The 288358-nt window shown below is 32.6% G+C and overlaps 14 protein-coding genes, 2 long non-coding RNA genes and 1 pseudogene across 21 annotated transcripts; 6 read left to right on the top strand and 11 right to left on the bottom strand.

Annotated features, from left to right (window-relative positions):
- The first annotated feature begins 49690 nt into the window (after positions 1-49690).
- Positions 49691-51139, top strand: sta (stubarista 40S ribosomal protein SA). Its single transcript, XM_075299319.1, has 3 exons — positions 49691-49765; positions 50011-50255; positions 50455-51139. The coding sequence occupies exons 2-3, from the start codon at positions 50037-50039 to the stop codon at positions 51061-51063; spliced, it is 828 nt and encodes a 275-aa protein (XP_075155434.1). The 5' UTR covers positions 49691-49765; positions 50011-50036; the 3' UTR covers positions 51064-51139.
- A 777-nt stretch (positions 51140-51916) lies between these two features.
- LOC142228799 (uncharacterized) lies at positions 51917-52949 on the bottom strand. Its single transcript, XR_012720271.1, has 2 exons — positions 52627-52949; positions 51917-52576 (listed from the first exon to the last, which is right to left on the bottom strand). It is a non-coding gene; the product is annotated as an uncharacterized LOC142228799 (long non-coding RNA).
- Positions 52950-59271: 6322 nt separating this feature from the next.
- Positions 59272-85515, bottom strand: mei-38 (meiotic 38). Of its 3 annotated transcripts, none has more exons than XM_075299318.1 (5): positions 85291-85515; positions 85135-85194; positions 84458-85062; positions 84162-84365; positions 59272-59933 (listed from the first exon to the last, which is right to left on the bottom strand). In XM_075299318.1, exons 1-5 carry the CDS (start codon positions 85391-85393, stop codon positions 59838-59840), a joined length of 1068 nt encoding a protein of 355 aa, XP_075155433.1. In that variant the 5' UTR covers positions 85394-85515; the 3' UTR covers positions 59272-59837. The 3 variants fall into 3 exon arrangements, 2 of the variants coding, with proteins under 2 accessions (XP_075155433.1, XP_075155432.1); XM_075299317.1 differs by having other exon boundaries at positions 84153-84365; positions 85291-85514; XR_012720270.1 differs by lacking the exons at positions 84162-84365; positions 84458-85062; positions 85135-85194; positions 85291-85515 and adding an exon at positions 78455-80169.
- A 350-nt stretch (positions 85516-85865) lies between these two features.
- Positions 85866-86324, top strand: LOC142230432 (uncharacterized). Its single transcript, XR_012720685.1, has 2 exons — positions 85866-86053; positions 86111-86324. It is a non-coding gene; the product is annotated as an uncharacterized LOC142230432 (long non-coding RNA).
- A 4830-nt stretch (positions 86325-91154) lies between these two features.
- Rab27 (RAS oncogene family member Rab27) lies at positions 91155-158973 on the top strand. The gene is made up of 3 exons (XM_075300878.1): positions 91155-91689; positions 150121-150593; positions 158110-158973. Exons 2-3 carry the CDS (start codon positions 150432-150434, stop codon positions 158650-158652), a joined length of 705 nt encoding a protein of 234 aa, XP_075156993.1. The 5' UTR covers positions 91155-91689; positions 150121-150431; the 3' UTR covers positions 158653-158973.
- LOC142230239 (NADH dehydrogenase [ubiquinone] flavoprotein 1, mitochondrial pseudogene) lies at positions 153707-155363 on the bottom strand (annotated as a pseudogene).
- Positions 158974-162377: 3404 nt separating the features above from the next.
- On the bottom strand, positions 162378-175765 carry LOC142230385 (trypsin eta). Its single transcript, XM_075301033.1, has 5 exons — positions 175570-175765; positions 168743-168938; positions 168209-168494; positions 162585-162810; positions 162378-162521 (listed from the first exon to the last, which is right to left on the bottom strand). Exons 1-5 carry the CDS (start codon positions 175625-175627, stop codon positions 162397-162399), a joined length of 891 nt encoding a protein of 296 aa, XP_075157148.1. The 5' UTR covers positions 175628-175765; the 3' UTR covers positions 162378-162396.
- A 1569-nt stretch (positions 175766-177334) lies between these two features.
- On the bottom strand, positions 177335-182283 carry pck (Claudin superfamily protein pickel). The gene is made up of 4 exons (XM_075300484.1): positions 182111-182283; positions 181695-181903; positions 178393-178588; positions 177335-178333 (listed from the first exon to the last, which is right to left on the bottom strand). Exons 1-4 carry the CDS (start codon positions 182187-182189, stop codon positions 178047-178049), a joined length of 771 nt encoding a protein of 256 aa, XP_075156599.1. The 5' UTR covers positions 182190-182283; the 3' UTR covers positions 177335-178046.
- A 2476-nt stretch (positions 182284-184759) lies between these two features.
- LOC142229206 (membrane metallo-endopeptidase-like 1) lies at positions 184760-192008 on the top strand. The gene is made up of 2 exons (XM_075299747.1): positions 184760-186042; positions 190966-192008. Exons 1-2 carry the CDS (start codon positions 184969-184971, stop codon positions 191956-191958), a joined length of 2067 nt encoding a protein of 688 aa, XP_075155862.1. The 5' UTR covers positions 184760-184968; the 3' UTR covers positions 191959-192008.
- Positions 192009-194210: 2202 nt separating this feature from the next.
- Positions 194211-196762, bottom strand: LOC142231303 (uncharacterized). Its single transcript, XM_075301918.1, has 3 exons — positions 196757-196762; positions 195807-196428; positions 194211-195619 (listed from the first exon to the last, which is right to left on the bottom strand). The coding sequence occupies exons 1-3, from the start codon at positions 196760-196762 to the stop codon at positions 194211-194213; spliced, it is 2037 nt and encodes a 678-aa protein (XP_075158033.1).
- A 465-nt stretch (positions 196763-197227) lies between these two features.
- On the bottom strand, positions 197228-242486 carry LOC142228769 (uncharacterized). Its single transcript, XM_075299281.1, has 5 exons — positions 242357-242486; positions 208401-208584; positions 197976-198058; positions 197730-197912; positions 197228-197670 (listed from the first exon to the last, which is right to left on the bottom strand). Exons 2-5 carry the CDS (start codon positions 208528-208530, stop codon positions 197479-197481), a joined length of 588 nt encoding a protein of 195 aa, XP_075155396.1. The 5' UTR covers positions 208531-208584; positions 242357-242486; the 3' UTR covers positions 197228-197478.
- Positions 208654-221803, top strand: LOC142228765 (trypsin). Of its 2 annotated transcripts, none has more exons than XM_075299275.1 (3): positions 208654-209147; positions 220919-221272; positions 221396-221803. In XM_075299275.1, the coding sequence occupies exons 1-3, from the start codon at positions 209025-209027 to the stop codon at positions 221681-221683; spliced, it is 765 nt and encodes a 254-aa protein (XP_075155390.1). In that variant the 5' UTR covers positions 208654-209024; the 3' UTR covers positions 221684-221803. The 2 variants fall into 2 exon arrangements, with proteins under 2 accessions (XP_075155390.1, XP_075155389.1); XM_075299274.1 differs by lacking the exons at positions 220919-221272; positions 221396-221803 and adding exons at positions 209210-209563; positions 213185-213624.
- On the top strand, positions 216552-217297 carry LOC142230134 (uncharacterized). The gene is made up of 2 exons (XM_075300766.1): positions 216552-217147; positions 217230-217297. The coding sequence occupies exon 1, from the start codon at positions 216696-216698 to the stop codon at positions 217080-217082; it is 387 nt and encodes a 128-aa protein (XP_075156881.1). The 5' UTR covers positions 216552-216695; the 3' UTR covers positions 217083-217147; positions 217230-217297.
- Positions 221886-242478, bottom strand: LOC142228766 (mpv17-like protein). Of its 2 annotated transcripts, none has more exons than XM_075299276.1 (5): positions 242357-242478; positions 222612-222770; positions 222415-222548; positions 222217-222348; positions 221886-222156 (listed from the first exon to the last, which is right to left on the bottom strand). In XM_075299276.1, exons 2-5 carry the CDS (start codon positions 222751-222753, stop codon positions 221947-221949), a joined length of 618 nt encoding a protein of 205 aa, XP_075155391.1. In that variant the 5' UTR covers positions 222754-222770; positions 242357-242478; the 3' UTR covers positions 221886-221946. The 2 variants fall into 2 exon arrangements, with proteins under 2 accessions (XP_075155391.1, XP_075155392.1); XM_075299277.1 differs by lacking the exon at positions 242357-242478 and adding an exon at positions 241794-241820.
- LOC142228768 (mpv17-like protein) lies at positions 227461-250716 on the bottom strand. 2 transcript variants are annotated; one of them, XM_075299279.1, is made up of 5 exons: positions 250579-250716; positions 228642-228795; positions 228446-228579; positions 228249-228380; positions 227461-227804 (listed from the first exon to the last, which is right to left on the bottom strand). In XM_075299279.1, exons 2-5 carry the CDS (start codon positions 228781-228783, stop codon positions 227601-227603), a joined length of 612 nt encoding a protein of 203 aa, XP_075155394.1. In that variant the 5' UTR covers positions 228784-228795; positions 250579-250716; the 3' UTR covers positions 227461-227600. The 2 variants fall into 2 exon arrangements, with proteins under 2 accessions (XP_075155394.1, XP_075155395.1); XM_075299280.1 differs by lacking the exon at positions 250579-250716 and adding an exon at positions 242357-242486.
- Positions 234028-250719, bottom strand: LOC142228767 (mpv17-like protein). Its single transcript, XM_075299278.1, has 5 exons — positions 250579-250719; positions 234885-235038; positions 234673-234806; positions 234469-234600; positions 234028-234402 (listed from the first exon to the last, which is right to left on the bottom strand). The coding sequence occupies exons 2-5, from the start codon at positions 235024-235026 to the stop codon at positions 234196-234198; spliced, it is 615 nt and encodes a 204-aa protein (XP_075155393.1). The 5' UTR covers positions 235027-235038; positions 250579-250719; the 3' UTR covers positions 234028-234195.
- A 5497-nt stretch (positions 250720-256216) lies between these two features.
- Positions 256217-257021, bottom strand: LOC142229570 (uncharacterized). Its single transcript, XM_075300135.1, has one exon. The coding sequence runs from the start codon at positions 256928-256930 to the stop codon at positions 256319-256321; it is 612 nt and encodes a 203-aa protein (XP_075156250.1). The 5' UTR covers positions 256931-257021; the 3' UTR covers positions 256217-256318.
- Positions 257022-288358: the final 31337 nt, after the last annotated feature.

The raw sequence follows: 288358 nt of genomic DNA, 5'->3' as shown, positions 1-288358 counted from the left end.
GTTGGTGTTATCATAAACCATAATGTAGACAAAATATAACAATGCTAACACCAAAACTGCCACGTCGGCTAACATTGATGGCCAATGATGGGTGTTGTTGTTGATAGTTTCAATTATTTCCATCAAATTCATATTTATCTTGATTTTGCATTTACGCCTATAACACAAATGACATGCTTTCGCAAAATATTTATTTATGGTTTCAAGGCAACAAAGCATCCAATTAGTTCACCAACCACAAAACAAAGAGAAAAAACCTTCAGCGAAACCAGTAATGGAACGAAATGGAAAACACCGAACTATCAGTATAAATATTTATGGATAATGGCTATAGCATAAATTTCTACATACAATAGAGCAGCTAGCTTACCATAGAAGACTTCCAACTATAACCATAGATGGGAATATATATTCTAAGGCAAATGTTCAGATTTTTCAGATAAAATATTTATGGATAAAGGGAATAGAGTGCATCGGATATTTATACCCTGCGCCACACTGTGGAACAGGGTATTATAAGTTAGTGCATATGTTTGCAACACCCAGAAGGAGACGAGATAGACACATGGTGTCTTTGGCAATAATGCTCAGGGTGGGTCCCTGAGTCGATATAACCATGTCCGTCTGTCCGTCTGTCCGTCCGTCCGTCCGTCTGTCTGTGAACACATTTTTGTGATCAAAGTCTAGGTCGCAATTTAAGTCCAATCGCCTTCAAATTTGGCACATTTTCCTAATTTGGATCAGAATAGAACCCTATTGATTTTGGAAGAAATCGGTTCAGATTTAGATATAGCTCCCATATATATCTTTCGCCCGATATGCACTAATATGGACCTAGCAGCCAGAGTTTTATACCGATTTGCTTGAAATTTTGTACAAACATAACACTTAGTCGTATAGTCAAGTGTGCAAAATTTGATTGAAATCGGTTCAGATTTAGATATAGCTCCCATATATACCTTTCGACCGATATGGACTTACATGGCCCCAGAAGCCAGATTTTTGGCCGAATTTGGTTGAAATTTTGCACTAGGAGTACAATTAGTAGTATAGTCAAGTGTGCAAAATTTGATTGAAATCGGTTCAGATTTAGATATAGCTCCCATACATATCTTTCGCCCGATATGGACTAATATGGTCCTAAAAGCCAGAGTTTTGGCCCAATTTGGTTGAAATTTTGCACAGGGAGTAGATTTAGCTTTGTAGCTATGCGTGCCAAATTTGGTTGAAATCGATTCAGATTTAGATATAGCTCCCATATATATCTTTCGCCCCATATATACTAATATGGTCCTAGAAGTCAGAGTTTTGGCCCAATTTGTTTGAAATTTTGCACTAGAAGTACAATTAGTAGTGCAGTTATGTGTGCAAAATTTGATGGAAATCGGGTCAGATTTAGATATAGCTCCCATATATATCTTTCGCCCGATATGGACTAATATGGTTCTAATAGCCAGAGTTTTGGCCACATTTGGTTGAAATTTTGCACAGAGAGTAGATTTAGCATTGTAGCTATGTGCGCCAAATTTGATTGAAATCGGTTCAGATTTATATAGAGCTCACATATATAGCTTTCGCCCGATTTACACTCATATGACCACAGAGGCAAATTTTTTACTCCGATTTAGTTGAAATTTTGCACAGGGAGTAGAATTAGCATTGTAGCTATGCGTGCCCAATTTGGTTGAAATCGGTTCAGATTTAGATATAGCTCCCATATATATGTTTTTCTGATTTCGACAATAATGGTCAAAATACCAACATTTTTCTTGTAAAATCGCCACTGCTTAGTCGAAAAGTTGTAAAAATGACTCTAATTTTCCTAAATTTCTAATACATATATATCGAGCGATAAATCATAAAAAAAAAAAAAACTTTTGCGAAGTTTCCTTATTTTTTTTTTTACTAACATTGTGTTCTACCCTAGTGCATTAGCCGACTTAAATGTTGAGTCTATAGATTTTGTAGAATTCTATCAAATTCTGTCCAGATCGAGTGATATTTAAATGTAAGTATTTGGGACAATCCTTTATATATAGCACCCAACACATTTGACGGATGTTATATCGAAAATTTAGATCTACAAAATGGTGCAGGGTATAATATAGTCGGCCCCGCCCGACTTTAGACTTTCCTTACTTGTTTCTAAATGTCCCTGATGTTTTCAACTCTGTTGTCACAGAAATTAAATTTTTCTAATTTTACAAAATCACAAATTAATAAAAAAAAAAATAATTTGTATTGTAAATTTAAACGCCTCGCATAATAAAATAACACCAAGTGACTTAAATTTTGTAGCAAGAAACAACAATCTTGCATATCAATCAAGTTAGTATATCGTCATCCTCGTCAACTATCCACAACAGAATTAATTTTATATAAGATTGTAAAGCATATCAACTTCGTACAATCTTATGTACATAGCGATATAAACGAAAATATTTATGCATGTTTATGTGTATATGCCATACAGCTTTGTGTTAGAGCATCACAATGTCATCGCTTTTCGTAATGGTGATTCCACATAAAACGGAGGTTTTATATTAACCGTTATCTTTATGATAATTAACAGTACTTGTGTTCATTTCTGCAATGGCCATAGGAAACGGAAATAGCTTATAGTCCAAAGCACTCACATATACAAAAATTCGGAATAACCAACACTATAACACCATACTATTGTCTTTTTTACTTTGTCCCTTTGCCAATGACCATGGCATTCAAGGACAGAGTATTGCTGTTAGTGGTAAACGGCACGGTGAAAGTTACATATTTTTAATTAATTTATGTAATATTTTAAGAGTATGGCAGATATATTTTTGCAGCCTTTAAAATTTGTCCAAAGCCAATTAAAGTATTTTTTATCGAAATTTCATTTTAAATTTGGTCCAAATATGGTTTCCCTAGAGCATTTTGGGAAATATAATCTCTTTCACTTTGTCCCTCTGCCAATGACCATGGCATTCAAGGACAGAGCATTGCTGTTAGTGGTAAACGGCACGATGAAAGTTACATATTTTTAATTAATTTATGTAATATTTTAAGAGTACGGCAGATATATTTTTGCAGCCTTTAAAATTTCTCCAAAGCCAATCAAAGTATTTTTTTATCGAAAATTCATTTTAACTTTGGTCCAAATATGGTTTCCCTAGAGCATTTTGGCAAATTTAATCTGCATAGGAAATTATGTTATCTCAAAATTTAATTTCTATAAAAAGTTTTGCCAAAATTTCCTTTCTATAGAATAGAAAATTTTCTAAAAATTTAATTTCAATTAGAATTTTTTTCACAGTTTCATTTCTATACACGGACGAAAAAGACCGTTTTTCATATGTTTGGGTGTAAAAATTATATGTTTGGAACTCAAATTTTTTAACACAATATTTTTAAGTGCAAGCATATAATGTTCATAAACTAGCATAACATGTTTGGGACATATATGTTAATATGTTAGAACATATTATGTTTGGGACATAAAATGTTTGTAAATATAATATGTTTAGATGCAAACATATATTAATTTATAAATAGCCTATAAACATATATGTGTTTAGAAAGAGAAACCTAGAGAGTATGCTACATGTAAGATAATGAAAGTAACCAATTGGCGCCTTACAAATATATCCACACAAAGAAAATATCATTAAACATTTTTTCTACCAGTGCATGCTTTAAGGTGAAACATAATTTGGTTGAACAATACAAACAATATTTTGTTTGGACCAATACTGAAAATATATATGCTTGAAGCAAACTGTGTTTGGGGTATATGTTACAGGAGCGATTTTTTTTTTTTGAGGGTGTAGGAATTTTTCTCAAAATTTCATTTCTCTAAGAAATTTTATAAAAATTTCATTTCTATTTCTTACATTTCTCAAAATGAATTTTTATCAAAATTTCATTTCTTTACAAAAATTTTGTCAATTTTCATTTCTTTAGGAAATTTGTTCAAAAATTGATAAAGGAATTTTTCTAAAAATTTCATATAAGAATTTTTCTAAAAATTCCATTTCTATAGGGATTTTTCTCAAAATTTCATTTATTTAGGAATTATTGTAAACATTGTATTTCAACTTTTTTTTAATTTTTATAGGATTTGTTGTCAAAATTTCATTTCTCAAGGAAATTTTGTCAAAATGTCATTTCTACAGGAAAATATTGTCAAAATTCCATTTCTATTGTCAAATTTCATTCCTATAGACATGTCAAAATTTCATGTCTATAGGAAAATTTTGTCATAATTTAATTTCTATAGGAAAATATTGTCAAAATTTCATGTCTATAGGAAAATTTCGTCAAAATTTCACTTTCATATGAAATCTTGTCACAATATCACTTCTACAGAAAATTTTGTTAAAATTTCATTTCTATAGAAAATTTTGTGAAATTTTCATTTGTAATCTATTTTTTGTCGTTATTTCATATCTTTAAAGGAAATTTTGTCATAATTTCATTTGTACAGGAAATGTTCTCAATATTTCATTTCTACACCCTCAAAAAAAATCGCTTCTGTAACATATACCCCAAACACATATTTTCAGGATTGGTCCAATCAAAATAGTGTTTGTATTGTTCAAACATATTATATTTCACCTTAGAGCATACACTGGTAGAAAAAAAATTGAAATAAATTTTCTTTGTCCGAATATTTTTTTAAGGCGCCAATTGGTTACTTCCATTATTTTACATGCATCATACTCTCTAGGTCTCTCTTTCTAAACACATATATGTTTATAGGCTATTTCTAAATTAATATATGTTTTCATTTAAGCATATTATATTTACAAACATTTTATGTCCCAAACATAATATGTTCTAACGTATTAACATAAATATATATCCCAAATATGTCATGCTAGTTTATGAACGTTATATGCTAGCACTTAAAAATATTGTGTTACAAAATTTGAATTCCAAACATATAATTTTTACACCCACACATATGAAAAACAGTCTTTTTCGTCCGTGTATAGGAAACTTTGTCAAAATTTTATTTCTAGAGAAAATTTTGTCAGAATTTCAAAATTTTAACAAAATTTCTTATCTATTGAAAATTTTGTCACAAATTTCGTCGTAATATTTTATTTATAGGAAATTTTGTCACAATTTTTGGAAATAGGAATAGGAATTTCATTCCTATATGAACTCTTGTCAAAATTTCATTTCTATAGGAAATTTTGTCAAAATTTCATTTCTATAAGAAATGTTATCAAAATGTCATTTATTTGAAATTTTCTCAAAATTACTTTACTATAGGAAATTTTCTTAAAATTTCATTTCTATAAAATTTGCCAAAATTCCATATCTATTGAAATAGTCAACAAATTTTTTTCTATTGGAATTTTATTCAAAATTTCTTTTCTATAGGAATTTTATTCAAAATTTCTTTTCTATAGGAAATTTTGTCAAAATTTCATTTCTATAAGAAATTTTGTGAAAATTTCATTTCTGTAAGAAATTTGGTTTAATTGTTTTTTTTTTTTTTAAATTGTCATTTCTTTAGGACATTTTCTCATTTCTATAGGATGTTTTCTTAAAATTTCAAAATAGGAAGTTTTGTCAAAATTTGATTTGTCTATGAAATGTTATCAAAATTTCATTTCTATAGGAAATTTTGTTGAACTTTCTTTTCTCTAGGAAATGTTGTCAGAATTTGATTTCAAAACTTAATTTATTTGAAATTTTTTTCTCAAAACTTAATTTATTTGAAATTTTCTCAATATTTCATTTCTACAGGAAATGATGTTCAGTGAGAACCGTAAGCTCTCTACGACAGCGGCTGACTACCTTCGACCTTTTGTTCGTATTGCCCAGGGCCTGAAAATGCTGATATCGCATCTAAATAACGGCCTCATCGATAGAAGTTCCGCAGCTTTTGCAACAGCAAACATCTCAGCCTAAAAAATGCTGCATTTATCGTTCAACTTAAAGGACTCCTTAAGTCCCAAGTCCTTGCAGTAAATTCCGCTGCCTGTTCCCTCGGCCATTTTCGAGCCGTCCGTATAGATGTTGAGATTCCCAAAGTGTATCCTATTTTTGTCCCAGTCCTCTATGGTCGGAATAATTGAATCCAGGTTATTTTCATACATATGCCGTGTCGCCATATAGTCAGTTTTCATATGTCGTCCGGCATAGTCTATCAGTGCAGTGTGTCTGCAACCCGTGCTCTCCAATGAATCCAGGCCCCTCAGTCTGATCAGTATGACCTCCGGGGTCCTTCTAATATGCAGGTCCAGGGGACATATCCCCATCAATACCTCCAGTGCTGCGGTGGCCGTTTTCCTCATCGCCCCGGTCATGTAGATGAGGGCCGTTCTATTTATTCTGCCGAATCTCAGTATTGTGATTGTGATGGGCCACCATACATTACATCCATACACAGCTACCGGCCTTGTCACAGCTGTATAAAGCCAGTTCTAACATTTAACATATATGTCCCAAATATGTTATGCTAGTTTATGAACAATATGCTTGCACTCAAAAACATTGTGTTACAAAATTTGAGTTCCAAACATATAATTTTTACACCCAAACATATGAAAAACAGTCTTTTTCGTCCGTGTATAGGAAAATTTGTCAAAATTTTATTTCTAGACGAATTTTTGTCAGAATTTCAAAATTTTGACAAAATTTCTTATCTCTTAAAAATTTTGTCACAATTCCTTCTCAATAGGAAATTTTGTCACATTTCTTATCTATAGGAAATTTTGTCACAATTTTTTATTTATATGAAATTTTGTCACAATTTTTTATTTATATGAAATTTTGTCAGAATTTTTTGTATATAGGATAATTTTGCCAAAATTTCACTTCTATATGAACTCTTGTCAAAGTGTAATTTCTAGAGGAAATTTTTGTCAAAATTTAATTTCTAGAGGAAATTTTATCAAAATTTCATTTCTATAAGAAATTTTAGCAAAATGCTATTTATTTGAAATTTTACTCAAAATTACATTACTATAGGAAATTTTCTTAAAATTTCATATCTATAAAATTTGTCAAAATTCCATTTCTATTGAAATTGTCAAAAAAAAATTCTATAGGAATTTTACTCAAAATTTCTTTTCTATAGGAATTTTATTCAAAATTTCTTTTATATAGGAAATTTTGTCAAAATTTCTTTTCTATAGGAAATTTTGTCAAAATTTCTTTTCTATAGGAAATTTTGTCAAAATTTCATTTCTATAAGAAATTTTGTCAAAATTTCATTTCTATAGGAAGTTTTGTCAAAATTTCATTTTTGTAAGAAATTTGGTTTAATTGTTTTTTTTTTTCAAGATGTTTTCTTAAAATTTCAAAATAGGAAGTTTGGTCAAAATTTGATTTGTCTATGAACATTTCTATATGAAATTTTGTTGAACTTTCTTTTATCTAGGTAATGTTGTCAAAATTTGATTTTGATTTATTTGAATTTTTTTTTCAAAACTTAATTTATTTGAAATTTTCTCAATATTTCATTTCTACAGGAAATTTTGTCGAAATTTCATTTTCGTAGGAAATTTTGGCACAATTTCTTAACTATAGAAAATTTTGTCAAAATTTTATTTTCATAACAAATTTGGTCAATTATTTGAAATTTAATTGAAATTTAATTTAATTTATTTGAAATTTTTTTTCTCAAAATTTAATTTATTTGAAATTTTCTCAATATTTCATTTCTACAGGAAATTGTGTCGATATTTCATTTTCGTAGGAAATTTCTTAACTATAGAAAATTTTGTCAAAATTTTATTTTCATAGCAAATTTGGTCAAAATTTAATTTCGATAGGAAATTTGGTCAAAATTTAATTTCGATAAGAAATTTTCTCAATATTTCATTTCTATAGGAAATTTTATCAAAATTGCATATCTATTGAAATTGTCAAAATGTATTTTCTACCGAAAATTTTGTCACAATTTCTTACTTATAGAAAATTTAGTCAAAATTTTGTTTTCATAGCAAATTTGATCAACATTTAATTTCGATAGGAAATTTGGTCAAAATTTAATTTCGATAAGAAATTTTCTCAATATTTCATTTCTATAGGAAATTTTATCAAAATTGCATATCTATTGAAATTGTCCAAATTTATTTTCTACAGAAAATTTTGTCACAATTTCTTACTTATAGAAAATTTTGTCAAAATTTTTTTTTCATAGCAAATTTGGTCAACATTTAATTTCGATAGGAAATTTGGTCAAAATTTAATTTCGATAAGAAATTTTCTCAATATTTCATTTCTATAGGAAATTTTATCAAAATTGCATATCTATTGAAATTGTCAAAATTTATTTTCTACATAAAATTTTGTCACAATTTCTTACTTACAGTAAATTTTGTCAAAATTTAATTTTCAAAGAAAATTTAGTCAAAATTTAATTTTCATAGGAAATTTTATCAAAATTTTATTTTGATAGGAAATTTTGTCAAAGTTTTATTTTGATAGGAAATTTTGTCAAAGTTTTATTTTTATAGGAAATTTTCTCAATGTTTCATTTCTATAGAACATTTGATCAAAATTCCATATCTATTGAAATTGTCAAATTTTCTTTTCTATAGGAATTTTTTTCGAACTATCTTTTCTATAGGAAATTTTCTCAAAATTTCATTTTTATAGGTTAGGTTAGGTATAGTGGCAGCCTGATATTTCATCCATTCCATTGTGATACCACATTGGTGAACTTCTCTCTTATCACTGAGTGCTGCCCGATTCCATGTTAAGTTCAATGGCAAGGGACCTCCTTTTTATAGCCGAGTCCGAACGGCGTTCCACATTGCAGTGAAACCACTTAGAGAAGCTTTGAAACCCTCAGAAATGTCACCAGCATTACTGAGGTGGGATAATCCACCGCTGAAAAACATTTTGGTGTTCGGTCGAAGCAGGAATCGAACCCACGACTTTGTGTATACACAGCGGGCATGTAAACCATTGCACCACTTAGAAAAGCTTTGAAACACTCAGAAATATAACCAGCCTTACTGAGATGGGTTAATCCACCGCTGAAAAACTTTTTGGTGGTTGGTCGAAACTGGGTTTGAACCCACGACTCTGTGTATGCAAGGCGGGCATGCTACCATTGTACCGTGGTGGCTCTCTAAACATTCTGATATTTCAGGCTCACGTAGATTAGGTTAGGTATAGTGGCAGCCTGATATTTTAGGCCCGCGTAGATTATTCAGACCTCCTTTTTATAGCCGAGTCCGAACTGCATTCAACATTGCAGTGAAATCACGTAGAAAAACTTGGAAACACTTAGCATTAATGAGGTGGGATAATCCGCCGCTGAAAATCTTTTTGGTGTTTGGTCGAAACTGGGTTTGAACTCACAACCCTGTGTATGCAAAGCGGACATGCTATCCATTGCACAATGGTGGTGGCTCTCATTTCTGTAGGAAATTTGTTCTAAATTTCATTTCTATAGTAAACTAGCGTAACCCGGCCCGCTTCGCTGCGCCTTCCGAAGCATATTTGGAGGAATATTTTGCGTTAACTTAGTCAACTATATCCTTCGAAAAGATTTGAAATCTTTTAAACAAATCGGACTACTTGATTTTTCGTTTATAGGTACAAATACAGCGGGAGAGGGTGTACCTTCTATATTTCTTGTGAATTTTAAGTGTGGTTTGTCAAGGAAAGGTATCCTTCTCCTCAACATATCTGAAAATTAAACACTATATTATAATAACATACAAAGAATTACAGTTTCCCCTCCAATAAATCGGAAAAAGCAAAAATAGTAAAAAATTTTACCACATTAACATTTGCTAAAATGTTGGAAAATGATGCACCCTCTACGTCGGCTGCCAAATCATAAAATTAATCATTAAATTATGTACCGAGTTCCCATTTACGGACAACCCTCTACTTTCAATTTAAGAAAAAATAACGGACAAAAGGGAATCCTCTCCCCACCTTCGCTCCACTCCGACCTCATAACGGACTATCACGTACCCTATATTAATTTCATAACTACTCAATGGTCCCTATAAATTCTATAGAAGTAAATCGACAAAGTTTATTTCAATTTTCCCCTTCCCCAACCAGATATCGAAAAATCATATAATAATTTAAAAATCATGTATAAATTTAATCACCTCCTCCCACTTTCCCTGTAAATTTCAAGTAGATCGGAGATGTTTAAATTTTCCTCTATTGTTTTAAAGGGACGTCACTTTCCCCGATACAATATCGACAAACACCGTGGTGAATAGCACCCCTAACCTTCCCTGAAAATTCTTGAAACTTTTTGTAAATTTCAAGAAAACTTAAGAATTGTTGTTTTTTTTGCAGTTTTAGAGGAGGACCTCCTCCCCGACCAAATATCGAAAAGTGATGTAGCGTATCTTTTGTAAACGTCCCAGAAAATGTCAAGCAAATTATAAGCCTAAAGGGGCGGCCTCTCTTCCGTCCAAATATCACAAAATCAGGTATTAACTATTAATAATCGTTACCTCTTCCCAGTCCTCTGTAAATTTCAAGTAACTCGGTAAAGTTAAATTGTTTCTCTGTATGTACATAAGAGAAGCGGATGTCTCCCTATGCCCTTTTATTTTTATTAAAAAATCAGGAACCTGATTTAAATTTCATAACCTCACCTATTTTTTCCGTAAAATTTCAGTCGGGGGAGTTTAGTTTTGTTTTCACTGTACTTTAAAAATAAAGTCGGTCAAAGGGGTGGTCCCCCTCCCCGACCAAATATCTAAAAATAATGTAGCGGATTTTTGTCTAGATGCCAACCCCAACATTCAATGAAAATTTCAAGCAAATCGCATAAATTTGTTCCAAGTTTCAAAAAGTAGGACAAGGGGGAGGTCACCCTCGCCGTCCACATATGAAATCATCGGATACCCCAAATTAATTCCATAACCGCACCGCATGTTCTCTGTAAATCTCAGATAATTTAGAGAATTTTAGTTTTTTCACTGTACTTTAAAAAAAGTCGAACAAAGTAGTGGTCCCCCTCCGCCACCAAATATCGAAATATAAAGTAGCGGATCTTTGTCTAGATGCCAACACCAACCTTCAATGAAAATTTCAAGCAAATCGGTCAACTTTGGTCTAATTTTCAAAAAGTCGGACAAAGGGGAGGTTCCTCTCCGCGACCATATGTCAAAAAATGAGGTACCCTATTTTCAGCACATGAGTGCCCCCCACGATCTCTGAAAGTTTCAAGTAAATCGGTTCAGCCGTTTTCGCGCCAACCCGGAACATACAAATAAACAAACAAACAAACAAACAAATAAACAAACATAATTTGATTTTATATATATAGATGTTACTCAAAATTCATTTCTATAGGAAGGTTTCTTAAAATTTCAGGAATTTAGGAATTTTTTGTAAATTTAATTTCTATCAGAAATTTTTTCAAAATTTCATTTTTGTAGAAAATGTTCTCCAAATTTCATTACTGTAGTAAAATTTAAGAAATTGTATCAACATTTTGATTTCCTTAAGAAATTGTATCAAAATTTCATTTCTATAGGAAATTTTGTCAAAATTGCATTTGTATAAGAATTTTTGTCGAAATTCCATATCTATTGAAATGTTTGTACCCTATTAAAGAAACACCCCTAATCTACAAGTTAACTTTTAAGGAATAACGTACATGTGGCAGTGTGTGTAAATAAACCTTTACACATAGACAGCTGTGTACAATGTATCCTTTGTATCATTGCCTCTGGTACATGTATGAATCTAAATGATTCTGTTATATATCTATGCTTTTGTTTTCTCTTTGTCGATTAATACAACATGGATATATTTACACATTCGTACAATAGCTAATACATGGTAATGTTGATGGTGTGGTGGCGTAGGTGTTGGCCCTATACAATAAACAACAATACAGTGTACAATGTTTGTATAGCTTTTCCTCTAGTATATATGAACTTGTTGGTATATATGTGTGAATGTGTTCCTTTTATATGAATGTGATTGTGTTGCCAGCTTTATTTTCCTATTAAAATTGCTATGAAAGACTAAACGACAAATAAAAGAAATTCCTGCCAGTAATGTTTTAAAATATGTGCTTCCTTCCTATTGCCTGCCGACCAAGCGATATCATATCTTACCATAGCATTTTTGTCGTGTTGATGGCGTTGGTAATGGTGCTGGTAGCCAATACTCGGATGATACAAGTATCCTTCTATACTACATTAACGTTACTGGGAATAGTATCTACTACCCCACCAGAAAGACCATATGCCACCTCCACCCGTATCGTACCCTTCTGCAATCGCCATCGTCATGATTGTTGTCATCATCATTATTTGTAGCCGTCGACAATACTGCGAGCATCGTCATTAATTGCTTATGAGCAAACAATATGTAAATGGTGTCCTTATTGTCTTAGGTTATAACTGTGTGAGTAAAAGCTGGGTGTGGGGGAATGAGTTGGCTTTTATTGTAAATACACAATGATACTACAATCATACCCTAGAAGTATAATAATGCACGGTGATTTGAGGAGTATTGAATAACCTCTATATAGTGTATGAAAACAAAAGTTTTGGAACGGGTTATGGGTACTATCTAATATATAATCTTAATAAACTTCAGTAGTTTTCTGAGTATTGTTTTTACAGTTTTCGTAGTACTACCGAAACTCACATAGTTCCACATCGGTCTATCTTTCACCAGTGCCTACTCTTCTGGTCTACTACCCACTATAACCTAGATGGTGATGCCAGCTCATTTGCGTTTATTTCATTTGCTTTTGTTTCACGAACCCATATGATGTGAAATCCACGATATTCTGAGCATTCATTAATCCCAAATTTGCACGCTATTAGGGTTCGGTATCGTACAGAATTGCCTACTAACAGGTTGGCTGATAAGTCCCCGGTCTAACAAAGAAAAACACATTTTTTTTCAAAATTCGTTTATATTCTTGAACATAGTTCCCTTCAAGAGCGATACAACGATTATAACGACCTTCCAATTTTTTGATACCATTTTGGTAGTACTCCTTCGGTTTTGCCTCAAAATAGGCCTCAGTTTCGGCGATCACCTCTTCATTGCAGCCAAATTTTTTTCCTGCGAGCATCCTTTTGATGTCTGAGAACAAGAAAAAGTCACTGGGAGCCAGATCTGGAGAATACGGTTGGTGGGGAAGCAATTCGAAGCCCAATTCATGAATTTTTGCCATCGTTCTCAATGACTTGTGGCACGGTGCGTTGTCTTGGTGGAACAACACTTTTTTCTTCTTCATATGGGACCGTTTTGCCGCGATTTCGACCTTCAAACGCTCCAATAACGCCATATAATAGTCACTGTTTATGGTTCTTCACTTCTCAAGACAATCGATAAAAATTATTCCATGCGCATCCCAAAAAACAGAGGCCATTACTTTGCCAGCGGACTTTTGAGTCTTTCCACGCTTCGGAGACGGTTCACCGGTCGCTGTCCATTCAGCCGACTGTCGATTGGACTCAGGAGTATAGTGATGGAGTCATGTTTCATCCATTGTCACATATCGACGGAAAAACTCGGGTGTATTACGAGTTAACAGCTCCAAACACCGCTCAGAATCATTAAAACGTTGTTGTTTTTGGTCAAATGTGAGCTCGCGCGGCACCCATTTTGCACAGAGCTTCCGCATATCCAAATATTGATGAATGATATGACCAACACGTTCCTTCGATATCTTTAAGGCCCTTGCTATCTCGATCAACTTCATTTTACGGTCATTCAAAATCATTTTGTGGATTTTTTTGATGTTTTCGTCGGTAACCACCTCTTTCGGGTGTCCACTGCGTTCACCGTCCTCCGTGCTCATTCCACCACGCTTGAATTTTGCATACCAATCAATTATTGTTGATTTCCCTGGGGCAGAGTCCGGAAACTCATTATCAAGCCAAGTTTTTGCTTCCATCGTATTTTTTCCCTTCCGAAAACAGTATTTTATCAAAACACGAAATTCCTTTTTTCCATTTTTTTCACAATAACAAAAGTTGCTTCACAAAAGACGCTCTATCTCACAAACTAATTGACTTACAGATGTCAAATTTTGACATGAATCATTTGAAGGTTGGTACTATATAAAAATAATATGCGACGCCATCTATGTGTCAGCTGCGTCTGCTGTACCATTTCACATATTCTGTTATAGCCCAAACTTCCACTTACAGGATTGTATTGTAGACCACCACTCGGAATCAATTTCCAATATCTAGTTCCAAGAGGTAGAAACTCAGTAGCGTCCTCTCCCTCATATTCGAAATATCGCGTCTGGGCTCTTAAACTGCCTGGACCTTAGTTATTCCTATGGGATGCTGTTATGATCTTGCCCAGAAACCTCTGTTCTCTATACTGGTAAATATTAGACTTACTTGTGAACAGGAATATAGCTGCCTTCTCCAAATGCATATACACATCCTCGTCATAAGGCATCCATAGGCCATGAACTGCTCTATTAGGTTGGTTCCCTAAGTATTCAAATTAAACGGAACAATTTGGAAAAGTCTCGATAATTTTCAGTGTATCGTTTATTTAAATTGATAATCTTTTCTTGAGTCCTGCAAAATAGGACTCTTTCGTTCCTAATTCAGCAGATATTTGTGATCAACGACTAATTGTTTTTTTGTAATTTACTTACGTTTTCTTTGTAATAGCCGAAACCAAAACCAAAACTCAAATTTAAATGTGTCATAATTGTATCCTTGCTGCAATTCTATTCTTCTTTGACTCGGAAATCTGCCAAAGTATTAGTGGAAAGATAAAATTTTTAGAACCAAACGAGTTTTTCCGTGAATAATTTTATTACCCACTGCATTCATTAGAAGGTTTTGAGACGAAAATTTCAGTGTATTGTCTAGGGGGACTTATACCTATACTAAAAAAAAAACTTTACTTGGACCCAAAGATTTTGACCTTCCCTTAAAAATTTTGGTATTGATTCCGAGCCAAAGATGCGGCTTCTTTAATATAAAGAAATTTTTTACGGACCACCCTGGCTTTAAATCTAGGATTAAATAAATTAAAATTGGACACAGATCTCATTCATCGAGTATTTATTTTCTTTTTGCGATATATTTATAAAAGTATTCATGTACAAACAAATTCCAATTTCAAATTATACCAGGTACTTCAAAGTAAAAACAGTTTTCTTAATGCTAAAAAAACTTTAAACCAAAGATGCAAATCCTTAAAATAAGTCTTGGCCTATATTTGAAGCGTTTTTATCTTAAATGTAAAAATTCAATATGTCAGTTGGGTTAAAGACGACTTCTTTAAATTAAAAATGTTTTTCTTTATTTTAAGGAAAATTTGCCTTACTTCAAAGATCTACAACTTCAGCATAGAGACGCAAAATTTCAAGATTTGTGTCCTAAATTTAATGAAAAAAAAAATTTTAAAGCAAGGGTTATAAACTTTCTTTTAATTAAAATGTCATTGTTTTAAAGAATTTTGCCATTAGCATTGCGTAAATTTTGAGTCCTAAAATTTAAGTTGCATAATCTTCCATATTAGGTAAATATTTTTTTCAGTGTAGCTCCGTCAATGCCTGTCAGTTTCTCAAGCAAGGTTCCCACAGTTGGTAGTATTCTACCAAAAAACTTACAGTTTTTTCAATTCAACTATGAGAAACTTCAAAAAATTTTCTATAGAACTAAAAAGTTTTGACGAAGTTTTCTATAGAAATAAAATTTTGACGAAATTTTCTAAGAAATAAAAAATTTAAATATTTTAACAAAAATTTTCTGTAGAAATAAAATTTTGACAAAATTTACTATTTGACAAAATTAACTATATATAAAATAAAATTGTGACAACATTTTCTGTAAAAATATAAAATTGTGACAACATTTTCTGTAAAAATATAAAATTTTAACAAAATTTTTTATTGAAATAAAATTTTGACAAAATTTTCTATAAAAATATACAATTTTGACAAAATTTTTTATAAAAAAAGTTTTGACGAAATTTTCTATAGAAATAAAATTTTAACAAAATTTTCTATTGGAAAAAAATGAAGAAAAAACATTTCTACTAAAATATAAAATTTTGACAAATTTTTTATAAAAAAAAAGTTTTGAAGAAATTTTCTATAGAAATAACATTTTGACAAAATTTTCTAAGAAATAAAAAATTTTGATCAAATTTTCTGTAGCAATAAAAATTTTAACAAAATACTATCCTTGTATTTATAAATGAAAATTTACTTCTAAATATTCAAGTGGTTGAGAAAATTTCCTATACAGTATATAATTTTGAGAAAATTTTCTATATAATTTTTTTTTGTTTTTTGTTTCTATATACAAAATTTTCTATATAGAAATAAAATTTTGACAAAATTTTCTGCAAAAATATAAAATTGTGATAACATTTTCTGTAAAAATATAAAATTTTAACAAAATTTTTTATTGAAATAAAATTTTGACAAAATTTTCTATAAAACTATACAATTTTGACAAAATGTTTTATAAAAAAAGTTTTGACGAAATTTTCTATAGAAATAAAATTTTGACGAAATTTTCTATGAAATAAAAAATTTTGAAGAAATTTTCTGTAGCAATAAAAATTTTAACAAAAGTTTCTGTAGAAATAAATTTTTGACAAAATTTACTATTTGACGAAATTAACTATATATATAAAATAAAATTGTGACAAAATTTTCTGTAAAAATATAAAATTGTGACAACATTTTCTGTAAAAATATAAAATTTTAACAAAATTTTTTATTGAAATAAAATTTTGAAAAAATTTTCTATTAAAATATACAATTTTGACAAAATGTTTTATAAAAAAGTTTTGACGAAATTTTCTATAGAAATAAAATTTTAACAAAATTTTCTATTGGAAAAAATTGAAGAAAAAACATTTCTACTCAAAAAATAAAATTTTGACAAATTTTTTATAAAAAAAAGTTTTGAAGAAATTTCCTATAGAAATAAAATTTTGACAAAATTTTCAAAGAAATAAAAAAATTTGATGAAATTTTCTGTAGCAATAAAAATTTTGACAAAATGCTATGCTGTAGAAAATAAGTAATAATTTAAAACTTAAAATTTTATCAAATCCAGCAAGTTGTAATAAGATCAAGATTTTGAACCACAACATCAAGAGATTTGTGATCGTCTTTCAAATGCTGGAGATATGAGTTCGGAGTTCCTTGTATTTATCAACGAAAATTTACTTCTAAATATTCAAGTGGTCGAGAAAATTTCCTACACAGTATATAATTTTGAGAAAATTTTCTATATGTTATACATTTTTTTTTGTTTCTATATACAAAATTTTCTATATAGAAATAAAATTTTGACAAAATTTTTTACTGAAATAAAATTTTTACAAAATTTTCTACTGAAATAAAATTTTGACAAAATTTTCTATAGAAATAACATTTTGATAAAATTTTCTATAGAAATATAAAATTTTAACAAAATTTTCTATAGAAATAAAATGTTGACAACATTTTCTATAGAAATATAAAATTTTGACAAAATGTTCTATAGAAATAAACTTTTGACAAAATTTTCTATAGAAATAAAATGGTAACAACATTTTTAATAGAAATAAAATTTTTACAAATTTTTCTACTGAAATAAAATTTTGACAAAATTTTCTGTAGAAATAACATTTTGATAAAAATTTCTATACAAATAACATTTTGATAAAATTTTCTATAGAAATAAAATTTGGCAAAACTTTTTATAGAAATATACTATTTTGATAAAATTTTATATAGAAATAAAATTTTGACGAAATTTTCTATAGAAATAAAATGTTAACAAATTTTTTAATAGAAATAAAATTTTGACAAAATTTTCTATTGAGTGTTCTTCGATACTCTTACATCAGACGATGAGAGTAAGAACATCTATTGAACACCCTCATATTCCCTGTATACAAAAACAATACACTTTCTCTCTCTCTCTCTCTGTATAAATTCAGTTAGCACGGAAAACTGATATTGCCATTGTCACAATCACCAGACATAATGTCGCTTAACAGAATACGTGAGAAAAACAGAGAGTGATTTACACACAAACATCCGTACACAAACTGCTATTGTATATGGGTCCATTTGTGTACTCACTTAACATTCGAGCAAACTAAAGGAAGGAAATAAAGTATGCTGTTGTTGAGTCTGGTTCGTTTCGTTTTGTTTTCCTGTTGTTTTACTCTTAAACTGATTTTTTTGTTTTCTTTTTTTTTTTGCATTTCCTGCTGTACTTGCTCTTTTATGGTTATCATGGAGAATTTCAACATTAGAATTAAAGGCTTTTGTTTTACTACAAATGTATGGCTTCGTTGTTTTTATTTTCGTTTGTTTTTAACATGAATGGATACCAAGTTTGTTTCTGGATGGTTTGATGTGATTGTGTTCAGCTGTATGAGTCCTTGTTTGACTGTTTTCAATGGCTTTTCATTCGTTTTCCATTGCTGTGGAAATTGTTTTTAATTGTCTTTTGATATCCACAAAATGAAGTACTTACAATACAAGAGCGCCTTCCAACATCCAAGACTATACCCAAGCGATTGTACAGTAAGTGTTTCAAGTTAACGAACACATACAATGGAGAAACGGAAATAAGGCGACATATAATAACAGGGAAATGCTTTGTTTTTTTTTTGTCTATATAAAATATATATGCAATTTCCTTATAAAGCCAAGGTAATAAAAAAAATCTGCATTTATATGTAAGACGCATGATTTTCATATTATGCTCAGAAACCCAAGGCAACATTATTATGGTGTGGCTTAAATGTATCCCTCTATGGGTGGTCTATACACATGCATATCTCAAAAGAGAAAACCTCATATGAGTGTGTGTGGGCGCGCGTATTCTTTGCTTTTGCCATTAGCAGCCTGATTTTATGAAACAGGAAACAAGCAATTCATGCCAAATTATTTGTATCAACATTTGGTTTTTCAGAGATTTTTATGATAATACCTCAAGTTAATTAAAATGACTTTTATTGTATGCGAAATTAATTTTCTTCCTTTTTTTAATTAAAATGAAACACTTTAACCCTATGGGTAAAAAGTATAACAATAAACACTTGAAATATTTAAGTAGATCTCCGCTTTGTGGGCTATTACCCTTCAATATAGGAGGAAAACGTAAATTGATATTTGTCCGAGATATTAGGGTGAACCTTAACCTACTACCATTAGAGTTCAGCCAAAAAAGCTTCTCCAAAAAAGTAGTACATATGTTCTCTTTGGACCAGGAAGTGGTACAAAATTTGCGGTAGAAGCGATGGATTTAATTTGGGCTTGTCATATCACGGATGTCCACCATTTCAACAGCCGTTGCACTGAATTTTCACCACTTTTTTAAGGTTTAATATAATTCAGTATTTTGGACATTTTTATGATTTTTAATAATAATTAATATGATTTTTAATGCATTCTAATGTTTGTCACACGCAGAGAAGAAACATGATTGTCACAATCATATTCGAAGAGCAAAATAATATGATAGGAACTATTTTTGCGGCGACCATGTAACATTTTAACCTGCAACCATGTTGGCTCAATGAACATGGTTCTAAGAAAAATACAATTGTCCTCATCTAAAATGTTATTATATTGATAAAAAGAATTTTGTTTCCATTAAAAGACAATGGTCACGATCTAAAATGTTATGTTATTCGTCAAAAATGTTTTTCTTCTAGTTAAAAGAACATGGTCACAACCTAAAATGTTTTGATTTTTATGAAAAAACTATTTTCGTCGTCGAAAAAAGGACGCCACTTGAGAAAAGAAAACACAAAATCAACTTTATTTATTTGTTTTTATTTATTTATAAACTAATTCATTGCTTATTTCTATTTATAATGTCGTGCAAGCAAACATCACATATTTTTACACACTCTAGTTTGGTTCAATTTCAACAATAAGTAATCATTCCATATTTACTTCGTGCCCATCAAATGTACAAACGCAGACATCATGTAACTGCAAATAAAAATAAATTATACCATATATCAAAATGCAGAACAAAAACCAGGTACATTTTTTTCAACTACACTTTCCTTTTTTGTATTCACATAAAACCACGTGCCATTTGTGAATAAATAAATTAACACAAAACACAATAATTCCGTATTCTCCGTCCATTCCAAGAAACAATCAACACACGACTGACGCGCAAAATGAAAATCGTGTGTACCTGCTCAATGTTTTTATAAAATTCTTGTCGCTGCAAAAAAATTAAATGGTCACGAAAACAATGTACATGGTCTTTATGGCCATGTAATGGTTGTATACATGTCTATACGTAAACTATAAAAATACTTTTTTCTCTGCAAAAAAGTAAAAAATTGAATGGTCAGGTACATGATTTTCCTGACCATATAATGGTCTCCAATTCTATCATTTAAATGATAGAACATGTTTGCGGTATTTGATAACTATTCAAATGCTTATTGCCAACATATATTTTTCTCCGCTCGAAAATTATTTTTACAAAGACAAAATACATGGTTTTCGCGACAATTACATACTCTAAATAAGCATTAAATGGATGCGGCCACCATGTCCAAACATGTCTTTTCTGTGCGTGCAGAAACGTTCGACTTGAAATATTTTCAAAAAATAACAATTTTTCTAAAATTAATTTAGCATTTTTTCAACAAAATTTTAATGATTTGTACCCTTTTATTAATTCTTACTGTGTTTTTTAACATATTTGAAACAAAAAAAGATAAAATGAACCATTAAATATATGAAAAAAACGAGTTATAAAAAATTGAATTAAAAAAAATTTGAATTAAAATAAAGAACATCTTTGGGAGGACATTTTTGGAAGTGCTTTTAAAGTTGTGTCTGTAGAACGAAATTCCAATTTTTTTGCTGGGAAGTAAAGAAACTATGGAAGCCTCCAATCTGTACATCGCAGTAAGGGTTTTCCATGAGAAAATAGCCTCATGGTGTAAGACGCGTGTGCCACAGCGAAATTTACTATCGTGTAGCACATTCTCATAAATTGTATCGTGGTTCACGCCTAACCACAAGTGCAACCGTGAAATCAGGACACTTCTTCAGAGCAATTCTATCAAATTTAAAAAAAAATCTTATTTTGAAAATTTTGTAACATTTTATATAGAAAATTTTGTCAAAATTTTATTTCTATAGAAAATTTTATCAAAATTTTATTTCTATAGAAAATTTTATTAAAATTGTATTTCTATAAAAATTTTTTCAAATTTTTTTTTCTATAGAAAATGTTATCAAAATTTTATTTCTATAGAAGATTTTATCAAAATTTTATTTCTATAAAACATTTTTTTCAAAATTTTATTTCTATAGAACATTTTGTCAAAATATTATTTCCATAGAAAATTTTGGTAAAATTTTATTTCTATAGAAAATGTTGTCAAAATTTTATTTCTAGAGAAGATTTTATCACAATTTTATTTCTATAGATAATTTTATCAAAAATTTCTATAGAAATAGTGGAGGCGAGAACACTTGCCTCCGTTGCAGTGGTCAAAATCTGAAAATATGATTACACACTGGGAGTATCTACACTCAAAAAAAGTTTACTTGGATCCAAAGATTTTGACCTTCCCTTAAGGATTTTGTTATTGATTCAGAGCCAAAGATGCGGCTTCTTTAAAATAATGAAATTTTTTAGCTACCTATTTGGCTTTAAATCTAGGACAAATAAAACTTAAAATTGGGATACAGATCTCATTTATCAAAATGTCATTCTCTTTTCGCGGTTTATTAATAAAGGTACTCACGTACAACAAATACCAGTTTAAAAATCCAAATTATAACGGATACTTCAAAGTAAACAATATTTTCTTAATTCCAAAAAAGCTTTGAATCAAAGACGCTAAATCCTCAAAATAAATCTTTGCCTATATTTGAAGCGTTTTTATCTTAAATCTAAAGTTTCAATATTTCAGTTAATGTAAGGACAATTTCTTTGAATCAAAAATGTGTTTCTTTACATTATGGAAAATTAGTCTTAGTTCAAAGACATGCGACTTTAACGGAGGGACGAAAATTTACAAAATTTGTGTCCTAAATTTAATATTTTTTTTTTGAAGCAACGATTATAAACTTTATTTTAATTACAATTTCATCATTTTAAAGAAATTTGTCCTTAATATTTCGTAAATTTCAAATCCTAAAATTTAGGTTGCGTAATCTTTATTAACACGTAAATATTTTTTTCAGTGTAAGAGTTGCATACCACAGTATTCTGATATGTCTGTAAGTTATCCCACTGCGTATCGCTGGTACGGGGAGTCCATACTGACGCTGCATATTTCACTACTGCAGTTGACCACCAACAGGTAGTTAACTAAGTTGCTATCCACACCTGAAATTCTGCCGCTTTGTGATTTGAGGTCCTCGTAAAAAGACTGTCGAATGTGACCCCGAAGGTTTTGAGGTAGACTTTTTCTCTGAACAAAACCAGTTAACAGCTTCCTCAGATGCTCTACAATACAGTCTTTGATGACATTCCTGTATTCTGATATTGCTCGACAAGCTAGGTTACTGATATTTCCGATATTTCAGGCTCACTTAGACTATTCAGTACATTGTGATACCACAGTGGTAAACTTCTCTCTTACCACTGAGTGCTGTCCGATTCTATGTTAAGCTCAATGACAAGATACCTTCTTTTTTATAGCCGAGTCCGAACAGCGTTCCACATTGCAGTGAAATGTCACTAGCATTACTGAGGTGGGATAATCCACTGCCGAAAAATTCTTGGTGTTTGGACGAAACACGACCCTGTGTATGCAAGGCGGGCATGCTAACCATTGTACCATGGTGGCTCCCTAAACATTCTACAATTTGTTTTTATACCCTCCACCATAGGAGGGGGGGTATATTAACTTTGTCATTCCGTTTGTAACACATCGAAATATTGCTCTAAGACCCCATAAAGTATATATATTCTGGGTCGTGGTGAAATTCTGAGTCGATCTGAGCATGTCCGTCAGTCCGTCCGTCCGTCTGTTGAAATCACGCTAACTTCCGAACGAAACAAGCTATCGACTTGAAACTTGGCACAAGTCGTTGTTATTGATTTAGGTCGGATGGTATTGCAAATGGGCCATATCGGTCCACTTTTACGTATAGCCCCCATATAAACGGACCCCCAAATTTGGCTTGCGAGGCCTCTAAGAGAAGCAAATTTCATCCGATCCGGCTGAAATTTGGTACATGGTGTTAGTATATGCTCTCTAACAACCATGCAAAAATTGGTCCACATCGGTCAATAATTATATATAGCCCCCATATAAACCGATCCCCCGATTTGGCTTGCGAGGCCTCTAAGAGAAGCAAATTTCATTCGATCCGGCTAAAATTTGGTATATGGTGTTAGTATATGGTCTCTAACAACCATGCAAACATTGGTCCACATCGGTCCATAATTTTATATAGGCTCCATATAAACCGATCCCCCGATTTGGCTTGCGAGGACTCTAAGAGAAGCAAGTTTCATCCGATCCGGCTGAAATTTGGTACATGGTGTTAGTATATGGTTTCTAACAACCATGCAAAAATTGGTCCACATCGGTCCATAATTATATATAGCCCCCATATAAACCGATCACCAGATTTGACCTCCGGAGCCTCTTGGAAGACCTAAATTCATCTGATTCAGTTGAAATTTGGTACATGGTGTTAATATATGGCCTCAAACTCCCATGCAAAAATTGGTCGAAATCCGATATAAACCGATCCCCAGATTTGACCTCCGGAGCCCCTTGGAAGAGAAAATTCATCCGATTCGGTTGAAATTTGGTACGTGATGTTAGTATATGGTATCCAACAACCATGCAGGAATTAGTTCATATCAGCCCATAATTATATATAGCACCCATATAAACCGATCCCCAGATTTGACCTCCGGTGCCTTTTGGAAAAGCAAAATTCATCCGATCTGGTTGAAATTTTGTACGTGGTGGTAGTATATGATATTTAACAACCATGCCAAAAGTGGTCCATATCAGTCCATAATCATATATAGCCCCCATATAAACCGATCCCGAGATTTGGTTTTGGAGCCTCTTGGAGGAGCAAATTTCATCCGAGTCAGTTGAAATTTGGTACATTGTGCTAGTATTTATATGACCATTAACAACCATGCCTAACAAGGTCCATATCTATATAGTTATGTATAGCCCTCCGATAAATCGATCCCCAATCACACAACAATTGGTCCATCAATATCATCAATCAAGAATAATTGTATATAGTCCCCATATAAGCGACCCCCATATTTCAATTCTGGCTCCCTACGTACCGTGCAATAGCCCATATTGATTCGTAATTATTTGCAGACTTATCTACACATACTTTTTATTTTGTCTAATGTATACCACGTATAGACTAACTCACAATTTAGAAAACGATTTAAGATACCACAACCCAAGTAATTCGATTGTGGATGACAGTCTTTCGTAGAAGTTTCTACGCAATCCATGGTGGAGGGTACATAAGTTTCGGCCTGGCCGAACTTACGGCTGTTTATACTTGTTTTATTTATTATGTCTATGGATTACAATACTTACAGACTAGCAGAATTAAAAGTAAATTAAATCTAAAGAAGAGTTAAACTTATTTAAGGACATTGCAAACTCAAATCATGCAAGCTATTCAATTTATAAAACTCTTTAAGTGCTCTTAAGATTGTTATTCCGAAATGCAACTCAGAACTTCGTCTCTGCTCGCACGCAACTTTTGACTTGCTTTTCATCAGTCACCTCTACAATCCAAATCGACAAAGGTATTTTTTCATCTCAAAGGGTTCATCTCTATAGTTTCAGCACATCCTAATATGCCAGACTGCTTCTCTTTTCTTGCAAATGTCTTTTTTTTCCTTAGCCCTCCAAAGGAAAAAAGTGCTTACAACCAGTCAAACCTGGATTTGAGGCGAATTTTAAAACAATTTCAATATGCTCAACAACATGGAGGAGTAAGTTAATACTCCATGATACGATTATGAGGATTATATTATTACCCCAATTTCTCCTCTGTTTATATTTACCCATTGTGAAACTTCTAAATTGAGCTGTCTGTAGAAAATGATTTTTAATTAGACCTTGTACATTTCTACAGAAATCCACAATTTTATAAGAAGTAGATTTTTAATTAGCAAATGCTTTTGCCACAAATCTCTCATTTTTTTTTTGTTTGCTCACATATTCAGTACTCGTACGATAACGACAAGCATATTGGCATAGGTTTTGGCTGGGATGGCGTATACTTTTTTATTAAAATCTTTAACATTGCTAATACGCAACAGTGGTTAGAGATGTGGTCGAATTTCTATTTAAATCGACTTAAACATTCGTGAAATCAAAAAAAATTTTTTATGAAAATGGGGGCGATTTTAAAAACCATAGCATTTTACCAAATCTTACCATTAGATATACCACGAATTGAGGAGGGGGTGGAGGGGAGGATATCAATCACATGAATGTAGGCAGATAAACAGGTTGGCTGATAAGTCCCCGGTCTAACAAAGAAAAACACATTTTTTGTCAAAATTCGTTTTTATTATTCAACATAGTTCCCTTCAAGAGCGATACAACGATTATAACGACCTTCCAATTTTTTTATACCATTTTGGTAGTACTCCTCCGGTTTTGCCTCAGGCCTCAGTTTCGGCGATCACCTCTTCATTGCAGCCAAATTTTTTCCCTGCGAGCATCCTTTTGAGGTCTGAGAACAAGAAAAAGTCGCTGGGGCCAGATCTGGAGAATACGGTAGGTGGGGAAGCAATCGTTCTCAATGACTTGTGGCACGGTGCGTTGTTTTGGTGGAACAACACTTTTTTCTTCTTCATATGGGGTCGTTTCGCCGCGATTTCGACCTTCAAACGCTCCAATAACGCCATATAATAGTCACTGTTGATGGGTTTTCCCTTCTCAAGATAATCGATAAAAATTATTCCATGCGCATCCTAAAAAACAGAGGCCATTACTTTGCCAGCGGACTTTTGAGTCTTTCCACGCTTCGGAGACAGTTCACCGGTCGCTGTCCACTCAGCCGACTGTCGATTGGACTCAGGAGTGTAGTGATAGGTTAGGTTAGGTGGCAGCCCGATGTATCAGGCTCATCAATATTTGGATATGCGGAAGTTCTGTGCAAAATGGGTGCCGCGCGAGCTCACATTTGACCAAAAACAACAACGTGTTGATGATTCTGAGCGGTGTTTGCAGCTGTTAACTCATAATACACCCGAGTTTTTCCGTCGATATGTGACAATGGATGAAACATGGCTCCATCACTACACTCCACAGTGGTGCAATGGTTAGCATGCCCGCCTTGCATACACAAGGTCGTGGGTTCGATTCCTGCTACGACCGAACACCAAAAAGTTTTTCAGCGGTGGATTATCCCACCTCAGTAATGCTGGTGACATTTCTGAGGGTTTCAAAGCTTCTCTAAGTGGTTTCACTGCAATGTGGAACGCCGTTCGGACTCGGCTATAAAAAGGAGGTCCCTTGTCATTGAGCTTAACATGGAATCGGGCAGCACTCAGTGATAAGAGAGAAGTATACCAATGTGATATCACAATGGACTGAATAGTCTAAGTGAGCCTGATACATCGGGCTGCCACCTAACCTAACCTAACCTGTGTGTGCCAAATTTGGTTAAAATCGGTTCAGATTTAGATATAGCTCCCATATATATCTTTCGGGGGCCAAAGTTATACTCCCATTGAAGTGAAATTTTAACTATGCATGTCAAATTTAGTCAAAATCGATTAAGATTATATATAGCTCCCATATGTACGTACACCAAGGTTGAGGAAATGTGGTAGACTTTTTCATATTTTAGACTAATTTTCAATGGCTCTAAAATGTATTTGGAAATTCAAACCTTTATATAGCTCCCAGCAAATTTAAAGTAGTTGAGATGATAACACAAATGTTGGTCTACATAGTGATGAAGGGTATAATATAGTCGGCCCCGCCCGACTTTAGACTTTACGTACTTGTTTAGTATAGACCCGGTCTCCACCATATACCGATCTTTCAGAGGCGCTTTCGGAGAAAACTATTATACTCTTCCACAGGGTATAAAATCAGTTATTGCAAATATTTGCACCAACCAAACGAAAATAACACAGACCTATGGTGTACTTGCAATAATATACAGGGTCGGACCCTGAGTCGATATAGATCTCCGTTGTAAATACATCGATTTGAAATTTGCACAAGTCAACTTTTTAGATCAAAATTGATTTTGGTAGAAAACGGTTCAGTTTATAGTCCGTAAGGTTTTGATTTTGATTTGCGAAATTTTATATGGTACAGGGTATGATGTTATAGTCGATTTTCCATACTTATTTATGATAAATACATCAGCTTCAATTTACATAAATATGTATTTACTAATTTATTTTAAGAATAAGAATTAAAAAAAAAAACAAATCTAAAGAAGACGAAAATAGCAAAGCAAACTACAAACGGATTGATTGATTTACCAAATCTGATATAAAAAAAACTTTGTCTGTGGAAGGATCATAAGGACAAAGGCAATGACAATGACGACAATGTGATCCTTAAAGCAAATGGAGATAACATTGAAGCTTAAGTGTTCGTACATCAATCCATAGCTATAAACTGGCACCATATTAATGCCACAGATGAGAAGCACACATACGTACTACAGCTACATCAATACAAGACTACATCCCATCATTAACCAGAGTGATATCCTAATTTGTATTTGGCCCATTGGAATAGAAATGAAGTCCTCTTTCATCGCAAATCATCAATCACATGGATGACTTAACAAAATCGTTTTCCAAGGATATGGACAGTAACAATATAAATTCTCATATTATATTTAATTACATCAAGAATAGACCAATACCCACATACTCACACAGCTACACATATACACAAGCACACTTAAATAGCACACGCACACATCACATACTCTTATAAATTTAATCAAATAGAAAATCACAAGACCAATTAAATAAAACCAAATAATACGAAATTCATTTTATCTAACAAAAAATTCTCTTGTCTATGTTTTTTTTTTCTTCCTTTTCCGTACGTTTTTATTTTTATGATAAAATTACTTTAATGTTTAGGTCATATAAAACGGAAATAGCGGAAATGGAGACTGTTCTTTAAAGACGAAGACCAAAGTCAATAAACCGGAACCACCACCAAAAGGCCCACAAAGAAAATAAAAACATCAACAAGCACAAGAAATGTTGTATAACAACAGCAGCAGCAACAACAAGGTATTTTTTCCAGTAGCCGTAGTTTCTTCTACAACATAAACCGGAAACGAGCTCAATTTTTTTTCCTCTCTCTCTCTTTTTTTTTTGAAAAACAAAAAACACAAACTAAAGTCCTTTTTTTGTAAAAGAGAAAAGTTCTTTATTGAATATGCGAATCAAAAAATGATTAGGGTTTTATTTCTTTTGAAAAACCAAAATACTACGGCACCCAGCCTCACGTATTCAATCTCCTAAGCCATGGACATTGAACAACATAGAGTGCAGAGAGTAAAAAAAAAAGAACATGAATCGAAATAATGTTTTGTGTTCCATATTTGTAAGTTAACAATGAATGTAAGAAGAAACCAAAAATCTTACTAAGCAACAGCAGAAAAAGCACATAAGCATAGGTATAAGAGTATTAAATTACAGTGCATCAAATGAGATTGTCAAAGTAATTGTCAGTGAATACTACGTTTTGGAAATATTCGTTACATTGAAAAAAAATTGTTTATTGTTAAACAGACGCTGAATTTAATTTATTTTTGCTATTAATGCTAGAATCCTAGTATTGAAATTGTTTGGGTTATATTTAGATTAAATTTTTTGGCTGGAAAAGAGGAAATATTTGAAGCTTGTCAGGTATGTACATAGATTTTTTTGGCGGATGCATATCAATCGAGATGAGCAGACTTAATAGGCAGTGGTATCTACTATTTTACTTTACTTTAGGAAAACTTTTCCTTTTGCAAAGATTCGTGTCCTAAATTTAATGAAAAACATTTTTGTAGCAAAGATTATAAACTTTCTTTTAATTATATCCTCCACCATAGGATGGGGGTATATTAACTTTGTCATTCCGTTTGTAACACATCGAAATATTGCTCTAAGACCCCATAAAGTATATATATTCTGGATCTTGGTGAAATTTTGAGTCGATCTAAGCATGTCCGTCCGTCTGTTGAAATCACGCTAACTTCCGAACGAAACAAGCTATCGACTTAAAACTTGGCATAGGTAGCTGTAACTTTGTAATTTCGTTTGTAACACATCGAAATATTGCTCAAAGACCATCAGTAAGGCTTTTCAGGTGCGCCGGTGGCAAACGTTTAATATTAACATATTTTTCGATTTTTAACTTAAGGCTTGTGTTCTTCAGACACAGATATTTTGTATAAATAAAATTATGAACGGCGCATGTGACATTAAGACCCTTCGGAAAATGGGTGCAGGGCTGGTATCAGTCCTCGAGTTTGTGGCAATTTTTATATTTTCATATAATTTATTGATTTATATACTCTTGATATTAAAAATTTATTGGATCTACAAAGCTTAAGACCTCCGTTGTCATAGCTTTATCCTTTATGCTTGTAATTTACTTTTAAGTATAAATATGATATAAATAAATTATTGGATCTACACATTTACTGAAATGTAATAATCAGAATAATCTATTGTTCAATTTAACAGGTTGGCTGATAAGTCTACCCGGTCTAACAGAGAAAAACACATTTTTTGTCAAAATTCGTTTTTATTATTCAACATAGTTCCCTTCAAGAGCGATACAACGATTATAACAACCTTCCAATTTTTTGATACCATTTTGGTAGTACTCCTTCGGTTTTGCCTCCAAATAGGCCTTATGGTGTTTTCTTTTCTGAAAAAAGTGCTTTGCCGTCATTTTGTCTGTACAGAATGCGCATTTTTAAAATGTTACCAGCAACCTAAAAAAATGCTATCATTCAGCGGGCAGAAAAGAATTCAAAGAAGGAAACAGGGCAATCGCAGCACTCTCGTTTGTTGGCAGTGCTGAAAATGCCCGTAATTTGCCTCTATGCGTGACACTATTTTCACAACAGAATTCGAAGCCTTTTCGCACTTTTGCCTGTTTTTTTAGAAAAGAACCTAAAAAGTACATTTTCCGGCCAAAATGCAAAAAAAGTGCGCATTTTTCATAAGAAAAGAAAACGCCATTAGTTTCGGCGATCACGTCTTCATTGCAGCCAAATTTTTTCCCTGCGAGCATCCTTTTGAGGTCTGAGAACAAGAAAAAGTCGCTGGGGGCCAGATCTGGAGAATACGGTAGGTGGGGAAGCAATTCGAAGCCCAATTCATGAATTTGCCATCATTCTCAATGACTTGTGGCACGGTGCGTTGTTTTGGTGGAACAACACTTTTTTCTTCTTCATATGGGGTCGTTTTGCCGCGATTTCGACCTTCAAAAGCTCCAATAACGCCATATAATAGTCACTGTTGATGGTTTTTTCCTTTCTCAAGATAATCGATGCAAATTAGTCCATGCGCATCCCACAAACCAGAGGCCATTACTTTGCCAGCGAACTTTTGAGTCTTTCCACGCTTCGGAGACGGTTCACCGGTCGCTGTCCACTCAGCCGACTGTCGATTGGACTCAGCAGTGTAGTGATGGAGCCATGTTTTATCCATTGTCACATATCGACGGAAAAACTCGGGTGTATTACGAGTTAACAGCTGCAAACACCGCTCAGAATCATAAACACGTTCTTGTTTTTGGTCAAATGTGAGCTCGCGCGGCACCCATTTTGCACAGAGCTTCCGCATATCCAAATATTGGTGAATGATATGACCAACACGTTCCTTTGATGTCTTTAAGGTCTCTGCTATCTCGATCAACTTCATTTTACGGTCGTTCAAAATCATTTTGTGGATTTTTTTGATGTTTTCATCGGTAACCACCTCTTTTGGGCGTCCACCGTCCTCCGTGCTCATTTCACCACGCTTGAATTTTGCATACCAATCAATTATTATTGATTTCCTTGGGACAGAGTCCGGAAACTCATTATCTAGCCAAGTTTTTGCTTCCACCGTATTTTTTCCCTTCAGAAAACTGTATTTTATCAAAACACGAAATTCCTTTTTTCCCCTTTTTTTCACAATAACAAAAGGTGCTTCACTAAAGACGCTCTATCTCACAAACTAATTGACTTAAAGACGTCAAATTTTGACACGAATCATTTTAAGGTTGGTACTATATAAAAATAATCACCCTTATTCCTGAAGTCGCCCTCGCTCTCGCCGTCGCTTTTTGTCGTCTGTCGCTTTTAAGTCGTCTCGTCTTTCATTTGGTATTCCTGCGAAGTGGCGACGGCGACGACGACGATTACTTTTTGTACCAATTACAATACTCGGTAATAAAAGGCCGATATCACTAGAAATCAATCAGCTGATGTGCAAAAAAATTTTTAATTTTTTCGGTTTAAAATATTTTTATTTCTGACGCAATTCTAAGTCGGAAAATCAAGAAAAAATATTTAATTTGACGCGGAAAAAATGTGGATATATATATTCGAGGACAGTTAATGCTTCCAAAACTACAAAAATGGCGACGACGCTGAGATCAATGGCACAAGGATCAACGTGAAAGAAAACAATCAGCTGATGTGCAAAACTGAATTTTAATTATTTGCGTTTCAAATGCTGTTTGTTTGTAATCCAATGTTGACTTGGAAAATCAAAATAAATGATAAATTTGACTCGGGAAATGATTTAGATATCTACATTAGGACAATAACAACATCCGCATATACAATTGGAACGACGTTGACATTATGTGTCCAAGGATCATTCAAAGTTTGACACAATTGTTACCTAAGTTTGGTGCTAAATAAAATACATTGGCCTTGAAGGATTTCTATTAAAAATAAATGGAATTGAAAATCAACACGTTTACTTTAATTGTACAGTGTTCTTTTCTATGACTTGAATGTGATGACCATACCTGCTACATATACCGATTTTCCCCATTTTTTTTTTTGTAATTGTTGCAGATTAGTCACTTTACCTCTTACCACTTTCCATTTTTTACATTTATTTTTCAATTGTTCGATTAATAAAGTCTAAAAAACTTCTTCAACAATTAAACACTAAACTCGTCGCTGGTAAATTTAAAGGCGACAAAAAGGGACGATGTTGGCGACAAAAAGCGACACCAGGAATACCGATTTTCGTCGATAGCAGAATATATCGACGAACGGAATACCAATTAGTGGCGACTGACGAAAAGCGACGGCGAGGGCGACTTCAGGAATAAGGGCGAATATGCATTTAATACTAGCGACGCCATCTATGTGTCAGACCGAGGACTTATCAGCCAACGTGTTATATGTCAAAAATCATTCGTTTCTGTTGCAATTCGTATGCTCAAAATTAAACAGGTTCCTAAGAGTTTGTGGCAGACTAGTTCATCAGGACCTGTATATGGCCTAATACTACCAAGTTGTACCAGGGCGTGTCCCAGCAAAAAAATACTTCAGCAGTAAGAGTTTAGTTGCGCTTTTTGGTATACAATATATCCACTACCTTTCATGCATCTACACTGCAACCAATTCATGCAGTGTAGGTGCATGAAAGGTAGTGCTGTTTTCCTTCACGTCAACAATGCTACACTCAAGATTATATGTCACTTCTGAGCAATATTTCTATTAAAATGAGCAATTGTATCAGCGCTATGTAGACGCTGCTCTAAATCGGGACATCGCCCCCAAAAATCAGCGCTGATTCGGTTGATTTGTAAGCAGTTGGTACTGCCTCTCTCCCTTGCAACACTGCTGAAATAGTGCTCCATTTTTTGCTGGGGTCCTTTGGAAAGGGCCATAGAAAAATCCATGTTAAAGTGACGGGTCGATTAGGTTAGGTTGCAGAGGATGAAAAAATTCTTTAATCGAATTAATGTCCTCTTACACCATTTTAGGTTCATTGTAATTCCTCGAGGTCATTCTCTCAATTTCTTCTGATTTGGTCTCCTTTAAAGTTGCACAAGTACTTCCATTTATCCGTCTTTCTTAAAGTTGCTTAAAACATCCAACCAGAGCTCCTGTTGAAGGCGAGTATGTTCCTTAAACTACACTCCCGCAGATCGGTGAGAGCCTGAAAGAAAAAGTAACCCAGTATATAGTTCCTTTAAGGAATAATACTGGACACTGGTACAGGAAGTGGTATAAGTATTCCGTAACTTCCAGGTCCAGACACCATTTGCAAATGCCATCATCCTTAAGATCTTTTTTACCACATATTTCCCAAGTGTCTAGTTATAATTCCAACTAAAGACCTCAATTCCTATCTTTTCATCGCCATCAGAAGTTTGCAATTCTTCTGTAGTGGTCGCATTTAAAGTTGCACATGAACTTGCATTTACCCGTTATACTTAAATTTGTTTAAGTATGACGGGTTTGTTGAAGGCGAGTATGTTCCTTAAGCTACACTCCCGCAGATCGGTGAGATCCTGAAAGAAAAAGGAACCCAGTATCTTCCTTTTTCTAAAGCAAGATACTGGGTTCCTTTGGACACTAGCACAGGAAATGGCACAAGCCTTCCGAAACTTCCAGGTCCAGACACCTTCTACAAATGTCATCATGTTTAAGGCTTATTCTTACCATGTATTTCCCAAGTGTGTTATGTTCAGTTATAATTCCAAATAAAGTCATCAATTCCTCTCTGTTCATCGCCATCAAAATTTCGGAATTCCTACGGTTCCTTTTGTCCCATATCAACTTAAGTTGCTTTCAACCTTCGGAAGAAACCTAACAGCCTCGCCATAGTTCATCATATTTGACATGAATTCTGAAAATATATGAAGACAAAGGATAAAAACGTCTGCCAGGACATTATTCGTCCTCTTCAGCCAGCACATCTTCCACCAGGTACCCATCATAGATTATTCTGTTCAGTGACTGCCATAAGCTCTCTACGACAACGGCTGACTGCCTTAGACCTCATGTCTGCATTGGCTAAGGCCTTCAGAATAACGGAATAACAGATTTTGTGATTGTAAAAATTTCGGCCTGAAAGATACTGCAATCGCTACCAAACTCATATACCTATTTCGCCAACAGTTACTTCGTCCATTTTAGATCCATCTGTATAATATCAGGTTTCCCAAAGTTATCCTCCCACACTTCCACACTTGCTCTAATATATCTCACCTTATCATGATAAACATGCTCAGTCGCCATATAATCCGTCTCTCTAAAACGCTCGGCAAGAAGTTCCGTGTGTATGCAAACAGTATTTTCCAGTCTATCTAAGCTTCTAAATCTCACGAGTGTTACCCCTGTTGTTTTCAGTATGTGCCACTCGATTTGGCAGACTCCATCAGTACCTCTAAATAAACAAATTTTTTCGATATATTATTTCCACCAAACATGGGAATTCTTGAACCATCAAAATAAGATATCGAAAATAAATTAGATAAATAGAACAGCCATTGTCGCTTTAGAATTACCACGGTTCTTATAACCGCAGTATACAGCCAAATAAAATGGGAAAGTCAAATTCCCCATTGTTCCCCGACGAAAGGAACAATGCAGCGTAGGCCTTCTTTATGTGGTCTGTGGATATTCTCAATCCACTTCAGTTTAGAGTCCAATAGAACTCCCAATTATCTTGCCGCTTTCGAGAGACTCAACTTCGTCCCTTGCAATGCAGGTTCTTTGTATCCAATGATCACACCCAATTCGACTCGTCTGATCCAGTCTGAAACATACGGTAAAGCCTCACTCAACACATCTGATTACTATGTCATCCGCGCAAGCCAATCCAACCTCTGTGTTCCTATGAAGTAACATTTCCTCGATCGACTTTCGTTTTAAGCAGAACTGCGACTGGTTCATAAACATCAGCGACTAGTCCTGTACCGGTCCTAGGACTCATCCCTTTACCTTAGGGAAGTTACAACATTTATGTTTTTTTTTTTTTAAGTTTGCTCTTAATGACAGAATCCTTACTCAACTGATGCACTGTAACAAAAAATGTTCAAAATTAAAACAAGCCAACTAACTCTATTATTGTAAGTTCTTTTATGTACATAGTATAAATGAGAAAAAGGAAGAAATGTGAGGAAAAGCAAATTGAAAATAAAATTCAAAGAATTGCCAGGTGCTTAATGAAAAGAAATCTTTAAAACATGGCACAAACTAATACCGAAAAATCAAAATAGTTTAAAAATAAACGAAACAAAAAAATCTTAAATACCAATATTGAAGGAAACGAAATACATTTGAAAAGAGCTTTAAAGTTTTTGTTAGCATAGAGAAAACGAAAACAATTTTTTTATTATAACTTAACAAGAAACCAAAGAAAACCACCTTGAAGAGAACAGTTTCAATACTGAGCACTGTTTTCAAAAACTTTAAAGCCTCCATTTTGAGAAACAAAAACAACATAAAAATAAAACACAAAGGTATCCATTGAATGTGGAAAAAAAAATCTTAAACATTTCCAACTGTCCTAAAGAAATTGAATAAATTTACTATATACATATATAAATTACAATAATTTTTCACCCATTCAAATGAAACCAAAAAATTAAATTTACCAAAATGTACACATTCTAAATGAAACAATTCGTGCAAACTGTAAACAATTTAAATAAAATTGAAACAATGAAAAAAGCTCAAAAGTCATAACAACCAACCAAGCCAAGCCACCAACCAAACAAAACTGTTAATTTGACATATTTTTAATTGTTAAGAATAAGAAGATGCTATTGAAGAGAACAAAACAAAAATATAAATATTAAAACAAAAATATTCGTTGTTATTATATTTTTAAATTATACATAATGTGATGATTTTGATAAAAATTAAAAAAAGGAAAAAAACAAAAACAAAAACACAAAAAATTGCATCGAAGGAAACAAATGTTATCTATTCCTGTTATTTTGTTTGCTTCAAAGCTTCAAATACTCAATGCTTGTAAACTTCAAACTTTCTCTCCAAAAACAAAGCTTACGCTACATCTCAATCTCTCTATCAATCTACATTGATCTTTCAATTATTTATATGAAAACAAGAACCTATAGAACAATTATGCCAATACTTATCTTACTTAAAAAGCGAACATTTTAATTTTTTTAACAAAATACAATTTCGTAGTTAATGGTAAAAAAAAAAAAACTATATTTGCCAAAAAACAAAACTCCCCATAATTTAAAATGATGTAAATCCATCACAGCAATGGTTTCAGTAGACTTGTGAATTGTCTTTGATTGGGTAGCTGAACTTATGTTCTCTCTCTCTCTCTGTCTCCCTGTCTTTATGAATCTCACTCTCTCTCTCTCTGTAAACCTTCCTCCAATACTTCCTGTAGAAATTAAATTTGTGTGCGTGTTTCGTTGTCTCTCTATCTCTCTGTGTCTGTTGTGTATGTGTGTGAGTGTGAAGTTTATTTGTACATCTTATGAATTTGTAAATGTTGCAAATCATATAGATTTAGTAATTGGCAAGAAAATTTCAATATAATTAAACTAAGAAAGATTTGTAAATTTAAGTGAAAATGTTATTTTATGTATTTTTTGCTAACTTTCGTGACCAAACACTCAAAAAGAAAAACTTTTGTAAAAAGTCTTTATATAGAATTTAAGGAATTAGAGTTATCAGATTGTAATAATATCTACTGGGGAAGATATTAGATGTGTTCGTATACTTTTCCGGTAAAAACTAGCAAGTTACTCTAACTACTCTCATTATCCAATTATTAAAGAAATTAACACTATTACAAAATAACTTCCAAATACATAAAAGACAAGTTTCGATCAGAATCAAAATGAAGATTATTATCATATTACGGATTGACTATTAATGTTTTGCTATCAGGACAGTGTATAAAAATGTCATATTTATTAATTGTGTTAAAGAAAATAATGATTGAGGAGAATTTTGCGAATTCATAGACCAGAACAGGATATATTTGTTTGTTCCAGGCTCTCCTACATTTTCCTAAACGTTCAATTAAACTCCACAAGTGATCGAGAATCAATTAATCAATCACCTGATCAGTGACACTACAGGGTGCCCAGTATGTAATGCAAGAAAATAAAATGTTACCTCTGGTGCGAATTAGGTCCTTCATACGGCCGACAAAGCCATAATACGCTGCACGAAAGTCGAAGTGGGGCATTTTGGACCACTCCTGCCGAAACGCCGTCATTAGATGATTGGCATGTTGGTGTTTTTTAACTCCAACTTAACTTTCGAAAACGGTCCATGCGTAAAAGTCCAACGGATTGTGATCCGAAAATTTTGGTGGCTATTGTGTATTAAAAATAAAGCGAAGAACCTCATTTTTCAACCATTCTTGCTTGACGCGTGCTGAGTGCGAAGTCACTTTGGTTCAGATTATTACCCTCAAACGGTCGGTATTTTGGTTCCAACCTCAGTGCGTAAATATAACCATAGCGATAGGCGAAACATTTTTTGCCGCGACGGCATATCTCAATAAGTTTGTCAGGAAAAATTTCCACTTTCCTTATTTCCGAGTGTTATTGATGTCAATATATCATGATGTTTCAATATTTAATATTGGAGTTCAATAAAAACATGTAATATTTATTGAGTTATTTGAAGATAAAAGAATGTCCAAGTTGTCAGGCAACCACAATGCCTGGTGCTGAGTTCAAAAATTTGATAAGCGATGACAACACTATACCATTTTTGACCAAAGAATTAGAGTAGATTTGAATTCGGCTACACGCCGCTAGAAGTCACGGTATTCCGTCGCGGATTTTGGTCTAAAAAATGCAAATACATAAGTGTTCGCCTACTACCTATCGCTACGGTTATATTTACACTCTTACTCTCCAAAATGCCCCAGGCGCAAATGTCCTACGTATTGAGATCACTGATGCCACAGTTGGTAGAATTCTACCAAAAATGGTAGATTTTATACTGTTCGGTAGATTGGTAGAATTCTTGATGTTTTGGTCGATTTTGCAAAATATATCTCTCCAAATAAGAGGTACATTAATTTTCTATAGAAATAATATTTTGACAAAATTTTCGATTGAAATAAAATGTTGACAAAATTTTCTATAGAAATAACAGTTTGACAAAATTTTCGATAGAAATAAAATTTTGACAAAATTTTCTATAGAAATAAAATTTTTTAGAGAAATAAAATGTTGACAAAATTTTCTATAGAAATACAATTTTGACAAAATTTTCTATAGAAATAAAATTTTAACAAATTTTTGCATAGAAATAGAATTTTGACAAATTTTCTATAGAAATACAATTTTGACAAAATTTTCTATAGAAATAAAATTTTGACAAAATTTGCTATAACATTAAAATTTGACAAAATTTTCTATAGCAATAAAATTTTGACAAAATTTGCTATACCATTAAAATTTGACAAAATTTTCTATAGAAATAAAATTTTGACAAAATTTGCTATACCATTAAAATTTGACAAAATTTTCTATAGAAATAAAATTTTGACAAAATTTTCGATAAAAATAAAATTTTGACAAAATTTTCTATAGCAATAAAATTTTAACAAAATTTGCTATACTATTAAAATTTGACAAAATTTTCTATAGAAATAAAATTTTGACAAAATTTTCGATAAAAATAAAATTTTGACAAAATTTTCTATAGAAATAAAATTTTACAAAATTTGCTATACCATTAAAATTTGACAAAATTTTCTATAGAAATAAAATTTTGACAAAATTTGCTATTCCATTAAAATTTTACAAAATTTTCTATAGCAATAAAATTTGACAAAATTTTCGATAAAAATAAAATTTTGACAAAATTTTCTATAGAAATAAAATTTTGACAAAATTTGCTATACCATTAAAATTTGGCAAAATTTTCTATAGCAATAAAATTTTGACAAATTTTTACATAAAAATAGAATTTTGACAAAATTTTCTATAGGTTAGGTTAGGTTTTTTTCGATTGAAATAAAATTTTGACAAAATTTTCGATAAAAATAAAATTTTGACAAAATTTTCTATAGCAATAAAATTTTGACAAAATTTGCTATACCATTAAAATTTGACAAAATTTTCTATAGAAATAAAATTTTGACAAAATTTTCTATAGAAATAAAATTTTGACAAAATTTTCGATAAAAATAAAATTTTGACAAAATTTTCTATAGAAATAAAATTTTACAAAATTTGCTATACCATTAAAATTTGACAAAATTTTCTATAGAAATAAAATTTTAACAAAATTTGCTATTCCATTAAAATTTGACAAAATTTTCTATAGCAATAAAATTTTGACAAAATTTTCGATAAAAATAAAATTTTGACAAAATTTTCTATAGAAATAAAATTTTGACAAAATTTGCTAAACCATTAAATTTTGACAAAATTTTCTATAGCAATAAAATTTTGACAAAATTTTCGATAGAAATAAAATTTTGGCCAAATTTTCTATAGAATTAAATGTTGACGAATTTTTCTTCAAATTTGGTCGATTATTTTTGGCACGAGTGACAACCGTGATTGAAATCCACAGATTTTGGCGGAAGACAGAAAATGAAGCGAAGGACCTCATTTTACATACATTCTTGGTTGACGCGTGCTGAATGCGTTATTTTTAAGCCCTGTTGGATCACAATATGACGCTTCCATTTCATTTCATCACGTCACGAATAACTTTATTTCTGAAAGCAATAGATCAAAATACTTTTGTAAGCTTGTAAATAATATATTGAACTATCAGTGGAAGAGGCATTGAAGATAGCTCACATAAACGCTATTTAGAAAGCTGTCTCTGTTCTAGATCTATACTGTTCCAGCTACGACTATATCTCTAGGTATCTAAGCGGGTGCCTCGAGGTTAGATGCATCCAAATCAGCTAATCCGATTTTTCAGTCCCTCTTTATACTCTGTATGCACTAGGCTTTGACCGAAATCCACATGGATTTCAGTAGGGAAATATCAACTGATTTCATATCCCTATACTGCTATATACAACTGTGGTTTTAGTACTGAAATCTCGCTTTGTTTGCAACCCTGCGGTAATTTTCACATGCAGAAAAATGATCAAAATCTCGAAAATTTGCCGAATGATCACTTAAGATTTATAATGAGATTTTCATCCTAAATATCGAGTGTTCGTTACTAGTGAGAACGTAGTATTAATTTCAACAATGATTTACTTTTTCAAAACTCAAACAGCTAATAACAGGGTTGCACTTTTTTGTACTCATTTTGTTCTCCGTTTGGTCCATTGCCACGGTTAAGCAAGACATAAAGAAAAAATGTAGAGAAAATAGTGTGTCACTTAATTTTCTTTTGGGAATTTGTGGAGATGCTATTTAACTCCCAGGACTTTGGATACATTTACCGTTATTAAATTAATATTTACATCTTTTTAGCCCCTTAATAATACTAATTTTGGCAACTCTAATTCATAATTTTCTATACGCCGATAACACGGTACCACAAATATATCCATATGATTTGAAAACATGACAACAACACAACTACATATTCAACTCGTATGAACATGTGTATATGTGTTTTCTAATTTTAAGCAGGGTTGTATTTTTAAAGGGTGGGAAGCAAGTATTTCGAAAAGGGGAAAACAAAAACGCAAAAGGATAAACCAAATAAAATTTTGTAAAGAAAAAACAAACGCTTATTTTTATAAAATGGAAAGCGGAGAGTTCTAATTTAGTTAATTTTGATAAATAAGTTTTGAAAATAAATCCATGTACATAATAAAAACAAAAACATTATACAATAAAAAAAATGTATTTAATTAATTTTTGTTTTTGAATCTTTATTTTTTTTTTTTTGTGCAGCCATTAATAGTTCTAAACTAATATATATGGTTTTATTATAATGTTTTGTTTATAAAAAAAAATTATAAGCAACAATAAATCAAACAGGCAATTAAAATTGTTATATTTTTATGCATTATGTATTTAATCACCAAAACCCGGCCTACAAATTCCAGGGAAGTGTAAAATAGAGAACTAAATATACTGATGACATAAGAATAAAATATGTCTTTGTAGCACAATGTTATGAGAGATACAAAAATTTATTCCATGGGAAGAGAAAGAAAAAAGCTCATAAAAAAGAAAGGTTAACATTTTTACATTACAATTTTTTTAATTAAAACCAGAAGGTATTGAAAATAAAAAAATAACAACATAATAAACGTTACAACATTATTACTAAATAAATTATCATATAACATTTTTATTTCAATAAATCATTTCACATAATGTGTTTTCATATAATTTGCAAAGAACTTTTATATAAGTCTTATTGTATTTAGTTAATTAAATATTTTCAAGTAAAAAATAGTTTATTGAGCAAAATGCCTTTTATAAAGTTTTTTCAAATTATCTAGTTTAGTTTTTATAAATCAAAAAAAAAAAAAACAAAAAACAAACTTGAAAACATTTATACATTGATGGGAAAATATTTATTTGGGGCATTCCTAATGTAAAATTTGTCGATTAATTTATTTCGAATACATGGATAGTTAACCAAATCTGTTGGGCGCCAGTGGTTAACCGGATTCCGTCACTAAAACCGAGCCGGATAGTGAAAATTGGGATTTTCAATTAATCCAAAAACCGGCTTTTAAACAGTATTTCAATGAAATATCTATGTACTTTTCACCGGTTTTGGGCACAACAAAAACCCATAACCGGTTTTTAAAAAAATTGGCAAGATGCCCATAGTACGGTTTAAAAGTTAGTTAGCTAACGTAGCACTAACGGTGCTTCATGAAAATGATGGTAATTGTTGTAAACACAACCATGTCGAGTACAAATGAATAAAAATACATAATTTTTTCGTTGGCACATTCGAAAAAAAGTAATTAACACGTCATCAAACAGCAACAATGTCCAGTGGTGAGTTTCACAAATTTGGAATTAATGGCAACACTATCCCATTTTCTGCCAGTGAGTCTGTAAACAGAACTACTGCGAGAGGCGGTAGGCGAAACATTTTTCCGCGATGAACAAATATGGTACACCGAGTGTTTTTGATATCAATATAGGTTGATGTTTCGTTATTTGAAGTATTTTCATGTGACCAGACAACAAGTTAAAAAAAATGAATTAAAAAATTATAAATTATAAAAAAAATATAAACTATCCCATTTTCATTTGGCGACACGCCACTAGCCATCACGGTATTCCGTCGCGTATTTTAAACTTCTCATAAAAAATACAAATCGAGAACAATGAAACACGCCAACGGTACTGCCATGTAGAAAAAATCTTTACGAGTGATATAAACACTCTTAGGACCGGTTTCTCACTGTCTTGTTATTATTTATCGTGTCGATAAAACAGCTGATCCTGTACAAAAATTTTACTAACCAGTGGTCTATCCTCCGGTTATGTATTAATTTTTAACACTTACTCTGAACAAATGATTCTTTTAAATTTTCGTTGACATTTTTATTTCTATAGAACTGGTCATACAGTTTGAAAACGAAGAAATTTCAAACAACCGAAAATAACGACGATTATATGTTTCAAATTAGTTTGAACTTCGCTCCATAACTCCAATACAAAGTTCCATGTCTTGCAACAAAATTGTTCTTATGTTTGGATGACCTTTTGGGTATTTTATATAAAGTATATGGCAACGCTGATTTCTGTTGATTCAAACTAACATTGCCATGTTTTTTTTTTATGTAAAATCCCCAACATTGCTATTCGGCGATTCTCATCAATGTATAACATGAATTGTTATTTTTTTCTAAAGAAAGAAATCCATAAACATTTAAAAAAGCAAAACAAGTTAACATTACATGATATAAGTAGTTAGTAATTTACTGAAGTAAAGCAAACAGAAACAACAAATTTAAATTATTATTAACATCCAAAACAAAAATCCATTAAAAGCGTTTTCCAGGCGCACCAACATAAATGTGAAAATACCAGAGATAAAGAAATTAACATAAAAAAATGTGTAAAATAAGCTCACAAACATAAAGTACATTTCATAAGTCATAAATAAAATTATAAAAAAAAGAAATAATAAAATTTATTTTATTATACTCATATATATTTTATTGTATATGTGTTCTGTACAAAGAAAAGGAAATCGAAGCCAAATGAAAACAAAACAAAGTCTCATGAATTCATTACACACTGAATCACAAAATTAAATTTTTAATAAACAAATAGAAATCAAGAAGATTTTGTTTTTTTTTTTATTTCATATTACCACCAACAACAAGATGTGTATTAATACCTATGTTTAACAATAAAACCTCATTAAACTAAAGATAACAAGAAACTAAATGATTTAAACATGACAACATTTAAACAAACCAAATTTAATATAAACGATTATTTTAATGAATTAAATGATTACGATAATGATTTAAAACATCATATAAAATTAATGTAAATCATTGTTCCAAAGAAACCCAAACCAAAAAGAAATATAATAATAAAGTGTCACTTTTATTAAAAAAATGAATTAAAACTAAACCAACTAACTAAAACAAATAATAATTGATGGTAACTAAATTGAAAGAGAAACAAATATTTAAAACAAAATAAAAACAAAACAAATTGTTGTGGTAGATACTGAAGCAAAAAAAAACTAAATGCAATAAATGTATACATAAAATATAAAACAAAAACTGGTCTTTTAATTGTTATTCTACAATGTGGACAATGGTGGTTTTAATAGGTATGTATGTTCATTTCTAATTGAAATTTCTTCAAATTATAGTACCAATCACTAGCGTCAATTAAAAATGTAATTGGTCCAATAAAATAGAAATTTCAAATAACAAATAGAACTATGGTATGCAAATTATACTTTTTACGGATTTAAGGTGGGTATTAAGCTCGAGTTTAGCCGTTAAAATCGAAAATAAATCAGTAAAAACAATATGAAATGATCCCTCCTTAATGCAAATTTCATTAAAACTTGAAATTTGGTATTTTGCTAAACTTTCTTATACGCGAGATTTCCTTGCATGAGATATCCATCTGGATTAAAAACTTTGTAATATTTTGTAACGTTGATTTCTCTCTTATTTGATTTTTTAATTTGTTTTTATTTTCCCCTATTGAGTATCCCCTTGTTATGTCCACTTCAGAGAATGAAGCCCATTTTTGTCGGCGGCGTCAGCTTGACAGCTAAGCCGATATAAATTTGTCCATTCGGCGGCGGGCAATTATCCATTATAAAATCAATTTGAAGTTATTCCAATGACAATGAGATTAGTTGTACAACCACTCCTAAAAGCAAATTTGCATTTCATTAAAAACTTTTGCATTTCATTAAAAAATGTTTGGCGGCGGCTGAAATCAGCGGCGCGACTCAGTAGCTTCATTCTCTGTTCAAGTTATGTCTAACTTCATTCTCGATTCACGAGGTGGCAACACTGACTAATCTTACATAAAATACAACCCTGCACCGAAGCATGTTCCGTTTATATCGAAAGTGTAAACACGACTTCCCCATTTAGTTTCAAGTAGTGCCAGTTTATTAGTGGTGCCAATTTCTAACGGAAGTTCCGCGTATATGTCAATAATACACTCAAAGAAAAAAGTCTGCTAAAAACAGCAGTCGATGACTGCTGTTATATTTTTGTACTTCAGGGCCAAATGAACAACAATTTATAAAATTTTTAGATTAGATTTTAGATTATAAATTTTTCCCCAAAGCATATTTAAGAACCAAAAGTAGTTTTTGGTATATTTTTGCATAATATATTTACAAGCTCCTAAATACGATCAGCACACATTTTGTTTGCTGTTATGCCTCAATTCGATAAATATTCAGATTTTTGGTCAAATACTATAGATATTCATAAAATATTGTTTTAATTATGTTAGCATAGCTCCTAAGTTGACATTTTTATTTGTTTTAGCCAAAATAAAACACGTTTTAGTGTAATCGAGCTTCAAAAATAGCAGGAAATTTTTGCTATTTCAGCAAACAGTGACTGCTGTCCCTTTTTCAGCAGACTTTCTGCTGTTTTAGCAGACTTTTCTGCTGTCCCTACTTACAAATTTCTTTGGGTGTACAGTTTGCCTTATTTTTTCATATCCTCGCTTAAAGACCGGTATGCACCTCTAACAAAGTTTCTGTTACCCATAAGAAATGCATCGCTATATTTGCTAACGAAAGTTCCGTGAGACGTGGTTATCTATTGTTTACATTTTGCTCCTACAAGAAATACATCCCTGCCAGCATTTCACAGTTCCATTTCATCCTCATTGCTACCACAGACTCGTAAATGTCACCACAACCATCGCGAACTGTGATGGGGGAAGCATATCAAAAAGTACAAAATGTACATGAAAGTATTTTGCCATCACTACTGTTAGAAGAGCCATTTTATTTTTTGTGAAACGCCAAGCGCAACCAGATTGTTATATTTTATTTAAATAAAAACGAAAATAAAGTTCTGAAAACATAGATATTACGCTTAAAATTGTGAAAGGTATATAGTGAACAATTTTCGACTTTCCAAATAGAATAAAGTGATCGTTTTTCAAATATTTTTCCAGGCACGCTGTCTCCATCGAAAATAAACAAACTGGCTGATAGACGCTGCAATATGTAACTTGCTACTTAAAACTCAATATCATTCCTTTATTAATGTAAAAATTATGTTAAATGTGATGAGATAAACCGAAAAATGTTATATTTATAAGAAATTATAAATGTTTAATCAAATCAATAAACATCTACACAATCGTGTTTTACTTGACCACAATGATTCTTCTACAATTACCTTAAAATGCACTTTTTCTGATAGTTTGCAGGGGTTCTTATTGGCGTCCTGCGAAATTGATCTAAATAGGCACCTAATAATTGCACTGATGATAAACTTTTTCGTAGTAACTTGGCGTGTACAACTTCTCAATAGTGACGGCGCTTTTCCGACGAGTTTTTGATGTCGTATATGATTGTTTTCGACGTAGTGGGGATTCTCAGAAGCGCCCCAAATTCAAAAAATGTTGGCAGGGTTCAAACAATCAGACAAAGTGCATTTTAAGATAACAGGTTGGCTGATAAGTCCCCGGTCTGACACATAGATGGCGTCGCTAGTATTAAATGCATATTATTTTTATATAGTACCAACCTTCAAATGATTCGTGTCAAAAAAAAAGAGCGTCTTTTGTGAAGCAACTTTTGTTATTGTGAAAAAAATGGAAAAAAGGAATTTCGTGTTTTGATAAAATACTGTTTTCTGAAGGAAAAAAACTTGGCTTGATAATGAGTTCCGGACTCTGCCCCAGAGAAATCAACAATAATTGATTGGTATGCAAAATTCAAGCATGGTGAAATGAGCACGGAGGACGGTGAAGGCAGTGGACGCCCGAAAGAGGTGGTTACCGACGAAAACATCAAAAAAATCCACAAAATGATTTTGAATGACCGTAAAATGGAGCTGATCGAGATAGCAGAGGCCTTAAAGATATCAAACGAACGTGTTGGTCATATCATTCATCAATATTTGGATATGCGGAAGCTCTGTACAAAATGGGTGCCGCGCGAGCTCATTTTGACCAAAAACAACAACGTGTTGATAATTCTGAGTGGTGTTTGCAGCTGCTAACTCGTAATACACCCGAGTTTTTCCGTCGATATGTGACAATGGATGAAACATGGCTCCATCACTACACTCCTGAGTCCAATCGACAGTCGGCTGAGTGGACAGCGACCGGTGAACGGCCTCCGAAGCGTGAAAAGACTCAAAAGTCCGCTGGCAAAGTAATGGCCTTTGTTTTTTTGGTATGCGCATGGAATAATTTTTATCGATTATCTTGAGAAGGGAAAAACCATCAACAGGGACTATTATATGGCGTTATTGGAGCGTTTGAAGGTCGAAATCGCGGCAAAACGGCCCCATATGAAGAAGAAAAAAGTGTTGTTCCTACAAGACATTGAGAACGATGGCAAAAATTCATGAATTGGGTTTCGAATTGCTTCCCCACCCACCGTATTCTCCAGATCTGGCTCCCAGCGACTTTTTTTCTTGTTCTCAGACCTCAAAAGGATGCTCGCAGGGAAAAAATTTGGCTGCAATAGTGATGGCAAAATACTTTCATGCGAATAGTGATGGCAAAATACTATCACAGTTAGCGATTGTTGCAGCGTCACTTACGAGTCTGTGGTAGCGAATCGCTACCACAGACTCGCTACTAGCTATGAGGATAAAATGGAACTTTGAAATGCTGCAGGGTTATTTCAATATCGCTCCCTTTTAAATAGCGCTCCCTGTTACTTAAATAAATACCACTTTCTATGTGCGAAAAAATGGTTTCTATAAAATTTTTTCGCAAGAATGAACTTAGTACCGGCCTTAAAATTGTGAAATGTATATTGGTGAACAATTTTCGACTTTCCAAATGGACTAAAGTGATAGTTTACCAGACACGCTGCTACAATCAAGAATAAACACTAATAAACGCTGGAGCATGAGCCAAATATTGCAGAATTGCAACTTATAAATCAACATAATTCCTTTGTTAAGACATCATGTTCAATGTGTTTTTATTCGTATAAATGTTGTACATGGAATAATTTATACATTTTTATTCAAATTAATAAACATCTAAGCAATCGCATTTTACACGACCACAATGATTCTTTTACAACTAAAGGTAACTACTATGTTCGCTTTTGGAGTTGAAATTTTCGCGGTTACTTTATTAAAACGGTTCATTATAAAGCAGATAAATTAACACAATTGATGTGCAGTCGCGAAAATAAAGTGATTTTCAACTCGAAAATCGAACATAGTACTCACCTTAACTTCCTTGCCAACATTTTTTGAATTTGATGGCACCACTGAGAATCCCCACCACGTCGAAAACAATCGTATACAACATCAAAAATTCGTCGGAAAAATAAAAGCCCCTTCAAACTATCAGAAAAAGTGCAGTTTAAGGTAATTGTAAAAGAATCATTGTGGTCAAGTAAAACACGATTGTGTAGATGTTTATTAATTTGATTAAACATTTATAAATTCTTATAACATTTTTCCGTTTATAGGTGGGTACTATGTTCGGTTTTCGAGTTGAAAACCACTTTATTTTCGCGATTACTTTTCCTTACATAATAAAAATTATAAATGAAAACAAACTTATTCCTGTAAAGTATTGTCGAAATCTAGAGAAACAAGAAACATCGCATCAATTGAGTTAATTTATCTGCTTTCTATTGAACTGTTTTAATAAAGTAACCACGAAAATTTCAACGCGAAAAGCGAACATAGTACTTACCTTATCTCATCACATTTAACATAACCTTTTCATTAATAAAACAACGATGTTGATTTACACGTAGCAAGTTACATGTTGCAGCATCTATCAGCCGTTTGTTTATTCTCGATGGAGGCAGCGTGTCTGGAAAAATATCTGAAAAAACAATCACGTTATTCCATTTGGAAAGTCGAAAATTGTTCACCATATACCTTTCACAATTTTAAGCGTAAAAACTATGTTTTCAGCAATTTATTTTCGTTTAAAGGCCGGTATGCACCTCTAGCGAAATTTTCGGTAGCAAAAATTTATTTAAGTCTACAACAAAAAAACAGGGCTGTGTACACAAATTTTAAACCAGCTAATCGCTTTTAAAAATTGTTAATATATGTTCCAAATATTCCTCAAATAAATTGTTTATTATTTACAGACCTTTTAAAACTTTTACGCACACAATGATTGTAATAAATTAAATGTTTGCTGCCAAAATATGCTTTTGACAACCCTGTTATTTTCATTAGAGGTGCGTACCAGCTTACGAAATTGAACGCTACCGAAAATTTCGTTAGCATAAATAGCAATGCATTTCTTATGGGAATGAAATTTTTCGCTAGAGGTGCATACCGGCCTTAAATAAATTATAATAGTGATGGCAAGATACTTTCATGTACATTTTGTACTTTTTGATATGCTTCCCTCATCACAGTTGGCGATTGTTGTAGCGACATTTACGAGTTTGTGGTAGCGATGAGGATGAAATGGAACTTTGAAATGGTGACAGGGTTAAATGCACTTTTTCTAATAGTTTGATGGGGCTCTTATTGGCGTCGTTTTAAATGTATCTAAAAAGGCAACTAATAATTGCAGTCATGCCATGCCTTTTTGTAGTAACTTGGCATGGTACAATTTCTCAATAGTGACGGCGCTCTTCCGACAATACGACTGTTTTCGATATGGTGGGGATTCTCAGAAGCGCCGTCAAATTCAAAAAATGTTGGCAGGGATACGACTGTTTTCGACGTGGTGGGAATTTTCCGGAGTGCTTTCAAATTCAAACAATCTTTCAGATGTATTAATACAAGGCGCCGTTAATATAATAATTTTATTAAGATGTGTTTTATGTCAAAAGGTGGGTATTAAGTTCGAGTTTAGCCGCTAAAAACGTCATTTTTTCACGATTACTTTTCTTTAATAATCCATTTTAAGGAATAAAAGCTTTGTGAAAATTTGCTTTGGGCTTTTCCCCATCAAGTTATAATAAAATTCGCAACAAATACGTGTAATTTCATGCATTTTTCTTACTGATTTAGTTTTCACTTTAGCGATTTTAGCGGCTAAACTCGAACTTAATACTCACCTAAAACCTCAATTGTATTAATATAAGGCGGCGTTCTCAAAATTCGTGCAATTAAATAAGTAATTTATCAAGAGCAAATATTGTGAACATATTAAACTGTTAATTATCTATTGTAAACGGCCCATAACTTTTTGGGACTTTGTTTTACCATCACTGATTGTCATTTGTGTCATGTAGTGTAAATACGGCCGCTTGGCTTGATGACGACAACCGCAATGAAAACTCGTTCATTTAATTTCAGCTCCCAGTGGCATCCACAACGTAAGTAGTTTTCTGGATATAAAGATGGTGCATTCTGAACGAATTGTATTATACACAAAAGGAAACATAATATTAAAATGTAATTAAAGATCACATAAAATTTTTAAATGTTGTAGTTGTAATAATTACGTTTCATTAATAATGCACCTATAAAAAAATGGTCACAGCGTGACACGTGTTGTTTCATGCATTTTAAGGTTATGTTTGTGACATCGAGTAATTCTTTTGATATTTTCTAATTACAGGTTTCCGTAACTCTTAATACGTTAAAATGTCGGGAGGTTTAGATATTTTGTCCCTCAAAGAGGAAGATGTTACCAAAATGTTGGTAGCCACCACCCATTTGGGCTCTGAGACCGTCAATTTCCAAATGGAACAATACGTCTACAAGCGCCGCCCTGATGGTGTTAACATCATTAACATTGGCAAGACCTGGGAAAAATTGGTCTTGGCTGCACGTGCTATTGCCGCCATCGAACATCCATCAGATGTAAGTATAGTGTTACTATAGAACTGAACAATTTGAAATTGCTTTAGAAGCAATACTATTTTACATGATGTTTTTATACTAATCTTTCGGGTCTGAAATTGAATGATGCCAACTTCTATTCTGATCAAAGATTCGCTTTTTAGGATTGGGAAAATTTCTGGAGCTGTAATTAACCATAGGATTTGTTTTTCAATTACAGGTCTTCGTTATCTCTTCTCGCCCTATTGGTCAACGTGCTGTGTTGAAGTTCGCTAAATACACCGACACTACTCCCATTGCCGGTCGTTTCACACCTGGTGCATTCACCAATCAAATTCAACCAGCTTTCCGTGAACCACGTTTGTTGGTTGTCACCGATCCCATGACTGACCATCAACCCATCATGGAAGCTTCTTATGCCAACATCCCCGTTATTGCTTTCGTCAATACCGACTCTCCTTTGCGTTACATCGATATTGCTATTCCATGCAACAACAAATCACCCCACTCCATTGGTTTGATGTTGTGGTTGTTGTCTCGTGAAGTTCTCCGTTTGCGTGGAACCATCTCCCGCAGCATGGAATGGAACGTTGTTGTTGACTTGTTCTTCTACCGTGATCCTGAGGAAGCTGAGAAGGAAGAAGCTGCTGCTAAGGAACTTATGCCAGCCGCTAAGGTTGAAGAGCTTGTTGATCACCCCGTTGAGGAAGCCTCCAACTGGGCCGAAGAAGTTGCTATTGATGTGCCTGCTCCCGTTGCTGCTGCCGGCGCTGAAGACTGGAATGACGATACCGTCAAGTCCTCATGGGGTAACGATGCCAACTTCTAAATTTGCATTTTAGAAGGAAATGTTTTTACATAAAAGCAAAATATAGAAGGAAATAAAGAAGTTTATTTCTATTAAACGTTTTTTTTTTTATTTTTGTACAAGGAGTTCATTACTAACGTCCTACTTTTAGCAATGTTTTTCGCTTTGAATACAGTAAAATATGTAATAATGGGCAATTTTCCTGAGACGTTTGATATATCACTACGTTTAAATTACCTCTAATAAGGGGACACGTCTCAATTTGGAACGAAATATAGGTGTCCATCGGTGACTTCTTGCCTAAAAATAATCTCAAATAATCGTAATAAAATGGTTATCCTGCGCCATGGATTCATGGTTCCACTCGATTGGCAGCCGGTTATTCCAGGCTCACTTAGACTATTAACCCTTTCACTACCGGTGTCCACTTAGAAGGACATTGGAAAAATACACCAAATTCTATTTTCCCACTTAGTTTCAATTTATTTCTCGATGTTATTTTAAAGTAGAGGCTTTAATCTAAATAATCTATAAATATTTTCCATATTGATGAGGTCTAAAAAACATTTTTTAAACTTCTTTGGCAATAAACGAAAATTTGAGAAAATTTTTCTACTGTATGTTTCTAGTAGACACTCATACAAAAACTATAGCTGATACTTTTTCGGATTCTTTTTTGTATTTTTTCTCACACTTTGAGGGATATTATAGGCCAAATAGCGCTTATTTTCGTAAGGCCATTTGGTCACAATTCAAGAATCAAATTTTCAGAACAAGCTCATATAGTTCTTGAAGTAATTGAGGTAGGTTTTCAAAATGGCGATTTTTGTTCTACATGCTGTTAGTACAAGTAAAAACAGAAGAACAATTAAAGTTTTGGCCATTAGGTTTACTTCGGTAGTGAAAGGGTTAAATGCACTTGGGTACCACATTCGTGAACTTCTCTCTTATCACTGAGTGCTGGGGTCTAATCACGGCATTCGATATCGAGAATTTTTGATCGAAATCTAAATTTTTCGGATCACGGGAGTCGATATCGAGTTTTTTGATCGACAATATTTTCGATTGGTAAATTGCAATCGTAAAACATTTTTGACTAGTTTTTTTACATTGTTTTCGCCATATAGGAATAGTAAATATATTAGTTTTAGTTCGAATTGTTGCTAATTTGTAGTAAATTTACATATAATGAACATATTTTGAATATTTAGAACTAATGCAACTCCAATAAAAGTTAAACAAAAATTGGTCATAGTCGAGTTCGGGAGCGAGCATCCTCGCTTGGCAAAGAACCTATATAAAGAGCACATGCTAGATCGATGTCCAAGAGATTGTGATCAACCAATTACCGTACCATTCCGTGAAAACATAACGCTTCTGGACCACCTTGTAAGAATAGTGAATGATGAAGGCTTCCACTGGCAAAAAGTTTTAAGACTGCAGAAAATTGTAAAGCGATAGAATTGACGTTGACATGACACCAGAAATTATTTTCCATTTGAACGCCTCCGTCAGCCGAAATCGTCCATTGAGCCTGCAAAACCATTTCTAACAGTGCACACCATTTCAAACCCATGTACTTACACCAATAACAATTTGCACTTTTATTCCTTATCTGTCGCCGAATTATTTTATATTCATCTCATCCTCCAATTAGGAAGGAATTCGGAGGAATGTAAATAGAGATATGGGTCCATAATATATAATGCAATAAAATTTACATTTACATTCTATTTTGTGCCTCTAACTTAATTTTGTCATTTCATTTTGTTCTGCTTCGCTTTTTGCTGTTGGCAGTGCTAGAGAAATTGCTCAAATTTCGATCGAATGGCGTGATCCAAACTTTTAATCGTATCGACAATTTTTTCGATACGATTATGAATTCGATATCGAATGCCGTGATTAGCTCCCTGCCCGATTCCATGTTTAGCTCAATGACAAAGGGCCTGTTTTTAAAGTCGAATCCAAGCGGCGTTTCACATTACGGTGAGAAGTTTTGAAACACTCAGAAATGTCACCAGCATTAACTTACACTCATAGAAAAATGTCTGCTAAAAACAGCAGTCGATGTCTGCTGTTATATTTTTGTACTTCAGGGCCAAATGAACAACAATTTATAAAATTTTTAGGTTATAAATTTTTCCCCAAAGCATATTTAAGAACCAAAAGTAGTTTTTGGTATATTTTTGCACTGTAATATACTTACAAGCGATCAGCAAACATTTTGTTTGCTGTTATGCCTCAATAAGAGAGAAGTTCACCACTGTGGTATCACAATGGACTGAATAGTCTAAGTGAGCCTGATACATCGGGCTGCCACATAACCTAACCTAACCTATGCCTCAATTCGATAAATATTCAGATTTTTTGTCAAATACTGTAGATATTCATAAAATATTGTTTTAATTATGTTAGGATAGCTCCTAAGTTGACATTTATATTTGTTTTAGCCAAAATAAAACATGTTTAGTGTAATCGAGCTTCAAAAATAGCAGGAAATGTTTGCTATTTCAGCAAACAGTGACTGCTGTCCCTTTTTCAGCAGACTTTCTGCTGTTTTAGCAGACTTTTCTGCTGTTCCTACTCACAAATTTCTTTGGGTGTACCACTGAAAAACTTTACCAATTACGGTAAGTCATTATTCTCAAGCTTAGGGTATTACTGTGTGTATTGCATAAATGCTGTTATATTTTCAAAAGATCGCAAGGATTCTAGAGAATTTTCAAACCCAAAAATATATTCAATATCTTACTCAAAATGATGGAAATTTATTTTAAAACTTATATAGAAAAAACTTAGAAAATTTGTGCGAGAACACACCAATAAGAAAAGACCAATTTGTAAATTGCGTGTAAAAAAGGTGATCCCGTTTTATTATTATTTTTTTTTTCGTATAAATTCATTCAATATACAAGTGTTGTTTAGAATATAAATTTATTTCTAAATTTTTAAGATCTTCAGATTTAATCTTATTTAAATCATATTTTTCATTAAAAACAATAACGAAAGTTGTATGTAACAAAAGAAAAAGTAAATATGTGAAATGTTTCAATTCAAATAAAATTGTTTTTTTTTTCAGTGAAAAAATAAATTGAATTTTTCATTCAGAATAAAATATTAAAATAAGTAAAAAGGATATTTGCGATGCTTTGAAGATACAAGTGAAACATTGAATTCTGAAGTAAATAGCCCAGGCCTATTGTAAAATGCGAGACCTATAGAGATTGATTTCCTTTAGAAATAATATTTTGACAAAAAGTTCTATAGAAATAAAATATTGCATTAAATTTCTGTGGAAATTAAATATTGACTAAATTTTCTATAGAAATAAAAATTTGACAAAGTTTTGTATAGGAATAAAAATTCTACAAAATTTCGTATAGAAATAAAATTTTGACAAAAATTTTCTTTAGAAATAATATTTTGACAAACTTCTCTATAGAAATAAAATATGACAAAGATTCGTAAGAAATAAAAATTTGACAAAATTTTTTATGGAAATAAAATGTTGACAAAATGTTCTATAGAAATAAAATTTCGACAAAATTTTGTATAGAAATAAAATTTTGACAACATTTTCTATAGAAATAAAATTTTGACAACATTTTCTATAGAAATAAAATGTTGACAAAATGTTCTATAGAAATAAAATTTCGACAAAATTTTGTATAGAAATAAAATTTTGACAAAATTTTCCATAGAAATAAAATTTTTCATAGAAATAAAATGTTGACAAAATTTTCTATAGAAATAAAATTTTGACAAAATTTTCTATAGAAATAAAATTTTTGCAAAATAAGATTTCTTGCTAGGTAGTTTTTTGGTCAAAATGTCTCCAATTATTTTTGACTCGAGTGGCGACCGTGGTCCCATATCCCGCATAATATTGTGTATAAATTAATAATAACTTTTGAATGACACTTGGGTGAATATACAATGAGGCAAAAAGTAGTGTAACACCAAGGCAACATATTTTTTGCGAAACGAAATCGCCCTTAGTTGAAAAACTTTAAAGGAAATGAGCCTTACGGTTCAAATTCATTTGTTTCGACCAAAGCTACTTCACCCTCAATTTTTATTTTATTTAGACATTTCATGCGCCCAATCTGCATGCAAATTGATGAAATTTTCAATTTCTAGCCATTCAATCAGTCAAGTAGGTTATTTGCTTTATTTAGGGTCTATACCAAAATGTAGTCCAATATATCCCATTTGTAATGCCCTCCGAATTGCCATAGTAAGTAAAATTTCAACGCAATATCTCTTGTTGTTCGTAGCTTACAAACACCATGCCGAAACCACCTAAACATATCCAACGGAAAGTCTCTGGCCTGACACATACTAAATACATGCTAGAATTAAAGCCATATCGTTTATTTTGCCAATAGACGCGTGTAAAAGTTCGACACTGGTCGATCATTAGTGTGTGAATGACAACATCTTAACTGAAACCTCAATTTCGGCTATCCTCTGTTCTATCGACAAAGATTTTCTGCAGCAAGCAGGACAGAGAACAGGAAATAATCGCGGTGAGCAAATCTGTCACCGTTTTGATGACTTTAGACACGATGCATTTTTTGTGACATTTTGTTTTTTTTTTTTGTTATAAAACGAAAGATATTTAGAAGTTGCCCTTAATGATCCTTCCTTCTTCAAAGATGTCAATGAAAATTTCTCCTAGCACGTCCAACAAAAACAGATGGCCATGTTGCTGAAATTTTTACGCTTAGCAAAAACTTCATCGGGTTTGAGTGGGCTTCAATTTCTTCAATAACAAAGGCTGCTTCACTGAAAATATCAAGTAACACGAGAGATAGCGATAAACGTTTATATTCGCTAGCTCCAGTGTTGGGTATTTCAAATTTTTGGTGGATGGGGACGAATTTTTGGAGTTGGCGACTTGGGGATTTGGTGGAAAATTTCCATAAATTTGGGGGAATCGGTTCAATATAATAAATGGTTTACATGAAATTCTTTTTTTTTTCTACATTATTAAAAAGTTAGAATCGTCAAAATTTAAAAACATTGTTTCTCTTTATTCGAAGTAATACAATAGGATACAAATGGAACGTTGGAACAAGAAATGAACGGACTCACGATTTTGTTTGGGGACCCAAGCGCTAATTTATAATTTTGTTCAACTTGGCCTGTGAGGACTCGGACCTAGATGTTGCCCACTCATTAGAATTCATCACCGATTTGATCCCATAAATATAGAAATTGTGAAGATGGGTCACCTACATACTGATCAACCATCCAATTTTATTCATTTCGTTCATAAATACATGTTGACCGAGCTCCCATTTTCATTTTTCGAGCATGTGGAAGACGATCAAGTGGTTTTAGATTTCGAAATCATCTGGTATAACAAACATTTTATATTTTCTTCAATTTTTAAATTATCACTGATTTTCTACAAAAGTGCCTATTTATTTATTTTTGTGTTTTCATTAAAACGTGTCAAAAATTTATTGGGGATTTTGGTGATGAATTGTAATTTAAATTGGGGATTTTTGGGCGTCTCTATTTGGGGACACGAGTCTGACAACACTGGCTAACTCATTAGGAATTGCCCCTGGGTCCACATAATAATTTTTACTTGTATTTAAGTGGCGAATTTAACATGGCATTGTCCTACGAAGACGTCGACTGCTCCTATTTCGTTTATCATGCCACCTACACTAGTTTCTAGTGGTATCCTAAATTGGTGGCCTAAGCGACGGTCCCTTGCAGACCACATATTGGGCTACAATTCATAAACCGAGGATTCAACAGCTATCTTGTCGTTATAGCAGTTTTGAGAAGTTAAGTTCATGCTAACTTCGTCCCGTGTTCAGCACACCTGATTATCGTGGGTGCGCAACAGATATCTTATTACCCACCGGCGACTATTGAAGGTAGAAGGGCTAATTAAAAATTATGTTGATCTAATTAGAGTTGTATTATCTCTGGGTCCACATAATATATCTGGGTCCACATAATAACTTTTACTTGTATTTAAGTAACATGGCATTGTCCTACGAATACGTCGACTGCTCCTATTTCGTTTATCATGCCACCTACCCTAATTTCTAGTGGTATCCTAAATTGGTACCTAAGCGACGGTCCCTTGCAGACCACATATTGGGCTACAATTTATAAACCGAGTATTCAACAGCTATCTTGTCGTTATAGCAGTTTTGAGAAGTTAAGTTCATGTTAACTTCGTCCCGTGTTCAGCACACCTGATTATCATGGGTGCGCAACAGATATCTTATTACTCACCGGCGACTATTGAAGGTAGAAGGGCTAATTAAAAATTCTGTTGATCTAATTAGAGTTGTATTATCTCTGGGTCCACATAATTAGCCCAATTCTGAATATTCCCTAGGGAATATGTTCCCTGGGAATTCATTTTCCCCGGGAATAAAATCCTCCTTTTCTAAACAGTAGGGGAAGGGAATAACATGGGAGAAATAATTCAGAGTATTCGAAGTCAGCTGTTTTACTTCAAGTGTTTTATTTTAATACATTTTTAATATTAAAAGTTTTGAATTGAAATTGTATTAAATTGATGTAAAAGTTGAGTTAAACGCGAAAAACGTCAAAAATGTTTAGTACCGTGTTTATGGTAGTAGCTGAGGAGAGGCGTATAAACGTAACAAGGTCTAAAGGATAGAAAGGAGAAAGCTACGTCGTGATGCCATTAACCAACTTGAGTTGCCTGAAACGTTGTAACTACATACTTGTACATGAAGAGGTTGTTACTTAGTTCATGGGATTTATAGGGTTAAAGTGGCAGCCCGATTTGATTCGGACTCACTAAGACCATTCAGTTCATTGTGATACAATATTATAGGGTAAATAATCCAGCCTTCAAATACCCTTTGGATGTACTAGCAGCCCACATTCCACATCAACGCAAGTCTTTTGGATTATCTCCACTAGTAAGATTAGGTGCTACGCTTCTTTGTCGAAGGTGGCTACCAAAAAGGGCGTAGGAAAAGATCGAGACATATCTGTGGCCCAGAGTAGCCTGAACAAAGTTCATAAAGAAGTCATAAATATATTTAAAGAACACCTATGCCCGAATTGGATATATTTCATCAAAACGGAAGAAGAAAACTAGTAAATTTCTTCAGCTTTTTACGCCACGCGGGACACATGTTCGCATTATTGTTCCTTTAAGAAACAAGCACCTACATTAAAACAGGAAGGTATATTATAGTTTAAATGTAAAACCTTTATTTTCTATATAAAAGAATTTTTAAAATATGTACAGATCTGTGACCATGAAATGAGCATTGGGTAGTTAGATGATGGGATGTATTAATTTTCATTTAAGGTTTTCGACAGGAAATTACAGAGAAACGATGCATTTTGGTTACAACTCCCTTGATTTTTTTGGGGGAATTATTCCCAAAAAATATAATCGTTTTTCCCTTTTTATTGTCATTTGTAATACCAATTTTTCCCCAAGGGAAAAATTTCCCATTTTCGAAGTTGGTTTAGAATAAGGGAAAAGGGAATAAAGAAAAATTCCCCAGGGAGATATTGCTTAGAATAGGGGAACAGGGAATAGGGAAAAAATTTCCAGGGAGTTGTTATTGAGAATTGGGCTAAATATATCTGGGTCCACATAATAATTTTTACTTGTATTTAAGTGGCGAATTTAACATGGCATTGTCCTACGAATAGGGAAAAAATTCCCAGGGAGTTGTTATTGAGAATTGGGCTAAATATATCTGGGACCACGTAATAATTTTACTTGTATTTAAGTGGCGTATTTAACATGGCATTTTGCTACGAATAGGTCAAGTGCTCCTATTTCGTTTATCATGCCACCTACCCTAGTTTCTAGTGGTATCCTTAATTGGTGGCCTAAGCGGCGGTCCCTTGCAGACCACATATTGGAATATGCTACAATTCATAAACCGAGGATTCAACAATTCAACAGCTAGTTATAGCAGTTTGGAGAAGTTGATGTGATAATCCTTAAGTTCATATTAAATTCGTCCCGTGTTCAGCACAGCTGATTATCGTGGGAGCGCAACAACTATCTCATTATCAACCGGTGACTATTGAAGGTAGAAGGGCCAATTAAAAAGTCTATTGATCTAATTATAGTTGTATTATCTCCATGCCAAAATAATCTTTAAAAATCTTTTGGAATTGCCACTTCATATAGCAATTGCTTTCGTAAAAAATACTTTATAAAAATTATAAAATACCCATTTTGTATATAAACCATTTGTTTGTTAAAATGTTTAGTTGTGGCAAAAAAAAAAAAGAATTTTATTGTAATATTTTTGTTATAAAAAAAAACATTAAATAATTAACTGTTATACACATAAATTAATGAAATATAAAATAATAATATTATTAGTAAAGAGAAAAAGAGGAAGAAAAAAGGAAAGGGTGTTCATGTGTGTGTGTGTGTTGGGCAGAGAAATCAAGAGTGCATTATTAAATTTACATTCTTCCTTGTTTTAGGCCTAGAAATTAATAACAAAAAAAAAATAATAATAATAGTACATGAATACAAGAAAGGATACGCATACAAATCATGAAGTATCTAAAAATCGACTAATCAGAGGCATTTCTTTTACAGATTTTGACTTGAATATATATATGTATAAATATTTTTCCTTTCATTAAAAAAATATCTAATTGCAAATTATGATTTTTGTTGTTCTATTATATGCTACGATTGAAATAACTCAACCGGCCTAATATGTATAATAGTAATATATGTAGATAATACCTAATTTATAGTTTTCCATTTCAAATGTATAAAAAACAATTTAATATCTTTCTTAATGTCTAAAGGGATTTGGTCGTGCTTTGAATGTAGCAGCTTTTCGCAATTCCCGTATGCGTTCCTCTTCCCGTCTTTTACGTTCTTCTTCCTCCTGTAAAAAAAAAAAAACAATTGAAAAGAAAATAAAAGTGAATTAGTCTTAGGTGATGATTAATATTAAGACAAATACATATGACACAAAGAAATATAAATGTTATATTATTTAGAATTTCTTAAACGACTGACTTCTACATTATTTGATCAAAGCGTTCTACTAAACAAATGTTTACTTATCATTAGATTTGTTGTTTTTTAATGAGATTTACTTGTTAGTATAGATTAAAGACGTCTCAGTTTGCTTTTATGAAATACAGTGAAACCTATCAAACTTGGACACTCAGAAAAATTAACCTCCCACAAGTGGTCACCTCCCAAATATGGATAAAATGTAGGTGACCAAGAGTAAAAGACTTCATTGTATAAGAAATATCACATAGTGTGTTGTAGAGGTGTACATGTGCCACGAAATTGTCGTGACTCACGCGTGAGTCACAAAAAATTACTTCGTGAGTGTGCGTGAGTTACGAAAAAAATACGCTCACGAAAATAATCCCGTCTAATGCTTAGTACTAAGTTCGTTTCTGTGAAAAACGAATATCTTCATTTATATCCGTAAATAGGGTCTCAAACGCAGGTATGTTAATTTATTTATGCGAAATAATATGTCTGCCTATTTTTTCGTGCGAAAAATCCAGGGTTGTATAAAACAAAAGATTTCGCATTTATTCCGCGCTAACGTTTTTTATATGGAGTATAACAGTTTTTCGTGCGAAAACGTGATCTTAGTACTAGGCTTAAGGCGGTAAAACGCTTACGAGTTGAATTCATTTGCAATTTTAGTGATGTTGTATAGCGATCTCGATTTTAATCCTGCTCATGTTTTCACGTCATGTTTTCACGTCGGTATTTTTCGTGTCACATTTCCGTGCTTGTGTACAAATTTTCTTTCCGTGCGTGTGCGTGAGCCCTACCAAACAATATCGTGCGTGAGTAAGATTTTTCGTCGTGAGTGTGCGTGAGTAAAATATTACTCACGTGCATACCTCTAGTGTGTTGTACCTTTAAGCAAACAGAACCGTTAGACATACGAGGGTTGCATTTTATATTTCGGGGTTGGGCAACCCTAGTGTTGAAATCTGCCTACAGCACTATCGTAAAGCTTGACATTTTTGAGGTTATACGTACTCAGAACGAACAAACGCTATTTGTGATGTTTACAGCAGCCAAAACAGATCTCGCCCATAAAAAGGAATTAGATCGTGAACATTTATTTTTTTTGTGCAACATTCAACGTGGATTAACTCAACAACAGATCATCGATGCATTTTATTGCTTCTTCGACCGAACACCAAAAAGTATTTCAGCGGTGGAATATCCCACCTAAGTAATGCTGGTGACATTTCTGAGGGTTTCAAAGCTTCTCTAAGTGGTTTCACTGCACTGTGGAACGCCGTTCGGACTCGGCTATAAAAAGGAAGTCCCTTGTCATTGAGCTTAACATGGAATCGGGCAGCACTCAGAGATAAGAGAGAAGTTCACCAATGTAGTATCACAATGTACTGAATAGTCTAAGTGAGCCTGATACATCGGGCTGCCACCTAACCTAACCTAATGTTTACCGATGGTATGGTGAAGGTCGTAAATTCACTCCAAGACGAATTTCGTGAAGGTTGTCAAAAATTAGTTGTTGTTCCGGAAAACATTGATGCTGTGCGCCAAATGATATTGCAAGATGCTATCGTGAGACTTATCGTGAGATTGAGACACCTACCAGTATACCCTCAATATTGAATATATGACCGTCGAAAAATTTGGTTGGAATATTTTTAAACAACAATAAAGCTATTTTCAATAATATTGGTTTTTGTTTTCTAATTCCGAAACATAAGAGACAGCCCTCGTATTCTGGTCGGTGACGTCATGCATCTAAAACATTGGGATGTACGATTACTATAAACCGACAATTACGTATTTACACTAAATATTTACTACACCAAGACCTTGCCCTATGTTTTATATGTCACCCAGTGTGTTTTCCTCTATTCTATGTTCGACTTATTGAAGTAATGCTACAGTTGACTAAATCTGTGCGCTGGTGCACATTATTTTGTACAATGCACTAGAGTACCTAATTTCCATTCAAAGGCACGCTGCTTGCAAGCATCTAACAACAATACCAACTAATGAAAACGCGACATTCACAAGAGTGGGGGTATGGCAAACATACTACTCTTTCATTAGATATTGGAATTAAACGTGAAAATATTTCAACGAAGAATTTGTAGTAAAACTTCCATTGTCAATACCAAAAGCCTAGATAAAGCATAAAGAGAAATGGATAAAAAAAACATAAGGTACTAACTACAAATAATTATAAGCCACAAGAGAAAACGAAATTCTAAGGGAAAATGTATTAGTGTTTTGACAAAATTTCGGTATGCGTCAATAAAACAATATTGTACGTGAAGGTTTATTATAAACTTTCGATTGTAGGTCAAACTCTTTTCAGCGTTTTTTTTTAACTATCTATAGTAAATTTTATTTATATAGAAAATTTTGTGAAAATTTTATTTCTATAGAAAATTTTGTCAAAATTTTATTCCTATAGAAAATTTTGTCAAAATTTTATTCCTATAGAAAATTTTGTCAAAATTTTACTTCTATAGAAAATTTTGTCAAAATTTTATTCCACAGAAAATTTTGTCAAAATATAGAAAATTTTGTCAATATTTTATTTCTATAGAAAGTTTTATCAAAATTTTATTCCTGTAGAAAATTTGTCAAAATTTTATTCCTATAGAAAATTTTGTCAAAATTTTATTTCTATAGAAAATTTTGTCAAAATTTTATTCCCATAGAAAATTTTGTCAAAATTTTATTTCTATAGAAAGTTTTGTCAAAATTTTATTGATTTATTTTTAATTGATTTAATTTGAAAATTTCAATTAAATTAAAATTGATTCAAATAAAAATATAATTGATGTTGATTGCAAAAATCAATTAATTTTTCGAAATAAAAACGTGACTATTTTCAATTACTTTCTTATCTGACTTTGTGTTTTTAGTTTGATTAAAAAATTGACTCTTTCAAATAAATTTTTATTTAAAAATTTAAAAAATTTCTATCGTTTTTTAACCAATTTATTCTTCTGAGTTTGATTAAAAAGTTAATTGTATCAATTAATTTTTTAATTGAAAAAATTGTTAACTTCAATCAACTTTTTAATTGGAAATATCTTGGTGATATTTTTTTCGGGGTATAGAAAATTTGGTCAAAACTTTATTCCTATAGAAAATTTGGTCAAAACTTTATTCCTATAGAAAATGTTGTCAAAATTTTATTCCTATAAAAAATTTTTTCAAAATTGTATTCCTTTTGTTTGTTATTGTTGGCTTCTCTTCAATCGTTATTGAGAAGCCAACAATAACAAACAAAATGAATGAAGATAGGGGAAGCACGCTCAAAAACAAACCCAGCCATTTACATTCAAATCGATGATTTGAGCTTGGCAAAGGAAAAGAGATATGCTTGCAAATTTGTTTTAGGCAGTAGACGACTATCAAACCCCTTTTTCGGAAGGTTCAAGTGTATTTCACTTTGGGTTGAGTGAATTACCCGAATTTATTCTGATAATTGGTTGATAGTTTTGCTGCAAGTAGAGGATGCTGATGAGGAATGTGGTAATTCCGAAACAGCTGTACATCCAACCATCTTGCAGTCTATAGGGCTTTGCCCAAATAAATTTGACAAGCATACTTTTCCTCTGTTGGTTAAGCTACACTTGTAGTTTAGTCAATGCATGGCTTTAAGCTGAGACCAAAAACAACAAAATTTTATTCCCATAGAAAATTTTGTTTACAAAATTATCTATAGGAGTAAAACTTTGACGAAATTTTCTTTAGGAGTAAAACTTTGACAAAATTTTCTTTAGGAGTAAAATGTTGACAAAGTTTTCTCTCGGAATAAAATTTTAACAAAATTTACTCTCGGAATAAAATTTTTAAAAAAATATATATAGTAAAATACAATAAGTAAAATATTGACAAAATTTTCTATAGAACTAATATTGATAAAATTTAATATAGAAAAGAAAATTCTCTATAGAAATGAAATTTTGGACATTTTTTCAATAAAACAATTTTTTGTCTAAATTTTCTATATAGTCAACGTCTTTAAAAAATTAAATTCTCGTTTTGGGTCATATTATCAAAGTCCGTGGCGGACAAGTTCTCCCTTTTTTGTAGATGTAGCAATCTTCTCTGGTTGGTGCAAGCTAAAAATACTTAAAACTTCGACACATTTATAATTCAAGAGATATGTATACACCCAATTAAATAAATTGTCTATATTATGAGTTATCACAAAATAATTAATAAAATAAAATAATAAATTAATTCTTTCGAAGAAACTTTTTTCATAAAACCACAAAAATTCATAAAAATATTTGGCAACTCTGAAATGTCAAGCATGTAAAAATTGCTGGCTCGCGAAAAATTTAATAAAAATTAAAAAATACGTCTGTTTTGTAGCAGAAAAATACTGATTTATACGTTTTAGACGTCAGTGTTTTCTGGACAGTTGGAGTTTATAATTTGTTCCAGTTATTCAAAACGTTTTTGGCCTGTGTTTCATTGAGTGTGACTGCGGTTTACCCGCCATTGGTGCTTGCTGTTTGTTATTTTGCGCTGTGCCTGTTGATGTCTCATATATTTCAAAGATAACATTGTCATTTGCTATTCTTCAAAATATAAACATTGTCATTTGCTGCTTTCCTGATCTTCAAAAACAAAAATTGGTGTCTCATATGCTCTTAACATAAACATTGTCATTTGCATCTCTATTTATTGCGCCCAAAGCTGTGTATTTGTAATTGTTGGAAATATGCCTTCAAAGAAAAAAGTATACAAATGCCCTGCCTGCACCTCAAAAGTATCTGGATATAGTATTGGGTGCTTTGTTTGCGGTGAATTTTATCATATTGCCTGCTTAAAGGTTACGAAGGAGCAGCATGATTTTCTTTATAAAATAAAAATTTTTTATTCAAATGCAACAGTTGCATGATAAAGGAAAGTGCTTGTGTTGTGAGTGAAGATGATGCGTCTTGTACTAGTGCCGGTGGTACTCTGCCACATATTGGTTTAAGCAGCACAATGTTTGAGCCAGTGGGAGATAGTTGCAACATGACTACTCCTGACTTAAATGTACAGCTACGTAAATACTGTGAAGAATTCAGCTCAGTTATTGAGGCTCAACAAAATAAACACAAAAAGGAGCTTGAGGAAAAAATTTTGGCCATTCAGGCTAAATCAAATGAGACCATACACAAAATTCGTGATGAATTTAGTAACAAGCTTGAGAGTTTGGAGAAAGAATTTAAAAATGCCTACGACACTTTCAAACATTTGGGCAACAGTTATGCCAATGATATTCGAGAAATAAAAGGACACAATGATATCTTGCAGCGAAGGCTTAATAGGTCTAACATTGTTGTCAATGGTTTACCTCGTGGCATTAAGGATTTGAGGATACCCATCATTAAGATTGCTGCCATGTGTAATGTGGAGCTTTGTCCTTCTGATTTGCAACATTGTTGCTACATATTGAGTGGGAATTCTGTGCTTGTTAAATTTAATTGCATATATAAGCGTGATTTAATAATGGCCAATTATCATCGTGGAACTCGTATACTGCTCAATGAAGTTATGGGTGTTAATGTGAGTAGCCGAATATTCTTAAATGATCATCTTCATAGCTCTGCATCCAAATTAATTTATATATGCCGGAGGCTTAGAAGTGAGAACAAAATAAAAAGCTTCAAGCTCGTAAATCGTGATATGCCGAAAGTGGAAATATATTTACTTAATGGGGAATGTAAGCTATTGGATGCTGAGGAATGTGAAAAGCTACTGGATGAGATATAAAGCCAATCGTTGTAGAACTTAATACTAGGTAAATTTATTTTATTTTACTTTATAGATTTGTTATTTTTTATTTTTTTATTTAATTTTTCGTTGCCATTAAATGTTTTTTTTTATGGAAAATTTTTTGTCAAATATTGCTAGTGATAATAGTTACTTATCGTCACAATTGAGAAATTTTAGAGGAAATTTAAATATTGGTCACTTTAATTGTCAGAGTTTTTCTGTAAACCGTTTGTCATCGAAACTTAGTGAAGTTCGAAATGTACTAGAGGGGAACTATTTAGATATCGTGGGGGTGAGTGAGACGTGGCTTAAGCCATACATGGCTTATGATGTTGTTGATGTGCCGGGGTATGAATGTCATAGGGTTGATCGACCAGCTGGTAGGGGGGGTGGTGTGGCGTTATATATTTTAAAAGGTATTAGACATAGAGTGGTTTTTGTTGGTCAATTGTTTGGTGAAGTTGAGTGCATATTTATTGAACTTTTAATTGGGGGGACAAAATACTTGGTTGGTACTGTCTATTTGCCACATGGTGATGTTGGCAAGTTTCATGAACATATATCAGATATTATTGATAGATATGACAGGGTAGTTCTTATGGGGGATTTCAATACGAATTTATTTGAATTGCAGAAATCTGCTACTATGAGGGCGGTCTGTTCAGACTTGAATCTTTCCATAGTACACAATGGCATTCCTACACATTATGATACCTTTCACAACTCAACTTCACTTATTGATTATTTTCTTGTGTCTTCGTCTGATTTGGTTGAGTTGTCTGGTCAGTTTCAATGTCCGGGTTTATCTCACCACTCGTTTATTTTTTGTTCGATTCATGTTGTGTTTTCCAGTGTACCGCAATTTTATGAGTACGTTGATTATGATGCTATTAGCATCGATCAGATAAAGGACGCGTTTGAATCCTGTGATTTCTCTGGAGTCTATTGCACGTCGGATGTTGACGTTCAGATGGACCTGTTGTATGCCAATTTGCGCCAAGTCCATGGAATTTTCCCTATTCGTAGGAAGAGGTGTTCTTACCAGAGGAAGGATGTGTGGTTCAATGATCCGAGTATTAGATATCAGGTATCTCTGCGTGATATTGCTTGGAAGGAGTACGTCCGTCACCCTTCCGCTGAGAATAGAAGGATATTTTGCCGAAGTCGGAATAGAGCGAAACGTGTTATTAGAAGGGTCAGAGCGTCATTTCATAATAGATTATTTGATGGTAAATCAAATAAAGAAGTTTGGTCAATACTTATTGATGTTGACGTTGAGGAATTGAATAATTTGTTTGTGTCTCATCAGAATGTAGTGTCTCATCAGAATGTTTTCCCGAGTGTCTCTGATGCTAGTGAAGGTAATTTTTCGTTTCGTGCTGTTACTTATGCTGACTTAGTTGATGCTCTGTCTCTTATCAAGTCGAATGCAGTGGGTTCTGACGGTTTTACTTTAAAGTACCTGAAAATGTGTTTCCAATTTTTTGCTAGGCCTCTTTTGCATATTGTCAATACTATTTTCATGACTTCGTCGTATCCATCTTTATGGAAAATTGGGAAGATTATTCCTATACGGAAGAATGATGCTGTAGTTAGTTATAGGCCTATTTCTATTATGCCCATTCTATCGAAAATGGTGGAATATCTCATGAAGTCTCAGATGATGGACACTATTATCGAGAACTCCTTGCTCCATGATTCACAGACTGGCTTTAGAAGGAATCGCGGCGCAGCATCTCTTTTGATCGGGCTTACTGATAATATTAGAAAAGTAGTGAGTGACCGTGGTAATTGTGTTCTATTGTCGTTAGATCTTGAAAAAGCGTTTGATAGGGTAGATCATGCTATTCTTTTATGTAAACTTATGACTTTCTTTGGATTTTCATCTTCTGCATGTTTGTTAGTTAAGTCTTACCTTGGAAATAGATTTCAATATGTTTGTAGTGGTGGTCGTTGCTCGAGTATGTTGCGTGTAGTTAGTGGTGTTCCACAGGGGTCTGTGCTTGGGCCGCTTTTATTCATTATGTTCATTAATGATCTGTTTGATTTAGTAGCTAGTCCGAATTGTTTACCATTTGCGTTTGCTGATGATATACAACTTCTTTTTAAAAGTCAGTCTGATTTCCCTGATGTCCTGCAAAGTGTTATTGACGATACGTCAAGAGTTTTATGTGACTGGATGTGTACAAATGGTCTTTCTGTTAATACTGACAAAACTAAGGCGATTAGGTTCACTAATCATGGGGATGTGTCTGTGAATTTTGGGAATGTGTCAATCGCCTTTGTTGATCGTGTCAAGTGTCTTGGTGTTGTCTTGGATTCTGACTTATCATTTCCACCTCATATCAGTGCAATATGTTCTAGGATTAATTTTCTTTTAAGTAAGTTGTACAATGTTGAATTACATATGCCGTTTGTGATTAGGAAGAGAGTAGCTCATTCCCTGTTGATGCCTGTCATTTTGTATTGTTTAGAGGTGTTTTCTGGGACGTTAGGATTTGTCTTCAAGAAAATTCAGCTGATTTTTAATAGAATAATTAGATTTGTTTATGCTCTCAATGTTCGTCAGCATGTGACACCATGTGTCATTGACTTTTTGGGATGTGAATTTTGCAAATTTGTAGATATTCGTGTTTTGTTGCATTTCCATAAGGTATATAGGACACAAACGCCTAGGTACGTTGCGGAATTGTTTACCTTCTGCAGGTCGGTTCGTAACCCACAAATATTTATACCTAGGTTAACGACTTCATTAGAAAAGTCTTATTTTGTCCGCGTTGCTCGCATTTTCAATGCATTACCTATTTCTCTCAAGATATTTAATTGTTCCTCAACTACATTTCGTAAAAGACTACATAAGTACTAAGTCTTATATAATTTATGTCAGTTAATAATTTTAATTTTATTTTTATTATTTTTTTCTTTTTTTTTTTTGTTATGTTAAATGTTAATTTAATTTTTATCCTGCATGTATTGTCTCATCCCTAACGTTGTGTTAGCAGATGTTGACTAGTTACTGAGTAGCTGTAAATTCTTTAATTAATTTTTTTAATTTTTATTTATTTTTTTATATATATATTTTTTATTTAGTTTTTAGTTTTTTTTTTATTTAGTTTGTATTATGTTATATCATTTTTTTTATTTATTTTATTGAGTCTCTTTGCTAGCTTTTTATGTTAGTATTGCTGTCTTAGAGGGGTTTTAGACGATGCAATTGGTTGCGTGCAATTTTTTGTATTCTCTTTTAAAGTTGCTTCTTAAAAACTTCAGCATTTATACGTTGAAATTTTTCATGCAATCGCTTGAAATTTCAAGTTTCAGAAATGTCAAAAAATTGCAAGAGGAACGGAAAACATGAAATTTTTTCTACCCCCTTTGCTTCTCTACCCCGTTTGCCTACAAACAAGAATTGCGTGCAATTATTGCATGCAATTATTGCATCGTCTAAAACCCTTCTTACTCACATATTCATGTTTTTTTTTTTTTACTTTTTTATTTTTTTTTTATTGTTCTTGTTTTTTAATTTTTTAAATTGATAATTTAATTTATTTTTTTTTAATAGTTTTTTTTTCTTAATTTTGTTAATTTGTTTTAATTATTATGTATTTGTTTGATTCAAATTCAGTTTAGTCACTTATTGATACTATTTTTGTTATTAATTTCTAGTTTTTAAGCGCATAATTTTTATAATTTGTTATTATTGCTATGTTTGTGTAGTTTTGGAATCCGTATATGGCTTTGCAGCTTGGATTCGCCAAGAGAAAAAATAAATAAATAAAATAAAAAATTGTATCAAAAACTGCAAAAGAAGACTTTTTTATTTGGTAATTTTTTTTAAATTTTGGTGTATTAGTTTTGACTCGAGTGGCAACCGTGCTTCCGATTAGTCGACGTCTTCAAATTTTAATATATTAAAAAAAATTGACATTTGGTTTTTTTTGATGATTAATTAGTGTAAAAAGGTCAAAATGAAAGTTATCTTTCAGACAGATTCAAAAGTTTGTAAACCAAAAGATGAGGGTAATATCTACAAACTCACATTTATGCAGTTCGAAAACCTCATCTCATTGAAGCAAAATAGAAACAAAGACGTATAAATCCATGAAAGAAATTCGAATGGGACCTTAGCATACAATATCATACGACATTTAAATCTGCTGGAAATGTTTCCGTGTGCAAAAATAAAGCCAAAGTTTAATACTACTGATAGGCATAAACAAACCCAGCTCAATGCAAATCAAATGCATCGTTCTTGGTTGGTTATAGGAATGACAAAGCTATACGAACATGCATATACAAACTACATAAAAAAAAACCCCAATGAATCACTATGAGTAAAGTTTTGATAATTTTAATAATTTTAATGTGTATATATTTGGCGCACTCTCTGAATAAGCGAATCTCCCGGAATAAAATCTTAATACATTTACATCGTTATTGTATATCACAAAGTAAAATGATTTCAATGAATGCATTTGTGTTGAATGAACAGCACAAACGCATTAAGAAAAAAAATGATTTAAGTTTTACGATAAAACTGACTGATTCACGTGTTTGGGATTTGTCATATACCAAAAGAATGCGCATGTATGCACATGGGCAAACGGAAGAACAAGTTCATAGAGATATGAAAAAAGATCATTAAAATTTGGATAAAAAAATCAATGTAAAGAAAATGTTATATTGTTGCAATGTCCTCATATGGTGGATAAGTAAATGGTATAAATTAAATTATCTTAGTATCCATCTTTTTTGAATCGATGTAGAATTTTATTCCCCCACTGTAGAATATTTTGTAAGCCTTTTAGCTCGTTCAAGGGGAAATCTAGCGCCGTTTTGAATAATTCTATAAAAATTATTTCTTGCTTCTCACTAATCCTTAATTGTGATAAACATTTATTGCCTCTATAAGTGTAATACATGACAATAATGTTGTATGTAGTAGTGTAGAGTTTATTATGATTTCATTGTCATTAAAATGTGAAAGATCCATGACTGTATGTAATCAAATCTAATAAACACCGTTCACTGTACAATCTCTTGTGCAAATGTACAACATGTCGCAAGATAAGCTGTAGTATTTAAAAAGATAAGTGGATGATAGACATTTATTGTAGGGAACATCTATGCTAGAAATTATAGCTGATCCAGAACTAAAGAGTATTTGTATATGTCATTTGTGGTTTTTAGAATATTTAGATGTGCCCATTATTCCGGCACACTTACGACTATTCCGTACATTATGATACAACAAGCATTTCTGACAGAAGATAAATTACCGCTGAAACCCCTTTTAGAGTTTTATCCAATATTGGGATGGGGAACTCACGACCATTTATTCGTATATACAAAGCGTACATCGAACCAGGGCTGTGGAGTCGAGTTAATTTTGCTCGACTCCGTCTCCGACTCCAGGTGGTGTAACTAAATCTCATTTTAACAGTATTGCAATTGTATTTTTAAGGCCGATATTAGTATTCTATTTCTCCAAAAGAACTCTAATTTTAAATTTTGATACGTCTTGACGACAAACCTCAGCATTTTAGGGATGTAAAAGTTCTATATTCTAAATAGGGCACAAGACTATATAGAGACCACATCAAAATATGGGTATATAATAACCATCTCCAGAATATGTATTTATAAAAACACAAAATTTCAAAAAATAATTAGGCTTCCAGAAGTTTAAGGAGTAAAATCCTGGTATTGGTCTATATAGGAATTTTATAAACAATGAATCTAACAGGTTGGCTGATAAGTCTGACACATAGATGGCGTCGCTAGTATTAAATGCATATTATTATACCCTTCACCACTACTGTGGTACAGGGTATAATAAGTTTGTGCATTTGTATGTAACGCCAAGAAATAGTGGTCATAGACCCATCTTTTAGTATACCGATCGGCTTAGAATTAAATTCCGAGTCGATTTAGCGATGTCCGTTGGTCTGTCTGTCTGTCCGTCCGTCTGTGCACAAAGTACAGCTCGCAATTTAAGTCCGATCGTCCTCAAATTTGGCATAGGGCCGTTTCTTGGTACAGAGACAATCGCTATTGGTTTTGGAAAAAATCGGTTCAGATTTAGATATAGCTGCCATATATATTTATCCCCGATTTGGTTATAGTTGGCGTGTTTATCAACCGATTTTCTTGAAATACCGTACATCCAAATATTTTATGAATCTCGTAAATCCTGCAAAATATCAGCCAAATCCGTTCAGATTTAGATATATATGGAGCCACCGTGGTGCAATGGTTAGCATGCCCGCCTTGCATACACAAGGTCGTGGGTTCGATTCCTGCTTCGACCGAACACCAAAGAGCTTTTCAGCGGTGGATTATCCCACCTCAGTAATGCTGGTGACATTTCTTAGGGTTTCAAAGCTTCTCTAAGTGGTTTCACTGCAATGTGGAACGCCGTTCGGACTCGGCTATAAAAAGGAGGTCCCTTGTCATTGAGCTTAACATGGAATCGGGCAGCACTCAGTGATAAGAGAGAAGTTCACCAATGTGGTATCACAATGGACTGAATAGTCTAAGTGAGCCTGATATATCGGGCTGCCACCTAACCTAACCTAACCTAACCTAGATATAGCTCCCATATATATTTTTCGTGCGATTTAGACTCATATGGCCACAGAAGCCAAAGTTTACTACCGATCTTCGTGAAATTTTGCACAGAGGGTAGAATTGACATTCTACCAATGCTTGGTAAATTTGATTGAAATCGGTTCAAATTTAGATATAGCTCCCATATATATCTTTCGTCCGATTTGAACTTATATGTCCACAAAAGCCAGAGTTTTGCCGTGATTTGCTTCAAATTGTGCACAAGCGGTACTTTTAACGATACTATTGTATGTGCCAAATATGGTCAAAATCGATTCAGATTTAGATATAGCTCCCATATAAAGGGTGATTCTTTTGAGGTTAGGATTTTCATGCATTAGTATTTGGCAGATCACGTGGGATTTCAGACATGGTGTCAAAGAGAAAGATGCTCAGTATGCTTTGACATTTCATCATGAATAGACTTACGATCTGCCACAACGTCGAATTTTCAGTGAATGGGCCCTAGAAAAGTTGGCAGAAAATCCGCTTTTTTATCGACAAATTTTGTTCAGCGATGAGGCTCATTTCTGGTTGAATGGCTACGTAAATAAGCAAAATTGCCGCATTTGGAGTGAAGAGCAACCAGAAGCCGTTCAAGAATTGCCCATGCATCCCGAAAAATGCACTGTTTGGTGTGGTTTGTACGCTGGTGGAATCATTGGACCGTATTTTTTCAAAGATGCTGTTGGACGCAACGTTACGGTGAATGGCGATCGCTATCGTTCGATGCTAACAAACTTTTTGTTGCCAAAAATGGAAGAACTGAACTTGGTTGACATGTGGTTTCAACAAGATGGCGCTACATGCCACACAGCTCGCGATTCTATGGCCATTTTGAGGGAAAACTTCGGAGAACAATTCATCTCAAGAAATGGACCGGTAAGTTGGCCACCAAGATCATGCGATTTGACGCCTTTAGACTATTTTTTGTGGGGCTACGTCAAGTCTAAAGTCTACAGAAATAAGCCAGCAACTATTCCAGCTTTGGAAGACAACATTTCCGAAGAAATTCGGGCTATTCCGGCCGAAATGCTCGAAAAAGTTGCCCAAAATTGGACTTTCCGAATGGACCACCTAAGACGCAGCCGCGGTCAACATTTAAATGAAATTGTCTTCAAAAAGTAAATGTCATGGACCAATCTAACGTTTCAAATAAAGAACCGATGAGATTTTGCAAATTTTATGCGTTTTTTTTAAAAAAAAAGTTATCAAGCTCTTAACAAATCACCCTTTATATCTTTCGTCCGATTTGAACTTATATGGCCTCAAAATCCAGGGTTTTGCCGTGATTTACTTCAAATTTCGCACAAGGAGTACGTTTAGTAGTATCGGTAATTGTGCCAAATTTGGTTGAAATCGGTTCAGATTTAGATATGGCTCCCATATATATCTTCCGTCCGATTTGCACTCATATGACCAGGGGGGCCAAAGTTATATTCCCATTTTCGTGAAATTTCGCATAGATAGCAGAATTATTATTCTAACTATACATGTCAAATTTAGTCAAAATCGGTTCAGATTATATATAGCTCCCATATATACGTACACCAGAGTTGAGGAAATATGGTAGACTGTTACACATTTTAGACCCATTTTCAATGGAAGTTTCCTCCAATTAACTGGATAGCGTTAACCAATTTAAATTTTAATTCTAGAGATTTTGTAGAAGTAAAAAAATTGTCTCCTTTATATAGCTTCCAGCAAATGTGAAGCAGTTGAGATGGTAACACAAATTTTGGTCTACATAGGGGTGAAGGGTATAATATAGTCGGCCCCGCCCGACTTTAGACTTTACTTACTTGTTTTTATATAGTACCAACCTTCAAATGATTCGTGTCAAAATTTGACGTCTGTAAGTCAATTAGTTTGTGAGATAGAGCGTCTTTTGTGAAGCAACTTTTGTTATTGTGAAAAAAAAAAATTGAAAAAAGGAATTTCGTGTTTTGATAAAATACTGTTTTCTGAAGGGAAAAAATACGGTGGAAGCAAAAACTTGGCTTGATAATGAGTTCTGGACTCTGCCCCAGGGAAATCAACAATAATTGATTGGTATGCAAAATTCAAGCGTGGTGAAATGAGCACGGAGGACGGTTAACGCAGTGGACGCCCGAAAAAGGTGGTTACCGACGAAAACATCAAAAAAAATCCACAAAATGATTTTGAATGACCGTAAAATGAAGTTGATCGAGATAGCAGAGGCCTTAAAGATATCAAAGGTACGTGTTGGTCATATCATTCATCAATATTTGAATATGCGGAAGCTCTGTGCATAATGGGTGACGCGCGAGCTCACATTTGACCAAAAACAACAACGTGTTGATGATTCTGAGCGGTGTTTGCAGCTGTTAACTCGTAATACACTCGAGTTTTTCCGTCGATATGTGACAATGGATGAAACATGGCTCCATCACTACACTCCTGAGTCCAATCGACAGTCGGCTGAGTGGACAGCGACCGGTGAACCGTCTCGGAAGCGTGGAAAGACTGAAAAGTCCGCTGGCAAAGTAATGGCCTCTGTTTTTTGGGATGCGCATGGAATAATTTTTCTCGATTATCTTGAGAAGGGAAAAACCATCAACAGTGACTATTATATTGCGTTATTGGAGCGTTTGAAAGTCGAAATCGCGGCAAAACGGCCCCATATGAAGAAGAAAAAAGTGTTGTTCCACCAAGACAACGCACCGTGCCACAAGTCATTGAGAACGATGGCAAAAATTCATGAATTGGGCTTCGAATTGCTTCCCCAACCACCGTATTCTCCAGATCTGGAGAATTTCTCAAGTAATTATGTAAGGCTACCTCAAAATCTGGGCCGCATTTATTTATGGATCTAAAATAAATCTAAATTCAAAATTTCTGACAAATTTGATGAAAATTTTAGACTGCAAAAAATTTATTAAAATAATTCGGAAGTTGGGTTTATATGTAGGTGCTATTATCATAAATTTTCATATATCGCAATTCCGATTTGTACGGTAACTCAAATGTACGTTACACCAATTTGAAAGTGTTTGTAATTTTCCCTTTTCCTGTGTTGGAAACCACCAGACCAGTGACATATAGAAATATAATTCTAAAATCTGCATCAGGTACTGTAGTATCGTTTTGTGGACACCAGGTTCCTATGTACGTGAAGCGTTATGTATTCACGTTGACCATTATATCAGAATGGTGGTCTGAAAAAATAATCATGTTCAACCGCCTTCCTTAGCACAAAAGGATTGTGACCTCCCACAACAAGCTAGGGTAGTTTTGGCTCAACTCCCAACGTCTTATTCACCGGAATTAACATGAACTTGGTTGATATATATTCGACTCTACCTACATTACTCAGCATAAGATTGCTCTTGTGGTAAGTTGAGCTACTATAAACAAATTTTCTTAAATTTATCTCCCATATATGACAATCCAAACGGTTTGTGTAGGGTATATGATATAGTAGTCACTACTTTGATTTAGATATTATTTATTTATTGATCACAAGTGAACCACTTTGAGTATTTCCAGGAATCGAATAAAAAAACTGAGACGATTTAAAGGTGCGAAACAAAGATGTATGCCCAACCTTTTTCATAGCTTTAACAATGATATACGGCCTAACAAAGCAGGAGTACATACATTTGTGTGTAGCGATTTGTTTTTAATAGGCCCTGTACGTCCTACATACATATGACAAATTGTAATCATCCACTGTTGGTATCATCGTGTATAGTGTGTATTAAAGAAACAAAAATTTGTTGTAAGATAAAAATAAAAAATCAAACATGGGAAATTATATGATGGTGATCATGTCGTTGATGTCTTTGCAGTCGCCTTCTTTGTCTCTTTAATTTGTGCTAGGTAGGTAGATGGGGGAGATGGCATTGGAGCCATTTGCCATGGAGATAAAAATACATAAAATTAATGAAATTGAAGTGAGATGTGCACTTTTGAAAATATACGAAAGACTTTAGATTATATTGTGTTAATATGCATATGCAAATTTATTTTGTACTCTGGCAAAAATTTCCGTATTATATAGTTTCGAAGTATCTGTATTTTTATTTCCGTCTGAATTATACACTTTTTGTTGACGTGTTATTTAGACTCTATTTCTAAGACATTTTACATCCAAACATAAAATACGAAATTCTTAGCTTTGCTGTGTACTTTATCTCACTATCTGATGGGATTCCTCCGCCGTTTCATGAGATTCGAAGAAACTTGTATAGTCACGCCGTAGATCGAGAAATAGTTGAAACAATGAACGACACAGAAAAAAATCCCGAAAAAATTTCCAATTATAGTCTTATGTCGATTTCGATTGGTAAAAAAGGTGCAATATTCTCGAAATTGATTGCAAAATATAAAGAATATCGTCATAGCGTTTGGGTCCTGCATCCCTCACAATATTATGAATTAATTAACAATAACTTTAGAATGACACTATCATTTGGACGAACATGCAATGAGGAAAAAAGTAGTGTAACACCATGGCAACATTTTTTTTTCGAAAAACGAAAACGCCCTTACTTGAGTTAAAAAAAATTCAATAAAAATTTTATTGATTCAACAATTTTTTTTTAACGGAAAAAAACAAAGATTAATCACAAAAATTAGTAGTATCAATTAATTTTTTAATTGACTTTCAATTAACTTTTTAATTTGTAGTATGATTTTCTCGCCTAAGTTGATCAAAAGTAGCCGTAGGCTGCTTAATACAATGCACTGGATGGGAGATCCATACCAACTACATCGAGGGCAATGTTCTATGCTGAATTATTAATCACAAATATCACACGAAGGAATGATGTATAATTTTACATTAATTTAAGAATACTTATTTATTATGATAAATCTATTACATGCCCTTCAAGGTAATTTCGCCCGTCCCAGTAATAGGACCCATACTCGTAATAGATGTTAAAATGAATTTTCGGAATAGCAATCAATCTGCCTGGCAATTGACGCTTCAGTTGACTGAAAACGGTTTCCCCGGAGATTTCGCTGCATTTCGAACAGCAAATGTACGAATTTAAAAAAGGCGAATACGTTGGATAAATTGGTTAAATTTTTGGGGATAATTTACGAAGAATTAATAGCATTCATTGCCTGGCGATTCACGTTTAATAGCTTCAATTGATTGAAAAAAATTTCCTCGGAAAATTAGCTTGTGTTTGAACAGCAAAAAAACGGACCTAAAGTAGGCGAATATGTTGATTGTGCCAGGATATTGGTTAAATATTTGGGGAAAAACTCAAAAAGAATCAATCCGCTATGTGACGGCAAGTAACATAGAAAAAATACGACAAATTATACGAAGATTTTCACGAAATTTCAAAAATAACAAGTCTTACTAGTTTTAATGTTACTTGGCCAACATGAAGACTACGTTGAAAAATAAGTCACTACTTTTCAAAAATATTTGCTATTTTTGCAGGCTAAATTCTTATCGGACCATACACTTACAATTCAATAAAATTCACCTGAACTTATCAATAGTCTTATATTCGCAAAGAGCGCCAAATATTTCGTCCATCAACGCAAATTATATTCAAATTACTTTCTTGTCCGATCTTCTGCCATTCATTGTATACGAATTCGCATAAAATAGATGACAAATATCATTATTGTTGGACGTTTTTTTTTCTTTAAATTTTTAAGATTAAATTAAAATTGAGAGAGAGAGAGAGCAAAAAAAAAAAAAATAAATAAACAACAAAATACCCGAAAGCAAATAAAAACTCGTTTCTTTTTCATAACACAATAAACAAAAGAAAAAACAACGACATAGAGCAATTGTTAAAACCATGTATGAGCTAAAGATAAGATTAGGAGCGAAACGAACAAGCACTGCCAAAAGACCAAGAAAATAAATGGGCTGTATGTAGAGGTAAAATAGACATGAAATGTAAGATATATGACTAGCCTATTTTAATGCAAATTCAATAAAATGAAAATTGAAATCAACATTCAACAAGTGGGAGGAATGAAGTGGGTGGTACGCAAACAATGTTTTGGGTTTATTTGATGAAAATTTATAAAAAGTACACTTACCATTTCTTAAAGAAAAGAATCGGAATCAGAATATTCAGGCTAACAGATATATCATTGTGTTGTTGTATCGTTGTTAACGAACAATGTATACGGCGTTTGGTTTTTTTTTATAAAAAAGGTTATAGGCAGAATGTTTAAAGAACATTTTCAGTTTTGAAATTTTTTTCTAGAAATATAACAACTGCAACGTTAAACATATATCATCATCTTCATCTATTCCTTCTTTTTACAATGGTTAATAATCCTCCTTCGGTTGATAATGCAACACTTCATTTAGCTTTCCTGACCACCCATACCCAACTGTCATCTCCTCCAACACCTCCACAATTCGCACTTTCACTGCCTCTTCTCCATCCTCCTCCAGCTCTTTCCCGTAATTTCTTTAAATATCAATTGTTGGGTGTATGACTAGAATTCACATGGGTATTGTTGGTGGTCGTTTCGTTTGTCGATATGATGCTAGTGTCGCCATAGAATTTGGGTTCATCATGTTGCTCGTTGCCTGTGCCATTGGCTTCATCTTCAGAATCATCATCGCCCGATGATTCATTGGCATTATTTTGTGAATCGTTGTGAGCCGTAGCCAATGAGTTTGACGATATCTTGGCCGATTCCTGTTTAACAACCTTACTAAGGCGATCATAACAGCTGGAACACACACGTTGAGGCTTCGAGCTTTGTTGCGGCAATAGGAATTTCTTCGATGAGCATGGCCCGCATACAACGGCTCCACAATTACGACAATGGTGACGACGCACAATCATTGTGAATTGAGTTTTCTTGCAATGCATGCAAACGGTGGCCTCCGCATCGGGAACCCATACGGCAGCATGATTTTCCACAGGTTTTTTACCCGATTTCCTCAACAAATCCTCCACACACTTGTTGATATGGGCCATCCATTCTTGTTTTTCTGTTGGCGTAGCCGCACATACAACAAACGATTTGGTGGTGGTACGTATCAGCCAACCATTACGATATTGTGCACAATCGTCAATGTTCTCCAGTGAAACCTCTTCCAAAGGCATTATGTGTTGTTTATTGTATTTTTTCTTTCCAATAACTATATTGCCATAGACTAAAATATCATTGAAGAGGAAGAATTGTCTTGATTTTGGGCGTTTGCGGCACATTTTGGTCAAAACGCCCTCACCAACCAGCACTCGGCCAGGTATGGCGAGAGCAACACCAGAACTACCAAAACAATTTTCCACTGTAGCAATGCGCCTTGTATTGGCCTCAGAATTCACCAGACGGTCAACCATTATTGATGATTTATCCGACGATTAGCTCCACTAAATTTCCCTCACTGGTATTATTGCTTTTTGCTGCGACTATTTCTCCAATTATCCACCTCAATTATATCTTTTCATTCGGCAAACGAAAGTTAATTTACGTATTTTTTATTTTCCTTTTGTTGTTTGTCTTTTTTCGTTTCTTTTCCTTTTCTTTTTGTGGAACGGAAATGATTGCAAGTTTTGCCCGAATATATTCACGTAATTTTGTCAATTCCTCGCACTTTTTTTATTATTAGCAATTATATCATTGATTTATTTCTATATATTTAATAACCTAAACTATTTTTGTAACAAACTATAGAAAATATTGGTGTAAAATAAAATTTCTTCTGCCTTCTGTTTTACTAAATCGACTTCGTAAGAGTGCAACACAAAATAAATCGTACACTGAAACACTCACTCACTCCTCCGAAATAACACACAAAAGAAAATGACATAAAGTGTTGTTGTATTTGTTTTTGCCGCAGACATGTAGTGTTGGTAAGTGCTGTATTCTTGATTGACAAAGAGTTTGCAAAGATGACACTGAATGAAAACAAGTAAACTACAGTTAAACCTCTCAAAAATAAACTCTACTGGAAAGTGAAACTTCTTAATAGTGGACGAAACCTCTTAAACATAGACACCTCCCAAATAAAATATAGCCAACTGTGGGTATCCACTTTTGGGAGGTTTTTGCTACTTTTGCTAGACAAAATCAAGTATAATTTTAGTTTTAATGTTAAAAATCTTCATCACCATGGTGAACGTATTAGTTATACGTAGAAGAGAACCAAAGAGAGATCTTATTTAACATTTGGAAAATACAGAACTTCCAAGTTTTCGCATATTTTTTTCCAGTAAAACATGTAAGAGTTAATATACAATTATCAGCAGTTTTTTTTTTTTTGCCACAAAGAAGTCATACGTGCAATATATTTCACAATGTCAATTAGAGGTGTAGTAAACAATATAAATATGTTTATCGTTTTATTTGGTTAAACAACTTGTAAATTGGTTCATGGTAATTTAAAATTCGATGGCGTTCGCGTACATTTCTGCTAATTTTAACAAATAGACTAAAATCCTATTATTAGCTGATTAAAGCTTGCTTTCTTTAAGTACTGGACAATTAAGCCGTGAAGCACTGACATCAGCTATAATTAGTAAATACGACGATAGTAAACAAATAACCACGAAAATATTTGAATTTCGCCTGTGAAACACAAACTTTATACTGGCCTGTATGTAAAAGTTTGGCTGGTACCCAGTCGCAAACGCTTTGATTAAACATATTCGTAAATGAGTTTATTTTGCTTTGCAACACTGTTTTCACAGAATTTTAAATGTCAAACTCGAAGTGGCGTACGCACACACATACACAACACTATTGAACTGCAACAACAAATTACACCAAACACAAAAGTGAATGAATTAGATTCATTCGTTTCTCAAGAAACAATTCAAATTAAATTACGGATCAATAATGAACTCAATATGTTTTTTACGTAAATATTTCCAAGTTTCCTACAATTTTTATTGATTTATACATAAGTTGAAAAAATAAATTTAATTTACAAGTAATCAGAGAAATGCAACAGACCGAAAAAACACCTGAGAACCATAATTACTGATGCAGAAAGCATAGTAAATAGAGACGCAAAACAAAAGCATACTTTGAAAAATCAAACACAGTTGCCAGTTAAGGGAAAATTTTAAATTGGTTATGAGTTTGCGCAAACGCACCTCGTTTGATGCGTTACTACGATCAATATTCAAATGCAGTTCTTTATTCTTGACAAAATATTTTAATTTTCAGCTTAAAATTTGTAGACAAATCTGCAAGAGTAGCCTAACCATCCGAGGAAAAATATGTTTGTCAAATTAACAAGGGCAAAACGATTTAGACTGCAAGACAGTTAGATGGACGATCGCTTCGGAATTTCCTCATTGTTCGTCAGCATCGTACACTAACATCAATCTGTCTAAAGGCCGGTACTCTGTTCGGTTTTCGCGTTGAAACTCCATACAAAACCAAAAAAATGCGAAAAACTTTTTTCCATTTGTGGTCCTTTGTTTTTTTCGAGTTGAAAACTGACGTTGATAGCATGGCGCCATTTGCAATGTGAATTAAGAAATAATTTATTTATTAAAATTAGTTGTGTGGGTTTATAACGGAAACACGGATCATATTTTTGTTCCGAAACTATACGAAGTATCAAAGGAGTAGCAGAACAATTGCCCAAGAAAAATTAAAATGTTAATTTTGTAAAGGCCGGTATGCACCTCTAGCGAAAAATTTCATTCCCATAAGAAATGCATTGCTATTTATGCTAACGAAATTTTCGGTAGCGTTCAATTTAGTAAGCTGGTACGCACCTCTAATGAAAATAACAGGGTTGTCAAATGCATATTTTGGCAGCAAACATTTAATTTATTACAATCATTGTGTGCGTAAAAGTTTTAAAAGGTCTGTAAATAATAAACAATTTATTTGAGGAATATTTGGAACATATATTAACAATTTTTAAAAGCGATTAGCTGGTTTAAAATTTGTGTACACAGCCCTGTTTTTTTGTTGTAGACTTGAATAAATGTTTGCTACCGAAAATTTCGCTAGAGGTGCATACCGGCCTTAAAGCAAGCTGCAACCACTAACTTAATTCAATATCGCTCCCTGTTACCTAAATAAACACCGCTTTCTATGTGCGAAATATAGGTTTCTATAATTTTTTTTCACAAGAATGAACATAGTACCGGCGTTAATGGAAGAGAAATTGCAAAATCACGGAAATTTTCGAATATTGCTCATCAATTGATCGAACTAAGGACTAAGCCCTCTTCGCATTCAGACGTTTCAGTTTCAGTTCAACAATTTATTCTGTAGGGGTGATATATATGCTCAGCTATATTCCGAGTGTTTCAAAGATTCACTAGGTAGTGTCAAACACATTATTATTAGCGTTGGGATTAGACTATGAGCAATATAAATTTAGAATCGGGCAGTGCACATTTATAACAGCGAGTTAAAAACTAGTGGTATCACAATTGACATAAAAGTTTTGGAAGTAGTAATCAATTCCTAAATAATTTTGTGTTCATGATATCTGTTGGCAGTTAGATTATATGTTTTTTTTTACATCAAATTGTTTTTGTAGCGTAGGCCACATACATATAATAGTTTCCAACTCTGTTTAATCTAAAATAGTAGTCCGTTGTAATTTATATAAATTGGCCGCTAAGTGGCTTCAAATTACATGATGAAAATAAAAATAAATAAATAAATAAAATATGTACTTAGTATTAAGGTTTAACTATTAGTCAAGTTTTTGCAGTACTTGATGGTAGTCCTAATTATATTTTTTTTAAAGCAATATTGAATGTATTTTCTTTACGTTGAGTATCTCTGTGAGTTAAAGTAAATAAATAAAAAATTGGTGGTATTTATAACTATCTGTTAGTAAATTTTTGTAGGCGATTAGCTGTTTTGTAGAAGCTGTAACTATTAAAAATTACACAGAGAAACCGGTGCTAAGTAAGTACATAGCATCTATCCATTGATCAGATACGCTTATACAAAGAAGGCAAATGTGATGTATACTTATCTGCATAGGTATTTAAAAGTCGGACAAGACAGCAGCTGTCCTTTATCTTATAAATTTCAAGGTTCGTATTTTGTTCAAATTTATAGGTTTTGTTTAGTTCGCATCGAGGCGACAAAAAAAAACTAAACAAAAATAATTACCAGCTTAAATGTCAACTACCAAACAACAACATTTGTCCGCCCAGATATCGAACATGGAGTACATAATTGGTAGAACTGGACCATCATCTATCGGCTCTGTATATTTTGAGTAAATCGAAAGAAGGTTAGGTAGAGCTACTGTCTGTTCGTGTATTAGGCTCGACTTTCCGTTCAAAAATTATTATTATTATTACGAAAGTGCATTTTGATTTTAGTTTAGGATATCTATATATAATTCGCATAAATTGTATTTTTATCAATATGTAGTCCAAAATGGGCCTTAATTGATTAATAAAGATTGAATTGAATTGAAATGTCACTTTTGTAAAAGTTGAAAGTCAAAATGCTAACTTTTGAGTCAAGTTTTCTATGTAAATATGTACAACATTATCTATTCCAACGTATAATTTAAGATGATTTAATATTATCAGATAAAACACAGAAAACTGCTTTCATTTTTCGAAAATCGTGGGTGTTATGTTAATACATTAATTCCATGCTGGTTAGTGGGACATGCACATGTTATTGTAAATCAAGGATACTAAGGATTTTAAGGAACGATAATAATTTAGCACAAACACACATATTTACAACACTCACACAGAGAGACACTCGTACATAACACCCAGATGGCTATGTCACTAATTATGCTGTAAATTGTGTAAAATGTGCTTACAATTTCTACCTGTTTTCGTTTTTCCTCCAATGCTTTGTGTTTGGCCTCGTCATAATGTTTTCTTTCCGCTAGACGTTTTTCTGTATGCAAATTGAAAGGACACTGTTGAATCACAAGAGGTTTCTTTTCGGGCACAAATGGTTTTTCTTTAAGAACTGTTGGTGGACGGGATTCGAATTTGGGGGTTTGGCTTTTTTGTTTCCATTCTTCAAGCTGAAAGAAGAAGAATACATTTATAGAGTTTATATATTCAATTTTGTATAATGGGATATGGTATTTCACGATAGGTGTATTTTCATACGTACCCTTTTTCGTCGTTTTTCCTCGGCCTCCTTAGATTTTTTGAGAACCTGTGGTGTCACGGCCACTGTAAATGCATGTGCAGGTTTCTTTTTTTCTAACATTTGGTGATATGTACTGAAATTTGGTACTGGTCGAGAATGAAATTCTCTTCGTTTACGTTCTTCCTCTAGCCTTCGCTTTTCGGCTTCTTCACGTTTTTTCTGATAGACATCCTTTACTAGGTAAGCTTGTGGAGGCGGTGGCATATTTTTAGAAATAGCCCCTTTAGAAGACCCCGTAGCTGAACATTTTGTAGTTATCGGTTTTTGTGTGGACCATTGGCAAACTAGTTTCATTTTAGATGGAACTTTTGTTGGTGGTGCAGTATCATCTAAATGTGGCTCGGATTTAGGAGTTTTATCGGCATTTAGCTTATCATCAACCGGCGATGTTCTGGGTTCCTCGATACTATTTTTACTATCGTTGTTATGATTTGATTTCGGCGAAGATTCTTGATTTTCCTTATCTTCGTCTACGTTTTGCTCATTTTCACACATGGTGCTATTGTCATGTTTTTCAATCTTATAAACTACACATTCATCATCGATATCCTGAAGTTCAGCTTTTGCTGCATAAGAGAGGGAGAGAAAATACGACCATTAGGTGGTTGCCTCATCCACGTATTTACTAAATTTCTTACCCATTTCTTCTTGTAAAAGTTCAATATTCTCCAGCCGTTCATGCTCAAAATGCTTTATAGCTGAAAGAAAATGGAGAAAATACCAACAAAATTAACGGTTGTTCCATTTCTATTTATCATCTACTTGATTCTTTTTGGTCATCTTTTTATACTCACCGAAGAAATTTTCCGAGTGATCTAAACTATTATTGCCCACGTCTATATCATCCCAATCGAAATTCATTTGAATCTCTGTCGCTTTAATGTTGAAAGATGTCATTGTGTCGGAATATTGCTTTTTTAGAAATATAGTTCTGTTTTTTTTTTCTCAACTTCACAAAAGAATAAAATCAGATGCCCGCGGAATGTCGTTTTAAAATATCAGTTGACAGAAATCTTCAATGACGCCTATTGAGGCAGAAAAGATTGAAATTGTAATCGATAACCGATTAGAATTTTTAATCGATTTTTTGGTAATCGTAAGGTTCGTTAATCGTTTTTAATAGGGCCGTTCTTCATCAGATGTGAATACAATACCTCAAACGAATATTAGCTCCGTTCGAGAACCCGATAATTTTTATTAATTATCACAAATTTTCACTGGAAGTCGTTCGTTTACACTAAAAAGCCAGCAAAAGAGAGCCGGAGAGAGACTACATTTGACAGTTATGAGATAGAGAAATTGCAAGTTTTTGCTAGAGACCCTGCCAGCATTTCAAAGTTCCATTTCAACCTCAACGTTACCACAGACTCGTAAATGTCACTTCAACCATCATGAAAAGGTACATCAAAAAGTACATGCAAGTAATTTGCCATCCCTACTGTTAAAAAAGCCATTTTTTTGTGAAACGCCAAGCGCAATCAGCTTGTTATATTTTAATTAAATAAAAACGAAAATAAAGTTCTGAAAACATAGATTATACGCTTAAAATTGTGAAAGGTATATTGGTGAACAATTTGGTGATTTTCCAAATGGAATAAAGTGATTGTTTTTCAGATATTTTACAGACACGCTGCCTCCATGGAATAAAAACACTGGTTGATAGACGCAGCAACATGTAACTCGCTACTTGTAACTCAACATCATCATTAATGCCAAAAATTATGTTAAATGTAATGTGATAGTGGTATAAATGTTATATTTTTAAGAATTTGTAAATGTTTAATCAAATTAATAAATATCTAAACAAACGTGTTTTACTCGACCACAATGATTCTTTTACAACTATCTTAAAATGCACTTTTTCTGATTGTTTGGAGGGTCCCTTATTGGCGTCGTTCTAAATTGATCTATAAAGGCACCTAATAATTGCACTCATGCGAAACATTTTTGTAGTAACTTGGCGTGGTACAACTTCTCAATAGTGACGGCGCTTTTCCGACGAGTTTTTGATGTCGTATATGATTGTTTTCGACGTAGTGGGGATTCTCAAAAGAGTCCCCAAATTCAAAAAATGTTGGCAGGGGATTTTTCCCCAGTAAAATCTTGCAAACCATAGCATATGTTGCCAGCTGGTTATTGATAACAAACTAAGTGCCAGTACAATGTACATGTTCGGCAACTACGATTGAAATTAAATAAACAGGTTTCCTTTGTTTGTTCTTAATGTTTAGCAGCTGAAATTGTGAATGTGCAAACAGTTACTGGATAACGTTCGTGTACTTTTCAGCAATTTTAAGAAAATAGAGTAAAATACACTACAGAGAGAGTAAAATACAATACAGAGAGTTGAATACTCTCTTGCTAGTTTTTACTGGAAAATTACGCGAACAGACCCATTAGCTGAATGGTAATAAGAAAAAATTAAAAAAAAAAAAATTCAGATTAGGATAAAGTTTTGTCATTGCAAAACTGAAGCACTAGCGATCTTTGCCAACACAATGTAATGAAGTTTGCTTCGATGTAACATTTCTTTGTTTGATAAATTTCGAAATTAATAACCACAAAATTACCCTGCCAGCATTTCAATGTTCCATTTCATCCTCATCGCTACCACAGACTCGTAAGTGACACTGCAACAATCGCCAACTGTGATAGTATTTTGCCATCACTATTCGCATGAAAGTATTTTGCCATCACTATTGTTACAAGAGCCATTTTATATTTTGTGAAACACCAAGCGCAACTGGCTTATTATAATTTATTTCAATGAAAACGAAAATAAAGTGCTGAAAACATAGTTATTACGCTTAAAATTGTGAAAAGTAAATTGGTGAACAATTTTTGACTTTCCAAATGGAATAAAGTGATAGTTTTTCAAATATTTTTCCAGACACGCTGCCTCCATTGGGAATAAAAGTACTGGCTGATAGACGCTACAACATTTAACTTACAACTTGTAACTCAACATCAATTTCTTATTAATGCATAAAAATGTGTTAAATGTGATGTGATAGCCGTATAAATGTTATATTTATGGGAATTTATAAATGTTTCATAAAATTAATAAACATCTAAACAATCGTGTTGTACTTGACCACAATGATTCTTTTACAACTATCTTAAAATGCACTTTGTCTGATTGTTTGAAGGGGCTCTTATTGGCGTCCTTCTAAATGTATCCAGAAGGGCTCCTAATTATTACACTCATGCGATACTTTTTTGTAGTTACTTGGCGTGGTACAACTTCTCAATAGTGACGGCGCTTTTCCGAGGAGTTTTGGATATCGTATACGACTGTTTTCGACGTAGTGGGGATTCTCTGAAGCGCCCCCAAATTCAAAAAATGTTGGCAGGGTAGTACACAAATTAGGATAGAAAAAAAAAAATAGAAAGTAAGTGTGCGAAAGTAAATATTTAATGTTGCTTCTTCAGCATATAGCCTTTTTACATTACATTTTCAAAAAAATTGGACAAAAATATAACTGCCTGTTCGCCTCGAGACGAACGAAAAGTCAAATATCATCTTGATATCTCCAGTACAAGATGGGATGGGAAGGATGAGATCATGCAAAAGTTCGAGGCGCTTCTGAGAATCCCCACCACGTCGAAAATAGTCGTATATTCAAAACTCCTCGCAAAAGTGCCGTCACTATTGAGAAGTTGTACCACGCCAAGGTACTACAAAAAAGTATCGCATAAGTGCAATCATTCGGTGCCTTTTAACATTTTTTTTACATTTCAAACACCGACATTCCGTCCGGAATAACTGATAGTCTGTAAAGCGCATAAGGCATTATGTTCAATGTGTGTTTATTCGTATAAATGTTATACCTGGAATAATTTATAAATTTTTATTCAAATTAATAAACATCTAAACAATCGTCATTTACTTGACCACAATGATCTTTTTACAAATATCTTTAAATTTACTTTTTCTAATAGTTTGAATGGGCTCTTATTGGTGTCGTTCTAAATTTAGCTGAAAAGGCACCTAATAATTGCACTCATGCGATGCTTTTTTGTAGTAACTTGGCGTGGTACAACTTCTCTATAGTGGAACGTATACGACTGTTTTCGAAGAGGTGGGGATTCTAAGAAGCGCCGCCAATTCAAAAAATGTTGGCAGTGGTGCACCGTCTATCAGTCATTTCAAAGTTCCATTTCATCCTCATCGCTACCACAAACTCGTACGTGACACTACAACAATCGCCAACTGTGATGGTGGAAGCGTATCAAAAAGTACAAAATGTACATGAAAGTATTTTGTCATCACTATTGTTACAAGAGCCATTTTATATTTTGTGAAACACCAAGCTTATTATAATTTATTTAAATAAAAACGAAATTGAAGTGCTGAAAACATAGTTATTACGCTAAAAATTGTGAAAAGTATATTGGTAACCAATTTTCGATATGCACATTTCGTACTTTTTGATATGCTTCCTGCTGAATTACAATGTTATATCTGAATATCAAACCACAATGGATACTTATTTGTTGAAGTTTTTTTTTTTTTGGTTGCAAAACTATTTTAGTTATATTTAGAGTTTTTTTTTATGAGTGTAGAGTATTTTGATATTCAGAATATGAATGAGGAAATTGTTTAACTATTGACAACCTAAATAGTGGCGCGAAAAAAGCTTTTTTTGGGTATTCATGAACCCTATGGTTTCACCTCTCATTTGTCCATTTTGTGTTTTTGTTTACTAAAATGGCGCGAAAAAAGCTTTTGTCAGGTATTCATAAACCATATGATTTCACCTCCCCATTTTTCCATATTGTGTATTTGTTTACTCACATAACCAAAGCTTTTCCATTCCTTTCGATTATTAAAGCATATCCTTGCTAGAAAGCTCTATCAGTCGGCAGAGAATAAGTCCTTCAACAATGTACCAACAAACTTTTTATTTTGCTGAAATAAAAGGAAAATCAGTTCAATAGATCATTGTACAGGGTGCTTGATATACTCGTATATTGCATCAAACTATTGTAATTTCTAAACCGTTCGTTTGATAGTTGACCGTTTTATTCCAGTGACAGTTAATTTTATTGTTTACAAGATTACAACATCATTTTGATATTGCATTCAGGAATAAACTTATTCGTGATTTTTTAATTTCTAAACCGCTCGTTTGATAGTTGACCGTTTTATTCCAGTGACAGTTCATTTTATTATTTATAAGATTACAACATCATTTTGATCTATTGCATTCAGAAATAAACTTATTCGTGATGGAATTCAAGCGTGATAGTGTGATTTCCTTGCCGCTATAACGATTTCCAATTAGAATTTAAACAGTGTATATATGTATACGTATTCCCGAGGTTTGCAAATTTGTGATCTTGCGAATCCCAGATAATGGATGACATTAGCTCTCCGGCCGATGGAAAATGAATCCAAAGCTTCAACAAATGTTCTTTTTATACCCTGCGCCACACTGTGGAACAGGGTATTATAAGTTCGTGCATATGTTTGCAACTGCCAGAAGAAGGCGAGATAACCATATGGTGTCTTTGGCAATATTGCTCAGGTCCGGCCCCTGAGTCGATCTAGCTATATCCGTCCGTCCGTACGTCTTTATGTGAACACATTTTTGTGATCAAAGTCTAGGTCGCAGTTTTAGTCCAATCGACTTCAAATTCTGCACAAGTTTCTATTTTGGGTCAGAATTAGAAGAAATCTGAAATCACATCTAAATGAAATTTAGATATAGCGCCCATATATATCTTTCGCCCGATACGCACTTAAACCGGATTTACTTGAAATTTTACACAAGGAGGACGATTTTCCGTCATATGATCACAGATGTCAAAGATGTAGTTCCATTTACGTGAAATTTTGCTCAGGGACTTTGGGAGCCACCGTGGTGCAATGGTTAGCATGCCCGCCTTGCATACACAAGGTCGTGGGTTCGGTTCCTGCTTCGACCGAACACCAAACAGTTTTTCTGTGGTATCACAATGGACTGAATAGTCTAAGTGAGCCTGATACATCGGGCTGCCACCTAACCTAACTATGCATGTCATATGTTTTTCCGATATTGCCAAAAATGGAGAAAATACCTACATTTTCCTCATAAAATCGCCACAGCTATGTCGAAATCTTGCAAAAATTACTCAAATTTTCCTTTATTTCTAATACATATCTATCGACCGATAAATACACTTTTGCGAAGTTGCTTCGAAATTGGTTAAGATTTAAATGTTTCCCATATGTTTTTACTAACATTGTGTTCCACCCCAAGGCATTAGCCGAGTTAAATTTAAATTCTATAAATTTTGTACAACTCTGACAAATTAAGTCCACATCGAGTTAAATTTAAATGTATGTATAGGGGAACAATAACCTTTATATATAGCACCCAACACATTTGACAGATTTTATATGGTATCGAAAATGTGGATCTACAAAGTGGTACAGGGTATAATATAGTCGGTCCCGCCCGACTTTAGACTTTTCTTACTTGTTTTTAAATACGTTATGGAAAAAACAAAACCGTTCAAAGATTACGTTCTTTTTTTGTTAACTTATGTAACGCAAATAGTTTGCTGGGTTATCACATAGACGTCGTCGTCGCAGCAGCTCTTCGACGTTATTAAACAGCTGAGATTAGAATTTTAGTTTATTAGAAGCATTCATTTGCAACAGGTCGTTAGCTAGTATTGCTCTTACCCGACCGCACCGAGTAAAAATTCGAATGTAATTTTGAGCTATCTAGGCAAAATACAAAAAGTTGTGTGGCACCCTATAAGATTTACAGTTCCATCAATAAATGTTACCACAGCATCGTTCAAAGTAATTACGAGTTTTATATTTCGAAAAAAAAAAAATCAAACATCCTCACATTATGATTTGGGCAAAGTGTTAGTATGGGGGGAGGTATCAGCATCAATCCTCTAAGTTGGAAGAATACCCTTGGATTTGTTTTGTGCCTTTAAGGACTTTCGGTGTGATTGATAAAAAGAGTTTGTTTGGTTTTCATTATTTGAAAAAAGCAGCACGTACAAGTGAAGTTACTTAGCAGTGCCGTATATTGAAACACACACGTATAATCCCTCAAAAAAGTTAATTAAAAAAATCCATAGCAACTTTGGATCTTTTACTAAATCGTCTTGGAGATGGAATTTGGGCAACAGTGTTTTTTTGTTTGTGGATAATATTTAACTGAAACAATGCCATCAACGAATAATAAGTAAGTAATTTGGGAGAGATACCATTTTTTGTTTAAAATTGTAGTTGTTAGTCCATATTTATCAAGTATGATATTAAAAATCTTATTTAAATTTGGCACAGTCCTATATTACTAAGGTTTTTGGGAAGAAACCGTTTTCGGTTTATCGGAAAATGCAAATTAAAAACAACCAAGGTTTGTGGGGTTTTGTTTAACCGTTTAAAGGTCAGTACTCTGCGCTTTTCGAGTTGACATTTTCGCAACTACTTGTGCCAAATTTCAAGTCGATAGCTTATTTCGTTCGGAAGTTAGCGTGATTTCAACAGACGGACGGACGTGGGTAGATGTGTTAGAAACGGAATGACAAAGTTTATATACCCCCCATCCTATGATGCAGGGTATAAAAATGAAGAATTTAATTTTAGGGCTACAAGTTTTTATAATTGCTCTAGATGAATCTGTATTGCGATCTCTTTACCTCTATAATGGCTTGGTTGCTTCAAACCAATTTAGGATCAAATCCAATGAAAACTCCAAGAAACAAAAATCTTAAAAAAAACGCTAAATCGTATGAAGATTACAAGAAAATCACTTCATATAAAGGCAAAAAAATAATTAATTAAAAATAATTGTTTACCTTATTCAAAAAAAAACTAGTTGAATATTGTTGCAAAATTCAATTAAACTCTCAATCAATTTTTTCTGAATCCATCACGAACTTAAATGAATGTTTTAATTGAAATTGTTTCAATCACAAAAGTGATAGTATAAATTAGAGAATATAAAATGTACACAATATTAAAGACAAACTTTTTAAAAGAATTAAATTAAATGAATAATTAAAAAAGTTTATAATGTTGCTTCAAAAATTTGTCTCATTAAATTTAATAATCTTTTAAAGTCGTATGTCTTTGAACTAAGGAAAACTTTCGTTAATTAAAGAGAAATATTTTTGATTTAAGGACATCTTTGGATTAAAGATAAAAACGCTTCAAATATAAGCTGAGGCATTTGAGGATTTTGGTACGAAGTTTTTTTTGGAATTGGGGAAACATTTTTTACTTTTAAGTATCTGTTATAATTTGTGGATTTGCTTCTTTAATATATCCCCAAAGATTTGGATCTTCCCATAAGGATTTCGGAATTAATGCCGAGCGGCTTCTTTAAAATATTTTTTTTTTTTGGCGACCTATCTGGTATTAAATTTAGGATCAATAAAATTAAAATTAGTATACAGATCTCATTTATCGAATTTTCTCTCTCTTTTCGAGGTATATTAATAAATCTGTTCACGTACAAATAAATGCTAGTTTTTTAAATATCCCCAAAGATTTGGATCTTCCCATAAGGATTTCGGAATTAATGCCGAGCGGCTTCTTTAAAATAAAAAATTTTTTTGGCGACCTTTCTGGTATTAAATTTAGGATCAATAAAATTAAAATTAGTATACAGATCTCATTTATCGAATTTTCTCTCTCTTTTCGAGGTATATTAATAAATCTGTTCACGTACAAATAAATGCTAGTTTTTTAAACAAATTATAACGGATACTTGAAGTAAAAAATATTTTCATAATTCCAAAAAAAAAACTTTAAACCAAAGATGCTAAATCCTCAAAATAAGTTTTAGCCTATATTTGAAGCGTTTTTATCTTAAATCTAAAGATTCAATATTTCAGTTAATTTAAGGATGATTTAATTAAATCAAAAATTAATTTCTTTACCTTAAGGAAAAATTGCCTTAGTTCAAGGACATTCGACTTTGACGAAAGGACGCAAATTTCCCAAATTTTTGTGAAAAAAATAAAAAATTTAATGAGAGAAATTTTTGAAGCAAAGATTGTAAACTTTATTTTAATTTCATTATTTTGAAGAAATTTGTCCTTAATATTTTTTAAATTGCGCATAGGTTACATAACCCTTAATATCACGTAAATATTTTTTTTTTTTCAGTGCCGAGAATGAAAATTCGATAGAAGAGATCTGTACCCAAATTTCAATTCTAGTGATCCTAAATTTAAAGCAAGGTCGGTCCCTAAAAAATATCTTTTTTTTAAAGAAGTCGCATCTTTGGCTTGGAATAAATACCAAACCCCTTAAGGGAAAGTAAAAAAATGTTCGATCAAAGTAAAATTGTTTTGGGTGCATACATATGTTAGGTTGGGTTAGGTGGCAGCCCGATGTATCAAGCTCACTTAGACTATTCAGTCCATTGTGATACCACATTGGTGAACTTCTCTCTTCTCTCTTCTTATTGAGTGCTGCCCGATTCCATGTTAAGCTCAATGACAAGGGACCTCCTTTTTTATAGCCGAGTGCGAACGGCGTTCCACATTGCAGTGAAACCACTTAGAGAAGCTTTGAAACCCTCAGAAATGTCACCAGCATTACTGAGGTGGGATAATCCACCGCTGAAAAACTTTTTGGTGTTCGGTCGAAGCAGGAATCGAACCCACCACCTTGTGTATGCAAGGCGGGCATGCTACCCATTACACCACGGTTGCTCCCATACATATGTTAATTAATAATTTAATGGATTCACTTAAATTTTTTCAATTAATATTGATTCAATAAAAAATGCATTAGAGTTACCATTTTCAGATGTGTTTTTCGATTACAATAATAATTTTGCCATGGATGTGAATAAAATCTTAATTAACCAATGAATATAATAGTATTCTTACACTATTATAAATACTAATTATTTACGAGAAAATGTAATTTTTTATATAAATAAATGTTCATTTACAATTTTTTTTATTTAATTGAGTCAATTAATTTTGTAATTAATTTCATTTTTCAAATTAATTTCAAAGTTTTCAGTTTCAATCAACTGTTTAATTGAAAATATTTTGATAACATTTAGTTAATTTGCAAATTACAATGTAATAAATTTCAATGTTCATCTTTTTCTGTATTTTCGTAGAATATCTCTTCTTAATGCTGAAGCGTATTTAAATATTTTTCAAACATATGGAAGAAACATTTTCTTTTAATAACTTGATATTACTCTCCATTATAGATTCTACATCAACCATTGCCTTAAACAAACGCATCATGTTGCTTGAATCTTAATATGGTTTCTATGGATATATTCTATTTATTTACTTCTTCCTTTGTTAGCACACCTACGAAGGTGTCATTGATAATTATTATATAGAAATTTTGGCAACAATAAGAAATGAACACATAAGGGACGATGGAGCCAGGAAAATACTCTTCTCCAATTTCTGAGTTGTATGGGTTTGGGTAGAGTAATGGATTTATGATGATGCTGATGAGTTCTTTGTTAAAGATTCTTTGTTTTATTTATCCTCCTCCGTATGATGGTGGATGCAATGAATCTGTCATTTATTTTCAAATACAAAAAAATATTGGGTTACTTTAAAACTGGGCCTATCCAACTGAAGGTCTGGCTCGGAGATATGATATATGTATGTTCTGGCCCGGCTATTTTCACAGAAGATGGTTCATAATTTCGATTGTGCGTTTTGGAGAGGGGTTGTAATCAAAATCACAAAGTCGTAATTTCGAAAAATGGAAAAGTTAACTTTTCGACTTTAAAAAATTTTGCATTATTTACTAGACATGCATATGTACGTTAAGTGCCTTATTGGAGAATTATGTGAACTTCAGATCATTAGGTATAGGCCAGTAAGTTAAAGCCTTCGACTTGTCAACTTTTCGACCTTCGATTTTTATGATGAGTTAGTTAGTTTAAAAATTCAAATTAACATAAAACAGATATTTCTAAACAAAAAATGTTTTCTTAATTAAAAGAAAAATCCAAAATCCAAAATCCTAAAAATAAGTCCCATACGGCATTTTCACCGAGCATATATTGGGGGTTGAAATGTTTTATCTTTATAAGCATTTAAAACGAGTCGTTTTCTCCCATACAGAAAATCAAGTTCAAAACACTAGTTTTCTTCAAAAACACGTCAGTGCCCGCATACATAAGTTTATTACAATTTGTAATTATAATACATTAAGTAATATATAAAAACAAATATATACGGCCAGGCCGAATCTTCTACAAAACTTCTACAAAAGACTGTCATCCACAATCGATTTACTTGGGTTGCGGTAACACTTGCCGATGGCAAGGTATCTTAAAACTTCTTAACACCGTGTTCTCAATTGTAAGTTAGTCCATACGTAAATAATTCAGTTTGACAAAATTTTCTATAGCAATAAAATTTGACAACATTTTCTATAGAAATAAAATCTTGACAAAATTTTTTATAGAAATAAAATTTTGACAAAATTTTCTATAGAAATAAAATCTTGACAACATTTTGTATAGTAAAAAAATTTTGATAAAATTTTCTATAGTAATAAAATATTGACAAAATTTTCTATAGAAATAAAATTTTGGTAGATTATTTTTGGGGATCGGCTATATATAACTATAGACCGATATGGATAATGTACCAAATTTCACCACGTACCAAATTTCAACCGAGTCGGATGAATTTTGCTCCTCCAATAGCTCCGGAGGTCAAATCTGGGGATCGGTTTAAATGGGGGTTATATATAATTATATATGATTAAGACGGTATGGACCAATTTTTGCATGGTTGTTAGAGACCATATACTAACACTACGTACCAAATTTCAACCGGATCGGGTGAAGTTTGCTCTTCCAAGGGGCTCCGGAGGTCAAATCTGGGGATCGGTTTATATGGGGGTTACACATACACATACACCGATATGGACCAATTCCTGCATGGTTGTCAGACACCATATACTAACACCACGTACCAAATTTCAAACGAATCGGATGAATTTTGATCATCCATGAGGCTCCGCAAGCCAAATCTGGGGATCGGTTTATATGGGGGCTATATATGATTATGGACCTATGCGGACCAATTTTTGCATGTTTGTTAAAGACCATATACTAACACCATGTTCCAAATTTCAGCCGGATCGGATGCAATTTGCTTCTCTTAGAGGCTCCGCAAACCAAATCTGGGGATCGGTTTATATGGGGCCTATATATAATTATGGACCGATTTGGACCAATTTTTGCATGGTGGTGAGAGACTATATACTAACACCATGTACCAAATTTCAACCGGATCGGATGAATTTTGCTCCTTCAAGAGGATTCGCAAGCAAAATCTGAGCATCGGTTTATATGGGGGCTATACGTATAAGTGGTCCGATATGGCCCATTTGCAATACCATCTGACCTACATCAATAACAACTACTTGTGCCAAGTTTCAAGTCGATTGTTTGTTTCGTTCGGAAGTTAGCGTGATTTCAACTGACGGACGGACGGACCGACATGCTTAGATCGACTCAGAATTTCAGCACGAGCAATATTTCGATATGTTACAAACGGAATGACAAAGTTAATATACCCCCCATCCGATGGTGGAGGGTATAAAAATAATAACGTCAATTTTAGAGTGTGAACCCCCCTAATTTGGAATATGGTCTGACTAAACATACTCTTTTCAATGTCAAAAACATAGGGATGTGCGATCGCGTTAACTGAAATATATCTACTCGGTGTGAACTGTGAAACGTTTTGGGAACATAGCATTAGTCTATAGTTGAAGCTTGTTTTATCTTTAATTCATGGATTCAATATCTCAGCTAATTTAAAAAATATTTCTTTAAATCAAAATATTCATCTTTACTTTAAGGAATATTTTCCTTACTTTAAAGATGTATAACTTTAAAGGGAGGACGCACATTTCAAAAATTCGTGTTCTAAATTTTAAGTAAAACATTTTTAAAACAAATATTATAAACTATAAAATAATGACTATTTTTTTAAATTTGTTCTTAATATTACGTGTCCTAAAATTTTGGTTGCATATAAAGGGTGATTTGTTAAGAGCTTGATAACTTTTTTAAAAAAAAAACGCATAAAATTTGCAAAATCTCATCGGTTCTTTATTTGAAACGTTAGATTGGTCCATGACATTTACTTTTTGAAGATAATTTCATTTAAATGTTGACCGCGGCTGCGTCTTAGGTGGTCCATTCGGAAAGTCCAATTTTGGGCAACTTTTTCGAGCATTTCGGCCGGAATAGCCCGAATTTCTTCGGAAATGTTGTCTTCCAAAGCTGGAATAGTTGCTGGCTTATTTCTGTAGACTTTAGACTTGACGTAGCCCCACAAAAAATAGTCTAAAGGCGTCAAATCGCATGATCTTGGTGGCCAACTTACCGGTCCATTTCTTGAGATGAATTGTTCTCCGAAGTTTTCCCTCAAAATGGCCATAGAATCGCGAGCTGTGTGGCATGTAGCGCCATCTTGTTGAAACCACATGTCAACCAAGTTCAGTTCTTCCATTTTTGGCAACAAAAAGTTTGTTAGCATCGAACGATAGCGATCGCCATTCACCGTAACGTTGCGTCCAACAGCATCTTTGAAAAAATACGGTCCAATGATTCCACCAGCGTACAAACCACACCAAACAGTGCATTTTTCGGGTTGCATGGGCAGTTCTTGAACGGCTTCTGGTTGCTCTTCACTCCAAATGCGGCAATTTTGCTTATTTACGTAGCCATTCAACCAGAAATGAGCCTCATCGCTGAACAAAATTTGTCGATAAAAAAGCGGATTTTCTGCCAACTTTTCTAGGGCCCATTCACTGAAAATTCGACGTTGTGGCAGATCGTAAGTCTATTCATGATGAAATGTCAAAGCATACTGAGCATCTTTCTCTTTGACACCATGTCTGAAATCCCACGTGATCTGTCAAATACTAATGCATGAAAATCCTAACCTCAAAAGAATCACCCTTTACTTTCACATTAGGTCAACATTTTTAATGGAAAACAAATTTGAAAAAAGGTTTAAAAATAGCAAAATAATTTATATAAGAAAGATAAACTTTAAATTCATAATTGTAAATTGAAACTGAAAAAGATGATCTTTTAACGTTGGCTTGAAAATTGATATAGAACGGAATTCCTTTAAGTATTGTTGTAAATTGTTATATTCTGTATTATCCATATATTGAATACGTTGTTTCGTCATTTCCAATCGACATCTAGCAACTTCTAAATTTGTACTATTTCTTGTACTGAAGCGGTGTTGGCTAGTACAAAATCTAATATTATGGTGACCAATATTGTGTAAAACTTTATACATGTATACCAGTAAATACATCTTGTGCATGCCATAGACTGGTTAAATGTTCTTGCCAAAATCTTATAAAGGGGAAGTGTAGAGTACATGTGTGGTAAATTATAAATTATTTTCAGAGCTCTATTCTGGAGTGTTTGCAATGATTTTTAGTCTTGATTTCGTCTACAACCGTATAAAAATACCAAATAGTTCAAATTACTTTGAACGAATGACTGAAAAAGTAAATATTTAAATTTGATATTCAGTTTCCCAACAAAAAAGCGTCGCCGAAAAGTACTGAAAATGTTCTTTTTGGATCTGGAAGTGGTGCAAAATTGGCGCAGAAGCAATTTAACATGGGCTTGTCATAGGACGGATGTCCACCATTTCAACAGCCGTTGCACTGAATATGCATCGCTTCTTAAGATGTGATCCGAATTCAGAGTTTAAATAATTTGCACCATTTTATTAACCCTTACTATGTTTCCAACCTATTTGAAACAAAAAAAGTTAAAATTACTTTTTAAAAATATGAAAAAAGCGAGTTATGAAAAAAATGAATTAAAAGAACTTACTGAGTAGTTAAAATAAAGGACATCTGTGAGAAAACATTTTTGGAAGTGCCTTTAAAGTTGTGTCTTTAGAAGAACTTCCAATTTTTTTTGCTGGGTTGTTTTTTAGTTTGTACATGATGACAATATCAGTAGATATCTTTGAGCGGAGTTGCTCAATGTGCAGCTTCCAATTAATTAATTTCTGTTGTAATATTACACCCATATATTTTATGCTAGTGTTGGGCATTCAGTGTAGTGATCGCACACTTCAGCTCTTTTCCGATCAACGAACTAGTTCGGTCAGTTAGTTCATTAGTTCATTTTCGGCCAGAGACCGGTTCATTTCAACTTCTGTTGTTGCTTTCTTTCAGTTCATCATAAATGAAATTTATTAGCTTTGCGTTGATCTATTCATCCCAAAAAACACATGCGAAAGGAATCCCGAACAGCTTATGTGCAAACAATATCGATATGAGCGCAAAGGCAGAAAAATGTCCAATTATTAAGAAAGCGAAAATAACTGAGCGAACAAACTCATGCAATGCGCTTAGCTAGTTAAACTGACATGGTGAACGGAAAAGAACGATAAATGTGAACTAGTTCAGTTCGCTCATTTCAGTGAACCGTTCAATTGAGCTAGTTCGTTCGCGAACTACCCAACTCTATTTTATGCTCGTTTCCTCAAAAATTTCACTACCATCTACAAATATAGAATGATTTGTATCAATACAACAAGAATGCGGCCTAAACCGTATATATTTCGTTTTATTTGCATTTAAAGCAAGGCTATTAATGTGTTACATATTACTTATAAAATTCTTTATGTGTATACCTATGGAAAATATGTGTCTATGGATGGAAAAGTTTAAAGTTCAACTTTCTACAGGTAATCAGTTAATCAATGAAAACTAACATCTTTCTAATTAGTATCATCTGTGAGAATATTGTATATTGACCTATTTGGTGGCACATCAACAAGCTTATTACCAAGACTATAAATGTGTACCTCATTATTTGATTATTGTTATGTTTGTGTCTCTTCGTTATTGTTCTTTATGAAATCACTGGCCAAGGATTTTATTCTGTTGTCCTTTTAAACACAAATTACAAATATTACACATTTGAAATCGGCGAAGAAACTATAGTGGGGGTCTATGAATTAAAAATATGGCCATATAACATTTCAAGACCTTGAAAAATTATATTCAAATTCCGAATTCGAAATCCGAAACAGCTGTTTTCCCAACCATTCTGAACACCTTTGCATTACTCCATAAAAATTATTATATTATTACATTTACGGTCATTTCATGTATCTCCGTTAGACTTTAACTCCCAGTTAACAGAAAGTAAAATCGAAATATAGTCTTTCCGCACTGAAAAAAATATTGTCGTGAGGTCAAAGATTTCATGTCTTTAAAATACGAATACAAATTTTGCTTAGCATAGAAGACGCATTTCTCTAAAATAAAGATATTTTCCTTGTCCAAAAGTCGATAAACTTTTCAATGAAGTCGTATTGTCCTTATAATTAAAATGGGTATCTTAGCATGAAAGAAAAAATTTATAGGCTAAGGTCAATTTGCTTTAATAATTCAGAAAAATTCTTTAAATTTAATGAAATTGTCTTTAAATTTGTTGTCTTTTTGTATCTTGACTACAAAGCAAAAAATCGTTCAAATATAGGACATGTTTTTCAAAACTTTATTTTAAAGAAGTTTTTTACTTCAAACATAGCATAATTTCTACTGGAAGTCGAGTCTTAACTTGGAAAATAAAGGACTTTGATAGCATATGAAGAAAAAAAGCTTAGAAAGCGAAAAATTAAAATTTGCTTCCTAGAAGCAAGTACACAAAACCCAAATTTAAAAGAGAATTGTGTCTTAAAAGTATCCTTACTTGTATTCTCCGCTTCTTTGGCTCAGAATCAATACCAAATTTTTTAAAGTAAAGACAAAATCTTTGGAACCGGGCATGCCTTTTTTTCAGTGTAGGACGGATGTCCACCATTCAACAGCCGTTGCACTGAATATGCATCGCTTCTTAAGGTGTGACCCGAATTCAGAGTTTAAATAATTTGCACCATTTTATTAACCCTTACTATGTTTCCAACCTATTTGAAACAAAAAAAGTTAAAATTACTTTTAAAAAATATGGAAAAAGCGAGTTATAAAAAAATTTAATTAACAAAACTTCCTGAGTAGTTAAAATAAAGGACATCTGTGAGAAAACATTTTTGGAAGTGCCTTTAAAATTGTGTCTTTAGAAGAACTTCCAATTTTTTTTGCTGGGTTGTTTTTTAGTTTGTACATGATGACAATAACAGGAGATATCTTTGAGCGGAGTTGCTCAATGTGCAGCTTCCAATTAATTAATTTCTGTTGTAATATTACACCCATATATTTTACGCTCGTTTCCTCAAAAATTTCACTACCATCTACAAATATAAAATGATTTGCATCAATACAACAAGAATGCGGCCTAAACCGTACTAATATTTCGTTTTGCATTTACTTTTTACTTATAAAATTTTTTATGTGTATGTATGGTAATCAGTTAATCAAGAATGTGGGTTGCTATGAAAACTAACATCTTTCTAATTAGTATCATCTGTGAGAATATTGTATATTGGCCTATTTGGTGGCACATCAACAATCTTATTACCTTGACTACAAATGTGTACCTCATTATTTGATTATTGTTATGTTTGTGTCTCTTCGTTATTGTTCTTAATGAAATCACTGGCCAAGGATTTTATTATGTTGTCCTTTTAAACACAAATTACAAATATTACACATGTGAAATCGGCGAAGAGACTATAGTGTAGGTGGTCATTTAACATTTCAAGACCTTGAAAAATTATATTCGAATTCCGAATTCGAAATCCGAAACAGCTGTTTTCCCAACCATTCTGAACACCTTTGCATTACACCATAAAAATTATTATATTATTACATTTACGGTCATTTTCATGTATCTCCGTTAGACTTTAACTCCCAGTTAACAGAAAGTAAAATCGAAATATAGTCTCTCCGGTTAACTTTAACTGACAAATTTTTAGCAGTTAAGTTCCTACCTGGCATATGGAATATATAGGCAAGATGAGAGACATGTCCAAAGTACGGTTTAAAAGTTCGTTAGCTAACGTAGCACTAACGGAGCTTCCTGAAAATGGGGGTTAATTGGTATTTAAATTTAAGGTTTGCGTACTTGATTTTCGGAAACAAATTTTAATTCATTTGTTCAGTACTGGTTTTTGTCTCGACTAAGGGCTCTTCATACATTTCTCTTTTTTCGTAATTATCATTATCAGTGCATTGCAATAAATGTGTGTGTGTGTTTTCTAAATTTTCGTAAGTTTTTACTCATATCTCGAAAGGCCAATTAGGCATTCAATTTCATTGAACCTTCCTAAGTTTGATGATACACGTTACTCAACATGCTAAATTGTTCACATACTGGAGGGAACTGTTGTCATACGTTTGTAACTTTATCAACTTTAAGAATGTCATTGTGTTTTTGTATCCAAGAGGCGAAGTTTCCATGTTGATTTGAAAGCATAAACAGTGATGGGTAAAATTGAAGATATTGAAATTTAAACGTTATTTTTCCCATATTCTTTAATTTAAGTGTTTTTCTTTGTATACCTACCACCATAGAATGGTGACGGGGGTATAATAAGTTTGTCATTCTGTTTGTAACACATCGATATAACGATTTCCGACTATATAAAGATGAAATTCAAGCGTGGTGAAATGAGCACGGAGGACGGTGAACGCAGTGGACGTCCGAAAGAGCCCAATAATCACAAACGTTTGAAAAATGCTAAATTTCAACAATCTTTCAAACATTTTTTCAAAGGATTAGGGTAATATTCAAGTTGAGAAATTGTTGAGAAAATCGCGTTCTCAACAAAAAACAGACATTACCCTCAACAGTGAAATTCAACACATTAGCAATAATATCTCAAGTGTTATCCTCAAATTGAAATGCATCGCTGCTCAATAATTTGTCAAACAATTTTCGATGTGAGTCAAATTCAAAATTAACATCGTTGCAAATACATTTCAACCTAAATTTGTATGAATGATATCCCCACTTCAAATTGAAAGTCAAAGCCAAAATTCTATGAAAAATATTCATATAATCTCATGTGTAGAACATTTTATTTATGCATAGGTATGTATACAATATTTTTATACCCACCACCATAGAATGGTGACGGGGGTATAATAACTTTGTCATTCCGTTTGTAACACATCGAAATATCGATTTCCGACTATATAATGTATATATATTCTTGATAAGGGAGAAATTCTAAGACGATATAACGATGTCCGTCTGTCCGTCTGTCTGTTGTAATCACGCTACAGTCTTCAATAATGAAGCAATCGTACTGAAATGTTGCACAAACTCGTCTTTTGTCTGCAGGCAGGTCAAGTTCGAAGATGGGCTATATCGGTCCAGGTTTTGATATAGTCCCCATATAAACCGACCTCCCGATTTGGGGTCTTGGGCTTATAGAAATCGTAGTTTTTATCCAACTTGCCTGAAATTTGAAATCTAGAGGTATTTTATGACCATAAAGAGGTGTGCCAAAAATGGTGATTATCGGTCGATGTTTTGGTATAGCCCCCATATAGACCGATCTCCCGATTTTACTTCTTGGGCTTATAGAAACCGCAGTTTTTATTCAATTTACCTGAAATTGGAAATCTAGAGGTATTGTAGGACCACAAATACGTGTGCCAAAAATTGTGAGTATCGGTCCATGTTTTGGTATGGTCCCCATATAAAACGACCTCCCTATTTGGGGTCTTGGGCTTATAGAAACCGTAGTTTTTATCCAATTTGTCTGAAATTGGAAATCTAGAGGTATTTTAGGACCATAAAGAGGTGTGCCGAAAATGGTGAGTATCGGTCCATATTTTGGTATAGCCCCCATGTAGACCGATTTCAAGATTTTACTTCTTGGGCTTCTAGAATCCGAAGTTTTTATCCTATTTGCCTGATATTGGAAATCTAGAGGTATTTTCGGGTCATAAAGAGGTGTGCCGAAAACGGTGAGTATCGGTCCATATTTTAGTATAGCCCCCATAACAACGATCTCCTGATTTAACTCCTTGGGTTTCTAGAAACCGTAGGGTTTATCTGATTTGGCTCACAAAAACGTGTATCTGATTAAGTTTTTATCGATCCATTTGGTAATGCCTCCATATCGACCGACTTCACTTCTTGAGGGTGTAGAAGGCGCACTGATCATGAAAATTGCTTGAAACTCAATGTAAAATTTCCAGATTTTACTTCAACAGATTTAAGATTTCAAATCAAGACTTTATTTTATAATTTTCTTGCACACTTACAAGAGATGTTAATGATTCCTCTAAAACTCAAACAAAAATGGTTCTTATAAATCCAGTATCTGATATAGTCCTTATAGGTGAAATCTTTAAATTTATCTTCGGGAATATTCTCAAGCCCTCCTGAAATTTCAAAGGAAACCCTAATATGTGGTTCATGGTGGTGGGTATTTAAGATTCTGCCCGGCCGAACTTAGTGCTCTATATACTTGTTATAATATTAAATTGAGCCGACGGGCTTTTTGGGCAGCAAATAAATCAATGACTTCTTCAGTCGGCACATTTATTCGGCGATGAACCGACATTAATGCCAATCCTTTGAGTCTACTCTCGCTAGTCGAATTTCTAAGATACGTCTTTAATCTCTTCATTGTTGAAAATGAACGTTCGAATGGCACGTAGTAACTGCAGGGATGGAAAATGCAGTACTATAGTACTTTCTTCAAACCTTTTTCACCCCTGTCAGTACCGTAGTACCCCCGCGAATGATTTAGTACCTTTTGTGTAGACATTTTTGAGTCGATATCAGATTTATGGTACAATAGCTTTGACACAATATTTTAATATTTTGAGAAAGTCTTTATCAACCTTATTTGCTAATAGTCCTTTACAAATATGGCAAAAAAGACATGTTCATGTGGGAAGAAAATCTCGATTTTGTAAAAGACATAGTCAAAAACAGGATTTTATTCAACTTCAAGAAAGTTTTAGTCGAAAAAAGAATGCGATTCTATATTATCGATTTTTTATTTCGGTAGAAATAGTTGTCAACATTTTATTTCTATATAGAATTTTTGCAAAATTTTATTTATATAGAAAATTTTGTCAAAATTTTATTTCAATTGAAAATTTTGTAAAAATTTTATTTCTATAGGAAATTTTTGAAAAATTTTATTTCTATAGAAAATTTTGTCAAAATTTTATTTTCTTTAAAATTCAGTCTTTTGACAACAATCTTCCAGTGAAATTTTTGTTGAAATTTAGTAAAAAGTACCTTTCCGCTCAAAAAATACCTTTTTTGTACTTTCTTAAAAATTGTATTTTCCATCCCTGAGTAACTGGCAAAGTGATCACAATTTTTAAAAGAATATGCACGTTTGGAAAAATTTCTTTATTGCTTCCAACGCTGAATTAGGTAGGTTCTTTTCGCAGGTTTTGCGCCATTTCATTTACACATGTGTGTTTGGCTGTTTCGTTGTTGTTGCTATGGCCAAACAAAGCGAGTCATGTTCACAAAAAGAACAACAAACACGCATAAAAAGCAGAAATACATTTTCCAAAAATGAAATTTGTGGTGCGAGAACAAAAATAATTTGTTTTTTTCGACCGTCGTTTGACGGGCTTTTCAACTAGTATTCTATGATTTGTGCAAGTTTTATAGGTAAGCGTTTTTCAAAATAAAACCTCCAGCTTTTCTTCAACATCTTCGATAAGATTTTTCTATGCAGCTAAAAATATATATTTATTTATATAAAAATATTCATTCATTTCGGGGGGGGTTTGATCCCCCTCATCCCTCCCCCCTGAATACGGCCTTGACTACACTACATAATACACTACAATACCAATTGATAAATAATAATCTTATTAAACATACCAACAAATAAGAAAAAAAAACAAACAAACAACAAAACTTTAAATATCTTAAACATTATTACTAAACACTTTTGCATTGATAATTCGATTTCCTTCCTTTTGGTTCCTTCCTTTTATTAACATGCGGGCAATTTGAAATTAGGAACGTACTGGACCGCGTGTTATAATTGATTTCCAGCAGAAGAAAGGCACAAAATATCCATTTTGAACTGATAATAGCATATGAATTAAACTGACGATGTGATACACATTTTCATCCAGAAGTTGTTGATTTCAACAATTTGTTGTTTTTAATTGGTTGCACTTGTAATGTTTCTGGAAACTTTTTCTTGATAATCCACTCATTTTTCATTGGTCAAATTCTTATTGTTTGCAAGAATGTAGCATCCAAAGATTTTTTTCTGCAAAGAGATTTAAATTTAGTGACTTCTTTAAAGTGTTGATTTAATTTTTCATATTGACGTACCAATTATTATAAACTATTTGTTCCAGTTAATTGTCCACCATTTATTCATCGGTCAGCTTTTTAATGTTTTCAAGAACGTAGAATCCATAATTTTAGTTTTCTGCAAAGAGATACATATACATTTAGTGACTTCCTTAAAGTTTTATTTCATTTTTTATTTTCTCTTGCCTATTTTTATAATCTATTTGGTTATTTGTCTAAAATTTTCCATTTTTTTATTTCTTGCAATTGACCACGAACTTCGTTGCACAAATAAGTATTGAACACCACATGGTTTTTTCGTTGCATTTTAGGGTAGTGTTTTGTCAAAGTTTTCTCATATTGTCTTCAACACCTTTTCAAAGATTTCGTCAACAATTTGGCAAATTGGAAGTAATTCGCAAACAATTTGAAGATGTATTGAAGATGAGCTATTTCAAGTCAAGTTGAATTTATGTTGAAAATTATATTTACCCTCAAACTGAAAAGTTGTTGCATTTGAAAAACGCTCATCCTGTGTTTATTGGGAGGTGGTTACCGACGAAAACATAAAAAAATCAACAAAATGATTTTGAATGACCGTAAAAAGAAGTTGATCGAGATAGCAGAGGCCTTAAAGATATCAAAGGAAGGTGTTGGTCATATCATTCATCAATATTTGGATATGCGGAAGCTCTGTGCAAAATGGGAGCCGCGCGAGCTCACATTTGACCAAAAACAACAACCACGTGGTGACGATTCTGAGCGGTGTTTGCAGCTGTTAACTCGTAATACTCCCGAGTTCTTCCGTCGATATGTGACAATGGATGAAACATCAATAAACTCCTGAGTCCAATCGACAGTCGGCTGAGTGGACAGCGACCGATGCGCGTGGAATAATTTTTATCGATTATCTTGAGAAGGGAAAAACCATCAACAGTGACTATTATATGGCGTTATTGGAGCGTTTGAAGGTCGAAATCGCGGCAAAACGGCCACATATGAAGAAGAAAAAAGTGTTGTTCCACCAAGACAACGCACCGTGCCACAAGTCATTGAGAACGATGGCAAAAATTCATGAATTGGGCTTCGAATTGCTTCACCACACACAGTATTCTCCAGATCTGGCCCCAGCGACTTTTTCTTGTTCTCAGACCTCAAAAGGATGCTCGCAGGGAAAAAATTTGGATGCAATGAAGAGGTGATCGCCGAAACTGAGGCCTATTTTGAGGCAAAACCGAAGGAGTACTACCAAAATGGTATCAAAAAATTGGAAGGTCGTTATAATCGTTGTATCGCTCTTGAAGGGAACTATGTTGAATAATAAAAACGAATTTTGCAAAAAAAAAGTGTTTTTCTTTGTTAGACCGGGGACTTATCAGCCAACCTGTTAATGAAGCAATCGTGCTGAAATTTTGCACAGACTCGTCTTAGTTTGCAGGCAGGTCAAGTTCGAAGATGGGCTATATTGGTCCAGGTTTTAATACAGTCCCCATATAAACCGATCTCCCGATTTGGAGTCTTGGGCTTATAGAAAACGTAATTGTTTATCCAATTTGCCTGAAATTTGAAATCTAGAGGTGTTTTAGGACCATAAAAAGGTGTACCAAAAATGGTGAGTATCCCGATTTTATTTCATGGGCTTCTAGAATGCGTAGTTTTTATCCAATTTGCCTGAAATTTGAAATCTGGAGGTATTTTAGGAACATAAAGAGGTGTGCCACAAATGGTGAGTATCGGTTCATGTTTTGGTATAGCCTCCATATAGACCGATCTCCCGATTTGACTTCTTGGGCTTCTAGAATGCGTAGTTTTTATCCAATTTGCCTGAAATTGGAAATCTAGAGGTACTTTAGAACCATAAAGAGGTGTGCCACAAATGGTGAGTATCGGTCCATATTTTGGTTTAGACATGTGCGTGAAGATAAATTGTAAATTTAACTAGTCGAGACACAAACCAGGTAGTTTTTGCCTGCGCACCTAATGGGTTAATTACAATTTGGGGAGATAAAATATTTAATGAAATTCAGCACTTTCCAACATATTTGCGCAAAATATTTTGGTATTAAACGAAAGATCTTGACAAGTACTATAAATGCAAGTGGTTGTCATTTATCAAAAAGAAATCTAGAGCAGGTATTGGACAGTGGGCGCATTTCAGTTTTATTTCAAATTGTGGCGAAAATTTTGAAGTTTTGCACTGAGCGTTCAATTAAAATTTTAGCAATGTGTGCCAAATTTTAAAGTCAAAATTCGGCTCAGAATTAGACAAAGCCCCCATATATATGTTCTTCCGATTTTAGCAAACATGGCCAAAATACCCACATGTTCCTTGTAAAATCGTCACTGTTAAGTCGAAAACTCGCAAAAATGATTCAAATTTACCTATACTCTAATTAGTATATATCGACCTATAAATCATAAATGCAGATTTGCTAAATTCTATGCAATTTAAATATTTCCGATATTTTTTACTAACATTGTGTGTGGTCATCAACCAATTTAAATTTTAAGTCCAGACATTTTGTGAAAGTTTAAAAAATTTGGTCCAAATCGGTTCATATTTAAATATTTGTATATGGGAATATAAACCTTTATATAGTTCCTAACAAATTTGAAGGTGTTAAGATGGTATCAAAAATATTGATATACATAGTGGTGAAGGGTATAATATAGTCGGTCCCGCCTGACTTTCCTTACTTGTTTTACAATAGAAAAATTAGAAATGCGTGCTGTCATTGAATATTTACATAAAAAAGGTTTATCGTGACAAGAAATTCATAATGATATGGTTAATGTGTTAGGTGAAAGTGCTCCTTCATATGCAACAGTAAAAAATTGGGTTGCTGAATTTAAAGCATTAATGATGAACCACGTAGTGGACGTCCTAAAACAGCAACAAAAACATAAATTGTAGCCAAAGTGCATGATATGGTATTAAATGATCGACGAATAAAAGTGCGTGAAATTGCTAATATCATGGGCATCTCAAATGATCGAGTCCATTTAATTTTGCATGAAGAACTACAGATGAAAAAGCTTTCTGCAAGATGGCTGCCGCATTTGTTAACAGTCGATATTTGAATCGTTTTAAGCAAAATAAAATGGATTTTAAGCGTCGTTTCATAACTGTTGATGAGACATGGATCCACCACTATACTCCAGAGACAAAAGAACAATCCAAACAATGGACTGAAGCTAGAGGAAGTGCCCCAAAGAAGGCAAAAACAATTCAATCGGCTGGTAAGGTTATGGCAACGGTTTTTTGGGACTTCAAAGGTATTTTATTGATATACAAATTCGAGAAAACGTCCTGGCTTACAACACAAAAAAATAATTTTTCATCAAGACAACACACCAGCGCACAAGAGTGTTTTAACAATGGCTAAAATCAACGAATTAAATTACGAATTATTCTCCTGATTTAGCTCCCAGTGACTTTTACTTGTTCGCAAATCTAAAAAAAATCCTTGCTGGCAAGCGTTTTACCTCAAATGAAGATGAAATTACAGTTGTAAATCACTATTTTGAAGACCTTGAGGAAAACTATTTTAATCAAGGGATAGAATTGCTAGAAAATCGTTGGACTAAGTTTATTGAAGTTTCAGGAGATTATATTGAAAAATAAAAATATGTTTGAAAAACTAACTATTCTCTTTCATTGATAGGCTAAGAAGTTTCCGAACCGCCCTCGTAAACCGCGAAAATAGAATGAAAATTTGATAAATGAGATCTCTATTCTAATTTTAATTTTATAGGTCCTAGATTTAAAGCCAGATAGGTCGCTAAAAACTGTATTTTAAAGAAGCCGCATCTTTGGCTCGGAATCAATACCAAAATCCTTAAGGGAAGGTCAAAATCTTTGGATCCAAGTAAATTTTTTTTGAGTGTAGAACAAGATTAGAGGTCAGGTAAGGTATAATGACAGCCCCTCTTTTTGCACTCACTTATACTATATAGGCCACTGAGATACTACAAGTACATATTTACATATTTTTTGACAACAATTCGAAAAGTCGACTTTTGTATCCCTATCCTAAACATGGTAGGTTGACAATAAAATGTCCACATTTATTCCATTCCCACTAATTCCAAACTTTTTCTTTCAGTTGCTTGTTTCTGCAGAAATACAAGTTTAATCAGTTTCCTGGAACTTAATATCCATAAATGTTAGCCAACAAGAGTTCATTGCAATTTTCATTTTATGCCGTATCGATGCCATAGTAATGGACAGCTTTCTATGTCAACCAAAACGTTTCTTTGATTTCTATGGAGCAACATTTTCAAAGGAATTAATTTCACTAAGAATTGCTGGATGCTTTCAGGCTACGTATAAAATTCGTTCGATTCTGTCACAGGCACTCAGATTAATCATATACCATGGTCGTGAGCTGTAATGGTATTGCCAGAATATCAAATATGCTTTAGCAAAAAAAAACCCTTATCACAATTTTAAGCATTTATTTATGTTGCTTGTCATTTCATAAAATAATACTGTCTTGACCATAAAAACCTTCTTTTAACTCTTTATTGTTGTTCTATGGTCTCGAGCACAATGTATCACATAGTATTGGAAAAATGGTTGACATAATTTTTTTATTTATTTCACAAAGACAACATCAGTACATAAATGACACCCTGTATATCTATAAAATATGTTGTCAATAGATTCAACAAAAATAATGTTACTCCAAAATTGTAACTAGAGTTCCCTGAAGTATGTCCACAATGACAAGCTTGGGTATCGTAATAATGTAACCAATATTTTTAATAGAAGTTTTTGATTGATGGTTTCAGGCATAAAACACTGACCGACCGATAGATGATATGGCATGTTCTTCAGATGATAAAGGAACATAGAGAGCATATCCGTTTACTGTGAGATATTTGTTGTTCAGCTAAATTTTATGACAATACTTTAGTTTATTAATATAAAGTTTATGGTGTTTGATTTAAAAATATTTCCCTTTAAATTAAGATTACTGATCTTTGAAATTTCCGTTCCTCAGTTTTGACTTTGAACTAAAAAAGAAAAACATTTTTGGTTAACAAAATATTGTTTGCGGCCATTTTCATATAGCTGTGTTAGGCTTTAACAAAACGTAAATTGCAGGTATCTTCTTCCCGGGGTAACTTTGACTAAAAACAGTTTCGACAGTTATATTATTAACTGTTCTATGAGTATATTAGCAGGATGACAGATATATACACTGAAAAAACAGTGAACCTACCAGGAAGAAAACTTGTGGTTAATTTTAGAAAAGTTTGAATATTTTTAGAAAATTTTAACTAAACAGTATTACAAACGCTGGCATCACGCCGATATCACAAAAATAAGTAAATATTTTTCGACAAATTCAAGAAAATTTATTAGACATAATTAAGTTTTTTCACATGTTAAAGAAAATTTTGTAGTTTGAAGGAAAAAATTGGAGTTCAAAATTGCAAGAATGTCTTTAATGACAAACGAAGTTCATGATGAACGCATTTCTAGTAAAATTTACAAATTTAAAGAAATAATGAACTATGTTTTGAGAAATAAGAATTTAGTAAATCTTTATGCTTAATTTATGTATAATTTTTTCCCGTTTTTTAGTTAATTTAACTAACGTACGCAAAAAATTATTAGTGTAAAGGAAACTTTCTCCAAACATAATAATTCCATGAACTAAAATAAAGTTAAATTGGCTTTAGTGAAATAGAGAGTTCATTTTTTTGAGTGTACCTAGAACAGTTTAAAAGTTATTTAGCTAATCTTACGGAGCTTCATGAAATTGAAGTAATAACTAAGTATAACTAAGTATTCTGCGTGTCGAACGAAAGCAATCACCAGTCATTTCATTTGTATGAGAATACATTGACTATCAAAAATAAATATTTCCAAAAATTTGGCCTTACATATATTGTATACGTGACTTTCTTTAGACACAGAAGAACCAAAATCAATTTTCTTTCGTTTGAAATACGAAAGAAAGCTATCGTTCGAAGGACAGAAACAGGGATTTATGTTTGGCATCACGGAAATATTTTTCACTTCAAGTTTTTGATATAACTTAGACTCAATACTCTGGCATTTACCTGTTCCTGAAGAAATAAAATGGAAAAATCAATTAATGGATGGAGAATAATTTTGGAAATAAATCTCGATTTTGTACTAATATTTCGAAATATGGCGTGTTCCATAACGTGCACGAAATTTTGAGTATGCTGTCGATGCGATCGTGGTGCCCGATCTGTCACTTTGAGATGTGAGCCTGAGTCAAATTTCAATTTTTTTTTAGTTCGAACCACGGTTGCCACATTTGGTAGAATTCTACATGAAATTTTTAAGTGAAAGGTATTGAGATGAAAAATAAAAGTGTATAATTGGATCTGTGATAAGTTAAGTGGTTCAAAACCTATCGGGCAAATTTTCAAAAAAATTTTGACAAAATTTTCTATAGAAATAAAATTTCGACAAAAAATTTATAGAAATAAAATTTTGACAAAAAAAATCTATTGTAATAAAATTTTTACAAAATTTTCTATAGAAATAAAATATTGACAAAAGTTTCTATAGAAATAAAATTTTGACAAAAGTTTCTATAGAAATAAAATTTTGATAAAAAAAATCTATTGTAATAACATGTTGACAATATTTTCTATAGAAGTAAAATATTGACAAAATTTTCTTTAGGAATAAAACTTTGACAAAATTTTCTATAGAAATAAAATTTTAACAACATTTTCTATAGAAATAACATTTTTACCAAATTTTCTATAGAAATAAAATTTTGACAAAAAAATCTATTGTAATAAAATTTTGACAAAATTTTCTACAGAAACAAAAAAAAATATTGACAAAATTTTTTATAGGAATAAAACTTTGACAAAATTTTCTATAGAAATAAAATTTTGACCAAATTTTCTATAGAAATAAAATTTTGGCCAAATTTTCTATAGAAATAAAATTTTGAGAAAATTTTCTATAGAAATAAAATTTGACAAAATTTTCTATAGAAATAAAAATTTGACAAAATTTTCAATAGAAAGAAAATGTTGACAAAAAATTCTATAGAAGTAAAATGTTTGAAAAAAATTTCTATAGAAATAAAATTTGGCAAAATTTTCTATTGAAATAAAATTTTGAAAAAAATCTATAGAAATAAAATTTTGGCAAAATTTTCTATAGAAATAAAATTTTGACAACATTTTCTATAGAAATAAAATGTTGATAAAAAACTCTAAAGAAGTAAAATGTTTGAAAAAAAACCTATAAAATTAAAATTTTGGCAAGATTTTCTATTGGAGTAAAATGTTGACAAAATGTTCTAAAGAAATAACATTTTGACAAATTTTTCTATAAAAATAAAATTTTGACAAAATTTTCTATAGAAATAAAATTTTGAAAAAAAAAATTCTATAGTAATAAAATTTTTGGCAAAATTTTCTATAGAAATAAAATTTTCACAACATTTTCTATAGAAATAAAATGTTGATAACAAATTCTATAGAAGTAAAATGTTTGAAAAAAATTTCTATAGAATTAAAATTTTGGCAGGATTTACTATAGGAGTAAAATGTTGACAAAATTTTCTATAGATATAAGATTTTGACAAATTTTTCTATAGAAATAATATTTTGACAAAATATTCTATAGAAATAAAATTTTGACAAAAAGTCTATTGTAATAAAATTTTGACTAAATTTTCTATAGAAATAAAACATTGACAAAATTTTTATAGAAATAAAACTTTGACAAAATTTTCAATAGAAAAAAAATTTCGGCAAAATTTTCTACAAAAATAGAATTTTAATAAAATTTTCTATAGAAATAAAATTTTGACAAAGAATTCTATAGTTATAAAATTTAACAAAAATCTTTAGTTATAAAATTAAAAAAAAACAAGTATATACGGCCGTAAGTTCGGCCAGGCCGAATCTTATGTACCCTCCACCATGGATGGCGTAGAAACTTCTACGAAAGACTGTCATCCACAAATTTCAACTCACTCGGATGAAATTTGCTCCTCCAAGAGGCTCCAAAACCAAATCTCGGGATCGGTTTATATGGGGGCTATAAATGATTATGGACTGATATGGACCACTTTTGGCATGGTTGTTAAATATCATATACTACCACCACGTACCAAATTTCAACCAGATCGGATGAATTTTGCTTCTCCAAAAGGCACCGGAAGTCAAATCTGGCGATCGGTTTATATGGGAGCTATATATAATTATGGAGTGACAGGAACCAATTCCTGCATGGTTGTTGGATACCATATACTAACATCACGTACTAAATTTCAACCGAATGGGAAGAATTTTGCTCTTCCAAGATGCTTCGGAGGTCAAATCTGGGGATCGGTTTATGGGGCCTACATATAATTATGGACCGATTTCGACCAATTTTTTCATGGCTGTTTGAGGACATATATTAACATCACGTACCAAATTTCAACTGAATCAGATGAATTGTGGTCTTCCAAGAGCTTCCGGAGGTTAAATCTGATGATCGGTTTATATGGGGGCTATATATAATTATGGACCGATGTGGACCAATTTTTGCATGGTCAGTAGAAACCACATACTAACACCATGTACCAAATTTCAGCGGGATCGGATAAAATTTGCTTCTCGTAGAGGCTCTGCAAGCCAAATCGGGGGATCGGTTTATATGGGGGCTATATATAATTATGGACCGATATAGACCAATTTTTGCGTGGTTGTTAGAGATCATATACTAACACCATGTACCAAATTTCAGCCGGATCGGATGAAATTTGCTTCTCTTAGAGGCCTCGCAAGCCAAATTTGGGGGTCCGTTTATATGGGGGCTATACGTAAAAGTGGACCGATATGGCCCATTTGCAATACCATCCGACCTACATCAATAACAACTACTTGTGCCAAGTTTCAAGTCGATAGCTTGTTTCGTTCGGAAGTTAGCGTGATTTCAACAGACGGACGGACGGACGGACGGACATGCTCAGATCGACTCAGAATTTCACCACGACCCAGAATATATATACTTTATGGGGTCTTAGATCAATATTTCGATGTGTTACAAACGGAATGACAAAGTTAATATACCCCCCATCCTATGGTGGAGGGTATAAAAATGTATAGAAATAAAATGTTGACAAAATTTTCTCTAGAAATGAAAATTTTGCAAAATTTTCTCTAGAAATTAAAATTTTGCAAAATTTTCTATAGAAATATAATGTTGACAAAATTAAAATTTTGTCAACATTGCCACGGTGGCACCCCAATTTTGGATGTTGACAAAATTTTTTAGAAATGAATTTTTTGCAAAATTTTCTCTAGAAATGGAAATTTTGCAAAATTTTCTATAGAAATATAATGTTGACAAAATTAAAATTTTGTCAACATTGCCACGGTGGCACCCCAATTTTGGATGCCACCGTGGTGCAATGGCTAGCATACCCGCCTTGCATACACAAGGTCGTGGGTTCGATTCCTGCTTCGACCGTACACCAAAAAATTTTTCAGCGGTGGATTATGCCACCTCAGTGATGCTGGTGACATTTCTGAGGGTTTCAAAGCTTCTCTAAGTGGTTTCACTGCAATGTGGAACGCCGTTCGGACTCGGCTATAAAAAGGAGGTCCCTTGCCATTGAGCTTAACATGGAATCGGGCAGCACTCAGTGATAAGAGAGAAGTTCACCAATGTGGTATCACAATGGACTGAATAGTCTAAGTGAGCCTGATACATCGGGCTGTCACCTAACCTAACCTAACCTAATATCCCCAATTTGGGAAAAATCACCAGTACTGGCAACACTACGTTGAAGTGAGTTTGACTGTGAGCGTGAGCGTCTCACGTAATTCAAAGGTGTCATGATAATTTCGAGTGATGCACATATCTCTAATAAAAGTCTTTCTCAACGGTATAATTCTTGGCCAACTTAATTTTTGCGATTATTTGTGGAAGTGATCTTATGATCGTTAAAAAATCATTTCTTAGTATTGTAACTGTCCGTCATTGAGCCGCCGACAAAAATGGGTCCGCTACATTCTCAGCTCAGTTAAAAAAAATGCGAGGCCTTTGAGATGTGTTTGACACTTTTCAAAGTAAATTCATGAAAGTTTCTACTTCGTATTGTGACAGTTGACCAAATATGGAACCACTCCCAGCCGAAAATTTCTCATGCTTAGGAAGCAATACGGAATTGTATCAGCGTACTAATGAAAATTTGCCTTACTTCAAAGTCATACTACTTTAACGGAGGGACGCAAATTCCAAAGATTCACATACTAAATTCAGTAAAAAAAATTGAAAGCAACAAGTTTAACCATTAGATATTGAATTAAATTTTCTTTATTTTCAAGTCAAATTTATCGTCGTTAATATTGCCTAAATTGGATATCCAATTTGTGATCCGGAAGTAGTACAAACTTGGATCCTTTCCAATGTATTTTACATTGGCTTGTCATAGGAATCCATTATTGGATCATTTGCATTGCTTTAGAAGTTGTGCCTTGGAAGTTCATTTGGATGAAGAAATTAAAAATAATTTAAAAAAATCACTTTTCATTTTTATCAGTATTTTTTGTTACACATTTACTTTTTTATTACCTAATTTTTATAAATTGAAAAAACGATGCATCAAAACGTCTATTCACATGTTGTAACATGAACCTAATATCACACCACGGCATGACATTCTAACTACTTCCTGAGATGTTCTTTACGATTATGAGTGAAAAAATAAAGAACGCTGGCTCAAATCTCACCAGAGGATTTTTTTTTATTAAATATTTTTTATGTTATAAAGGGTGATACGGTCAAAATTTGGTCAATATAAACTTGACGTATTTCTTTCAATTTTGCATTTAAAACACCTGAACACCCCTCATTTTGAAGGTGTGTGTGTGTAAAATGTTGCTCCTATTTTGATTTTGGAATTCACTCTTCAGTTGTCAAAATGCCGTCCAAGCAAGAAGAGCAGCGTATCAAAATTTTGCTCGCGCATCGCGAAAATCCGAGCTACTCGCACGCAAAGCTGGCAAAATCGCTAAAAGTTGCCAAATCAACCGTTACAAATGTAAGTAAAGTGTTTGGGGAACGTTTGTCGACAGCCAGGAAGTCTGGATCGGGGGGAAATCGAAAACCGGAAGCCGCTGAGACGACAAAGAGAGTTGTCGGTAGTTTCAAGCGAAACCCTAACCTCTCTCTCCGAGATGCCGCAAATAAGCTGGGTCTATCGTCTACAACCGTGCATCGAGCCAAAAAACGAGCCGGACTATCGACTTACAAGAAGGTAGTGACTCCAAATCGCGATGATAAATAAAATACGACGGCCAAAGCGCGATCCCGGAGGCTGTACACGACGATGCTGATGAAGTTTGACTGCGTGGTAATGGACGACGAAACCTACGTCAAAGCCGACTACAAGCAGCTTTCGGGACAGGAGTTTTATACGGCAAAAGGAAGGGGAAAGGTAGCAGATACTTTCAAGCACATAAAACTGTCAAAGTTCGCAAAGAAATATCTGGTTTGGCAAGCCATCTGTACCTGTGGCTTGAAAAGCAGCATTTTCATAGCTTCCGGGACTGTCAACCAAGAAATTTACGTGAAAGTGTGTTTGAATAAACGTCTGCTGCCTTTCCTGAAGAAACACGGTTGTTCCGTACTGTGGCCGGATTTGGCATCTTGCCATTACGGTAAAAAGGCCATGGAGTGGTACGCCGCCAACAACGTGCAGGTGGTTCCCAAGGACAAGAACCCTCCCAACACGCCAGAGCTCCGCCCAATTGAGAAATACTGGGCTATTGTCAAGCGGAGCCTAAAGAAGTCCAAAAAAACTGCTAAGGACGAGCAGCAGTTCAAGGCAAACTGGCTTTCTGCGGCGAAGAAGGTGGACAAGGTGACTGTACAAAATCTGATGGCAGGTGTCAAGCGTGAGGCCCGGCAATTCGGATTTGGAAAAGCGAAAGCCTAACTGAATATTTTTCCTGAATTTTATACTAATTGAACTTGAAAAATAAATTTAATTTGATTTTTTAAATAAACGATTTCACCGATCGTTTTCCCTTGACCAAATTTTGACCGTATCACTCTTTACATCGTTGTTATTTTGTTTTTTTTTTTTCGGCATATAGTTTTGTATAAATATATATTTTCTATTAAAAATCAACAAAAAATAAAAATTATAGTAATTTGCAAAACTTTCTCAAAAGAACTTCCATGGAAGTGAAAAAGTTAAACGACACAGGTACAAATCCCAGCAGGAATGATTTTTTTATTCTTTTACTTTTTATTAATTTTCTATTCTTTTTTGCGAAATATATTTGTCCAAAACTTAAAATGTCACTTAAAATGGCCTAATTCCGTACTTTCTAAGACTTGTCTAAAAGGATTGCATTGGAAGTGAAACATTTTCCATATTATCGATACTATTGTTTTTGTTTTAATTATTGAAAATATCGAATGGTGCTACTATCGATATTTTTGCTGCTTTACTATTGAGTTAATAGAAAACTATATGGAAGAAGAAATGGACATCGTATTGCTTCGTAGAAAGTTGAGTTATTATGCTTTACTTTGTAATAGGATGGTTTGTAAAAAATGTTTAAAAAATATATTGTTTTTCCTTCGCGTTAAATTATTTGTTACGACCCATCTGAATATACAAAACTTAACAAATTGTACGTAAACCAATGTTTGTGGTCTCTTTGTCGGCAGTATTAAATGCTAAAATAAACGTAGATAGATATTTCAGTGAAGAGATGTACATAGAACGGAAATTGCAGACCATGGACAATTCTCAGAATAGAAAATGTTCTTGTTCAGAGGTACTTCATGTGAATTGTGGTTTAGTACCATAGCTATGCACATCAAAGTTTTCATCCATCCATAGGTACAAATATTCCATAACAGATGAAGACTAACAACACCGCCACCACCACCAACCGACATCTGCTACCCATGGAGACAACAAGAACAATAACACTATGTGGCTCCAATAACACTACAATGAACTAACAGCAGGTCTGCACTTATGTCCTTTGTTGCTACTCTCCTGAGATGGTGAGATGACTGTTATGTGGTTTCTTGGTCAAGGTTTAATGCGGAAACGGAATTAGGTGTTTTATTGTTATAACATTATTCGTCGTCGTAATTTCAAATTAAATAGAAAGGATTTTTGTTTAGTTAAATTTTAATATGAAGTTGTTATCATCTAACTGGACGTCACTTCTAATTCAATAAACCAAAAAAAGAAAATAATATTAAATTATGGAATATTTTAGCTTGTGACCTTAGGTCAGGATTTATGCATGACTGAGAAAGAAAGATATAAAATGTGTGTATGTGTGCGTGTGTGTTATTGTTAAAGAAAGTTAAAATAGATTATGCCCATCACTATGATTAGATATTGAATCAGTGCTTACGTTGCTTTTTTTTCTTTTTTTTTGCTGTTGTCCTTAATAGCACTGTGAATGACCTTCGGTTCAGGTAGACATTTTATTTTCATAGAACAGTGGTTAACTGCCCAGAACAAATTTGAGGCCTTCTGTCATGGACACTCTCACGCAACGTGATGCTTGTGGTCTACAGACTTTATGTAAAATTATATTTGTTATCTAATATTACAAAAATAGCATTGGACAACTAAATTAGCAAAGCCATAAGTTTACGTAGGTTATACGTTAATCTATAGGAAAATTAAATTTATATATTTAAGGGATAGCACAAGAGACTAATTTGTAAAAAATTTAATATATAAGTTAACACAGTTTCGAGTGCTTAGTCACTTTTGTAAAATAACGATCCACCCTAATAATATCATTGTGTTACCAAAATGAATTAACACCTCAGCGAATGATCAACCACAGCATTTCTTGCCAGACAGTAGTGTCAGCAAACAAACGTTTCCCAGCCTAAGCGAAGATACCGGGAAACTTAACACCACGCACGAGGCGCAGTGTCAGCGAATACCAACTTATGGGCACAGGCAACAAACACTAACGATAGGTAGCTTTAAGTTCTTGGTAATTGTTTAAAGTTTAGTTTACTTACGGAACTGAAAATAAATGGTACGTCTGGTAATCAGGTACCGAAATAAAAAACAAACTCTTTTTATTAATATTCAGTAAATAGGATATTAATTAACTGGCGCTCAACGTGAAATAAAATAGAAAAGAATTATTTACAAAAAATAATAAAAAAAAAGAAAAAACAATCCAAATTATAGACAAACAACTGGTGCTCAAAGTGAAATAAAATAGAAAAGAATTATTCACAAAAAATTTGAAAAAAAAAGAGAAAAAACAATTAATCCAAATTATAGACAAACATTTGGTGCTCAACGTGAAATAAAATAAAAAAGAATTATTCACAAAAAATATAAAAAAAAAAGAAAAGAAACAAGCAATCCAAATTATAGACAAACAACAAAGCTAGTGGGTGAAGAAGAACTAGACAAACAACAAAGCTAGTGTGTGAAGAAAAATTTAAAGTCACCAGGCTTCGAAATAGCCTGGGCAGCGAGAAGGAAGGAAGGCAAAAGTAACGTCAGCAACATCAGCAGTGAGAAGGTTTAACAAAGGAAGGAAGGAAGGCAAAAGTAACATCAGCAACAGAAACAATTCATCAACACCAGCAACAGAAACCATGATTAATAAACTGTAAGCTTAGTTTAATATTATTGATTTTCTTAAAAAAAAAAAAACAAAAGATTTTTTTTATTTTATTATTAAAACGTTTCTAAATATAAATAAAAAATCGTAATTATAATTGTAAAGGGTGACTGAAACGAACAAAGCTTGAACTCATATAGCAAATGAATGAACCAAATATAAATCAAGAACTCGACAATTTGATTGACCATTTCAATAGAATTCCAGTGGACAGAAAAACAGACGAAAATAAAACAATGACAGCGACTGCAGAACATTTACGTGTGCTCATCGATACTGCTATCACAGCAGCTTTAAGTGTTCAAAAGGAGACATTTGAAAAACAGTTAGACGAAATTAATAAAAAGTTCAATAGTCTTTCAACCAAAGCCCCTGAGGTCGAATCGTATAGGGAAATAGAAATCCTTCCAGGACGTCAGTGTGACGAATCCCTTGACATAGTAAAATCACTACCTGATTTTGAAGGTAAACACGAATCATACGTTTCGTGGCGCCAAGCGGCGCATACGGCCTATAAAATATTCGAGAAATTTGAGGGAAGCTCTAAACATTATCAGGCAGTGGCAATTATTCGTAATAAAATAAAAGGTCCGGCAGACATGGTATTGTCCTCCTTCAACACAGTCCTTAATTTCAAGGCAATAATTGCCCGACTTGACTTCACTTATGCGGACAAACGTCCCATTTACCTCATCGAACAAGAACTCTCTACACTTCGCCAAGGGAGCATGACACTCCTGCAATTCTATGACGAGGTAGAGAAAAAACTGACTCTGCTTACAAATAAGACCATAATGACGTACGATGCGAGAACCGCATCAGAGTTCAATGCCAAATACAGGTTAGATGCTCTACGCGTATTTATTTCGGGCACAAAAAAAGAATTGAGTAACGTACTCTTCGCAGCTCAGCCAAGCGACCTGCCATCAGCCCTTGCATTGGCCCAGGAGGTCGAAGCAAATCGTGAAAGATATCTATTTGCGATAAATTTCGCCAAGTCCCGTGAGGACAAAGAAAGACAGCGAAGTGATCCTCAACCAGCAACTGGGGCGCGGAATAAAAATCCCCATTTTACTAGAAGACAAGAATCTGGTAATAAAAATGACCAAAGACGTGATACAATCGAACCAATGGAAGTGGACGATTCGTCACGCTTTAGGCAAACAACAAGGTACCAACTAAATAATACCGGCACTTCACAGAGCCAACATTATGATCAATCAAATACACCGGCATTTAAAAGGCCACATAGCGGTACGACTAGATTTACCGGACCCAAACAACAGAGAATCAATATGATTTCACAGGAAGCTCCTCAGACGGAGCAGGAGTATGACGAATTGGCAGAAACGGAAGTAAATGACGTTGATGCCGATACTACAGATGATTATGACCATATAAATTTTTTAGGAATGGCTCCCTGCTACCATACATAGAAAGAAGTATAGCAGGGAGGACAATCAAATTATTAATAGACACTGGGGCTTCGAAAAATTACATAAAACCTATAAAAGGTTTAAAAAACGTCGTCCCAGTAGATCGTGCTTTTGTAGTGAAATCCATTCATGGTTTCACTACCATTAAAGAAAAGTGTGTCGCTAATGTTTTCGACACTAATAGCTACTTTTTTATTCTCCCATCGCTCTCAACGTTCGATGGTATAATCGGCCTTGATTTGTTAACACAAACAAGTGCAACATTAGATTTTAAGAATAAAGAAATAAGAACAAAAACTGGAGTAGAAAAGCTTCTATTCCTTGCATGCGCAAATGTAAACTTCACAAAAATTGAGGACATTGAAGTGCCTCCAGTAGTATCTGCGAAATTTAGGGAAGTGATTAGGAAATTATCGGGAGTTTTTGCAAACCCCAATGAATCACTGCCCTACAATACTAACATTATTGCCACCATACGCACCAATACCGACGAACCAGTGTACTCTAAGCTATACCCTTACCCCATGGGCGTAGCGGACTTTGTCAATAAAGAAATAAAAGACCTGCAAAAAAATGGCGTGATAAGACCATCTAGATCCCCATACAAATACCCCATTTGGGTTGTTGACAAAAAAGGGAAGGACGAGCATGGAAATGCGAAAAAACGTCTCGTGATAGATTTCAGAAAATTAAACAATATAACTATCGACGACAAATACCCCATCCCAGAAATTACGGCAATTCTTTCTAATCTTGGTAAAGCAAGATTTTTCTCAACACTCGACCTCAAGTCAGGCTTCCACCAGATCACACTTGCTGAGCGAGACAGGGAAAAAACGGCTTTCTCAGTTGGAAACGGGAAATATGAATTTTGTCGGCTCCCTTTTGGGCTGAAAAATGCCCCCAGCATCTTTCAGAGGGCCATAGACGACGTGTTGAGAGAGCAGATTGGAAAAATGTGCTATGTTTATGTGGACGACGTTATTATTTTCTCTGAGAACGAAGAAGACCACGTCAAGCACATCGCATGGGTGTTAGAAAGACTGTATGAAGCTAACATGAGAATTTCTCGAGAAAAATCACACTTTTTCAAAGAAAGTGTAGAATACCTTGGGTTCGTTGTAACCAGAGGAGGAATAAAAACAAGTCCGGAAAAAGTTGAAGCTATCCGTAACTACGACCAACCCACAACACTTTTTAATGTTAGGTCATTTTTAGGATTGGCAAGCTACTATAGGTGCTTCATTAAGGATTTCGCATCAATAGCAAAACCACTAACCGATATCCTTAAGGGAGAAAACGGAAAGGTTAGCGCATCCCAATCCAAGAAAATAAAGGTAAACTTCAATGAGAAACAGCTTCAGACCTTCGAGAAACTGAAGGAGATTTTGGCCTCTGAAGAGGTCATGTTACTTTATCCAGACTTTAAGAAGCCATTCGACCTAACAACGGACGCGTCCGCAATGGGTTTAGGTGCGGTTCTTTCCCAAGGCGGTAAGCCAATAACGATGATATCAAGGACATTGAAAGACAGAGAACTAAACTACGCAACGAACGAGCGTGAGTTGTTGGCTATTGTTTGGGCTCTTCAGAAGCTAAGAAATTATTTGTACGGCGTGAGAAAGCTTAACATTTATACCGACCACCAACCTCTTACGTTTTCCGTTTCTGACAGAAACCCAAACGCTAAGATTAAACGTTGGATGGCATTTGTAGACGAACACAATGCGAAAATCTTCCACAAACCAGGTAAGGAAAATTATGTGGCAGATGCGCTCTCACGTCATAATATTCATACTCTGATGGCAAAACCGGCATGTGCCACTAATGTTCCTTGTTCCCAACGCTGCCACGTCACCGAAGAGGCACCCTTCTCGGATATTGCTACGATACATAGCGAAATATCCTTAACTCAGACAATTGAATCCACCGAGAAACCAGTCAATTGTTTTAGAAACCAAATAGTTTTACATGAGTCAATCCACCCTTCACGTCGTAATTTCATCATTTTCTCAGAAAAGACTCGTCATATCATCGACTTTACTGATCGTAACACTCTGATCGATGAAGTTAAACTTGCGGTAAACCCAAGCGCTGTAAATGCAATACATTGCGATTTGCCGACGCTAGCCTGTATCCAACATCAATTAGTAAGTTATTTCCCTTCCACTAAATTTTGGCACTGTAAGAACATGGTTCAAGACATTTTCAATAAAGACGAACAAAGGGAGATAGTCGTCATTGAACACAACCGAGCCCACAGAGCGGCTCAGGAGAACGTAAAGCAAATTCTCGCCGATTACTATTTCCCGAAGATGGTTAAATTAACGAATGAAATAGTTGCCAATTGCAAAATCTGCACAAGAGCCAAATACAATAGGCACCCTATAAGACAAGAAATGGGAGCAACACCGTTGCCACATCATGTGGGCGAGATGCTACATATTGATATTTTTTCTACAGACAAGAAGTACTTCTTGACCTGTGTCGATAAATTTTCTAAGTTTGCCGTAGTTCAACCAATACCATCACGCACTATTTTAGATTTAAAAGATCCAATTATGCAATTAATGAATTTTTTTCCGGACACAAAGAATATCTACTATGATAATGAACCATCACTAAAATCTGAAACTATCAAATCCTTATTACGAGACCAATTTGGTGTTGAAATTGCGAATGCTCCTCCCCTCCATAGCACTTCTAACGGACAGGTTGAGCGCTTCCATAGCACTCTGTCTGAAATTGCGAGATGTTTGAAGTTAGAAGGAAAGACAAGTGACACTACCGACCTTATCTTACTGGCGACTATAAAATATAACAGGACGATCCACTCTGTGACGAACAGAAGACCAATAGACGTCATTCACTCCGCTTCACCCGATGTCAGGGAGGAAGTGAGGGAACAAATTACAAAAGCACAACAGTCGTCGCTAGATAGAAATAATGCTTCTAGGCAGAATAGAATATTCGAAGTGGGCGAATCGGTACTGGTCAAAAATAATAAAAGATTGGGAAACAAACTTACTCCTCTGTATTCGGAGGAGATAGTAGAAGCAGACCTGGGAACAACAGTTCTTATAAAGGGGAGGGTGGTCCACAAGGACAATTTGAGATAAACTTCAAAATTCAAGCTACCTCAATGTTATTTTCTGTCATACACTTCTTTTAGGATCTGGATACTAGTACTCATTAGACCAATGGCTTCGAAACTGATTGACTTTACTGGCAATGACTATATACCAATCGAGGATGGTGACGTGGTTGTTTGGAGCGACTTTGATTTCGTAGGACGCACATCAAATTTGACCACCTACTCGTACATTGCGGACGAAACAAAACAACTAACGAAACATTTCCCCTCATCGCACATGGTAGAAATACTTAACTCCGACACAATGCGCATAGAAACCCTGCTAAAATCTCTAGAAGTCCACCATAGACAGGCCAGAAGTATTAACATCCTGGGAACAGCACTTAAAGTAATTGCTGGAACCCCGGATTTTGATGACTTCGAAAATCAAAAATTTCGACAACAGGAACTAATTGACTCCGTAAACAGACAAATACTGATAAACACGAAGACCCAAAAACAAATAAACCAATTGACTGATACCGTAAACAAAATCCTCGGAAACACAAAGGCGCGGATTGATACTGGTCATTTATACGAAACACTTCTGGCCAGAAATAGAATCATAATCGCGGAAATAGAAACACTTTTGATTTCAGTCGCCCTCGCAAAAGCCGGTATAATAAATCCTGTTCTCTTAGACTCCACGGAGACACAGCAAATACTACAATCAAATTTCGTCAATGTAACTATCTCAGACCTATTAGAGGTATCATTTATTAAGGTATTTTTAGATGATAAGCTTTTACACTTTGTAATCAAATACCCAAAACCTACATTAGAATGTAAGAAAATTTGCCTCTACCCTGTGCAACATAATGGAACGGTATTAAACTTGGGCGACGATAACAATGTCGCTAATTGTGGAAGTCGTATAATTCCAATTGAAAAATGCAAAGCTGCACTAACTGCTTCGTTCTGTAGGCAATCCCCAGAACCAACGTGCGCTCTACAACTTCATGCAGGTGATGTGGCACACTGCAGCACAAGGCCGAGTCACCTCGACCCATTGCAGGTAATCGATGACGGTGTGATCATCATTAACGATAACACTGCTACTATAAAAAATGCAGAAGGCTCTGTTACAACAGTTACTGGTACCCACTTGGTAACGTTCGACAATGAAGTCAGCATCAATGGATCCGTTTTTAAGAACCCGAAAGGAATACTAAAAAGAAATCCTACCTCAGCAGCGACAACAATCGTCAATGTCACGAAGCACCAAGAAATATTGAGCCTCCCATACCTCCAGAGGCTAAGCCTGGAAAATTTAAGACACATCAACGAAATCAGAGATAAAACAATCACAGGACCAGCACTTTCAGGCATTGCAACAATTTCTCTAATCCTCATCTACTTTGTAATTTCTAAATTACGTCAAAAACGGGTAGTAAGACGTCAGGATATTGAAGCAGTTATCGATAGTTACAAAACGTCCGAGGGCGGCCCTAACTTAAGTAAGGGAGGAGTTAACACAGTTTCGAGTGCTTAGTCACTTTTGTAAAATAACGATCCACCCTAATAATATCATTGTGTTACCAAAATGAATTAACACCTCAGCGAATGATCAACCACAGCATTTCTTGCCAGACAGTAGTGTCAGCAAACAAACGTTTCCCAGCCTAAGCGAAGATACCGGGAAACTTAACACCACGCACGAGGCGCAGTGTCAGCGAATACCAACTTATGGGCACAGGCAACAAACACTAACGATAGGTAGCTTTAAGTTCTTGGTAATTGTTTAAAGTTTAGTTTACTTACGGAACTGAAAATAAATGGTACGTCTGGTAATCAGGTACCGAAATAAAAAACAAACTCTTTTTATTAATATTCAGTAAATAGGATATTAATTAACTTATATATATATACATATATATATATATATATATATATATATATATATATATATATATATATATATATATATATATATATATATATATATATATATATATATATATATATATATATATATATATATATATATATATATATATATATATATATATATATATATATATATATATATATATATATATATATATATATATATATATATATATATATATATATATATATATATATATATATATATATATATATATATATATATATATATATATATATATATATATATATATATATATATATATATATATATATATATATATATATGTGTACATATAAAGAAATTGTCAATAAATTTCTTTAATAATTTTCTTTACAATTCCCAGTCAAGGGCTTTTAGCCAGGGATCCGGAGCGGTCCATTTTTTTCGCTCCGCTCCGGAGCAAAAATAACCGCTCCGCTCCTCGCTCCGCTCCGAGAAAAAAAAATCGCTCCGCTCCTCTTCGAGAAAATTATAGTACAAACATTGTATTATTTGTTCAATTGAGTTTTATTTTATTTAGAAAAATCGGGCGGTACATATATGAGAGCTATAGCTAAATCTGAACCGATTTCGATGATTTTTTGCACATATAGTTAGTGCTATAGAAGATTACATTTAGCCAACGTTGAGTAAGATCGGTTGATAAATAAGGGTTTTATGACCTAATTTGGCAAAATCGGGCGATACATATATATGGGACCTATATCTAAATCTGAACCGATTTCGATGGAATTTTCAGACTTAAAGGGTGATACAGAAGATTATTTTGTGCTAAATTTGACGACGATCGGTTAGTAAAAAAAGTGCAACGTGACCCCATTCGTCGAAATCGGGCAATACATATATATGGAAGCTATATCTAAATTTGATCCGATTTCTTCCAAATTCAATAACGTTCGTCCTTGTGCCCAAAAAAACTCCCTGTACCAAATTTCATCAAAATCGGTTAATAATTGCTACCGAAATCCTGTGAACAACAAATACATGGACAGACGGACGGATGGACGGACGGACGCCAAGCGCTAGATCGATTCAGGAGGTGATTCTGAGTCGATCGGTATATATTTTATGGGGTCTAAAATCAATATTTCTTGTAGGCACATTTTTTGGCAGATCAAACTTATTATACCCTAACACCTATGTGGTTTAGGGTATAATGACTTTAAAACAATGTGTTGAAATATTTTATTAATTTTGAAGATTTTTTCAGAAATATTAAATCCATTTTGACTTCATTAAAACGAAATTTGCATTCATGTTAGGATACACATTTTTATGTCGAATCACTTAGCTATAAGGACAAACAGACTTCATTGAAAAGTTTAGAGACTTTTAGACAAGGAAAAACTTTTTTTCAGAGAAATACGTCTTCTATTCTAAGCAAAATTCGTATTCGTATTTTAAGCATGTGAAATATTTGGCCTCCCGACAATATTCTTTGCGGTGCACCATCTACTATTTAATATGTGATAGAAACCAAATTTATGAAAATGGACCAAAATGGACCAAATTCTGTTTGGTCTGACCATCGGACCAAATTTAAAAATTAGAAATCTTTTGGACCAATTTTGGTCCGATCGGATGCTGATTGGAATTGAAAGTCTATACACAGAGTAGAAGTAACTACTCTCCGAAAGTTTTTTTTGTTTTGCAACAGACGTAGAGAAGAGGTTTTGTTATATTTGTAATGTGTGTGTATGTTTATGTTTGCAACAACCTCCATCGACATCAGTCCGTGGTATACCTACGAATATTCTTACTCAGATCTAGTGTTACCTAATTTCGCTTTTTCCCCCTTTATTGTATAATAAATGTATATGCGCACATTTTTCAACCAAAATTGAAATTTTAATTAAATTTTCGAGAACTAATATCAGAAATAAGAGAATGCTAGGATATAGTACAATAGTAAAGCAAATATGAATGTCCTTACACTGAAAAAAAGCATGCCCGGTTCCAAAGATTTTTTCTTTACTTTAACAGTTTGGGTATTAATTCCGAGCCAAAGAAGCGGAGAATACAAGTAAGGATACTTTAAAGACGTAATTCTCTTTTAAATTTGGGGGCTATGTACTTGCTTCTAGGAAGCAAATGTTAATTTTTCATTTTTTTAGATTTTTTTCGTCAGTTGTTATCAAAATCCTTTAAAAACGAGTTAACGAGTTATTTTTTTTTCCATATTAAGACTCGACTTCCAGTAGAAATTATGCTATGTTTCAAGTAAAAAGCGTCTTTAAAATAAAGTGTTGAAAAACATGTCTAATATTTTAACGATTTTTTGCTTTGTAGGCAAGATGCAAAAAGGAAACAAATTTAAAGACAATTTTATTAATTTTAAAGAATTTTTCTTAATTATTAAAGTCACGTTGACCTTACCTCAAAAATTTTATCTTTCATGTTAGGATACACATTTTTAAGTAAAATCACTTAATTATAAGGACATTACAACTTCATTCAAAAGTTTATTGCCTTTTGGACAAGAAAAAAAACTTTATTTTAGAGAAATGCGTCTTCCATGTTAAGCAAAATTTGCATTCTTATTCTAAGGACATGGAATCTTTGACTTCACGACAATATTTTTTTCAGTGTAGAAAACTAAAAAATTAAATATAAATAAGATCGTTTAATTGCATTTATTTGACGTTCATTACAAACATCTTTGTAGTAATACGGAATGAAATTGATCGAAAGTACTGTTGTTACTTTTACAACACATACTAGATATATATTTTGACATTTGCCGTTTTTGTGTTTTCCCCAATGTACGTACGTACAAAAATACATATCGTACATTTTAAACGTTTACTCACACTACGCTAAGTACTAGCTAAATTTGAAATTACCTACACAGTGTAATTTCAAAGTTACACATTTCATTCAAGTAATATTTTATTCGGAGCGGAGCGGTTTTTCATTTGGAAACCGCTCCGCTCCGGATTTTAGAAATGCCGCTCCCGCTCCGGCAAAAAAAGGGCTTGCTCCGCTCCGCTCCGGATCCCTGCTTTTAGCCATCGCGCGAATCGAAATACCAAAGTCGGAATATTCGTGAATAATAAGATATAACCATAATGCTGTTTCCTGGATTAATTCACGGAAACTCTCGTCATCAAGACGAGTTATTGCTACAGATGTAGCACCACTATTGCGGTGCAGGATATAATAAGATTGTTAATTTGTATGTAACGCCCAGAAAGAAGAGCCACAATGCCATCATTTAGTGTACCTATCGTCTTAGAATTAAATTAAAGTCGATTTGGCGATGTCGGTTTGAATGTCCTTCTATCTGTCAGTTTGTCTTTGGAGTATTTTTGTGTGCAAAGTGCAGCTCGAAGTTTAAGACAGATCATTCAAAAATTTGGTACAGGGTCATATTTTGGCTTAAAGATAGTCCATATTGATTTCGGAAAAATCGGTTCAAATTTAGATATACCTGTCATGTAAAAGATCTTGTCATAAATGACGTATTTATCAATCGATCTTCTTCAAATTTCGTATATCCAAATGTTTTATGAGTCCTGTAAAACTTGCAAAATTCAGCCAAATTGGTTCAAAGAAAGTAGAATTGATTTATAGCTACACGCAGAGAAACTAAGTCATTGTTTAGTTGTATTTATAATGCCGTTCAAGCAAACATCGTATATTTTTAAACACTCTATTTTATTTCAATTTCAAAAATAAGTAATTATTCCATATTTACATAGTGTCCATCAAATGTACAAACGCAGACACATGTAACTGCAAATAAAAATTAATGATTCATATAGCAAAATGCAGAACAAAAAACAGGTACATTTTTTCAATTCACTTTCCTTTTTTGTGTTCACATAAAACCACGTGCCACTTCTGAATAAATAAATTAACACAAAACACAGTAATTCCGTATTCTCCGTCCATTCCAAGAAACAATCAACACACGACTGACACGCAAAATGAAAATCGTGTGTACCTGCTCAATGTTTTTATAAAATTATTTTCGCTGCAAAAAATTAAATGGTCACGAAAATAATGTACATGGTCTTTATAGCCATGTAAAGGTTATAGACATACCCAGCAAAAAAAGCATCGCCAAAAAAGTAATGAAAATGTTCTTTTTGGATCCGGAAGTGGTGCAAAATTGACGCAGAAGCGATGAATTTAACATGGGCTTGTCATAGGACGGAAGTCCTCCCTTTCAACAGCCGTTTCACTGAATTTGCATCACTTCTTTAGGTGTGATCCGAATTCAATGTTTTGGACGTAAATAAGAAAATTCTGTGATATTTTGTCAAATAAATAATTTTTATAATTTTTAATGGAAAAATTCACAATTTTTCCAGATTGGATTTAGCATTTTTTTCAACAAAATTTAAATGATTTGTACCATTTTATGAATTCTTACTCTGTTTTTAACCTATTTGAAACAAATTAAAGTTAGAATTACCCATTAAAAGTATGAAAAAACCAAGTTATAAAAAATTTAATTAAAAGAACTTCCTGGGTAGTTAAAATAGAGAACATCATTGGAAGTGCATCTTCTGGAAGTGCTTTTAAAGTTGTGCCTTTGGAAGAACTTCCAAATTTTTTTTTGCTGGGAAGTTAGTGCATATGTTTGCAACACCCAGAAGGAGACGAGATAGACACATGGTGTCTTTGGGAAAAATGCTCAGGGTGGGCTCTTGAGTCGATATAGCGATGTCCGTCTGCCCGTGAACACATTTTTGTAATCAAAGTCTAGGTCGCAGTTTTAGTCCAATCGACTTCAAATTTGGCACAAGTATGTGCTTTGGCTCAGAATAGATCCCTATTGATTTTGGAAGAAATCGGTTCATATTTAGATATAGCTCCCATATATATTTCGCCCGATATGGACTTGTATGGCCCCAGAAGCTTAAAATTTGCTTAAAATTTTGCACAAGAAGAACAATTAGTACTATAGTCAAGTGTGCCAAATTTTATTGAAATCGGTTCAGATTTAGATATAGCTCCCATATATATCTTTCGCCCGATATGGATTAATACGGTCCCAGAAGCCAGAGTTTTACCCCAATTTGGTTGAAATTTTGCACAGGGAGTAGAATTAGCATTGTAGCTATGCGTGCCAAATTTGGTTGAAATCGGTTCAGATTTAGATATAGCTCCAATACATAGCTTTCGGCCGATTTACACTCATATGACCACAGAGGCCAATGTTTTGCTCCGATTTAGTTGAAATTTTGCACAGGGACTAGAATTGGCGTTGTAGTTATGCGTGCCAAATTTGGTTGAAATCGGTTCAGATTTAGATATAGCTCCAATATATAGCTTTCGGCCGATTTACACTCATATGACCACAGAGGACAATTTTTTGCTCCGATTTAGTTGAAATTTTGCACAGGGAGTAGAATTAGCATTGTAGCTAAACGAGCCAAATTTGGTTGAAATCGGTTCAGATTTAGATATAGCTCCCATATATATGTTTTTCTGATTTCGACAAAAATGGTCAAAATACCAACATTTTCCTTGTAAAATCGCCACTGTTTAGTCGAAAAGTTGTAAAAATGACTCTAATTTTCTTAAACTTCTAATACATATATATCGAACGATAAATCATAAATAAACTTTTGCGAAGTTTCCTTAAAATTGTTTCAGATTTAAATGTTTCCCATATTTTTTTACTAAAATTGTGTTCCACCTTACTGCATTAGGCGAATTAAATTTTGAGTCTACAGATTTTGTAGATGTCTATCAAATTCTGTCCAAATCGAGTGATATTTAAAAGTATGTATTTGGGACAAACCTTTATATATGTAGCACCCAACACATTTGACGGATGTGATATGGTATCGAAAATTTAGATCTACAAAGTGGTGCAGGGTGTAATATAGTCGGCTCCGCCCGACTTTAGACTTTCCTTACTTGTTTTTTTTTTTTTTAATTCAGGGAAAATTTCGTACTAGAATATACATTTCATACCAAAGTTTTTCGAAATTTCACCTAAAGCTATTCATTGTATTCCCATTTGCTTATACCAAATTAAAATTTCATGCTAAATGCTTTTCATGCTGAATGCTTTATTAAAGCATTCTAGATTATCTTACTTAATTTATTCGACCACTTTCAAATTTCCTCTTCATTCCCTTGACTGTAGTATTTCAGTATTGGAAAATATTTATGAGCTTTATAACATTATCGCGTAATGTACGAGTGTTTGCTTGTCTTTGAAGGATTTTATCCTTGTGTTATTTGTGTTCTCTTAATTATATTTATTATCTATCCGTTTAATAAAAATGTTTACGCCAGTCTCTTATTTAGACCGGTAGACAGACAAAAAAAAAAAGAAAAAAGTACTTTGGAGTACATTTTATATAACAGAGGAAATGTTTCATTGGATGATGTGCCACTTGTTCTCATCCTCCATTAAAGATATAACATCATTGTCCTGTTTCCTTATGTACATTTACGGCTTTTATTGTAAATACATTTGCGGCTTTTAAATTAATGTCTTTGAATGGATTTAAACGAAAGACAAATGTGGCCAACTCAAAATGGCATTTTATGAATTATGGCAACAAGGATTTTGTACGACTAACTTTCATTTGCTCCCATATAAGAGAAATGGTAATTTTGTCGATGAAGAATTTATAACAACTTACACTTTGAGATTTCCAGTAAATCACTATATTTTGATTGCGTGACAACCAAGTTATTCAGAAAAGTTATTAGTATTCTCTTTGGTTACTTAAGGGAATAAAAGAAACAGGCCAACTAAGAAACTTTTTTTTAAGAAAGCGATTTTCGAAGTCATTCACTTCAATATAAATAGTTTTACAAGTGACAGGTAGACAGTGCAGTCATCTATGTTTCGCCATAAAATATTTATCTCACTAGCCTATGGATCGTATACGTGATGTCTCAAAAACTTGACCATAAATCATACACCACAGTGGTCCATATGTGGTTGAAAATAAATTATGTAGGACGTGTGAAATCTTTACAGATTGGGGAACACCGTTGCCACTCGTGCCAAAAATAATCTACTAAAATTTGAACATAAATTTACGACAAATTAAAAATTAAAAAAAAAAAAATTGACAAACACGTTTTTCCTCTTTTGCTTAAGCTGCTCTTGTAGTTCATTCAAAACATGGTTTTAATCTGTAATCAAAACAACAATAAAAATTTTATTTCTATAGAAAATTTTGTCCAAATTATATTTATTTCTTATTGCTTTGATTTCAGTTGAATTATAGAAAATTTTGTCAACATTTATATATGTTAGAACGTTTTGTCAAAATTTCATTTCTATCGAAAAGTTTGTCAAAATTTTAATTCTATAGAAAATTTTGTCAATTTTTTTTTTCTATAGAGAATTTTGTCAAAATTTTATTTTTATAGAAAATTCTGTCAAAATTTTATTTCTATGGAAAATGTTGTCAAAATTTTATTTCTATGGAAAATTTTCTCAAAATTTTATTTCTATAGACGATTTTTAAAAAATTTTTTTTTATAGAAAATTTTCTCAAAATTTTATTTCTATAGAAAATTTTGTCAAAATTTTATTTCTATGGAAAATTTTCTCAAAATTTTATTTCTATAGAAATTTTTTCCAAAATTTTATTTTATAGAAAATTTTGTAAAAATTTTATTTCTATAGAAAATTTTGTCAAAATTTTATTTCTATAGAAAATTTTGTCAAAATTTTATTCCGATAGAAAATTTTGTCAAAATTTTATTTTGATAGAAAATTTTATCAAAATTTTATTTCTATTACATGTTAGCCTGATACCGAAACAGGCAATTGACGCCCAAATGCATTATATCTAATTATACAATTATTATTCGAGCTTTATGGACAGATATAGATTAAGGAACATGGTTAATAGAGCCATTGAAAAGAAAACGCCAGATACAAATCTATACACGCATGGACTGTACATGTTTCGGTTCGGGCGAATGAACCTTTCCACAGCCTTTAGTATAGATCTGGCTGGGAGAGATAACTCAATTTTGGGCCCTTTATGCTAACTCCTTATGGAGAAAACATTTGGGAAATTTCCTCTTACAAATTGAATCATCTTTTCTCCCACTGTACATCATCTTTTCATATAACTTAGAAGTCCCTTAATTTTATTTTTATTTCGTTTTGTTACATAGTAATGCAACAACACGAAATTTATTTTTAGAAAGCTAATTTGTTAGAATTCACCTAAGTGGTGAACAGTCGAACAATGCTTATTGTTTCTACAGTCAACTACAACATATGACAATTAAGAGAAACTGGTTTCCAGGATACAACAACAATTCTAACGCGTACATTAGTCGTGTTTTTCCTAGTTTTACGACGGGCTCATCGTTGCTTATTATATTACATGTTAGCCTGATACCGAAACAGGCAATTGACGTCCAAATGCATTATATCTAATTATACAATTATTATTCGAGCTTTATGGACAGATATAGATTAATCCTGGTATCCTGGAAACCAGTTTCTGTTAATTGTCATATGTTGTAGTTGACTGTAGAAACAATAAGCATTGTTCGACTGTTCACCACTTAGGTGAATTCTAACAAATTAGCTTTCTAAAAATAAATTTCGTGTTGTTGCATTACTATGTAACAAAACGAAATAAAAATAAGATTAAGGGACTTGTAAGTTATATGAAAAGATGATGTACAGTGGGAGAAAAGATGATTCAATTTGTAAGAGGAAATTTCCCAAATGTTTTCTCCATAAGGAGTTAGCATAAAGGGCCCAAAATTGAGTTACCTCTCCCAGCCAGATCTATACTAAAGGCTGTGGAAAGGTTCATTCGCCCGAACCGAAACATGTACAGTCCAGGCGTGTATAGATTTGTATCTGGCGTTTTCTTTTCAATGGCTCTATTAACCATGTTCCTTAATCTATATCTGTCCATAAAGCTCGAATAATAATTGTATAATTAGATAAAATTTTATTTCTATAGAAATTTTTTTCAAAATTTTATTTCTATAGAAAATTTTGTCAAAATTTTATTTCTATAAAAAATTTTGTCAATATTTTATTTCTATTAGAAAGTTTTTTCACAATTTTATTTGTATAGAAAATTCTGTCAAAATTTTATTTCTATAGAAAATTTTGTTAAAATTTTATTTCTATAGAAAATTTTGTCAACATTTTATTTCTATAGAAAATTTTGTCAAAATTTTATTTCTATAAAAAATTTTGTCAAAATTTTATTTCTATAGAAAATTTTGTCAAAATTTTATTTCTATAGAAAGTTTTGTCAAAATTTTATTCCGATAGAAAATTTTGTCAAAATTTTATTCCGATAGAAAATTTTGTCAACATTTTATTTCGATATAAAATTTTGTCAAAATTTTATTTCGATAGAAAATTTTATCAAAATTTTATTTCTATAGAAAATTTTGTCAAAATTTTATTTCTATAGAAAATTTTGTCAAAATTTTATTTCTATAGAACATTTTGTCAAAATTTTATTTCTATAGACGATTTTGTTAAAATTTTATTTATATAGAAAATTTTGCCAAATTTTATTTCTATACACAGAAAAAAATATCACCAAAATATTTCCAATTAAAAAGTTAATTGAAGTTGAAAATTTTTTCAATTAATAAATTAATTGATACAATTAACTTTTTAATCATGATAGAAACATTAAGTTAATTAAGTCAATGATTGAAAATTTTAAAATTTGTAATTAAAAAATTAATTGATACAATTAACTTTTTAATCTAATTCGGAAGAATAATTAAAAATGTATTTCAAACAACCATTTGTTAATCCAAATAAAAACTCTAAGCCAATTCAGAAAGTAATTCAAAATAGTTACCTTTTTTAATTAATAAATTAATTGAGTTTTGCAATCAACATCAATTAAATTTTTAATTGAATCAATTAAAAAATTAATTGAAATTTGCTGAAAAAATCAATTAATTTTTTAATCAAGAATTTTTTCTATGCCCAATTAAAACTGTGATTGATACTATCATTTTCGTGATTGAAGACATTTCTATTAAAAAAAATAATTGGATCAATTAATTTGGTGATTGAATCAGAAAAAAATTTTTTTGTGTGTAGAAAATGTTGTCAAAATTTTATTTCTACAGACAAATTTGCCAAAATTTTATTTCTATAGAAAATTTTGTCAAAATTAGATTTTCTACAAAAGCCACCGTGGTGCCCGTCCTGAATACTGGGGATTATGGGTTCAATCCCACCTTCTACCAAACACTAAAAAGTTTTTGAGGTAACATTTCTGAGTATTGCGTATTAGAGAAGTTCACAACCTTTAGAGAAGTTCACAACCTGTTTTTATTGTATTTTCTTTTACAAAATGTTTAACAAAAATAATTTACTAATATTAACTCGGTTATAATAAATAATAATTTTTGTGGTATATAAAAAAATGCCAAATTGAAGAAAACAGTTTGAGTGCGCTAAATATATTATATATTTATGCGCTAAATATATTATATATTAAAAAAAGTATATACTAATTTATAATTTAGTAAAATAATATATTTAGTTTATGTCGCTAAAGGAAAACTAATTAAACTAAGGAAATTCTTCTCACATTTGACAACATTTGACAAACTAAAATCAGTTAATTTTCATGAGTTCAATCGATTATAAAAATGTTTGTTTACTCTACTTTTAGGTTAAAGTGGCAGCCCGATTAAGATTCAGGTTCAATTAGACTATTCAGTCCATTGTGATACTTTACTTGTACTATTTTCTGAAGTTGGAGTGCTAGTGATCAAACCTAACATTTTCCAAATTATTAAAAGGTCAATTTTGACATCGAGATTTTCTAATTTTTGGTGAATTTTCAACATAAAAGATTTAGATTCCGCTTTAAACTAAAATTCAATGTTTTTATTAAAGTTCGTTTAGTCGACTTTGGTCACTATAATAAGCCGATTACTCGATTTGGTTCGGAATAATAAAACAAGCCAACTTAAAATCTTTGATACAAAGACGAATTTCGACTTTTGTATCCCTAGTATATTCACTCCGGTAAGGTTCTCCATCTATAAACATAATCAGAATGAAAATAATCAATAAAGTTTCCAAAATCTTTTCCTATGTATTAACATGAAATATCCATTAAAAGGTGAATAAGAAAAATAATTCAAATTAGTTAATATTTTGCCGTCATTGACAGACATATTCGGTGAATGCCTTTTACATCCAAATGTGTCCATAAACGAGCATACTTGTCAGTTTTAATCCGCTTATGGTATAACAACTAACAACGGCAAAGGGCCAAAATAACGCAAAATATAAGAATATAATTTAAGGTATATTATATTTTATGAAATTTTAGTTGATGTTATTTTAATGAAGACCCCTGAAGCAGAATTGAGAATAGATTCAAGTGAAGAAAAAAGTAACTACAAAGGCTAATTAAAAGTGATGAGGAATATAACTGGGTTTACAACAACAATATATTTATATATACAAATGAAATTAAATCAACAGTTGTTGATGGAATCCTGGAAATCTGAGATCAAAAACTTGGAAGTCAATAGGTGTATCAGAAATTACTTCAGGCAATGAACAGTTGTTAGTTTTATTCCCTTTGACATTCCCGGGCAGACTTTGTGAAAATGCCTCTATACCGACTCCATCCATTTCAAAGGAATAATATTGAAAGTCACATTCATCCTCTTTGTAATACCAATAAATGTTATATGTGTTTAAATAACATAAAAGGCAACATAAATACAAGGGAAATATGTATTAAACGAGCACCATAAATGGCCTATAGGAAAGTCTGAAATGGCCAGGGATTAGAAAAAACTGTAGTTGTTTATTCCCTACATCAGGAGGCTACAGAGCAAGAAAAAGTACTTTCTTCCGAAACGAATTTGTGGACAAACGAAATTCCTCTTTGTTGTAAAGTATATTCTTAAAAAGTAGTCAAATCCCAAACGATGACAAGCGATGTAACGATTGTCACTAATATTTTTTATTTTCGTTTAAAACAATTTATGTAGAATCATAAGAAAACTTGATTTATCAAAAATTTCGTTCCTCCAAATTCAATCCAACAAGAATTTCCAAAAATCAATCAAACAAAAATTAAAAAAAAATCCATCAAACCGAATATATTTAATATGGAAGAGAACGTGTTACCTGTATGTATTTTTAATAAAAACTTTGAAAATGAACACAATTAAAAAATTTACCATTATACCATTATTTTTTTTTTGTCTAATTTAAAAATAAAGTCAATTGAGAAAATGTATATTTACAATTAAAAGAAAATAATTGATAATTTTATTTGGAAATGATTAGTTTTATTTATATTAACATATGGGCTCCTGAGTCGATATAAAGGGTGATACGGTCAAAATTTGGTCAAGGGAAAACGCGTGTAAATCGGTGAAATCGTTTATTTAAAAAATCAAATTAAATTTCTTTTTCAAGTTCAATTAGTATAAAATTCAGGAAAAATATTCAGTTAGGCTTTCGCTTTTCCAAATCCGAATTACCGGGCCTCACGCTTGACACCTGCCATCAGATTTTGTACAGCCACCTTGTTTGCCTTGAACTGCTGCTCGTCCTTAGCAGTTTTTTGGTCTTCTTTAGGTTCCGCTTGACAATAGCCCAGTATTTCTCAATTTGGTGGAGCTCTGGCGTATTGGGAGGGTTCTTGTCCTTGGGAACCACCTGCACGTTGTTGGCGGCGTACCACTCCATGGCCTTTTTACCGTAATGACAAGATGCCAAATCCGGCCAAAACAGTACGGAACAAGCGTGTTTCTTCAGGAAAGGCAGCAGACGTTTATTCAAACACTCTTTCACGTAAATTTCTTGGTTGACAGTCCCGGAAGCTATGAAAATGCTGCTTTTCAAGCCACAGGTACAGATGGCTTGCCAAACCAGATATTTCTTTGCGAACTTTGACAGTTTTATGTGCTTGAAAATATCTGCTACCTTTCCCCTTCCTTTTGCCGTATAAAACTCCTGTCCCGGAAGCTGCTTGTAGTCGGCTTTGACGTAGGTTTCGTTGTCCATTACCACGCAGTCAAACTTCGTCAGCATCGTCGTGTACAGCCTCCGGGATCGCGCTTTGGCCGTCGTATTTTGTTTATCACCGCAATTTGGAGTCACTACCTTATTGTAAGTCGATAGTCCGGCTCGTTTTTTGGCTCGACGCACGGTTGTAGACGATAGACCCAGCTTATTTGCGGCATCTCGGAGAGAGAGGTTAGGGTTTCGCTTGAAACTACCGGTAACTCTCTTTGTCGTCTCAGCGGCTTCCGGTTTTCGATTTCCCCCCGATCCAGACTTCCTGGCTGTCGACAAACGTTCCCCAAACACTTTAATTATATTTGGAACGGTTGATTTGGCAACTTTTAGCGATTTTGCCAGCTTTGCGTGCGAGTAGCTCGGATTTTCGCGATGCGCGAGCAAAATTTTGATACGCTGCTCTTCTTGCTTGGACGGCATTTTGACAACTGAAGAGTGAATTCCAAAATCAAAATAGGAGCAACATTCTACACACACACACCTTCAAAATGAGGGGTGTTCAGGTTTTTTAAATGCAAAATTGAAAGAAATACGTCAAGTTTATATTGACCGAATTTTGACCGTATCACCCTTTCGCCATGTCCGTCTGTCCGTGCACATTTTTGTAATCAAGGTCTAGGTCAAAGTTTTAGTCCAATCGACTTCAAATTTGACACAAGTATGTGTTTTGGCTCAGAATAGAACCCTATTGATTTTGGAAGAAATCGGTTCAGATTTAGATATAGCTCCCATATATATATTTCGCCCGATATGGACTTATATGGCCCCAGAAGCCAGAGTTTTACCCTAATTTGCTTAAAATTGTGCACAAGAAGAACAATTAGTACTATAGTTAAGTGTGCCAAATTTGGTTGAAATCGGTTCAGATTTAGATATAGCTCCCATATATTTATATCTTTCGCCCGATATGGACTAATACGGTCCTAGAAGCCAGAGTTTTATCCCAATTTGGTTGAAATTTTGCACTAGGAGTACAATTAGTAGTGTAGTCAAGTGTGCCAAATTTTATTGAAATCGGTTCATATTTAGATATAGCTCCCATATATATCGTTCGCCCGAGTTGCACTCATAGGTCCACAGTGACCAATCTTTTACTCCGTTTTAATTGAAATTTTGCACAGGGAGTAGAATTAGCATTGTAGCTATGCGTGCCAAATTTGGTTGAAAACGGTTCAGATTTAGATATAACTCCCATATATAGCTTTCACCCGATTTACACTCATATGACCACAGAGGACAATTTTTAACACTGATTTAGTTGAAATTTTGCACAGGGAGTAAAATTAGCATTGTAGCTATGCGTGCCAAATTTGGTTGAAATCGGTTCAGATTTAGATATAGCTCCCATATATATGTTTTTCTGATTTCGACAAAAATGGTCAAAATACCAACATTTTCCTTGTAAAATCGCCACCGCTTAGTCGAAAAGTTGTAAAAATGACTCTAATTTTCCTAAACTTTTAATACATATATATATCGAGCGATAAATCATAAATAAACTCTTGCGAAGTTTCCTTAAAATTGCTTCAGATTTAAATGTTTCCCATATTTTTTTAATAACATTGTGTTCCACCCTAGTGCATTAGCCAACTTAAATTTGAGTCTATAGATTTTGTAGATGTCTATCAAATTCTGTCCAGATCGAGTGATATTTAAATGCATGTATTTGGGACAAATCTTTATATATAGCCCCCAACACATTTGACGGATGTGATATGGTAACGAAAATTTAGATCTACAAAGTGGTGCAGGGTATATTTAATATAGTCGGTCCCGCCCGACTTTAGACTTTCCTTACTTGTTTTTTAATTGAAATGTCTTCAATCACGAAAATGATAGTTCTACAGTTTTAATTGGACATATAAAAATACTTGAATAAAAAAATAATTGATTTCATTAGCAAATTTCAATTATTTTTTTAATTGATTCAATTAAAAATTTAATTGATGTTGAATAATTAAGAACATTATTATTTCTTAACTGACTTAGTGCACCCAGAAAAAGTGACCCCTTCTTTAAGTTAAAATGAACTAATTGTGAAGAAAGTTGAACTTGGTATAGCGCCAAAGACATTTTTATTTTTTTGAACGATGTGATTTTCGTTGAAATTAGGTAGAATGCATATATTAGTTAGCATTTTCCTATATTTATGTACCACTATACTACAGAATGAAAAAATTTAACTGAATTGAATTCATATATGGAATGATTTTATTGAACTTTTTTCATTCATTGGGACAAATCTTACATATTTGTGGTAAACTTTTTACTTCAAACTTAGAACTGCTTACCTTCGTTTTTAAATACAATTTTATTTATTTATATAGGCAATTTTTTCTTCAATAAAATACACGGTTTATTAATATATTAAATATATTTATTAAGAATCAACAGCATCGACTGGACTTGAAATATTAGTTTATTATTCCACTATTTCCAATTTCCATGTAATGTCATCAACTGTAAATTTTTTCTTCTTCTTGTACCTTTCACTTTTAATAAGTTGCTGCGTAACGAGTTTGTCCTCCTTTTACAATTTCAATACCTACAAATAAAAAAAATCATAAACCAATTTTTTCACAAAAGGTTAGCGCCACTGAATGTTACCTGTTAATTGAAGATTCCAAAATGAAGACGAATGAAGGGGTTGTTATTCTGTCGGTCGGTATATAAAAGAAATATAGGAAAATTTCCTATATTCTAACAAGTGTGTCTCCTTAAGTTTTAAAAGGATTGAATACTTCTTAGTACGAATGAACTAAAATATTTTTCTATGCCAAGTGTTATTCGTATGTATGAAAAGCTTTCTATAATAAAGGAAGTCCGAATTATCATTTTATAAGAAATTTTACTAAATTTGAGGAAACTTGGATTTAGTTCATATTTTGTTTATTTTTACAAATGCTTTGTTATCAGTGAATAAAATGTTCTTGTTCAGTAGTAAATTCTTATACCCAGCGAAGAAAACAGTATTAGTAAAATTCCATGCCTTGTTCTAGTTAATGAACTATTCCTAACTGCTTTAAGTTTAGGATTTTTTTTACTGAAGCAAGTAAATTTTATTATTAAAAAAAAATTAACTTAATGGAAATAAATTGGCTATACTAAATTGATGAACATTTTTTCCTTTAGTTCCGAAGGCACTTTTTTGTTGGTGTGTTTTTGAATAAAAGATTTATTGTTTGAAATAAATTTTTAATTAAAAATTATAAAAGTTTCCATCACTTTTTTAACTGTCTTAGTCTTCCGAGTTTGATTAAAAAATTAATTGTATTAATTATTTATTATTTTTTTTGTTTGATATGACCACCTCCTAGAGTGAAATGTTATTTTTGGGACGGTGAACACGTAACATGTTTGTCGCAACCATGTTATTTTCTCGGATATTATGTATCTGTATCATTTTATGTTTGGCGAGAAAATAACATTTTTTCGGCAAAAATGTTCCATATAGGAAGTGGTCATATTCCTTCTCTGTGAGCATAGTGTGGACGAAAGGGCGGAACATGATTTTTAGCCATTCATGGATTATGCGTGTGTTGATTACGACCGAAATAAACCCCATTGCTCCAAAACGGCTACCAAAATATTTCCCCATATTGTAGCAATTAGTGAAAACAGAGTGTTTAATGCAGAACATAACTTTAGTGCTAGAACTGCCTCAAGACTCAATTATTGAATTGCAGGCACAAACGGCTGTAAAGGTACCCTTATTTGCGTTACAAATTAAAGGAAAAAAAGTTTATGTATCCTATATTATAATACAGACTAAAAAAATGTACTCGAATATTGAGTGTCTGGGGGTCAGCAAACATTATCGAATGTTGTATACGGACAATATTATCTTATTGGAATGTAAAAAAAGAAAATAAAAAAACAAACATATTTACCAATAAACGAAAGTGAATGTACCCTGTAGGAAATTGAGGTGACTTTAAGTTAATAAATTGTTAGTCATAACTGAGTCACAGGTGACTCAAAACCTAACTCATTTCCCATGTAAAATCCTATTCAGTTTTAACACGTGTTGTAATTGGAACGAGTCAGTCCTCACTCAAACCTGCATAAGCTTCAGCTAACCAAAAGTTAGCTCAAAGTGAGTTAGCTTTAGGCTGATAATATATGAGCATACTATGAGTTAGCTCTTAACAGATTAGTAGATAATAAAATATTTTGTTTTTGTTTTATTATTTTTGATTCATTTTAATTTGAATTAATTAAAAAATAATAACAATTCAGTTTTTTTTTTTAAATTATTTTACAATAAATAAAATATAACGTAAGTAAAAATTCGGAAAATATTAGTTGAGTTCATCTTGTCTTGAGTTTGAGTGTTGTGTTAATTTTCTCGTTTAACTCAGAGGGAGTTGTACCTACTTTTGTAATGACGCACACTGAATGGAAGTGGCATTCGTCAGGGAAGTCCAAAAGGCTTAAATGTATTTCCCAATATTTTCGTACTCAAACAGCCATTTAACATTTTTATTCCAAGTTTCCATTTATTCCTTCACTGATAATGATGGGTTCTAGTAAAAGTAAGGAAAGTTTAATTATTAAATTGAGTTTGAATTATGCATTTCTATGCTACTTACCGCTAACCGTGACAAAAAATTACAAAAGTTCTCTGAAAATAAAAGCTAAATTGAAACAAATATAAAAAGCCAAATCCAAATTGACAGCTATAGAAGTCAATACATATTTTTTGTTTGTTTGTTTGAATTGTTTCCATGACTTTACTTCACTTAAATATGCATCAGCTTAGAGTGAGTAAAAAGGTAACTCATTGTTGATCGAGGAAAAGTGAGTTTGGTAAAAATTCAACTGACTCAAGACTGCATAAATAATGAGTTAGCTTAAAGTCGCCTCAAATTAGTTAGTAAAGAGTTAGTTTGATTTCGAGTGAGTTCGAGACATTCCTACAGGGTATATACTTTTGAAAATGTCTATAAATGTTGTACACACATATACTCATATTTTGGCACTTTAACTTACACGATATATCGTTAAATCATTTTATATGAATTCAATCCCATGCTACATTAGTAACCCCGGTTGACCTAAAAGAGAAAACAAAAGACGTTTGACAAGGGTATTCAAATAAGCTTGCTATCTGCATAACCTTTAATCGTTTACTGATTATCATACCGCTATCTTTAACCAGAATTTTTAACCTTTAGTGATGTAGACAATGCCAAATATTTGAAATACGAAATGTATAAAATAAAGGACTTTAATATTTCTTAGATTATCTTTAAATAAAAAGTGCTAAAAGAAATTTTATTATTTTTTCTTTCTTCCATTAAATTTTCAATTTAAGCGAAGAAGAACTACGTAATATTGGAGTGTTCACATTCATAAATGTTTCAACATTAAATTTGGAATTATTGATATTTGCAGTGAGTCTATTTCTTATTTCGTTATGAATGCTTTTGTGAATTTAATATTAACGTTTTTAATGCCATCTTTTTCGAGTTCGGAAATTCTGCACTCGGTGCTAAATTTTACAAACAAAAAAATACCATACATAACTATTTTGATTAAAAGGATCAATACCGCCATAAAAATCAATTTTTATGGCAATATAGTTGAGTTTATTAAGCTTTTGACGGTCTAATCAGAATTTTTGTATGAAAAGATGTCGTCAATTAAACTCATTATTGTTCAAATTGGAAAAAGCACTAAAAGAAAACGCCTGAAGTTGGTGCTTTTTTTGAAAAGACACTAAAAAGCCAATTTAGTGCTTTTTGGAAATCAAAAAGCACTAAATTTGGTGCTAAAAGCACCAAATTAGCATCACTGCCATCAAGTGCCTGCAATTACCATGAGCCTTAAATAACAGGCTGTGTCTATCTACTTCCATCCAATTTAATTTTTTGATATTTTCCTCGTATAAAATTACACTAAAATGATATAGGAAAATTTGTAAACATCATAAACATCAATGAATGAAAGCCATTACAAATGAAATCATGTGAAGAATAACAATCACTTCATACATATAAACTAACATACGTACAAACATAAATCCAGGAAAATTCATTCGTATTCGACGTTTGTTGCTTTAAAACTCATATGATATAATTTTCCTATTACCAATATCTGTACAGTGACCCAAAATAGTATTTGAGATTCATTAAAAAATATTGAGAATGAAATATAAGTGAAAGAATTACAATAGCATAAAGAAGATCAATTGAAGGTAGGATAAGTTACAAATTTCGTTTATACCCACCACCATAGTATAGTGTGGACCATTCTGTTTATAGCACATCGAAATTTCTTGCAGATCAAGAGTAAGCGCAAACCTTACTATTAACCAGAGTTCGACTGTGCCAACATCCCCATACCATGAGTCTTCCTCCTCCACTTTTAACGGTTTGTTTGACGTGGTTTTTTTGTAGACATTGTCGTTACCAATGACCTGGTAACCACACGCAAAAAAATAATTCTTTCCTCCCAAACGAAATTTTAGACAAACAAAGTTCGTTTCTCATTTGCTTTTCGCTGTAAGGAAGTGTATTTGGAAGAAAAGTATATACTTTTTGTGATAAACGTTTATTCTTTTCCAGGATGTAAAAACAATTTCATAAAGACAAACTCAAAAAAAAATATTGTTTTCTTGCTAATTGCATTTTCCCTCACATCTTTCTCACATCGTCGAGGTTTCTTAGTTCTTAACACCTTTTCCTGTAATACCAACAATGTAGAAGAAATTATACGATTTTATAAATTTTTAAAATTTTTTTACCTTTCGCCTGGACGGAGAATCGAACCACGGACCATGGACATTGTAAGCCAACACACTATCCACTGAGCTATGTACCTGTTATGGTCATCAATAGATAAATATCCATATAAGTTATATTTATATAGCATAGCTTGCGGCGCCCACGAACCGAATAAACAAAGTTTATTTAACAGAAACAAACATTTAGTTTGGTACCGTGGAGCAGTGGTTGCTACGTCCGACTTGCATGCCAAGGGTCGTGGGTTCGATCCCTGCGTCGACCAAAGTTTTTTTTTTTTTTTTATATGTTCCAGATATGTTCGGAAGATTCCGAAAAATTTTTCAACATTACATTGTAGTATATTAAATTTTAAACTGTAAAATGTGTCTTATTAAAGACCTAAAGTCAGAAAAGAACAGTGTTTGATATAAAGGAAATCCTCTGTGTTGTTGTTTCAATAATAACTTTTTTTATTGAAAAAATAAAAATTTTGTAACAAACGAATTTTTTTGGTGATAAAAGTTTAAAATTTTCGAAGCAATTCAAAAAACTCTAACAAAAGAAAAACGTTTTCGGTACACGTTTTCCAAACGTTTTTTTCTTTGCGTGCAGTAATGTTCTTTTGCATCGGTTTATTTTTGTTTCATCTGACCATATAAATTATTTCTAGTCATGAACGGTCCAATATTTGTTGGACTAACTAGACATTTTCTATTTATTAAAGTTTACAAGTTTGTTTGTAAGGCTGAGGTTTTTCACAATGGAAATTATTATTTATGATCCATGGTGGTGAGAATTTAGGTTTACGGTCCTGCAATAAAGTAAAGTGCTATATTTTTATACCCTCCACCATAGGATGGGGGTATATTAACTTTGTCATTCCGTTTGTAACACATCGAAATATTGCTCTAAGACCCCATAAAGTATATAAGTCGTGGTGAAATTCTGAGCATGTCCGTCCGTCTGTTGAAATCACGCTAACTTCCGAACGAAACAAGCTATCGACTTGAAACTTGGTACAAGTAGTTGTTATTGATGTAGGTCGGATGGTATTGCAAATGGGCCATATCGGTCCACTTTATGTATAGCCCCCATATAAACGGACCCCCTAAATTTGGCTTGCGAATCCTCTAAGAGAAGTAAATGTCATCCGATCCGGCTGAAATTTGGTACATGGTGTTAGTATATGGTCTCTAACAACCACGCAAAAATTGGTCCACATCGGTTTATAATTATATATAGCCCCCATATAAACCGATCCCTCGATTTGGCTTGCGGAGCCTCTAAGAGAATCAAATTTCATCCGATCCGGCTGAAATTTGGTATATGGTGTTAGTATATGGTCTCTAATGACCATGCAAAAATTGGTCCACATCGGTCCTTATTATATATAGCCCCCATATAAACCGATCACCAGATTTGACCTCCTGAGCCTCTTGAAGACCAAAATTCATCTAATTCAGTTGATATTTGGTATGTAGTGTTAATATATGGCCTCAAACACCCATGCAAAAATTGGTCGAAATCGGTCATATAAACCCCAAATAAACCGATCCCCAGATTTGACCTCCGGAGCCCCTTGGATGAGCAAAATTCATCCGATACGGTTGAAATTTGGTACGTGATGTTAGTATATGGTATCCACCAACCATGCAGGAATTGGTTCATATCAGTCCATAATTATATATAGCCCCATATAAACCGATCCTCAGATTTGACCTCCTGTGCCTTTTGGAGAAATTTGGTACGTATATGTATGGTAGTATATGATATTTAACAACCTTGCCAAAAGTGGTCCATATCAGTCCATAATCATATATAGCCCCCATATAAACCGATCCCGATATTTGGTATTGGAGCTACTTGGAGGAGCAAATTTGATGCGAGTCGGTTGAAATTTGGTACATTGTGCTAGTATATGGCCGTTAACAACCATGCCTAACTAGGTCCATGTCGGTCTATAGTTATAGTATATAGCCCTCAGATAAATCGATCCCCAATCACAAAAAAATGGTCCATATCAAGTTCATAATTGTATATAGCCCCCATATAAGCGACCTCCATATTTCAATTCTGGCTCTCTACGTACCGTGCAAAAGTCCATATCGATTCGTAATTATTTGTAGACTATATATACATATATATACATTTTTTTTCTAATATATACCACGTATGGACTAACTCACAATTTAGAAAACGATGTTAAGAAGTTTTACGATACCACAACCCAGTAATTCGATTGTGGATGACAGTCTTTCGTAGAAGTTTCTACGAAATCCATGGTGGAGGGTACATAAGATTAGGCCTGGCCGAACTTACGGCCGTATATACTTGTTTTAATTTAGCATACCATACACCGTCGGCTCCTCCCGGCATTAGTTCTTTATCACTGTTCATATATTCATATTTATAAAGAATATACTTTGGTCTACCGTATGTCTACTCCTGTATATTTAAAGTCAACGTCCTTTTCTCTGGCAGACAGCATTGTTTTACTTACAATACTCTCTGTGGTATCCATTACGAAGCTAAATTATTTAATGATACTATATCTGATGGAGTTCTTTTTGTGTCATTTATTTTTCTTCCTTCAGCTCAAATAGCTTCATTCCTATGCATATTACCATCATTTGGCTGTAACGCTACTAACACTAACACACTTGGAGGATATCATAGGCAGTGGTGAAGAAGAAGAGCAAAAACAATACAACGATACTTCATTGACAAGCATAAAAAAATAGCAGCGTGAAAACTTATACCCACTTGCGTTTGTCATCACCAAGGGAAATCCCCTAGACGAATCATTTCACACATAAGCCGCCACCATTTACTCTTGTAATCACAGTCATCTTCCTCCTCCAGTCAATAGGCAGCGAGCCAGCCAACAGTCATCATTATCATCATCATGTCATTGTCAAACAATATTGATTATGACTACCTAATGAAATTCCTAGCACTGGGTGATTCGGGTGTTGGAAAGACAAGCTTCCTATATCAATACACAGATGGCCGATTTCATTCGCAATTCATATCAACAGTTGGCATTGATTTCCGAGAGAAACGTTTGGTAAGTATGTGTGTGAGTGGATGAGAGAGAGAGAGAGTGAGAGGATAGGTGATTTAAATGTAAATTGCCATTTATTTCAAATTAGGTCGGCTGGGTCTCTATAATGCAAAGAGGTTATTGAATTGGCAATGAAATTAGTTGTAAGCAGTTACATGATGCTCATGAAATGATTTAATAAATAAATGCAATAATTGAAGGATTTTACACGGAAAAAAGCTTGTTAAATTCCAAAGAATTTGCCTTTTCTCCAATCACTTTGGTATTGATTCCGAGCCAAAGAAGCGAGGTATAATGATGCAATTAATACGAGATGATCTTTTATATTTAAGTTTTGCGTATTTAATACTTGGAAATAAATTTGAATTCATTCATTTCTTCTGCGGTTTTCATCATATGGCATTAAAGTCCTTTAAATAAGTGTTAACCATAAATTTTGAACAAGCCGAAAACTCCAAAAGTCGTCTTTTTCAATGCGGGTTCACTTGCTTGTGATCCAATAATATTCCTAATGCTACAATGGAGAGTATACAGTGCGGCTGACCAACTTCAGGTTACTAAAATTTCTAAACGGCTCGTCTGGTTGCTGGCAGATTTATTCCAGTGACAGTTCATTTTATTTTTTACAAATTTACAAAATCATTCTGATCTATTGCATTCAGAAAAAAAATTATTCATGATGGAATTCATGAATGGAAAGTGCACGAAAACAGACGATAACAACCACAGAAACGATCCGTAAATAATCGAAATCCACTCCGTAGTGGTAGAAAGCTTTCTCGCGAGTACGGATGCACCACATAATAAAGAATGAGTTTGGATAAAAGCCATGCAAGTTCCAAAAAGCATAAGAGCTCAAAATAAATGCTGAATACGAGGGTTTCTTTTTATATATCGGGATTGGGCAACCCTAGAGTTTCAATCTGCCTACTGACAGCTTTATCGTAAAGCTTGAAAGTTTTGTGATTATACGTACTCAGAATGCTTTGACATACGAGAGCTATTTCTACTTAAGATATCCAAGAAATTGTAAAAAACTCCTCACATTTTCGTGCGATTATTATTGGTAACTGTTATTTATTTTTTTTTTTTGGATTAACTCAATAACGGTGCATCGATGAACTTAATTCAATTTTTAACGATGAACCTCCGACATGGACCAGTGTTTATCGATGGTATGGTGAATTCATCCAGTACAATTAGTTACACGCAAAGAAAAAAAACGTTTGGATAACGTGTACCGAAAACGTTTTTCTTTTGTTAGAGTTTTTTGAATTGCTTCGAAAATTTTAAACTTTTATCACCAAAAAAATTCGTTTGTTACAAAATTTTTATTTTTTCAATAAAAAAAGTTATTTTTGAAACAACAACACAGTCCATTTCGTTTATATCAAACACTGTTCTTTTCCGACTTTAGGTCTTTAATAAGACACAGTTTACAGTTCAAAATTTAATATACTACAATGTAATGTTGAACATTTTTTCGGAATCTTCCGAACATATCTGGAATATATGTAAAAAAAAACAAAAAAAAAAACTTTGGTCGAAGCGGGGATCGAACCCACGACCCTTGGCATGCAAGTCGGACGTAGCAACCACTGCTCCACGGTGCCAAACTAAATGTTTGTTTCTGTTAAATAAACTTTGTTTATTCGGTTCGTGGGCGCCGCAAGCTATGCTATATAAATATAACTTATATGGATATTTATCTATTGATGACCATAACAGGTACATAGCTCAGTGGTTAGTGTGTTGGCTTACAAAGTGCATGGTCCGCGGTTCGATTCTCCGTCCAGGCGAAAGGTAAAAAAATTTTAAAAATTTATAAAATCGTACAATTTCTTCTACATTGTTGGTATTACAGAAAAAGGTGCTAAGAACTAAAAAACTTCGTGGAAGTGAGAAAGATGTGAGGGAAAATGCAATTAGCCAGAAAAATTTTTTTTTGAGTTAGTCTTTATGAAATTGTTTTTACATCCTGGAAAAGAATAAACGTTTATCACAAAAAGTATATACTTTTCTTCCAAATACACTTCCTTTCAACGAAAAGCAAATGAGAAACGAACTTTGTTTGTCTAAAATTTCGTTTGGGAGGAAAGAATTATTTTTTTGCGTGTAGTTGGCTAAAAAAGCCTCATGGCCATTGATCGAAAGAAATGTTCAAAAAAAAAAACGATCGCGGTGCTTCTAAACACACATATGGTATCGTGACAGGTGATGAATCGTAGATTTGCGCGTATGAGCCCATAAGTAAACAGAAGTCGACGGTATGGGTATTGCAAGATCAGCCAAATTGCACAAAAGTTCCTCGTGCTTTGAAATGGACTTTTTTTTGGAAAAACTGACGCAACAGTCAATTCTGGATGGTACAAATCATTTGTTTGCCAGTGGTTTTTCAAGAAATCAGAAAAACCAACCGCCGAAAAGTGATCACTTTTCACTACGACAAGGCGAGCTCTCCGGCATAGGCTCAAACAACAGCATCAAATCGATGCTTTGAGTTCTTGACACCAAATGACTTTTTCATTTTCTTTCACAGAAAAAAATTCACGAAAAGTTTTTCCAATTAAAATCTTAATTGAGTTTTAAAAATATTCAATTAAAAATTTAATTAATTCAACAATTCTTTTTAAATTGAAACAAAAATCAATCACAAAATTTAATAGTATCAATTAAGTTTTTAATTGGTACTATCATTTCTGTGATTGAAGACATTTCAATTAAAAATTAATTGGATCAATTAATTTCTTGATTGAATACAAAAAATATTTTTTGTGTGTTCCTAAAATTAAAATGAGAGGTCAACATTTTTCAACACCGTATTGTTTCGATGATTACGATTTATATCTCTTTTCTAATCTCGAAATATAAAAAGAAACCCTCGTATTAGGGGAAAGATGTCCTAGAGACGTATTCGAATTTTGAAATGTAATAAAGAAAGTATTGAAGAATGGCCTTAGACCAACAGGAGTCAGCACACGTCAACCAAGAATGGCTTAAAAATTAGGTTCTTTACTTCATCACCCTACTACAAGTTCCTACTCCTATATTGTAACCCCATTAAAGGGTTACACACAACTCCTCGGTTCCAATTCAGAAAACAACCTGTGTCAATATATAATTTCATCATTCTTTTTTTTTGCAATTTTCTTTTTATTTCCTTCCCATCTTACATTCCCTTACAGGTTCTTTCTTTGGATGTTTTTCTGCATAGGATTTTATACGATTTTCGATTTCACTTCTAAAATGCCTTATAAGACCTTGGGGTGGCCAAGCAGCTCCATCACCAAAAGCACATATTGTATGACCCTCGATTTGTTTTGATATTTCCCAGAGCATATCAATTTCATTGTACTCAGCATTACCCGTCACAAAACGTTCCATAATTTTCGACATCCATGGTACACCTTCACGACATGGAGTGCATTGACCACAACTCTCATGGCGATAGAATTGACTGAGGCGAGCTATAGCTTTGATAATGTCCGTTGATTTGTCCATGACAATAATGGCAGCAGTACCCAGTGATGTTTTAGCCTCCATTAGACCATCATAGTCCATAATGACAATGTCACATACGCTCTTCGGAATGACTGGTGTAGATGAACCTCCTGGTATTACAGCCAAAAGATTATTCCATCCTCCACGAACACCACCTGCATGTCGCTCAATGATCTCACGCAAAGGCATAGATAATTCCTCTTCCACTGTGCAGGGTCTGTTCACATGGCCACTGATATTGAAAAGTTTTGTGCCGGAGTTACGGGTCCGCCCAAAACTAGCGAACCACTTACCTCCCCGACGGCATATAGTTGGCGATACAGCAACTGTCTCAACATTTGTAACCATGGAGGGACAGCCAAAGAGACCCACATCTGCTGGGAAAGGAGGTTTCAATCTGGGTTTACCTTGTTTCCCCTCCAGAGATTCGATGAGGGCTGTCTCTTCACCACAAATGTAGGCTCCTGCTCCTCGTTGCACATAAACATCAAAATCATAACCCGAATCACAAGCATTGCGTCCAATTAAGCCACAATGGTAAGCTTCAGTAATGGCATATTGTAAATTGCAGGTTTCATTGTAAAATTCTCCTCGAACATAAATATAGGCAGTTTGAGCAGCCAAAGCTCGACCAGCAATAAGACATCCTTCAATCAATTTATGAGGATCGTGACGTAGAATCTCACGATCCTTACAAGTTCCCGGTTCACCTTCATCGGCATTGACCACCAAAAATCTAGGCCTACCATCAGAAGGTGAACTCATAAATGACCACTTTAGACCACTAGGGAAGCCAGCACCGCCACGGCCTCTTAGACCAGATGTTTTAATTTCATTGACAATCCATTCCCTTCCTTTGCAAAGGATTTCCTTAGTTTTATACCAATCTCCGCGCAATAGAGCACCTCTCAAAGTCCAATCATGGCGACCATATAGATTGGTGAAAATTCTATCGGCATCACTTAAAGGTCCAAATTTTGTTTTCGTTTGCGGTGGTGGTGTACCCGGGGGAAGGGGTTTCGGATCGGGAGTTTTCTTATCCGAAGATCCTTCTGGGGATTTGGTATCAACAGATTCTTTTTGAGTTTTTGGACCTTTACCATCATTAGGAGATTTTGTGCAGAATGATGATACATCTATGTCAAGATGTGATAGCCAACATTTTATCCGTTTATTAAGTAAACATTGATTATTAATGGAAATTGTTTTCATAAAACCGAACATTCCTATATTGTCAAGCAGTTCTTTTTTCTCAATAATTGTGAAATAGTTATCAAAATTTATACGTAGAAACTGACGGAAAGCTCATGGCAGGTAAATGCCACAGTTGGTATTTTAATTATATTGAAATGACATTCTGGTCTATCTAACTAACTGTAAAATATCGCTACATGAAAATATGCCATCAAACCTAATTGCATCTGAGTTTAATTAAAAATAGAATTCATGTATAATAGTGAACATAATGTTTGTGTATTGCATCGTAAATCGTTATAATGATACTGGTAGCTCTGCAAAAACCGCAACAAAACATAGAAACAATTACTATCCCGTGAAAGGGCGAACAATATATTGAACAAGTATATTTAAGTATTATGTTCTAAATTGTATGTTAGTTCATATCATCGTTTTCTATAGAAGAACCTATAAATAATTATGAATCGATATGAGCTAATTTTCGCAAAGTGAAAGAGAGGATCGGATAAAATTTGCTACTCCAAGATGTAAAAACTATAGATTGGTTGATTTATGTCTTGTACTAGGGTTGTAAGAGGGCTTAACAGGTTGGCTGATAAGTCCCCGGTCAAACAAAGAAAAACACATTTTTTGTCAAAATTCGTTTTTATTATTCAACATAGTTCCCTTCAAGAACGATACAACGATTATAACGACCTTCCAATTTTTTGATACCATTTTGGTAGTACTCCTTCGGTTTTGCCTCAAAATAGGCCTCCGTTTCGGCGATCACCTCTTCATTGCAGCCAAATTGTTTCCCTGCGAGCATCCTTTTGAGGTCTGAGAACAAGAAAAAGTCGCTGGGGGCCAGATCTGGAGAATACGGTGGGTGGGGAAGCAATTCGAAGCCCAATTCATGAATTTTTCCCATTGTTCTCAATGACTTGTGGCACGGTGCGTTGTCTTGGTGGAGCAACACTTTTTCTTCTTCATATGGAGCCGTTTTGCCGCGGCTCCAATAATGCCATATAATAGTCATTGTTGATGGGTTTTCCCTTCTCAAGATAATCGATAAAAATTATTCCATGCGCATCCAAAAAACAGAGGCCATTACTTTGCCAGCGGACTTTTGAGTCTTTCCATGCTTCGGAGACGGTTCACCGGTCGCTGTCCACTCAGCTGACTATCGATTGGACTCAGGAGTGTAGTGATGGAGCCATGTTTCATCCATTGTCACATATCGACGGAAAAACTCGGGTGTATTACGAGTTAACAGCTGCTAACACCGCTCAGAATCATCAACACGTTGTTGTTTTTGGTCAAATTTGAGCTCGCGCGGCACCCATTTTGCACAGAGCTTCAGCATATCCAAATATTGATGAATGATATGACCAACTTCATTTTACGGTCATTCAAAATCATTTTGTGGATTTTTTTGATGTTTTCGTCGGTAATCACCTCTTTCGGGCGTCCACTGCGTTCACCGTTCTCCGTGCTCATTTCACCACGCTTGAATTTTGCATACAAATCAATTATTGTTGATTTCCCTGGGGCAGAGTCCGGAAACTCATTATCAAGCCAAGTTTTTGCTTCCACCGTATTTTTTCCCTTCAGAAAACAGTATTTTATCAAAACACGAAGACGCTCTATCTCACAAACTAATTGACTTACAGACGTCAAATTTGGATACGAATCATTTGAAGGTTGGTACTATATAAAAATCAAGAACTCAAATCTGGTTTATTTGGAGATTATGCCCAATTATAGACCGATATAAACCCATTTTTTAGAGGGCATATAATAGCTTCCCGTACCAATTTCCAACCGGATCGAATGAAATTTGCTCCTTCAGAAGGATCTAGAAATAAAATATGGCTTGGGGCTAGATACTACTCTGAAACGATATCGATACATTTTTGCACAATTCTTACGTATGTATATTGACAAATACGTACCAAATTTCAACCGATCCGCTCAAAAGGCTTCGGGAATAAATTTTGGGGATCGTTTTATATAAGGGACTGTATATAATTATAGACATATATGGAAACATGTTTGCACGGATTGAAATTTTCTCCTTCAAGAGGCCCCGGAAGTCAAATTTGGACATCAACTCGGCTAAAAAATTGAATTAAATCGTGAACACTTTTGTGCGATTGCGTACAACTTTGAACTCAACAACTGTGCATCGATGAACATATTTCAATTTATGCCGATGAAGCTCCGTCAAGGACCAATGTTTGTCGATGGTATTCAATCGGGGCGTACTTCAATCGAAGACGAATTTCGTGAAGGTCATCTGAAATCAGTTGTTGTTCCGGAAACCATTGATGAAGTGCGCCAACAGATATTGCAAGATCGTTATGTGAGCTCTCGTGAGATTGTTATTGCATGAACATTTCACCGTCAAAAATATTTGTTCGAGTTGGATCCCTTACAATTTGTCAATCGCTCGAAAATAGACTCGTGTAGATTCTTCAAAATAAATGCTCCAAGAATACGATCGAATGATGGCGAAGGATGACGTTAGTGTACACGGATCATCCGCCGTGTAGTCATGACTTTGCACCAAATATATTCTTTTATTTCCGTACGTAAAAAATAAAATGAGAGGACAACGTTTTTCGACACGCGAAGAAGCGGTTGATGCGTTCGAAATGGTTGTTTTGCAGAACTGAAAATGGTTCTTCTAACAACAGTGATGGCAAACTACATTCAAAATTTTTGTTGGTACATTTCTCATCACTGGTGATGATTGTTATGGTGTCACTTAAGAGTAAATGGTTTATTTATTTGTTTATTATTTCATATGTAATGTATATATTTTTTATTTTTTTTCCAGATTTATACATCTCGTGGACGCAATCATCGAATTCATCTGCAACTCTGGGATACCGCTGGTCAAGAAAGATTTCGCTCTCTCACTACAGCCTTCTATCGTGATGCAATGGGATTTCTTTTAATTTTCGATCTAACAAGTGAGAAATCTTTTTTGGAAATTACAAATTGGTTGGAACAATTGCGACAACATGCCTATTCGGAAGAGCCTGATGTTGTGCTATGTGGCAACAAATGTGATCTGCAAGATTTTCGTGTGGTATCACATCAACAGGCGACGGCACTGGCTGAACGTTATAAACTTCCATACATTGAGACGAGTGCTTGTACTGGCTATAATGTTAGTGCAGCCGTTGAACTTTTGGTGGGCAGAGTTATGGAACGCATGGAAAATGCTGTTGCCAATGCTGAGCTGACACGATTAATGTCTCAAACACATTTGACAAATTTTAAAAATATCAACCATCAAACCCTAAGGATAGCTCTGCAGAAAGATGAGCAACCACCACAACCACCAGTAGGGGAGAGACAAAATTGTAGTTGTTGAAATTAAAGTCATTTTGTTGTGGATGTTAACTTTAGGCGGGAGGAAGGTTGAATGGTGAATTTTGATAATTGTTTCTTATAACAAAAACGAACTTAATGGATATTCTTTAAACTGCTGTTGGATACAATAAATTGTTGAGTGAATTTGTGGCTATCAAATGTGTGAGTGTTTTTTTGTTTTGCATTTGTATGCCAGAAGAGTTTATAAAAATCAGTTGCTCAATTTTGTTTTTTTATAAATAACATAAATGTTTGTTAATCAATGTATATATACTATATATAATTTACTATAACATAATCAAGAATTATTAAGTAATAAATATTTGTCTACAAAGAAACAATTTTTTTTGGGTAACTGAAGTTTTTGTTGTCTTTATTGTCCAGGAATTTTTGACAAATAGAAACGGGTAGTTTTAGAAAATTTGTGAGCTAATGGGCGTACTAGCTAATGTATTCCTCAGTCTGGTATTACTACTAAGATCACATAACAAATTTTATGTGGATTGGATGAAATTTGCTCCTGCAAGAGGGTTCCAAAATCAAATCTGAGAATCGCTGTATATGGGGCCTATATATAATTATGGGATCCATCGTGGTGCAATGGTTACCATGCCCGTCTTGAATGCAAAGGGTCAGGGACAAAAACACCAAACAGTTTTTCAGCGGTGGATTATCTCTTGTCATTGAGCTAAAATATTGAATCAGGCAGCACTCTATGATAAGAGAAAAGTTCACCACTGTGGTATCACAATGAACTGAATAGTTTTAGTGAGCCTGAAATATTGGGCTGCCACTATATTGACCTAACCTATATATAATTACTGACCGATATGAACCGATTTTCGCATATTTGTTATGGAACTTTTTGTCAAAATTTCATTGATATAGAAAAATTTTGTCAAAATTTCATTGATATAGAAAAATTTTGTCAAAATTTTATTTCTGTAGAAAATTTTGTCAAAATTTTATTTCTATCGAAAATTTTGTCAAAATTCTATTTCTGTAGAAAATGTAAAAATTTTATTTCTATAGAAAATTTTGTCAAAATTCTATTTCTATAGAAAATATTGTCAAAATTTAATTTATATAGAAAATTTTGTCAAAGCTTCATTTCTATAGAAATTTTTATCAAAATTTTGTTTCTATAAGAAATTTTGTCAAAATTTTATTTCTGTAGAAAATTTTGTCAAAATTTTATTTCCATAGAAAATTTTATCAAAATTTTATTTCCATTGAAAATTTTATCAACATTTTATTTCTAAAGAAATTTTTATCAAAATTTTATTTCTATAAAGGGTGATACGGTCAAAATTTGGTCAAGGGAAAACGCGTGTAAATCGGTGAAATCGTTTATTTAAAAAATCAAATTAAATTTCTTTTTCAAGTTCAATTAGTATACAATTCAGGAAAAATATTCAGTTAGGCTTTCGCTTTTCCAAATCCGAATTGCCGGGCCTTACGCTTGACACCTGCCATCAGATTTTGTACAGCCACCTTGTCCACCTTCTTCGCCGCAGAAAGCCAGTTTGCCTTGAACTGCTGTTCGTCCTTAGCAGTTTTTTGGTCTTCTTTAGGTTCCGCTTGACAATAGCCCAGTATTTCTCAATTGGGCGGAGCTCTGGCGTGTTGGGAGGGTTCTTGTCCTTAGGAAACACCTGCACGTTGTTGGCGGCGTACCACTCCATGGTCTTTTTACCGTAATGGCAAGATGCCAAATCCGGCCAAAACAGTACGGAACAACCGCGTTTCTTCAGGAAAGGCAGCAGACGTTTATTCAAACACTCTTTCACGTACATTTATTGGTTGACAGCCCCGGAAGCTATGAAAATGCTGCTTTTCAAGCCACAGGTACAGATGGCTTGCCAAACCAGATATTTCTTTGCGAACTTTGACAGTTTTATGTGCTTGAAAATATCTGCTACCTTTCCCCTTCCTTTTGCCGTATAAAACTCCTGTCCCGGAAGCTGCTTGTAGTCGGCTTTGACGTAGGTTTCGTCGTCCATTACCACGCAGTCAAACTTCGTCGTGTACAGCCTCCGGGATCGCGCTTTGGCCGTCGTATTTTGTTTATCATCGCGATTTGGAGTCACTACCTTCTTGTAAGTCGATAGTCCGGCTCGTTTTTTGGCTCGATGCACGGTTGTAGACGATACACCCAGCTTATTTGCGGCATCTCGGAGAGAGAGAGAGGTTAGGGTTTCGCTTGAAACTACCGGCAACTCTCTTTGTCGTCTCAGCGGCTTCCGGTTTTCGATTTCCCCCCGATCCAGACTTCCTGGCTGTCGAGAAACGTTCCCCAAACACTTTAATTACATTTTTAACGGTTGATTTGGCAACTTTTAGCGATTTTGCCAGCTTTGCGTGCGAGTAGCTCGGATTTTCGCGATGCGCGAGCAAAATTTTGATACGCTGCTCTTTTTGCTTGGACGGCATTTTGACAACTGAAGAGTGAATTCCAAAATCAAAATAGGAGCAACATTCTACACACACACACCTTCAAAATGAGGGGTGTTCAGGTTTTTGAAATGCAAAATTGAAAGAAATACGTCAAGTTTATATTGACCAAATTTTGACCGTATCACCCTTTAGAAAACTTTGTCAAAATTTTATTTCTTTAGAAAATTTTATCAAAATTATATTATTATAGAAAATTTTGTCAAGATTTTATTTTTATAGAAAAATTTCTCAACATTTTATTTCTATAGAAAATGTTGTCAAAATTTTTTTCTATAAAAAATTTTGTCAAAATTTTATTTCTATAGAAAACTTTGTCAAAATTATATTTCCATAGAAAATTTTGTCAAAATTTTATTTCAATAGAAAATTTTGTTAAAATTTTGTCAACATTTTATTTCTATAGAAAATGGCAAAATTTAATTTCTATCGAAAATTTTGTCAATATTTATTTCTCAAAAAATTTTCTGCAAGATACACTTATAGGAAAAACTGATATTAAAAACAAACACAGAATATCATTTTTCAGTTAGGTTAGGTTAGGTGGCAGCCCGATGTATCAGGCTCACTTAGACTATTCAGTCCATTGTGATACCGCATTGGTGAACTTCTCTCTTATCACTGAGTGCTGCCCGAATCCATGTTAAGCTCAATGACAAGGGACCTCCTTTTTATAGCCGAGTCCGAACGGCGTTCCACATTGCAGTGAAACCACTTAGAGAAGCTTTGAAACCCTCAGTAATGTCACCAGCATTGCTGAGGTGGGATAATCCAGCGCTGAAAACTTTTTTTGGTGTTCGGTCGAAGCAGGAATCGAACCCACGACCTTGTGTATGCAAGGCGGGCATGCTAACCATTGCACCACGGTGGCTCCCGCGGAGCAAGTCAGTTGACTTTTTTCTGTTTTAGAAGACATTCCTGCTGTATCTACTAAAAATTTCTTGTGGTGTAGTATAATATCAAATTTAAATGCTACCAATTCAAGTTGATATTCCATTCCATCAATTACAATTCATCAAGGGTTATTCTTTGTAAAGAGTGAACAGAGCGAAAACCCGGTTTACTTGCTTTTAAAAAATACATAGCAAAATATTGGTATACTTTTAGGCGCTTGGGAGAAGTTTGAGAGAAACATTAATTGTTTGGTTTAAGTTTTTGCAAACATCACTATATTAAATTAGGGCTTGATTCACCTGCCTGTGTGTTGCAAACATACACTCCAACTATAATACCCTACCAACAGTAGTTGTGCAAAGTATAAAAGGAAAAATATAGTTTATGACATTTTTCATTATAAATAGTTTAATACGACTACAAATACTAATAAAATTAAATTAATATTGGATATGCTTTGACGGAAAGCACTATTTCGTTCCATTATCCATTTATAATAATAGGGGACATCAGCATATACACCTATAAGTTTTAAATTAAATTAATATTTTTTGAAGACAAAAACAAACTTTGATCTAATCATACCTGGAAATCCTGGTTGAGCACATCCGGAACCCCAAGAGACAACACCTATTAGAGTATTGTTATAAACTAATGGTCCACCTGAGTCACCTTGACAAGAATCTGTGCCGCCTCTTAAATGGCCGGCGCATAACATGCCATTTAATATGCCATTGATATACGATACGGAACAAACTGTTCGGGATATAGTGGTTACATTTGCCGTAAGTAGTAGTGGGGAGAGCGAATTCTGAAACGAAGAGAAAAATGCATATGATGAGGAATCATATACCATAATTATAATACTTTGTCTAGTTGTAAAAGTACATTTTTAATAAATAAATGAATAAATAAAAATGCATTGTTTACAAAAAAGAGAAAAATGCTAAATTGGGCGAAACCTCCCAACAAAAAAGCGTCGCCAAAAAAGTAGCGAAAATGTTCTTTTTGGATACGGAAGCGGTGCAAAATTGGCGCAGAAGCGATGAATAGGACGAATGTCCACTATTTTAACAGCCGTTGCACTGAATTTGCATCACTTCTTAAGGTGTGATGCGAATTCAGTGTTTTGAGTGTGAATTAAGAATTTTGCGATATTTTGACAAATAATTTTTAAATTTTTATATGACTTTTAATGCATTCTTAGGCTTGTGTGGAACGTTTGACATCAAATATTTTCAAAAATTTCCAATTTTTGTAGAATGGATTTTTCCGTCAAAATTTAAATAATTTTTATTTTTTATTAATTCTTAATCTATTTGAAACAAAAAATTTAGTATTTTCCATTAAAAATACGAAAAAAACAAGTTATAAAAAATTGACTCAAATGAACTCATGTGCAGCTAAAATAAAAAACTTCTTTGAGAGGACATTTTTGCAAGTGCTTTTAAAGTTGTGTCTTTAGAAGAACTTCCAATTTTTTTGGAAATAGAATTACATTGATTATCCCATAAGTTCTTTGAGCCTCAACGCTTAATACGAGAGGGCCGCAATAGAAATTTGCTATCGCGAAGTACACTCTCGTACACAGCCACTGCCACGTACAGGAAATTGGCTCAAATTGCCGCTAATGAAATTTTTTATATAATTTATTGATTTCTTATTGTTTCTGATATTAAAATCTTATTGGATCTACATATTCAATGAAATATAATTATCAGAATAATACTTGTTCAATATATTCAAAGGCTATTTTCTTTCTGATTCGATTCATATGCTCAAAATGAAACAGGTTCCTACGAGTTTGCCTTAGACTGGTTCATACTGGGGTTGGTCAATACACACCAGAAACTAGTTATTTTGTCGGTCCTGGGGTTGTTGATCCACTTCCAGTAGGGATTACACTCGGGGTTTTGTGGGTGTGTTCACAGATTGGACCGATTAATATAAAGGAACCGTCGAAGAAATGGACTCTACCAGAGGAATGTAAGCCAAGACTGTCTCATTGGCCATGAAGGTGATGGCAATCGTTTTCTAATACTCCCATAGTGTCATTCAAGTCGAGTATCTGATGAAGAGTAAAATGATCACAGGGCGAAAAAAAAAACAGCTGCAGATTTGACATCGTACAGTGTTTTAGTTTCCGTAGTATACAAAATATTAGTGGAATGACAAATTTCCTCCGCTTGTTTTGAGACCTGGAGTATATCGATTTAAAAGGAAAAAAGGTTTGAAAATAAATCGCCTCTTTTCCATAAGGTTTGTTCTTTTTTGTGGGCTAAATATTTGTCGAACCATCCTCGTAGCCAACATGATCTTTCGAAATCACAAACTTAGTATTGAACTTTTACAGAATATGAACTGATAAGAAGGTTCTGGGAGCATTACTAAAAATAACACTACAGTCCATACCAGTATACCCGGAATTGTACAGTTATTTTTTTCAACTTTTGAAATTTGACGTTACGATGGCCCAAACCATTACCATAGGCGGCGCTTGAATTCTGTTGACCACCGATGGTAAATTGTGAAGTTGTAAATCCTCAGCTGACCTCTTTGGCAAGTAAACACGACATTTTGTTTGGTAATTTGATTCTTTCCAGTCTAGCTTTTTTGCATTTGCTGTTGCATTTTTGGGAACTTCAAACTCATTTTACAATATGTGATGCATTCGTTCTCGCGTTATGTTCACTATTATGAGATTTTGAACAATACAAAGGATTTATTCGCATTTATATGCTGGAGGGCTCTAACAAAAGTCACTTGTGGTTTTCAAGACAAATATAAAGACATCACACCATCACACTTGAAGTCCATCACGAATAACTTTATTTCTAAATGCAATAGATCAAAATGCTTTTGTAAGCTTGTAAACAATAAAATGAACTGTCACTGGAATAATGCCTCAGTAATGCTGGTGACATTTCTGAGGGTTTCAAAGCTTCTCTAAGTGGTTTCACTGCAATGTGGAACGCCGTTCGGACTTGGCTATAAAAAGGAGGTCCCTTGTCATTGAGCTTAACATGGAATCGGGCAGCACTCAGTGGTATCACAATGGACTGAATAGTCTAAGTGAGCCTGATACATCGGGCTGCAACCTAACCTAACCTAACCTGGAATAAAACTGTCAGACGAACGATCGGTTTAAAAATGATAGCAACCTGAAGTTGGTTTACAATACATATTAGCCACACTGTATGTAGGTATTATGGATACAAAGATGAAAATCGAATATTCAACTAATCGATTTTTTAAAAAGTTTGATAGAAGCTCTAATATATAAAAACAAGTATATACAGCAGTAAGTTCGGCTGGGCCGATTCTTAAACACCCACCACCATGAATCAAATATAATAGTTTCCTTCGAAAATTTCAGGGGGGTTTGATGACAGCTATTTTCCCAAGCAGATCAGTTCAACCCGTACGCTTCCAACAGATAAATGTAAAGATTTTACCTATGAAGACTAGATCAGATTCTGAATTTATACGAACCATTTTTTGTTTGAGTGTTTAAATAATTACGAGAAATAAAATCTGGAAATTTTGCATTCAGTTTTAAGCAATTTTCATGATCAGAGCGTCTTCTATACCCTCAATAAGTGAAATCGGTCTATATGGAGGCCTTACCAAATGGACCGATAAAACTAAATCATATACACTTTGTTATGGGTCTAAAATGCCAGTATATTTTCAATTTGTGGCAAATCGGCCTAAGAAGTAAAATCGGGAGTCCGGTGTAACGGGGCTATACCCAAACATGGAAGTATACACACAGTATTCAGCACATTTAATTGTAGTTCTAGAATGTAGACCCCCATTTGGAGGGCCGGTTTGTAAGGGGGCTATATCAAAAACTGTACCGATACTCAATATATTCGGCACATCTCTTTATGATCCTAGAATACCTCTAGATTTCCAATTTCAAGCAAATTGGATAAAAACTACGGATTCTAGAAGACCAAGAATTAAATCTGGGGATCGGTCTACAAAGGGGCTATATCGAGACATGGTCCGATATCAACATTTTCGGCACATCTCTTTATTTTTCTAGAATACCTCTAGATTTCTAATTTCAGGCAAATTGGATAAAAACTATGGATTCAAGAAGCCTAAGAAGTAAAATCGGGAGATCGGCCTATATGGGGGCTATACCAAAACATGGACCGATACTCACCATTTTCGGCACACCTCTTTAAGGTCCTAGAATACCTCTAGATTTCCGATTTGAGGCGAATTGGGTAAAAATTACGGATTCTAGAAGACCAAGAAGTAAACTCGGGAGATCGGTCTATATGGTGGCTATATAAAAACATGGACCGATAATCACAATTTTCGGCACATCTCTTTATTTTCCTAGAATACTTCTAGATTTCCAATTTCAGGCAAATTGGGTAAAAATTACGGATTCTAGAAGCCGAAGAAGTAAAATCGGAAGATCGGTCTATATGGAGGCTATATCAAAACATGGGCCGGTACTCACCATCTTCGACACACGTCTTTATGGTCCTAGAATACCCCTAGATTTCCAATTTCAGGCAAATTGGATAAAACCTATGGATTCTAGAAGTCCAAGAAGTAAAATCCGAAGATAGGTCTATATGGGGGCTATATCAAAACATGGACCGATACTCTCTATTTTTGGCACACCTCTTTAAGGTCCTATAATAACCCTAGATTTCCAATTTCAGGCAAATTGGGTAAAAACTACGGATTCTAGAAGCCCAAGAAATAAAATCGGGAGATAGGTCTATATGGTGGCAATATCAAAACATGGACCGGTACTCACCATTTTCGGTACACGTCTTTAGGGTCCGAGAGTACCTCTAGATTTCAAATTTCAGGTAAATTGGATTAAAACTAGAGATTATAGAAGCCCAAGAAGTAAAATCGGTCCATATGGTGGTCCTAAAATACTTCTAGATTTCCAATTTCAGGCAAATTGGATAAAAACTACAGTTTTTATAAGCCCAAGACCCCAAATCGGGAGGTCGGTTTATATGGGGACTATATCAAAACATGGACCCATATAGCCCATCTTCGAACTTGACCTGCCTGCAAACAAAAGACGAATCTGTGCCAAATTTCACGGCGATAGCTCCATTATTGAAGGCTGTAGCGTGATTACAACAGACAGACGGACAGACGGGCATGCTTATATCGTCTTAGAATTTCTCCCTGATCAAGAATATATATACTTTATATAGTCGGAAATCAATATTTCGATGTGTTACAAACGGAATGACAAACTTATTATACCCCCGTCACCATTCTATGGTGGTGGGTATAAAAACAGAAGGCTGACTTTTCCAACATTTGAAGAAGTCAAAAACTAGATTTTAAAACAGTTGAAAACTCAAAAAGTCAATTTTTTATAAACTTCGAAAAGCTGATTCCAATCAATATCGACTTTTCATAGACTTTTTAATTGAAAGGTTAATGAGAAGTAGGTGTTTTTAATGAAAAGGGTATGTGAACTAGGGCTTTTATGGAAAAATATCATCAAACGTTCAAACCTTGCGACGCCCACGACCACATTTTTAACAGTCGCATAAGTCGAAATTTGGTGTTTTGTAAAAAAGGCGAAACATCGACTCTTCGAAGTTTTGAGAAGTGCGAAAAGTCGACTAATTGATACATAGTATCTAAATGATACATACACTCATAGAAAAAAGTCTGCTAAAAACAACAGTCGATGTCTGCTGTTATATTTTTGTACTTCAGGGCCCAACGAACAGCAAATCATAAATTTTTTACGTCATAAATTTTCCCCAAAGCATAATTAAGAACCAAAAGTAGTTTTTGGTATATTTTTGCACTGTAATATACTTACAAGCTCCTAAATACGATCAGCAAACATTTTGTTTGCTGTTATGCCTCAATTTGATAAATATTCAGATTTTTGGGCAAATACTATAGATATTCATAAAATATTGTTTTAATTATGTTAGGATAGCTCCTAAGTTGACATTAATATTTGTTTCAGCCAATCTAAAACATGTTTTAGTGTAATCGAGCCTAAAAAATAGCAGACAATGTTTGCTATTTCAGCAAGCAGTGACTGCTGTCCCTTTTTCAGCAGACTTTCTGCTGTTTTAGCAGACTTTTCTGCTGTCCCTACTAACAAATTTCTTTGGGTGTAGTATCCACTCAAGGATTGGATGCCCTAATAACATTGCCATTTAATTTGTCACAACAGTTACTTTACTTACCCTCTCGGTTTTACCCCATCCGGATACTTGGCAAGTCATACCAATTGGTATTGTTTGATTTGACATTGCAATAGGGTGAATTGTTAAATGTGTCGCATTCGGTGGCAATCCCGTCTTTAAAAACATCAAACCAACATCATCACGCATCGTATCCATACTGAAGGTGTTCATATATGAAATTGATTTCACATCTGATACAATTGTCCCATTAACACGCTCAAATCGATTCAAGGTACCCATAACAACGACAAATTCATTAGCTTTACGAAAACGGTTTTTATCAGCACTGTAGAAATGAAAATGAAGAAGAGAACAGAACAGAACAGAAGACAAGATTACATGGACACATTCGTAGAGATATATGAAATAATTTACAACATTTTTGGTAATGAGAGAGGACATCGTATCAACGCATATCATTCTAGAGATAATGGTGAAGTACATATCGTCGACGTAAATCATTTATTGATAGTGGGCAATTCATTCCATCCCTTACTTCTTCCGATCGATGTGAATCACCCAACAATAACTTACTTGTATAGACAATGAGCTGCTGTTAGAACCTTATTGGGACCGATAAGTGACCCACCACAGATGTGACCACTACCAAAGTTACTATCGTAACGTTTTAGTCTTATGGACACAATATATTTGGAGTTTTCCATTTCGGCTTGGGTACCATTGATGATACGAGGTTCAGCTGATTCAGTTTGTGAGATAAGGAGACATGCTAATAGAAAGAAAAATAGAAACAACTATTAAACATTTTACTAATAGAAATTCTTATATGATGACTCAGATTTATAAAGAATCGTACCAGTCATTGTAATGTGAAGATAAAAAAATTTTTTATTCGAATATAAAGTCTAAGTACGCATATCAATTCTATGATCTTCATGATCTAATACTCTCCATTTTCACCGAAATTTTCGCGAAATTAATTCACTAGCATCGGGCAAAGTAAAAAAAAAACAAGTATATAAAGCAGAAAATTCGGCCGGGCCAAATCTTAAATACCCACCACCATGAATCAAATATAATAGTTTACTTTGAAAACCCTTCGTCGTAGTGGGTTACTTGATAATATACAGAATTGTAGGGGGTTTGATGACAAATCTTCTCCGAAGCAAGTCAGTTCCCGAAGACAAACTTTAAAGATTTTACCTATGAAGACCAGATCAGATTCTGGATTTATGAGAACCAATTTTGTTTGAGTTTTAGAGAATTATAAACATATCGTGTATATGATGAAATTACGCCTTGATTTGAAATCTTAAATCTGTAGATTTTTTTCCGCCATTATTTAAACAAATACGATGAGTTAAATCTGGAAATTCTCCTTTCAGTTCCAAGCAAATTTCATGACCATGAAAGAAGTGTTTTTTGAGAAACGTAATTTTAGACAAGCAAAGTTTTTTTTTTTGACACAAATTTTAGAGACAATCGTTGAATAAACGAAAATACTTTATAAAAAAAGGAAATTTCGTTTGTCTAAAATTTCATTATAGATTACTAATTTCCAGCAAATCGTATAAAAACTACGGATTCTAGAAGCCCAAGAAATAAAGCCGGGAGATCTATATTGGGGCTATACCAAAACATGGACCGATAGCCATCATTTGCTACTCACATATTTGTGATCTTAAAATACCTCCAGATTTTCAATTTCAAACAAATCGGCTAAAAAATATAGTCTCTAGACGCCCAAGAATTAAAAATCGAGAGATCAGTCTATATGGGGGTTATAACAAAAAATAGACCTCGATATACCTCAATTTCGGCACACTTATTAGTGGTCTCAAAATACTCGATTTCGAATTTCAGGCAAATCGGGTAATAAATAAAGTTTATAGAAGCTCAAGAATTTCAGGCAAATCGGATGGTAAATATAGTTTCTAGAAGCCCAAGAAGTAAAATCGGGAGATCGGTCTATATGGGGGCTATGCCAAAACATGGACCGATGGGCACCATTTTCGACGCACCTTTTTATGGTCCCAAAAGAACTCTAGATTTTCAATTTCAGGAAAATCGGATAGAAAATACTGTTTCTAGACGCGTAAGAAGCAAAATCGGGAGATCGGTCGATTTGGGGGCTATACCAAAACATGGACCGATACAAACCATTTTCGACACACCTCTTTATAGTCCCACAATACCTCTAGATTTCCAATTTCAGGCAAATCGGATGGTAAATATAGTTTCTAGACGCTCAAGAAGCAAAATCGGGAGATCGGTCTATATGGGAGCTATACCAAAACATGGACCGATACGGACCATTTTTGACACACCTCTTTATGGTTCCAAAATACCTCTAGATTTCCAATTTCAGGCAAATCGCATAGTGAATATAGTTTCTAGGCGCCCAAGAAGCAAAATCGGAGATCGGTCTATATGGGGGCTATACCAAAACATGGACCGATACGGACCATTTTCGACACACCTCTTTATGGTTCCAAAATACCTCTAGTTTTCCAATTTCAAGCAAATCTGATAAAAACTACGGTTTTTATAGGCCCAAGACCCAAAATAGGGAGGTCGGTTTATATGGGGACTATATCAAAACTTGGACCGATATAGTCCATCTTCGAACTTGACCTGTCTGCAAACAAAAAACGAATCTGTGCCAAATTTTGGGACGATAGCGCCATTATTGAAGGCTGTAGCGTGATTACAACAGACAGACAGACAGACAGACGGACAGACGGACATGCTTATATCGTCTTAAAATTTCTCCCTGATCAAGAATATATATACTTTATATAGTCGGAAATCGATATTTCGATGTGTTACAAACGGAATGACAAACTTATTATACCCCCGTCACCATTTTATGGTGGTGGGTATAAAAAGTACTCACTTAACCCTTAAATGCGCACTGTATCTTTTAAGATACAACCAGGAAAAATTCGTATATCTTAAAATGTTGACCGAATTCTATGAAATCAAGTTTGTTGCATTTAAAATATCATAACGCTATTTGAAAAAATATACTTTTTCCGAAAATTTGTAGTACTTCTGAGACTTCTCTATACAATCTGTTCTAAGTTCTTGATCTGTTTGTATAGAGGAATCTAGGAAGTGGCTTATATAGGAATTTAATCTGCCGTTTTAGCTACCATAGATTCGATATGGACTAACTTACAATTTAGTAGACAATGTTGAGAATGTCAAGATACCTTACCATCGGCAACTGTTACCACACCCCATGTAATTCAATTGTGGATAATGGTCTTTATGGTAAAACTTTGTACGCTATTCATAAAATTCGGCTTGGTCGAAGTTTCGGCCATATATACATAAAGAAATATCACCAAAATATTCCCAATTAAAAAGTTGATTGAAGATGAAAACTTTTTCAATTAAAAAAATAATTGATACTATTAACCTTTTAATAAAACTAGAAACATTAAGTCAATTAAGGCAATTATTGATTTTTTTTAATTTCGGAAGAATAAGAAACAATTATGGATATATATTTTTGTTAATTTTTATTTATTTTTTTAAATTAATTTTTGAATCAAACTAAAAAGGATTAAAAATATAATAACAGGTTGGCTGATAACAAAGAAAAACACATTTTTTGTCAAAATTCGTTTTAATTATTCAACATAGTTCCCATCAAGACCAATACAACGATTATAACGACCTTCCAATTTTTTGATACCATTTTGGTAGTACTCCTTCGGTTTTGCCTCAAAATAGGCCTCAGTTTCGGCGATCACCTCTTCATTGCAGCCAAATTTTTTCCCTGCGAGCATCCTTTTGAGGTCTGAGAACAAGAAAAAGTCGCTGGGGGCCAGATCTGGAGAATACGGTGGGTGGGGAAGCAATTCGAAGCCCAATTCATGAATTTTTGTCATAGTTCTCAATGTCTTGTGGCACGGTGCGTTGTCTTGGTGGAACAACACTTTTTTCTTCTTCATATGGGGCCGTTTTGCCGCGTTTTCGACCTTCAAACGCTCCAATAACGCCATATAATAGTCACTGTTGATGGGTTTTCCCTTCTCAAGATAATCGATAAAAATTATTCCATGCGCATCCCAAAAAACAGAGGCCATTACTTTGCCAGCGGACTTTTGAGTCTTTCCACACTTCGGAGACGGTTCACCGGTCGCTGTCCACTCAGCCGACTGTCGATTGGACTCAGGAGTGTAGTGATGGAGCCATGTTCCATCCATGGCTCCATCGACGGAAAAACGCGGGTGTATTACGAGTTAACAGCTGCAAACACCGCTCAGAATCATCAACACGTTGTTGTTTTTGGTCAAATGTGAGCTCGCGCGGCACCCATTTTGCACAGAGCTTCCGCATATCTAAATATTGATGAATAATATAAGCACCACGTTCCTTTGATATCTTTAAGGCCTCTGCTATCTCGATCAACTTCATTTTACGGTCATTCAAAATCATTTTGTGTTTTTTTTTTATGTTTTCGTCGGTAACCACCTCTTTCGGGCGTCCACTGCTTTCACCGTCCTCCGTGCTCATTTCACGACGTTTGAATTTTGCATACCAATAAATTGTTGTTGATTTCCCTGGGGCGGAGTCCGGAAACCATTATCTAGCCAAGTTTTTGCTTCCACCGTATTTTTTCCCTTCAGAAAACAGTATTTTATCAAAACACGAAATTCCTTTTTTTCCATTTTTTCACAATAACAAAAGTCGCTTACAGACGTCAAATTTTGACACGAATCATTTGAAGGTTGGTACTATATAAAAATAATATGCATTTAATACTAGCGACGCCATCTATGTGTCAGACCGGGGACTTATCAGCCAACCTGTTATAGTGATGACAAATAGTTTCGTTTTTAATTGCAAAATTAATTGAATATTGTAATCAACATCAATTAAATATTTGATTGAATCAATTAAAAAATTAATTGAAATGTTCTAATGAAATCAACATAGGCGTAGGAAAGCCTCTGGGGAGGGGGCTTAGAACCCCCAGAAAAATTTTAACCCATCCCCCAGAGTTTATGATTTTCCATTGTTTTTATAATTTCTTATGATTTTTAATGCATTCCAACGCTTGTCCGACCTCGAATATTTTCAAAAATTATCAATTTTTCTAGAATGGATTTTTCATTTTTGTGGCAGAATATGAGAATTTTTTACCTTTTTATTAATTCTTTCTCTTTTTTTCGACCTATTTAACAAAAAAAATATTAACCATTAAAAAATAAAAAAAAACGGATAAAAAATTGAATTAAAAAACTTCCTGTGTAGTTAAAGTAAATAAGTTCTTTGTGAGGACATTTTGGGAATTGCTTTTAAAGTTGTGCGTTTAGAACAACTCCCAAAGTTTTTTGCTGGGAAAAAGTGTGGAACTACTTGTAGTTGCTTTATTATAAATTAATATGTAGAAGTATGATTTTTTATTCATTTTTATAAAAGAAAACATTAATTGAATCTATAACTTCAGTTTATTAATTTTTAGCTAGGGAGGCTAAGAAAATTGTCTAGCTACGCTAATGGAAATCTATTAATTTTTGACGCTCAATTAAAACTGTGATTGATATTATCATTTTCGTGATTGAAGACATTTTGTTAAACTATGTTTAACGAAAATATAATTATGATACACGCCTGATATAAAATATCTAAAACATGAATTGTATTTAAATGAATTTTTTGAATTATCTGAATGAATTTTAAATTTGTATTACTTTCCTATATAAGAAAATCTGTTTCTTACAAAAATGTAACTATAAAGAAATTATTTATACACTATGGGAACTCTTTTTTCCCGCAAGTGGATAAAAAATTTCCCATATATGCGAAAACTACTAAAATTGCATCGCTTACCGTTGAATGTAATCAATCATGGCTTCCCCATTCTATGCTTACCAACATATAGTCATTCCCATAAAAGAGAGTCTAGCGGTAAGACATACTAAACGACAAACAATAACCCCAACTTGAAGTTCTGAAAAACATTTTTTGGTTCTTTTCTTTTATTTTCATATTGGGAACTTTTCTATATCTTTTTATTTACAATCTGTGAGTAATATATAAATTTAATACAGTACTATATCGTAAAACTCACAAGATTGTACAGATTTCATTTAAACATTTAATTGGATCAATTAATTTTGTGATTGAATCAGAAAATTTTTTATGTGTGTATATTTGTTTGCTTTTGAACAATAAAATTAAAAAGATGAGAGAAATATAGCGCTTTATTTTGTTCGATTAAATATCAGCTACCCTGTATATTGCTCTCAATCTGAAGAATGTGCACCTAACCTAACCTATCATACCAATTGAATCCGAATATGTTTGAACATTCTACACACAAAAAAATGTTTTCTGATTCAATCACGAAATTAATTGATCCAATAATTTTTTTTAATTGAAATGTCTTCAATCACAAAAATGATATTTAGACACTAAAAAAATACTTCATTATCAACATAATTGTTTTCCTTAGCTAATTTCAATTAATTTTGTTAATTTATTCAATTAAAAATTTAATTGATGTTGATTGCAAAACTCAATTAATTGTTTTCTCATTAAAAAAAGGTAACTATTTTCAATAACTTTCTTAGCTGACTTAGTGTTTTTAGTTTGATTAAAAAACTGATTGTTTGAAATAAATTTTTAGTTAAAAATTAAAAAATGTCCATCTCTTTTTTTAGTTTTATTAAAAAGTTAAGTGTATCAATTAATTTTTTAATTTGAAATTCTAAAATTTTAAAATCATTGACTTAATTAACTCAATGTTTTTATCCTGATTAAAAAGTTAATTGTACCAATTAATTTATTAATTGAAAAATGTTCAACTTCAAATATTTTGGTGATATTTTTTTCTGTGTACTGAATCTGCAACAATATACTCCAATAAATTTTTTAATCGAGCCAATAAGTTTTTTATTTTGTTATAAGATTTTGTACTTTTTTATAAATAGTTGGAAAGAAACAAATTTTTCGTTTATATATGTTTATTTGGAAATATTATACCACGTTCAAATTTATTTTTTTAGTAAACACGTATGCTTCTGGTGGCTTGTAAACAATATAATTAATTTTTTATAATTTCTAGTTTGACAGCCACCAGTGTGTATAAGTGTATTAATTGCATGTTGGATATACTCTGATACTTTTATAAGTACAAAAAATCTTTAATTAGTAATTAAGAAACTTCTTGGCCATAGATCCACTTCCAGAAAAAAGTTGTTTTTCACTCGTTTTTCCTTTTTTCACCCCGACACTCAACTTTATATACAATTCTTTATATTTTCACTTCTGTAGAAAATTGTTATTTACAAATTTCCAAATTGTCTACGAAATTCAAGAAAAAATAAAATTTCTTAATTCTCAATAAAAATAAATTTAATTTATTTCGTAACATCACATACTTATTGCACTGAGAATAAACCAGAGTAATGAGATTTTTGTTTTGAAATATATAAACATTTTTATTTAGGTTTTTACGGACATATGGCGAAAACAAAAATATTTCTTTTATTTTTTTAATTTTTAGGAAATTTTTAATTGCACTAAGAACCAACAGATTGTTTTGAGTTTCGGCGTTCGACTAATTTGTGGCTATTACAATAAACGTTAAATATTCGTTGTTTTGTGGATTCTTTTTACCATTGATGCAAAAGTATTGATATGATAAGGTTCGAAATTAATCAATTGCAAAACATCCTCTTACCTGGGAAGAAAAATTGAAATCTTATCTAGAATTGTGGTTTTTTGCTACAAAAGAGAGATATGGTTATTGAATGTATGGAATTTTATTTAAGAGAGTTTTGTAAAGAGCCGGAAAATTTGTATTTATCTATTGTATAAGTTTAAGAGCGTACACTCATAGAAACCCTTGTGCTAAAATCAGAAATCGGTTTTAGAACTTTACCCAGGGTATATTCAAGAAAGAAACAAAATTTTGACAAAATTTTTTATAAAAATACAATTTGAAAAAAAAAATTTATAGAAATAAAATTTTCACAAAATTTTCTATACAAATAAAATTGTATCAATTTGTTTCTATAGAAATAAAATTTTGACAAAAATTTCTACCCAGGGTATATTCAAGAAAGAAAGAAAATTTTGACAAAATTTTTTATAAAAATACAATTTGAAAAAAAAAAAATTTATAGAAATAAAATTTTCACAAAATTTTCTATACAAATAAAATTGTATCAATTTGTTTCTATAGAAATACAATTTTACAAAATTTTCTATAGAAACGAAATTTTGACAAAATTTTCTATAGAAATAAAATTTTACAAAAATTTCTATAGAAATAAAATTTTCACAAAATTTTCCATAAAAATAAAATTTTGACCAAATTTTCTATAGATTAATTTTACAAAATTTTCTATAGAAATGAAATTTTGACAAAATTTTCTATAGAAATAAAATTTTGACAAAATTTGCTATAGAAATAAAATTTTCACAAAAGTTTCCATAAAATAAAATTTTGACCAAATTTTCATTAGAAATAAAATTTTGACAAAATTTTCTACAGAAATACAATTTTGACAAAAGTGTTATGAAATACTTCAAAATGAAATTTTCAAATTTGGTAGAATTTTGGTAAAATTTTTTCCAATTATTGTAGATTATTTTTGGCACGAGTGGCAACCGTGCTTAGACCTCGGATGTAAAAACCAAATCATAACAAGTGTTTGATTAAAAAAATAAAATGCCTTATAGTATTAAATGTAAACCAAAATCTGGCGATTATTTTGTTTACTTTTAATGTTTTATTTCTTGTATAGTTTACTGGCCAAATGGGTATTGTGTGGTGTATAGTGTGGTGAGACCCGCAACAGGCATGTATATTTTTTTCGTACTCACATAGTCTGCAGTAGTCAATGCTACTGCTAGTTCATTGTGAATTGACTTGTGAAAGCACTACCTAGGGAAACGTTGGCCGGTTTTCCCTTTTCGCTTTCCCTTTAGAAGTTTGCCATTGTAGTAGTTCATTGGTGGCTTGGTAGATTCGTCGATTTTCAGATTAATAGATATATCGATTTGCACCCACTTAGGCACCGTACAACTTTTCGTCCAACTTTTCCAGACATATCCCAGATTTTGGTCACACCATAATTTATGTTCGACGACATAATCGATACTGCAGCTTATTAATGCGATTTATTATAAAACTCCAAATTATTCTTTTGGTATATTACATCGACAATGTATAATCTTTATTGTATAAAAAATTAAGATACTGTAAAAAAATATTCGAGAAATTGAGTAAAAAAAAAAATGTGGACGGAAAAGGTTACATTTATGGGATACAATAAACCGATATGTACTTTGCGCTACTGTAAACATATAATTATTACATATAAATTCTAAGGCACTTTTGTGTATTGTATAAATATGTTTAGTGGATATAAAAATAATTTGAAGAAAATTATATGCCGTTTAAAAAAATGCTTAAAGTATAATCGGAAAATATTAAATGACGAGTTATAGTCTACTCTGGACATATGAAAAATATTAACTTTGCACACAAACTAATTAGAAACTGCTTATGTATAACCATGTAAATAGTTCAACGTTTTAAAAAAGACTTCCTAATTAGATTTTGTTGGTAAAACGATTCATTCACATCCAATTCTAAATAATTTTATAATATAAAATATATAAAGTATATACAATTTCTTGTTTTATGGAAAATGTATATAAGAAAGTGAAAAAATTGGACGGTATTCTTGTTTAACCGAGATTCTTCGATTGTTGCCAAAACTTAACTTAAAAGAATATAAGCGAAAAGAAATATGTTGCTAATACATACATAAAAGGAATGTGTAGAAGCATAAAACAAATATAAATTTCAGTGACATTTCTAGTTTTACAAGCATTCAATTGTTGCTTATATATAACCGTGTAAACTCCTTGAAGTGCTATGATGATGACGATCAGCTTGATAGCCAGGCTCTTGCATTTCCATTTGCATAACTAAATTCTTTTGTTCGCCACGAATTTCATAAGCTTCACGTGCCTCCCTTTGGAAGATAAATGATGCCAAACCCAATAGTATAAAGGTGACTACGGCCAAAGCATAAGACCAGCCCAAAACATTAAATTTGGGATACATCAGCCAATCACGACGGTAGGCACAACCTCCAAATACGCAAACAGCCAAGAACATAAAGAGAGCTTAATATGTCCAAGAAAATATTAGTCTGGAATAATTTGATTTTATATTTCTTACTTACATGATATTGCAGTTCCAAAATAGGACATTCGAACTAGTAACCATTCGTATTGTAATACAAATTTAAGAGGTAAACGTATGACTGTTAATGCCAATATAATCAGAATAAAGAAGATTATTATAAAGGATAGAGTGACAAAAGCTTGCACAGACATCAACCAGCCAGGTAAAAGCCATTCACGTATAACATAATATTCCTGAAATAGAGAGAAACAATCTGATTAATAAAAACGGTATTAAACTGGTATTTTTAAGGATATGGAAGAAAAATTATATACACCCACTACAATATTTTTAACCCTTATACTACGTTGGGGTCATTTGATGACCCATGTCGTATTTTTCCTCACCGCATTTCTTACTGTTCGAATATAATTAAAAATGTCTATCACGCAGTGCCTGAATTGGTGACATATGCTGAATTCATGCTGAGTAGTAAGAACTTTTAATTATATATAATCCAAAAGTAAAAAATTCGGTGATGAAAAACACGACCTAATACCCAACGTAGTATAAGGGTTAATAAAATAAGGGCATTATAAGACCGACATTTTTAACGATATGGAAGACAAAAAATATATACACCCAAGTCCGAGAACCCATTGCAATTTCTTCACCAATATTCACGATATAACTGAATTCCGCGATGTTTTTTAACTTATCAGGAATCTGATGGGTGTATAAGGTGGAAATTAAAATAAAGTTTTTAATTTATTGTTTTTTTTTTTTTTTTTAATTAAATATCATATTAAATTATTAAACTGGCATGTTTCGCACATGCACTTTCAAGTGAATGTGAATGGAGATTAGTGTATCATGATAAATAAAACTTATAAGCTGTGTGTTAAAAACAATTGTCCACTAAAAAACCAAATTAAAGGTATCCGAAACGCTATGAGATTTAAATTAAATAAAATACAGTGACGGTCGCCTACATTTTGTCCACATTTGGTTTATAAGGTTAATTTTAATGTGTAATATAGCAAACTCTCCTCGACAATTGTCAACATAGTTCGAAAGTTTTTCACTTCTGGTGCGATTCGTTCCAAAAAGGAAACAGATTCCCAAGAGTTTGTCCGAGACTCGTTCATGATTACCCGTCTAGGGAGTGTTCCTACTAAATTGTTCCAGGACGTGTCCTTTGGAATGAGTCCAAGACGTGTCATAAAGTGTAAATTTACCCCGTCAATGACAAACCCATGTTAAAGTGACCGGTCCCTTCCATTGGATTCGTCCATACACACCAGGGACTAGTCCTGTACCGGTCCTGTGGATGATCCATTTCCCCTAGAGTATATCTGTTGCACAAACCATTCAAACGATTTGATTTATTCTCATATATTTCTAATTGCAGGCCGACATGGAGTGAAAGAGTCGTTTTACTTCGAATATTTAAAATGCTCAATGATGTAGTATTTATACAAATTCATGACATCTTTTCTGGATACATTTCGAATATACAACGAAAAAACGAACAAAATACCCGAACCAAAAAAAGTAATCAAACCAACAAAATTAAACACATATAAGATGCGACTTAGCTCCCATATTTGGTGTGGAACTACGCTAAACTTCTGTCAAATGTATTATAAAGTTCACTATTCATCCCTTATTTTTTTTTTTTTGTTAATTTTATCACTTTCCCTTAAACAATCGAGAGAAAGAGCCCAACAAAACACAATTAAGAAATTTTATTTAGACATCAAATGAAATGGTGGTTTTCGCACAGTGGGTAAAAGCAAACTATAGTGAATATATTAATTTGGAATACTAATCAGAGTTTAAATTAATTAGTCTCTTTTTGTAACAATTTTTACCACCAGATTTACAGTCCATCTAAGTTAAAGCCCGGTTAGTGTACATCGAACGAAACTTTCTTGGAGCAACTGCAGTTTATGGGCTCCTCACCAAATTGCTTAAAATTAATATATGTTGTGTCATTCGGTGAACTGATTCCAACGAAGTGACCCATAGCCGGGAAGTTCCCGGGTCTTGAGATATAGCCCCCGAAAGGGTCAAAAAACTTGATATATCTCCTTTGTTTTTTATCCTATCTGAACAAAATTGGCATCGTATGAAAGCCTATTTAATTCACTTTTATACGCCAAACATTTCATAAATAATTAATTTAGTTTGGGAGATATAGATAAAAAATAAAAATTTTACCCCATTTTTTTTAATATTTTCGTTGTATCTCATTTATATAGTTAGAAAGCCTTTTTATATAGTTATAAAGCCTTCATTCTGGCCTTTCAATTGACCTACAACATAGGTCTACTTTTAGCAAAGTTATTGAGCTTTGATTCTGAGTAGGAAAATAAAATTGATTATTACTGAAATAATGTTTTATGTTGTAAGTATTAACCCAAGGGGAGAAAGTGGCCGGCCTTCGGCCGGGGTTTAAGTCTTTCACCTATAGACAGAGTCCAAAGTGGGCTAGTGGGGGAAAGTTGCCGGCCTTCGGAATCAGCTCACCGAATGACACAACACATATGAAATTTACGCAATTCGGTGAGGGGCCCATAAACTGCAGTTGAGCCAAATTAATTGCCCTAATTGTATCTGCAAAAATGCCGTTGGCATTTTTTAAGTATGTTGTAGAATTTAACTACATTTGGTTAAATTAGTAAGAAACTGTCGCCTTGTCTAGAGTTCAGCATGCTTATTGAAAATTTTATTAGGCCTAATCACATCTAAATCGGGACCTCCTCTAAAATTTTTGGAATTGGAAATAACTTTGGAGCATTCTTTTTCAGCAGGCTAAGTGCTTGTCGTGTCACTCAATTAGCCCATTTTTCGTTTTTGTGTAAATGTATAGAATCGATATATTGTTGAATGTAAATCACTTTAAATTGTAAATTGAATACACTGAAACCTCTCAAGCTTGAACACTCTGGACACCTCCCAAACAGTGGCATGTTTTAATATTAACACATTAAAATTTACTTCTCATACCTGGACACCTTTCAAAGTTGGACAAAATTTATTCGACCGTGGGTGTATCCCTTTCAGAGGTTTCACTGTATGTGCCCAACTTCAGTGTTATTTGCCACATAATTAATTTTTATGCAATTTGCCTGTTGTACAAATTTTGTTTTTAGCCACTGTAAATAGATTTTCTTCTTGACGTTGATAGCATGCGTAAAGATAATTCGATTTTCTTTGAATTTTTGATGTCCACCAATTAAAATTAAAAAATCCCATTAATTAATGATTAGTATACAAACCTACAGACTAACACATAGATTGATTATGCTAATAAAATTGAACTTCAGAGGACCCCAAATGTTGACATCTACTTACATGACTGAAAATATTATGGCAACCGGTAAACTTGCGTGGAAATTGATAATTTGGATATACATAATCCTTGAAACAATATTGCCACAATCCCATATTTTTAAAATTGCTATGAGTCTCCTCATACGATTCAATCCAGTAGGGAGAACAGAAAGACATCATCATAAAGAAATATGCAACAAAGGTTACAATTGCACCAAAGACCACACCATCTGAAAAATACAAGATATAAGAATTAAGCAATTGGTAAAATTGATTGGAAATTGAATATGTAGGCCAAGGAATGGGGTATTTAATCCAATATGCATCATAGTTTGTTTGTAAATGTGACCCATTCAATTGTTTTGTTTGGCTCTGCCGCGCCTACAACAACAACTTCCCTATAATTTTTACACACTTGTTGGAATAACTTGACTTACTTGTGGCCCGCGGATAATCATTTTTCTCAGCTCCAGTGTCTGTGGTATCGGTCGATTGTTGCTTTCGAAAATTATGCATTTTACTAAAGAAATCTTTCTTTAATTCTATTTACAATTTTAATAGCAGAAAAGCGTTGTCGTCGTTGTCGTAAAATGTGAAATGAATGAAAAAAACAACACCCTAAAACAGCGATGAAAATACAAGTAGTATGGTACAAATTTATGTACTATTTAAATTTGAGTGATAGCAAAATAGAACTTCGAATCATTTACGTACATTTGGCAATCAATTGTTCATAACTTAAAATTGCAACGATAATCATTTCTGTTTTTAAATATGGTAGTATAAGTTCATATTATTGAAGTTTTGTTAGTTAGTTTTCGATAACTTTGATTTGTCATCCCTGTCAAAACACATGGTTGTTCATGGTAGGTCGAAATAAGTCTTTAGTATAGAATGATACAACCATACAATTCAACTCTGTTTTTATACAAGTAGATAAAACAATACTTTTCAAACTGTAAGCTTCCATGTTATTCAAACTTGTCGCGTTTGTCGTTATTTTAAACGTTTTCAAACTAATATTGATTAGCTAAAATTTTCACCATTCTTTTGTGTAGGAATAGAAATAATATGGAATAAAAATAAGTGATGCGAAATAGCAAAATGTTATTTAGTCAGTAGTCTGAAAGGAAGCTTTGTTCCATAGACATAATGAATCAATAAATAAGTAAACTGTTGAATGATTTAACCGTATAACTGATTAACCGACCTAGAAGACTTTTAGAGGCTCAAGTAATAAAACCGTGGAACAGCCTATATGGGTCATATATAAAAAAAATGCTGATACCAATCTGTTAAAAAATTGGGTCTTCAGAGGCTCAATAAGTAAAATGAGAAATCGGTCAGTAAGTATATTTTGTTCTGAATGTCTTAAAATTTCGAATTATTTTTCTTTGAATTATATGAAAATGCTGGTGAATTCGTTAATAAGAACACGGGGGTTTATTTAGTTCATCGTCTAATGGGGGTAAATAGCCCGAGATTTCAGAGAAGTCTCATGTAGAATTGCGTGTTCAAGAGGCTCAATAAGTAAAATAAGGCCATAGGTCGGTATGTATTTGTTCTGAATGTCAACGAATTTCGAAGTATATTTCTTATGGAAATATGAAAATGTTGGCGAATTCGCTCAACAGAGTCCATCATCTAATGAGTGGTAAGATATCCCGAGATTTCAGAGAATTCTGATATAAAATTGCGTCTTCATGAGGACATCGGTATATATGGGAGCTATAGAAAAACATGGATCGATGTGGCCTCTAGCTAGATAGAGAGTTTGACCTCTGTATGTACTATGCTACATCCATCAATAATACCGCTATGATCAGTCCAATATTATCACAATAGACGAATTTTGTCTCTAGACTCTTAAACGTAAGAAGGGCCTTCCTGATCTTTCAATGTAAATTGCAGACTATTCCGAGTGATAGGAATTGAAAAATTGAAAGAATAGAGAAGTTTGCAGAGGGAAAATACTTAGAACTGTCGCCAAAATTACTAAGGGCTGTAACGATTATTGAAAAAACTTTTTATTAAGCCAATCTGTATAATTGTATATAAAGATTATCTGCCGACTTTTCTATCGGACATAGTGTTGGTATGACTAGGGGAATTTAAATCAGGAGATTGATTTACATGGGGCTATGTCCAAAAAGGGCAATCATAGCTTGGAACTTGAACAGTCCGACAAGCTGTCGGCATATCGACACAGTGACTAGAGCAACGCCAGATACACCATCGGAATACGTATTAAAATTTGGAGTTTGATTTATGTGAGGATATATCCCAAAATGGAATCTATATCCGAACTTGAAAAGTCTGCATTATCTCCAATATTGTATGTTATAGAGTGATTACAGTCGGACAGGGAGTCGATATATCGACACAGTGTTGGTATTACTAGAGAATTGCTGGAAACTCCATCGGTATAAGAATTCAAATAAAGAGATCGTTTTAAATGGGGCTATAATCTGCATTATATTCAACAACGAAGGTTATAGAGTAAATAAGTCGAACAGGCTATCGGTATATCAGCACAGTGTTGGTATGACTAGAGGAATGCCAGATACTCAATCGGAATAAGAACTCAAATCAGGAGATTGATTTAACTCAAAATTAACAGCCTATCCTTAAACTTGACCTACCTGCATTATCTTTACAATTGAAGGTTATAGAGTGATTACAGCGGGAGAGGCTATCGACAGACTGTCTGTATATCGAAAACTCGTATATCTTAAGATATGTATACACTCTATCATAGGCTGGGTGTATAGGAAACCCATCCAATGGTAAATAGTGTATATGTGAATACTTATCGTCCAATGTCTAGTTGTTGACCATTGGTATTTTAATTTCTTTAAGTTATGTTAGATATTTTTTTTTGCATAAAGTCAAAAGAACCATATGACCAACCCCTCATAACATCACAAATTTCTTTAGTAGTCGCATTTGTTAAGACTTGTTTTTATTTCTTAATTTCTTGTTCACAACTTTAATGTTTATTTATGAGGAACACGAAATTTCGTTAGTACGACTAAATACAAGCACATCAGTTCAATTTAATCTTTTAAACTAAGAAGATGGTCGGATGATACTAGCATTGTGAAATAAAAGAAAAACTCAGTTTGATATGGAGGAAAAGATGTCTATTTGCATTCCAATGGTCTGCTTGCATTGATAACAAAACAATTCGAATTTTGAGATGGTATAATAAGAGCTGTTTGTGGAAGGGCTTTAGACTGAAACCCCAATACAAATTTTTCAAGATTGGACTTATAAAAAAAAAAAAAAAAAAACAATGGACGGAAAAACAAGTGGAATATTTTTTACATTCATATTAAGTTCACTTGTAATAGCTGAAGCAAAGGCAAATTCTATACGCTCCCTGTATGCACAGAAAATGATATCTTATATGAATCAATCGGCAAATCCATGTGAAGATTTTTATGAATATGCATGTGGCAACTGGAAAAATACCATTGAAGAGCATTATACCAAAGGTAAACGGGTCAATGTTTTGGATATTCGTGGAAAATTAACAAAAATCATAGAATTTTTGCTCAATAATCAAGAGATAAACAAATTGCCGGTGCCCCACATAGATAAACTTCAATTGGCCAGGAAATTCTATCGGAAATGCCTTAATAGCCAATTATATCCTATGCGTAAAGCTCCAGAATATTTAGAGATTTTACAAAAAGTTGGAGGATTTCCCGCTGTAGAAATAAACTGGAATGTAACAAATTTCAATTGGATGAAGATGAGCTCTTATATGGGTCAATATGGCATAGAATCGATGATAAAGGAAGACATTATCTCCGAATATCCTTTTGCACCATATTTTTCAATACCCTCTTTTGGCTTTGATGTTGACCTATACTATGAGAATATTCAAAATAAGTCGTCAATGGCATATCGAGTTAATAGTAAACGAATGAAGGATATTTTAAGACTATACGATGTTGATTCAAATTTGGCCGATAGATATATCGATGGTGTATTTGAGTTTTTAAAGGAAATCTTAGGGGTTGTCGACCACTTCGAAGGAGATGAATATAAATGTGAAGATCTATCCGAAACTTTAAAGGATTTTGGAAAGGATCACATTGAAGAACAGTGGTCTCTATATTTTCGTATTGTATGGCAAGGACATTTTCAAACTTTCACCGAAGGCAATACACCCTGTCTTTACTTTTATAGAGAGATGAATAAGATAATCGAACGCCATAAAATAGCCACTGCAAATTATTTGGCCCTGAAGTTTTTATATCATATGGATGCTCATCTAACGAATTCTAAGTTCCAGAGAACTTTTTGTGCCGATAGTATCAAGAACAGTATGCGGTTTCTGTTCGATCAAATATTTATGAAGGTGAGAAACAAGAACGGCAAAATATTCTGAATATTCTGAATTTGTAAATTGTATTATAGGGCTTTAGAATTTTATGTTGCATTTTGAATAAAATGAAGGTAGTCTTAGAATTGTACATGTACGTCATATTAGGAAGTGAGATCCATGTCTTTTGGGACCATCAGGTTTTCTATAGCCTTCACATTTTTTAAACTTTTTTCGATTCTGGCCACTCTCTTCTGGTTATTCCACTCTCTTTATACCCTAAATCACATAGTGGTCGGGGTATAATAATTTTGATCTGCCAAAAAATGTGTTTATCAGAAATATTGATTTTAGACCCCATAAAGTATATACCGATCGATTCAGAATCACTCCCTTGGTGTCCGTCCGTTCATCTATCCATGTATTTGTTGTTCACAGGATTCCGGTCGCAACTTTTAACCAATTCTGATGAAATATTGGTATGGTGTTTTTTTGGTACAATGACGAACGCTATTTGGAAAAAAAAACTGATCAAATTTAGATATAGCTCTCATATATATGTAACGCTCGATTTCGATAAATGGGGTCATATTGCGTTCATTTACTAACCGATCGGCGTAAAAGTTGCCACAAAGTAATTTAATTTACCACCCTTTAAGTGTGAAAAATGTTGATTGAAATCGGTTCAGATTTAGATATAGCTCCCATATATATGTATCGCCCGATTTTCCCAAATTTTTCCATAAACCCCTTATTTTTCAACCAAATCTAATCTTCTATAGTACTCGTACTAACTACATGTGCAAAAAATGATCGAAATCGGTTCAGGTTTAGTTATAGCTCACATATATATGTATCGCCCGATTTTCCCAAATGTGGCTAAAAACCTCTTCTTTATTAACCGATCAAAGTTGGCTTATTCTAATCTTCTATAGTATTAACCAGGACTGTGGTGCCGGAGACTTGGAGTCGGAGTCTGAAGATTTTGCTGGAGTCGGAGTCGTAAAAATTTAGCTTGACTCCGACTCCGGATAAACTAAATTTTTTAAAACACTTCACATTTTTGTAACTAAACAAGTTTTTAAGTAAATTAGTTTCCATTGCGTTATTCATTCGATTAATGTACGGTATGACTGTAAATGAAAATCAACTTCCAATTACGGAGATCATTTTATGTTTCCTAGAATGTTAGATCGAAATATTTTGAACAATCGATTTTATTTTTTAATTTCAATTTAAGATCATATTCCTATATACAAATGTCGAATTTTGGCAGATTTTTTTTTCAAAAATTTATTTCTATAGAAAATTTTGTCAAAATTGTATTTCTATTGAAAATTTTGTCAAAATTTTATTTCTAGAGGAAATTTTGTCAAAATTTTATTTCTATAGAAAATTTTGGCAAAATTTTTATCTAAAAATAAAATTTGACTAAATTTTCTATAGAAATAAAATTTTGACAAAATTTCCTCTAGAAATAAAATTTTGACAAAATTTTCGATAGAAATACAATTTTTTATTTTCAGATAAAAATTTTGCCAAAATTTTATTTCTAGAGAAAATTTTGCAATATTTTACTTCTATCGAAAATTTTGTCAAAATTTTATTGCTATAGGAAATTTTGTCAAAATTTTATTTCTATAGAAAATTTAGTCATCAGTTTATTTTTAGATAAAAATTTTGTCAAAATTTTATTTCATTTTTATTTAATTTCATTTGTTTTATTTATTTAATCGAGCCCAGTAGGGCCATATATGATTAATATAGTAATACTACAACGCAATTATTTTGCAAAATTTTACTTCTATAGTAAATTTTGTCAAAATTTTATTGCTATAGAAAATTTTGTCAACATTTTATTTCTATAGAAAATTTTGTCAATTTTATTTCTATAAAAATTTTTGTCAAAATTTATTTCTATAGAAAGTTTTTTAAAAATTATATTTCTATAGACAATTTTGTAAACTAGAAAAAATAGAAAATTTTGTAAAAATTTTATTTCCATAAAAAATTTAGTCAAAATTTTATTTCTATATAAAATTTTTTCAAAAACTTATTTCGATTGAAAAGTTTTTATTTCTATAGATATTTTATTACTACAGAAAATGTTGTTAAAATTTTTATTTCTAGAGAAAATTTTGTCAAAATTTTATATCTATGGAAAATTTTGTAAAAATTTTATTTCTAGAGAAACATTTTCAAAATTTTATTTCTATAGAAAATTTTGTCAAAATTTTATTTCTAGAGAAAATTTTCTCTTTTTTGTCAATTTTATTTGTAGAAAAAATTTAGTCAAAATTTTATTTTCATAAAAAATGGTGCTAAAATTTATTTCTATTGAAAAGTTTGTCAACATTTTATTTCTATAGACAATTTTGTCAAAATTTTCTTTCTAGAGAAAATTTTTCAAAATTTTACTTCTATAGAAAATTTTGTCAAAATTTTATTTCTATAGACAATTTTGTTAAAATTTTATTTCTATAGAAAATTTTGTCAAAATTTTATTTCTATAGACAATTTTGTTAAAATTTTATTTCTATAGAATATTTTTTCAAAATTTTATTTCTATATACAATTTTTTTTCAAAAACTTATTTCGATTGAAAAGTTTTTATTTCTATAGATATTTTATTACTATAGATATGTTGGTCAAAATTTTATTTCTATAGAAAATTTTTTCAACATTTTATTTCTAGAGAAAATTTTGTCAAAATTTTACTTCTATCGAAAATTTTGTCAAAATTTTATTGCTATAGGAAATTTTGTCAAAATTTTATTTCTATAGAAAATTTAGTCATCATTTTATTTTTAGATAAACATTTTGGCAAAATTTTATTTCATTTCATTTGTTTTATTTATTTAATCGAGCCCAGTAGGGCCATATATGATTAATATAGTAATACTACAACGCAATTATTTTGCAAAATTTTACTTCTATAGTAAATTTTGTCAAAATTTTATCGCTATAGAATATTTTGTCAATTTTATTTCTATAAAAAATTTTTGTCAAAATTTATTTCTATAGAAAGTTTTTGAAAAATTATATTTCTATAGACAATTTTGTAAAATTTTATTTCTATAGAAAATTTTATAAAAATTTTATTTCCATAAAAAATTTAGTCAAAATTTTATTTCTATATAAAATTTTTTCAAAAACTTATTTCGATTGAAAAGTTTTTATTTCTATAGATATTTTATTACTATAGAAAATGTTGTTAAAATTTTTATTTCTAGAGAAAATTTTGTCAAAATTTTATATCTATGGAAAATTTTGTAAAAATTTTATTTCTAGAGAAACATTTTGAAAATTTTATTTCTATAGAAAATTTAGTCAAAATTTTATTTCTAGAGAAATTTTTGTACAAATTTTATTTCTAGAGAAAATTTTCTCTTTTTTGTCAATTTTATTTGTAGAAAAAATTTAGTCAAATTTTATTTTCATAAAAAATGGTGCTAAAATTTATTTCTATTGAAAAGTTTGTCAACATTTTATTTCTATAGACAATTTTGTCAAAATTTTCTTTCTAGAGAAAATTTTTCAAAATTTTACTTCTATAGAAAATTTTGTCAAAATTTTATTTCTATAGAAAATTTTGTTAAAATTTTATTTCTATAGAAAATTTTGTAAAAATTTTATTTCTATAGACAATTTTGTCAAAATTTTATTTCTATAGAATATTTTTTAAAAATTTTATTTCCATAAAAAATTTAGTCAAAATTTTATTTCTATATACAATTTTTTTTTCAAAAACTTATTTCGATTGAAAAGTTTTTATTTCTATAGATATTTTATTACTATAGATATGTTGGTCAAAATTTTATTTCTATAGAAAATTTTGTCAACATTTTATTTCTAGAGAAAATTTTGTCAAAATTTTACTTCTATTGAAAATTTTATCAAAATTTTATTTTTAGAGAAAAATTTTCAAACTTTTATTTCTATAGAAAATTTTGTCAACATTTTATTTCTAGAGAAAATTTTGTCAACATTTTATTTCTAAATAACATTTTGTCAAAATTTTATTTCTATAAAAAGTTTTGCAAAATTTTATTTTTTACTATATAAAATTGTTTTCAAAAATTTATTTCTATTGAAAAGTTTGTCAAAATTTTATTTTTGTTTCTCAAAATTTTATTTCTGTAGAAAATTTAGTCAAAATTTTATTTCTGTAGAAAATTTTGTCAAAATTTTATTTCTTGAAAAAATTTTGCAAAATTTTACTTCTATAGTAAAAATTTTATTGCTATAGAAAATTTTGTCAACATTTTAATTCAATAGAAAATTTTGTCAATTTTATTTGTAGAAAAAATTTAGTCAAAATTTTATTTTCATAAAAAAATGTTGCTAAAATTTATTTCTATTGAAAAGTTTGTCAATATTTTATTTCTATAGACAATTTTGTCAAAATTTTATTTCTATAAAAAATTTTGTCAAAATTTTATTTCTATAAAAAATGTAGTCAAAATTTTATTTACTATATAAAATTTTTTAAAAAATTTATTTCTATTGAAAAGTTTTTAAAAAATTTTATTTCTATAGATATGTTGGTAAAAATTTTATTTCTATAAAAAAATTTCTCAAAATTGGCTTACTAACTCTGTTAGTTCAGAATCAATTATAGCTCCTTATATCAGATATTTCTGTTCAGATTGTGATAAAACTCCCATAAACATGTACCCCTTAATGTTCTTATGTTATATATGGAAATGCGGTTTATCTCCCAAAACTATAACATTGATACCCCGCAAACAATGCAGTAGGGGTGGGTTAGGGTACGAAATAGTCGGCTCCGCCCAACTTTCTACTTTACTTATGCGTTTTAATTTATGTTTTTATCAGGATATTTTCGAGACCATTTAAATCTTATCAAGAATATTTAAAATTCTAAGTAAACTTATAATACAATAATTTCATTTCTATCCATTAGTATTGAATGATCATTACTCCTATTTATTTCAGCTATTCTTTGATAGGAAAACAGCAAAAGATGTCAAGCTAATGGCAACTCGAATACAAAGGAATCTACGGCAAACCCTACAGAAATCTCCATGGATGGATCAAACAACTCGCAAGGCTGCTCTTCTCAAAGAGTCGGCAATGAAAGTCTTTGTTGGTAGATATGAAAATTCCAATTTAAACAATCTTCTCCTTAAGGAACTTGAAACACTGAATTTTATCAATGGCAGCTATGAAGTAAACCTAATAAATCTCAAACTATTCGAAATGCATATGAATCGTTTCTATGGTTTCCATTTACATCAAATCAGCAATCATACTAAACCTTTGGCCATGATGTTGGCTATGGAGGTAAATGCTTTCTATTATCCCATAGACAATAACATCTATATAGCGGCTGGTGTTTTACAACCTCCTACCTATCATCCAGCATGGCCTAAATCTTTGAAATATGGTACACTAGGCTATATCATAGGCCATGAATTGAGTCATGCATTTGATAAACAAGGAGCCAACTATGACTATACTGGTCGAAATTGCTATTGGTGGTCTCAAAAATCTACCCAACTGTTTGAAGTACGATCGGAATGTTTTGTAAACCAGTTTAGTAAATTTTTTGTTCCGGAAATTAATCGTCACATTGATGGTGTATTAACATTAAATGAAAATATAGCCGATGCGGGTGGTTTGCACTTGGCGCTTGAGGCATATCGTCATTTTGTTCATGAGGAAAGTAAAAAACTTCATATGGATGTGACAACTTTTTATCGAGAAGAAAAAATGCCAGGTTTGGATTTATCGCCGGAACAGGTATTCTTTTTGGGAACGGCACAAATATGGTGTTCATCGTATAGTGAAGCTGATTACAGGAAAGAAATATCGAATACTCATACTATTGAGAAATATCGAGTTAATGGTCTGATGTCGAATAGTCTTCATTTTTCGAAAGCCTTCAATTGTCCCAAGACCTATGGTGATAAATGTCCAGTATGGTGATTTTTTGTTTTGGAAAATTCGATTAAGAAATTTTTCTATAATTATTTATAAAAAAAATAAAATAAATTTTTGTTTGGCATCGACATATACTCATAAAAAAATTTTGCTGCTACATTTTTTTAATTCCTGATCTAGCGAACAACAAATTTATAAATTTTAAAATGTTGCAATAATACACAGAAAAAAATTTCACGAAAATTTTTTCAATTAAAATCTTAATTGAGTTTTAAAAAATATTCAATTAAAATTTTAATTGAATCAAAATTTTTTAATTGAAATAAAAATCAATCGTACATATTAATAGTATCAATTAATTTTTCAATTGGATCAATTATGTTAATTTTAAAATTGACTGCCAATTAATTTTTTAATTGATACTATCATTTCTGTGATTTAAGACATTTCAATTAAAAAATTAATTGGATCAATTAATTTCGTGATTGAATCAGAAAAAAGTTTTTTTGTGTGTACCCATTGTTTTGTTAAGAGCAAGAAATATATATTTTTATACCCTCCACAATAGGATAGGGGTATTCTAATTTTGTCATTTCTTTTGTACCACTTTGAGACCAGTATGGTCTGAGATCCTATACAGAATATATATTCTAGGTTGTGGTGAAATTCTGAGTCCACCAAGCGATGTCCGTCCGTCAGTCTGTTGAAATCACGCTAAGATCCGAAACAAGCTATCGACAAGGGGAACTACCGTGGTGCAATGATTATCATGCCCGACTTGCATACGTGGTTCAAACCCAGTTTTGGCACCTAACAGTTTTTCAGCGTTGGATTATCCCCTCTCAGTAATGCCGGTGACATTTCTGAGTGTTTAAAAGCTTCTCTAAATGATTTCACTGCAATGTGGAAAGTTGTTCGGACGCAGCTATAAAAAGGAGGTCCCTTGGCATTGAGCTTAATATAGAACCGGGCAGAAGCCAGAAGCCAGAGAGAAGTTGACCACTGTGGTATAGCCTAAGTGAGCTTGAAATATCGGGCTGCCACTATACCTAACCCAACCAAATATCGACAAGTAGCCGTTATTTATGTAGCTCGAATGTTATTGCAAATGTGTCATATCGGACCAATTTTAAATTTGAAACGTGAAGTTAGTAAATGTCCTCTAACAACCATGCAAAAATTGATTCATATCGGTCCAATGTTATATATAAGTCCAATATGAACCGATCCCCAGATTTGACTTCCGGAACCTCTTGGAGGAGCAACTTTCATCCGATCCGGTGGAATTTTGGTATGTGATGTTGGTATTGGAGGAGTGCACGTGAGTAATATTTTACTCACCCTCACCCTCACGCACACTCGCAACGGAAAAATCTTACTCACCCACACTCACTCACTTGTAATCACTCACGAATAACTATATTACTCATAAAGGGACGTGTCTGAAAACATGAGCATGACTAAAATCGAGACGAAACGTTTTATGTCCGTGGCTGGGATTATTTTCATGAGCGTATTTTTCTTAAATTCGTTATTCACGCACACTTACGAAGATATTATTTTTGTGATACGCTCACGCACGACATTTGCTTTGTTAATCACGCACACTCATGCCGTTGTCATTAGCGTGACTCTCGACTCACGTGTGAGTCACGACATTTTTGTGTCACGTGCACACCTTTAGTTGGTATATGCCGTCTTAAAACCATTCAAAAATGTGTTCACTTCGGCCCATAATTATAAACAGTTCTCATATAAACCGATATCCAGATTTGACTTCCGGACAAATAATCTACCAAACATTGGAGAAAATTCTACCAACATTTGGAGATAATTCTACCAAAAAACTACCAAAAATCTTTTATAGAAAATTTTGTCAACATTTTATTTCTATAGAAAATTTTGTCAAAATTTTATTTCTATAGAAAATTTTGTCAAAATTTTATTTCTATAGAAAATTTTGTTAACATATTATTTTGTTTTCTTTATTTTATTCGACCTTTTTAATTGTCTTGTGTAAATCAGTAACTAATCAAGCTCGAGGTCATTTCTTTGTTGTTTTTATAGTAATAATTTACTTTATTTTTTCTTTCCGATATTTCGCAATTACTTGAATTGCATCTTCATTGGGATATACACTACAAAAATAGATAAATATTTAACCATGTAAATATCACAGAACAGATTAATGTAAAAGAAAATAATTTTAGTTTATAAGTACATGTAAACGATCACTCACATAAAAATATATGTTTACAACACAATTAACTTATTCTACAGTAGCTGCACTACTCTTGTCAATAGTCTATATTGCACTGCTTTCTTCTATGTGTTTTTTGTGTTCGTTTCATCTTCTTTCTCTTCTCTATGAGTTGTCTATAGCTTTTAGCATTTCCTTCGATGTCGGCTTTGTAGTTGATTCTCTTTTCAGAAGGTGTATTTATGATATGTAGCATCTCTTGTGTGAATCTCTTGTTGTAGTTTGACTCTCTGGCTAAGATGCGTACATTATCAAAGTTGGGGATGTGTTTTTGTGTTGCACAGTGGTTTGCTAGTGCAGTTTTTTGTATTATGTTATTTCCTCTTAATTTGTAGTCCGATTTATGTCCAGCGATCCTCGTTTTTAGTTTGTTGCCAGTTGTTCCCACGTAGACTTTTTCACATGATTGTTGATCATTGCCATCACATTTAATTTCGTATACCAGGTTGTGCTTTTCCATGTTTGGCAATTTGGTTTTTGGATTTGTAAATAATCCTTTTAACGTGTTGTTTGTTTTGTGTGCAATTGTGAACTTCTCTTTGTTTGAATTTTCTATTCTCTCTGAAACATTAGGAATGTATGTCAATGATTTGTATGATTTTGTTTTCGTCTGGTGTTCGTTAAATTCTTTATTATTCTTTTTTGAATTTATTAAATTATTCGCTAAATACTTGGGAAAGTTATTTTTGGCTAGTATCTGTTTTATCCTCTCTTTATTTTTTGCGTGGAATTCCTTATCACTGATAGTTAAAACTCTATGTATTAAATTATTGGCCGTATTTATTATTATTCTTTTCGGGTGTTTTGAATAGAAATTTATAATTCTGCCAGATGCTGTAGGTTTTTGATACCAGTCTAGGTTAAGTTTTCCATTCTTTCTTATAACCAATGTATCCAAATAAGGCAACTGTCCGTTATCTTCTTCTTCTACAGTGAATTTTATATTCGAATGGAAATTATTGAGGGTATTTAGCATATTCATAATCTCATTTTTGTGAGTTACTGCGAACAAGTCATCTACGTATTTCAGTAATATTTTCGGTTTTGTTGTTAGTTTGTTTTCACAATCCATCAACAACTTTTCCATTACTATATCCGCCACAATCGGCGATGCTGGTGATCCCATTGGCAGACCTTTCTTCTGTTTATAGATCTTTTCCTCGAATTGGAAATATCTATTCTCCATTATGCAGAATTTTAATATTCTAAGAAATGTATTCTGTGTCATCTTTGTGAATTCTTTAATTTCATCCCATCTTTGTTCAATGATAGTCAATGCTAATTCCACTGGGATGCTAGGGAATAAGGATATTACGTCAAAGGATACAATTTTCTCGTCCTCTTCGGTCGTCAAATCTTTTATCTTATTCCTAAATTGCACTGAATCCCTTATGTTGTATTTCGAGTTCTGAGTAATATTCTTTAGAATATTAACAACACAGTTGACTAGATGGGGCATTAATGGAGGAACAAATTGGTCTTAGGGGGTATCCTTCTTTATGTATCTTAGGGAGACCATAGATTCTAGGAGCTATTGCAACATCATTCCTTAGTTTTTTCCTTTCGAAAGACGTGATAACTCCATTTTTAAATAATTCTTCAACAATATCATTATTTTTCTTTTGTAATTTGCTTGTTGGATCTTTCGTCCATCTCTGGTATGTCATCATGTCTCCGGGAATATTCATCATCCGTTCTTTATATTCCGATTTTTCAATAGCAACTGTCACGTTCCCTTTATCTGCATTAGTTATCATTATATTATTATTCTTCTTAAGAAATTGTTTTGTCTGATCGACTGTGCGTTGAATGTATTTATCTCTACTACTCATGTATGTTTTGTTCGTGTGGTTATCTATGGTAGTTGTGAAGTTTGTTCTTGCTATTTCTTGCTCCTCTTTCTCCAAGATGGTCTGTATTAGTTCTTCTCCATCTGCGATGTAATTGATTAAAGGAAATTTCTCTTTCGTTGTTGGTAGTCCAAATTTCTCCCCAAGTGAGAGAAGCCACTTAACATCGTCAGGAAAGTTTTGTTTCGTTTTGTTGACGAACCAGCCTTCGTTAAGTTTGATGTTCAATTGTTGCATTTGTTGTTGTTTAAGCCTGTTGACTTTTTTCTTGTGTGTTTCTTTAATCTTCTCTCCTATTTTGTATGTGACCGTCATCGCACTGTGCTGTAGATCATCGTAGTCATGATCTGACACATGTTGTTTTAAAGTATTCTCTATTGTCGTGATTTCTTCTTTGTTTTGTTGCTGTAAATTATGTTTCTCTTTTATAATTATGTTCAAAATTTTCCTTACAAAAAACACTAACAACATACATAGAACATTTCCAAAGGAAAATTTTGAACATAATTATAAAAGAGAAACATAATTTACAGCAACAAAACAAAGAAAAAGAAATTGTGCACAATTTCTGCACGATTTCTTCATTATTGAAGACTGTAGCGTGATTACAACAGACAGACAGCAAGACAGACATGGTTAAATCGTCTTAGAATTTCTCCCTGATCAAGAATGTATATACTTTATATAGTCGGAAATCGATCATTCGATCCGCTACACCGAATGATAAACTTACCGTCATCATATAAAACCGGTTTTATGAGACGATGGTCGAACAAGGGTCCTCATATGTCCTCGTTGCCATGGATATGTAAATCTTACACCCCTGATGATGAATTCGTAAACATAACCTTTTCACTTCATGAACGGTGTTTCTTGTTTTGACCAAATTTCACTTTCATGAAAGTATGTTGTCGAAACGTGATAAAAACGATCACGATAATTTTTATGGATGTAACTTTTTCTTGCATTTATTGGTTAGATAGCTTTGCACTTACGAAGCCTCATGAAAATGAGTTTTGGAATTTTAGACCTGATAAAGAAACTTAAAATATAACAAACAATTTCTCGAGAGTTTTAATTCACGCTGCTAAACGGATGTTGTCGACATGTTTTTCTTAATTTTATTGCCTATAAAAATCAGACCTGCGAAAAACAACTCATTGTCTCATTTCTATTATTTCTTATTTTGATGTCGATAACTGAGTTTTTAATTTAATTTAATTTATTTTATTTTCATATGTATTTTCATATGTTATATTACACATGAAAAAAAGTATTTATTTTATTCTTAATATAAAAACATAGTTAAAACATTCTATATAATATTCCTAATACAAAAATATAGATCCCTGTATTTGTTAATTTTTAAATAAAACTCAAAAAATCCTTAACATCTCCCCCAGTGCTGCTGTACTCCCATTCCATTGTCTTGTTTTTTTCTTAGAATTATTACAATCATGATTCCTCCTTCTTCTTTGTGACTATAAATCCATCCTCTTCATTCATTTCGTGATGCTGTAAATGTTTCATGTAGGCTAAAAAGCAAGTCCAAATTAAACTGCATACACTTATGAAGAGGACACGATTTTTCTCCGGTATAACAGAGAAATTAATGGTGGCCACCACAGGCCACACCAAACCTCCAATCTGTATGAGATATTGAAAATTTTAGTTCTAAATGACTGTTTCATATTTTTCACACTTACCTTATAGGTGGGTAAAAATTTCTTCCGTACTTCAGAGGCTGCCTCTTCGATGGTTTTCATTTCCAATAAACTCATTATGAAATAGAAACATGTCATGGCTGCTGGAGTATAGGATACGGTTTCTACTGCTGCTTTGGCCAAGGCGGTTCGAAAAGAGGTTTGTGGCCACATTGCTGTTGAAACCTACAAGGATTAAATTTGCTCATTAAAAAGATTATTCTCTTTCGGGGTAATCGTTTTCTTTACCTTAATCCAACTATACAGAGTTGGTGCCACAAACAAACTTCCATATAAACTGAAGCGTAGACAACGCCACCAATCATAGTTACCTAAAATGGTAATCGTTTAAATACATCAAAAAAATTATGTTTAAACAAATCTCTAATCATATACATATGTATTCGAGATGTACACTTGACACGAAATTATTATACACAAAAAAAAAATTCATTTATTTTATGAATAATATTCATAAATTATATGAAAACAATTCATAAAATAAAAATACAGGTTTTCATTGACTACGAATGGAATTTTTAATATTATAAATGAAGTATACATATTTTTGTCATTGAAAAATATGAACTTTTACATAATATATAATAAAAACGTCATGCATTACATGCAACTTTTCATTTAGATTTCTGATTCCTAATGCCTGCATAATTGGTCAAATGTATGAACCCATTTATTAAAACCAGCATTAAAGTCCAGCTAGCAAAGAACATAATTATATAATTAATAATTATAATGTTTTATATAATTTATAAACATAAGCACCAACGCTTCCAGTTAATATTGTTTTTTCGTCATTTTTCTTACAGCAATAAATAATCTTCGAATCGCGACGTAGACTCAAACTGTTCTGAAAAACTCAAACACACGTGTTGCCTTCAAAACGTTATGTTTCGTTTTTTTTCTAGTATTATATGCTTGTATTGTATACACATGAGAGTAACTCTATGTTGTGGCTCTCTCACAAGAGAAAACCAGCGTTTTTGATATATTAAGTAAAGTTTCACTAATTTTATGAAACCGTCCCTATATATTATCTAAAAAAATTCATAATTTCATAACAAGTATTTACGATAACAATATATTATGTCGGTGTACACATTTTTTATGAAAAATTTATAAATTTATATTTTATTTTTTTTTTTGTACAAATTCATATTTTATTTTTTTGTGTGTAACAGTTATTAAATTTGCTGACACAGTCACATTCTAAATTAATCCATTAATGTTATGTGACAATTGAGTCCTTTATTAAAAACGAGAAAATCGCTCCATGTAAGGACTATAATTAAATCTGAATTAGATCGGTTAATATGAAATTAGTGTTAACAAAGTGGATTGGTTAATAAATAAGGATGATTTCTTAATAAGTTTCTTAATAAACAGGCTCAACTTTAAATGGCTAGATTTTTTGTGATGGGAAATGCCAATCGAGAGTTGGCATCACTGATACTCACAAACAAATATGCTCTCACGAACAATCGCAATCCCGGAGAAGCGCCGTCTTGAGATGATCGACACATTGGCATTAGCGTAGCTAGACAAATTTCCTAGGGGGGGCTACAGCCCCCCTAGCTAAAAATTTATAGACTGAACTTATAGGTTCAATTATTGTTTTATTTCATAAAAAAGAATACAAAAATAGACATCAAAATAATATATAATAAAGCAACTAAAAGTAGTTCCACACTTTTCCCAGCAAAAAAATTGGGATTTGTTTTAAAGCACAACTTTAAAATCACTTCCAAAAATGTCCTCACAAAGAAGTTAATTATATTAACTACACAGGAAGTTTTTTACTTCAGTTTTTTCATATTTTAATGCGTAATTTTTGTTTTCTTTTTTCAAATAGTTTAAAAAAAGAGTAAGAATAAATAAAATGGTAAAAATTATTCAAATTTTGCCACAAAAATGCTAATCCATTATAGAAAAATCGATAATTTTTGAAAATATTCAAACAAACGTTAGAATGCATTAAAAATCATAACAAAATATAAAAATTATTATAAATTAATGTTTCTTGAAGAACATTTTCACTTCTTTTTTGGCGACGCTTTTTTGCAGTATTATTAATTTATGAAAAATAGTTTTAATACCAATTACTATTTTTTAATTAAGATGACTAAACCAGACTAAACAACATAATAAAGGAGCTTTACAGCCTGTTTATGCACAGAAAAAAAAGTATCTCGTAAATTTAAGAAATTTTTACAACAATTTATTACAAGAATTTTCCAGAATTTTAGTTCATTTTTCGTATCTTCAACGAAAATTAACTACTCGAAAGGAAATTTTACAAATTCTAAGTAGCAATCGTTTAGTTCATGGTCTACAAAATACGATGGAAATTTCCTTAAAAAATTTCTTAACTGGTAGTTAAAAATTCGTTTGTCATGCTATAAAACTACTTGTGAAATGTAAAGTATTTTCTAAATAATAAGTATAATTTACTATAAGATTTTTTTGTATGAGAAAATATTTTTTTACGAAAAATGAACTTGAAAGTGGATAGCAATTTCTTACTGACAATTCATATAGTTAATAATTGTTGGTAAAAAATTACCCAATGAAATATTTTTAATTCACATGTAATTAAATTTATAGACATTTTCGTCAAAAATGGGAGATAACATTTCATGAAAATTTTGCAAATTTTAAGTTATACGTTTCATCGTTCATAAACTGGTGTGCCTTTACGAATATTATTCTTAGAGTAAATTGTCAGCAGATGCGATGAACTAATGCATAGTACAGAGATCTTTATCGGAATAGTGGAATGTGATTAATGTAGAGATGATGTTACTTGAGTTTTGTTGTGTATACATGAGCGTGGGGTTGTTTTTATTTTTGTTCATTTAGTGGTTTGTGTGTGCGTGTGTTTGTTATTCGTTGATGGTTTTTGGCTGGATGAGGTGTTGTTTTCAATAAAGGCACATGTGTTTTTGTTGTTGTAGGAATGTTTTGGCTTTGCTTGGTTTTGTTTGGCATGCTTCAGTTGTATAGCTGGCGTTGGCGTGGGCTGTTGCATCTTTTGAGTAGATATGCAACAAGGGAATATAAAGGCATGGAATATTTTGGATTTTTTGAGACATATATTGGTGTTTGTTTATTAAACCTTTTAAATGAAAGTTATCGGTAGTTTAGAAAAAAAGTTATTAAGAATAGTTAGGAAAATATGTTGAAATTGAAAGTGTATTGAAATTTTTATTAAAAATTAATATTCAATTCCAGATGAATTTGGAAAATTTTTGTTATACAGTTTAGTCATAAATTGGTAAGTATTTTTTTAATATGGATTTCTTTTAAAAAGAATATTTTTTATGTATATTATTATTTGTTAATTAATTTTTTTTTTGGAAACCAGTTTAATGCTTTTCTTTGTTGTAAAAGCAATATTTAATTTCAGAGCAACTCCACATGGATACAAATAAATTTAAAAAATAGAGAATTGGTAAGTTTTGCTAAAAATTGGCTTTCTTTCAACTAGAATATTTACGTTTTTATGACCTTTTTATCATCAAAATTACAGGTTTTTAATACCTTATGTTAGTATTTCTTTAATCTTTTTTTTTGGAAACCAATGTTATATTTTTAATGTAAAAAAACAAATATTTAATTTCAGAATAACCCCTTAAAAATTTGGAAAAATTTTTAGTACTTCTTTGCTTGTAATTTAATAGTGAATTGGTAAGGATTCCTTAAATTTCTTTTAACCCTGTACAGTCATCCTAATTTTTTGTACATTAACGTCATCCTTCGTCATTTTGAAAGTGAACCAAACTTGAATTTATTTTCTTATTCAATTTGGTTTTAAGTAGTATAACACAAAAATTCATAAAACGGTCGAATTAGTATAACTAATTCAATAGACTAAAATGCATTTTAAATCGAAAATGGAATTACGTGTCGTCATTTTGACGAAAGATGACTCTCTAGGGTTAACCATAATATTTTTATGCATATTATTATTTTTTTCATTAGATTTTTTGGAAACCTATTTAATAATTTTAATTAATGTAAAAAATATATATTTAATTTCAGAGTAACTCAAATAAATTTGGTCTTTCTTTCAACTAGAATATTTATTTATATCCTTCACATCGATAACAACACAGTTTTATGAGTTTATATAGAATACTTCATTATTTCTCTAATTGTTTCAGGTACAAATTTTATGAGATACGTTTTCCAAAGAAAAATTGAATTCCTTACACCATTTGATAAAATGCCCCCAAATATGGTAAGTTACAATCTAATATAAAGAATTAAAAACTTATATTTCATTACATGGTGTTAATTTTTAACAATTTTCATTATTGCTTCCATTTGTTCCAGCAAGATATGTGAAAAAATTACCTACGATGAATAAAAAAAGGATAAGTCAAAATGTCCAAACTGCGAGTTAAAATAAACTACTTTCTTGTTCCACGTGGTCATAATTTTTATTCACAAAAACATTGTATTAAGAACTTTCATCATAAGTTTTTATAATAAAGTACTTTTGCTTAAAGAAAGTTTAATTTTAATGTATGAACATTTTCATAATAGTAAAACGATTTGTTGTTCCTTTAATTATTTAATTTCTCTGTACTGTGGAAGGATTGATCTAGAAATAGTTTAGTTGTCGACATTTTAAAGAGACTGTAAACCAATTTTTATTATCGGGTTTCCCACAAAATAAGCAAGTAAACCAAAAGAATATTGACTTGTTTACTTGGCAGGGGTATATAAATCTTATGGTGTTGTAAGAATGAACTAAAATACAATGTTATAGATGAACTAAAATTTAAGAGAATTATAAACTAGACAAGTTTAAAAAAATCTTAAGGGCTAAATCATGGTCAATATTACTACAGTTTAGTTCATTTTGCAATGGAAATGGGTTCACTGTTTTTTCAGTGTGTATGTCGAATGAGCTCTGTGTATCGACTAAAATGGAAACAAACAGCTGAATTTATAACCAGAAAACAGCTGTTTCTATGCATTTCTGTCGATCGATTGAACTCGTTCGACATACAGAAACAGGCTGTTAGTTATTCAACTAAACCATAAGTTCAATCACAGCTCTATTTCATAAATATCAGACTTCAAACATTACCATCGGCAACCACAACCCAAGTAATTCGATTGTGCATGAAAGTCTTTAGCGGAACTTTGTGCGGTTGTATACACTTGTTTAATTTTTATAAAAATGTAAAATCGTAAATAGGTTTTCAAATTCTGGGGGGGGCTAAATTTTTGCTGGGGGGTCTAAGCCCCCTCCCCAGAGGCCTTCCTACGCTTATGCACATTGGTCTTTTTACGTCAACGATACTTTCAAAAAATGCCGCAGGCGTAAAAGTCAATCGGATTGGATCTCAAGAGAGATTTTGGTGTCCATTGTGCGGTAGAAATGAAGCAAGGAACCTCCTTTTTAAGCTATGCTTAGTCGACACATGTTGAGCCCTGTTGGAATGTCTATGTTCTGCGGACGAAATGTTTGACTACCCTGTGCATCAATACTTCGTTTAGCACATTTTCCCGATACTACGTGGCATTTATTTTTAACTGGGAGCGACCATTGGGCGTTAAGACAGCCCACACATCGGCAATGCTTGAGTTATGGTGGTCAATCGAAGGTGTAAATTTTGAGCATATCTCTTTGGCAAGTAAACCAGGTCATTATGTTTCTTCTCAAGCTGCGAAGCATTACCTTGGATTTTCCAGTCTTTTTTGTTTCTGCATCGAAGCCACCGACGCTTTGGTTAAATCCTAGTGTCGACCGAACACAAAAAAGTTTTCAGCAATGGTTTATTCCCTTTCAGTAATTCTGGTGACTTTTCTGAGTGTTTCAAGTTTCTCTAAATGGTTTCACCGTAGTGGGAAATGTCGCTTAGAGTCGGCTATAAAGAGGAGCTCTTTTATCATTGACCTAAATATGAAATTCGGCAGCATTCAGTGACACACTTTGCTATTGAATTATGTTTGGGGTGATCATATTCCTTCTTTGTGTGCAGTGGTTAACAAATTTCAGGTTGCTGTGATTTCTGAACTGCTCGTCTGACATGTAACAGATTTACTACAGTGGCAGTTCATTTTATTGCTTCCAAGCATACAAAAGCATTTTGATATATTGCATTCAAAAATAAAGTTATTCAATTCAAGTATGATAGCTTTATATTTGAAAACCAGATAGGGCTATCTTAGAACAAACCAGCATTTAAACGTGAATAAACCTTTTTTATACCCTCCACCATAGGATGGGGAGTATATTAACTTTGTCATTCCGTTTGTAAAACATCGAAATATTGCTCTAAGACTCCATAAAGTATATATATTCTGGGTCGTGGTGAAATTCTGAGTCGATCTAAGCATGTCCGTCCGTCTGTTGAAATCACGCTAACTTCCGAACGAACCAAGCTATCGACTTGAAACTTGGCACAAGTAGTTGTTATTGATGTAGGTCGGATGGTATTGCAAATGGGCCATATCGGTCCACTTTTACGTATAGCCCCCATATAAACGTACCCCACGATTTGGCTTGCGGAGCCTCTAAGAGAAGCAAACTTTATCCGATCCGGCTGAAATTTGGTACATGGTGTTAGCATATGACCTCTAACAACCATGCAAAAATTGGTCCACATCGGTCCATAATTATATATAGACCCCATATAAACCGATCCCCAGATTTGGCTTGCGGAGCCTCTAAGAGAAGCAAATTTAATCCGATCCGAGTTAAACTTAGTACATGGTGTTAGTATATGGTTTCTAATAACCATGCAAAAATGGGTCCACATCGGTCCATAATTATATATAGCCCCCATATAAACCGATCCCCAGATTTGACCTCCGGAGCGTCTTTGAAGAGCACAATTCATCCGATTCGGTTGAAATTTGGTACGTAATGTTAGTATATGGTATCCAACAACCATGCAGGAATTGGTTCATATCAGTCAATAATTATATATAGCCCCCATATAAACCGATCCCCAGATTTGACCTCCGGTGCCTTTTGGAGAGACAAAATTCATCCGATCCGGCTGAAATTTGGTACGTGGTGTTAGTATATGATATTTAACAATCATGCCAAAAGTTGTCCATATCAGTCCATAATCATATATAGCGCCCATATAAACCGATCCCGAGATTTGGTTTTGGAGCCTCTTGGAGGAGCAAATTTCATCCGAGTCAGTTGAAATTTGGTACATTGTGCTAGTATATGGCCGTTAACAATCATTTCTACCTAGGTCCATATCGGTCTATAGTTATATATAGCCCTCAGATAAATCAAACCCCAATCACACAAAAATATATCCCCCATATAAGCGACCCCCATATTTCAATTCTGGCTCTCTACGTACCGTGCAAAAGTCCGTATCGATTCGTAATTATTTGTAGACTTACCTATACATACCTTTTTTGTCTAATATATACCACGTATGGACTAACTCACAATTTAGAAAACGATGTTAAGAAGTTTTAAGTTACCACAACCCAAGTAATTCGATTGTGAATGACAGTCGTTCGTAGAAGTTTCTACGCAATCCATGCTGGAGGGTACATAAGATTCAGCCTTGCCGAACTTACGGCCGTATATATTTGTTTTATCGTACCACTACTCGTTACCGTGATACTGGCATTGTTGCATCTCGTTCAAACATGCAACAACGCCAGTATTGATCCGAAAAATCCAGGCCAGACTTGATCTAAATCCACCTGTTTGTGAGCTAAACATATCGGGAGAACGGATGCAATACTAAACTGGACTAAAACCATAGAAGTTTCAAAAAAAGCAAAAGTTCGCCGATGGTTGGGTATAGTGGCAGCCCGTTATTTTAGGCTCACTTTGACTATTCAGTCCATTGTCATACCATAGTGGTCAATAGAGGTGTGCGCGTGAGTCAAATTTCACTCTTGCACATACACAAAGCAAAATGTTTATTCACGTAGGCTCACGCACGATACGTGTGGTAGCCACTCACACTCACGCACATTCACGAAATGTAAACCAGTACTCACGCACGAACTACTTTTAATGACTCACGCATGATTCACGACAATTCACGTGACTTACGACAAATTTACGAAACTCACAATATTTTCCAACCGGGAATGAGCAAAGAAAACAAAAATCATGAATAGAATATATAGTTCGACAGCTAAATTAATTTCAGTTAACATACGAGTAAGAATTAAATCTTGATTTTTTTCGTGAGTGTGATTTTGCAAAATTTTATTCACGCACATTAACGAATGGATTTTATTCCTCACACACGCTCACGCACGACACATTTTTGTACCAGTCCCATTCATGCACATTCACGAGAGTTTCTTCAGATTTCGTTCACGACAATTTCGTGTCACGTGCACACCTTTAATGGTCAACTTCTCTCGCCTTCAATAACATCGCAAGGTACATACACCTGAAAAAGCCCAGCGAACGAATTTCTGACTATGGGGATATAATTATACCGTGCGCCAGACTGTGGAACAGGATATTATAAGTCAGTGCATATGTTTGCAACACCCAGAAGGAGACAAGATAGACACATGGTGTCTTTGGCAAAAATGCTCAGGGTGGTCTCCTGAGTCGATATAGCCATGCCCGTCTGTCCGTGAACACATTTTTGTGATCAAAGTCTAGGTCGCAGTTTTAGTCCAATCGACTTCAAATTTGGCACAAGTATGTGTTTTGGCTCAGAATAGAAACATATTGATTTTGGAAGAAATCGGTTCAGATTTAGATATATCTCCCATATATATTTCGCCCGATATGGGTCCATATAAGTCCCAGAAGCCATAGTTTTACACTGATTTGCTCGAAATTTTACACAAACATAACACTTGATCGTATAGTCAAGTGTCCAAAATGCGATTGAAATCGGTTCAGATTTAGATATAGCTCCCATATATATATTTCGACCGATATGTACTTATATGGACCCAGAAGCCAGATTTCTACCCTAATTTGCTTGAAATTTTGGTGTGCCAAATTTGTTTGAAATCGGTTCAGATTTAGATATAGCTCCCATATATATATTTCGCCCGATATGGACTTATATGGCTCCAGAAGCCAGAGTTTTACCCTAATTTGCTTAAAATTTTGCACAAAAAGAACAATTAGTACTATAGTCAAGTGTGCCAAATTTTATTGAAATCGGTTCAGATTTAGATATGGCTCCCATATATATCTTTCGCCCGATATGGACTAATACGGTCCCAGAAGCCAGAGGTTTGCCCAAATTTGGTTGAAATTTTGCACTAATAGTACAATTAGTAGTGTAGTCAAGTGTGCCAAATTTTATTGAAATCGGATCAGATTTAGATGTAGCTCCCATATATATCGTTCGCCTGATTTACACTCATATGACCACAGTGGCCAATCTTTTACTCTGATTTAATTGAAATTTTGCACAGGGAGTAGAATTAGAATTGTAGCTATGCGTGCCAAATTTGTTTGAAATCGGTTCAGATTTAGATATAGCTCCCATATATATGATTTTCTGATTTTGACAAAAATGGTCAAAATACCAACATTTTCCTTGTAAAATCGCCACTGCTTAGTCGAAAAGTTGTAAAAATGACTCTAATTTTCCTAAACTTCTAATACATATATATCGAGCGATAAATCATAAATAAACTTTTGCGAAGTTTCCTTAAAATTGCTTCAGATTAAAATGTTTCTCATATTTTTTTTACTAACATTGTGTTCCACTCTAGTGCATTAGCCGACTTAAATTTTGAGTCTATAGATTTTGTAAAAGTCTATCAAATTCTGTCCAGATCGAGTGATATTTAAATGTATGTATTTGGAACAAACCTTTATATATAGCCCCCAACACAGTTGACGGATGTGATATGGTATCGAAAATTTAGATCTACAAAGTGGTGCGGGGTATAATATAGTCGGCCCCGCCCGACTTTAGACTTTCCTTACTTGTTTTTAACATGGCATTTGAGAATCTTTTGAATTTTAAATCTATAATATTTTTGCATAAAATCTGAAAGGCAGTTTTACATATTGGACCCCCTAATAATATACAGATGATTAGTAATATGTTTAAATTAAAAAAAAATCTTAAATATGAGCATAAACACTTCAATGTATTTCGATTTCCAAAATAGTTTTTATCCTTAAATGACCACTGTATCTCTTAAGATACAACCAGCATAAAAATTCTTAGGTCCTAAAATTTTAACCGAATCCTATGAAATCAAGTTTTTTTGCATTTAAAACGTCATAACCCGGTTTTAAAAAACATTTTCTTCCGGGAAATCTATAGTACTTCTGTGTAATCTGAAATCAAAAAATGAAAATCAGAGTTTGACCAAAAATTCAAAAATTTACAAATTGGAAGATAAATAATATTTAGCAGAGATAAAAGTAATGTTACAAGCACTAATTTTGCAAAAAACACTAAAAAAAATGGAAAGAAATGTGCTAAGCAGATGTTCTTTTTTTTACTATTCTGCATATTTTTGTTCGGAGGAATTGGTGTTCTTGTGCATTTAAGGGTTAATATATCGTAATAATATATTTATACTTCAATGTAATTAAATCTTTGTTCCCAACACCATCCTTGTCGTTTTAGTTGAAATATTTATAACTAATTAAAAAATCTTGTATCTCACGTGTACATCTCTAATATGTATCTCAAAATTATACAATAGACTTACCCCAACTTTTTCCCTCGAATGTCTGTTGAACTAAACTACTTACTGGCCATATCAGGCTGTATGAGATCATACCCCTGGTAATTGGATATTTTGTGACTAATATTTGAAATTTTTGTAAAATACTCGACATTTGTGATCGGTAGTTATGGGGAAGGTTGAATAGAAAAACGGTTGATCTTCAAAGCTAGGTAAAATAGGAAATAATTGTAATTAGATACCCTTATAATGCATGTTTAGTAATATTGTCGGCAAAAAATATTTGCCATTCTTCACCACTTTTTTCTTTTCTTACATGAAGCAAACATTGACCTTGATCTATGGTAGGGTGGGAGGTAGGAATGGAGTGCGAGGTGACTGTTTAATAATACCGGGATATTTTCATGGAAAATAAGTGTGAAAGTGTAAAAGCGAATATCATAGAAAAAAAAAAAAAAAACAATAGCCCGCTACCAACTCTTATCATTTTAAGCAAAACGTAAAGAACCCCCCAAAACAGGTGCTAATGGAAACAGCATGATGGAAACCTAGTTTCTTTTTATGGAGTAACCTATTTTCATATTTAAAACCGTTAGTCAATTGTTGGGCAATCATCAGACAGCAATTGTTTACCCAACAATCAACAACATGTTGCAGAAAAAGGATTGGCTTTTCATTGTGAGCGCATGTGTCGCCCTCCAATACGCTCTGGCATTCGATAGTAAAATTGTTAATGGTACCCTAGCGTTGCCTGGAGAATTTCCTTATATGGTAAGTTGTCGCAGCGCGAGTAAAGTGAATTTAATTCTCTATCCTTCCTTTCCCATTGGAAGGTTTCATTGAGACGTGCCTCTACGGGCCAACACTCATGTGGCGGCTCATTATTAAATCGTGTTTGGGTCTTGACCGCAGCCCATTGTGTTTATCGCCGTGCCGCCCAGCATATTAACGTTCAGTACGGTAGTAATGATTTGGATCGAAATTCTAGTAATGTGGCTAATTTGGCAAAAATATTTGTGCATGAAGGCTATAATGCCTCCAATAAATATATACATGATATTGCTCTACTGAGACTTGCCCAGCCGGTTAAAGTGGAAAAAGATTTTGTGGGCATACGCTTGCCGGAATATCGAATGCAGACAGATGAAGAAACTCCAGCTCTCCTAATTGGATGGGGTCTCAATGAGGTAAGTTTGGATTTAATTTTATAAAATGGTAGAGTGTTTTTTTATCCGTAAATTTTGGCAATTTTGGAATAGTGTCTATGAGTTGGAATAGTGGTAAATATTGCATAAAGGGTAGCTGACACATAGTGTTGCCAATTCAAATGGCCAGTTTTTTGTGTGAAAATGTTTAAAATATTTACTCAAATGACAAATTACACACAAACAATTTTTTTTTGATTCAATCACGAAATTAAGTGATCCAATTAATGTTTTAATTGAAAAGTCTTCAATCACGAAAATCATAGTACCAATCACATTTTTAATTGGACATTAACAAATAATTGATTAAAAAATGAATTGATTTCATTAGAAAATTTCAATTAATCTTTCTATTGATTCAATTAAAAATTTAATTCACGTTGATTACAAAACTAAATTATTTTTCTTATTTCCAATTACTTTCTTAACTGGCTTAGTGTTTTTAGTTTGATGAAAAACTTGATGGTTTAAAAACAATTTTAGTTAAAAATTAAAAAAAATCCATCACTTTTTTTAATTGACTTACGCCCATTTTCATGTAGCTCCGTTAGGCTTTAAGTGCCAGTTAACAGAAAGTAAATTGCAAATATCATTTCTCCGGTTAACTTTAACTGAAAAAATTTCGTCAGTTAAGTTCCTAACTGGTCTATGGAATATAAAGGCAAGATGACTGCTTTGTCTATAATACGGTTTAAACGTTGGTTAGTTAACGGAACACTAACGGAGCTTTATGAAAATGGGGGTTAGCGTTTTTAGTTTGATTAAAAACTTTATAGTAAAAAAAGAAATTAGTTAAAAATTAAAAAAAAAAAATCACTTTTTTAATTAACTTAGTCTTCCGATTTTGATTAAAAAGTTAATTGTATCAATTAATTTTTTGACTAAAAATATTTAATCGTTGACGTAATTAGCGTAACGTTTCTATCTTAATTAAAATGTTAAGTGTATCAATTAATTTATTAATTGAATCATCAATTTCAGTCAACTTTTTAATTAGAAATAGTTTGGTGATATTTTTTCTGTGTAGGTACGCGTGCAGAAGGAATAAGTACCAAAAAAATTCCGCAGGTAAACTAAGGCCAAATTTAACTTATTTTTATTTCAAAAAAAAATATTTTAATTTTTTTTTCGAAATTTTCTATAGCCCAATAAAATTTGTATACCCTCCACTATAGGATGGCGGTATATTATTATAACCTCCACCATAGGATGGGGGTATATTATTATACCCTCCACCATAGGATAGGGGTATATTAACTTTGTCATTCCGTTTGTAACACATCGAAATATTGCTCTACGACCCCATAAATTATATATTCTGGGACGTGGTGAAATTCTGAGTCGATCTGATCATGTCCGTCCGTCCGTCTGTTGAAATCACGCTTACTTCCGAACGAAACAAGCTATCAACTTGAAACTTGGCACAAGTAGTTGTTATTGATGTAGGTCGGATGGTATTGCAAATGGGCCATATCGGTCCACTTTTACGTATAGCCCCCATATACACCGATCCCCCGATTTGGCTGGAGGAGCCTCTAAGAGAAGCAAATTTCATCCGATCCGGTTGAAATTTGGTACATGGTGTTGGTATATGGTCTCTAACAACCATGCAAAAATTGGTCCACATCGGTCCATAATTATATATAGCCCCCATATAAACCGATCACCAGATTTAACCTCCGGAGCCTCTTGGAAGACCAAAATTCATCTGATTCAGTTGAAATTTGGTACGTGGTGTTAATATATTGCCTCAAACACCCATGTACAAATTGGTCAAAATCGGTGCATAATTATATATAGGCCCCATATAAATCGATCCCCACATTTGACCTCTGGTGCCTTTTGGAGAAGCAAAATTCATCCGATCTGGTTGATATTTGGTACGTGGTGGTAGTATATGATATTTAAACAACCATGCCAAAAGTGGTCCATATCAGTCCACAATCATATATAGCCCTCATATAAACCGATCCCGAGATTTGGTTTTGGAGCCTCTTGGAGGAGCAAATTTCATCCGAGTCAGTTGAAATTTTGTACATTGTGCTAGTATATGGCCGTTAATAACCATGCCTAACTAAATAGGTCCACATCGGTCTATAGTTATATATAGCCCTCAGATAAATCGATCCTCAATCACACATAAATTATTTGTAGACTTAACTATACATAACTTTTTTGTCTAATATATACCATGTATGGTCTAACTCACAATTTAGAAAACGATGTTAAGAAGTTTTAAGATAACACAACCCAAGTAATTCGATGGTGGATGACAGTCTTTCGTAGAAGTTTCTACGCAATCCATGGTGGAGGGTACATAAGATTCGGCCTGGCCGAACTTACGGCCGTATATACTTGTTTTTTTTTTAATTATGTCTCAAACATCTTACGAACTAAACGTGGGTATAAAGTTCAAAGCAAACTAACATTTTGATTCAATTCCCAAAAATAGTAAGAATGAACAACGGTATAGTTAAAATGGTCATGATTTGGCGCCAATGATTTTTCTTTACTTTTAGTTCATTTTTCTTCTATGAGAGGGAGTAATTTCTTCTATAGTATCACCTCAAGAGGAAAATGTTTTTTTTTTTTATATTTTTGTGGCAAAAATGTTGTTATATCGCCAAATATAAAATGCCTGTCGAAATCAGATACATAATTTCCAAGAAAATAATATGGTTACAATAAACATGTTATATTTTTTCCCGTTCTTAAAACATGATTTTGTTATGTATAAAGGCAGCCAAGAGATAGATCTCCCTCTTCGACCATTAAAAAATAAAATATTGAATTTTTGCCTAGACTCCAAAAACCTACCAGGAGGGAAAAATTGTGGTAAATTTTAGAAAATTTTATATACATACGCAGATGTCGCCCGAATTTCATAAAAAATAAGTATTTTTTTTCGAAAAATTCAAGAAAATTTATTACTTGTTAAAGAAAATTTCGAAGTTTGAAGGAAAAAATTGGAGTTCAAAATTGCAAAAGCGTCTTTAGTATCATACGAAGTTCACGATGGGCACATTATTGGTAAAATTTACAAATTTTAAGCAATTCTGAGCTATTTTAAGGGAGACACGAATTTAGTAAATATTTATGCTTTATTTGTGTACTACACCCAGAGAAGGAATATGATCACCTCAAACATGTTTTAAGAGCAAAATGTTATTTTTGGGTGGTGACCATGTAACATGGTTTTTGCAACCATGTTATTTTCTCGGAAATCATGTATCTGATGTCGGCAAGCAGGTTATATTTGACTAGAAAATAACATTTTAGTGACAAACATGTTACATGGTCACCATACAAAAATAACATTTTGCTCTTGAAACATGTTTGAGGTGATCATATTCCTTCTCTGCGTGTACTGTACACAAAAAAATATTAAAGTCAAGAAAACTTTCTCAAAACATATTAATTCCATGAACTAAAATAGAATTAAATTGGCTTTAGTGCCATATAGGTTTCACTTATGTTTTGAGTGTAGGGACCATGGTCCATAATCGTAATTATGTCCAATTATGTTATTTACGGATGAAAACATCCATCTCCATTACGATTAATATATTGTCAAACTATTCATAACATTTTTGTTTCTTTCAGACTGGTGGTTACATTCAAAAACATTTACAAAAAGTCGATTTGGATGTTTTCAGTGATGCCGAGTGTAGTCGCCGTCATGGCTTACAGATACACTCCTCCAACATTTGCGCTGGTGTTCCTGAAGGAGGTAAAGGTCAATGCAGTGGAGATTCTGGTGGACCTTTGATTGTAAATGATACACAAATTGGTATTGTTTCATGGTCGCGCAAACCTTGCACCATTCCACCATATCCGGGAGTCTTTACTGAGGTATCAGCCTATGTTGGTTGGATTTTGGAAACAATTTTAGATGCCGAAGACGAAGAAGAGTTTGGTGACAGCGAAGAAGGCATTAATGGTATCGAGGGTATTATGAGTGGAAATTTAATTGTGATACGTTCACCAAAACATTTCAATTTGAAAAAGTAATGAAATAAATTTGTTGTTATTTAATAATTTAATTGAGAATCTTATTTGAGTGTATTATCTTATAGGGGTGGCCATCCACAATCCTCAAGGTAATATGTGGAACACGACTTTACATCAAGTTTTTCTGTCACATTTGGATATAAAATAAAAGTGCAATTTCTAGAATTTTTAGTAAAAAGATAATGAAATTTCCATAAATTAGATCTGTGTCCTAGTTTAATTTTTTTTTGATCCTAGATTTAAAGCTAGATAGGCCCCTAAACAATTTCTTTATTTTAAAGAACCTACATCTTTGGCTAGGAACTAATATCAGAATCCTTAAGAGAAGATCAAAATCTTCTGAAGTCGATTTTTGTTCAAATGGAATTCGACTGAAGATTATAAAAAGTCGACTTTCATATCATTAATATAGCAGTCTTATCAAGAATACATCTTTATTTTCGACATGTATCTTCAAATGTCTATGATAGCTTTTCGAGTGTGGTCCAATAAGTACTTAGCCTTTTATAAAAAGAAAATAATTTTTTGTGAAAATATGTTGACCTATTTCTCTTTATAATGGTCGACACCAGAGATTGTCTGTCAAAAAAAAATACTGGTGCGTTGTCTACAAGTGTGGTATACAAAACTTTATGAGTTAATTCGTTTCGTGTTAACTTTCTTTTATGAGTGTATCAAGCTTAAGATTTTATGTTATAATCAGCTTACTCCGTAAATAAATGACAAATCCTCATGTTCAACCAGCTTTCAAAAAAACCTTTGAAAACGACTTCAAATGACTGGTTTTAATAGTAGTTCTATTAAGCATAAACCCAAAGGATTGTCGTTTCGTCGGATACTTAAAAGGATAATTTCTGCTCTATGACAAGCCCATATAAAATTCATTGCTTTACTGCGCACGGTTGCCATTCGACCAAAATAAATCTACCAAAAACTCTTATTTAGCAAAATTTTGTTTCTATAGACAATTTTGTTAACATTTTATTACTATAGAAAATTTTGTCAAAATTTTATTTTTACAGAAAATTTTGTCAAAAGTTTATTTCTCTAGAAAATATTGGCAAAATTTTATTTTTACAGAAAATTGTTCAAAATTATATTTCTATAGAAAATTTTTCAAAATTTTATTTTTATAGAAAAATTTGTTAAAATTTTATTTCTATACAAAAAATTTTAAAATTTAAAATTTTTTAAAATTTTATTTTTATAGAAAAATTTGTTAAAATTTTATTTCTATAGAAAATGTTGTCAAAATTTTATTCCTATAGAAAATTTTGTCAACATTTTATTTCTATAGAAAAATTTGTTAAAATTTTATTTCTATAGAAAATTTTGTCAAAATTTTATTTCTATAGAAAATTTTGTAAAAATTTTATTTCTCTTGAAACTATTGTCAAAATTTTATTTTTCCAGAAAACTTTTCAAAATTATATTTCTATAGAAAATTTTTCAAAATTTTATTTTTATAGAAAAATTTGTTAAAATTTTATTTCTATACAACAAATTTTATTCCTATAAAAATTTTTTCAAAATTTTATTTTTATAGAAAAATTTAATAAAATTTTATTTCTATAGAAAATTTTGTCAAAATTTTATTTCCCAATTGATAATTGTTGATAAAAACGAGCTCGAGGTCTGGATGATTAATTTTTATTTATTCAATATTTCGTCTTTTCATTGAAAGACTTCATCGGGAAAATTTTTCTGCGTATACAAATAGAAAAGAAAATATATACACAATACATTTAAATACGTACAAATTGCATGTTACATTAAAAACACTCACGAAAAGAACAAAAAATAATACACCAACTGTAGAGTAAATAGCTAACGACGGTGTCTGTTGCATTACTAACGCTTACTCTGCTGCGCTTTGCTTTTTCTAATGAGATTTCTGTAGCTTTGCGCCAAATTGTCAGTGTCTGTCTTATAGTTTATTCGCTTCTGTGTTGGTGTATTGAGAATGTGCAACATCTCCAGTGTTAGTCTCTTGTTGTAATTACTCTCACACTGTAACACACGCGCTCTCTCCAAATCTGGGTGATGGTGTTCTCCTGCACAGTGGGTTGATAATGCTGTTTTTTGCATAGGTCTCTGCAAACGGTGTTTCAGATCTGATTTGTGGCCTGATAAACGAGTTTTTAATTTATTTTTTGTAGTTCCTACGTAAACCTTGTCACACACGTCTTTTTCGTTCCCATTGCACTTTATTTCGTATATTAAATTGGATTTATCCATGTCGTCAATTTTTGGTTTTAGATTAGTAAATAGTTTTTGTAGTGTATTATTAGTTTTCGGGGCTATTGCGAAGTTACTTTTGTCAATGAAATTAGCATTACTGAATCTTTCGTGTAATTTTGGAATATACACGACCGATTTGTAACAAAATTTTTGCTTCTCTTTGGCTGGCTGTACTTTGCTGTTGTTGATCAGTTTATCAATGGTAGATAGAGGAAAGCTGTTTTGCTGGAGTATTTCTTTAATTTTTTTGATGTTCGGCTGGTGAAACTGTGATATTAGGCCTAAGATTCTTACTAAGTATGTTGACGACCTTTTTGGGATTGTGAAAACAAGTGCAATAAATAACCTCTTGACGATATTCAATAACTTCAACCCTAGTATAAAATTCACATTGGAATACGAAAAATGTAGACAAATTCCATATCTGGACATTTTAATTATCAGAGATGGTAACAAAATTAAAACCGACTGGTACCAAAAGCCAACTTCTTCCGGCAGATTGGTAAATTTCTACTCCAGCCACCCCAGGAGAGTTATACAAAATACTGCTCAAAATTTTGTGAACAGAGTATTAAACATAAGCAGCCAAGAATTTCACCAGCCGAACATCAAAAAAATTAAAGAAATACTCCAGAAAAACAGCTTTCCTCTATCTACCATTGATAAACTGATCAACAACAGCGAAGTACAGCCAGCCAAAGAGAAGCAAAAATTTTGTTACAAATCGGTCGTGTATATTCCAAAATTACACGAAAGATTCAGTAATGCCAATTTCATTGACAAAAGTAACTTCGCAATAGCCCCGAAAACTAATAATACACTACAAAAACTATTTACTAATCTAAAACCAAAAATTGACGACATGGATAAATCCAATTTAATATACGAAATAAAGTGCAATGGGAACGAAAAAGACGTGTGTGACAAGGTTTACGTAGGAACTACAAAAAATAAATTAAAAACTCGTTTATCAGGCCACAAATCAGATCTGAAACACCGTTTGCAGAGACCTATGCAAAAAACAGCATTATCAACCCACTGTGCAGGAGAACACCATCACCCAGATTTGGAGAGAGCGCGTGTGTTACAGTGTGAGAGTAATTACAACAAGAGACTAACACTGGAGATGTTGCACATTCTCAATACACCAACACAGAAGCGAATAAACTATAAGACAGACACTGACAATTTGGCGCAAAGCTACAGAAATCTCATTAGAAAAAGCAAAGCGCAGCAGAGTAAGCGTTAGTAATGCAACAGACACCGTCGTTAGCTATTTACTCTACAGTTGGTGTATTATTTTTTGTTCTTTTCGTGAGTGTTTTTAATGTAACATGCAATTTGTACGTATTTAAATGTATTGTGTATATATTTTCTTTTCTATTTGTATACGCAGAAAAATTTTCCCGATGAAGTCTTTCAATGAAAAGACGAAATATTGAATAAATAAAAATTAATCATCCAGACCTCGAGCTCGTTTTTATCAACAATTATCAATTGGAAAATCTATATACAGGTCGAATATAATAAAAACATCCATAATATAAAAAAAAAAAATTTATTTCTATAGAAATTTTCGTCAATATTTTAGTTGTACGGAAAATTTTGTCAAAATTTTATTTCAGTAGAAAAATTTATCAAAATTTTATTTCTATAGAAAATTTTGACAACATATTATTTCCATGGAAAATTTTGTCATAATTTTATTTTTATAGAAAATTTTGTCAAAAGTTTATTTCTATAAGAATTTTTGTCGAAAGTTTATTTCTATAGGAATTTTTGTCAATATATTATTTCTATAGAAAATTTTGTTAAAATTTTATTTCTATAGAACATTTTTCAATTTTGTTTCTACAGAAAATTTTTCAAAATTTTATTTCTATAGAGAATTTTGCTAAAATTTTATTTCATAGAGAATTTTGCCAAAATTTTATTTCATAGAGAATTTTGTCAAAATTTTATTTCTTTAGAAAAATTTGTCAAAATTTTATTTCTATAGAACATTTTTGTCAATATTTTGTTTGTATGAAAAATTTTTATCAAAATTTTATTTCTATAGAAAATTTTGTCACAATTTTATTTCCATAGAAAATTTTGTCAAAAAAAAAATTGTCAACATTTTATTTCTATAGAAAATTTTGTCAAAATTTTATTTCTATAGAAAATTTTGTGAAAAGTTTATTTCTTTTGAAAATATTGTCAAAATTTTATTTTTACAGAAAATTTTTCGAAATTATATTTCTATTAAAAATTTTTCAAAATTTTATTTTTATAGAAAAATTTGTTAAAATTTTATTTCTATAGCAAAAATTTTATTCCTATAAAAAACTTTGTCAAAATTTTATTTCTATAGAAATTTTCGTCAATATTTTAGTTGTATGGAAAATTTTGTCAAAATTTTATTTCAGTAGAAAATTTTATCAAAATTTTATTTCTATAGAAAATTTTGTCAAAATTTTATTTCTATAGAAAATTTTGTGAAAAGTTTATTTCTTTTGAAAATATTGTCAAAATTTTATTTTTAAAGAAAATTTTTCGAAATTATATTTCTATTAAAAATTTTTCAAAATTTTATTTTTATAGAAAAATTTGTTAAAATTTTATTTCTATAGAAAAATTTGTTAAAATTTTATTTCTATAGAAAAATTTTATTCCTATAAAAAACTTTGTCAAAATTTTATTTCTATAGAAATTTTCGTCAATATTTTAGTTGTATGGAAAATTTTGTCAAAATTTTATTTCAGTAGAAAATTTTATCAAAATTTTATTTCTATAAAAAATTTTGTCAAAATTTTATTTCCATGGAAAATGTTATCAAAATGTTATTCCTATAGAAAATTTTGTCAAAAAAGTTTTGTCAACATTTTATTTCTATAGAAAATTTTGTCAAAAGTTTATTTCTATAGGAATTTTTGTCAATATTTTATTTCTATAGAAAATTTTGTTAAAATTTTATTTTTATAGAACATTTTTCAAAATTTCGTTTCTACAGAAAATTTTTCAAAATTTTATTTGTAAAGAAAATTTTGTCAAAATTTTATTTCCATAGAGAATTTTGCCAAAATTTTATTTCTATAGAAAGTTTTGTCAAACTTTTTTTTCTTTAGAAAAATTTGTCAAAATTTTATTTCTATAGAAAATTTTGTCAAAATTTTATTTCGATGATTATTTTGTCAAAAATTTATTTAAAGAAAATTTTGTCCAAATTTTATTTCTGTAAAAAAGGTGTGATGTACCTCTTAGTTGCAGAGGAAAGTTTGCAAAATCTACCAAAAAAATCAAGAATTCGACCAATCTACCAACAGTAAAAAATTTAAAATTTTTGGTAGATTTCTACCAATTGTTGCAACCGTGCTTATAAGTCAATTTTTAATTACTTCCGGATCAAAAACATATTTTTATTCTATGAATATTTTTATATATATTAAGATTAAATTTAAAAGTCAAAATTTTATTTCTTTAAAAAATTTTGTCAACATTTTATTTCTATAGAAAATTTTGTAAAAATTTTATTTCTATAGAAAATTTTGTAAAAATTTTATTTCTATAGATTTATCAGAATTTTATTTCTTTAGAAAAATGTGTCAAAATTTTATTTCTATAGAAAATTTTGTCAAAATTTTATTTCCGTGGAAAATTTTGTCAAAATTTTATTTCTATAGAAAATTTTGTCAAAATTTTATTTCTATAGAAAATTTTGTCAAAATTTTATTTCTATAGAAAATTTTGTCAAAATTTTATTTCTATAGAAAATTTTGTCAAAATTTTATTTCTATAGAAATTTTTTGTCTAAATTTTATGTCTATAGAACATTTTGTTAAAATTCTATTTCTATAGTAAATTTTGTCAACTTTTATTTTAAAGAAAATTTTGTAAGGATTTATTTTAAGAAAAATTTAGTTGAAATTTTATTGTAAAGAAAATTTTTTCCAAATTTTATTTGTGTAAAAAAGGTGTGATGTACCTCGTAGTTGGAGAGGAAAGTTTGCAAAATCTACCAAAAAAAATATCAAGAATTCTACCTACACACAAAAAAATTTCACGAACATTTTTCCAATTAAAATTTTAATTGAGTTTTAAAAAATATTCAATTAAAAATTTAATTGATTCAACAAATTTTTTAATTGAAACAAAATTCAATCACAAAAATAATAGTACCAATTAATTTTTTAATTGGATTAATTAACTTTTTAATTGACCTTCAATTAATTTTTTAATTGATACTATTATTTCTGTGATTGAAGACATTTCAATTAAAAATTAATTGGATCAATTAATTTCGTGATTGAATCAGAAAAAAAATTTTTTCTGTGTATCTACCAATAGTAAAAAATTTACCATTTTTGGTAGATTTCTACCAATTATTGCAACCGTGCTTATAAGTCAATTTTGAATTACTTCCGGCTCAAAAACATATTTTTATTCTAAGAATATTTTTATATATAATAAGATTAAATTTAAAAGTCAAAATTTTATTTCTTTAAAAAATTTTGTCAGAATTTTATTTCTATAGAAAATTTTGTCAATATTTTGTTTGTATGGAAAATTTTTAACAAAATTTTATTTTTATAGAAAATTTTATCAAATTTTTTTTCTATAGAAAACTTTGTCAAAATTTTATTTCCATGGAAAATTTTGTCAACAAAATTTTTTTGTCAACATTTATTTCTATAGAAAATTTTTTCAAATTTTTATTTCTATAGCAAATTTTGTCAAAATTTTATTTCTCTAGAAATTTTTGTCAGCATTTTATTTCTATAGTAAATTTTGTCAACTTTTAAGAAAAATTTTGTTGAAATTTTATTTTAAAGAAAATTTTGTCCAAGTTTTATTTCTGTAAAAACGATGTGATGTACCTCTTAGTTGGAGAGGAAAGTTTGCAAAATCTACCAAAAAAATCAAGAATTCTTCCAATCTACCAATAGTAAAAAATTTACCATGTTTGGTAGATTTCTACCAACTGTTGCAACCGTGCTTATAAGTCAATTTTGAATTACTTCCGAATCAAAAATATATTTTTATTCTAAGAATATTTTTAAATATATTAAGATTAAATTGAAAAGTTTTGGAAAAAATATCTTTCAGGTCTCATTGCAGTTGGTGCGTAGACATCAACATTTTTGTGCTGGAACAATTTTAAATCAACAATGGATTATCACTGCAGCCCATTGTTTCACTTTCATAAAGACACCACAAGAATTTCTAGTACAATATGGATCAAACGAATTGAGACCAAAAAATCCTCAATATGAAAATGTGGAAGCTATCCATATACATGAAGGATATAGTGCAACTATAGCCTTGCATGATATAGCTTTAGTAAAATTGAGAAACTCTATAAAATTCAATGAAAATGTCCACAAAGTTCAGTTAAACGAAGATAATGGAAATGTTTATGACAATCTTGTTGGGACATTAATAGGATGGGGCCTGAATGAGGTGAGCTTCGAATATAGAAACCTTTATCCAACAATTTATATATTTTTTATATATTTTGCTTTTAAATATAAATATTGGCTATGACCTTGTTTTATTTTTCTTTTCAATTGTGTTTTTTTTCAGACAATGGTTAACACCCTCCCTTCTAAATTAAATAGGGTTTCCTTGCAAATTCTTTCCTTAAGCGCCTGTCGCACTCAACTAAAATCAGTGGTTCATAAAACCAATATATGTGCAGGAGGAAATGGAAGAGGACAATGTTCTGGAGATTCAGGAGGACCTTTAATGCTAGACGATAAACAAATTGGTTTAGTTTCATGGAGCATTAAACCTTGTGGTCATAAACCAGGGATATTTACAAATATTCGCTATTATTTGGATTGGATTAAGGAAACTATTGGGAGCATATAAATATTGCATTTCAATTGGAACTGACCAACTACCATTCTATGGTAGTGGGTATAATTAGGTATAAACTTGTACTAAATTCGAATTTCGTTTAAAGCAGTTCGGACATTTCCAAAATTTGTAAATTTTGCCGCATGGCTTTAAAAATTTGTTTCCATTATTTTTCCACGTGGAAAGATTCTTTTGTAGAAAAATAAATTAGGTATTTGTTTTTTTTGTATTATATTTAGATATATTTAAATATTAGAATAAATAATTTATAAAAATTATTTAATTGATAAAGGGGTTGAATTTGATAAAACTGTTTGATGGTCACTTTGAAGTTGCTGTGGTTCATTGCATACCTGCATCTCTTTTATGTAGGCTAAACATATGGTCCACAAAAAGCTACAAATGCTAACATAAACCATGCGATGTCTTTCCGGTATAATGGAAAAATTAATGGTTTGTAAAATAGGCCATATATAAATGCCAACCTGCAGAGAGAAAAATTTTAATTAAATTAAAAAATAACTCAAAAAATCTTATTAACTTACCTTGAAAGTGGGTACAAATTTGTTTTTGGCTTCCTGTATAGCTTCCTTTAGTGATTTACCCTCAAGTAATGTCATACCGGTAAAGAAACTCACACAGGCAAATGGTCCATAGGACACTTGTTCTACAGCGGCCTTTTCAATTAAAAGTAATTTAGCCATAAAATTCTTAGTAATGTAATTTTGAAAAAACAAAAATACCTTCGTTAGTCCCACTCTTAATGACATGTTTGGCCACATTGCTGATGATACTCTTACCCAGCCATATAACACGGGTGCCGCATACATTGAGCCCAATATACAAAATCTAAAGGCTCGCATATAATCATAGGTTCCTATAAGTATGGATATCCTAATTATTTATATGCTAGTTTTGTTATTATCCATATTATACTTACTGAAGTTTTTACCCTCTATGGTTTGTTGGACTAAACTACTGGTGGGCCACAATACGGCATAAGTTATGACACCTCTTACAAATGGGTGAGTTGTTATAAAGGCTCTCCATTGAGATTTAACGAAATTTACAACTAAAGGCATCTTACAAAAGTATAAAACTAAAGGTGGTTGAAACAGGGAAATGTTTACTTAATTAAAACATATATTTAAAAAATATAAATATTTTCTAATATTTTCAATGTTCCATATAATAATTAAAACTTCAACAATAGCAGAAAGTTTATTTAAGTCAAAGCAAGTTGTTAGTTTAGCTGTAGTAAGCTTTTATTAAAAGATATAATTTTTATCAAAAATTCAAAAATTAATTGGATTAATTAATTTCTTGATTGAATCAGAACAAAATTGTGTACACTAAAAAATAACTTGGATTCAAAGAATTTGGCATTGATTTCGAGCCAAAGATGCGACATCTTCGAAATTGACGTGCCTGCAAACAAAAGACGAATCTGTGCCAAATTTCAGAACGATAGAGCCATTATTGAAGGCTGTAGCGGTATTACAACAGACAGACAGACGGACATGCTTATATCGTCTTAGAATTTCTCCCTGAGCAAGAATATATTTCGATGTGTTACAAACGGAATGACAAACTTATTATACCCCCGCCACAATTCTATGGTTGTGGGTATAAAAATTAAATTATGAATGAATTTTATTTGTTTTACACAGAAACAAGTATATACGGCCGTAAGTTCGGCCAGGCCGAAGCTTATGTACCCTCCACCAAGAATTGCGTAGAAACTTCTACTGAAGCCGATGGCAAGGTATCTTAAAACTTCCTAACACCGTAATATATACCACATAGTCCATACATGGTATATATTAAACTAAAAAGGCCGATTAATTACGTATATAGTTAAGTTTAAAGTTTCTATAGAAATAAAATTTTGACAAAATAAAATTTTGGCAACATTTTCTATAGAAGTAAAATTTTAACAAAATTTTCTATAGAAATAAAATTTGGAAAAAATTTTGTATAGAAATAAAATTTTGACAACATTGTCTATAGAAATAACATTTTGACAAAATTTTCTATAGAAATAAAATTTTGACAAAATTTTCTATAAAAATAAAATTTTGGTAGTTTATTTTTGGTTCGAGTGGCAACCATGATTATGAACCGATATGGACAATTTGTGTGATTGGGGATCGGCTATATATAACTATAGACCGATATGGACCAATTTTGGCATGGTTATTAGCGGCCTTATACTAACACCACGTTGCAAATTTCAACCGGATCGGATGATCCTCCAAGAGGCTCCGGAGATCAAATCTGGGGAACGGTTTATATATATATATATATATAATTATGGACCGATATGGACCAATTCTTGCGTGTTTGTTAGATACCATATTCTAACACCATGTTCCAAATTTCAACCGGATCGGATGAATTTTGCTTCTCCAAGAGGCTCCGGAGGACAAATCTGGGGATCGATTCATATGGGGGCTATATATAATTATGGACCGATATGGACCAATTTTGGCATGGTTGTTGGAGACCATATACTAACACCACGTACCAAATTTCAACCGGATCGGATGAATTTTGCTCCTCTAAGAGGCTCCGGAGATCAAATCTGGGGATCGGCTTATATATAATTATGGGGATCGGCTTATATATAATTATGGGCTATATATAATAATGGGTCGATGTGGACCAATTTTTTGCATGGTCATTAGAGAACATATACCAACACCATGTACCAAATTTCAGCCGGATCGGATGAAATTTGCTTCTCTTAGAGGCTCCGCAAGCCAAATCGGGGGATCGGTTTATATGGGAGCCACCGTGGTGCAATGGTTAGCATGCCCGCCTTGCATGTACAAGGTCAGCGGTGGATTATCCCACCTCAGTTATGCTGGTGACATTTCTGAGGGTTTCAAAGCTTCTCTAAGTGGTTTCACTGGAATGTGGAACGCCGTTCGGACTCGGCTATAAAAAGAAGGTCCCTTGTCATTGAGGTTAACATGGAATCGGGCAGCACTCAGTGATAAGAGAGAAGTTCACCACTGTGGTATCACAATGGACTGAATAGTCTAAGTGAGCCGATACATCGGGCTGCCACCTAACCTAACCTAACCTAACCTAACCTAACCTAACCTAACATATATAATTATGGACCGATGTGGACCAATTTTTGCATGGTCGTTGGAGACCATATACTAATACCATGTACCAAATTTCATCCGGATCGGATGAAATTTGCTTCTCTTAGAGCAATCGCAAGCCATATTGGGGGGTCCGTTTATATGGGGGCTATACGTAAACGTGGACCGATATAGACCAATTTTTGCATGGTTGTTAGAGACCATATACTAACACTATGTACCAAATTTCAGCCTGATCGGATGAAATTTGCTTCTTTTAGAGCAATCGCAAACCAAATTTGGGGGTCCGTTTATATGGGGGCTATACGTAAAAGTGTACCGATATGGACCAATTTTTGCATGGTTGTTAGAGACCATATACTAACACCATGTACCAAATTTCAGCTGGATCGGATGAAATGTGCTTCTTTTAGAGCAATCGCAAGCCAAATTTGGGGGTCCGTTTATATGGGGGCTATCCGTAAAAGTGGACCGATATGGCCCATTTGCAATACCATCCGACCTACATCAATAACAACTACTTGTGCCAAGTCGATAGCTTGTTTTGTTCGGAAGTTAGCGTGATTTCAACAGACGGACGGACGGACATGCTCAGATCGACTCACAATTTCACCCCGACCCAGAATATATATATACTTTATGGGGTCTTAGAGCAATATTTCGATGTGTTACAAACGGAATGACAAAGTTAATATACCCCAATCCTATGGTGGAGGGTATAAAAAGGAAAAATCTTAGGCGCCACATCATTTCCATTTTAACCACGCTGTAGTTCATTCTTACTATTTTTGGGAAGTGTACGAGAAACTTCTTCTGTTTTAGTTAGAGTTGAACTAATTTGTATGTCATTGAAATTTTACTGCCATTTAGTTCATAACATTTTTGAGACATACGTGGAATAAAGAAAAAATCGTTGGGCTAAGGAAAATTTCTTACAAAATTTTAAAAATAAACTAAAGCAAAATAAAATTTTTGCACTAAATATTAGTCCATTTTAGCATCAGTTTTACAACAGACTTTTTTTCTGTGTAAAAATATTTTATCTTAAAATTCAGGTTTCATAATCTTTCATATTAGGTCAATATTTTTCCAGTGAATGTGTTTTTCCCATCCATATCTGTTATTTCTGTAGTCTAGATGAAACTAATATAACCTGATCTAATCTGGGGTCAAAATAAACGCCGAATATTATCGGGAAAATGTCCCAAAGACACATTGAAGCCCACACTGACAAAAAAATATTGTCGTGAGGTCAAAGATTTCATGTCTTTAAAATACGAATGCAAATTTTGCTTAGCATAGAAGACGAATTTCTCTAATATAAAGTTTTTTCCTTGTCCAAAAGTCGATAAACTTTTCAATGAAGTCGTATTGTCCTTATAATTAAGTGATTTGACTTAAAAATGGGCATCATAACATGAAAACAAAAATGGTTGGGCTAAGATCAACTTGACTTTAATAATTCGGAAAAATTCTTTAAATTTAATGAAATTGTCTTTAAATTTGTTGTCTTTTTGCATCTTGACTACAAAGCAAAATATCGTTCAAATATAGGACATGTTTTTCAACACTTTATTTTAAAGACGTTTTTTACTTGAAACATAGCATAATTTCTACTGAAAGTCGAGTTTTAATTTGGAAAATAAAGTTATCGTTAATTCGTGTTTAAAGGACTTTGATAGCATATGAAGAAAAAAGCTGCAAAAGCGAAAAATTAAAATTTGCTTCCTAAAAGCAAGTACACAAAACCCAAATTTACAAGAGAATTATGCCTTAAAAGTATCCTTACTTGTATTCTCCGCTTCTTTGGCTCGGAATCAATACCAACATTTTTAAAATAAAGACAAAATCGTTGGAACCGTGCATGGTTTTATTTTTCAGCGCAGGATAGACAAACAATTTGGTCGCAGACCATAGACAGTCCAATAGGACTCAGCACGCGTCATCTATGAATACTTAGGGCCGGCCCCTGAGTGGAACATGCCACGTCCGTCCGTCCATCTGTCTGTGAACATATTTTTGTGATCGCAATTTTAGTCCAATCGACTTCAAATTGGCACATGTATGTGTTTCGGGTTGATTTTGAAAATGGGTTCAGATTTAGATATAGCACCCATATATATATTTTACCCGATATGCACTTATATAGCTATTATATTACTGTTTTATTTTATACAGGACGTATAATTGGTAGTGTCGTAAAGTGCGCCAAATTTGCTTGAAATCGGATCGCATTCGGATATAGTCCCAACATATATCTTTCGCCCGATTTGCACTCATATGACCACAGGGGCCAACATTTTACACCGATTTATGTGAAATTTTGCACATTTTTAGCTAGTAACGTTTTCTTCTGGTCTGATTTGGCTATTATTTTGAACTCGGCGAATTTGCAAAATGCTTTATATGGCAATCTATGGAATCGCCATAATCTAGTACTCCATACCGCAATCGTAGTTAAGGGCACGAAGATTTCAAATTCAATAGGTGATTAAAAGACTTTAGCTGAAAGGTCAACAAGTACATATTGATTACGATAATTTTTTGTATTTTTTTGTTAAAATTCTTAGTTAAAAATTTTTAAAATTAATCTAGCTTTTCTAAAACTAGCCTGCTTCCTGGTGGTTTTACTGTTTTTTGAAAGTGGTTATACATTAAAAATAAAACTAAAAATTATAATAATTACACATAAATGCATTTTTATTATTTTACATTAGAAAAAAGTGAAACAACATCTTTAAATACTTATAAAATAAATAAACAAAAATTAAAAATGTTCTAATATAAACTAAGGCAGTAAAGTAATCTAAAAATCAAATAGGCAGTAAAGAATTCACTCGAATAGGTTCGTCACTATTTTGAAGTGATACTTGGTCAGTATTTATTTCTTTTCTCTTCATAAAAGCCAAAAAGGTGGTCCAAATAAGGCTGCATATGCTGAGATATACCAGACGATGTCTTTCAGGAACCATGGAAAAATTTATGGTTTGTAAAACTGGCCATACACAAACAGCCACCTGTATATAGTAAATTAAAGTATTATTTTTATATAATATTTTAATAAATGTTTTTGTTATATGTACTGGTGATTTGGTTTGTAGAAAAAATGTTGACATAGGTTTGCAAATTGTTTGGCACGAATCTCATGGAGCCATATAATCTCCCAAAATATTTTATTTTTACCTCCATTTTCATAAAGCTCCGTTAGTGCAAGTTTAGTTAACCGACTTTTAAACCGTTTTAGGGAAATATTTGTCACACTGCTTAAATGCTCGTCTGGCAGTTACAAAATCAACCGCCGAGCATTTTTCAGATAAAGTTAACCGGAGGGAAGATATCTACAATTAAGTTTTTTTTTTATCACCTTTAAAGCCTAACGGAGCTACATGAAAATACCCGTAATTTTACACTTTTTCTTAGAAATTAAATCCTCTTTACATTTCTTTGATATTTGTACAAACCTTATATGTTGGTATAAATTTATTTTTCACTTCTTGCACAGCTTCTTCAAATGTTTTGCCTTCCAATAACGACATACCAGTAAAGAAACTTACACTGGCAAAAGGTCCATAAGAAATTTGTTCAATGGAAGCCTATAAATTCAGAGGCTCGAATTTTTTCAAACTTTAACAAAACAAAAAGCACATCTCGAACAAACCTTAACTAGACCTACTCTCAAGGTCATTTGTGGCCACATGGCTGATGTTAGTCGAACCCAAGCATGTAAGGTGGGTGCTATATACAAAGAACCAAATATACCAAATCTTAAGGCTCGCATATAATCATAAGTCTCTGAAATATTAAGAAATTTTCTTACAAAATAAATTCCTTAACGATTTAAATCAAATACTTACTGAAATTTTTACCCTCTATAGTTTGTTGTATTAAACTACTTGTAGGCCATAGAACCGCATAGGAAATACAGCCTCTTACTAATGGATGCGCCGTTGTGAACGCCCTCCATTGTGATTTTAAAACATTTATTACTAACGGCATCTTTGGTATGGTCTGAAATTATTATTTTATTTATTCCTTTTTTTTTTTGATTTTGTAAAACAAATGCAATTTCATTCTCGATTTGCGGAAGTGGTTTTATACTAAACGATAGGTGGAACCGACTGTATAATACACTACAAAGAAAAAAAGTATAATACACTACACAGAAAAAAAGTCCGTCGTCAAACTAATTCTAAATTTATTTAATTTTATTTGTAGTTAAATTTTATTATTTTTCTCGAAATTTTACTCAGCCCAATGAAATGTTCCTTATCCCAAGTATGTCTCAAAAATGTAATAAACCAAACGTGGATATTTTTCTTCAATGACTGCACACAAAAAAATATTTTTTGTCTTCAATCACAAAATTATTGACCCAATTAATTATACCCTCCACCATAGGATGGGGGGTATATTAACTTTGTCATTCCGTTTGTAACACATCGAAATATTGCTCTAAGACCCCATAAAGTATATATTCTGGGTCGTGGTGAAATTATGAGTCGATCTGAGCATGTCCGTCCCTCTGTTGAAATCACGCTACATTCCGAACGGAACAAGCTATCGACTTGAAACTTTGCACAAATAGTTGTTATTGATGTAGACCGGATGGTATTGCAAATGGGCCATATCGGTTCACTTTTACGTATAGCCCCCATATAAACGGACCCCCAAATTTGGATTCGGAATCCTCTAAGAGAAGCAAATTTCATCCGATCCGGCTGAAATTTGGTAAATGGTGTTAGAATATGGTCTCTAACAACAGTGCAAAAATTGGTCCACTTCGGTCCATAATTATATATAGCCCCCATATAAACCGATCCCCCGATTTGGCTTGCGGAGCTTCTAAGAGAAGCAAATTTCTTCCGATCCGGCTGAAATTTGGTACATGGTGTAAGTATATGGTCTCTAATGACCATGCAAAAATTGGTCCACATCGGTCCATAATTATATATAGCCCCCATATAAACCGATCCCCCGATTTGGCTTGCGGAGCTTCTAAGAGAAGCAAATTTCTTCCGATCCGGCTGAAATTTGGTACATGGTGTAAGTATATGGTCTCTTATGACCATGAAAAATTGGTCCACATCGGTCCATAATTATATATAGCCCCCATATAAACCGATCCCCCGATTTGGCTTGCGGAGCTTCTAAGAGAAGCAAATTTCCTCCGATCCGGCTGAAATTTGGTACATGGTGTAAGTATATGGACTCTAATGACCATGCAAAAATTGATCGAAATCGGTCCATAATTATATATAGGTCCCATATAAACCGATGCCCAGATTTGACCTCCGGAGCCTCTTGGAAGAGCAAAATTCATCCGATTCGGTTGAAATTTGGTACGTGATGTTAGTATATTGTATCCAACAACCATGCAGGAATTGGTTCATATCAGTCCATAATTATATATAGCTCCCATATAAACCGATCCCGATATTTGGTTTTGGAGCCTCTTGGAGGAGCAAATTTCATCCGAGTCAGTTGAAATTTGGTACATTGTGCTAGTACATAAGATTCGGCCTGGCCGATATACTTGTTAAGATTGATTTTTGTTTCAATTAAAAAATTTGTTGAATCAATTAAATTATTTCTTGAATATTTTTTAAAACTCAATTAAGACTTTAATTGTAAAAAGTTCAATATGAACGAAAGCAGAAGAACATTTTCGTATGATTTCCAAAAATGTTAAGTATAATTTCGAAAAACATTAAGAATGGCTAAAATGGCTAAAAAACATTAAGAATGGCTGAGTCGATATAGCCATACCAGCCTGTTTTTCCGTCCATATGTCTGTGAATACATTTTTATGATCAAAGTCTAGGTCGCTGTTTTAGTCCGATCGACTTAAAATTTGGCACAAGATTGTGTTTTCTGTCTGAATAGAACCCTATTTAATTTGGAAGAAATCGCTTCAGAGTTAGATGTACACCGTCAAAAAAAAAAAAAACAAGTATATATGGCCGTAAGTTCGGCCAGGCCGAAGCTTATGTACCCTCCACCATGGATTGCGTAGAAACTTCTACTGAAGACTGTCATCCACAATCGAATTACTTGGGTTGCAGTAACACTTGCCGATGGCAAGGTATCTTAAAACTTCCTAATACCGTCTTCTAATTACAAGGTGGTCCATACGTAGTATATATTAAACTAAAAAAGGCCGATTAAATACGTATATAATTAAGTTTAAAGTTTCTATAGAAATAAAATTTTGACAAAATAAAATTTTGACAACATTTTCTATAGTAGTAAAATTTGGAAAAAAAATTTCTATAGAAATAAAATTTGGAAAAAATTTTCTATAGAAATAAAATTTGGAAAAAATTTTCTATAGAAACAAAATTTTGACAAAATTTTCTATAGAAATAAAATTTTAAACAAAATTGCCTATTGAAATAAAATTTTTACAAAATTGTCTATACAAATAAAATTTTGACAAAATTTTCTATAGAAATAACATTTTGACAATGTTTTCCATAAAAATAAAATTTTGGTAGATTATTTTTGGCTCGAGTGGCAACCATGAATATGAACCGATATAGACCAATTTTTGTATGATTGGGGATCGGCTATATATAACTATAGACCGATATGGACCAATTTTGGCATGGATATTAGAGGCCTTATACTAACACCACGGTGCAAATTACAACCGGATCGGATGAATTTTGCTCCACCAAGAGGCTCCGGAGCAGAGATGGTCTGTATCAAACTTTTTTAGGTTTGCGACTGTCGCAAAGTTGTAAACGTCGTAAACGTCACATACGCGTCGTAAATGTAGAAAAAGTAACAAAAGTCGCAAACTGAAAATACTTTAGTCGCGTCAGCTAGGCAGCGAATTCGATGATATCCAAGACGATGGTATGTGCGAAGAAGTTTCAATTCTTAGGAATGTTCACAATTTTCGGTTTTAGTCCCCCAGTTCCCAATTGCCTTTTGCACGAGTACAGGGTAACCGTGGATTTTCTCGTCCTTTCTTAGCTTTAAGTTCAGTCTCCTGTCCAATATAACCCCAAGGTATTTTGCAAACTCACCAACGGGAATTTCGATACCACCTAAGAAAATAGGCTTGACCATAGGAAAACTTTCACAAATTTCTGCAGAAACTCATAGCGAATGATGTCAAACTAAATTAAAAAATGTTCAGGATTTCTTCTATTCAAAATTTGGTTTTCTACAGTAGGTTTACGACTTTTGCGACATACGTATTATACCGTCGCAAATGTATGTCGCAAAAGTCACAGTTTGTGGCAGGCCAACCCTGCTCCGGAGGACAAATCTGGGAATCGATTTATATGGGGGCTATATATAATTATGGACCGATATGGACCAATTTTTGCATGGTCATTAGAGAACATATACCAACACCATGTACCAAATTTCAGCCGGATCGGATGAAATTTGCTTCTCTTAGAGGCTCCGCAAGCCAAATCGGGGGATCGGTTTATATGGGGGCTATATGTAATTATGGACCGATATGGACCAATTTTTGCATAGTTGTTAGAGACCATATACTAACACCATGTATCGGATCGGAGCCGTATCGGATGAAATTTGCTTCTCTTAGAGCAATAGCAAGCCAAATTTGGGGGTCCGTTTATATGGCCGATATGGCCGATTTGCAATACAATCCGACCTACATCAATAACAACTACTTGTGCCAAGTTTCAAGTCGATAGCTTGTTTCGTTCGGAAGTTAGCGTGATTTCAACAGACGGACGGAAGGACGGACATGCTCAGATCGACTCAGAATTTCACCACGACCTAGAATATATATACTTTCGAAATATTGCTCTAAGACCCCAGAGCAATATTTCGATGTGTTACAAACGGAATGACAAAGTTAATATACCCCCATCCTATGGTGGAGGGTATAAAAACGTTTTGCTCCTGAAACATGATTGGGGTGATCATATTCCACCGCAAATTCGAAAATCGATTCAGATTTAAATATATGCATACGACAACATAACAACAAATTTGAAGGATTTCAGATGGTATCGAAATTGTAGATCCACAAAGTGGTGTAGGGTATAATATAGTCGGCCCCGCCCGACTTTAGACTTTCCTTATGTGTTTTTTTATGAAAGGACCTAATTTCGTAAATTGTGGTGAAAAGTGTACCAACCCACCACAAAAATGTATATGTTTAGAACAACAACTTTACACGTACGACTTTAAAAGTACTTCCAAAAATGTCCTCCCAAAGATGTTCTTTATTTTAACTACAAAAGTTATAAAAAATTAATATTTGGCAAAATATCACAACATTTTTTAATTTACATCCAAAATACTGAATTCGGATCACACCTTAAGAGGTGATGTAAATTCAGTGCAACAGCTGTTGGAATTGTGGACATCCGTCCTATGACAAGCCTATGTTACATTCATCGCTTCTCCACCAAATTTGGATCACTTCCGGATCCGCTGGATTCCTTGTTTTAACTAATGCATTGTTGGTAATCAGATTTCTCATAATCGAGTCTGAACGGCAAAGGAATACACCGAAGAGGGCACTAAAGCCTATTTACTTTATTTTAGTTCATGGAAATTATTATGTTTTAGTTAAAAAATTCCCATTATGAGAATGTTTCTTTCACTTTAATAAATATTTGTTTACTTTAGTTGCATGAAAAGGAGAAAAACGTTATACACAAATTAAGCATACAATTTTTCTAAATTCTAGTTTTCCTAAAATATTTAAATTTTACCAAAAATGTGTTCATCTTGATCTTCGTATGATGCCATTTTTTGGCAATTTTTTAACTCCAATTTTTTTTTTTCTAATAAGAAATTTTCTTCAATTAGTGAAAAAATTTAATAACCACATGTCTAATTAATTTTGAATTTGTCGAACAATTTTATCTTTTTATCTCATCTGAGTTTGTACTATAGTTTGAATAAAATTTATAAAACTAACCTAAATTTTCTTTCATGGTGGGTTCACCTTTTTGTGAGTGTATATGCGACACCACCTATAAAAGATGTGAAACACTCTAAAATGTCACCAGCACTGAGTGGAGATTTAACCTTTATATGCCAGGTAGTCATGCTCTTTTTGTACAAAGCCAAAATTTTCGAAATGTTAATGGATGTACTTCAACGCTCCACATTCTGAAGTTCATCGGTTCAGTTTAAAAACATTTAAATTTTACAGATAATTTTGATAAATTTATATATGAGGTTTTTTGTATATATAACTCTTGATATAATATTAATTCAGATTTCTCAATAAAACGGCCATTATTTTTTAAACAAATAAATAAATGCATTTGTACAATTCTTCATCGCATATACATATGAACATTTCATGAGACAATAGTAAATAACAATTTTGGAATATTTTTCTCTTAAGCATAAAAACAGATACAATTGCACTAATATTTTGCCTAAATTAGATTCTAAATATAATTATATCGACAAAGCTGGCTTCCCCCGATTAGTTTCCTCTTTATTGTGAAGGATTAATTGTTCTTGGTCATTGACATCCATTCTTTTCATGTAGGCTAAAAAGGTAGTCCACATAAGACTACAAATGCTAACGAATACTAAACGATGTCTTTCCGGGACCATTGAAAAATTAATGGTCTGCAAAATTGGCCATATATAAATGCCAACCTATAAGACAAATACAAATTATCTAATTCATTTGATATAAGGATATTACATTATTTGCAAATTTACCTTGAATGTTGGTATAAATTTATTTTTCACTTCCTGTATAGCTTCCTTGGTAGTCTTGCCTTCCAGAAATGACATACCAGCAAAGAAACTTGCACAAGCAAAAGGTCCATAGGAAAATTGTTCCACAGCAGCCTATAGATTGGTAAACAAATAAAAAAATTATTTTAAAATAAATTATAATAATATATTACAAAATTCGCCTACTTTAACCAGACCCACTCGCAAAGACATCTGGGGCCACATGGCAGATGATAATCTTACCCAGGCATATAGTGTGGGTGCCACATACAATGACCCGAATATACCAAACCTTAAGGCTCTCATATAATCGTAGGTACCTGGAAACAATCGAATACGTAGCCATTGTCTTTTTAGTGTTGCATTTTTCCCACAGGATCTCAGGATATATTACTTACGAAAATTTTTACCCTCCATGGTCTGTTGTATTAAACTACTAGTGGGCCATAGAACGGCATACGTAATGGAACCTCTTACCAATGGGTGTGTCGTTGTAAAAGCTCTCCATTGAGTTCTTATAAATTGTACACTTAAAGGCATCTTAGGTAAGTTCTAAAATAGTTTATATTATAGTATTTTTCTTTTTTTTTAATTTTTATATCCACAAAACAAATGCAATTTTTGTCACGAATCACGCACTTAATAATTTCTTTAAAATTCATATCACTTGTCCAAGATTATTACAAAAAAAATTGAATTTCGAAATTTACAAAGGATTCAAAATCGAAATACTTGCAATAAGAATATTGAAATTAATTATAAGCCAAAAACAGTAAACTCACCAAAAAAATATATTTTTTTGTTGAAAATTTTAGCTACATTATATGCCATACACATAAAAAATGTTCTTAAGATCCTAGCTTAGGTTAGGTTAGGTGGCAGCCCGATATATCAGGCTCACATAGACTATTCAGTCCATTGTGATACCACATTGGTGAACTTCTCTCTTATAACTGAGTGCTGCCCGATTCCATGTTAAGCTCTATGATAGGGGCCACATTGCAGTGAAACCACTTAGAGAAGCTTTGAAATCCACCGCTGAAAAACTTTTTGGTGTTCGGTCGAAGCAGGAATCGAACACACGACCTTGTGTATGCAAGGCGGGCATGCTAACCATTGCCACACGGTGGCTCCCTAAGACCCTAGCTTACACTTATATTTATAATTTTATTGTAAATGTACACGCAGAGAAGGAATATGATCACCTCAACCATGTTTCAAGAGCAAAATGTTATTTTTGGATGGTGACCATGTAACATGTTTATGGCAAAAATGTTCTTTTCTCGCCAAAAATAATATGCTTGCCGAAATCAGACACATAACCTCCGAGAAAATAACATGGTTGCGACAAACATGTTACATGGTCACCATTCAAAAATAACATTTTGCTCTTGAAACATGGTTGAGGTGATCATATTCCTTCTCTGGGTGTAATTACTCGATAAATAAATTAATAACTAAAAAATGTTCTGTCACGAAATTAATTGATACAATAATAATTGTACTAAATTGATTTTTCTTCAATCACAAAAATATATATCAATCACAGATTTAATTAGAAATAAAAATACTTGATCAAAAAATAATTTATTTCTTCCTCATTTTTAATTAATTTTTAATTGATTTAATTACAGATTTTTTATGATTTCATTTTGTTTTTTTATTTGTATAGAAATTTTTTCAAAATGTTATTTCTATAAAATTTTTTCCAAAATGTATTTCTATAGAAAATTTTCTCAAAATTTTATTTCTATAGAAAATGTTGTTAAAATTCTTACTTCTAGTGTTGTGTTGTCAAAATTTTATTTCTATAGAAAATTTTGTCAACAGTATATTTCTATGGAAAATTTTGTCAACATTTTATTTCTACAGAAAATTTTGTCAAAATTTTATTTCTATAGAAAATTTTGTCAATATTGTATTTCTATAGAAAATTTTGTCAAATTTGTATTTCTATGGAAAGTTTGTTAAAATTATATTTATATTGATTTTTTTTCAAAATCATATTTCTATAGAAAATTTGATCAAAATTGTATTTCTATAGAAAGTTTTGTCAAAATTTTATTTATATAGATTTTTTTAATTATATTTCTATAGAAAATTTTGTCAAAATGTTATTTCTATAGAAAATGTTGGCAAAATTTTATTTTATAGAAAATTTTGTAAAAATTTTAGTTTTATAGAAAATTTTGTCAAAATTTTATTTCTATAAAAAAATTTTGTAAACATTTTATTTCTATAGAAAATTGTGTCAAAATGTTATTTCCACAGAAAATTTTGTCGAAATTTTATTTCATAAAAAATTTGACAAAATTTTATTTCTATAGAAAATTTTGTCAAAATTTAATTTTTATAACAAATTTGTTACATTTTAATTTCTATAGAAAATTTTGTCAAAATTGTATTTTTATAGAAAATTTCGTCAAAATTTTAGTTTTATAGAAAATTTTGTCACAATGTTATTTCTATAGAAAATTTTGTCAAAATGTTGTTTTTATAGAAAATTTTGTCAAAATTTTATTTCCACAAAAATTTTTGTCGAAAATTTTGTCAAAATTGTATTTTTTAGAAAATTTTGTCAAAATTTTAGTTTTATAGAAAATTTTGTCAAAATTTTAGTTTTATAGAAAATTTTGTCAAAATTTTAGTTTTATAGAAAATTTTGTCAAAATGTTGTTTTTATAGAAAATTTTGTCAAAATTTTATTTCCACAAAAAATTTTGTCGAAATTTTATTTCTATAAAACATTTGTCAAAATTTTATTTCAATAGAAAATTTTGTAAAAATTTATTTTTTAGAACAAATTTGTCACAATTTCATTTCTATAGCAAATTTTGTTAAAAATTTATTTTTATACAAATTGTTGTCAAAATTTTATTTTTATAGAAATTGTTGTCAAAATTTTATTTTTATAGAAATTGTTGTCAAAATTGTATTTTTATAGAAAATTTTGTCAATATTTTATTTTTATAGAAAATTTTGTCAAAATTTTAGTTTTGTAGAATATTTCGTCAACATTTTAGTTTTATAGAAAATTTTGTCAAAATGTTATTTCTATAGAAAATTTTGTCAAAATGTTTTTATAGAAAATTTTGTCAAAATATTAGTTTTATAGAAAATTTTGTCAAAATTTTATTTCCACAAAAAATTTTGTCGAAATTTTATTTCTATAAAACATTTTGTCGAAATTTTATTACAATAGAAAATTTTGTAAAACTTTATTTTTTAAAACAAATTTGTCACAATTTCATTTCTATAGAAAATTTTGTTAAAAATTTATTTTTATAGAAATTGTTGTCAGAATTTTATTTTTATAGAAATTGTTGTCAAAATTTTATTTTTATAGAAATTGTTGTCAAAATTTTATTTTTATAGAAAATTTTGTCAAAATTTTTGTTTTATAGAACATTTTGTCAAAATTTTATTTCTATAGAAAATGTTGTAAAAATGTAATTTCTATAGAAAATTTGGTCAAATTTTATTTTTATAGAAAATTTGGTCAAATTTTATTTCTATAGAAAATTTTCGTTGTTTTTTTATTTCAGCTTAAAACCATACATTGACTAAACTACAAGTGTAGCTTAACCAACAGAGGAAAAGAATGTGTGTCAAATTTATTTGGGCAAAGCCCTATAGACTGCAAGATGGTTGGATGGACGCACGTTTCGGAATTACCACATTCCTCATCAGCATCCTCTACTTGCAGTAAAACTATCAACCAATTATCAGAATAAATTCAGGCAGTTCATTAAACCCAACAATGAACACACTTGAACCTTCCGAAAAAAAGGTTTTGCATGATAGCCGGCTAATGCCGAAATAAATTCGTCAACATTTTTTTCTATAGAAAATGTTGTTAAATTTCTTATGTCTAGAGGAAATTTGTGAAGTATCTCAATGTTGGGGAGGAATATTTTGCAAAATCTACCAAAACATCAAGAATTCTTCGAATCTGCCAAACAGTAAATAATCTACCATTTATGATAGAATTCTACAAACCGTGGTAAGCGTGTTTACAAACCAGATATTATCAGATATATCGTTAATAATTAAAAATATTCAAACCAAAAAAAACGCCAGATTACGTTTTCAAGGCCATGTCCTGTACAATAGGATCCACTATAAGTAGTACTAATGTGTAGGATCATATGTTTGAATAAAAATTGATTTTGTTCAGTATGTTATTTTTTATAAAAATGTGAATATTTTTTTCAAAAAATATCGAAAAATAATATTTTGCTTATTAGGATAGAAAATAAACAAAATTTAATTTAGTTGACAAATTTTTGCATTAATTGATGCGGGTTTAGTAGAAAATATTGTTTTATAAAACAAAAAAAAGGAACTTAATTCCATTAAAAATTGAACATTTTATTTATGTTAAAATATATTTTAATCTTCAAAATTGTAATAAAAATTTCTAAACTAAATTAATTTTTATTAAATTTAGAAATTTTTATTACAATTTTTAAAATCTAATTTTCTGAAAGATTTTGTTTGATATACTAAATGTTTTCTTCTTTATCGTTTTTAGTTATATATATTGCACATTTTATTTCTATAAAAATAATTTATTTGTATATTAATATTTAGTTTTCGTAAAATACTGTAGATATTTATTTTTATAAAAATCGTAAAATTTTAGGTTAGTTGACAATTATTGGATTTATAGAAATACAGTTTATTTTCAACTTTATATTTTGGTAATTTTTTGCATATATTTTTATACCCTGGGTATTATAAGTTAGTGCATATGTTTGCAACACCCAGAAGGAGACGAGATAGACATATGAGTTCTTTAGCAATAGTGTTCAGAATCGGCCCCTGAGTCGATCTAGCCATGTCCGTCTGTCTGTGAACACATTTTTGTATTCAAAGTCTAGGTCGCAATTTAAGTCTAATCGATTTCAAATTTGGCACAAGTATTTTTTTGGGTCATAATAGAACCCTATTGATTTTGGAAGAAATCGGTTAAGTTTTAGATATATGTAGCTCCCATATATATCTTTCTCCCGATATGAACTCCTAGGGCCCCAGAAGCCAGAATTTTGCCCTAATTTACTTTAAATTTTGCACAGGAAGTAGAATTAATATTGTAGCTATGTGTGCCAAATTTGGTTGAAATCGGGTCAGATTTATATATAGCTCCCATATATGTCCTTCCCCCGATTTTCACTCATATGACAACAGAGGTCAAAGTTGTAATCCGATTTAAGTGAAATTTTGCACAGGGAGTAAAATTAACACTGTAGCTTTGAACGCCAAATTTGGTTGAAATCGGTTCAGATTTAGAGATAACTGCCATATATATGTTTTTTTGTGATTTCGGCAAAATTTGCCAAAATACCCACATTTTCCTTGTAAAACCGACACTGCTAAGTCGAAAACTTGTAAAAATGACTCCAATTTTCCTATACGTCTAATACATATCTATCGACCGATACCTTATAAATACACTTTTGCAAAATTGCCTAAAAAGTCCGCTAGAAAAGTAATGGCCTCTGTTTTTTGGGATGCGCATGGAATAATTTTTATCGATTATCTTGAGAAGGGAAAAACCATCAACAGTGACTATTATATGGCGTTATTGGAGCGTTTGAAGGTCGCGGCAAAACGCCCCCATATGAAGAAGAAAAAAGTGTTGTTCCGCCAAGACAACGCACCGTGCCACAAGTCATTGAGAACGATGGCAAAAATTCATGAATTGGGCTTCGAATTGCTTCCCCACCCACCGTATTCTCCTGATCTGGCCCCAGCGACGTTTTCTTGTTCTCAGACCTCAAAAGGATGCTCTCAGGGAAAAATTTGGCTACAATGAAGATGTGATCGCCGAAACTGAGGCCTATTTTGAGACAAAACCGAAGGAGTACTACCAAAATGGTATCAAAAAATTGGAAGGTCGTTATAATCGTTGTATCGCTCTTGAAGGGAACTATGTTGAATAATAAAAACGAATTTTGACAAAAAATGTGATTTTCCTCGTTAGACCAGGGACTTATCAGCCAACTTGTTATATAGCACCAAACACATTTGACGGATTTGATATGGAATGAAAATGTGGATCTACAATTGGTGTAGGGTATAATATAGTCGGCCCACCCGACTTTAGACTTTCCTTACTTGTTTATTTTATTTCATATTTTTATACCCACCACCATAGGATGGGGGTATATTAACTTTGTCATTCCGTTTGTAACACATCGAAATATTGCTCTAAGACCCCATAAAGTATATATATTCTGGGTCGTGGTGAAATTCTGAGTCGAGCTGAGCATGTCCGTCCGTCCGTCCGTCTGTTGAAATCACGCTAACTTCCGAACGAAACAAGCTATCGACTTGAAACTTGGCACAAGTAGTTGTTATTGATGTAGGTCGCATGGTATTGCATATGGGCCATATCGGTCCACTTTTACGTATAGCCCCCATATAAATGGACCCCCAAATTTGGCTTACGGGGACTCTAAGAGAAGTAAATATCATTCGATCCGGCTGAAATTTGGTACATGGTGTCAGCATATGATCTCTAACAACCATGCAAAAATTGGTTCACATCGGTCCATAATTATATATAGCCCCCATATAAACCGATCCCCCGATTTGGCTTGGGAGCCTCTAAGAGAAGCAAATTTCATCCGATCCGACTGAAATTTGGTACATGGTGTTAGTAAATGGTCTCTAATGACCATGCAAAAAATGGTCCATATCGGTCCATAATTATATATAGCACCCATATAAAGCGGTCACCAGATTTGACCTCCGGAGCCTCTGGGAAGACCAAAATTCATCTGATTCAGTTGAAATTTGGAAATTTGGTATATGGCCTCAAACACCCATGCAAAAATTGGTCGAAATCGGTCCATATCGGTCTATAGTTATATAGCCCTCAGATAAATCAATCCCCAATCACAAAAAACTGGTCCATATCAAGTTCATAATTGTATATAGCCCCCATATAAGAGACTCCCATATTTCAATTCTGACTCTCTACCACGTATGTTATGGACTATCGATTAGAAAACGATGTTAAGAAGTTTTAAGATACCACAACCCAAGTAATTCAATTGTGGACGACAGTCTATCGTAGAAGTTTCTACGCAATCCATGGTGGAGGGTACATAAGATTCAGCCTGGCCGAACTTACGGCCGTATATACTTGTTTTGTAGTTGTTTGAAACTAAATTTTTTATAATATATGTTTTTTTATTATCGTTTAACATTTTTCAACACTTGAAATTCTTTATATTACACCAACCACTATTAAAAAAAAGACAATGCTTCAGTTGATGTATTTCCACTTAATTACTAACTTGCTATGGTTAGACGGTGCGCCTTGTTTTATCTCCACACAATTTATTTGAATTTAAAAATATTTTATTTTTAGTACACTTTTATAATAGGTTTTCATAAAAAAAATTCTTTTCGCAAAAATGCAGGTTATGAATAAACATATAAGGTTATTTCCCCCTTATTATTATGCGTTTGATTAATCGCAATGTTTTGCATACGCATTTTCACAGACGGTGTGTATATATTTTTTTTTTAAATAAAAAAATCTAAAGATCATTTACTGATCACTCATTCGATGTGTTAGACAAAGAGACGCCACAACGTTTTTATTTTGTTGGACTTTGTAAAATAAATAAAATAAAATAACAAAAATTTTTTTGATACAAAGCCAGCAGAATGCATAGAAAAAAAAGAACTATTTTTGATATCAACCAAAATGAGGTAGTGGAATAATCCGCTGACCACCGTATGGTACAAGTTCAAGGACATGTTTTATTTATTGGTATTCGTAATGGGAAGGAAGGTCAATGTTTGCATTATTTCATATTTTTATTAGAATTATTTTTTTTATTATTGCAATTACCTCTTAAAATGATATATAAAATGTTTTTGCTAATTTTATTATAATGTATTATTCACTAAGCACTTAGTTTTCAATATGGCGAATTCGATTGATATGTTGTGTTCTACCGATCTAAAGGCCCGAATAGTTGAAATTATACTAAAATGAATTCCCCTATCAAATCAAATTCTCTGACAATTGTAATTTCGTTGCATTTGTTTATATCGACGTAATGCTACAAGAAATACGTCATTAATTTCAAATTCTTTTCTATTGCTTTGAAAAAGACTGAAATATAAAATGTAAGAAACAGAAGATCTCTTAGTCATTTCAGGTTTAATAGTAAAGGTGGGTACTATGTTCATTATACCGAAAAAAAATTCTTAGAAAATTATTTAAACAGGTGAATATCAAAACATGGACCGATAAATACCAAATTTAGCACTTTATGGACCTAAAATTCTTCTAGATTTCAAAATTCCATTCCCTCAAGAATTCACATCGGGAGACTAGTCCTTATGAGGGCTATTACTTTAATTGTCTTTCTGTGTTTTATACACAGAAAAATTCAGTAAATTTAAATTTATTGCGAAAACTACTAAGCATCACAAGAAGTCCATAAGGTTAAAATTAAGTCTATCTCTAAATAGCATTACTTCCTGCGAAAATTTTCAACAATGGAGTTAACAAAGGACGATTGATTGTACTATGAATTGAAAAACCAGATTTATTAAAAATATAAAAAATTTTTTTATATTAAATATTTTTCCACATTTATAAATTAAAATATTTTTTTCTTTTTATACCCTCCACCATAGGGGGGTATATTAACTTTGTCGTTCCGTTTGTAACACATCGAAATATTGCTCCAAGACTCCATAAAGTATATATATTCTGGGTCGTGGTGAAAATCGGAGTCGATCTAAGCATGTCCGTCTGTTGAAATCATATCCGTCCACTTTTACGTATAGCCCCCATATAAACGGACCCCCCAAATTTGGCTTGCGAATCCTCTAAGAGAAGTAAATTTCATCCGATCCGGCTGAAATTTGGTACATGGTGTTAGTATATGATCTCTAACAACCATGGAAAAATTGGTCCACATCGGTCCATAATTATATATAGCCCTGATATAAACCGATCCCCAGATTTGGCTTGCGGAGCTTGTAAGAGAAGCAAATTTAATAAACCGATCACTAGATTTGACCTCCGGAGCCTCTTGGAAGACCAAAATTCATCTGATTCAGTTCAAATTTGGTACATGGTGTAAGTATATGGTCTCTAATGACCATGCGAAAATTGGTCAAAATTTTGTCAAAATTTTATTACTATAGACAATTTTGTCATAATTTTATTACTACAGAAAATTTTGTCAAAATTTTATTTGTATAGAAAATTTTGTCAAAATTTTATTTGTATAGAAAATTTTGTCAAAGTTTTATTTCCATAGAAAATTTTGTCAAAATTTCATTGCTATAGAAAATTTTGTCAAACTGAAATTTGGTACATGGTGTTAGTATATGATCTCTAACAACCATATATAGCCCCCATATAAACCGATCCCCAGATTTGGCTTGCGGAGCTTGTAAGAGAAGCACATTTCATCCGATCCGGCTGAAATTTGGTACATGCTGTAAGTATATGGTCTCCAACAACCATGCAAAAATTGGTCCACATCGGTCCATAATTATATATAGCCCCCATATAAACCGATCCGCAGATTTGGCTTGCGGAGCCTCTAAGAGAAGAAAATTTCATCCGATCCGGCTGAAATTTGGTACATGGTGTAAGTATATGGTTTCTAATGACCATGCGAAAATTGGTCAACATCGGTCCATAATTATATATAGCCGCCATATAAACCGATCACCAGATTTGACCGCCGGTGCCTTTTGGAAAAGCAAAATTCATCCGATTTGATTGAAATTTAGTACGTGGTCTTAGTATATGGTCTCTAACAACCATGCAGGAATTGATCCATATCGGTATATAGTTATATATATCCGATCCCCAATCACACAAAAAATTGTCCATATCAGTTCATATTCATGGTTGCCACTCGAACCAATAATAATCTATCAAAATTTTATTTCTATAGAAAATTTTGTCAAAATTTTATTTTTATAAAAATTTTTGTCAAAATTTTATTACTATAGACAATTTTGTCATAATTTTATTACTATAGAAAATTTTGTCAAAATTTTATTTCTATAGAAAATTTTGTCAAAATTTTATTGCTATAGAAAATTTTGTCAAACTGAATTATTTACGTATTTAATCGGCCTTTTTGTTAGTTTAATATATACCATGTATGGACTAACTTACAATTTAGAAGACGGTGTTAGGATGTTTTAAGATACCTTGCCATCAGCAAGTGTTACCGCAACCCAAGTAATTCGATTGTGGATGACAGTCTTTACTAGAAGTTTCTACGAAATCCATGGTGGAGGGTACATAAGCTTCGGCCTGGCCGAACTTACGGCCGTATATACTTGTTAAATTTAAAATAATTTTTGATCAATAAAATTGAAAGCCAGTCTCTATATAAAATTTATTTGTAAGTTTCAAAAAGAGATTTAAAAAATATATTTTGTTAATAAATAATTCAAATACTGGTCATATGCTTTTTTTTCTAAAAATATATATTAGTTTATGCAAGTGTCTATATTTAATATTGCTTCCTATTCGAAAAACAAATGAGATCTCATTATCTCACAATTTCTAAAGATATTACGTTGACTGCACAAAATAATATGTATTTTCTTTTTTTTAAGGTGTTTTCTTATGATTTTTGTTTATTATCTCATGAGATAAGGCGTCATAAAAATTGTCTACTGAATGAATGATTTGGTTTTTGGCAAGTCATCAAGGCTACATTTACATTTTGTTTTTGCATACCAACAAAATACAAAAAACGTGCTGTAAAACTGCGTAGATATGTTTAAATTTGTGAATTGAATTGAGCACATGATTTTCAAATTACATTCTATTCGTATTCTTCCTTTATCCTTTTGATAGACAATATGGCAACTCTTGATATACAAGGAAATGGTAGAAAAAATTGCAAAAATATAGTACATTGTTGTGGGTGAAACGGAAGCTTTTGTTTTTTTTTTTTTTGTTTTACACACAATTTTTATTGCTATGCATGCAGGTTCTGTGTAGTGTCGTACTATCTATCAGTCTGTATTCAAACTATTACACGTGTGTGCGGGGGGAATGAAGGGGACCTGATATGCATGCTATTATATTAGTGTTGCAAACTGTTATGTTTTTGTTTGCGATAGAAGACGTTTTTGTTTAACATATGGAATATAACGATTACAATGACTACGCAAAAGATGTTTTCTACAAGAAATAAGTATTCGGAACATAAGTATTCTAAAAATAAGTATTTATGAAAGCAGCTGTTTTATCGTTAAATTTTAAAATCATATTTAGTCAAAATTGCACTGAAAAAATATTTACGTCATATTAAAAATTACGCAACCTAAATTTTAGGATGCGACATTTACAAAACATTAAGGACAAATTTCTTTAAAATAATGAAATTTTAAATAAAATAAAGTTTATAATCTTTGGTTCAAAAACTTTTTTCATTAAATTTAGGACACAAATTTTGTAAATTTGCGTCCCTCCATTAAAGACACATGAACTAAGGCTTATTTTCTTTAAAGTAAAGAAGCACATTTTTGATGTATAGAAATTGTCCTTAATTAACTGAAATATTGAAACTTTAGATTTAAGATAAAAAAAGAAAATTTCATTAAAACTCGGCCAACGAAAAATTTTCATTGATATAACGAAACGTTTTCATTAATACAATGAAAATATTCGTTAACAGTACGAAACGTTACGTTAATTAACAGAAAATTCGTTATATTAACGAAAAATTTCGTTGTATTATCGAATTTTTTTCGTTGGGTGACTTTTAACGACACATTTCGTTAATATAACGAAACTTTTTCTATTAGTGTATCCGTTAAAGTTAGGATTTTTAAACTGTCATTTGTTTCTACGTGAGTACCTTTATTAATAAACCGCGAAAAGATAATAAAAATTTGATAAATGAGATCTGTATCCTAATTTTAATTTTATTGGTCCTAGATTTAAAGCCAGATAGGTCGCTAAAAAATGTCTTTCTTTTAAAGAAGCCACATCCTTGGCTCGGAATCAATACCAAAATCCTTAAGGGAAGGTCAAAATCTTTGGATTCAAGTAAACTTTTTTGAGTGTATCTAGTGAATAATTGGAATTGTAAACTTATTTCATTCCAATTTAGATATTAATCAGAAACGGATAAATATAATTGACTGTTTCAAAATCTTTGTCGATTTGTTTTGGCCCATCAATGGAAATCACGTACACTGAAACAAAAATTTAACCTAGATTTTAATACATTCTATATACAGAAACTTAAGGACAAAATTTCTTTAAAATACAGAAATTTTAGTAAAAAGAAGGTTCATAATAACATTAAAAAATAATATCTAAATTAATTGATATATAGAATCTTTGAATAAAAAATAAAAAAAGATTCAAAAATAGGCTAGGAATTATTTAAAGGATTTTTCATTTTTGGTTTAAAGATGTTTTAAATTAAAAAATATATTTTTTTCTTTAAACAATGTGGATTTTTAAATTGACATTTAGTTTTATGTGATCAGCTTTGTTGATATATCGCAATAATGAAGTAGCGATTACTTATATCTATATCATAATAATAATTTTGTAGATGTTAGATTTAAAGCTCCCTAACAACTGTTAGTTATTTTAAAGAAGCCGCATCTTTGGCTCGAAATCAATACAAATATCTTTAAGTAAGAGTTAATATCATTGGATCCAAGTAAACTTTGTTTGAGTGTAGCTTCCGTTAATCATTAATACCCCAGAAAAAAAAACGTTGCCACAAAAGCAGTGAAAATGTTCTTTTTGTATACGGAAGTGATGCAAAATTGACGCAGAGCGATTAATTTAACATGGGCTTGTCATAGGACGGATGTCCTCCATTTTAACAGCCGTTGCACTGAATTTGCATCACTTCTTAAGGTGTGAAGCGAATCCAATGTTTTGGATGTGAATTAAGAAAGTTTGTAATATTTTGACGAATAAATAATTTGTTAATTTTTTATGATTTTTATTGCATTATAACGCTTGTCTGGAACGTTTGACATCAAATATTTTCAAAAAATCGCAATTTTTCTAAAAAGGATTTTGCATTTTTATACCCTAAACCACATGGTGGTCAGGGTATAATAAGTTTGATCTGCCAAAAAATGTGCCTACCAGAAATATTGATTTTAGACCCCATAAAATATATACCGATCGACTCAGAATCACCTCTTGAGTCGATCTAGCGCTTGGTGTCCGTCCGTCCGTCTGTCCATGTATTTGTTGTTCACAGGATTCCGGTCGCAATTATTAACCGATTTTGATGAAATTTGGTACAGGGAGTTTGTTGGACACAAGGACGAACGCTATTGAATTTGGAAGAAATCGGATCAAATTTAGATATAGCTCCCATATATGTTTCGCCCGATTTGGACAAATGGGGTCACGTTGTACTTTTTACTAACCGATCGTCGTCAAATTAAGCACAAAATAATCTCCTGCATCGCCCTTTAAGTCTGCGAAATTTCATCGAAATCGGTTCAGATTTTGATATAGCTGCCATATATATGTATCGCCCGATTTTGTCAAATTAGGTCATAAAACCCTTATTTATCAACCGATCTTACTCAAAGTTGGCTAAATGTAATCTTTTATAGCACTTACTATATGTGCAACAAATCATCGAAATCGGTTCAGATTGAGATATAGCTCCCATATATATGTATAGCCCGATTTTTTCAAATTTGGCCATAGAAGCCTTATGTATTAACCGATCTTACTCAAAGTTGGCTTGGTCCAGTCCTCTATAGTACTAACTATATGTGCAAAATTTCATCGAAATCGGTTCAGATGTAGGTATAGTTCCCATATATGTATCGCCCGATTTTGAAAAATTCGCCCCTAATAACCTTATGTTTGACCATACAGGCCTCATGTCTTAACTGATCTTACTCAAATTTTGCACAAGGTAACCTTTTGTGGTATTAATTAAACCCGCAAAATATTATGAAAATTGGTTCAGATTTAGATATAGCTTCCATATATATATGGATCGCTCGATTTTCCCAAATTTGGCCATAGTAGTCTTATTTATTAACCAATGTTACTCAAATTTCAAATTTTGATGTACTAGCCGATCGTATTTATACGTACTTGTAGCTCTTACATAAGAATATAGCTCGATTTTTACAAATTTGGATTTATTACCCACACTAATGAAACGATTTTCTCCTTTTTTTTAAATAATGGGTTCAATATTAGTGGCATACTAACTCCGTGGGTGCAATTTCAACTACAGCCAGTGTTGCTAGAAGTAGGGGAAATTCCCTATATGTAGGTTTTTTTTTAATATTTAGCGTCTTGTAGGGACGTAGGGCCACGATGTAGGAACATTTTCACTCTACACAATTTGTAATAATTTTTACTTTTGATGGCTCTAGAAGAGGAAATTAGAAGCCGGCAAGGCTTAATCTTTAACAATGTGTGGTAACAACAGTTACCACTCGTGCCAAAAAAAAATCTAACAAAATTTGAAGATTACCACAAATCTACCAAACAAATATTTCTATAGCAATTTTAGTCAAAACTTTATTCCTGTAGACAATTTTGTCAACATTTTATTTCTATAGAAAATTTTGTCAAAATTGTATTTCTATAGATTTTTTTTTTTCAAAATATTATTTCTATAAAAATTTTACTCAAAATTTTATTTCTATGGAATTTTTTCTCAAAATTTTATTTCTATAGAATTTATTGTCAAAATATTATTTCTATAGAAAAATTTCTCACAAAAATTTGTTTATAGAAACTTTTTCCAAAGTTTTATTTTTATAGAGATTTAACAAAAAAAAACTTACTATTTTGGGTAGAATTCCACCAACTGTGGCAACCGTGGTGGTAATACAACTGCGGTTTATCTCCGAAACCTACGAGTATATCAATGTTACCCCACAAATGCTCATGTTTACTAATTCAGTAAGGTTTAGGATATGATATAGTCGACCCCGCCCGACTTTCTACTTTACTTACTTGTTTTTAATCTGTTTTTAACCTTTTTGAAACAACAAAATTTTAAAAATTGACTCAATTAAACTTCCTGTGCAGTTAAAATAAAGAACATCTTAGGGAGGACATTTTTGGAAGTGCTTTTAAAGTTGTGCCTTTAGAAGAACTTTAAATTTTTTTGCTGGGACAAATATATAACCAATTCTGTATCCGGATAGGATTGAACACTTGATATTCTTAGCCCAAATTAATTCCTGAAAATTGGTATAGCTATGACCTCTCCTGGGGCGACCCCAGAATCACCAAAAAATAAAATTGCATAATATTAGTATCATCTCCCCTATTTACCGTGAATTTTTATTATGAAACCACGACAGTATAGAAATAATACGGAACAGCGATTAATCTAATAATTCATACCAGCGATTAATCTAATAATTCATACAATTTTTCTTAAGGAAGCCGCTTCATATTCGAAATTCCGATCGAGATATAATCGCCTGATGAGTCTCTCTTCAAATATCTGTCACTTCTATTTACTAATCAGAACTAAGTCATCATATTAATACCAGACAGCAAGTCCGATTTACATTAAGCCCGCTCATTATTTATGTTAACTGTTCCTCTCACCAAAATCAAACTCAACAGCTTAAAATATTCCTCTTGGCGTTTTCTCCCAACGGACTAGTTGACAACATCGTCTTTACTACGTCACATAAACATTTGTGTGGATACTGATAGCGATTAACGACTCGCACATGTGACATCAGCTGTTTTTTTCTACACGAAGGGGAAAACGAGAAAGAATGAAAGCAAAAAAATTTCCGCAAAAGTATTACATCAAAATGTCTGAGTGGGTATTTTGTTGTTGTATTTAGTTATCGTTGTTGCTAATGCCTTCTATTGTTTACATACTCGTTTGTATATACTTGCAGAGAATAGAATTACATTAACAACCATCATTATTGAATTTTATTGATTTCAAATATTTTGTTGTATTTGTTTTTTTTTTAACTCTACCCACTACACAGATGTTAGATAATAATAATAGAAAATATTAAAATTTCGCGATACGAACAAAAATTGCACTTGCTTTTCCCTATTTGTTTGATTTGAACGCAACTTACATTGAATTAAAAATCGCGACTAGTTATTACACCACTCAATATTTTCTAATAAATTGATTTGTACTTTGAATATATTTAATCAGATCAGAGATTTGTTTTATTATTGTCACATTATTAATAGTAATATGATGGACTCGTAGAGAACCAAACACAGCCCGCGTTTTTGTATGACAGGCAAATTCGCACTAAAAGCCATAATAACAATAGAATACATTGAACTTGAAAAAACAAGAAACAAAATGTTAAGCTCTAAAAAGCTTATCCATCAAATAGAATTAGGAAAGCTTTTTTTTTTAAGAATGATGGTTATAGAGTCATTGTTGTAAATGAGAGGATAGTTTTGAATGGTTTGAGAGTCATTGATGTCTTTGATGCGACTGTTATTTATTATGAATGTGAGGGATCACATGCGAATGTGTTAAATGCAAAGAGTTTATGTTTGATATAATACACTTCGGAAGACCTTGCGTATGAGTAACATTACTTAAATATTCTTCATACGAGTCTGAAACTTTAATTTTATTTAAAAAGCAATACGAATCTATATTTTCCAAATATATTCGAAAAACTGTTCCTAAATTTTACATTACAAAAAAATAAACAATGTTCTACAACAACAAATTTTGCAACAACTTTTGTATAAAAGCAAATTATGAAAACAAATTCTATAAAAACCAAATTCTATGAACCTAATCGGTGAATTCCTCTCCCACAAGGGACCTCCTTTTTATAGTCAAATCTGAACGGCGTTCCACATTGCCGTGAAACCACCAGCGTTACTGAGAAGGAATAATCCACCGTTGAAAACCTTTTTGGTGTTTGGTCGAAACTGGGTTTGAGCCCACACAGAAAAAAAAATTCACGAAAATTTTAGTATCAATTAATTCTTTAATTGACATTCAATTAATTTTTTAATTGACTTTCAATTAATTTTTTAATTGATACTATCATTTCTGTGATTGAAGATATTTCAATTAAAAAATTAATTGGATCAATTAATTTCGTGATTGAATCAGGAAAACAATGTTTGTGTACACGACCCTGTATATGCAAGGCGGGGATGTCACGATGGCTCCCAAATTTGTATCCGTGAAAAGTAGAATTTTTTAACAAATTTATACGAAATTTATTTTCGGGATGACTTCATGTCACTTTTCTTTTTAAATTGAATATGAATATAAGTCTGTTAATATCTCCGGTTCTGAGAAGAATTTCGATGTAGAAAGCGCTGCAGACGAATTTTTCGAATTTTTAACAATACCAGGATATAAATCAATAAAAATCGCCGCTTATAAAAAGATTTTTTTTTACACCGTATATAGATATAAACCGGTTCTAGTGCAGACATCATCAAGAAAGCACGTTTTATCCTGTATATCTGGAACGGATATGTCGAACACAGTACATCAGAACCTTTCCAGCGCTATAGATTTCAAAGTAATCGGTTGGCTAGAACCGATTACTCGGTTACTGGGTCTCACCACACTGTACACCAGGCTGTGGAGTCGAGCCAATTTTGCTCGACTCCGACTCCAGCATTTTTCATCAGCTCGACTCCGACTCCGGTGTCGACTCCGGGTAATATAACTAAATCTCATTTTAATACCACTAATTTGTAGTTCTATTGTGGGGGTACCGTAAGTGGATCGATATAAAGTATCGTATTTATTTATGTGTGCAAATAAAGGTCTTAATTTCACATTAGATGCCAATTGAATTTTATATCTCCAATTTAGGGCAATGTTTAATAAATAAAATAATGATATAAATACCCATCATAATATGAGAAGATACCAACAGTAAATGTATTTGTGGACCAAAATTATTGATACTATCTCAAATCCTTTAAATTTGTTGTGAGCTATATAAAGGTTTATATTCCCATATGCATGAATTTGAATCTGAATCGATTTGTATATACTTCTACAAAATCTATGTACTTAAAATTTAAATCTAACGTTATGGGACGTAACACAATTTTCACAAAAAATAAAAATGCAAGGCAAGTCTAAAGTCGGGCGGGCCGATTATAATATACACGGATAAAAAAGGCTGTTTTTCATATGTTTGGCTACAAACATTATATGTTTGGAACACAAATTTTTAAACACAATATTTTTGAGTGCAAGCATATAATGTTCATAAACTAGCATAACATGTTTGGGACATATATGTTAATATGTTAGAACATATTATGTTTGGGACATAAAATGTTTGTAAATATAATATGCTTGGATGCAAACATATATTAATTTAGAAATAGCCTATAAACATATATGTGTTTAGTAGCTTGGAGCGCTATTTAACAGGGAGCGATATTGAATTAAGTTGGTGGTTGTTGCTTGTTATTAAAAAATTAACATTTTATTTTTCCTTGGGCAATTGATCAGCTACTTCTTTGATCCTTACAAACTGTGTGGTCCGCTGTTCGAATCCCCGTCCGGCAAAAGGTAAAATTAAAATAAAAAAAATCATACAATTGAATAATTTCTTCTACAATGTTTGTATTACAGAAAAAGGTGCTAAGAACTAAAAAATCTCGTGGAAGTGAGAAAAATGTCGGGGAATATACAATTGGGCAAAAATTTTGAGCATTCAGGTCGAAAACCTATGTTGTTAGCACCTATATTACCTGTTTATTTTCATAATTCGTTATGATTGTAAATATATAAATAAATAAATAAAATTTTGAGCACAATATTGTTTGGGAGAATTTTTTTAAGCATATAATATTTTTGGGTGCAAAATGCTTCCAAACATATTATATGTTCACATAATAACATATTGTTTTTTGGAAGACAACATTATTGAATTTGGATGCAAAAATACAAAATGTTTGGAACTTAGACTACCCAAACATATATTGTTTAGACCAATATGCTTTCAAACATATTATATATTGGAAGAGATCAAACATATAAATGTTTGGGCAATACCCAAAAATGTATATGCTTGAAGCAAAATATGTTTGGGAGTATATGTTACAGAAGCGATTTTTTGTGAGCGTGTACTCTGCACAACTTTGTATTTAGATCTACATTTTGATAAAATCTCAAATCAGACTTCTACACAATCTCGGGCAATATTTGGGAAATATTTATAATTATTTAGACAATTTCGCAAAAATGCATTTATGATTTCTTTATTGAAAATTTTGAAAATTTGAGTCATTTTTACAAGTTTTCGACTTTCGACAGTGAGTATCAGTGAGCATACAATTTTGGAAAAATTTTTGTCTAGTAAATAAAATTTTGCAAAATTTTATATAGAAATAAAATTTTGCAAAAATTTCTACAGAAACAAAATTTTGACTAAATTTTCTATAGAAATAAAATTTTGCCAAAATTTTCTATAGAAATCAAATTTTGACCAAATATATAGAAATAAAATTTTGAATAAAATTTTTATAGACATAAAATTTGGCAAAATTTTTTATAGAAATAAAAGTTTGAAAAAAATATCAATAAAAATACAATTTAAAAAAAAATTGTGTAACAAACAAAATTTTGCAAAATATTCTATAGAAACAAAATTTTGACTAAATTTTTAATAGAAATAAAATTTTAAATAAAATTTTTATAGGAATAAAATTTGGCAAAATTGTTTATAGAAATAAAAGTTTGAAAAAATTATCAATAGAAATACAATTTAAAAAAATTGTGTAGCAAACAAAATTTTGCAATATTCTATAGAAACAAAATTTTGACTAAATTTTTTATAGAAATAAAATTTTTACTAAATTTTATATAGAAAAAAATATTTCTATAGTAATAAAATTTTGAATACATTTTTTTATAGCAGTGAATATCAGTGAGCAAGAAAAAAAATTGAGAAAATTTGCTATAGAAATAAAATTTGACAATTTTTTCTTATAGAAATAAAATTTTGAAAAAATTATCAATAAAAATACAATTTTAGAAAAATTTTTGTGTAGTAAATAAAATTCTGTAAAATATTCTACAGAAACAAAATTTTGACTAAATTTTCTATAGAAATAAAATTTTGACAACATTTTGTATAGAAATAAAATTGTGACCAAATTTTCTAATAAAAAAATCTATTACTATAAAATTTTGCCAAAATTTTCTATAGAAATAAAATTTTGACCAAATTTTCTAATAAAAAATCTATTACTATAAAATTTTGGCAAAATTTTCTATAGAAATAAAATTTTGGCTTAAATTTTTATAGAAATAAAATTATCAATAGAAATAACATTTTGACACAACTTTCTATAGAAAAAAAAACAACTTTGAAAAAATTTTCTGTCTGACATGTGTGGAATATGTATAACATATGGCCTTAAAATAAAATTAAAAAAAAAATCATCTTGATTGTGCGAAATATTTCAATTAAATTATTGTGGGCATTAAACCCTACCTATCTGCTAGTCTAACATTCTAGGCAACATAAAAAGATAGCCGTAATTGGAAGTTGATTTTCACTTATAATCATGCTGTACATTGATCGAATGAATAACGCAATGGAAACTAATTTGCGTAAAAACTTGCTCAGTTACAAAAATGTGAAGTGTTTTAAAAAATTTGGTTTAGCCGGAGTCGGAGACGAGCAAAATTTTTACGACTCCGACTCCAGCAAAATCTTCAGACTCCGACTCCAAGACTCCGACTCCGGCTCCACAGCCCTGCTGTACACCACACTACACACATTCTTCACACCTCACAAAACGTTAGTGGTTCTGATTCACACGTGAGAACGCGGACTTCTGATCAAAAAATTAAGACATTAGATTTTATCTGCAACGCATTTTATTTGATGAAATTGCAGTAGAATGGAATAAAAAGTAAAAACAATTCGTAAACATATACACCAGTCGGAAGGAATTTTGCATAAAATTTTAGATGTTTTCTTAAATCGTATTTTGTGTAAAATGCAAGTGATTTTGCTTAATAAAATATAAAAATATAAAACACATTAAAATTTCAGATTCTGTTAATTATTTGTGTTAAAAATCCTCTAACTTTGTATACGATAGCTGTACACTTAGCTCACACAGAAAAAATGTTCGTGTATAGTGTAGTCGGTGTGTAGTCCAGAACACCTCTTAAGTGTGACACCTCTCAAAATCATTGCATGTGTGTACCATAACAGACACGAATATTCATGAACTAAAATAGAGTTAAATTTGCTTTGACACTTGACACTTTTGTCCGTGTAGACAGAGAGTATTAAGAAAACAAGAGGACGAAAATTTCTCTTCTACAAAACATCAAATGTCAGCCGTATAGATGTCGCACAATGTCTGCAGTTTGGTATAACCGACGTTGCGGTCGAAGCGCTGTTTTGATAAATTCTTTATTAAGGCATCGGCAGTTATAATTTCAAATTGTCTGCCAAAAAAATTTAATAGAATGAAAAGATTTATATAAAAGAACATTAGTTACTACAAGGTAGGTTCTAAATCCTATTTTTCTTACGTTTCATAAGGCCGGCAGAGAACTGAACTGGGTGACGCTGACGCAAACTGTATGATATTTGAGAGAAGCGCCGACAAAAACGGCATGACATTAGATAAATGTCCTCATGACTGCCACCTACTGTCGCAGTTTCGCTTGACAGCTTCGTTCTCTTCTTTACTTAATACTCTCTGGTGTAGAAAAGTAAATCCTTATCATACTTTTTTTTTAATATCCAATGCACGCAATCATCATATATTTATTAACAAAAATCTTTCCGAAGTCTACAAAGAATAAAACAATGAACACAAAAAAGTCATAATTCATAAATAGGGTGGAAAATGTTCATAAGGAGGTGGTGGTTGTGATGCGGATTGCATAGTCTCCTCCCTATCATTGGATTCTGAATTTTTTAAAATTCTTTGGTATTGCATTTTGAAAATAAATTCGCTATAGTTTTTAGCCATCTCTGCACAATGCAATGTGCGTCCTGAATTTTCTCGATAACATTTAATGAGATCCTTTCGCAAATTTTGGATTTCTCTCTCATTTTCCGTCATCCAAGCAACTGGCTTGCCGAGAATACTTTCTAACATTTCCAGTGTTCTATCGAATTGATATTCTTCATTCTCTGTGCATTTGTTGCGAAAGTCTTCCGGTTGATTTTCGATCCATTCTTGTTTTTTTCGATAGAATTTATGTGTGTTATGTGATTTCGTGGGATTTTCTGGGTTATTGAAAACTTTTGTCTCTTGAGAATCTTCTTTGTCATTTGCTCTAGGACTCTCTTTTGGGTCCGTGACTTCTATGGATTCTTTTTGCTGACTCTGTGCTGATTCCAATCTGGTCACAACAGATGGTGTGATTTCTATGGGAACAATTATTTTGGGATTCTCTATACGAACTGTTTGAGGCAATGAATTAGATGCCCCCATTTTTTGTTGGGCTTTTATTTTTTGTTTATTAAATTATGTGGAAATTTTTGACAGTATTTTCAAAGTTGTTAGTTACACAAAATTTCTATGAGTTTGTATTCCGTTTGTAACACATCGAAATATTGATCTAAGACCCCATAAAGTATATATATTCTGGGTCGTGGTAAAATTCTGAGTCGATCTGAGCATGTCCGTCCGTTCGTCTGTTGAAATCACGCTAACTTCCGAACGAAACAAGCTATCGACTTGAAACTTGGCACAAGTAGTTGTTGTTGATGTAGGTCGGGTGGTATTGCAAATGGGCCATATCGGTCCACTATTACGTATAGCACTGAAAAAATATTGTCGTGAGGTTAAAGATTTCATGTCTTTAAAATACGAATACAAATTTTGCTTAGCATAGAAGACGCATTTCTCTAAAATAAAGTTATTTTCCTTGTCCAAAAGTCGATAAACTTTTCAATGAAGTCGTATTGTCCTTATAATTAAGTGATTTGATTTAAAAATGGGTATCTTAACATGAAAGAAAAAAATTATAGGCTAAGGTCAACTTGACTTTAATAATTCAGAAAAATTCTTTAAATTTAATGAAATTGTGTATAAATTTGTTGTCTTTTTGCATCTTGACTACAAAGCAAAAAATCGTTCAAATATAGGACATGTTTTTCAAAACTTTATTTTAAAGAAGTTTTTTACTTCAAACATAGCATAATTTCTACTGGAAGTCGAGTCCTAATTTGGAAAATTAAGTTGCTGTTAACTCGTTTTTAAAGGACTTTGATAGCATATGAAGAAAAAAAGCTGAGAAAGCGAAAAATTAAAATTTGCTCCCTAGAAGCAAGTACACAAAACCTAAATTTAAAAGAGAATTGTGTCTTAAAAGTATCCTTACTTGTATTCTCCGCTTCTTTGGCTCGGAATCAATACCAAATTTTTTAAAGTAAAGAAAAAAATTTTGGGACCGAGTATGCTTTTTTTTCAGTGTATAAATGGCCCCCAAATTTGGCTTGCGAGGCCTCTAAGAGAATCAAATTTCATCCGCTCCGGCTGAAATTTGGTACATGGTGTTAGTATATGGTCTCTAACAACCATGCAAAAATTGTTCCACATCGGCCCATAATTATATATAGCCCCTCATATACACCGATCCCCCGATTTGGCTTGCAGAGCCTCTAAGAGAAACAATTTGCATCCGATACGGCTGAAATTTGGTACAAGGTGTTAGTATATGGTATCTAACAACCATGCAAAAATTGGTCCATATCGGTCCATAATTATATATAGCCCCCATATAAACCGATCCCCAGATTTGGCTTTCGGAGCCTCTAAAAGAAGCAAATTTCATCCGATCCGGTTGAAATTTGGTTTTGGAGCCAAATTTCAGGCAAAGTGGATAAAAACTACGATTTCTAGAAGCTCAAGAAGTAAAATCGGGAGATCGGTCTATATGGGGGCTATACCAAAACATACCATTACATACCATTTTTGGCATACCTATTTGTGCTCCTACAACAATTCTAGATTTCGAATTTCAGGCAAATTGTATAAAAACCTACGGATTCTAGAAGCTCAAGAAGTAGAATTAGGAGATCGGTCTATATGGGGGGCTATACCAAAATATGGACCGATAGGCACCATTTCCGGCACACCTATTTGTGGTCTTAAAATACCACTGGATTTCCAGGCAAATCGTATAGAAAATACGGTTTTTAGAAGCCCAAGACCCCAAATCGGGGATTGGTTTATATGGGAGCTATATCAAAACCTGGACCTATGTAGCCCATTTTCGAACTTAGCCTGTGTGCAGACAAAAGACTATGCGTAATTTAAGGATGATAGCTCTATTATTGAAGGCTGTAGCCATGACATGCTTATATCATCTTACAATTTCTCCCTGATCATGAATATATATACTTTATATAGTCGGAAATCGATATTTCGATATGTTGCAAACGGAATGGTAAACTTATTATACCCCCATCATAATTCTATGTTGGTGGGTATAAAAATCAAATTCTTACGATTTGGTAGTATGATGAACGGAACATGAAGAAAGTTCTAAACAAATGGACGCCATCTAGTGTTGGGTAATTTTATTTCAGTGCTCAGTCGTTATAATTCTTTCGTTGAGTTTTGCCACTATTCTCCACGGGAGGCGCTGTCATAGGTTTGAATTTTACAGATAATATAACAATCAACCATGGGATGGGACTGATGCAAGGAGAAATTGATACGGTTCATAACATTAATATAATAAGAAATCTCTTAGTTAAAGAGGTGGTAAGCCATAGGCAAATATTATAGATTTGAGGAAGATGGGAGATTGGCGTCATACCAAATGTTGCATTTACCAGATTAGTTTAATACATGTTTGTAATCTTTTAGTTGTTTTTATTTTTTAAATGAAAAAATTTAATTTTCTTAATGAAACAATGTTAAATTTTAGGCAACAACAAAAAAAATTACATTTTCCCCTTTATGGAAATTTATTTCGTGCTCTTAATTTGTTTTTGCATTTTAATGCTATGTCAATACTTGTCGTATACGCGTTTGGTTCGAGTATTAAACTAATGTGGTAAATGGTTTGATGTGCTCAGTAGCCAATCTCCCATCTTCCTCTTCTATAATCTTTGGCCATAGGCACCCGATTGTTTGCAATAATCTACAGGAAGGTTTAAAGTAGCCACATTTTCACATGGCCAATACTTTTACTTTTCTTATATCAACAATTGCATACCTATCCCTAGGTTCTCTTCTAACATGTCATTATTGTTGTCTTAAGAAAACTCTAGGATATCTTATAGAAAAAAAAAAAAAACAAGTAAGGAAAGTCTAAAGTCGGGCGGAGCCGACTATATTATAACCTGCACCACTTTGTAGATCTAAATTTTCGATACCATATCAGATCCTATATCTAAAGGTTTGTCCCAAATACATACATTTAAATATCATTCGATTTGGACAGAATTTGATTGACTTTTACAAAACCTATAGACTCAAAATTTAAGTCGGCTAACGCACTAGGGTGGAACACAATTTTAGTAAAGTTTAGGAAAATTAGAGTCATTTTTACAATTTGTCGACTAAGCAGTGGCGATTTAACAAGGAAAATGTTGGTATTTTGACCATTTTTAGCGAAATCAGAAAAACATATATATGGGAGCTATATCTAAATCTGAACCGATTTCAATCAAATTTTGCACACATGACTATATTACTAATTGTACTCCTAGTGCAAAATTTCAACCAAATTGGGCCAAAACTCTGGCTTCTGGGCCCATATAAGTCCATATCGGGCGAAAGATATATATGGGAGCTATATCTAAATCTGAACCGATTTCAATCAAATTTTGCACACTTGACTATACTACTAATTGTACTCCTAGTGCAAAATTTCAACCAAATTAGGCCAAAAATCTGGCTTCTGGGTGTACGGTATTTCAAGAAAATCGGTTGACAAACACGCTAACTATGACCACATCGGGGATAAATATATATGGCAGCTATATCTAAATCTGAACCGATTTTTTCCAAAACCAATAGCGATTGTCTCTGTCCCAAGAAACGGCCCTCTGCCAAATTTGAGGACGATCGGACTTAAATTGCGAGCTGTACTTTGTGCACAAAATTACATATACAGACAGACGGACGGACAGACAGACGGACGGACATCGCTAATTCGACTCAGAATTTAATTCTAAGCCGATCGGTATACTAAAAGATGGGTCTATGACCACTATTTCTTGGCGTTACATACAAATGCACAAACTTATTATACCCTGTACCACAGTAGTTGTGAAGGGTATAATCATAAATAGCGTTACAGTCTAGACAATATTGCAATAATTCATTTTAGAATATTATCTTTAATGGAACATTGCGGAATCTTTACCATAGCGAATTGCATTACAAGGACTACTGAAACAAAAAATAAAAAAATAAAAAATAACAAAACCCTCAAATAAATGGAGCATGAAAAATTAAAGTTAGAGGCAAATACAGTAAAATCCTGTATGAGTAAAATAAACTAGTTTTGGAATTTCTTGAATTTTTTCAAATATTTTTAGTAAATTGTTTTCCCTGGAAAACTGTATAGATTTTCAACCCTTATGTGATGTGAGAGTATGTTTTCGTCCATTAGTTCCTTTATAGGTTTATTGCCCTAATGTATCTTTGTTGAAGAATATTTTTCGAACCTTAAAGTGTGAAAATCTTGTTTTGAAAACAATGGGGGTATGCACCGCCACGTCGTCACTTTAAAATCATCAATTAGCACTTTTCGTAATCAAAGTGGCATTGTAAACATATGAGAATGTGGGTTTTACTTTTAAATATAAATTTGAGTGTTGTTGGAAAATCAATCAGCGTTTAGGCTTCTAAATCGTTTGAGTCTGCGCACATCTAAAGTGGTTGTATTATTGTAGGAATGGTTTGGCAGTTTTATTGACATGTAAGTGTGACGATAGTAATCGATCGTTTTGTGTAATATTGTGGTTGTGGTAAATGATTTATGGAAATTCTAAAAACCCCCCAACTCCAAGAAAAAAATCACGTTTATACACAACAATGTTCAATTACTACTTAAATAAAAATCTATTAAATTAGACTGTGTTTTTTCTCAAAATTTTTAACCAAATATCTGCAGGATAGCTTAAGGAATGGGAAGTGTTCATATTTTAATTGTGTGAAAATGTTTTTTTATTGTACGAATTGCAAACTGCAAAATGTTCAATATTTTGGCCTAATCCCGTGCAATGGTTTTCATCAGTATGTGGTTTGAGATATTATGAGTAACGAATTTCGGACAAATACGCTCACGAAAATAATAATACTCACACTGAAAAAACAGTGAACCCACCAGGAAGAAAACTTTCGGTTAATTTTAGAAAATTTTGAATATTTGTAGAAAATTTTAACTAAACAGTATTACAAACGTTGGCATCACGCCGATGTCATAACAAGTGGGTAAAGTAGAAAGTCGGGCGGGGCCGACTATATCATACTCTAAACCATCCCTACTGAATTAGTAAACATAAGCATTTTTGGGGTATCATTGGTATAGATTTTGGAGAACATAAAGGGGGGTACATGTTTATGGGTGTCTTGTCACAATCTGAGCAGAAATGTCTAATATTAGAAGCTATAGTTTATTTTGCACCAAAAAAGTTAGTATGCCACTAATATTGAGTCCATTATCAAAAAAAGAGGAAATCGGTCAATTAGTTGTGGGTAATAAATCCAAATTTCTGCAAATAGGGCAATGGATTTATGTAAGAGCTACATGTAAGTCAAAATACGATCAAAATTTGAAATTTGAATAACATAGATTAATAAATAAGAGTATTATGGCCAAATATTACAAAATCGAGCGATACATATTATGGGACCTATATCTAAATCTGAACCAATTTGTATAATATTTTGTACGTATGATTGATACCACAGAAGGTCACTTTGTATAAAATTTGAGTATGATCAGTTAATAAATGAGGCCCCTATGGTCAAAAATAAGGTTATTAGGGGCAAATTTTTCAAAATCGGGCGATACATATATATGGGAGCTATATCTAAATTTGAACCGATTTCGATGAAATTTTGCACATACAGTTAGAGCTATAGAAGATTACATTTAGCCAACTTTGAGTACGATCGGTTGATACATAAGGGTTTTACAGCCAAATTTGGCAAAATAGGGCGATACATATATATAGGAGCTATATCTAAACCTGAATCGATTTCGATGAAATTTCGCACATACAGTTAGAGCTATAGAAGATTACATTTAGCCAACTTTGAGTACGATCGGTTGATCGGGCAATACATATATATAGGAGTTATATCTAAATCTGAACCGATTTCGATGAAATTGCGCACATACAGTTAGAGGTATAGAAGATTATATTAAGGCAACTTTGAGTACTATCGGTTGATAAATAAGGGTTTTACGGCCAAATTTGGCAAAATCGGACGATACATATATATGGGAGCTATATCTAAATCTGAACCCAATTCGATTATTTTTGGCACATATTGTCAGTACCATAAAAGATTAGAGTAAGCCAAGTTTGAGTAAGATCGCTTAATAAATAAGGTTTTTATGGCCAAATTTGGGAAAATCGGGCGATACATAAAGGGTGATACGATCAAAATTTGGTCAAGGGAAAACGCGTGTAAATCGGTGAAATCGTTTATTTAAAAAATCAAATTAAATTTCTTTTTCAAGTTCAATTAGTATAAAATTCAGGATAAATATTCAGTTAGGTTTTCGCTTTTCCAAATCTGAATTGCCGGGCTTCACGCTTGACACCTGTCATCAGATTTTGTACAGCCACCTTGTCCACCTTCTTCGCCGCAGAAAGCCAGTTTGCCTTGAACTGCTGCTCGTCCTTAGCAGTTTTTTTGGTCTTCTTTAGGTTACGCTTGACAATAGCCCAGTATTTCTCAATTGGGCGGAGCTCTGGCGTGTTGGGAGGGTTCTTGTCCTTGGGAACCACCTGCACGTTGTTGGCGGCGTACCACTCCATGGCCTTTTTACCGTAATGGCAAGATGCAAAATCCGGCCAAAACAGTACGGAACAACCGTGTTTCTTCAGGAAAGGCAGCAGACGTTTATTCAAACACTCTTTCACGTAAATTTCTTGATTGACAGTCCCGGAAGCTATGAAAATGCTGCTTTTCAAGCCACAGGTACAGATGGCTTGCCAAACCAGATATTTCTTTGCGAACTTTGACAGTTTTATGTGCTTGAAAATATCTGCTACCTTTCCCCTTCCTTTTGCGGTATAAAACTCCTGTCCCGGAAGCTGCTTGTATTCGGCTTTGACGTAAGTTTCGTCGTCCATTACCACGCAGTCAAACTTCGTCAGCATCGTCGTGTACAGCCTCCGGGATCGCGCTTTGGCCGTCGTATTTTGTTTATCATCGCGATTTGGAGTCACTACCTTCTTGTAAGTCGATAGTCCGGCTCGTTTTTTGGCTCAATGCACGATTGTAGACGATACACCCAGCTTATTTGCGGCATCTCGGAGAGAGAGGTTAGGGTTTCGCTTGAAACTACCGGCAACTCTCTTTGTCGTCTCAGCGGCTTCCGGTTTTCGATTTCCCCCCGATCCAGATTTCCCCCCGATCCAGACTTCCGACAAACGTTCCCCAAACACTTTAATTACATTTGTAACGGTTGATTTGGCAACTTTTAGCGATTTTGCCAGCTTTGCGTGCGAGTAGCTCGGATTTTCGTGATGCACGAGCAAAATTTTGATACGCTGCTCTTCTTGATTGGACGGCATTTTGACAACTGAAGAGTGAATTCCAAAATCAAAATAGGAGCAACATTCTACACACACACCTTCAAAATGAGGGGTGTTCAGGTTTTTTAAATGCAAAATTGAAGGAAATACGTTTATATTGACCAAATTTTGACCGTATCACCCTTTATATATGGGGGCTATATCTAAATCTGAACCGATTTCTATGAAATTTTGCAGACTTAAAGGGTGATGAAAAAGTTTACTATGTGCAAAATTTGATGACGATCGGTTTGTAAAAAAGTGCAACGTGACTCCATTTGACAAAATCGGGCGATACATATATATGGGAGCTATATCTAAATTTGATCCGATTTCTTCCAAATTCAATGTCCTTGCTCAACAAACACCCTGTACCAAATTTCATCCAAAATAATTGCAACCGGAATCCTGTGAACAACAAATACATGGACAGACGGACGGACGGACACCAAGCGCTAGATCGACTCAGGGGGTGATTCTGAGTCGATCGGTATATATTTTATGGGGTTTAAAATCAATATTTCTGGTAGGCACATTTTTTGGCCGATCAAACTTATTATACCCTGACCACTATGTGGTTTAGAGTATAAGTAAATATTTTTCGACAAATTCAAGAACATTTATTAGACATAACTAAGTTTTTTCACTTGTTAAAGAAAATTTTGTAGTTTGAAAGAAAAACTTGGAGTTAAAAATTGCAAGAATGTCTTTAGTGACATACGAAGTTCATGATGGACGCATTTTTGGTAAAATTTACAAATTTAAAGAAATTCTGAACTAGACACGAATTTAGTTAATCTTTATGCTTCATTTGAGTATATTTTTTCCGGTTTTAGTTAATTTAACTAACGTACACAAAAAATTATTAGAGTAAAGGAAACTTTCTCCAAACATAATAATTCCATGAACTAAAATTAAATTGGCTTTAGTGAAATAGAGAGTTCAATTTTTTTGAGTGCAGGAACATAAAACGCTTAAGAGTTGAATTAATTTACAATTTTAGTGGTACTTAATTACACTCTCGATTTTAGTCACGCTCATATTTTCAGTCACATCCCGCATCACACGCTGCAGTAAAGTGGATCTGTGGTAATTTGTCCCACACGGTTTTGCTCCACAGTTGATGAAGACGAGCGTAGAATGACCCAAAACCGTTACGACAGCCCATATCATTACCGTCGACGGTTCTTGAATTCTGGTGGCCAAAAGAAGGTATACATTTTAGGCTGACCCCTCTGGATAGTAAACCCGATTATTTTGTTTGTTCACAAAATGTTCAATTTGGAATGGGTTCTCATCGGAGAATACAATATTCGGCAACTGGCCACTTTCGGGAAAGCAAAGGAACTCCTTGAATCTTTCCCGTCTATCTTTTTCTTGTGATCTTGCCCTTTTTGGAACTTCATGGTAATTTTTCAATATATGTTGCATCCATTCTCGCGATGTGTTCAGCTCACAAGCAAGTTTTCTACGACTGTGGCAGGGATTTCAAATAAATCTGGTCTTCACTTTTCGGACCATTTATGGTGTTTTAACTGATTTTTTTTGGACGCCGTGTAACACTGTTAGTATCTTTTTAAAGCCCAGCCCAGTATGAGAAACAAATTTATTTCCAGCCAAGTAGAAATCAAAGCAATGACGCTTTAAAATAATATTTCTGAACGCGATAGATCCTTTTGTAAGCTTGTAAACAATACCCGTCAGATGTCCGTGGTTTAGAAATGGCAAAAACCTGACGTTGATTGCAATTCTATTAGCCACACTGTAGTTTAGTTAACAATTTCTAAAATTAGCCTAAATTTTCTTTTGAACTGAGTTCCCTTTTTTTGTTGAGTGTAGTAAATATAAGTATTCAGAGTAATTTGTATATTTGCAATAACCATTAACTTCATTGAAAGACCACCCTTATCTATGGAAGCAATACAGTGGCAGAATCTTCTTTTTCAGTATTTCGTAAAGAAAGTAATTTCAGGGCAATGGCGCCAATTGTCTACAATTTTTGGTTAAAACGTCTACAATTCATTATTCCTTAAGACCATGTATGTATCCCATCCTATCCCATAGAATGTCTAGAGAATTTTATTTATTGTCACTGATTACAATACAAAGAGCGACGACACTATAAACTCACTAGGCGGTTTCATGAGTTAGGTCAGTAGGTATGGACAAGACAGACATCACCAAATCTATTGTGAATTTTTTTCCTAGTCCAAGTCGAACATATGCCATACTCATTTTGATTGAGAATGAAAGAATTTTAGGAAATAAAAGATTTCTTAAAAGAAGATTCGATAAAAAAACACATATATTTTTTGGAAAAGGTTCTATTGCTGTGTGTGGTAATAAACTCTCCGCAGAGGTTAATGCACAGAGAGAGTGATTTTTATTAATAGGGCTCATTTGTTTTAATGATGCTCTAGTCTAGATTATCTATAGGGGGTATCACTAATTTTATGGACTCTCAGTTGGTTGACACTTTGTGTTTTATTGAGATTGGTATTGAGAACAAAGTTAGTTAGATCCCTCATGCTGCATGATTAAGAGGGTAATTGAGTTCATTGGTTGGTTGTTCTTGTTTTTTATTTCATCTTTGAGAAGTGAAAAAGAGATTTCCATTTATGTATATGTTATAGTATTTCATATTTTGTTATTAAAATATGATCGTTGTAATTAATTTTTCTATACGTCTAAATTTATATATACAGAGTGGTTTATATGTAATGCAACAAAGAAAATCACTATACTATTTTAATTTGTTTTTATTTTATTGTTCAAAGGTACAAAATGTCAGAAATAACATCAAATTTCAGAATCAGTTAAGATTTGTTCGAATTGGCTACCTATGCCACGAGTTATGACCTTTAAACGAGCGACCAAGCCATCACATGTCGCATGAAAGTGGTTCTGTAGTATTTTGACCCATTTGCGGTAGAGCGCAGTCTTGAGATAGCTGACATTTTAATATTTTTTAGTGGCAATCTTACCCTCCAAAATGTCCCTGGCATAAAAGTCCATCATATTTTGGTGGTCATGGTGCGATTGAAATGAAGCAAGGAATCTCCTTTTTAAACCATTCTTGGTTGGCGCGTGCTGAGTCCTCTTGGAATATCCGTGGTCTGAGGCCTAAATATTTGTCTGTTCAGGATTTTGATACTGTCTTTAGGATATTTTCCCAATAATATTCGGCAATTATTTTGACCTTACGGTCGATGAATATGAGCGGGGAGTGATCGCTGCCTGCGAAGCGCCGTCTAGAGCTGATCGACACTTTGCTATTTTTAGTGCCAAACTTACTCTCCAAAATGCCTCGGGCGAATAAGTCTAACGGATTGCGGTCCGGAGATTTTGTTGGCCATTGAGCGGTAGAAATGAAGCGAGAAATCTCTTTTTAAAGTCATTCTTGGTTGATGCATACGGTTGCCACTCTTGCCACAAATTATGTACCAAAATTTTGAAGAGAATTTTTTTCCACAAATTTAAAAAAATCTTATTTTGATGGTTTGTTTAAATTTTTGTGGTTATTATGAATAAAATGTTTTTATTTTCGAATGAATAAATAATCCTCCTATTAGCGACAATTTTTTTTTTGGGTGTAAAAGTATCCCTTGAATTGTAAATGTATCGAATTAGAAATGTTTTAATTATTTAATCTTGCACCAACAAGGGACATTTACTACTCTCTAAAAACGGATAACTAGATCACAATGGATTTGAAAATATGAAATAATACGAAAATTAAAATTTAATTTGGATGAGTTTATAGAAAATGTTGTCAACATTTTATTTATGCAGACAGTTTATCAAATTTTATTTCTATAGAAAAATTCCTCAAAATGTTGTTTCTATAGAATATTTTCTGACATTTTTAATTCTGTAGACAATTTTATCCAAATTTTATTTCTATAGACATTTTTTTGAAAATTTTATTTCTATAGATTTTTTTCAAAATTTTATTTCTATAGACAGTTTTCTCAAAATTTTATTTCTATAGACAATTTTTTCAATTTTTTTTCAATAGATAATTTTTTCAAAATTTTATTTCTGTAGACAATTTTTTCAACATTTTATTTCTATGGACAATTTTCTTAAATTTCCTCAAAATGTTATTTCTATAGAGCATTTTCTGAAATTTTTATTTCTGTAGACAATTATATGAAAATTTTATTTCTATAGACATTTTTTAGAAAATTTTATTTCTATAGACAGTTTTATCAAAATTTCATTTCTGTAGACAATTTTGTCAACATTTTATTTCTATAGACAATTTTCTCAAACTTTTATTTCTATGGACAATATTCTCAATTTCTCAAACTTCCTCAAAATGTTATTTCTATAGAACATTTTCTGAAATTTTTATTTCTGTAGACAATTATATGAAAATTTTATTTCAATAGACATTTTTTGAAAATTTTATTTCTATAGATTTTTTTTCAAAATTTTATTTCTATAGACAGTTTTCGCAAAATTTTATTTCTATAGACAATTTTCTCAAATTATTTCTATAGACAATATTTTTAAAAATTTTATTTCTATAAACAATTTTCTCAAAAATTTTTTTTCTATAGACAATTTTTTCAAAATTTTATTTCTGTAGACAATTTTGTCAAACTTCTCCAAAATGTTATTTCTATAGAACATTTTCTGAAATTTTTATTTCTGTAGACAATTATATGAAAATTTTATTTCTATAGACATTTTTTTGAAAATTTTATTTCTATAAACAATTTTCTCAAATTATTTCTATAGACAATTTTTTTCAAAATTTTATTTCAATAGACAATTTTTTTTCTATAGATATATTTTTTAAAATTTTATTTCTGTAGACAATTTTGTCAACATTTTATTTCTATGGACAATTTTCTCAAAATTTTATTTCTATAGAACTTTGTCAACATTTTATTTCTATAGAAAATTTGTTAAAATTTTATTTCTATAGAAAATTTTGTAAAAGTTTTATTTCTATAGAAATTTTTCTCAAAATATTATTTCTGTACACAATTTTGTCAAAATTTTATTTCTATAGAAATTTTTGTCAAAATGTTATTTCTGTACACAATTTTGTCAAAATTTTATTTCTATAGACAATTTTATCAAAATTTTATTTCTGTAGACAATTTTGTTAACATTTTATTTCTATAGACAATTTTCTCAAACTTTTATTTCTATGGACAATATTCTCAAAATTTTATTTCTATAGAAATTTTTTCAAAATTTTATTTCTATATAAAATATTTTGTAAAAAAAAAAAAAAATTTCTCAAACTTCTATTTCTATAGAAATTTTTCTCAAAATTTTATTTCGGTAGACAATTATATCAAAATTTTATTTCTTTAGACAATTTTGTCAACATTTTATTTCTATAGAAATTGTTGTAAAAATTGGACGCGATGCAACACTGGCAGTAACGAACAAATGGTACGAGAAACAGTAGATTTATTTACATTTAAATGCTGGAGGGCTCAAATGATACATCAAAAAAAAATCCATAGTTAAACTAAACCTAAATTAAATGAATTAAAATTAAATTAAATTTAACTTATTTTTATTGCAAAAAAATATTTGTTTTTACTTCAATTTTATTATTTTTTCCGAAATTTTTAACAGCCCAATGACATTTTTTTAAGTATCTCTCAAACATTTTATGATATAAATATGGGTATAAAGTTCAATGAAGTAGTAACAATGAACTACGGTATGTTTTAATTGGTCATGGTTTGGCGCCAATAATTGCTTTCTTTACTCTTAATTATTTTTTATACCCTCCACCATAGGATGGGGGTATATTAACTTTGCCATTCCGTTTGTAGCACATCGAAATATTGCTCTAAGACCCCATAAAGTATATATATTCTGGGTCGTGGTGAAAGTCTGAGTCGATCTGAGCATGTCCGTCCGTCCGTCCGTCTGTTGAAATCACGCTAACTTCCGAACGAAACAAGCTATCGACTTGAAACTTGGCACAAGTAGTTGTTATTGATGTAGGTCGGATGGTATTGCAAATGGGCCATATCGGTCCACTTTTACGTATAGCCCCCATATAAACGGACCCCCAAATTTGGCTTGTGATTGCTCTAAGACAAGCAAATTTCATCCGATCCGGTGAAATTTGGTACATGGTGTTAGTATATGGTCTCTAACAAAGTGGACCATATCGGTCCACTTTTACGTATAGCCCCAATATAAACGGACCCCCAAATTTGGTTTGCGATTGCTCTAAAAGAAGCAAATTTCATCCGATCAGGCTGAAATTTGGTACATGGTGCTACTATATAGTCTCTAACAACCATGCAAAAATTGGTCCATATCGGTCCACTTTTACGTATAGCCCCCATATAAACGGACCCTCAAATTTGGCTTGCGATTGCTGTAAGAGAGGCAAATTTCATCCGATCCGGTTGAAATTTGGGTACGTGGTGTAAGTATATGGTCTCTAACAACCATGCAAGAATTGGTCCACATCGGTCCATAATTATATATAGCCCCCATATAAATCGATCCCCAGATTTGTCCTCCGGAGCCTCTTGGAGGAGTAAAATTCATCCGATCCGGTTGAAATTTGGTACGTGGTGTTAGTATATGGTCTCTAGCAACCATGCAAAAATTGGTCCACATCGGTCCATAATTATATATAGCCCCCATATAAACCGATCCCCCGATTTGGCTTGCGGAGCCTCTAAGAGAAGCAAATTTCATCCGTCCATATCGGTCCATAATTATATATAGCCCCCATATAAATCGATCCCCAGATTTGTCCTCCGGAGCCTCTTGGAGGAGTAAAATTCATCTGATCCGGTTGAATTTTGGAACATGGTGTTAGAATGTGGTCTCTAACAAACACGCAAAAATTGGTCCATATCGATCCATAATTATATATAGCCCCCATATAAAGCGTTCCCCAGATTTGATCTCCGGAGCCTCTTGGAGGAGCAAAATTCATCCGATCCGGTTGAAATTTGCAACGTGGTGTTAGTATAAGGCCGCTAATAACCATGCCAAAATTGGTCCATATCGGTCTATAGTTATATATAGCCGATCCCCAATCACACAAAAATTGGTCCGTATCGGTTCATAATCATGGTTGCCACTCGAGCCAAAAATAATCTACCAAAATTTTATTTTTATAGAAAACATTGTCAAAATGTTATTTCTATAGAAAACTTTGTCAAAATTGTATTTCTATAGAAAATTTTGTCAAAATTTTATTTCTATAGAAAATTTTTTCCAAATTTTATTTCTATAGAAAATTTTGTCAAAATTTTACTTCTATAGAAAATGTTGTCAAAATTTTATTTTGTCAAAATGTTATTTCTATAGAAACTTTAAACTTAATTATATACGTATTTAATCGGCCCTTTTGTAGTTTAATATATACCACGTATGGACTATGTGGTATATATTACGTTGTTATGAAGATTTATGATACCTTGCCATCGGCTTCAGTAGACGTTTCTACGCAATCCATGGTGTAGGGTACATTAGCTTCGGCCTGGCCGAACTTACGGCCGTATATACTTGTTTCTTCTATGAGAGGGTGTGATTTTTTGAATTGTAGTTAAAAAGTACACCAGGACATTAAATGTTCTGGTTATAATAACGCTTTGTGCAAATGTCAAAATGTGGAGTATAATTTAGTTAAATTTTCGCACGACGTACTTCATTCTTGCTGTTAAAGATCCATGTAGCCACTTGTGAGTTTCTAGCCAAATTTAAAGCAATCACTTTATTACGCTTGAATTGCATCACGAATAACTTATTTTCGGAATGCGAGAGAACAAAAGGCTTTTATGAGCTTGTAAGTAATAAAATTAATTGCCACTGGAAAAAATCGATCAGCTGTCAGAAGAGCGATTTAGAAATGACAAAAACCTAAATTTGATTGCAATACATATCAGCCACACTGTATATATTTCAAAATATTGATAAGGAATTTCTAAAACTAAAAAAAGAGCGAAAGGCTACATATAAATGTTCTCTTTTCTATTTTCCCATCATATATTTGTCTCAGACTAGATTTTTATTGATGTCGAACAAGTTTTTATAACTTAATAAAATAATTTAGTTTATGAATTCCCTTAACTCATAAAAGTCCACCTTCCCCCTTGTATGCTAAGTCTGGATGGTGTTGCTGTGTTGATCGTAAAATATGGACCTTTTCGAGATGAAATAAAGGCAACTGAATTGCTTTCCTTAATGATCGTTTAATGTGTATTTTATTACCTTGTAGATAATGCGATGTCGTGGTCATTAGGAAATCTTTAATGGATCATCATTATAGTCCTGTCACTTGTTATGACGAAATTTAATTTTATGGGTAAACATAAGTTCTTTTTATTTAGTTTGAAGAGTGCAAATATGTTATGGGTTTAATGGATAATTGGCCGCCACTAAATAGACAAGCTGTCGACGCCGGTTGGTGTTAGCCGCCGCCGACAATACTGGGGCGGCTTCGTTCTCTTCTGGTGAGTCTAAGGGCGTTTTCGATTTGCAAAAAATATGTTGCCTTGGTGTTACACTACTTTTTTCTCATCGTATTTTCGCCCAAATTGATAGTGTCATTCCAAAGTTATTGTTAATTCATAATATTGTGAGGGATACCGGGTCCAAAATCTATGACAGTGTGTTTAATATATTGCAATCAATTTCGAGAGTATTGCACTTTTTTTCCAATCGAAATCACCATAAGTATATCGAAATATTATTTTATGGTTCATATAAGGGTTGCCATTTTGGTCCGATCAGACCAAAATTGATCCAAAAAAATTATTAAATTTTAAATTTGGTTGATTTTGGTCCATTTTCGTCAAATCGGTGATTTTTCGAAATTTTTAAAATTTTGACGAAATTTTCTGTAGAAATAAAATTTTGACAAAAATTTCTATGCAAATAAAATGTTAACAAAATTTTATATAGAAATAAAATTTTGCCAAAATTTTGTGCAGAAATAAACATTAAAAATTTTTGTATAGATACAAAATTATGCAAAAATTTTGTAAAAATTTTATACAGAAATAAAATTTTGCCATAATTTTCTATAGAAATAAAACTTTGACAAAATTTTCTTTACAAATAAAATTTTGGCTAAATTTTCTATAGAAATTAAATTTTGGCTAAATTTTCTATAGAAATGGAATTTGTAAATTTTGTTTTTAGAAATAAAATTTGGGCAACAGTAGGGCTATTTTTTTAGCACTGGATGCAACATTTGTATGGGCTATCCAGAACATCGTTGCACTGGTGATCTATCTAGAACATCTCATATATGCAAGTCGCGCCGATGTTGGATGCAACATTTGTATGGGCTATCCAGAGTATCGTTGCACTAGTGTTCTATCTAGAACATCTCATCAGAGCAAGTCGCGCCGGTGTTGCCAGATTGTATTTTGATAAAGTAACGCTTCTTCGATTTACAATAGCAATTTATTGTGACTAATTCATCGAAAAACATGAAATTCAAAGTGGTACAGTGTCATAAATAATCGCAGCAGTAAATATTTATTACTAACTGGAGCATTTCATATGTAAAAAATTTAAGATTTCACTTGTTTTCTATGATTGTTTTTAAACAGCTGATGACAGTGTTGCATTTTGTTTGGAGATGTCCTGGATACATAATAAAAATAAAACAGAGTAGTCTGTTTTCTTTTAGTCCGTGACAGCTTAGGGTATCCAGTGTTAAAAGAAAACAGCCTTATTTTCTTTAGAAATAAAATTTGGACAAAATTTTCTATAGAAAAAAAGTTTGGACAAAATTTTCTATAGAAATAAAATTTTGAAAAAATCGTCTATAGAAATAAAATTTTGACAAAATTTTTCTATAGAAATAAAATTTTGAATGAAATAAAAATTTGGTAAAATTTTCTATCGAAAAAATTGGAAAAATGTAAACTTTTAATTTACATTAATTTAATTTGGAAAATGGTCCGCTAGTACGAATTTTGGTCCAACTTTGGAAAAATGTTAGCCCAAAATAAAAATTCTTTGTGGCAACACTGGTTCACATATCTGTTCTTACTTATTTTAATAATATTTTTATACCCTCCACCATAGGATGATACCCCCCATCCTTAATTAACTTTGTCATTCCGTTTGTAACACATCGAAATATTGCTCTAAGACCCCATTAAGTATATATATTCTGGGTCGTGGTGATATTCTGAGTCGATCTGAGCATGTCCGTCCGTCCGTCTGTTGAAATCACGCAAACTTCCGAACGAAACAAGCTGTCGACTTGAAACTTGGCACAAATAGTTGTTATTGATGTAGGTCAGATGGTATTGCAAATGGGCCATATCGGTCCACTTTTACGTATAGCCCCCATATAAACGGACCCCCAAATTTGGCTTGCGAATCCTCTAAGAGAAGCAAATTTCATCCTATCCGGCTGAAATTTGGTACATGGTGTTAGTATATGGTCTCTAACAACCATGCAAAAATTGGCCCAAATCGGTCCATAATTATATATAGTCCCCATATAAACCGATCCCCCGATTTGGCTTGCGGAGCCTCTAAGAGAAGCAAATTTCATCCGATCCGGCTGAAATTTGGTACATGGTGCTAGTATATGGTCTCTAACAACCATGCAAAAATTGGTCCACATCGGTCCATAATTATATATAGCCCCCATATAAACCGATCCCGAGATTTGGTTTTGGAGCCTCTTGGAGGAGCAAATTTCATACGATTCAGTTGGAATTCGATACATTGTGCTAGTATATGGCCGTTAACAACCATGCCTAACTAGGTCCATGTCGGTCTATAGTTATATATAACCATCAGATAAATCGATCCCCAATCACACAAAAATTGGTCCATATCAAGTTAATAATTGTATATAGCGCCCATATAAGCGACCCCCATATTTCAATTCTGGCTCTCTACGTATTGTCTAATACATATCACGTATGGACTAACTCACAATTTAGAAGACGATGTTAAGAAGTTTTAAGATACCACAACCCAAGTAATTCGATTGTCGATGACAGTCTTTCGTAGAAGTTTCTACGCAATCCATGGTGGAGGGTACATAAGATTCGGCCTGGCCGAACTTACGGCCGTATATACTTGTTTATACTTAGCATCCCAGCAAAAAAAAAAAAGCGTCGCAAAAAAAGTAGTGAAAATGTCCTTTTTGGATCCGGAAGTGGTGCAAAATTGGCGCAGAAGCGATGAATTTAACATGGGCTTGTCATAGAACGGATGTCCACCAGCCGTTGCACTGAATTTGCATCACTTCTTAAGGTGTGGTCCAAATTCAATGATTTGGATGCGAATTACAAAATTGTGTGATATTTTGCCAAATCTATAATTTTTATGCTTTTTTTTTAAACATTTGACTTCAAATATTTTCTAAAATTTGTAACTTTTCTAGAAGGAATTTAGAATTTTATTAGACAAAACTTAAATATTTTGTACCATTTTATTAATTTTTACTCTCTTTTTAAAATATTTGAAACAAAATAATTTAAAATTTCTTATTAAAAATATGAAAAAGGCGAGTTTTAAAATATTGAATCAAAAGAACTTCCTGCACGCAAAGAAAAAAAATGTTTGGAAAACGTGTACCGAAAACGTTTTTCTTTTGTTAGAGTTTTTTGAATTGCTTCGAAAATTTTTAACTTTTATCACCAAAAAAATTCGTTTGTTACAAAGTTTTTATTTTTTCAATAAAAAAAGTTATTTTTGAAACAACAACAGAGTCCATTTCGTTTATATCAAACACTGTTCTTTTCTGACTTTTGGTCTTTAATAAAACACATTTTACAGTTCAAAATTTAATGTAGTACAATGTAATGTTGAACATTTTTTCGGAATCTTCCGAACATATGTGAAATGTATGTAAAAAAAAAAAAACTTTGGTCGAAGCAGGGATCGAACCCACGACCCTTGGCATGAGAGTCAGACGTAGCAACCACGGTGCCAAACTAAATGTTTGTTTCTGTTAAATAAACTTTGTTTATTCGGTTCGTGGGCACCGCAAGCTATGCTATATAAATATAACTTATATGGATAATTATCTATTGATGACCATAACAGGTACATAGCTCAGTGGTTAGTGTGTTGGCTTACAAAGTGCATGGTCCGCGGTTCGATTCTCCGTCCAGGCGAAAATAAAAAAATTTTAAAATTTATAAATTCGTATAATTTCTTCTACATTGTTGGTATTACAGGAAAAGGTGTTAAGAACTAAAAAACTCGTGGATGTGAGAAAGATGTGAGGGAAAATGCAATTAGCAAGAAAAAAAATTTTTAGTTAGTCTTTATGAAATTATTGTTACATCCTGGAAAAGAACAAATGTTTATCACAAAAAGAATATACTTTTCTTCCAAATACACTTCCTTACAGCGAAAAGCAAATAAGAAACGAACTTTGTTTGTCTAAAATTTCGTTTGGGAGGAAAGAATTATTTTTTTGCGTGTGTGTAGTTAAAATAAAGAACATCTTTAGGGGGGGAGGTGGCATTTTTGGAAGTGCTTTTAAAGTTGTGCCTTTAAAATAACTTCCTATTTTTTTGCTGGGATTATAAAAATCTCCCAAATAAATAGCTATCATTTTTACCCCATTCCAAAATCTGTGATCTGATAAAATAAAAACCAAAACAATATTAACCCTTTCTCAAATCAATGTGAAGTAGATTTCATAAAACAAATTATCACGAAATAAAATATAAATAACTTAAATCTTAAACTTCTACGAAAAATGCCTAACCCATTTTTACGTATATTTAATAATGACCACCATTACATTATCATTTCGGTGATGGGGATAAAGGTTGGACTAACAGCTGCTCTTGCCTACTGAGGTAGTAATATTTAAACAAATCTTTTGCTTCCTGAAACCCCCTATCCAACTACCAGTGGTAATTAAACACAATACCCAACTATCGTGGACATAAATATGAACTCATACAAAATATAATGAACAAATTAGTTAAAAATATTCCCATATGTGTTCAACTATTTATCTTATCGTAGTTATCATAGGAGAATTTTGTGTAGTCGTAGATTCAGCTGGATTTAGAGAAATTAGGGTAAATGTTGGTTTCCCACTAATGGTGAACTTATAATACAAATGAATATACATGCATAAATCTCAAATTTTATGTGATGAAATCTCAAATTTTATTTCGAGGATTAGGAGAGGTTTGTATGCTAAAATATGCGGAAATGGGGTTTAAGTGTAGGTTTGGTATAGTGGTGACCCGTTATTTCAGACTCACTTAAATTATTCAGTCCATTGTCATATCATAAAAAAAAGCGTCAAGGAAATTTTTATCTCCTATCCCAGAATATTAAAACCTTTGCTAACATTTTCCCTTACATTTGATGAGAGCCAGTATGGAGCATTAACTAGCATGCCCGCCTTGTATACAAAGGGTCATGGGTTCAATCCCAGTTTCGACCAAACAATAAAAAGTTTTTTCAGTTGTGTATTATGCCCTTCCAGTAAGGCTGGTGATATTTCAGTTGTTGTCCCTTAAATGGACAACAACACCGTTGCCCCTCCTTCCAAATATATAATATGCAAAATGATACAAAAGAACATCTGAATAACACATTTTTTTTTTCAAAATTTGATTTTTTTTTTGCAAAAATAGTGGTTCTATCTTAAAAGATACAGTGCGCTTTAAACTAAGTTGTTGTTTACAAATAAACAATTTTATTGTAATATAGCATAAACTACACAAATTTTTAAACCAGCGTTATGATGTGCTAAATGCAACAAACTTGATTTCGTAGAATTCGGTCAACGTTAAGATGTAAAATTTTTTTCTGGTTGTATCTTAAAAGATATAGTGCGCATTTAAGGGTTAAGACAGTTTTACCGTCAGTAGGTTTCCATAATCGGTCCATAATTATATATAGCCCCTATATAAACCGATCCCAAGATTTGGCCTCCGGAGCCTCTTGGAGGAGCAAATTTCATTCAATCCGTTTGAAATTTGGTACATTGTTTTTATATTGTCTCTAATAACCATGCAAAAATTGGTCCGTATCGGTCCATAATTATATATAGCCCCCATATAAAACGGGCCCCACATTTGACCTCCGGAGCCCTTGGAGGAGCCTCTTGGAAATTTGGTACGTGGTGTTAGTATATGGTATTTAACAACCATGCCAAAATTGGTCCATATCGGTCGATAATCATATAAGCCCCTATATAAACGGTTCCCCACATTTGGTTTTGAGGCCTCTTGGCCTTACTAGGGTGCACGAAATGTTTACCAACTTTAAACAAATGTTCTATGGTTAAATAAAATCATTGGACATATAAGGATTTTTGGAAAAGTGAAGTTCTGATTTTGGGATGAGAATAACTCATTTACTACTTCACCAAAATGGCCAATATAAAGCTTAAAACAAAAAATCGATGTCTAGAAAAAACATCTTATGACAGAAAGAATGCAAGATTCTTTTCGAAAAAATTGGTCAAAATTCGTATTTGTTTTGAAATTCCAAATTGTGGAGTTTACAACTTTTAATCTACGGGCCATACATAGATAAGGAAAGAAAACTATAATCCACACCAAAAATGGATCTACCAGATCCATTCAGAAGTTGCAAAATTATTTCCCAAAAAGTGATTTGGAACCACGGTGCGTTGGTTGTTTTGTTTAAAATCTTGTTTGAGAGGAAACAATTATTTTGTTTCATGTGTATCAGGAAATAAAAATGGAATATTTTAGATAAATATTTTAAGTACATTATCAAATTTTAAGCAAAAAGGGGTCGTTTACATAAATCATCTTTAATTTAAAAATAATCCTAAAATCCGACATAGTTTGTGTGCAATTGTTGGGGAAAATAATAGGCGGCAAAAGCCGATGATGCTGATAAGGAATGTGGTAATTTGTCTTTATTTTAAAAAAGCCGCATCTTTGGCTTGGAATCAATACCAAAATCCTTAAGGGAAGGTCAAAATCTTTGGATCCAGGTAAACTTTTTTTTAGTGTACTTGAATAGGAACGAATATTGTAAAAATAAACAAAAATGTAACATATTAAATGCTAATTAAGTTTACAATAAAAATAGAAATAAATATGGTTTTTTAAGGAATTACATTATAATGCACCTAATAAAGCATTTATTTGGAACATAAATTGATAATGTCTTTAATTAAAAAAAACAACAAGTAAGGAAAGTCTAAAGTCGGGCGGGGCCGACTATATTATACCCTGCACCACTTTGTAGATCTAAATTTTCGATACCATATCACATCCGTCAAATGTGTTGGGTGCTATATATAAAGGTTTGTCCCAAATACATACATTTAAATATCACTCGATTTGGACAGAATTTGATAGACTTTTACAAAATCTATAGACTCAAAATTTAAGTTGGCTAATGCGCTAGGGTGGAACACAATTTTAGTAAAAAACAAGTAAGGAAAGTCTAAAGTCGGGCGGGGCCGACCATATTATACCCTGCACCACTATGTAGATCTAAATTTTCGATACCATATCACATCCGTCAAATGTGTTGGGGGCTATATATATATAAAGGTTTGTCCCAAATACATACATTTAAATATCACTCGATCTGGACAGAATTTGATAGACTTCTACAAAATCTATAGACTCAAAATTTAAGTCGGCTAATGCACTAGGGTGGAACACAATGTTAGGAAAAAACCAGTAAGGAAAGTCTAAAGTCGGGCGGGGCCGACTATATTATACCCTGCACCACTTTGTAGATCTAAATTTTCGATACCATATCACATCCGTCAAATGTGTTGGGGGCTATATATATAAAGGTTTGTCCCAAATACATACATTTAAATATTACTCGATCTGGAAGAATTTGATAGACTTCAACAAAATCTATAGACTCAAATTTTAAGTCGACTAATGCACTAGGGTGGAACACAATGTTAGTAAAAAACAAGGAAAATGTTGGTATTTTGACCATTTTTGTCGAAATCAGAAAAACATATATATGGGAGCTATATCTAAATCTGAACCGATTTCAACCAAATTTGGCACGCATAGCTACAATGCTAATTCTACTCCCTGTGCAAAATTTCAACTAAATCGGAGTCAAAAATTGGCCTCTGTGGTCATATGAGTGTAAATCGGGCGAAAGCTTTATATACGAGATATATCCAAATCTGAACCGATTTTGCTGATATTTTGCAAGTTTTTCGAGACTCATAAAATATTCGGATGTACGGAATTTGAGGATGATCGGTTGATATACACGACATTTATGACCAGATCGGTGAAAAATATATATGGAAGCTATATCTAAATCTGAACCGATTTTTTCCAAAATGAATAGGGATTGTCTTTGAGCCGAAACAGGACCCTATACCAAATTTTAGGACAATCGGACTAAAACTGCGAGCTGTACTTTGCACACAAAAATACATCAACAGACAGACAGACAGACGGACATCGCTAAATCGACTCAGGATTTAATTCTAAGCCCATCCGTATACTAAAAGGTTGGTCTATGATTACTCCTTCTTGGCGTTACATACAAATGCACAAACTTATTATACCCTGTACCACAGTAGTTGTGAAGGGTATAAAAATATGGGAAACATTTAAATCTGAAGCAATTTAAAAAACTTCGCAAAAGTTTATTTATGATTTATCGCTCGATATATATGTATTAGAAGTTTAGGAAAATTAGAGTCATTTCTACAACTTTTCGACTAAGCAGTGGCTATTTAACAAGGAAAATGTTGGTATTTTGACCATTTTTGTCGAAATCAGAAAAACATATATGTGGGAGCTATATCTAAATCTGAACCGATTTCAATCAAATTTGGCACACATGACTATATTACTAATTGTACTCCTAGTGCAAAATGTCAACCAAATTGGGCCAAAACTTTGGCTTCTGGGGCCATATAAGTGCATATCGGGGGAAAGATATATATGGGAGCTATATCTAAATCTGAATCGATTTCAACCAAATTTGGCACGCATAGCTACAATGCTAAATCTACTCCCTGTGCAAAATTTCAACCAAATTGGGCCAAAACTCTGGCTTTTAGTACCATATTAGTCCATATCGGGCGAAAGATATATATGGGAGCTATATCTAAATCTGAACCGATTTCAATCAAATTTTGCACACTTGACTATACTACTAATATTACTCCTAGTGCAAAATTTCAACCAAATTCGGCCAAAAATCTGGCTTCTGGGGCCATATAAGTCCATATCGGGCGAAAGATATATATGAGAGCTATATCTAAATCTGAATTGATTTCAATAAAATTTTGCACACTTGCACACTATACGACTAAGTTTTATGTTTGTACAAAATTTCAAGCAAATCGGTATAAAACTCTGGCTGCTGGGTCCATATTAGTGCACATCGGGCGAAAGATATATATGGCAGCTATATCTAAATCTGAACCGATTTCTTCCAAAATCAATAGGGTTCTATTCTGACCCAAATTAGGAACATGTGCCAAATTTGAAGGCGATTGGACTTAAATTACGACCTAGACTTTGATTACAAAAATGTGTTCATGGACAGACGGACGTCGCTATATCGACTCAAGAGCCCACCCTGAGCATTTTTGCCAAAGATTATAACTCTCCGCGATGTAATGCAACGTGTAATGGCATATTTACTCGTGGTAATGTAAATTGTAATGAGATGCGATTACCTAGTTATTGCCGCGGATGTTCACCCACTTCCACCTCTGAGTTTTTCTCTCATAGTTAAGTTAGGTTTGGTTGCAGCCCGATGTATCAAGCTCTCTTAGGCCATTCAGTCTATTGTGATACCACAGTGGTGAAATTCTCTCATAATGAAGATCTGTTGTTTATTTATCGTCTTATATATGGTTCACATCTGGCTCGTTCTAAATCGCCAAAGCCGAAAGTAGACTTTTTAAAAATTTTATAAAGTCGAAATGTCGACTTTGGCAATAGGCGAATTTTGAAGTCGAATTTTTAAAAAAGGTAATAAGTCGGATTTATGATTTTTCTTACATTTCCTAATATTAACTACTTCCTTATACCACTGTTCTTCTATGCAAAAAAAAAAAACGTAAGCAATATACAATTAATCAAAACACCCACTTTACAAAAGTTATTTATAGCATGTATTTTTGACATTAAGCCGTAAAATTGCATTTGCAGCTCTTTTTGCTTTTAATGCTCTTCCCCCTCCCAGTCGGCCTCAGCAAAAGAGTATTCCAATGAAACCTCAAACCAAATGAAAACCAAGAAAACAGATCATGATTTCCTTTTTTATTCAGCTCAAATGATATCAACATCTATCTTCCAAACATACATACACACAAAAATAATCGCATAAGCAATATATTTACCACAAACGTTGTATTTGATTCTTCACATGATTATGGATAATTTGAACAAAAAAAAATTGTTTATAATCACCTATCGCTGGCTTTTAATCTGCCCACCAAAATCGAGCAAATGATCAAGCTGGTATGGATGTACATACATCTAGCCATTGAGTAAGTACATTTGTATCCCAATTTGTATTGAGTTTCCAAAATGACGTCAATTCTGAAGTGGTTTCCATTAATCGTGTGTGGTGTGGTTTTGTTAAATGTTTTCTTTTTTTGGGTCTTTATGAGATACAAGGGCCTTAGGTTAAGAGCAGAGCAGGCTAAGTCGACATTGCATGTTTGTAATGAAATATAAATTTTCGTAATCAAAATAAGTCGAATTGAATTTCTGTTTGCAGACGAAATCCATGAAAGGATACTCATCAATCACACAGAGAAGGCATATGATCACCTCAAACTTGTTTCCAGAGCAAAATATTATTTTTGCTCTTGAAACATGACATGTGCCACATTTGACGCAAAAATGTTGTTTTCTCAAAAATTATGTATATGGTTTCGGCAATCTTGTATGGACATTTTCCCTACAAAAATATTTCATGTTCACCGTCCAAAAATAAGATTTTGCTCTTGGAGTGATCATATTCACATCCGTCAAATGTGTTGGGTGCTATATATAAAGGTTTGTCCCAAATACATACTTTTAAATATCACTCGATTTGGACAGAATTTGATAGACTTTTACAAAATCTATAGACTCAAAATTTAAGTTGGCTACTGCACTAGGGTGGAACAAAATTTTAGTAAAAAAATATGGGACACATTTAAATCTGGAGCAATTGTAAGGAAACTTCGCAAAGTTTATTTATGATTTATCGCTCGATATATATGTATTAGAAGTTTAGGAAAATTAGAATCATTTTTACAACTTTTCGACTAAGCAGGGGCGATTTAACAAGGAAAATGTTGGTATTTTGACCATTTTTGTCGAAATCAGAAAAACATATATATGGGAGCTATATCTAAATCTGAACCGATTTCAATCAAATTTGGCACACATGACTATATTACTAATTGTGCTCCTAGTGCAAAATTTCAACCAAATTGGGCCAAACTCTGGCTTCTGGGGCCATATAAGTCCATATCGGGCGAAAAATATATATGGAAGCTATATCTAAATCTGAACCGATTTCAATCAAATTTGGCACACATGACTATACTACCAATTGTACTCCTTATGCAAAATTTCAAGCTAATCGGGATAAAACTCTGGCTTCCGGGTCCATATAAGTGCATATCGGGCGAAAGATATATATGGGAGCTATATCTAAATCTGAATCGATGTCAACCAAATTTGGCACGTATAGCTATAATGCTAACTCTACTCCCTGTGCAAAATTTCAACCAAATTGGGCCAAAACTCTGGCTTTTAGGACCATATTAGTCCATATCGGGCGAAATATATATGGGAGCTATATCTAAATCTGAACCGATTTCAATCAAATTTTGCACACTTGACTATACTACTAATTGTACTCCTAGTTCAAAATTTCAACTAAAGTCGGCCAAAAATCTGGCTTCTGGGGCCATATAAGTCCATATCGGGCGAAAGATATATATAGGAGCTATATCTAAATCTGAACCGATTTCAATCAAATTTTGCACACTTAATTATACTACCAATTGTACTCCTTGTGCAAAATTTCAAGCAAATCGGTATAAAACTCTGGCTGCTGGGTACATTATAGTGCATATCCGGCGAAAGATATATATGGGAGCTATATCTAAATCTGAACCGATTTCTTCCAAAAGCAATAGGGTTCTATTCTGACCCAAATTAGGAACACGTGCCAAATTTGAAGGCGATTGGACTTAAATTGCGACCTAGACTTTGATCACAAAAATGTGTTCACAGACAGACGGACGGACGGACATGGTTATATCGACTCAGGGACCCACCCTGAGCATTATTGCCAAAGACACCATGTGTCTATCTCGTCTCCTTCTGGGTGTTACAAACATATGCACTAACTTATAATACCCTGTTCCACAGTGTGGCGCAGGGTATAAAAACTATGAATGTCGAACTTGTCACATGTCGAGTTAGCACATTATGAAATTAAGGTTTCAATACATTTCCTATTTAAAATTTAAGTTCAATGTTCTTCTTATTGTTTTGGCAAAAAAAAATCATTCAGACATAAATGAATGAAATCGTCAATGAGATGATGAGGATAGCCTAAATTTGTTTACATTTGGGTACTTGTACTTGGGTAAGGCCCAGGTTCTTATGGTATGAGATATTGAAATTGTGGTCTATTTATAGTATAAATAATGGCTATTTATGAGTTGATGAACAATTTACAAGAATAATGGAATATTTACGTTTGTTTGGCCCTTTGTAATAGTTCCGGAACATGAAAGCTGGCAATGATTTCAATGGAAACTTTGATTGCTACTGCATATGGATTTAAAGGAGAGAAATTTATAATTTCACAGAAAAAAAAAACAAGTATATACGGCCGTAAGTTCGGCCAGGCCGAATCTTATGTACCCTCCACCATGGATTGCGTAGAAACTTCTACAAAAGACTGTCATCCTCAATCGAATTACTTGGGCTGTGGTAATACTTACCGATGGTGTCTTAAAACTTCTTAACATCGTCTTCTAAATTGTAAGTTAGTCCATACATGGTATATACTAGAAAAAAATGTATAATAGGCAAGTCTACAAATAATTGCTAATCGATATGGACTTTTGCACGGTACTTAGAGAGCCAGAATTGAAATATGGGGGTCGCTTATATGGGGGCTATATACAATTATGAACTTGATATGGACCGATTTTTGTGTGATTGGGGATCGATTTATCTGAGGGCTATATATAACTATAGACCGATCTGGACCTAGTTAGGCATGGTTGTTAGCGGTCATATACTAGCACAATGTACCAAATTTCAGCTGACTCGGATAAAATTTGCTCCTCCAAGAGGCTCCAAAACCAAATCACGGAATCGGTTCATATGGGGGCTATATATGTTTATGGACCGACAAGGACCACTTTTCGCATGGTTGTAAAATATCATATACCAACACCACGTACCAAATTTCAACCAGATCGGATGAAATTTGCTTCTCTTAGAGGCTCCGCAAAACAAATCTGGGGATCGGTTTATATGGGGGCGATACGTAAAAGTGGTCCGATATGGCCCATTAAGAAAGAAAGAATTATTTTTTGAGTGTATACATTTTAAGAAAATAATTAATGATAACAACCACATATTGGTAATAAAATTCTAAGAGATATTATTTTACAACCTCACATGGAGAAAGTACACACCTTGATTTATTGCTATAGCAAACAGACAAAAATGAAAACAGGAAGAGCAGATCCAAATGAGTGGGTGATCATAAAAAAGAATGTAAAGGAAAATAAAAAGGTTATATTAAAACTACAAAATACCCATAGGAAAAATTTTATTAATATCATTTTTTCGACTGCATAAACGTTTTTGGGTAGTCCATTGTCATGGCTTATTTGAAATAATCATTCATTACCCAAAAGGCATTTTTTGTAACGAACACATATTGCATTTGCATTATCCATGAATGAATATTCATTGAATGGGCTTTGGTTTTTCAGCACCTTTTATGGGGTACAAAATACGAGTACTACACCTGCTCACGTACAAGTCATGTGAATACAACAAAGGAAAAGATTTTGACAGCGCAATACCAAGTTATTGGAATTGCACTAAAAGAGCAAACCATTCAATATGGAAACAATGCAAATTTATAACAAATAAATTTTCAAATCTTTGTGTTTATTTTTTGTCCTCTGTTCGAAAAGGGAAAACTCAATTACGAATTCTTGTCATTATATGGCCTAAAATGGTAAAGGGAGGAGGAGTTGAGACATAATAGTGATAGACTTTATCGGTGTCGTGACACATGTTTTCTACCATTTGATTACCCTTTACCCATTTTCGGTAACGATTTTATTTGGATTTCGTGTTTCTGTTGTTAGCTTTAGTTTTCCGCTCTAAGAGCAACACCTTCAGAATATATATGGTATTTTATAGCTTGTGGTTCAGTTAATTTGGTGAGAACAACTTAATAGAGTAACGGTGTCAATGGTTAGGAAACTTCATTATTTTAACGAAGTGCTTGTTGTCGCTATGATGAAGGTTTACCAAATTTGTTGCCACAGTCAATTATATTGGGCTCCCACACGTCTACTTAGTTGTTGAAGGCATTAGTTGGGTCTAAAGTTGTGGCAATCGACTAAATCTATTAAATAATTTTGAAATCTCAAATGTTTTTGGATACGATCAATGAAAATATCAATATCGTATTCACCTGATTTGGCTCCGCTCGATTTTTCGAAAGTTATTGACATCAATCGAATTCCATTTTGGAGGCCTCGAGGAAGAAATTTTCATAACAAGAATGTGCAAATAAAATGTTTCCGGTTCATCTCTATACCAGATGCGTTATTAACTTTAACAAGTATATACGGCCGTAAGTTCGGCCAGGCCAAATCTTATGTACCCTCCTCCATGGATTGCGTAGAAACGTCTACGAAAGACTGTCATCCACAATCGAATTACTTGGATTGTGGTATCTTAAAACTTCTTAACATCGTTTTCTAAATTGTGAGTTAGTCCATACGTGGTATATATTAGACAAAAAAGTTATGTATAGGTATAGTAGACTACAAATAATTTTTGTGTGATTGGGGATCGATTTATCTGAGGGCTATATATAACTATAGACCGATATGGACCTAGTTAGGCATGGTTGTTAACGGCCATATACTAGCACAATGTACCAAATTTCGACTGACTCGGATGAAATTTGCTCCTCCAAGAGGCTCCAAAACCAAATCTCGGGATCGGTTTATATGGGGGCTATATATGATTATGGACTGATATGGACCACTTTGGCATGGTTGTTAAATATCATATACTACCACCACGTACCAAATTTCAACCAGATCGGATGAATTTTGTTTCTCCAAAAGGCACCAGAGGTCAAATCTGGGGATCGGTTTATATGGGGGGCTATATATAATTATGGGCTGATATGAACCAATTCCTGCATGGTTGTTGGATACCATATACTAACATCACGTACCAAATTTCAACCGAATCGGATGAATTTTGCTCTTCCAAGGGGCTCCGGAGGTCAAATCTGAGGATCGGTTTATATGGGGCCAATATATAATTATTGACCGATTTCGACCAATTTTTGCATGACTCTTTGAGGCCATATATTAACACCACGTACCAAATTTCAACTGAATCAGATGAATTTTTGTCTTCCAAGAGGCTCCGGAGGTCAAATCTGGTGATGGGTTTATATGGACGCTATATATAATTATGGACCGATGTGGACCAATTTTTGCGTGGTTGTTAGACACCACATACTTACACCATGTACTAAATTTCAACCGGATCGAATGAAATTTGCTTCTCTTAGAGGCTCCGCAAGCCAAATCGGGGGATCGGTTTATATGGGGCCCATTGGCGTAGCTAGGGGGGTGCTGGGGGGGGCTATGCCCCCCCAGAATAGTTCTTGCCCCCCCCCAGAATAATCAAAGCTACAGTTGTTTTATATTTTAATTCAAGCTTTGCGATGTGTTTAATCCAATTAAGATTGTGGCAGAGAGAGTATGTTAAGCATATTTTTTAGTATTGATATTTACATTACAACTAAAAACACGTAATAAAAACACTAAAAGGAAACTTGAGACGCACATTTTCAAAAATAGTCAATTTATAACTACGTTGATTAAAATCATGAATCGTCACATGCCCAATTTACCATCTAAAATCGTCAAAATCACGAAAAATCCACAGAGTTGGCA

The sequence above is a fragment of the Haematobia irritans genome, chromosome 3, assembly GCF_050003625.1.
Source record: "Haematobia irritans isolate KBUSLIRL chromosome 3, ASM5000362v1, whole genome shotgun sequence".
In the NCBI taxonomy this organism is placed as follows: domain Eukaryota; kingdom Metazoa; phylum Arthropoda; class Insecta; order Diptera; family Muscidae; genus Haematobia; species Haematobia irritans.
Note: the sequence above shows the minus strand (reverse complement) of the source record. Positions and strands in the feature narration are given on the sequence as shown.

Coding starts and splice junctions, on each gene's coding strand:
- sta (XM_075299319.1), top strand. CDS start 50,037: ATGTCGGGAGGTTTAGATATTTTGTCCCTCAAAGAGGAAGATGTTACC. Junction 50,256..50,454: donor CCATCGAACATCCATCAGAT/GTAAGTATAGTG, acceptor TTTCAATTACAG/GTCTTCGTTATCTCTTCTCG.
- mei-38 (XM_075299317.1), bottom strand. CDS start 85,393: ATGACATCTTTCAACATTAAAGCGACAGAGATTCAAATGAATTTCGAT. Junction 85,063..85,134: donor ACTTTTACAAGAAGAAATGG/GTAAGAAATTTA, acceptor TCTCTTATGCAG/CAAAAGCTGAACTTCAGGAT. Junction 84,366..84,457: donor AGGAAAAACGACGAAAAAGG/GTACGTATGAAA, acceptor TTCTTCTTTCAG/CTTGAAGAATGGAAACAAAA.
- Rab27 (XM_075300878.1), top strand. CDS start 150,432: ATGTCATTGTCAAACAATATTGATTATGACTACCTAATGAAATTCCTA. Junction 150,594..158,109: donor ATTTCCGAGAGAAACGTTTG/GTAAGTATGTGT, acceptor TTTTTTTTCCAG/ATTTATACATCTCGTGGACG.
- LOC142230385 (XM_075301033.1), bottom strand. CDS start 175,627: ATGTTTATATATTTCAAAACAAAAATCTCATTACTCTGGTTTATTCTC. Junction 162,811..168,208: donor GATGGGGTAAAACCGAGAGG/GTAAGTAAAGTA, acceptor TCTTCGTTTCAG/AATTCGCTCTCCCCACTACT. Junction 162,522..162,584: donor TGCTCAACCAGGATTTCCAG/GTATGATTAGAT, acceptor TAAAACTTATAG/GTGTATATGCTGATGTCCCC.
- pck (XM_075300484.1), bottom strand. CDS start 182,189: ATGCATAATTTTCGAAAGCAACAATCGACCGATACCACAGACACTGGA. Junction 178,589..181,694: donor GCCATAATATTTTCAGTCAT/GTAAGTAGATGT, acceptor TCTCTATTTCAG/GAATATTATGTTATACGTGA. Junction 178,334..178,392: donor TTTTGGAACTGCAATATCAT/GTAAGTAAGAAA, acceptor GGACATATTAAG/CTCTCTTTATGTTCTTGGCT.
- LOC142229206 (XM_075299747.1), top strand. CDS start 184,969: ATGGACGGAAAAACAAGTGGAATATTTTTTACATTCATATTAAGTTCA. Junction 186,043..190,965: donor TCGATCAAATATTTATGAAG/GTGAGAAACAAG, acceptor TATTTATTTCAG/CTATTCTTTGATAGGAAAAC.
- LOC142231303 (XM_075301918.1), bottom strand. Junction 195,620..195,806: donor ATGGACGAAAGATCCAACAA/GCAAATTACAAA, acceptor TGCCCCATCTAG/TCAACTGTGTTGTTAATATT.
- LOC142228769 (XM_075299281.1), bottom strand. CDS start 208,530: ATGTCGAGTATTTTACAAAAATTTCAAATATTAGTCACAAAATATCCA. Junction 197,913..197,975: donor CTCTGTATAGTTGGATTAAG/GTAAAGAAAACG, acceptor TAATCCTTGTAG/GTTTCAACAGCAATGTGGCC. Junction 197,671..197,729: donor AATTTTTACCCACCTATAAG/GTAAGTGTGAAA, acceptor TATCTCATACAG/ATTGGAGGTTTGGTGTGGCC.
- LOC142228765 (XM_075299274.1), top strand. CDS start 209,025: ATGTTGCAGAAAAAGGATTGGCTTTTCATTGTGAGCGCATGTGTCGCC. Junction 209,148..209,209: donor CTGGAGAATTTCCTTATATG/GTAAGTTGTCGC, acceptor TCCCATTGGAAG/GTTTCATTGAGACGTGCCTC. Junction 209,564..213,184: donor TTGGATGGGGTCTCAATGAG/GTAAGTTTGGAT, acceptor TGTTTCTTTCAG/ACTGGTGGTTACATTCAAAA.
- LOC142230134 (XM_075300766.1), top strand. CDS start 216,696: ATGGATAAATCCAATTTAATATACGAAATAAAGTGCAATGGGAACGAA.
- LOC142228766 (XM_075299276.1), bottom strand. CDS start 222,753: ATGCCTTTAGTTGTAAATTTCGTTAAATCTCAATGGAGAGCCTTTATA. Junction 222,549..222,611: donor CATAGAGGGTAAAAACTTCA/GTAAGTATAATA, acceptor CCATACTTATAG/GAACCTATGATTATATGCGA. Junction 222,349..222,414: donor TAAGAGTGGGACTAACGAAG/GTATTTTTGTTT, acceptor TTAATTGAAAAG/GCCGCTGTAGAACAAGTGTC.
- LOC142228768 (XM_075299279.1), bottom strand. CDS start 228,783: ATGCCGTTAGTAATAAATGTTTTAAAATCACAATGGAGGGCGTTCACA. Junction 228,580..228,641: donor TATAGAGGGTAAAAATTTCA/GTAAGTATTTGA, acceptor TTAATATTTCAG/AGACTTATGATTATATGCGA. Junction 228,381..228,445: donor TGAGAGTAGGTCTAGTTAAG/GTTTGTTCGAGA, acceptor CTGAATTTATAG/GCTTCCATTGAACAAATTTC.
- LOC142228767 (XM_075299278.1), bottom strand. CDS start 235,026: ATGCCTTTAAGTGTACAATTTATAAGAACTCAATGGAGAGCTTTTACA. Junction 234,601..234,672: donor TGCGAGTGGGTCTGGTTAAA/GTAGGCGAATTT, acceptor ACCAATCTATAG/GCTGCTGTGGAACAATTTTC. Junction 234,403..234,468: donor AATTTATACCAACATTCAAG/GTAAATTTGCAA, acceptor TTTGTCTTATAG/GTTGGCATTTATATATGGCC.
- LOC142229570 (XM_075300135.1), bottom strand. CDS start 256,930: ATGGGGGCATCTAATTCATTGCCTCAAACAGTTCGTATAGAGAATCCC.